General features: G+C 35.9%; 5 long non-coding RNA genes across 6 annotated transcripts in view; 2 read left to right on the top strand and 3 right to left on the bottom strand.

Moving 5' to 3' along the window:
* Positions 1 to 45731: 45731 nt before the first annotated feature.
* Positions 45732 to 93288, bottom strand: LOC105483547 (uncharacterized). The gene is made up of 3 exons (XR_988386.2): positions 93127 to 93288; positions 74963 to 75100; positions 45732 to 46027 (listed from the first exon to the last, which is right to left on the bottom strand). It is a non-coding gene; the product is annotated as an uncharacterized lncRNA (long non-coding RNA).
* Positions 93289 to 93540: 252 nt separating this feature from the next.
* On the bottom strand, positions 93541 to 258423 carry LOC105483545 (uncharacterized). Of its 2 annotated transcripts, XR_011606939.1 has the most exons (7): positions 258303 to 258423; positions 256225 to 256414; positions 248510 to 248648; positions 245588 to 245727; positions 159701 to 159837; positions 102756 to 102871; positions 93541 to 93730 (listed from the first exon to the last, which is right to left on the bottom strand). It is a non-coding gene; the product is annotated as an uncharacterized lncRNA (long non-coding RNA). The 2 variants fall into 2 exon arrangements; XR_011606940.1 differs by lacking the exons at positions 93541 to 93730; positions 102756 to 102871 and adding an exon at positions 101823 to 101950.
* LOC139355819 (uncharacterized) lies at positions 154882 to 233313 on the top strand. The gene is made up of 4 exons (XR_011606941.1): positions 154882 to 155128; positions 187536 to 187610; positions 230653 to 230864; positions 232199 to 233313. It is a non-coding gene; the product is annotated as an uncharacterized lncRNA (long non-coding RNA).
* On the bottom strand, positions 202896 to 227595 carry LOC139355820 (uncharacterized). The gene is made up of 3 exons (XR_011606942.1): positions 227473 to 227595; positions 210466 to 210605; positions 202896 to 203138 (listed from the first exon to the last, which is right to left on the bottom strand). It is a non-coding gene; the product is annotated as an uncharacterized lncRNA (long non-coding RNA).
* A 16295-nt stretch (positions 258424 to 274718) lies between the features above and the next one.
* LOC105483544 (uncharacterized) overlaps positions 274719 to 281620 on the top strand; it is a 23830-nt gene continuing 16928 nt past the window's right edge. The window contains exon 1 of the long non-coding RNA XR_988378.3: positions 274719 to 274916. This is a non-coding gene — a long non-coding RNA (uncharacterized lncRNA). The remainder of the gene's footprint in view (positions 274917 to 281620) is intronic.

The raw sequence follows: 281620 nt of genomic DNA, 5'->3' as shown, positions 1-281620 counted from the left end.
TATATCTCCTGTCCCAACCCTAGAATCAGTCATTCCTCTAATGATCTCTGGATCCTTATATTGAAGAATGAGAAACTAAAATCTGGGTGCTAATGTGTGTTCACTGTTATTGGAATTTTTTCCTAGGGTTTCAAGATGACAGAGTAAAGAAAAATATATTTATACTAACCCATATATATATACACACATCTACAAATATTTCTACATTTAACTGCTATCATTTGAACATTCATGCTTCCTAAAAATTCATATGTTTTAATCTAATCATCAATGTGCTGATACTAGAAAGCGGAGACCTTTGTGAGGTGATTAGATCACAATGGAAGAGGCCTTATGCATGGGATTAGTGTCATTATTAAAAAGGTCCCAGAGGCCTGCCTTGTCCCTTCTGCCGGGTGAGAATGCAGCAAGAAGACATCTTCTATGAACCAGGAAGTGGGCCTCAGCAGACACAAAATCCACTGTGGCCTTGATCTTGGACTTCCTATCCTCCAGAACTCTGAGAAATAAATTTCTGTTGTTTATAAGCTACTTGGTTTGTGACAATTTGTTATACCAGCCTGAACTCACTGACTGTAACTACCTGTGTCTGTATTAATCTAAATGAGTTTTCCCACTGATATCTCCAACTCTAATCCATTACCACCTGGATCATTCTAGCCTGTTCTCTCTGAGAGTGTGTGTGTATGTGTGTGTGTGTGTGTGTGTGTGTGTGTATTCATGTATATATAAAACATGAATTCATGTATATATAAAACATGAATATGTATATATTCATATTTTAGGATATATGTATGTATATAGTGTTTTCAGATTTTTAAATCTCTACCCTCATGGAAAATAACTTTATCAGCTAAAACACAGTGCTTATGTACATTTCCTTTTGACTTTAGTCACAGTCTCCACTCATTTTCAGTTACTTAGTGACTCAAGACACTTTCCTTCACTCCATTCAGTGAGGATATGTCATAAATGGGTAATACAGTTTTATTCTTTTGTCACATTTATCATTCTACCTTGGAAAACCCCAATATCCTAATGATATTTTTTCATACATTAAGTTTTATCCTTTGTGCTGTAATCTTCTGTGTGCTTTGATAAATGTAGAGTTCCATGAATCCACCACTACAGTATCAAAATAAAACACAAAATAGTTTCACAACTCTAAACAATGTTGTAAGTTCTTCTATTCAACACTTCCTCCCCAAACTCCTAAGAAAAATTGCCTCTATAACTTTTCCTTTCTAGGATGTCATAAAAATGGAATCATATATTGTATAGCCCTTTCAGACTGGCCTTTTAATGTCTTATTTATTTAAGATGTATCTAGGATTTTACATGACTTGATAGTTAATTCCCTTTTTTTCCCTGAATTGTATTCCATTATATGAATACATCCAGTCTATTTATCCACTTACCTATTAAAGGATTACTTCCAGTTTTTGGTAACTATGAATAAAGCTGCTATAAACACTTATATTCAGTATTCTTTGTGGACATAAATCTTCAAATCAGTTGGGTAAATGCCTATAAGTGTGATTTCAGAGTCATATAATAAGACTATTTTGCTTTGGAAAAAAAAAAAAAACTGCCAAACTGTCTTACAAAGTGACTGCAGAATGTTACTTTCCCACAAGCAATGACAGTCTTTTCCTTTTTCCTATATCATTGCCAGCAATTGTTATGTCAGTTATTTAGGATTTTAGCTATTCTAATAAATATACATTAATAGGGTTTCAATTTGCAATTATCTAACAGCATGATGTTGAGCATCTTTTCATATGCTTTTTTTGATACCTGTATAAATTTTTTGATGAGGTGCCTAATTCAAATTTTTTTTACCACTTTTCAATCAGTTTATTTGTTCTCTTATGTAATTGTAAGAGTTTTCCCCTCTATTTTAGATACTCACACTTTATAAAATATGTACTTTGCAAGTATTTTCTGAGTCCTCACTGTATTTTTTGTTTTCTTAACAATGCCATTCCCAGTGCAAATATTTTTTAATGTAATGAAGTTCAACCTACCAATTATTTTCATGGATTGTGATATTGGTGGTATAACTAAAAACTCATCATCCAACCCAAGATTGTGTATTTTCTTCCAAAAGATACATAGTTTTTGCATTTTTCTTTGGGTTAATAATTCATTTTGAGTTAATTTTAGTGTAATGTGTATTGTCTGCATTTAGGTCGTTTGTTTCCCCTTTGGCATATGGATCTCCAATTGCTGCAGGACCATTTATTGAAAATATTACCTACTCTTACCTGAGTTTTCATTGTCAAAATCCAGTTTATTGTATTTGGGTGGGTCTATCTCTAGGTTACCTATTCTCTTACACTGATGTTTGTGTCTATTCTCTCACCAATTACTGTCACTTTAAAATAAGTCTTGAAATCAGTTAGTCTGAGTTTTCCTCTGGCTTTTTTTCTCCTATCTTGTGTATGGCATTCTAGGTCTCTTGACTTTTCATATATATTTTACAATCTGTTTGATGATATCTAAAAATTACTGTGCTGGGACTTTGTAATTAAATTAAGTGTATTCTTCAAGTTGGAAAAAAAATGACATCTTAACAATATAGAATCTTCTAATCCATGAACATAGAAAATCTCTCCGTTATTTAGTCTACTCATTTCATCAATGTCTTGTAGTTTTCTATATACAGGAACTATACATATATGTTTGATTTGTATGTAAGTATTTCTTGGTGGTATTGTACATTTTTTAAAATTTCAAATTCCAATTGTTCATTGTTAATATGTAAGAAAACAATTAACTTTTGCATATTGGTTTTGTATCCTCTAACTTTATTATGCTTGACTATTAGCTCCAAGAGTGTGTGTATGTGTGTGTGTACGTATAAATCCATCTGTGAATATAGACAGTTTTATTACTTCCTTTCCAGTACATGTACATTTTATTTACTGTTTATGTTTTATTGCATTAGCTAGAACTTGGCAGCACAATGTCAGATAGAACTGGTGAGAGACTATGTCCTTGCCCTGTTCCTGATCTTGGGAGAAAATGTATTTTCTCTCACCATTAAGAATGATATTAGCTGCAATTTTTAATAAAAGTAATTTATCAAGTTGAGGAATTTCCCCTTCTATTCCGACTTTGCTGACAGATTTTATCATGAATGGGTGTTGGAGTTTGTTTCTTTTTCAGTTGATATAATGTTGTGATTTAATTATTTAAGGCTTCTGATTTGGTGGATGACATTGATTAGTTTTCAGATGTCTTTTTTTACTTGGAATAAATGCCACTTTGTGATGATATATATATTTTAATATATTAATATGTAGTTTTGATTTAAAATATTTTGTCACGTATTTTTGCACTATATTCATGAAAGATATTGGTCTGTAGTTTTCTTTTCTTGTAATGTCTCTATCTGTTTTGGGTATCAGATAAAAAATTTGAGCTAGAAAGTGTCTTTCTTTACTTTGGGATTCTCTAAGTCTTCCACAAAGAGCTCTTGCAGCTCTTTCAGGTATAATTGTATTGAGCCTTGCTGTAAAATGTGGTAAAATGTGGAGGATAGTAGTAGTTTCATAGTTTTAGGTCTTAGATTTAAGTCTTTAATCCATTTTCATTTGATTTTTATATATGGTGAGAGTTAGGGGTCTAGTTTCATTCTTCTGCATATGGATTTCCGATTTTCCCAGGACCATTTATTAAAAAGACTGTTCTTTCTGCAATGGATGTTTTTGGCCCTTTTGTCAAAGATGAGTTCACTGTACATGTATGGACTAGTTTCTGGGTTTTCTGTTCTGTTCCATTGGTCTATGTGTCTGTTTTTATGCTAGTATCATGCTGTATTGATTACCATAGCTCTGCAGTATAATTAGAAGTCAGGTAATCTGGTTCCTCCAATTTTGTCCTTTTTGCTCAGTATAGTTTTTTCTATTTTGTGTGGCTTAATTTCTATCTCACAAACTGTGGTTTCTCCAACATTTTAATGGGCTTTGAAGCATAATTGTTCTCAATCTGGGAGGAATCCGTCACGTCATTGTCATGAGGGCTTTACAGCTCTTGTTTTTAATGATATAATTGTGCACTAAGAACTTTTCTTTCCCAAAACAGTTACAAGAGAACAGAAAGTGGAATCAATCCATCCCTAGATCATCACCTTGTTCTGGCGATGATCCAGGGGGCACCACATTTATTTTCATTTAGAGATAACCAAACACAATGAGGACATACACACTGTTGTCCTTTTTTTTTGGGACCTGACTCAGATGCTTCCTTTTTTTCCTGTTTGTAAGCCGTGGTATTCAGGAGAACTTGATATTGACCCAACACTCACAGTTATGGTTCATTGCCAAGACTGGGCTGACTAGAGGACATATTTTCCACATGTTTTCGACTGAATCTGACAATCCTGGTGCATGTGATTCTTCCTGCTCTGAAAACAAAATTCCTTCATTGTGACTCTCTTTTCTTTCTCCCCGTGTGTCGATTGCCTTTCCACTATTTTCACTGGTCTTATTATCTTTCCCCTGTTGTTAAGTCATGTTTTGACTTTAAAGGTTTCTCCATTTGGGAGAGAGACATTGCTGTGTGACAGAAGCAAACACGCCAAGGCCACCTTAGATCATTTTTTTTTTTTTTTTTAGAGAAGAAGTCTTCAAAAGCATAAATGTTGCTGTTGACTTTGTTCCTTAAGATTGCTAAATTAGAGAAGATCTACTTTGCCATTTGTAAACCTGTATTCTTCATATCATTTCAAATGAATTGTAAAGCTCCCACTTGTATTGGCCGCGTGTGTCTATTATAAGCTTCAGCTTGTATTGGCTCTGTGTGTGTGTATTATTTTAATGTAGAGGTCATGTGTCTTGCAGAAAAATACCATGGCCATGTCTGAAATGAGTTTAACTGTGTGTAATTGTAATGTTTTCAGCCTGTTGTATGTGGAAACAGAGAAAGATGCAACTACATGATTTAGTCTCAGTTCAGTACCCTTAGCTCTCCCATGCGACTTCATGTCTTTGAAGTCCTGCTCCATTTGATAGTTGGGAGCGTGAAATTCTGCTCAGTAGAACTTTAACATAAAGCTTTGACCTCTGTTACAAGGTATTTATGTTGTGTGTGAATGTGGGATCTCAAAGTAAGTTTTAAAGAGTAGGAGAAAGAAGAACTAAGAAGGCAGGTGGGCCTGAGGTGGGTAGTGGTGGCATTACTAGGAGGAAAGGATGAGATGATAAAAGGAAATCTGGGGACTATAAATGCATTAATGTTTATTTTGTAGCATTGAATGGATCTTCACCTCTCCTGAAATCATCTTTGTTATCTGGCAAAATTTCTCTCTTCACACTTCCAGTTTAAAAAATAAAAGAAAATGACCCAGCCATCCCACTATTGGGTATATACCCAAAGGATTATAAATCATGCTGCTATAAAGATACATGTATATGTATGCTTATTGTGGCACTATTCCCAATAGCAAAGACTTGGAACCAACCCAAATGTCTATCAATGACAGACTGGATTAAGAAAATGTGGCACATATATACCATGGAATACTATGCAGCCATAAAAAAGATGAGTTCGTGTCCTTTGTAGGGACATGGATGCAGCTGGAAACCATCATTCTCAGCAAACTATTGCAAGAACAGAAAACCGAACACCACATGTTCTCACTCATAGGTGGGAACTGAACAATGAGATCACTTGGACACAGGAAGGGGAACATCACACACTGGGGCCTGTAGTGGGTTGGGGGTATGGGGGAGGGATAGCATTAGGAGGTATACCTAATGTGAATGACGAGTTAATGGGTGCAGCACAGAAACATGGCACAAGTATACATATGTAACAAACCTGCACGTTGTGCACATGTACCTTAGAACACAAAGTATAATAAAAATAAATAAATAAATAAAAATCTTTAAAAAATAAATAAAAGAAAAGTAAAAAATAAAGTTGCTATAAGCCATCTCTAAAATTCATTTCTATAAGTGCAGGTTATTTATTTTAAAGAAAGAAGAAGAGAGTTACATGTATAAGTGGATAGGAAATCTTAAATGTATTCAGAACTGTACTGATAATTAAACTTGAGTGTAGCCTTCAGTGTGTGACTTGTAACCATCATTACTTTTGGTACATCTGGAGCTACTTCAGTGATTTGGTATAACTATTCACTATTTTCTTTCTGCTCCCCTTTGGGTAAAAAGAGAATTCTTCCCCGCTCAGACCTTAGCTTCCTTTACAAACAAGACTACACATGAAAGAGGATTTTACTGAAAGAAAGAGCTGTTGTCACTGCTACAATTGCATAAATAGGAAAAACATATTAGTTTATGCAGATAATTCACAACAAAGTGCACTTTAAGCTCAGGAATTATTAGAATCAATGCTATTGCTCTTTTAATTTTCCAAATAAATCCTGATACCTATTATACTACATTAATTATCTTTATTCAAGTTTAATATTTCCTGTCAAAATATTTTAGTTCAGAATTTATAAAACAACTTATACCAAACTTTATAATAAACTAAATTTGGTGATTTGAAAACATTGAAATGTTGCTGTGATGGACAGATTGCTTTATAGGAAGAGAAAATTTGGCCAATTCAAGAGAGAGGTTCTGTGAGCATTTGTGTGGAAGTCAAGCATCTGTTTAGTTGGTTTATTTTTCTTCTTTTTAGATCTACCAAAAAGTGACCCTTCTTTATAAATGAAAGTTCCAAGGTAACTCTTAAAAGATCCACGTTTCTGCCCATTTGTCCTACAAACAGAATTATTTTAAAAAGCAGAATATCTTATAACATAATTACTAAAAATCTGTATACTGATATTTTAAAAATTTTATTGGTTTTAAGACAGGATTCAAAATGGACTTCCAAAAGCAATTTTCAGTTCCAATTATTCTGAAAAGTAGGGATGCCAATATTACCCCCTTTGCTGCCACCTGTTGTTTCATCAAAGAAATGACTCACTTGTAATATTTTTTTCCTTTAGCATAAATTACTCATCGAAATTATTTCCAGTATTAAAATCAGATTATCTTCAGGCTATATATATACATATATAGTACAGAGAATCTTTTTGTTTCTAACAGTTGGAGAGACAGGTTTTCAAGTAGTCACACATGATATCCAGAGATTTAGATTCTCCCTTTGGCACATGCAATAGACATTTGAAAAGGTTGAAAAGACAAAAATAAAAAAAGCCAATGATTCCTAAACAAGCACATGATACCCGAAAGGGCTTTGTAAACTAAGCTTTCTAATGTAAAAGCACTTAGCTTAATAGCAACACTCTTAGCCCTGGAAGAAAAATTTAAAATAAAAACTCCCATATCCACTCTCCTATACCCTAAAATTGTTGTATATCAGGTATTAAAACTGGTAAAATCTGGAAGTATAGAGATGAATATAATATGGTCCTTTTAACATTATTTATTTGTTTGTTTTTTGAAACAGGGTCTTGCTGTGTTGTCCAGGGTGGTCTCAAACTCCTGGACTCAAGTGATCCTCCTGTCATGGCCTCCCAAAGTGTTGGGATTACAGACTTGAGCCACCACAACTTGGCCAGGTCCCTGTTTTTGAGCAATTCAGAAGTTAAAAGAAAAGACAAATTATGTTGAGAGAAGAAAGTCCCTTGTTCCTGTTGAAACTGGATGCATTGGTGATGAATTAGGAAATCAAGATAGGAGACTGATAGTAATTCTGCTATGATAAAAACATCAGCAAAAAGGACAATATTGGCGAAAGACATGGAGAAGAGTCTATAAATGACACAATTAAAAGGCTGGGATTTGGTGACTAAAAGAGTTGAGAGAAAAGAGATTATTCCAAGTTCAGAGTGAGGGAGATTGGAAAGGGTTGTTGGTTAGCAGGAAAAAAATTGTTCTTTAGCTGTATTTAATTTATCAGAAGACCTGTACAACTACTGCAGCTATGTAAAATATAACCCATTCCCTCATCCCCCAAAATAGATAAACCACAATAATAAACAAATAGGAATTTTATGGCAAACAGTTGAGTAGTTCCAAAACAAACATATCTTAAAAATTAAGCTCTTATATTCTATCCATGTTAGATTATTTATGTCTCTTGCCAAGACATTATTTATTCTTATTTTAGAAACAATTTTAACTTTAATCCATAGCAGATTAGGATGGACAAGAAGGTCAGGAAACAATTTCTGGAGGCAAACAGGCAGGTAGCTGTAAGACTAATGGCTGACAATCTAACTTTCTAAGTATTTTAAGTTTCATTTCTTTGTTTGTTTTTTGTTTTGATTTTTAAAATTTCACCTGACCCTATTTCATTCACCTTGGCCTTAGACTAATGTTTCAAGCCAAGAAAGCTCAGTGTCTGAATGTCCTGACAAGAGGTGGCCCATGATCTCCTGGGAAGGGTGCTGGGTCCACTCTGCTTCTGGTGCCGGATACTGGTACACTGAATGACTGCTAACTACGCATTAACTACAGCAGCAATGAAAATAATGTAAATGCTTGTGTGGCACTAAGCAGGTGACAAACACCGTTCTAAGTGCATTATATACTTATTTAACCTTCCCCATCACCCTGTGAGGTGAATGCTCTCAGTACACTGGATTTACAGTAAGGGATGGGATATGGAGACCACACAGATAAGAGGTGGATCTAAGATGCAAATCCAGCAGGTCTGGGGCCAGAGTCTGTGCTCTAGCCCACATACACTACAGTTTCTCAGTGATGACACCAGGGAATAGTCTTTCCAAAGTAAATTGGGTTAGTAATTTCTAAGCAATTCAGTTTGCAAGCTATAGACAAATATTTAAAGCTGAAGTCATTAGGTCAAGGCTGGTATTTTGTTTCAAACCAGTTTCATTTTGTGGTGGAAATGGTCTATACCACGCATTACTTTCTCACAGCTGATATTACAGGTAAATATAGTAATTCAGTGAATTAACCCATTTTGTAGTAAATGGATTATATATTCATAAAGTATTACTATGTGTTATTCTCATCAAGTTATTCTCTCATTATTATCAGAGTTAATAAGGAACTTTATCAAGTACCCTCTGCCCCACAATTTCTAATTAACCTATGTTACATGGCTCAAGATGGATTTGTCAAATACATTTTTATTATTATTTTTTAAACTTTTATTTTAGGTTCAGAGGTACAAGTGCAGGTTTGATACATAGACAAACTTTTGTCATGGGAGTTTGTTGTACAGATTATTTCATCACCCATGTATTAAGCCTAGTACTCATACCTTTTAAATATTAAGTTACTCTTAATGAAAGATGATTTGGAAAATGTTATCTAGCCTTCTTTTGTAATTTTATTTCTGGAGATTGTAAACATTTTCTCTTTCTCTTTGCAAGTCTGGAATGTTAACATGCAATGTCAAGGGGTGTGTGTGTGTGTGTGTGTGCGCGCGTTTGTGTCCATTAATACCGCCCCGGGCACATTTACTCTTTTGATCTGAACACTCAACAAATTATGGTAGCTTCCTCCTCTTTTTTTATTTTAACTTTTGTCTAATGATTCATTTCCTATCTGTACTCTGGCAGCCCTTTTGAGGACACCTATTATATTATCTGTTCACCTGCCTAATGTTCTTTTACCCATAAATTCCAGCTCTGTAGAACTTCACTTTTTGTTGTGACTTTTTTCTCTTAATCTTTGAAAATCCTAAATTGTTTATTAACATAAATCGTTCTCTCTTTCCTTTCATTTTAAAAATTTAACTTCTTAAATAGTAGAAACCATATTTGTTAACTCTAGAAAGTCTTTTTGGAACTGTAATTGTCTCTTAGAAGGCCCTCATCTTTTGCTTAAAGATTTTGTCCATCTCTTCCATTAGTTTTATTTATTACTATTATTATTATTGAGACGCTGTTATTGAGACATTTTTATTGACTCTGTCACCCAGGCTGGTATGATCTCAGCTCACTGCAACCTCTGCCTTTCAGGCTCAGGTGATCCTTCCACCTCAGCCTCCTGAGTAGCTGGGAATACAGGTGCTGGCCACCACGCCCAGCCAATTTTTGTATTTTCAATAGAGATGGGGTTTCACCATTTTGCCCAGGATAATCTGTAACTCCTGGGCTCAAGCGATCCTCCCGCCTCAGGCTCCCAAAATGCTGGGTATTCGTTCTGTTCCAATGGAAGCTATCTGTTTTTGCTTTTACAACTTGATTCTCTTTCCTTATATGAATTAATACCTTAAATAAGTTATATTTTGCTGTTGTTGTTGTTGATGATGATGATTTATAGACATTATTCCTTTTAGTGTTGTGAGTAAGGCTTCTGACTTTTTTCCATGTAGGGAAAATGTGGTTGTTTCTTCCAGGAACAGAAATGATTGCTCTCTGCTGACACTAGGATTGGACTGCCTGAGCCTCGTGGGGTGTGCTTGCTGCAGTCTTTTCCCTCCCAACTGTTGGTGCGGGAACTCTTCCACTCATCAGCATATAATCTGCCCCCACCACCCCAGTTTAGTGCTGTCTGTGGATTTTGGGTTACTCAAAGACAGTAGGCAGCAAGTGGTCAAGAACGTCCTGTTTTGGGACCCCGAAGAACTCTGACATCATGTCACAGTGGAATTCTAGAGAAAGAAAAGATGCCAATTGCAGAAAATGTTTTGATATGCAGATTCTGTCTTGAATAAAGATAACTTGCAAAGTTCAGGAAGAATTCTTAACTATAACATTTGTTGATAACTCCAAGTTATATAGAGTTCACAAATGTATAAAATACATAAAATTATCATTTAACTGTGCTTCAAACAATTCAACTCTTCAACTTGAAGTAAAATTTTTGTTTCCCAGTGTGCAGAATAAACCTGGAAAGTTATTTAAAAAGAGGATTTGGCATTGAGCTTTAAAGTAATTTTGAAGGAATATTTATAATTTCAGCTATTGCTAGGCATGGTTCAGGAGATCTAGACTAAATGCAACACATCTATCCACCACTGATAGTCCCAGAACAAGTCATTTAACCTCAATATAACTTAATATTTCTCATCTAAAATATATAAACAGGGTATTGGATTGTTAACTAAGTTCACTCAGGAGCTACATAACTTACTCTTGCAATGCAAAACAGTCTTAAAAAGGTTTTTGGCTTCCACTAAATCAAAAATCACAAGATTTCATGGACCTTTGGCCTTTTGTTTTTTGAATAGTGAAAGTCTGGGATGCTAAAGTGGTGAATATCGAGAGTCGACGCTATAATGCTGGTCTATTTTAAATGTTCAGTCTCTGTGTGTGCATGTATGTGTACCTACATGCATATAAAAGCACATGTGAGATATGTGATACTAATTTTTAGTCTGTGTGTGTGCATGTATGTGCACATACATGCATATAAAGGCACATGAGAGATATGTGATACTAAGCACGGAACCTTAATAAAAATTACTATCAGGTCAATATTGAGCCAAGAAAACATCACAGAAATCCCATAGAAGAGAAACTCAAATTTAGGAAAATTCAATTCAAGCTTGCTCTTTTAGAATACTTTATGGAAGATACTAGAGAGGAACAGAAGCCAGAGTAAGGTTTAAATAAATTATAGATTGATAGATCTAATGCTAGCATTTTTTATCAGAAATTTCTTTTTCTTTAAAGTTCTTTATTAGCAGTTTCTATCTGCTTTTGAGTGATTTATTGGAACTACTTTAATTTCCCCCAGCTGTCACAGCTGAGTGAACTTACAGGCCTTTGAGAGGCTAACCACATCCCATTACAATTATTGCTTTTGTATCCAATTAGAGCACCTAGGTCTAGCATGGATATTGGCATAGATTAAAGTAGGTGACAATCATGCACTTAAAAACAAGATGGATGTGTGTATGTTTGTGTGTGTGTGTGTTTGGAAATGGGTGGGGTAAAAACTTGCACCTTTATTGAAAATCTTCATAGAGATTTATAAAACAATATACTTTTTCTGTTACCTTTATAAGTAAATATATTGATTTTTCATAATTTAATCTGTGGTGAATAAATATTGCTATAAAGCCTCCTTATCTTAATAGTTCTAGACACAATAGGTATTTTCTTCTCAGTAGGGTCATTGGGAAATATGCCTTTGTCAGGTATTTTCTTCCAATTACATGCTATGGCACATACAGAGAAGATAAGACTTGGCCTCTGACCTCTGCAGTTTAACTACGGGTTGGTTTTCTCTTTTCTGCATTGCTGACTTTTGAAATGGAATGATTTCCTTTGTGACAATCAGTATTTTTAAAAAATCAATTTCATTAATGCCTTTTCATTATTATATTCACCAGCAAAAGACAGTTTATTGCAACTAATCATTTAGAATCGAAGAGATTTTTGTATTCTCTCTACCCTGCTTACACACACCTTCACACATACAATTTTATTCCCAAGACATTACATCTTTGTTTTCTAAGAACTTTATTTTATTCTGAAATAAACTCAGTAATTGGATCAGGATATTTCTTAGCAGGGCTATTGTTTTTGTTTCTAAATATTTGTTTCTAAATATTGCCAGTTCACTTCCAAATTTTCTATAGGTTGTTGCCACATCTATGCCAGAAACAAAGAGAGATTTGGTATTTAATAGAATATTTCTTTGTGTGTGTGTGTATGTTTTCCCATATCACCAACTCATTTTTTTTACCTTGGGATTCTTTCACTCCATGGATACCACCAATTAATCAGCAATCGTGCACTAAGAGTCTTCTTTCAGCCCTCCTAATAACATACAAAATGTGGTAAATATTTATTGGTAAATGCATAAGTGTTGTGTTGCATGTTGATTCTAGACAATATTCATTTATACTGAAGTCAGTCTTTTGCTTTATTTATTTATCTTTTCCTTTGACTCAGTCAGCACAGCCTCATGACAATCAGTTGAACAGTGAAATTTATCTTTATCTGTTAATTAGTTTGTTTACACAGTACTAAAGTACTATTTTGAGTACATGTTTTGTTACGGTTAAATGATGTAAGTTTTAGCAGGAATTTAATTTGGGGCAGTAGCATTGAATAAAGAATTCACCATCGTGATAAAGACAAAATATTTTAAAAAGAAATAATCAGATCTATACGGTCTGCTATAATAATTAAGACACAAGACAATAGCATTTTTTTGAAACTCACAAAAAATGTAATTATCATCTTGCAGTAGAGGCAGTATATAGCATTTCAATGGAAGACCTGGCATTGCAGTTCAAGCCTGTATCCCACTCCCTGCTCTGTCATAAGGTTGTGTGACTTTACTATTTTTTTAAAAAAGAACTGTTTTACTTTTCATTTGTAAGATAAATTTAAAGAAAATCTACTTTATCAAGTCCCTCTAATTATTTTACATATTGACTCAAGTACATCCTTTATGACTAATAATTTGAAATAAAAATGATTTTTTTTTAAATCTGGGGAGGAGTTAAAGGAACTAATTATGCAATATATATTAAAGTGAATGTGATCCAGTGAGCCACTGAATTTGGGGTGATGTTTCTATTCCACTCTGAGCTACCTAGACAACAGGCTATCAGGGGCCAGTAAGGAGTAGAGAGAGGGCACTCCTTCTCTTGTCTGGAGAGGCTGTACCTGAACTGATCTCTTTATAGAATCAGAGAAAAATCTGATCTCATGGACTCCAAGGTCTTCCATTGCTGGACACACAGATTTCCAAGCCAACTCTTGCAGCATTGAATTCCAGACTAATTGGAGTTCAATTCTCTTTTCATTCACAAGGATGAACAACACATATAGTAGAAAGAATAACAAAGAGAGGATAGGATTATTCCACTCGGGGACTCATTATGTGTCCACCAGTGTGTGGGTCCAATGCGTTCTCTGTGGGCTGATAGAAGAAATGAGAGGCCTTGATGTTTTGTTGGAAGAGATGGAATCATAAACTATGATTAGAGAATAAAATGAGTAATTAATACCAAAATAGTCCGTTCACCTTATTTCTTAATGTTTACTATGTGATAGACATAATGGTGATAAGGAAAATATGAAAGAGTCCTTGTTTTCGCTAAGGGAAATTGAGGAAGGTGATACAGAGAAGTGAAAAAGCAACTAGAATGCTAAGAGCCCCAGGGTAACTACCAACTGCTATAGTCGTTTTAAAGTCTCTCACAAACTTGCCCTAATCCAGGTTAAAAACAATCATATCCCCCAGTGTTGAAAGCCAGCTACTCTAAATCTTCTTCCTTTCTTAACATTTACTGAGTCATTTGTATGTGCTCAAAAGTGTGATCAAGAACTAAATTTTGCCCCTTTATAAGCGAAGTGCTATTACAAGTATACAGAAGAGAAAATCAAGGCTTGGGGTGGTTGCAATCACACAATTGGAGGCCTCTGAGCCAGGATTTGAAACCAAGTAGTCTGGCTCCTAAGCTCTTAGTCACTGAATGAAATTGCATGGGGTGTGTGTGGTTGGGAAATAACACTCCTTCTTACATGTTTGTGAGGGCACCTGACTTCGAATCTTCACTCGAACACCTTGTGCTGTACATTTCATGGGAGCTCACAATTATGCATTTATTTTAGAGCTATCTTTAGCTGCGGGGCATTTCAAGGTGCCAGTTACTTAAATTCCTTTTTTCTACCATAGTAAAACAGAGCATTTAATCAGACAGTGTTCTAAAGGGAACTCCTGGCAACTAAGGGCTCCTCTCCCATGAATCACTCAGGGTCAGAATTAGACTGGATTAAATACCAGCGGATATCTTACGAATCGGAGGGGTAGGGTGCCATCTCCAATTGCCAGATTTGGCTTACATTCCAAACTGAGATGGCAAATTTTACGGATCCCGTTGCATGCTTTACCGTATCAAACATGGCGGCTCTTCTCCCTGATCTTCCCTGTTTACTATTCCCCGGAGTTATTACAAAGAGCAGGTTGAAATACCCTTATACTTCCCTGGGCTAATAAAGAAGCACCAGCACTAAAGTATTTCGATTGGCCGCATGATCTCCCTGGAGAAACATAGCACTTCTAGTCTTGCTCCAATGCCACTTTATGTTCCCATTCTACATTTCCTTTCTTGAATGGAAGAGAAGAATGAACGTTAAACAAGAAGGGGTCAGAGAGAGGAAGAGTTACATACGAATACAAGCACAGGCATGAAAGGAAGGGGAGGAGATAAAGAAGGAAGGAACAGGGAATATACCTCCTGAAGAGACACTGAGCCATGCTGCTATGGCATAAACCTCCAGTTAGGTAAACATATTAAAGTGCACTTATATCCATAATTTCTTTCTTAAAAGAGGTAAGCAAGAGATGCTTGGAGAAGAAGAATAGTCAAGAAGATGGAAATAATGACTAATGCTGTTCTTCTCACCTGTTTGCCAGTCTAACTCAAATGAGGATGACTATTTAGAGTAATATTGAATTACAGAAAGCTTTATGCGATTATAAGCCTTAGAAAGAAGCACCCAAACGTGCATGTAAAAGGTGGACTAATAAGAGGCAAAGGTAAGGAAAGATGAAGGAGAGAAGGAAAATAAGGAAATGCCAATTATTAGTTTAGAACACCCGAATACCAGTCTTCTTCTACTAAAATATTTAATTGTGAAAATAACTTTATTCTTCTCTTAGAAATTTGAAAACAATACATTTTGCATTATGTTATAAATCAGGAATGAGAACACTGTATTGTTGTTTATCAATTTTGTAGAGGAGAAAAAATTGGAGTCATAGCAAGAAAAAATGCTCGCTTTGTTTTATTTGCTTTTGAAGAAAATAATACACACATTTAATTTATACACTTAAAAATTAATCATTAGGACATTAACCACTATGAAATGAAAATACCAGAATTAATTTATTCTATCTTTAAATTAATTACAGACAACCACAGTTGCTAACAGTATGAGTTCTACAGTTATACAGAACTAAGTCCGTTAGCTATGTGACCCATGGCCAAATATTTTCCTTCTCTGTGCCTGCATTTCTTCATCTGTAAACTGGAATAATGATAGCAACTACTTCATAGGACCACGTATTAAATGAGGTAATCCTTGTGATGAGAGTCTCAGAATGCCTTGCATATATATATATATATATATATATATATATATATATATATATATATTTTTTTTTTTTTTTTTTGAGACGGAGTCTCGCTCTGTCGCCCAGGCTGGAATGCAGTGGCGCGATCTCGGCTCACTGCAAGCTCCGCCTCCCGGGTTCACGCCCTTCTCCTGCCTCAGCCTCCCGAGTAGCTGGGACTACAGGCGCCCGCCACCGCGCCCGGCTAATTTTTTGTATTTTTAGTAGAGACGGGGTTTCACCGTGGTCTCGATCTCCTGACCTTGTGATCCGCCCGCCTCGGCCTCCCAAAGTGCTGGGATTACAGGCGTGAGCCACCGCGCCCGGCCGCATATTATAAATTCTTAACAGGTGTTGGCTTCATCATTATTTTGTTATTTTACTATATATATTTTAACAGCTTTATTGAGATATAATTGATATACAAAGAACTGCACATATTCAACGTGTATAATTTGATGAATTTGTACATAGGCAAACACCCATACAACCATCCCCACTCAGGGTAATAGACGTATGCAACTTCTCCAAGTTTTTTGTGTGTCCCTTTGTTTTTGTTTTGTTTTGTTTTCTTGGGAAGAACACTTAACATGGAAATCTACCTTCTTAACATATGATCCAGCAATACCACCTCTGGGTATATATTCAAAGGGATTGAAATCAGGATCTCAAAAAGACATCTTCACTCCCGAGTTCATTGTAAAATTAGTCACAATAGCCACGATATGGAAACAACCTGTTTCCATTGACATATAAATGCATAAAGAAAGTGTAGTATACAATGGAATTATTCATCCTTAAAAAGAAGGAAATCCTGCCATTTGAGACAACATGGATAAACCTGAAGGACATTATGCTAAGAGAAAGAAGCCATTCACAGAAGGATAAATGGTTTATGATTACACTTACATGAGGTATCTATAACGGTCAAACTCATAGAAGCAGAGAATATAGCAGTGGTTGTCAGAGGCAAATTAAGAGAGAGGTGAGGAGTTGTTCAATGGTTATAAAGTTTCAATTATGCTACATGAATGAATTCTAGAGATCAACTCTACAGCTAAGTGCCTGTAGTTAAAAATACTGTATTGTGTTTATCATTATTATTTTGAAGAAAATATTAAAAAGTATATTATGGTCACTTTAAGGTCAACAACAGATAAACCACCAGAATAAAGTATCATTTTTTAAAAACCTCAGTAAGACTTTAAAAATTCATTTCTAACTATGGAAATCTCATGAAGTTCAGAGGACTTTAATGAAATCCTAATACAGCTGGTTGTTCTCCATAATTGACCAAATAAAATCAAATCCTTCCTGAAATTTGCTAGCTAGAATATTATTCTAAGCTTAACTCTATGCTGGGCAGGCCAAGTTATATTAGAAATGGTTTTGTAGGATACAAATTTAATAACCCATATATTCAGTAATTTGTAAGGCAATGGGCCAAATCTTTGGCAGGGATTTTCTTATTTTCCCACAGCTGAAGTTTCTGGAGAATTGCTCTCATATTAGAAAAAAAAAAAAAAAAAAAAAAACCACACTAAGTGGAACTGCTTATGAAGAATATACTGTTTTTGTCTTTAACCACTTTGTTCAGGTATGATTGACACATTTAAAAACTGTACTTATTTTATATACAATCTCTCAGTGACTTTCGAGATAAGTATAAACCCATGAAATCATCACCACTACCAAGGCCATAGAACATCTGTCACCTCCCAAAGTTTCCTCCCAACTCCTTTATTATCATTATTGGAGGTTTTGTTGTTGTTGTCGTCACTGTTTCTTGATACGAACAATTAACATAAGGTAGATCTTTCCCTCTCAACAAATTTTAAGTATAAAATGGAGTTTTGCTAGCTATAGGCACTATACCATATAGCAGATTTCCAGAAATTACTTATTTTACATAGCTGGAACTTTGTACCCTTTAACTATCACCTCCCCAATTCTCCCGTTTTCCTATACCCTGGCAATTCCCATTCTACTCTATCCTTCTATGAGTTTGTTTTAGATTCCACACATAAGTGAAATTGTAGAGTATCTGTTTATTTTGTGTCTAGATGACTTCATTTAACAGAATACCCTCCAAGTCCATCCATGTTGTTTCAAATGACAGGATTTTCTTTTTTTAAAGGCAGGGTAATATTTCATTGTATGTATATACCACAGTTTCTTTATCCATTAATCTATCTATGAACATTTAAGTTATTGCTGTATCTTGGCTATTGTGAATAATGTTGCAATGGGCAGGGGCTTGCAGATGTCTTTTCAAGGTCCTAATTTCCATTTATTTGGATACATGCCCAGAAGAGGGGCTGCTGGATTGTATAGTAGTTCTATTTTTAATTTGCTGAGGAAACTCCATACTGTTTTCCATAATTGCTGCTCCAATTTCCATTCCCATCAACAATATACAAGCATTCCCTTGTCTTCACATTCTCTCCAACACTGGTTATTTTTTGTTGTTGTTTCTTTTTTACTAGTAATAGCTATTCTAACAGGTGTGAGGTGATATTTCATTGTGGTTTGGGTTTGCATTTCCAGAAAAACAATAGAAAAGATCAATAAGACTGAAGGGTTGGTTTTTTGAGAAGACAAACAAAGTTGACAAATCCTTAGCTGGGCTAAGAAAAAAAGAAGACTCAAGAAAAATTATAAATAAAAGAGAATGCAAATGATACTATAGAAATACAAATGATCATAACAGACTATTATGAGCAATCAAATACAAATGAATTGGACAACCTAGAGTAAATGCATACATTTCTAGAAATATGCAAGCTACTAAGACTGAACCATGAATAAATAGAGAATCTGAACAGATCAATAATGAATAAGGATATTTTTTCTGTAATCAAACATCTCCCAACAAAAAAAGCTCAAGACCAGATGGCTTCAATGGTGAATTCTACCAAACATTTAAAGAGGAATATGTTGTTAGTAAATCTTTTCTCCTTTTTTGAGTTTTTCTCATCACCATTTCAAGTTCAGTAGTCTCAGACAGGTGATATCTGTCTACACTAGTCTATAATAGGGTTTGGCTGTGTCCCCATCCAAATCTCATCTTAAATTTAACTCCCACAATTTCCACGTGTCGTGGGAGGAACTCAGTGGGACGTGATTGAATTATGGGGGCAGGTCTTTCTTGCACTGTGCTCATGATAGTGAATGAGTCTCATGAGATCCGATGGTTTTAAAATGAGAGTTTCCCTGCACATGTTATCTCTCTTGCTGTTGCCATGTAAGAAGAGCCTTTCACCTTCCACCATGGTTGTGACGCATCCCTAGCCACATGGAACTCTAAGTCTATTAAACCTCTTTCTTTTGTAAATTTCCCAGTCTCAGGTATATCTTTATCAGCAGTGTGAAAATGGACTAATACAGTCTAGTTCACCAGAAAAGCAGAACCATTAGGAGATATATACTGAGAAATTTGTGACAAGAAATTAGCTTACGGGGGATGCCTAGAAAGTTCCAAAATCCATAGGGTGAGTCATCAGTAAGGGAAGAATGGGACTACTGGGCAGAAGTGGAAGTGGTTGTCCACAAGCATAAGTTTATTCTCAGGAATACCTCAGCTCTGCTTTTAAAGTCTTTCAACTAATTAAATCAGTACCCACCAGATTATCTAGAAAAATCCCCTTTGCTAAAAGTCGACTGATTTCAGGATTTAATAACATCTACAAAATAGCTTCATAGCAACATCTAGATTAGTATTTGAATAACTAGAGGATGAGCCCTGGCCGGGTTGACACAGTAAATCACCATCATAGCCCACCTGTCAATCTGGCACCTATACACATTCCTAAAGTCAAACTCTAAATAGTGAGTAACAAAGTCATGGATCCACCTAAATTAGTGCAACTGTTCTGTTTTGGTTTTGTTTGTTTTTATTTTATTTTATTTTATTTTTTGAAATGAAGTGTCACTCTTGTCACCCAGGCTACAGTGCAATGGCATAATCTTGGCTCACTGTAACCTCCTCTTCCCAGGTTCAAGTGATTCTCCTGCCTTAGCCTCCTGAGTAGCTGATATTACAGGTGCCTGCCACTACACCCAGGTAATTTTTTTATTTTTAGTAGAGACGGGGTTTTACCATGTTGGCCAGGCTGGTCTCAAACTCCTGACATCAGGTGATCCGCCCGCGTGGGCCTCCCAAAGTGCTGGAATTACAGGTGTGAGCCGCTGTGCCCAGTCTGCTTTTTTTTTTTTTTTTTTTACAAATCCTTGGATGTTGTTCACTCTTCTCCTTTGATATCCTGTAACTTACTGCAAAATAAAGTTAACTACCATTTAAGGGAATAAGACAGGGAAGAAACTTTAAAAAAATGGTTAATATAAATATGCAAACATATTCAAAATAAAATAAGGAAGGAATACCTGTAACTCTTACAATCCTTGTTTCTGTAACTGGTCATGCTCTTGTAACTGGTATTTATAACTACTTTCTTCATCTACTCTTTTGATATTCCGTTTGCCCTCAGCAAGCAGCGCAACTAGTCATGGTTCTTTGCCTGGTGAATTGAACCAAACTTTCATGCCTGAAGCATTGGGCCACTAGCAGTTCTGCCTGGATTGGGTTGTGGGTATCCATTGATTTGATATGGTTTGGCTGTGTTCCTACCCAAATCTCATCTTGTGCTGTAGTTTCCATAATCCTCACATTTCATTGAAGGTACCTGGTGGGAGGTAATTGAATCATGGAGGTGGTTACCTCTATGTTATTCTTGTGATAGTGAGTGAGTTCTCACAAAATCTGATGGTTGTTTGTTTGTTTGTTTGTTTTTGAGGCAGAGTCTCACTCTGTTGCCCAGGCTAGAGTGCAGTGGCACAATCTCGGCTCCCTGCAAGCTCCGCCTCCCAGGTTCACGCCATTCTCCTGTCTCAGCCTCCTGAGAAGCTGAGACTACAGGCGCCTGCCACCACACCTGGCTAATTTTTTGTATTTTTAGTAGAGACGGGGTTTCACCATATTAGCCAGGATGGTCTCGATCTCCTCACCTCATGATCCGCCCTCCTCGGCCTACCAAAGTGCTGGGATTACAGGCATGAGCCACCACACCCAGCCCCAATCTGATGGTTTTATAAGGGAATTTTCCTCCACTTTGCTCTGCACTTCTCCTTGCTGCTGCCATGTGAAAAAAGATGTGTTTGCTTTCCCTTCTGCCATGATTGTAAGTTTCCGGAGCCCTGTGTCCCAGCTGCTCCAGTGGTGACAAAAAGAGGCCAAGTTACAGCTCAGGTCATTGCTTCAGAGGGTGCAAGACCCAACTCTTGGGTTGGGTCTTGGTGTTGGTATTGGCCCTGCAGAGGCACATAAGACAAGAATTGAGGTTTGGGAACTTTCGCTTAGATTTCCGAGGATGTATGGAAATGTCTGGATGTCCAGGGAGAAGTTTGGTGCAGGGGTGGAGTCCTCGTGGAGAACCTCTGCCAGGTCAGTGCAGAAGGGAAATGTGAAGTGAGAGCCCCCACACAGAGTCCCCACTTGGGCACTGCCTAGTGTGGCTGTGAGAAGAGGGTCACCATTGTCCAGAACCCAGAATGGTAGATCCACCGACAGCTTACACTGTGCACCTGGAAAAGCCACAGACACTCAACGCCAGCCATGATAAAACCCAAGAGTGGAGCTGTACCCTGCAAAGCCACAGGGGCAGAGCTGCCCAAGGTTGTGGGAGCCCATCTCTCGCATCAGTCTAACCTGGATGTGAGTCAGGGAGTCAAAGGAGATCATTTTGGAACTTTGCTGTTTAATGACTGCCCCGTTGAATTTCAGACTTGCATAGGTCCTGAACCCCCTTTGTTTTGGTTAGTTTCTCCCATTTGGAATGGGTGTATTTACCCAGTGTCTGTCCCCATTATATAGCTAACTTGCTTTTGATTTTACAGGCCCCTAGTAAGACAAGGGACTTGTCTTGTCTCAGATGTCACTTTGGACTTGGACTTTTGAGTTAATGCTAGAGTGAGTTAATATCTTGGGGGACTGTTGGAAGGAAATGATTATGTTTTGAATTTTGAGGACCTGAGTTTTGGGAGGGGCCAGGGTGGAATGATATGGTTTGGCTACGTTGCCAGCCAAATCTCATCTTGAATAGTAGTTCCCCTAATCCTCATGTGTCACAGGAGGGACCTGGTGGGAGGTAAGTAGATCATGGGGGCAGTTACCTCCGCGCTGTTCTCATAATAGTGAGTGAGTTCTCACGAGATCTGATGGTTTTATAAGGGGCTTTTCTCTAACTTTGCTCTGCAGTTCTTCTTGCTGCCACAATGTAAAGAAGGATGTGTTTGCTTCTGCTTCTGCCATAATGGCAAGTTTCCTGAGGCCTCCCCAGTCATGCTGAACTGTGAGTCAATTAAACTTCTTTCCTTTATAAATTACTCAGACTTGGATATGTGTTTATTAGCAACATGAGAATGGACTAATACAGGTTTTAGTTATAGGATGTGGGAGACATCACAAATAATCTCTTACATTTAAAAAATCTTTCCAGTCGTGTGTAGTAGCGACCCAGTGTCCCCTTAATAATCAGGATCTATTATCCCAGACAATAGATTAACTTCCTCTTTGCATATTGATTAAGAAGGACAAGGAACCCAAAGTGGGCAGGTAGTAGCCTCAACATCCATTTTGCTGTAATCATTGTTCTGTCTCCTGGTGGAAGTATTTCTCCTTTTGGAACAAAGACCTCTACACCATCATAGGCTACAGCTGAGGAGACATAATGCAAAAATATATCTGATAGATCATTAAGGGTAATAGTGCATAGAGTTACTCCCATTTCCACTCCTTAATTCCTGGTCAAATAAACCCTGCCCATAGAGAAAGCAGCACCATGTAATGGATGGTGATGTAGAGCATTAACACATCCTAGAGGAAATTGCCCCCTCCTGACTCCTTCTAGACATTTCCATTTGGCTGAAAGTGCAACTGAGTCTTCAAAAGACCATCCAACATTCTAGAAAGTCAGCTGCTTCAAGACAATTTGGAAGATAGGCTAGTGGATTCCATGAGCATGAGATCATTGCCACATTTAATCACTACAAAGTAAGTTCCTTGACCAGAGCTGTGTATAATACTGTGATGGTGGATAAGATATTCTTTAAGTGGACAGGTGCTCATTTTGGCAGAAATATTGTGTGCGAGGAAAGAGAGTCCATGTTCAGAAGAAGTGTCTGTTCTAGTAAGAACAATGTATCTTCTATGATGGGAGCAGTTCTCTGTAATCAAGCAACCATCAGGTAGTTGGCTGTTATCTTGGGGCGTGGTTCTATTATGAGGACTCAGTGTTGGTCTTTGCTGCTGGCAGAGTATAGACTTAGGTCAGGAAAGCCCCAGTGAGTATAATTTCGTGTTTCTGAGCCCATGAATCATCTCCGTTCCTGACATCATAGCCAATTCGTTCAGAGCTCATCAGTTAGTGGCTGGAGTGTCTGAAGAAAGAGATGACTGGTATCCACACATTTTTTCGTATCTGCTTGATTATTAAAATCATTATCTGTTGATGTAATCCTTTGTTGAAGATTCATAAGAGATGCCAACATGTTCACCCGCTTTATTCATTCTGCGAGATCTATATACACACCTCTTTCCAAGACTTCTTTGTCACCAATCTTTCCAACTATGTTTCTTCCAAGTTCCTAACCATCAGCCTCACCCCACTGAATAATACAGAGTCATATATCTGACCATTTCTCCTTCAAAGGAAAGTGAACAATGAGGTGAACTGCTCTAAGTTGTGCCCACTGAAAGAACTTTTCCTCACCACTGTCCTTCAAAAATGTCCCAGAAAAGAGCTAGAGTGATGGAGTTTTCTGCTTTTGGCTGGTGCTGCATGTTGTGCAGAACTATCTGTAAACCAGGTCTGAGTTTTCACTTTCTCAGTTAACTGATAAAAACTCCCAGTGAGGTCATTGGTGTGGGCTGATAATGTAGCAGGAGTAGGGCCGTGGGCATTTGAGTCACTTCCTTATGTAACTTACTATTGCCCTGAAAGCCTCCTCAAGCCTCACATATACCACTTCCATTGACTGGCACAGTGCTGCTGTGCATGCCTAACTTCCAGGCTTAGTAGATTAGACAGCACCCAGTTCCTGATGGACAGCTCAGATCACATTATAACTTGGTAGTCCATTATAATATTTTCAGTCCCTATTAAGACCTGGGACAAAGCCAAAAACTGTTTCTTAAAAATAGAATACACCTCTCCTCAAATAATGTCATTTTGTTATAATGTTGATAAGAAAAAAAAAATCGATTCCCTTTCAGGCCACCGACTGTGTGGAGTTTGCACATTCTCCCCGTGTCTATGTGGGTTTTCTTCAGGGACTTCTGTCTTCTCCCACATCCCAAAGTTGTGCATGTTAGGTGCACTGGAGTGTTTAAAGCATCCCCATTGGAGTGAGTGTGGGTGTGCATGAGTGCACCCTGTGATGGATGGGGTCCTGCCCGGGTTGCACCCTGAGCTGCTGAGATAGGCTCCAGCCACTTGTGACCCTGAACTGGAATAATTGGGTAAACAGTTATCTCACTTGTTTTCATTAATCTTTCTTAAATATGTGTGTAGCCCACATTTATTTAAATTTTTAATATTAGAGGTGTTTTCATCTTTATTTAAAAGTTGGGTGATGTTTCTGTTACCAGAAATATGCATATTGCTTGAAGTTGCAGTTTTTGAGAACCTGTAGATTAGGTCAAGTGAGGACTTACTTTATATATCTGCAGAAAATAGTAGAATTTTACTGTAAAATCCTGAGTCTGTGTTATGATTCACTTATAAGAGGCTGCCAAAGACTCCAAAAAGCATCTCTCTCTGACATTGATATTTTAAATGTCATCAGATCTTCCGGATCATGGCTTGTTGGTGACACATGGCCCAAATGTCAGAGCAGCTTGCACAGCAGGCTAAACCTGATGCAGAGCTCTTTCTTGATCTTGCTTCTACTCAAAACTAGCAGCTTTTCAGGTCCTTCAGTAAATGGGCTGGAGCAGTACACACAAAAAGAACAATGTGCTGCCTTGAAAATCTAAAGAGGCCCTCTATTCATTGTGCTTCTTTTTTGGCTATAGGAGGACCAACGAGATACAAAATCTTATTTTTCACCTGGGAAGGAATACTTTGACCTTCCTGTCACCATTAGACCCTGGGAACTTAGTTGATATGGAAGGCCTCTCAAATTTTGTGAACTATATTTCCCACCCTCTGAAACACAAGTGTCCAGAACAGTTGCTACTTTCTGGTTACCAGGTCCAATCAGCATAATGTCATCAATGCAATGGAACGGACTGATTTTCTGCAGAAAGGAAAATCAATCAAGGTCCCAGTGGACTAAATGATGATATAAGTCTGAATAATGGACACATCCTGTAAGTAGAACAGTAAAGGTGTATTGCTGGCTTTTCCAACTGAGATAAAACTGCTTCTAATGATGTTTACTAACATATATAGCAAAAAGATCATTTTTTCAGGTGAAGAGCTGTATACCAAATACCTGAGGATGTGTTAATTTGTCCAAGCAATGAAACCACCTCTGGGACAGCAGCTCTAATTGGAATCACCACCTGATTAAGCTGACAATAATCCACTGTCGTTCTCCAAGATCCATCTGTTTTGTGCACAGGCCAAATAGATAAATTGAATGTGGTTGTGGTGGGATGTCACTATGCTCACATGTTTTATGTCCTCCAGGATTGCAGCATTACTTTTAGCTTACTATTTTCCTAGGTAGAGGCAGTTATAATGACTTTCAATTAATTTTCTTAAATGATTATTATATATTAATTTCTATAATAGCCCTTATTTCACAAGTCAGGAAACCAATGTAGAGATTCTGTTGCATTCTGAATGTGTCTATTCCAATAATGCTTCTGGAACTGGATAAATAATCACAGGACTTGTTCAGGCACATGCTGAACCCACTGTGAGACAGCTACGAACTAAAATTCCATTGATCAATTAATCACCTGACCTTCATAAGCCTCTCTTATGCCTCCACAGTGACATTTTGGGTGTCCAGAAATTAGTGTCATTTTAGTCAGTGTTCAGTAATCTTCCAAAGGTCTAATTATTTCTGTTTTCCAAAGCACAAGCTCACTGGTAAAATAACTAGATCTCTTTAGGAAAGACCAGAAGAAAGATTAATAGTATAAACACATTTTTTGGCAGTGCACTGGACCTCAAAAGGACTTAGCCTTCCTTTCATTTAAGGGGTGCTGGGATGGTAAATTGTCTAAGCCTGGAAATTGACTGAGGTGCTATGTCTTTCTGTTTTGGTGATTTGAATTAGACTTCTGCTTACTAGACCTGGAACTTTTCCACCTATACACATCATTCATTAGACTGTCCATCTAATTCTTTTCTAGTGACATAATTATCAACTAGCTAATGCCATACGTCTTTGTGAGTTACAATATTCTGGTTACTGCTTTGACTCTGCAGTTTATTGCGGTGACTACCTGGTTTTTGATGATCCCAGTTAAATAGCGGCAGTTTCCACTGTAATTTCTGACTTACAGACAAGAATAAAGACAGAGGTCTCAAGGATGCTAGGACTCCCCTTATAAATTTATGTCTCACAATTGTGGTAAAAGGTATGTCTTCTGGACTCTCCAATTGGATAAGCAGTTCTTACATGATAAATCTATTCAAACATTTCGACCTCCCTAAGACTTTAGATGCATTCCTCCATAGTATACCAAGGCAATTCTGACATTTCAACTTCATTTATTGTAGGCCACCTTTAGTTTCATGTTTCAACCTATGGACAAAACACACTGTTAGAGCCCTTCCTAGACCACTAATCTTGGTGAGCCATAGTAATACATCAGATTAATCCAACTTTATATTCCTTCCACCATAATGCCACACTCTTAAGACCCATTCCCTCACCTATTTCCCCAGATTTCTGTGTGTATCAATTGGAAAAATCATTCTGTTGTTCTTGCAGTTCTTTTACTGTACCTTACAGTTTGGGCTCAGCTGAGACTTAAGTCTATTTGCAGGTCTAGATGCAGAGAAGGGTGGTAGAGATAGGTCCTAAGAAAAATCAGCAGTACCTTGCAGGGCAATTACGGATTCTTTAGGAAGAACAGATAACCTCCTTAGACAGGAGTGGATGGCTGCTTCTCCTAGCAAGAAAATTGCCCAAATTCAAGGGTTCAATGTCCCCAGCTTCACTGGGGTGTGTCAATATGCCCTCATTCCAATTTTCATGATCCCACTCCTTCCCAATCATTTTAACAGAAAACACATTGTGAGGTTAGAAATTCAATTTGTTTTGTAATTCAGTCAATCACAGGGAGATTCGGGGTTTAATTTTCAGAAATCTCAGACCTGTAGGTAGAAAAGATAAGGGTGACTTTTAGGGCATAAAAAAGAGACTATTACATTATTTAGGTGGAACTTGAGCTGGAATTTGAAGTCTCGCACTTCTTCTTTTATTTCTGGAACAGCTAGGAGCAAATGACCAGCTCCACTATACTCTTAAAGTTTGATAAAAATATTCTAGGGTAGCAAATAAATGGTGACCTATAACTTCAACTTCTACAGGTATTTGATCACAAGTATTCAATAGTTATATTTTCCATATCTCTTTTGTCATATTATGCCATGGATTTCTGGTGTTCTCTTTATCACTGGAAATAGTCATTAGTGCTTTTAAATATAATCACATGAGGGCCAGGTGCCATGGCTCACGCCTGTAATCCCAGCACTTTGGGAGGCTGAGGCAGGCGGATCACGAGGTCAGGAGATCAAGACCATCCTGGCTAACACGGTGAAACCCTGTCTCTACTAAAAATACAAAAATTAGCTGGGCGTGGTGGCGGCGCCTGTAGTCCCAGCTACTGGGAAGGCTGAGTCAGGAGAATGGCGTGAACCTGGGAGGTGGAGCTTTCAGTGAGCCGAGATCGCACCACTGCACCCCAGCCTGGGTGACAGAGCAAGACTCTGTCTCAAAAAAACCAAAAAGTATATATATGTGTATGTATGTGTGTATGTGTATGTGTGTGTGTGTGTGTGTGTGTATAAAATCACATGAGGGAACCAAATTCTCAAACCCCAGAAACAATTCAGAAAATCCATCCATATGATTATGTTGCTCTAGAACAAAAAAACCAAAAAGTATATATATGTACATGTATGTGTGTATGTGTATGTGTATGTGTGTGTGTGTGTGTGTGTGTGTGTATATATGTAAAATCACATGAGGGAACCAAATTCTCAAACCCCAGAAACAATTCAGAAAACTCATCCATATGATTATGTTGCTCTAGAACAATGTCAGGAAAGCAATGTCTGTATCCATCACCATTTATCCAGAGAAACAGACCAGTAGGAGATATATTGTAAGGTTATTTTTTTCAAGAAATTGGTTTATATGATTGTGAGGACTGATCAGACTAGTCTAAAATCCATAAGGCCAGGTGGGACTCTTGGTTATGGGCTGCAGCTTCTGGCCACAAGTTAAATTTCTTCTGCCTCAGAGAAGCTTCAGTATTGCTTTTAAGGCTTTCCAACTGGTGAAATGAGGCTCTGCTAAATTATCTAGGATAATGTCTCATAAAGTCAACTGAGTATTGACTATTTAAGTCTATAAATTACCATCACAGTAACACCTAAATTAGTATTTGATAGAATAACTTGTGACTGTAGCTTACCTATGTCAATAAGTCCATCCCAATGTTACATAAAAACTCCTACTTTATCAGAAAATGGGCTATAAGTGTACCATGAGTGTGTAGCTTCTCCTCTATTATATAAATTTTCCTTTTTTAGTACTTAAAAAAATCCTCCAAATCTCCATATATCAGTGTGTTTATTTTAAGAGACCACAACATGATCAAGTTAAATATCAACAGTAAAATTACTATACCAACAATTCAATGATATCAGTTAGATGTGAAATTGTTAAGTATAATTTGAAAGGATTTTATATATTATTCAGCCATTTAAATTTATTATTATATTTTACAAAGTCATTGAAAAATATTATAATTGAATATTAAGTGAAGTAAAGCAGGATGCAAAATAGATAGAATATGATCACATTTGTGTGTAAGATAGATGCCTGAAGAAGGAACATTTAGAACATTGTACCAATATCTTCTGTGTGTGAAGAGAGAGTTGCAAATCACCTTAGGACTAATTTTTGTAACTTTTATTTAATCACTTAAGTGATTTTCTTTGTTCAAAATATTATAAGCCATTATGAAAGTCATTACTCCACAGCAGGTTGAAAAAGCATCTTCTGTGGCCTGAAAAGATGGCAATACCACTTGATATAAGGAGTTGTCCCTGTGGCAAGAAGTGAGCAATTTACACAGGGACTAGGATTTCTCTTGGGAGGAGCAGAACACCAACCTTGATCTTTCCCCTTATACAAATATTTCTGTTGAATTGAAGTGGGCTGGATCAGGTCCCTTGGTAAGAAATAATATCAATGACTCCAAAAAGGTGCTCACCTTCAGAGAAGGGGGTCACTGGTGTGGGTGACTGGAGCTGAACACAAGAACCGAAGTGACCCTGGCAGTGGCTGGTTCTGCAACAGCCTGTAACCGGGAACATAATAAGCAACCACAAACTTCATGGATAATAAGGGGTTGAAAAACAATAGTGATTATTAATATTGTATACACATTACCTTTTACTAAATGTCCTACAGAGCTTACACAAGAAAAAGAGGAAGCAAAGACTGTGAAATTCCAACTCAGAATATAAATCGAAAATGAGAAAGCCTTGGTGGTAACTTTGAACAAATCCCTTACCTCCTAAAGTGACAGAGCGGATAAACTGAGGACCAATATCAGGAATGGACTCTCAAAATTGCAGTTGCAATGCCAACTAGATACTTAATTCAGTTATGTCTCAAAGTAATAAGAAACCATTGCTGGGGAAATAATATAATCCCAGGAAATAGGATGGAAATACTGTGGCATATGCAATAAGGTTGAACACTTTGAATCTCCAAATTTTTCTAAATTTCCCTTGTCTTCCATTTCACAACTCTAATCTATACTTAGCACAGGAAAAATATCTAATCTGTTCTTGTCAAGTTGAATTATTGGTTAGGGATTTCTGTGTTAATCTCAGATGCCACATGTTTAATTACAAGGTCCTTCCTGTATCTAAGAGTTATTACATGACAGAACACAGTAGACCAACCTCTCTACCTCCAACAGCCTCTTTGTCACTGAGGTTTTCTGTGTGCCCATGGCAAGCAGAATTCCAAGACAATCCTTGAGATTTTTAACCCATTGTGTATAATGCATTGCTTTTGAGTATGGGTGAAGCCTGTAAATATGATGCATTATCAACCTCATCATTTTGTTTTATTACATGCAATAGTGATTTTAGCAGATATAATTAAAGTACCACATTCAGTTAAGTTAATCAGATTGGAAATTATCTAATGAGAATCTGTCCTACTCAGGTGAGGATAAAATGGGGATCTAGAGTTTTAAAATGTAAAGAATCAGAGAGACTTTCTCCCTATGCCTCAAAACAAGAAAGCATATAGCTATTTTTTGAATTTCTGTGAAGGTGAATCATCGTTAGGATATGAGTGTCTCAATCCTAAAACTACAAGGAACTAAATTATGCCAACAACTTAAATGAGTTTGCAAAAAGAACTCTCATTGCAAATGAGACTCCAGTCTGGCTGACACCTTGATTTCAGCCTTGTGAGACTTTGACCAGAGAACCCAGTTGAAATGTGGCTGGACTTCTGACCTACTGAACTCTGAGCTAATAAAAGGAATTAATGGCAAGTGTTTGTCATAGAGAGCGTGCTGCCCAGATCCCTTATAGAAATAAAGGGCTTGTTTTCCCAACTTCCATAAGCACTTCCCTAAGGCAGGCCACCGCTATCAGCCCGCTACAGAAAATGTCTTTGTTGGAGACATGCCTCTTGCCCAATGTTTTGCCCCCTTCCTTAGGCAGCCCATACCCAATGACTCATCATGGAAATATAATGAAGTCTGCCTTTCTCCTACAACTTGAGACAATTCTAAAGGGTCATGTCAATTTTAGAACTTCCCATAAGACCACCTGTATCTTGCATCAAGACTACAACTCTCTCGTTGTCCGTTTTTGCTTCCTCTTTTTCCATGTGTTTATACCCATAATACTCCCTGATCAACATCCTGTATTCTAATCTCTGTTTCAGAGTCAGCTTCCTAGGGAAGCCAACCTGTGACAGGGAAGAGGTAACCACCTCTCTGTAAAACCAATAATGTGAGAATTAAATGAAATAATACTTTTAAATCATTTACTTTCAAAAAATATAATGTACAAAAGTAGGTGTTGTTATCTTAATTTATGTATAATATTATATCCTTATAAATTATAATTCAAAGAAATAAATATGGAGTTAACATTTGTATAAGGCATAAATTATGGGGTGGAGTCATTATTTGTACTAGTGGCTTTCAGATAAAGCGCCATCATCTTATTATGGCAAAGTTATCTTAGGAGAGAAGACCTAAATATAAAATCAGAGATGAAAATAGAGACATTACAGCTGTTACCACAATTATTCAAAGGATCATTAGAGACTGTTATGAGCAATTATACGTCAATAAATTGGAAAACCTAGAATAAATTAATAATTTACAAGTCCCGTACACCCTACCAAGAATGAAATTCAAAACCCGAATAGACTAATAACAAGTAAGACAGAAGTAGGAATAAAAAGTCTTCCATCAAAGAAAAACCCAGGACCTGATGGCTTCACTGCTGAATTCTACCAAACATTTAAATATCTAATACCATTTCCATTCCAGCCATTCCAAAAAATCAATGGAAAAAGAATTCTTCCAAACTAATTCTCTGAGACCAGTATTATCCTGATACTGAAACCAGGCAGATACACAAGAAAAAGGAAAACTATAGGTCAATATCTCGGATGAACATAATTGTAAAAATCCTCAACAAAATATTAGCAAGCTGAAGTCAGCAACACATTAAAAAGATCATTCATCATGATAAAGTGGCATTTATCAAAATGACACAAAGATGGTTCAACATATAGAAATCAAAAACGTGACACAGCACATCAACAGAATGAAAGACCAAAACCATATGATCATTTCAATCAATGTCAATTAAGCATTTGATAATAAAATTCAACATCACTTTATAATAAAAACTCTTAAAAATGGGTATAAAAGGAACATACCTCAACACGATAAAAAACATATTCAGTAAACCCACAGCTAGTATCATACTAAACAGGAAAAAACTGAAAACCTTTTCTCTAATATCTTGAACCCTACAATAATGTCCACTTTCCTCACTGTTATTCAGCATACAGCTGGAAGTTTTAGCTGAAGCAGTTGAACAAGAGAAAGAAGTAAAGAGTATTGGAAAGGAAAAGGACAAATTATCCTTATTTTCAGATGATATGATCTTATCTTTAGAAAAACTGAAAGAATCCAACAAAAGGTGACTAGAACTGATAAATTCACTAAAGTTGCAGAATATAAAATCAACATTAAAAAAACTAGCATTTCTATATGCCAGCAGTGAAACTAAGAAATTATTCCTGTTTACAATAGTTACAAATAAAATAAAATGCCTAAAAATAAACTTGACTAAAGAAAGTGAAAGATCACTACAAAGAAAGATATAAAACATTAATTAAAGAAATTGCCTAGGTTCTCTTTCTAGGGTTTTTATGGTTTTAGGTCTTACGTTTAAGTCTTTTTTTTTTTTTTTTTTTTTTGAGACGGAGTCTCGTTCTGTCGCCCAGGCTGGAGTGCAGTGGCGCGATCTCGGCTCACTGCAAGCTCCGCCTCCCGGGTTCACGCCATTCTCCTGCCTCAGCCTCCGAGTAGCTGGGACTACAGGCGCCCACAACCGCGCCCGGCTAATTTTTTTTGTGTTTTTAGTAGAGACGGGGTTTCACCGTGGTCTCGATCTCCTGACCTTGTGATCCGCCCGCCTCGGCCTCCCAAAGTGCTGGGATTACAGGCGTGAGCCACCGCGCCCGGCCACGTTTAAGTCTTTAATCCATCTTGAGTTAATTTTTGTATAAGATGTAAGGAAAGGATACAGTATCAGTTTTCTGCATATGGCTAGCCATTTTTCCTAAAACCATTTATTAAATAGGGAATCCTTTCCCCATTGCTTGTTTTTGTTAGGTTTGTCAAAGATCAGATAGTTGTAGATATGTGGCATTTTTCTGAGGCCTCTGTTCGGTTCTATTGGTCTATATATCTGTTTTGGTACCAGTACCATGCCGTTTTGGTTACTGTAGCCTTAGTTTGAAGTCAGGTAGCATGATACCTCCAGCTTTGTTATTTTTGCTTAGGATTGTCTTAGCTATACGGACTTTTTTTTGGTTCCATATGAAATTTAAAGTAATTTTTTTCTAATTCTGTGAAGAAAGTCATTGGTAGCTTGATGGGAACAGCATTGAATCTATAAATTACTTTGTGCAGTATGGCCATTTTCATGATATTGATTTTTCCTATCTATAAGCATGAATGTTTTTTCATTTGTTTGTGTCCTCTCTTATGTCCTTGAGCAGTGATTTGTAGTTCTCCTTGAAGAAGTCCTTCACATCCCTTGTAAGTTGTATTCCTAGGTATTTTATTCTCTTTGTAGCAATTGTGAATGGGAGTTCACTCATGATTTGGCTCCCTGTTTGCCTATTGTTGGTGTATAGGAATGCTTGCAATTTTTGCATATTGATTTTTGTATCCTGAGACTTTGCTGAAGTTGGTTATCAGCTTAAGCAGATTTGGAGCTGAGACGATGGGGTTTTCTAAATATACAATCATGTCATCTGCAAACAGACAATTTGACTTCCTCTCTTCCTATTTAATACCCTTTATTTCTTTCTCTTGCCTGATTGCCCTGGCCGGAGCTTAGGCAATACCATTCAGGACATAGGCATGGGCAAAGACTGACTAAAACACCAAAAGCAATGGCAATAAAAGCCAAAATTGACAAATGGTATCTAATTAAGCTAAAGAGTTTCTGCACAGCAAAAGGAACTATCATCAGAGTGAACAGGCAACCTACAGAATGGTAGAACATTTTTGCAAGCTATACATATGACAAAGGGCTAATTGCCAGAATGTACAAGGAACTTAAACAAATTTACAAGAAAAAAACAAACAACCTCATCAAAAAGTGGGTGAAAGATATGAACAGACACTTCTCAAAAGAAGACATTTATGCAGCCAACAATCAAAAAAGCTCATAATTGCTGGTCATTAGAGAAATGCAAATCAAACCCACAATGAGATACATCTCATGCCAGTTAGAATGGCGATCACAAAAAGTCAGGAAACAACAGATGCTGGAGAGGATGTGGAGAAATAGGACACTTTTACACCATTGGTGGGATTGTAAATTAGTTCAACCATTGTGGAAGACAGTGTGGCAATTCCTCAAGGATCTAGAACCAGAAATAGCATTTGACCCATCAATCCCATTACTGGGTATATACCCAAAGGATTATAAATCTATAAAGACACTATACTATATATATACTATATATACTACTATAAAGACACATGCACAAGTATGTTTATTGCAGCACTCTTCACAATAGCAAAAACTTAGAACCAACCCAAATGCCAATAAATGTTAAACTGGATAAAGAAAATATGGCACATATGCACCATATAATACAATGGAGCCATAAAAAGGGTGAGTTCATGTCCTTTGCAAGGACATGGATGATCTTGAAACCATCATTTTCAGCAAACTAACACAGGAACAGAAAAACAAACACTCCATATTCTCACTCATAAGTGGGAGTTGAACAATGAGAACAGATGGACCCAGGGAGAGAAACATCACTCACTGTGGCCTCTCAAGAAGGTAGAGGGCTAGGGGAGGGATAGCATAAGGGAAATGTGTAATGTAGATGATGGGTTGATGGGTACAGTCAACCACCATGGCATGTGTATACCTATGTGACAAACCTGAACGTTCTGCACATGTATCCCAAAACTTAAAGTATAATAATAATTTAAAAAGCAATTGAAGAGGACCTAAAAACTAGAAAGATATTCCATATTCATGAATTGAAAGAACCAGCATTATTAAAATATCCATAACACTCCAAACAATCTACAGGTTCAATGAAATTCCTATCAAAATACCAATTATATTTTTCACAGATATAAAAAGAAATTCTAAAATTTGTTTAGAACCACAAAATACTCAGAATAGCCAAATCTATCCCAAGCAAAATGAACAAAGCTGGAGGTACCACATTGCCTGACTTCAAATTATATTACAAAGCTATAGTAACCAAAACAGCTTGGCACTGGCATAAAAAACAGATACATAGACCAATGGAACAGAATACAGAACCCAGAAATATATTCACACACTTACAAGCAACTAAATTTCAACAGATGTACTAATAACATATATTGGGAAATGTCAGTCTCTTCAATCTGGGAAAATTGGATATTCATACACGGAAGACTAAAACTAGACTCCATCTCTCACCATATGTAAAAATCAAATCAAAATGGTTTAAATCTAAGACCTGAAACTATAAAACTACTAGAAGAAAACATTGAGGAAACACTCCAGGACACTAGTCTGGGCAAAGATTTCTTCAGTTAAGACCTTAAAAGTACAGACAACCCAAGGAAAAATGAACAAATGGGGTCACAACAAGTTAAAAAGCATCTCCATAGCAAATAAAGCAATCAACAAAGTGAAGAGACAATCCACAGAATGGGAGAAAAAATATTTTCAAACTATCCATCTGACAAGGGATTAATAACCAGAATATACAAGTAGTTCAAACAACTCAATTGGAAAAATAAATAAATAATCCAATTTAAAAATGAGAAAAAATTTGTATGATCATTTCTAAAAGAAGACATGCAGATGGACAACAGGTATATGAAAAAATACTCAACATCATTAATCATCAGAGAAATGAAAATCAAAACTACAGTAAGATATCATCTCATCCCAGTTAAAATGGCTTTGTATTAAAAAGACAGACAATAATGGATAGTGGCAAGGATGTGGGAAAAAGGGGAGCCCTCATATACTGTTGGTGAAAACGTAAATTAGTATAGCCACTATGAAGAACAATGGCAGTTCCTCAAAACAAAACAAAACAAAACAAAACAAAAAAACCACAAAGGTAGCACTATTATATGATCCAGCAATACCACTGCTTGGTATACATCTAATAGAAAGAACATTACCATGTGAAAAGACATCTGCTCTCCCATGTTTATTGCAGCAATATTCACAATAGCTAAGACGTAGAATCAACTTAGTTATCCATGAATGGATGAACGGATAAAGAAAATGTGATATATACACAAGGGAATATTATTCAACCATAAAAGAATGAAATTCTGTTATTTGCAGCAACGTGGATGAAACTGGAAGACATTATGTTAAGTGAAATAAGCCAGACTCAGAAAGACAAAAATCACATGTTCTCACTCATCTGTGGGAGGCAAGAAAGAGAAAAATTGATCTCATGGAGGTAGAGAGTAGAATGGTGGTTACCAGAGGTTGAGAAGTGTAGTGCGGTGGGGGGGGGTAAAGAGGGAGGGTTAGTGGATACAAAACTATACTTAGATAGAATAAATAATATCTAGTGTTCAGTAGCAAAATAAGGAGACTATAATTAACAATACTTTATTGTGTATTTCAAAATAACTTAAAAAGTGGAATTGGAATGTTCCTAATACACAGAAATGGTAAGAGGTAATAGAAAACCCAATGACCCTGATTTGGTCATTACACTCATTGTATGCTTTTATCAAAACATCACATGTTCACTATAAATATGTACAGCTATTATGTATCCATAATACTTACAAATTTAAAAACATTTAAAAATTCACAGAACTAAAATAAACATACTTATTGGGAAAACATCTTCAATAACTCATTCAAAAATTCATATTGAGAGTCTATTATATGCCAGGCATTATGCTAATCTACTGTTCTCATAAAACATATAATTTTCCAGTATGAGAAACAGATAGGGTAACCATAATCCTGCTGTATGCCTGACTTACATGCGTGGTCTCAGTATCCCATATGGTATAGGATTTTTTCTTGAGTTTTCATATTTTAAAGAAATATTTTTACTAATGTTTTCTTTCAACTGGAATGGTTTTGATAGAATTGCATTTTTTACTTTCATCACCATCTTAATTAGTAATGTGTGAGATGCATGCAATGAACAGTTTTCAGATTAACATGTGGTTGAATCTCAGAAATAATCAGCAGTAAATTGTTTCCCTTTCTCCCACCCTTTTCTGATGCATTGAAAAGAACAGTGTTCATCATACTCTCTAATAAACCAACTTAATATGGCATACCGATGCAGTGAAATATTATTTAACAATATAAACAAATAAAGTACTGTTACATGCTATGAAATGTATGAACCTTGAAAATATTATGCAAAATAAAATAAGCCAGTCACAAAGGTCACATATTATGTAATTAGATTTATATGCAATGTCCATAATAGGAAACTATAAGTAGAAATAGATCAGAGATTTCCTAGAGCTGGGCTGGGGGAAGGGATGGAGAGTAACTTGTAATGAATATGGGTTTTTTGGAATGATAACAACATTATAAAATTACAATAATGATGTGATGGTTGCATAACTCTGAGTATGCTACAAACCATTGAATTATACACTTTAAATGGGTTACTTTTATGATATGGAAATTCTATCTCAATAATGCCATTATAATAACTAATTGTTTGATGTTTGTGACTTGGAGATGACCAACTTCTTGTGGATCCTGGTGGTGGTGGTGGGAGAAATATTGGAAGCTATTGCGTCTTGGTCATTTGGTGAACTAGATAATTGTATCATGGTTGTGTATGAGATATGTGAGAAATAGAGGCTGAATAGTCTTACCATGGAATATATACAAAGTAGTTTATTATTTACTATATTTAATTCAGCAACTATCCTTTCCAAAACGATGTTTCTTTCTTTGAAAAATGCACATTTAATGAAAATTTAAAGATAATACTTCAATTTCTCAAGAAAGTTGATGATAAATGTGTAAATTACACAAACTATTTGTTGACATTTTACTATAACAATTGAGTCTGTAGTGATATCATTGACCCCGTGGAAACTACGTGATGTATATCATCCCCCAAATCACTAGCACCTACAGTTATTTAGTTATGCACAAGTTGATAATTTAACAGTGCAACTTCAGATGGTGTATTTACATTTTTTTTTTTTTTTTGAGATGAAGTCTTGCTCTGTAACCCAGGCTGGAGTGCAGTGGGGTGACCTTGGCTCACTGCAACCTCCACCTCCTAGGTTCAAGTGATTCTCCCACCTCAGCCTCCCAAGCAGCTGGAATTACGGGCACCCGACACCATGCCTGGCTAATTTTTGTATTTTTAGTAGAGACTAGGTTTCGCCATGTTGGCCAGGCTGGTCTTCAACTCCTGATCTCAAGCGATCCTCCCACCTCGGCCTCCCAAAGTGCTGGGATTACAGGCATGAGCCACAGTGCCTGGCCTACATCTTTCTTCTTAAGGCCTGACTTTTCCTTTAGATTAAATGATTGCTCTTCTAAAGTAATTTACTCTTTGTTGGTTTTAAGAAATCTTTTGCATGTATAAGGTATAAAACAACAACTCTTTGTATGTTACTTCCATTAACAGATGAACTAGCAGTTAAATGATGCTTCAAATAGAAAATAAGTCAATTACACTAATAGATTGAGTTTTCCTCAAAGTCGTAAACGTGAAATAACACCTTTCAAAGTTCATTTTGTTAAGTACCTTGCATTATTGTGAATTATATTGTAAAGTAGTTTAAAGTTCAACACTGAAAATTATTATTTTTGCTGTTATAGTATGAATAACAAAGTTTGATGAAACCAAGCATGCAGAATGGAAACAATAATCTTACTAAGTTAAAAAAGTTTTTTGAACTTTTCTGAGTAGAAATGTTCTTGGAATTCGTTGTGCACATAATTGTTCATAATTACTAATTGCTAATATTACTAATTATTCTATTATATACATTACATATAATATTACTAATTATTCATAATTACTAATTAAAATAGAGATGCTAGTTGTCAGGGTAACTAAACTAGAGTATTTTTGTGATGAAGCTCATTTTCAGTACAAACATATTCTAAATTGTGCTAGTGGCTATGTAGTTTTTCTCTGTGCTGGCCATCAACAATTAGATTTAGATGTGTATGAGCACTCGAAGTAGTACTATGAAACTCAGCTTAAATAAAAGTATTTAACAATTGTGATGTCAAAAAGCTTTAGCTTGTGAAGCTTTATCAATTTCCAGTTCTTAAAAACAAAGGTTGTAAAGAGGAGGACATTGAAACTGATCCTTGTAGAAACGGAACCAATTAAATAATAAAGGCAAAACTACGTAAAATATTTAATTTTTAAATTATAGTATTGGACTCCAGAATATTTAAACTCGTGAGATGTGGTCTGATAAATTTCCTATTTTTAATTGGATAAACTTGCAATATATACCAAAAAAGATAGAATTTACAAAAAAGTTTGCATGATCTCAATAGTCATAAATTGAGACATCTGTGATGACTTTTGTTTGATAAAAAAAATCTACCAAAGAAAAGTACTCTGAATGGAAGCAAAAACAAGGGCCCTCTTAAGATATTTGAGCTAAATTGGACCCTTATCTTGCACTATAGATAAAAATCAACTAAAAATAGATAAAATACCTAAATGTAAGACCTAAAGCCATAGAACTCATAGAACACCAGGGAAAAACTCCTCAACATTGGTCTTGGTAATGATTTTTTTGGGATGTCATACCAAAAGCTCAGGCTACAAAAGAAAAAATAAATCAATGGGACTACATCACACTAAAAAGCTTCTACACAGCAAAGAAAACAATAAAAAAAAAAGAAGAAGAAAGAAAGAAAATGCAGGCTACAGACTGGAAGAAAATTTTTGCAAATCATACATCTGATAATGGCTAATATCCAAAATTTATTTTAAAAACTCACATAATTCAATAGCAGAAAAAAAAATTAAAACATGGACAAAGGGTATAAGTAGACCGTCAGAGAAAACATAAAAATGGACAATAGGTATATGAAAAGGAGCTCAACATCATTAATCATAATGGAAATGCAAATTAAAACCACTATGAGATATCACCTTATACCAGTAAGCAAGGCTATTATCAAATGGATAAGATCTAAATGTTGGCCAGGGTGTGAAGAAAAGGTAACTGCAGTGTACTATATTGGTGGGAACATAGACTGATCTAGCCATTATGGGAAGAAATATGAAGGTTCTTAGAGATATTAAAAATATAACTGCCATATGACTCAGAAATCCTTCTTCCGAGTATATACCAAAAGGAAATATCACCACCTTGTAAAAATTGGCATTCCCGTGTTCATTGCATTATTCACAGTAGTCAAGATATGGAAAGAACCTAAATGCCCATTGATGGAGGTATTGATAAAGAAAATGTGGTATATATACACAATGAAATATTACATAGCCTTAAAAAGGAGATCCTGCCATTTGTCAAAACATGGATTAACCAGGAGGACACTATGCTAAGTGAAATAAGAAACACACAGAAAAAACATTGCATGATCTCAATTATATGTGAAATATAAAATAATAAAAGAGCTTAAATACACAGAGATAAAGAGGGAAACAGTGGTTACCATTGGTGGGAGAGGGAGAGAGGAAATAAGGAGATGTAAGTCAAAAGATGCAAAATAGCAGATAGGTGGGACAGACAAATCTAAAGATTTAATGTACAACAAACATGAAGACTAAATAAAACTGAATTGTGTTAAGTATTTTTGTTAATTAAGTAGATTTTTTTCTGTTCTTGTCACAGCAAAAAAAAGCTATGTGAGATGACAAATATATTAATCTGCTCCTCTCTAGAACCATTATATATCCTACAATGTATCTATATATACTCCACAACATTATGTTGTAAACCTCAAATACATACAATAAAATATATTAAAAACTAGGACTAAAATATGTATACATGTTAATATTAAAAGTAAAAGCTGTGATACATACTAACTATACATAGGTATGGGGTATATTGCGTTGTTTCAATACATAGAGAGATTGTATAATGATCAAATCAGAGTCATTAGAATTTCATCCTCTCAAATATTTACCAGTTTTTTTGTGATGAGGATATTCAAATTCTTTTCCTCTAGCTTTTTTTGAAATATGCAGTATACTTCCATTAACTGAGAATATGCTGTATTTAGCAAAAAATATTTTGTGATTACTAGGTACTTCAGTGCATGTAGAGAGGGTATTTTCTCAGTTAAAAGTAATGCATTCTACAGAGACCAGTCAATTAAAGGTTTCAACAATTTCAAGTTTATTAGTATAAAGTACAACTTCGAAAACAATTGCAGGCAATTTTATGAAAAAATGGAAAACAATAGAACTGTATTTCAAAAATACATTGTCCACAAGTAAAATGACCAATATTACTTGTACAACTAAGATGGTGTTTAAATTATATGAATATATAATATAAATAATCATACTACTTATTTTTAATGTGTTGATAATCAAAACAAATATTATTTTGCTTTTATGAACAGAAATAGATATTGCTTTTTTTTTTTTTACATTAAGGTAAAGTTTTAATGTTCCATAAACACTACCAATCATTCAATTTATGGAATTTACATTTTGTTTATTTACAGAAAATTAAATATTTGCCCCATTTTAAATACTTTTTTAAAAATTTATTTATTATTATTATACTTTAAGTTGTAGGGTACATGTGCATAACGTGCAGGTTCGTTACATATGTATACTTGTGCCATGTTGGTGTGCTGCACCCATCAACTCGTCATTTACATCAGGTATAACTCCCAATGCAATCCCTCCCCCCGCCCCCCTCCCCATGATAGGCCCCGGTGTGTGATGAAATAGATATTGCTTTTTTAAAGAAACATTTTACTTCAAAAATATTTTATAACACTTCCATAGGCCCAAACCCCACTTGTTAGTAAATACTTATTTTAAACATGTATAAGATTATAGTTATTGTAATGCTGTTTTTAATCTCAAAATTATCTTGTTTGGCCAATAACGTATATGAACCCTTTTATTACAGAAAAATAAGCAGACAATCATACTACAGCATGATTTTAGAGTGGGGAAAATACAGGATTCTTTTGCAAAAAAATAAAAAGTTGTCTAATCTACTCCCTGGTCGAGAGGGGTTCACGGAATGTTTATTAGAGGAAGTTGATGACATTCATACCTGAAAGATAAGATAAGTTATCCAACTGAGGAAACAGAGAAGACTATTTCAGGGAGGGTGAACAGCAAAAAAAACTGGCTCAGAGGCAAAGTCAGGCCCTGCCCATGAAATAAGCAGGGTCTCTAGAGTTGCATGAAATAATTTGGAACTAAACCAAAGATAAGGAGGAAATCAATTCAGTGCTTAAAAAGAGTAGTGTCCTGAGGAGGATTTTCTGAAGGGCATTTAGAAGATTGCTTCTAAAACACACATATTTCTTAAGTCTTTTATTCTGACCTGATGGATTTTCTAGTCCAGCCAGTTGTACCCCTGACCTTGTGCTCTCTTTTTCTGGTATGGCTTTCCTGGGCTCAGAAATCCCAAAGTGCTACCTTCTAAAATTATGGATAAGAGGCTCTATTAATATTTATGTCTCCTTGTGGCAGGCCACAGATAGGAATTAATTACTGCATCTGCACAGATGTGGCCTGATTATGCAAGGCTGAACTAAGCTAAACAACCAGTATAATAAGCCCAAGATTGGCAAGGTAGCAGGAGAATTTTGAGATGTATTCAAGCTGAATGCTTTTATAGGTTCTAAGTTGTTAGTTCTTGGAGGACAGTATTGCTCCCTAACAAAGCCTAAAAAGTGTGCAGTACACAGCAAGTACTCACTAAATATTTGTTAGATGAAAAAACCAAGAATCTTGAATATGTTTTAGGCCTATCACTGTAAAAAAATTTTAAAATACTTCTTTTGTTATTGTTCTTATTGTTAATTGTTCTACTTTGTTTTGACGGGTGATGAAAATAAGGCTTCCCTTAGTTGAGATTCTTAGGAAAACGGCTCCATAAATATGTATGTAGGATGCTATTACTCAGTATTGACAGTTGCATCAAGTGTGATATAAAACACAATTTTCAGTGACAATGGAATAATTACAATCTTGTAGTCTTGGAATAGGTCCTGATCACTACTGTTGCTGATTCTCAGTCATTATATTTTGTGTCACCTGGTTCCCAGTGGACTGTCAACACTCTTTACATCCTGGAATCTGAAATCAATTTTGTTGAGTTAACAAAGCCACATCATTACATGTGTAAACTGGGGGATCTTAGATACATTTATGTGGGTCTGATTACTCTTAAATAAACCATATAAACAGTAGATTGTTATAACTGACAAGGGATGATGTTGTGTCTAGTCAGATAAGTTAGAGAGGTATGCTGTACAAAGTAGAAAATGTTTCAAAGAATAGAATTGTTAAATTTCTGTTGTCTTGAGCCACCCAGTGCGTAGTACTCTGTTATAGTAGCCCAAGGAAACCAATGCACTGTGTAATGGAACATTATTTAGCCATAAAAAATGAATTAAGTGCTGATACATGCTACCACATAGACAGACCTTAAGAAAACATAATGTTAAGTTCAAGAAACCAGACACACAAGACTATTTATTATGTGGTTCCACTTATATGAGACGTCTAAAACAGAAAAATCTATAGAGATAAGCAGATTAGCACATGTCAAGGGCTGGGGTGAAATGTAGAGTGACTACTAATGAGTACACAATTTTTTTGAGGTGATGAAAATGTTCTAAAGTTGTGATAGTTGCATAATTCTGTGATTACGCCAAAAATCATTGAATTGTATAATTTTAAAAGTATGTGTATTATATCTCAATAAAATATTTTTAAAACAATTATTTAACATAGTTGTGGTTATATTAGTGAACAACAAGCTATTATTGAAAGTCAGCTTCATGAAATTTGCTAAGTAGATTTTGAGATACTAGGTTATTCACCCACACATTTTCTTAAATCAAAGGAAATCCCTGCACCTGGAATAAGACCACCCAACTACCAGCATGAAAAGAGTGTTCAAAGACTCACTTGGAGTAATAATTATCTTGTAGGAGTCAGGTGGGACTCCCAGAAATTTGTATGTGCTCCTTGGAGATCATCCAACTCTCTCTGTTGCAATATTCACAACCCTATCCCCATCATCTGATTTGGGACCATCTGTTCTTAAACACTTCTGTGACTCTTTCTTTCATCGTATAACATTAACTGAAGTGAAGTTTTTCCTTGAGGACACTCTTTCCCATGTAGACCTTTCAAGCAGTGGATTTTTTTCACTTCCACATACCACAACACAGAAACAAATGTTTACTTTTCATTTATTTATTTTCTTTTAAGACCTACTCTAAGTTGTAGAAATTTTTACCAGTGAGATTTATTTGCCTTGCTTATGGAGACTCTGACTAATATTAGATACTTAATTTTTTATGTGGATTAGCACAGAATTATGCCATTCTCTCAAAGCAGTATATTAAAACCAAAATATGTTTTATGTGACCCTAAGTTCTCTTTTCCCCAAGGTGACATAATAACAACAATATTTCTTAGAAAATTTTTCATGCAAAGGGACACAGCTGATCTTTTATCATGTCTCAAGGACATATCATCATAAATGGATAGCATTCTAGTAAATGGTAATTAAATGGTGGGACAGATTGTTCTGGTACTGAGAAGGAAGGTCTGGGCTACTTAATTGGACTTAACAGTCATTTAGACAAAAGATTAAAAGACGATGGAACTTCATTGAAGTGAGGTTACCTGCTTTCCTTCAGCCTACACTCTCAGTTCTGCTAACTACCTGTTTGTTTCTCAAGCCTAGTCTACCCTGGCCATATTGACCCCAAAGAGAAGCTAGATAACTTATGTCAACTTGAGGCAAAAACTGGGAGATTAGAGAGATAATCAGCAATTGGTATTTTCTTTTCTTTTTCCTTCTTTCTTTATCTTCCTCCTCTCAAATAGTCCAGAAGTTAATATGGCTCATTTTTTTTTTCCTTTGCTCTGTGTGAATGGATTAGTAACGATTTCTTTGAAATAACCTAAAACAATGACCTACAGATACATTAGCCGCTATTTCCTGTGCAGAATTCTTCATTAGCTCTGCTCAAACCTTATACCTCGATGACCTCTGCCCCCTTCTACATTTTCTCTCATAATTATTGCACCAAAATTCCATTTTGTTATCAAATCTAGGACCTTAAGGGGGGTCATGAAGCCTGCTGTCTCCCTTGCCCATCCTCTCTTACATAGCCCGTTAGCTCCACCCATTAGAACAATTACCTTTTTACTTCCTACATTTGTCCCCAACCACTTCTCTTATCTATTGCCACTGTCTCAGCTTCATGCAGGATCTAATTATTTTTTTTCCAGAACTATTGTAATATTCTTCTAATTGGTCTCTCTGCTTAGTTTTGCTTTTAACTAATCCATTGAATGACTGTTAAAGTGATCTTAAGTAACCTTTATCAATCATTATGTTACTCCCTTTGTAAACTCCTTCAGTGAATTTCATATTTTTCTTTAAAAAAAATCTAAGTCTCCTGAAATAACACACAAATCTGAACTTATATGAATAATTATTTTTTCATAGTTTGCCAAAAGAAAATGAAAAAGTCAAGTAAACCAGTTTAATTAAAAATAATCACCTTTCTCACTTTTTAAAAAGTTCAGACCTTATCTTATCATTTGGTCCCATAGATTTTGTTTTTCCCTTTTTAAAAATTTCTCTCTCTCCGTCTCAGTCTACAGTAGGATCTTGATGCATAAGAGCTTTTATATTTCCACATATTTAAATATTATTATTTCTACTCCATGGAATGCTCTTTCCTTTCATGACCCTGAGGTGAAATTCAAATCATTCTTCAAGTCCCAGATGCATTGTCAGCTCTATCATAAAGTCTTCCCCAATCATTTTAATCAGAGTTTGTCACTGTCTTCTTGATCTACAAGAATAATGGAATATATTTTATTACAGTACTTTAAAGTTTTATAATTACATATTTCATGGCTATTGCTACTGTAGAAAAGCAAGGTTGGTCTCTTTATTGTTATGTCCTCAAAACCTCACATAGAGCCTGGCCTATATGTGATCTGTAAATGTTTGTCAAATGAATGAATGATTGAATGGATCCATAAATTAATGAGTGAGGTCAGGTAGAATGACAATAAAGATTATGTGGCTCAAGCAGCTAATACTAGGGATTCAGGCTTAGTATTTGAAGACCAAGGACTATATCTTTGTTTCTGCAAAAAAATAAGAGCAAAGTGAAGTGGGATAACAAATCCAGAGTACTGAGATACTAGGCAGAGAGTCAAGTTGACTCAGGGACAATGGGATAGTGGGATATATGGTACAGAAAATAAAGTAAAAATTTAATTACTTGAAACAGAGAGCTAGTTAAGGACAAACTATGGCCAAGATGGACTACAACAAAGGAACTGAGTGGATCTTTACAGTTACACCAAGACCAGCCTGAATAGCACTATTTAGAAAAGTGACTTCAGCTTTATTAATTACTAGTGTGTGACTAGAGAATAGGTCGATGAAATCAATATGCAATTTTTATAAACAAAAAAATTGTTCTCTACTTGTTAGCAGCCAATGGGAAGTGTGTTTGTGAAAATAAATAATTTCTATTGAGAAAGCAAGAAACTTTGCATGTTATTTATCTTTTAGCTGATTATAGTGCATGCATTTTGGTTGATGTGGGTGCATAGAATACACACCTATTTGGATGTATGATTATCCATTTATGTATGTACACACATACACCATTTTATCCAATAAAGGATGTGATTTCAAGTGTTTTAGTCATGTTGCATTGATTTGAGTTGCCTTAAAGATCTGAATTTTAACATTTGAAAATTGAACTGTAAGCTCTACATCCTATGTAATTTTGTCACTGAGATCACAATGTTTAAGTTAAATAAAGAAAAAACAAATAAATTTCTTTTTTGATTGAATCCATTACTTTATACAAGAGGAAAAAAGACCATTTTTCTTCAGTTTTATTCAAACAATTCAGTAAAGTACTGAATTAATACAATTAAGTACTGAATTATAATCTGATAACTTTAATTTTCAAATTTTTTTATAAAATAACTCAGAAAGTTTTAGTATACAGAATAACTTCCTTTAATACCCCATTTTCTTGATTTAATGCTGTGATTACTTTCCCATTTTTACTTTATTTTTTATATGTGGCATCTGATATAGGTGAGATATACATACATATGTTATGTGAGCATAATTATAAAATTAATACCTGTAAACCCACCACACAGCATTAGAACAATACTATCAAAGATATTTTTTTCTAAATATAGTTTTTAAACTTAAGGAGCACAAAACTCTTCAAATATGTATATGCATAATATTATTGTATTTCTCCATACACTCCAAAGAAGATGTGCCCATAAAATATGAACAGTGAAATATGAACAGAAGTGTAGTAAGAACCAGTTAGTGATACCTCAAGTTTCCTTCTTCCTGCCATGATGATTATGGAAACATTTGTTGGTTGAGATGAATCCTCTGTGAGTCTTGGACCACAAGTGACTACTGTGAGCAGATACCCTTTGTTGACCCACTTTATACAGGTATTGAGAATGATAAATAAAATTTTGTTTAAGTCATTAAATTTGAGATTTGTTTCTTACTATAACTTAACCCAGCCTGTCTTGATGAACCCATAACAAGTGGATATAATTGAGATTTTTCATCTGCATTATATTGAAAACACTCCAATCCATGTTGCTAAGTGTTCTCCAAATGTATGGTTTTGATAGTTGTTCTGTTGATGTGGCATTATTTTAAAAATCCAATAATTGCAAAATACTTAGATGTTTTTACTTTTTAATATTTTATATTACTTTGCAACATACCTTCTTGAACTGAAATGTATACATCTCTATTTCTTTATGAAAAAGAAACAGAAATTGAGTACTTCAAAGGTAGGAACCCTGTTAAGACTTTCGATGCAGTTTGCTAATTATTTTTAAAAATGGACGAATTCATAATTTTGCTGGCTGTATTTGAACACGCCCATTTCAACTCATACTGACACTGATAATTGTAAAAATAAACTGTAACAATTTGAGAAATGTAAATATCTTCTTTTTATAAGGTGTAAGTGTGAATTACTAGTGATGGCAAATAAGTTTTCCATATACTTGCTGGTTTATATTTGTATTTTAATACATTTGATAATTCACACACAACACATTTCTTGTGACTTTATAAGGCTTTTATATATTAAATATCTTAAACACTTTCTGCTCTTAACTTGAAAAATATGCTTTCACTCCAATACTTTCTTTTAATTTGAATTATGGTATTATTTTCAATGAACAGAAATTTAAATTTTGTATGTTGTGACTTCTTTTGTTTTGATGCTTACAAATCTTTCCTCATCTTGATATTCAAAATTTTCTTCCATATTTTTTCATTGTCTTGAGGTTTTATTTCCATATTCAACCCTTTGATACATCAAAAATATATTTAGTTTTAAAGAATAAAACAAATGTGTTTTCTCCCAAATAGTTTTTAACTTTACAAAAGCTAAGATACATGCATATCTGTGTGTATTAGATGTTATAATGTTATATACTATGTATTTATAATGCATATGTTATATATTCCCTGGTTATATATGAATATTTGTGTGTGCATACAGTTACCCCTTGAACAACATGGATTTGAACTGCCTAGGTTTATTTACACACAGATTTTTTTTCAATAAATGTATTAACATTTTTAAAATATTTGCAATAATTTGAAACAACTCATAGATGAATCACATAGCCCAGAAATAAAAATAAAAAAATAAAAAAGTAAGGAATGTCATGAATGTATAAGAGATATTAAATATTAGTTTATTTTACAATTTTCTGCTGTAAAATACATACAAATCTATTGTAAAAAGTTAAATGTTATTAAACACAAACACAGACATTACATGTTGCCATCTGCAGTCAAGTGGATGCAAAGATGCAGTGTTAAATCATAACTGTATAAAATTGACTGTAGTACATGCTATACCACCATAATAATTTCATAGCCACCTCTATTGCTATTGCAGTGAGCTCATGTTGTGAGTGTCCACTTTAAATGCAGTGTGCCTCTAATCATCTCCACGTGAGCAGCTCATCTCTCCAGTAAATTGTGTATCACAGTAAAAAGTAATCTCTTGTAGTTCTTGTGTATTTTTCATCATGTTTGTTACAATACCTCGAACCTTGAATAACACCGTGAGACCCATAGGATGTGCCACTAGTGATGCTGGAAGTGCTCCCAAGAACCAGAGAAAAATCATGACATTACGAGAAAAAGCTGAATTGTCTGATATGTGACGTAGATTGAGGTCTGCAGCTGTGGTTGCCTACCATTTCAGATGGAAGATGCATCTTGTAAATAGACAAGGTAAACTTAACGGTATCAATAAATATAGTACAGTACTGTAAATCCATTTGCTCTTTTTTATAATTTTCCTAATGATGTTTTCTTTTCTCTAACCTAGTTTATTGTAAGGATATGGTTTATAATACATATATCATACAGATACATGATGATTGACTGTTTATGTTATTGGGTAAGGCTTCCAGTTAACAGTTGGCTATTAGTAGTTAGGTTTTGGGAAAATCAAAAGTTATATGCAAATTTGACTGCATGAGGGCTTGGCACTCTGACCACTGTGTTGTTCAAGAGTCAACTATACATATATGCATACATATACACATACATATATCTTATTTAGTGTATAATATTGTTTCAAAATGATTTAGTATGTAAAATTGTTTAAATTTTTCTGATTAATTCCTGTTTATCCTTTAATCATGCTTCAAACTATCTCTTATGTTTTATTGCAATGCATAGTACTTACAGAACATATTAAATAGTAGTACTGTCAGACATCATCTTTCAGTTCCTGATTTTAAGAGAAATTTATTCACTTTTTAAACTAGTATTTTTGAAGGCCAGGCAACGTTTTGAGGCCCCATGTCTTAGAATTTGGTAGATGTACCAGGCAATGTTTTTAGACCTGGGAGTACATTGGTGAAAAAGAGACAAGCTTTCTCTTTTGTGGAGCTTAGTTTCTAGTTGTGGGGAGTCAGTCACATAGTAGACAAAGAAAAAGACAAGATAATTGTAGATAGTGATATGTGATGTGAAGAAATAAAGTTAGAACAGTGAAGTGTAGGGTGATTGAGGAGTGATACTGTGGTTTCATGGTAAGGAAGGGCCTCCTTAAAGAGGTAACTCTTTAGGTGTAGGGATGAGACATAAAACAGACAAAGATGTTGGCCACTAAACATAAGGAGGAATAGGAAGGAATGAATAGTAAATTCAGAAGTGCTGAGGTTCATAGTGTGAGAAGAGAAAGAGAATGATTACTGTGCCTGTAATTGAGCGAATAAGGAAAGGAGGCAAGGGAGAAAAGTGGGGAGAGGGTGAAAAGTTTGGCTGGAGTAGGCTTATGTAAGCTTGGCAAAGCAAGAAAAAGATTTTGGATTTTGTTTAGAGTGCTAGTCAAGTTATTTGACGTGGTTTACATTTTTAGAAAGAATCATTCTGGCTATTGTGTAAGGAATGGATTTAGGAGGGTAAAAGGGAAGCAGAAGGCCACCTAGGAGTCTGTTGGAATGTGTAGGTGAGAGATGGTGATACTTCAGACAAGCAAGGTAGCACCAAGTAAGGAAAAAGTGGATCCATTTTGCATATATTTTGAAGGCAAAGTTGTCATGACTTGCTGATTGTTTTGCAATAGTGACAAAGAAAAAAAAGAATGTAGGATTATTGCCATGGGTTGATTCCTGGGTAGATAAAGGAATAATGTAGTAAAATGAGGGAGACTTAGAGAAGAATACATCTGGTGCAGCAGTAAAGAGTTTCAGCTCTTGTGAAGCTAGAACATTAATATTCCAATGTAGTGTACAGTAGACACTTGTGTATAGAAATCTGGACTTCAGGGGAGAATTTAGGACTGGAAATAGAAATACTTTTACTGTCTCTTATGGAGCACCATTAAGAATGAGGCTAGCTAATGGCTAAGTTAGTTATCTTTTATGGAGAGATACTAATAAATAAAATATAAACATTGACAATCATTGGGTTATTGGTCATGTACTTTTGTATTTGTTTTTGTTTTACTACACTGGCAAACAGAACTATTTCTAGATTTCAGGATAGAGTTTTCTTGAGCAAATAATTACATTGGTCTAATGACACGTACAAAATGTATGGCATGTATAAGCACAAAGTCATGTGTCAAATAACAAATATCAGAGAATTAGCAAAGTCAATAAAAACAGGTAAAAGGTCTAAATTTCTAGTTCTTAAATAAAATATAGCATTGTTTGAATTAGTAAAATATGTTTTGATCTTCACTGACAGTAATATTTTGACACAAAATTTGGGGACAAGATTCTTTAGTATTTAAAAATAGTGTTTCTAACTGGTTATTGCTCTTCAACATTTTGTGAAAAAAAATGACGCATTATTGTCCTCTCCCATATTAAATAATTTTGGTAAAAAAATATTTGTAATGATTCCAAATTTGTCCCATAACTATTAAAAAATCCAGTAATTAAGCTGTTAAAATGTTATTCTGCTTTTATTTTTAAATGTGGAATATTTCAAACATATAAACTTACAGACAGCACATGATAGATCCTAAGGTACCTACTACTTGAGTTGAAAATTTTTAAAAATCTGGTCTTATATGTCTCAGATCTTTTTCACTCTTTGAAATAATAATTTATACCTATAATTTGTTTATATTTATGTATGATGTATAATGGGTGCAGTTTATATGAACATGGATGTCTAATTCTCCCAATGTAATGTGTGTGTGCCACGTGCCAAGTTCTGCATATGTATAAATCTGCTTCTACTCTTTGCTTCTTCCAATTCATCAATTTGTCTATTCCTATAACAGTATCATAATCTTTATTGTTATAGCTTTATATTAATTCTAATACAAGTGTTCATCAGTCCTTTAACTTCTTCAAAATAATAGTGTCTATTCATGGCCTTAATACTTGTATATGAATTTTATCATCAACTTATTAAGCTCCACGACGAACTGTGTTATATTTTTATTTAAATTGAGTTTTTAAAATAATAACTTTGGGAAAACTACTGTTTTGTGTAAAACATTTCACATTCATTAATATATCCATCCATTTATTCTTTTGTTGTTGTTGTTGTTTTTTGTTTGTTTTTGTTTTGTTTTGTTTTCGAAATGGAGTCTCATTCTTTTGCCCAGACTGGAGTGTAATGGTGTGATCTTGGCTCACTGCAACCTCTGCCTTCTGGGTTCAAGCAATTCTCCTGCCTCAGCCTTCCAAGTAGCTGGGATTACAGGTGCCTGCCACCACACCTGGCTAATTTTTGTATTTTTAGTAGAGACAGGGTTTGACTATGCTGGCCAGGCTGCTCTTGAACTCCTGACCTCTGGTGATCCACCCACCTCACCCTCCGAAAGTTCTGAGATTACAGGCATGAGCCACCATGCCCGGCCTTTGTTGTTGTTTTTAAGGATATTTTACATTTTCTGTTGGATTTTCTTAGGCATATTCTGTTGTTATTGTGATAGTCACCTTATTATTTTATTATATTTATCACATTTTAACTGTTTTAGGCAGGCGTGTAAAATTCTGTTGACGTGTATACTGACATTGAATCTAGCAATATTTTTTTTTTTTTTTTTTTTAGGCAGAGTCTCGCTCTGTTGCCCAGGCTGGAGTGCAGTGGCCAGATCTCAGCTCACTGCAAGCTCCGCCTCCTGGGTTTACGCCATTCTCCTGCCTCAGCCTCCCGAGTAGCTGGGACTACAGGCGCCCGCCACCTCGCCCGGCTAGTTTTTTGTATTTTTAGTAGAGACGGGGTTTCACCGTGTTAGCCAGGATGGTCTCGATCTCCTGACCTCGTGATCCACCCGTCTCGGCCTCCCAAAGTGCTGGGATTACAGGCTTGAGCCACTGCGCCCGGCCAAATCCAGCAATATTACTGAAGTCTCTTAGTTTAATAGTTCATCTCTAAAGTCACTTGTATTTTCTATGCTGCAAGCATATGACCTCCGAATAATAAAAAATTTTTCTTCCAGGCCTTATTTGACACATTTTATATTCTTACTTTAGTTAATTGGCCACAACTCATATGGGGCAATTTCAAAAATTGCAACAGTTGGAATGAGATTATTAAAATGGCAGGGGGTAAGGTAGTAAGAGAGGATAAAAGAGTTGAGGACAAAGTTTTGCAGGATATTTTATATTTAGGGAGTTCAAAAGTGAGCCAGAGATGAAGGCCAAAAATGATCAGAGCAAAAAATAAATCTGGATATTACAATATCACAGAACTGGAAGGACGCCTTTCAAGGAGAAAGCTGCTACAAGCATTATCACAAGTTGCAAAGAGGCAATCATTTCTGAGCAAAGTCTGCAGGATTTTTCTTGCTGAATTCCTCGATGATCATTGAGAATCCAATTTAGAAGAACAGTGATAGCAAAAGTCAGCTTCTAATACACAAATTGCTAAAAAAAAAAAAAAGTGATGAGTTCAAGTTGAGAATAAAACTATTCTTTCAAATTATTTTGGGGTAAATAAGGAAATGCAATGGGATAGTCACTTAAGGGGTTAAATATTTGAAAATAAATTTTCTATATTTAAAAACTAGCGATCAGAATTTACTATGTGCAGAAAGGAAGTAGCTATTGTGGATGGAATGACTGAAGAGCAAGATCAATTTCCGTAAGAAGATGGTGATATAAAAACATAAGATAAGGTAGGTGTTAAGCCTGACAATGAGAAGAAACTTCTCTCCAGAGTACCAATGTGAAGGAAGAAATAGAGAATGATGGTAAAGAGATTTAAGAGGAATGCAGAAAACACCTTTGAAAGGTTCAAGGAAGATTGCTGAGGTTAATGTGAGTAACTGAAAGTGTTGTATCAAGATCGTCCCTCGAATCTGCTTCTCATATTCTCATGTTCGAGAGAGGCTACGATACAGGACAAGGCACTAAAGCTCAGTTCCACTAGTATCTCTCTAGGACCTTGTGGGCACAAGATGGCACTGCTCAGTTCAGCAGCAAAGACCCAGCAGGTTTAGAACAAGATAGACAAAACCAAATGGCAAAATATATTAAAGTGGTAAAGAACACATACTGGAAAGTGTATTTTCCATTTAAAAAATTCAAGTTCACAATCTTAAAATATCTAACTAAAGAAAAAAGCACAACAACAACAACAACAAAATGGCACTACTACCCACAAAATCTTTGGCCTGGATGTAATCTGTGGGCCACCAATTTTCACCCACACTTCAGGAAGGAATGATGACTGTGGGGTCAGCCTTGGAGAAAGCAGCAGCATTCACAGCTTTGGCTTCATGTACTGTAGCTTTGTGTAGAATTCCCTCCTCCTATCATCTTTGCTTTTCAACAGCCAAAGGATTGGACAAACAGGAGCCAGCATGACAGACTGAATCAAGAGTTGTTTTAGTATTCTCAGGTCCAGGATGTGTTTAGGGGAGGGTGAGGCTTGACTGAAGGTTGCAATGCGTTAAAACAAGGGTTCTTCCAGGGAGATATCCAAAGGCCAAAGAGAAACCAGTATCAGGTCATCTACATAAAGGAGTTAGGCAGAACATAATAATGCATAGGCAGCAATGGTTGGAAATCAAGGAACGGAGATTAGAGAAACGAGAGTACAGAACTCAGGAAGGAAGGTATTTTTGAGAAATTTGGCCATTGCTGGAACCTAGTAAGGCATGTTAGAGGACATCTATCCACTTTTTGTATCTTTAAAGTGGAGTTTTTAGAGGAAGATAACACTTTCTCCAACATGTCAGATCAAGACCAATCCCATCTTTCTTTCAACATGCCCTCGGGGCTTGACAGCAGGTACCTCTGCTTAAAGTTGAAGCAGAAAAGGACAATGCTGGACACCAGGTGGCACTATGGTGTACCTCCTGTAGGATTTCCAGGTATAGTAAAGAAATTTGAAAAGGCTGTAGATCACATGAAGCCATTAGGAACGAATGGAGAGCAAAGGTATTATGTTTCCTGCTTAGCTCTAGGAAGCTGCGCCCTAGGGAAGCATAGTTACATTTCAACAGGGATTAGAAAATTCAAGTTAAGTAGGAGGCCTTGAAAGATGGGTTTATGACAGGAAAGGAAATTGTAAAATACGCAAAATTTAATTGCGGAAAGTTGTTGAACTAATCTTGCCTAAGGGGCAAATGGAGTATTAGAAACAGGCCTTGCTTTGAAAATCTAGCTTGTTGGCTAATTCACAACTTGAACGGCGAGGCATTTTGTGTTTTTTTTGGTTTTTAGACTATATTAAGGCTAGGAAGATAATTACACCCATTTTATGAATCACTGCTAAAATAATGTTAAATGAAACAATGTACATAAAGTGTTTGAAACATTGTAGGTATTCAATAATTAATGCACATTGATAATATTATTGCTGAAATGCCATTATTGCCATTTAAAAAATATGATGCTGATGGTTAAATTAAAAAAAAAATGCCTAGGACTATACCATTAGTGCTGCACTGGTTAATTTGTCATACAGTTACTGTTTGTTTTGGTTTGTTCTTATTTTGAAACTAATTCATACTGAAATTTGGACTGAATTCTTGGCATCATAAATTACACAATGTGTCCCAGGCTCTAAAGAGGCCTTAACAGGGTACAGAGCTCATCATATCTAGTTCTTACAATATAGCAAAATAAGTAGTATGATAAGACATCGGGCCAGAGATAGTAATGTTCACCAAACACTGCGTCTGCTACCCTTCATTTCTCAGCAAACTTAATGAGTCAAGAATATATCAACAATTCTGGCAAATGTTTTATGGTCATAATTGATTTCTGGGTCAAAGCATTGAAGTGCAGTTTGCAAAACTCCAATCAACCATTGCATTTAACACCATGAGAGTTACTGGTAAACTCAACAAAAATAGTTTTAGGAATAGAAAAGAATTGGAAAACTCAGACATACAGACAATTCTTTGAAGGAGTTTTTTTTTTATTTTCAGTGAGAGCAGAGAAATGAACAGTAGCAATTTTGGAAAGAGAGATCAAAAGATTATTATTTTTTAACTCCAAGAGAAGTATCATGTTACACTCTGATGTAAATTATTCAGTAGAGAAGGTCAAATAAAGAAAACTAGAAGATAAAAGGAAATAATTTCCAGATCTATGTTCTTGAGCAGGCAAAAGAGATGGGTTCTGGTGTCCAGCAGAGGGATTAGCCTACAGAGCACTGACAGTCCAACTATAGGAGGAAGGAAAGAAGAGTATATGGGTACAGATTCTAGTTAGAGGGGATGCTCTTCATTTCATGGGCATTCACACCAATGTACTTTTTAGTAATGAACTTTAGTAGTATATTAAAAATATACTTTGATTTACACAAAACAACAAAAGATGAATTTTAGATATAAAATGAGCTACCTATTAAGAGTAAGGAATTTTAAATGCAATAAAATTTTAGAGCTAAATACTATTGTCTTCCCTTGAAAAAGGAAAAATTCATTGGGATTATTAATAATAAGTTATTTCATAAGTAGCCATACTCTCTGGAAAAATATTTCCAGCTCACTCCTTGCTGTACAGATCAGGGTTTGGCAAACTACAACCTGGATCAAATTGGACTGCCATGTTTATGGAAATAAGGATATATTGGAACACAGCCATGTTCTTTCATTTGCTACTGTCACTAGCTATTTTCATGCTACAAAGGCAAAGCTGGGTGTGACAGAGACCTATTTTCTGCAAAGCCCTAAATATTAAGTTTCTAGCTGTTTACAAAAAAGTTTGCAGACCCCTGATTAAAAACTATTGGCTCAGTTGAGGCTGACCTCTGAAATTTAGATTAAAACAATACACTTCCATAAATATCAAAATAACTGCCAAGAGGTAAAGAAAGTATGTGTCAATCACAAGAAGAGAGTTTTGTTATCAGTGATATCTTGAGAAAGTGTCACTGCAGTAAACACTACTCATTCAAAGCCCTGTGTCTCAGTCTGTTTCTGCTGCTGTAACAAAATACCTTTAACTGGGTAATTTATAATAACAGGCATTTATTTCTTACAATTCTAGAGGCTGCAAAGTCCAAGAACAAGAAACCAGCAGATGTGAAGTCTGGTGAAAGCTTTCTTATTCAAACATGGCACCTCTTGCTGTGTCCTGACAAGGCAGGAGGGAAAAACACTGTGTCTGCATGTGATAAAAGAGCTGAAGGAACAAACTTGCTCCTTCAAGTGCTTTTATTAAGACACCTTCTATCCATGAGGATGGAGCCCTCATGGCCTAATCACCTAATCAAGAGGCCCCACCTCTTAATACTGTTGTACTGGGAATTAAATTTCAACATGTGTATTAGTCTGTTCTCACACTGTTAATAAAGACATACCCAAGATTGGGTGATGTATAAAGGAAAAAGGTTTAATGGACTCACAGTTCCACATGGCTGATGAGGCCTCACAATCATGGCAGAACAAAATAAGAGCAAAGGGAGGTCTTACATGGTGGCAGGCAAGAGAGCTTGTACAGGGGAAGTCACATTTATAAAACCATCAGATCTCAAGAGACTTATTCACTAACATGAAAACAGTATGGAGGAAAATAGTCCCACGATTCTGTTATCTCCACCTGGCCCAACCCTTAACATGTGGGGATTGTTACAGCTCAAGGTGAGGTTTGGGTGGAGACACAGCCAAACCGTATCAACATGAATTTCTAGAAACACATTCAAACCATTGCACCCCATTCAGAAAGGAAAGGCTTTCTAGCTGACTTGACCAGATCAGCCCCAGTGAGCTAAATACATCACTCTGAGATAGATTCAAACACTGTTGAATTTTGATATGTCTAATGTCCCTTCTTGTTCCTTCTTGATCTTTTAACTTTCTCTGAGCTTCATAAGTCCCTCTGCTTAAGGTAAGAATCAATGTGCTGAAGTTTGATTATTTGGCACATTATCCTTTCCTTAATTTTATTTTTGAAAATTTCAACAGAATTAATATTTTTAGAGAAGTTTTAAATTCACAGCAGAAAGCACAGAGAGTTCCCACAGACCTTCTGCACCCACAGATGCACAACCTCCTCCATTATCAACATCCTACACCAGAGTGGTCAGTTTGTTACAATAGATAAAACTACCATGACACATCATCGTCACCCAAAGCCTAAAGCTTACATTATGGTTTACTTTTGATTGTACATTCTATGGGTTTTCCCAAATATATATGGACATGTATCTATCTTTCTAGTATCATTCAGAATAGTTCGCTGCCCTAAAAATCCTCTGTGCTCTACCTATTCATCCCTCTCTCACCCATCTCCTGGCAACCACTAATTATTTTTACTGCCATCATAGTTTTATCCTTCCCAGAATGTCATATCTTTGGTATAAAACAGTATGTAGACTTTTCAATTTGGCTTCCTTTGCTTGGCAATATCCATTTAAAATTCTTCAATGTATTTTCATTGCTTGATAGCTTATTTTATTTTACAGCTGAATAATATTCCATTATCTGGATGTACCACACTTTATTTTTCCATTAATCTACTAAAGGATACCTTGGTTGTTTCCAAGCTTGGGCAATTATGAAAAAAGCTGCTGTAAATGTTCATGTGCAGATTTTGAGTTGGATACAAGCTTTCAATTCCTTTGGATAAATAAAGTGGAGTGGAATTTCTGTGTCATGTAAGGGTATGTTTAGTTATTTAAGAAGTGGTCAAACTCTCTTCCAAAATGACTATACCATTTTTCATTTCCACCAAGAATGAATGAAAGTTCCTATTGCTCCCCAGTCTTGTCAACAATTGGTGGTAACTGTTTTGGACTTCTGCCACACTAATATGTGTGTAGTGATATCCCATTGTTTCAATCTGTAATTCCCTAATGACATACAATGTTGAAATCTTTTTTACGTGCTTATTTACAGTTGTCATATGTCATTTGTCAAGGTGTCTGTTCTGTTTTTTTGTTTTAAATCATGCTGTTTATTTTCTTTTTTCTTTTCTAAATTTAATTTAATTTGGGCTGGGCACAGTGGCTAACACCTGTAATCCCAGCACTTTGGGAGGCCAAAGTGGGTGGATCACGAGGTCAGGAGATCAAGACCATCCTGGCCAACATGATGAAACCCCATCTCTACTAAAATTACAAAAAATTAGCAGGGCGTGGTGGCGGGCGCCTGTAGTCCCAGCTACTCAGGAGGCTGAGGCAGGAGAATGGCGTGAACCCAGGAGACGGAGCATGCAGTGAGCCGAGATCACACCACTGCACTGCAGCCTGGGTGACAGAGTGAGACTCTGACTCAAAAAAAGAAAAAAAAATTAATTTAATTTAATTTTTGTAGCAATTGAGTCTCACTATACTGCCCAGGCTGATCTCGAACTCCTGGCATTGAGAAATCCTTCTGTCTCAGCCTCCCAAAGTACTGGGATTACAGAATTAAGCCACCATACCTTGCCTCATTTTTTAATGTGCTAATTAATAGTTTATTAATGGCTAATTGTAGAATCATTTGAAAATGCAGAAAATATTATAAATAATAAAATTAGTATTGCCCATGATTCTGTCACAGAGATAACCATTGTAATACTTTTGTGTTTTCCTTCCAGCTTTTGTCTTTCAAAGCTGGCTTCATATCTATTGCTGTGTTTTAAGAGTTCCTTGTATATTTTAGAAAATATTCTTTTTTGTTTTGTTTTGTTTTTTTGAGATGGAGTCTTCCTCTGCCACTCAGGCTGAAGTGCAGTGGTGCAATCTTGGCTTACTGTAACATCTGCCTCCCGGGTTCAAGCGCTTCTCCTGTCTTAGCCTCCTGAGGAGCTGGGATTACAGGTGTCCACCACTGCACCCAGCTAATTTTTGTATTCTTAGTAGAGACAGGGTTTCACCATGTTGGCCATGGTTGGCCAGGCTTGTCTCAAACTCCTAATCTCAAGTGATCTGCCCACCTCAGCCTCCTGAAGTGCTGGGATTACAGGCGTGAGCCACTGCAACCGGCCAAAAATATTATTTTATCGGATGTATCTTTTGCAAATATTTTCCCAGTCCTCTGGCTTGTCTTCTCATTCTCTTGATGTTGTCTTTCACAGATAAGTTTTTAATTTTATTGAAATCCAGCTTATTAGTTATTTATTTCATGGATTCTGACTCTGGTGTTGTGTATAAAAGGTCAGTCTCATATTCAAGTTTGTCTAGATTTTCCCTATGTTGTCAAAGCAGTTTTATAGCTTTGCTTTTTACATTAGGGTCTATGATCCATTTTGAGTTAATTTTTGTAAAGAGTGCAAGGTCTATGTCAAGGATTTCTTTTTGCATGTGAACATACAGTTGTCCCAGCATGATTTATTGTAAAGACTATCTTTTCTCCATTGTATTGCCTTTTCATCTTTGTCAAGGATGATTTTACTGTATTTGTGTGAGCCTATTTCTGAGCTCTCTATTCTACTCTATTGACTTTTTTTTTTTTTTTTTTTTTGGTCCGTACCACAATGGAGTATGATACTTTCATTGTAAGTCTTAAAATTGATAGTGTCAGTCTTCCAACATTGTTTTTCTCCTTCCATATTAAGTTGGTTATTCTTGATCTTTTGCCTCCCAATATAAACTTTAAAATTAGTTTGTCAATATCCACAAAATAACTTGCCCAGATTTTGATTGGCATTGCACTAAATCTATAGATCAGTTTGAGAAGAACCTACATTTTGACAATATTGAGTCTTCCTATCCATGAACATAGAATATTCTCCTCATTTATTTAGTTTTTCTCTTCTTTTTTAATTAAGATTTTGCAGTTTTCCATATACAGATCTTATACATATTTTGTTAAGATGTACACCTAAGTATTTCATTTTGGGGGATGGTAATATACATGGTAATGTGTTTTTAATTTAAAGTTTCGCTTGTTGATTTCTGGTAAATAGGGAAGAGATTGACTTTTTTATATTAACCTTATATCTTGCAAACCTGTCACAATTGCTTATCAGTTCCAGTTTTTGTTTGTTTGTTTTTTGCCTTTCAGATTTTCTACACAGATAATCCTGTTATCAGCAAACAAAAACAATTTTAGTTCTCCCTTCTTAACCTATATAGTTTTCATATTTGTTTCTTGTCTTATTGCATTAGATAGGACTTCCAATATGATGTTAAAAGGAGTGGTGGGAGGGGACATCCTTGCTTTGTTCCTTACCTGAGTGGGAAAGCTTCTAATTTCTCATCATTAAGTGTGATGTTAGCTGTAGGTTTTTAGTTTTTAGTAGATGTTCTCTATCAAGCAGAGGACGATTTCATTTATTCCTAGTTTCTGCAAGATTTTATTGTGAATAGGTGTTGGATTTTGTCAAATACTCTTTCCATGTCTACTTATATGATAATATGATATTCCTTCTTTAGCATGTTGATGTAATCAATTATATCAATTAATTTTCAAATATTGAATCAGTCTTGCATATCTGGGATAAATCCAACTTGATCGTGGTGTATAATTCTTTTTATACATTGTTAGATTCGATTTGCTAATTTTTGGTTAAGAATTTTTATATCTATATTCATTACAGATACTGATGTGTTACTTTTACTTCTTGTAATGTTTTTGTTTTTGTATTAGGGTAATGCTGGTCTCACATGGTGAGTTACGAAGTATTCTCTCTGCTTCCATCTTCTGAAATACATTGTAGAGAACTGGTATAATTTACTCATTAAATGTTTGGTAGGATTCATCAATGTACCTATCTGGGCCTGGTGTTTTCTGTTTTGGAAGGTTATTAACTATCAATTCAATTACTTTAATATACATAAGCCTGTTCAGATTGTCTGTTTCTTCTTATATGAGTTTGACACATTGTGTTTTTTTATTATTATTATTATACTTTAAGTTCTAGGGTACATGTGCACAATGTGCAGGTTTGTTACCTATGTATACATGAGCCATGTTGGTGTGCTGCACCCATTAACTCGTCATTTACATTAGGTATATATTGGCCCATTTCATTTAGGCTATCAAATTTGTGGGTACAGAGTTGTTCATGGTATTTCTTTATTATTCTTTTAATGTCCATGGCCTCTGTAGTAATGTTCCTTTGTTCATTTATTATATTAGTAATTTGTGTTTTCTCTCATTTTTGTTGCCTGGTTACAGACTTACCCATCTCATTTATCTTTTCAAAGAGTAAACTTTTGATTTTCTTGATTTTCTTTATTGACTTCCTGTCTCAATCTCAATTGACTTCCTGTCTAATCTATGTCATTAATTTCTGCTCTAATTTTTATCAGTTATTTTCTTCTTACTTCTTACTTTTTTATTTTCTTCTACTTTCGATGTAGTTTGCTCTTCTTTTTCTAGTTTCCTAAAGTGGAAACATGGTTTTTAGATCTCTCTTCTTTTCTAATATATGCAATAAACACCATAAATTTCCCTGCAAGCACTTCTTTTGCTGCATCCACACATTTAGATGTCGTATTTTTATTTTCACTGAATGCAAAATACTTAAAATTTCTATTGAACTTTCATTTTAACTCATGTGTTATTTAGAAATGCATTCTTTATTCTCCAAGTGTTGGGGGATTTTTTCAGCTATCTTTCTGTCATTGATTTTTACTTTAAATCCATTGTAGTCTGAGATAAGACATATAATTTTATTATCTTAAATTTATTAAGATGTGTCTTATAGCTCAGTATGTGGTCTATCTCGGTGAATGTTCCGTGGGAACTTGAGATGAGTGTATATTCTGTTGTTGGATGAAGTAGTCATATATGTTAATTATGTCTATTTGATTGATGGTGCTGTTGAGTTCAACTTTTTGTTTTTACTGTTCTTCTGCCTGTACATTTCTAACAGAAGTTTTTCAAATTAGAAAAGTATAACTAGCTAATGTTTATATCATTCAGCTAATGTATATTAAGCACTAATGTGCTAGTGACTAGGGATAAATTTATGAACAAAGATAGAGCAAGTGTCTCTTTCTCTTGGTAAGCTGGTAAGTTTTGTAAGAGATATGTGTGGTCAAATGTGCACACAGTGTTACATGTACAGGTAGAATTCCTATCTCCTTACATGCAGGCCAAGGTTCCTTGGATTATAAGTTCTTGTGAGCATTTACCAGTTTCCTAAAAACCATGTACATAATACTAGTTTTGAGACATATGAGATATGGCCAGACAACATTTTTTTTCAATGAATCATTTTGAGAAAATAAATCTCTCTAGAAAGAAATATATATTTTCTTAGGCATCATTTTTTCCTCCTCAAACCTACTCTGATTATGTTATTTTAGCATAGGAGTTTCTGAAATGTCAATTCTGTAGATTTTTAATGCAGCACAAGACATATTGTAATATGTAAGCTCTCCCTTTCTCCTAAAGTTATCAAGAGTAATGTGACTTGCTAAAGTGAGACAAAAATAATCTGCTCTTTCTCCATCTTATATTTGCCCAATTAATAGGATGAAAAAGTTATTCTACTCCCCACTTGACTATGAGGCTGCTAAATTGGAAAAAAAATCAGCCTGTACTATACACATATTTTAAGAGGGGCAAACTAGAGCCTGCCTGGAAAAGTCAGTATCCATTTTCAAATACATGTGAGCACCTCTTTTTTCAACTTCTTCTTTGGCATCTCAAGGTCAGGCTACAGAGAAATGTCTTCTGCCTGATTGTCACTGTTAGCCTCCAAATACTTGGAAAAGATGTATTTTTGACCCTAAAATCATTCTTGGTTATGCTTTGGTTGAGACCCAATCATCTGATCTTACAGGGCAAGGGGCACCCAAGGAACTGGAGATGAGTAGATATTGTTTATTATAAGAGATCAGCTTAGTGTATCCCCCCTCCTGCCGTGAAAAGAAGTTCACACTGAAGTAAAAAGAATTTGTGTGTCTAAGGGAAAGAGCTGGAAGAAGGTAACCTCCAGTGAATCATCAGCTATGGAAAGTAATTTCTCAGTCCCAGAAACATCATATTTATTTTAGAAAATCTAAACAGAAGTGAGGGATTAGGCAATAAAAAGTTGACAAAGAATTAGTTTTAAAGATGTTTTCCATTTGCCAACCATGCCAACAGTGTGAATTTTAGTGTCACATTTTTGATTCTTTTATTTAGTGTCATTTTAAAATTTATTTTGGCAAACTAAAATTATTTTAAATTTTGCCGTTTATTCCTGTCAATTACATAATTAACTATTCAGTAAACCAAAGATCTAAACGTAAATTAGGCATACAGAAGAATATTCTGTTCCCTATACAGAACTGTGGAAAGATAAGCTGGAGAAAGTCACAATCAGCTTTTCTGCAGAGCTCAATTTCTCTCAGAAGCCATCGTAATTTTTTTTTCAAATCTGTTTTAAATTAACTTATATTTTCTGACAATGCTGTCTTTTGAAGATAGCAAGATCCCTGATTTTTAGTACACATTGTATGAAGTGAGTATTTGCTTTTATTGGTCCAAAACTTTGTCACTCAGATTTCAAAGCTTAATCTCATTTAATTATGTAAAGATTTGGTAAAGGGGTCTGTGTTAACATTACCCAGATCATACAGGGTGTTATATATTTAGGCAGTTTTCCCCTTTTAGTCTCTGACTTTCAAGGCTTTCGGGGATATAGATAAATAAGAGGACTCTTAGTAATATTGAATAAAATGTAATTTAGTTCATGTTCTTTGAAGGGGGTCAGATTAGCATTATCTATCAAAATTTAATGTGTGGACATCATCCATTTACTCAGTAATTGCAATTCTAAGAATTTATCTTACATAAATGGTCATACATATTTGCCAAGAGTTATTCAATCCTATATACACACATGTTTTTATATATATATATATATAAATAACATGTGGGTATATATAATATATATGAGCTGATGTGCAAAGATCTTAAAAAAGAGTTTTAGGTAAACAAGATAGTTATATAGGAAACTATACATATATAAGAATGTCTAAAACAAATGAAATGTATGTTTATACTTATAGTTTATGATATATTTAGGTATTGAGACTGGAAGTTAGATAGTTCGTATTATAAAGATTTTCTTATTTAATTTTTTTATTTATATGATTTGCTTTGTTTCCATGTGTCTTGCACTCTGGATGGAATGAAGGGTTTCTCTCCAAGTTTGTGTTGACTATGCCTGCTGTAGAGCTTCTCTATCTGGGAGTCTTAATCATGTGTTTCTGATGTTTTGACATCTGGGGACTTGCTGATCCTGGAGAGCCTGTCCCTTTCAGGGCTACCCAGCTCCTGGAGATGGTAAACAGCTCACTTGCTGGAGCCCACCACTCTTCTCACCTCTTTTATCAGGTTCTTATATTGTGGGCCACTATTTCCCTGCCCCAACCACTCCAGGAACTGGAGACAGCTTCTACACCCCAGAACCTGCTGCAGTTATTCAAACTGGCCAATCCTAGACCTGCTAAAACTGCCTCAACTGTTTCTCCTCACAGAAACCACTGGATTCTCCTGCTGGAAATTCGTGTGGAAGGCTGCCACCTCTACACTTGGTAGTTGACCTGGGTTTCCCATTTATCTCAGCAGTCAAGAAGGAGAGATAGATGTGGAGGGTGAAGTGTGAGGACAAGCTGAAACCCATAGACCCCATCCTCCATAAATCTTTCGCTGCATCTAATCACTAAGACCTTCAGAAAGAGACGGCAACAATTTATTTCTGACTTTTAAACCTTATGTGAATTTCTTGCCAAATCTAACTCAGAATCACAAAATAAAGAAAAGTCTTCAAAACATATTCCTAGCTTAGTTAACACAGTCAACCCAAACCATCACAGATACCTTCCAGTTTTACAAGACATGGCCTGGAATTAACACATTACAGCCCATTGGACAGAACCAGCCATGTAACCTCCCATAACTGCAAGGGGCTAGGAAATGTGAGAAAGCTCATGGACATTAATTCAGCAGCCATTAAATGTCCCTGCCATGCCTACTATGTCAGCAGGAAACATTTATAGATCTCAGTGTACAACAGTTTGTATAAGTTGTCAACTTGATCTCTAACAAAAATATTTTGTTTTAGTGCACCTATTTGTCTTATTAAAAATTTGTAATTAGTATTAGAACTATTGCCACTATAGCCAAGATTTAAATTGCAACTCTGAAACTTCTGGGTTTTGCTCAGGTTTTTTATTTTTATTACTTTTTTTTTTTTTCAGGGAAAGCGACTCTGTAGAGAAATGTTCATCTCTTTATTCCCTCATGCTTTTCTTAAGCATTATTACATCTAAGTATTTTGAAAGGAGCTTCAAGCATTGAGCTTTCCTAATTGCAGCATTCAGCAGCCCTTGAAGTATGGACTCCACTATATTTCATTTTGTGTGTAGAGAGCAGGAACGAGAGAGAGGAAAGTGGAAGATTAAAGAAAACCCTGCAAATTAGAAAACTAATAGAGCGCCTCTATATGTATTCTTGGAACAAATTTGATGTTACCTGGAGTGGAAATATGAGCATTTAGGGAAAAGTATATTTTTACAGCATCTTATAAATGAAAGAGTTGGTCATTTTATACTGATGAGTCATTCTGGACGTTATAAGACTTTTCTTTTAAGGTTATTATGCAATGACAATAACAGGAAGCCAACACAAAGCAATTGCAATTACTCCCAGATGAAAGGAAGAAAGAATTAATTAAAGCTCTTTTCTTCTTAAACAAAGAAAAGAAATAGAGATTTACTTATTCAGACAAATAAAATTTTCACGAATTTCTGTTGAGCTAGCCCAAATTTGTGTAACAAGAACAAATTAGTGCATGGTTTGATTCCATTTGAGATTAAAATTAAACAGTACTACAGCATAAAATTTATGGCTCTTCTGATAATTACTCTTTCAGTATATATAAAAATAAAAAATACAGCAACATCAATATAAAGTTATTGCTGAAACTTTCTCCACTCTGATACAGCACAGCATTAAGCAGTTGACCATCAAGGTATTTTATTTTCCAGAAAATCTGAACCGGAAGTCACTAACTCTAGAACCTGGTCTTGACTCTGACTAGGTGTGTGATCTTGGACAAGCCCTTAACATCTTTGAACTTTGCTTTTCTCACCTGCAAAATTATCTATTTTGATGTGATATTGATATAGCAGCATGTCCAATGAATATATAAGGCAAGCCACATATGTAGTTTAAAATTTTATAGTAATCACCCTTTAAAAAGTCAAAAGAAGCAGGTAACATTAATTTAAAATATGTTATATTGAATGACTATATCCAAAATGGTATCATTTGTACATGTAATCAAAATTTCATGTACAAAATTTGTACAAAATACAAAATTTCACATCATTTTACTTTGCAATCTTGTACATATTACACTTATAGCACATTTAATTTTGAAGGTTAAACTTTATTGGAAATACTTGATCTGTATTTAGATTGAATAAAATTTACAGTCAAAAAAGAAGATTTATATACCTAAGGCATTCCTAATATACTTAAAATTTTTCTAATAAGATATCAGTTTTAAAATTTAAATTAAATAAAATTAAAAATCTACTCCCTGAACAATTCTATGTCAAAAATTACATAACATTAAGAAATGAAGAAATTGCTACATGTGGAACCTAGCAAGACTGAGTCATAAAGAAACAGAAAATCTGAACAGCCCAACAAAAAATACGGAGGTTGAATCAGTAATTATGTCTTCTATCAAAGAAAAGTCCAGGACCTGATGGACTAATTGCCGATTTCTACTGAACATTTAGAGTAGAACTAATACCAATTTTTCTAAAGTCCTTCAAAAAATTAAGAGCAGGGAGTACTTCCAAAATCCATTTACAAGGCCAGCATTACCCTGATAACAAGGTCAGACAAGGACACTACAAGAAAAGAAAATCACAGGCAAATATCCGTAATGAACATAGATACAAAAATCCTCAAGAAAGTACTTAGCATGCTGAATTCAGCAACATTTTAAAAGGATTATTCACCATAATTAAGTAGGATTTGTCCCATAGATGCAAGGATAATTCAACATATGCAAATCTATAAATGTGGTACACTACATTAACAAAATGAAGACCAAAAACCATGTGATCAATTCAACAGATGCAGACAAAGTATTTGACAAACTCTCAATGAATTAAGAGTGGAAGGAATATAAAATAATGGTCATACATGACAAGCCAAAAGCTAACATTATACTCAACAGTGAAAAGATGAAAGCTTTTGCTGTGAGATGAGGACAAGACAAAGATGTCCACTCTCATTTCTTCTGCTTGACATAGTGCTGGAAGCCCTAGCTAGAGCAATTAGGCAAGAGAAAGAAATAAAAGGCATTTATATTGGCAAGAAATAAGTTAAATTATCCCTGTTTGCAGACAACATGACCTTATATATGGAAAACCTTAACAACTCCTCCAAAAAACTGTTAGGACACATAAACAAATTCAGTAAGTTGCAGGATATGAAATCAACATACCAATTCAGTAGCATTTCTATAACCTAACGATGAACTATTTGTAAAAAGAAATCCAGAAAACAATCCCAAACCTTATACACAAATGCTGCCAAAATAATAAATAAATAAAAACTTAAGAATAAGTTTAACCAAGGAGCTGAAAGACCTGTATGCCAAAAAATATAAGGCATTGACTAAATAAATTAGAGGACACAAATAAATGGAAAGATACACCACATCCATGGATTGAAATAATTAATATTCTTAAAATGTCCATCCAACCTAAAGCAATGCCTATCAAAATTCCAGTGACATTATTTCACACAAATGGAAAAAATCAGTCTTAAACTTTCCATGAAAACAAAAAGGAACTCAAATGACCAAAATAATCTTGAATGAAAAGAACAAAGCTGGAAGGCTTTCACTACCTGACTTCAAAATACACTATTATACAAAGCTATTGTTGCCAAAATATCAAGGTACTGTCATAAAAACAGACGCATAGATCAATGAAATAAATTGGAGATCACAGAAATAAATCCTTACATTTACAGTTAATTTTTTTTAAGTTTCTAGGAATACATAATGGGGAAAAAGAGCCTCTTCCATTAGTGATGTTGGGACAGTTGGATAGCTACATGAGCAGGAATGAAATTTGACTGTAATCCCACACCATATACAAAATTAACTCAAAATGAATTCAAGGCATAAATATAAGACTTAAAACATAAAACTACTAAAAGAAAACGTATGGGAAAAACTCCATGACATTGTTCTGGGTGATGATATTTTGGATATAAAGCTGAGAGCACAGACAACAAAAGCAAAACTAGAAAAATGGAATTATATCAAATTAAAAAGATTGTGCACAGCCCAACAAAACAATCAACAGTGCAAAGAGACAATGTACAGAATGGGAGAAAATATCTGCAAAACATATAATACGTCTGATAAGGGGTTAATGATCAACATATGTAAGGAACTTGACTAACTCAATAGTGGGCAAACAAATGGGCAAAGGATCTGAAGAGACAGTTCTCCAAAGAAGACATACAAGTGGCCAACAGTTAAATAGAAAAATGCTCAAGCTCACTAATCATAACAGAAATATGAAGTAAAACCACAGAGATATATCATCTCGCCACCATTAGAATGGCTGTTATCAAAAAGACAAAATATGCCAAATGTTGGAGGTAATGTATAGAAAAGGGAACTCTCACACATTGTTGATGGGAATTTAAATGGGAATTAAATTAAATTATGAAAAACAGTATGGAGGTTTCTCAGAAACTCAAAAATAGAACTACCATATAATCCAGCAATTCTACAATTGATTATACATCCAAGGGAAATAAAATCAATAAATGTGGTACATTTATTGTCAAAGAAATATATGCACTCTTATGTTCACTGCAGTATTATTCACATAGTCAAAATATAAAATCAACCTAAATGTTCGTAAGTGAATAAATGGATAAAGAAAATGTGGTACAGATTCAAGAAAATACTATTCACCCTTAAAAAAGGGAGAAATCATGCCATTTGCAACAACATGGATGAACCGGGAAGACATTATGTGAAGTGAAATAAACCAAGCACAAAAAGACAAGTACCACACAGTCTCATTTATAAACAGAACATTAGCAAGTTGAACTCATGGAAGATAGTGGAAGTGTGGTTACTAGGACTGACGAGGGGAGCTGTCACCCCTTTGATGAACATCTCCAATGAGAAATAAATAATGGCCAGGTGTGGTGGCTCATGCCTATAATCCCAGCACTTTGGGAGGCTGAGGCGGGTGGATCACCTGAAGTTAGGAGTTCGAGACCAGCCTGGCCAACATGGTGAAACCACGTCTCTATTAAAAGGACAAACAAATTAGCCAGACATGGTGGTGGGCACCTATAATCTCAGCTACTCGGAAGGCTGAGGCAGGAGAAAGAAGAATCACTTGAGCCTGGGAGGTGGAGGTTGCAGTGAGCCAAGATTGCGCCACTGCATTCCAGCCTGGGTGACAAAGCAAAACTCCATCTCTAAATAAATAAATAAATAAAGGAATAGAAAATTTGAATAGCCCAACAAACAATAAGGAGATCGAATCATTAATTATGCCTTCCATGAAAGAAAAACCCAGGACCTGATGGCCTGACTGCTGATTTCTACTGAACATTTAAAGAAGAACTAATACCAATCCTTCTAAAAATCTTAAAAAATTAAGAGCAGAGAGTACTTCCAAACTCCTTTTACAAGGCCAGCATTACCCTGATACAAAGCCAGAGATGTCCATCAAAGGATTTAAAATTTCCATTAGACAGACAGAGTAAGTTCAAGAGGTCTATTGGAGAATATGGTGACTTGTATATTAATATCTGAGTAGATTTTAAGTCTTCTCTTCCCCAAAAATGATAAATATGTGAGATAGTGCATATGTTAATAAGTTCTATTTAGCCTTTTCTGTAACGTATACACCTTTTTAAACCACATATTGTACAAGGTAAATATGTACAATTTTCATTTCTCAATTAAAAAAATTCTACGTTCTACGATACATTAGCCACATTTTAAGGGCTGAATATCTTCATGGAGCTGCTACTCTTTTGCAGAATGTAGTTCTAAAATTTCTGCTACATCTACTTCTCCATCTATGAAGTTCCTACAGAGTAGATGCTTCTCTACAATGAAAAAGATTGACAGGATTACCTCCATATTTCAGGGGGTACTAATTACCAAGGGAGATATAGTTCCTTGTGCTACCTTCCTTCTCCACCCTAGGTACTGTATTTTGTGGATAAAGTTCATAAATTTTTCTGCTTTTCCAATTTCCGGATGAAAACATTTTCAGTTTGGTGGGTTTAGTAAAAATTATTAGACAAGAAAAAAAAAACCCTCAACTCTGTCTTTGACAGATTTTTAAAGAAATAATGACTGTCCAATATGAGATTTACTAAATAAGATGTGTACAAAGATATTCATGGCAACATTGCATGAAATAGCAAAAGAAACACAAACGAATCAGATAAAAGATACATAACATGAAGTATCTACATATATTGGGGTATAATACATCTGTCAAAAGCAAAGAATTCAATGTACATTAATAAATATAGATCAAATGGTGTGTTCAAAAATAATAAAATTGTGTGAAGTAAGTGGCAGAATAAGAATCAGGATTTAAAATGCATATGTCAAACAATACTGTAGGCTGTTTAAGGACACATGCACACACATAATCATACAGGTGATACATTGGAAAGCTACACTTTTGAAGTAGGAGAATGAATGCTCACAGGAACAGGGCTGTATTGCACTGGAGGTTGGGGAAACAGATAAAGATGTAATGTGTACAAAACAAGAAAGAGGATTACGTTAATATCTCTCAAATCCTGTGTGCTTGATGTCATCATATACAATTTAAAATGCACAATAAAAGTTCTGAAATAGGAATGTTATATATTCAGTTTCTGATCTCAAAGCATTTATAGTCTAGATAGGAAGAGAGACAAATTCGTTAGTTCGTTTCCACACTGCTATAACGAACTGCTTGAGACTCGGTAATTTAAAAAGGGAAGAGTTTTAATTGATTCACAGTTCCATGTGGCTGGGGAGGCCTCAGGAAACTTACGATCATGGTGGAAGGCAAAGGGGAGGCAGACACCTTCTTCACAAGGAGGCAGAAAGGAGGATGACCAAAGGAGGAACTTGCCAAAAACTTATAAAACCATCAGATCTCATGAGAACTCACTCACTATCACAAGAACAGCATGGGGAAAACTGCCCCATGATTCAATTACCTCCACTTGGTCTCTCCCTTGACAGGTGGGGAGTACAGGAATTATGGGGATTACAATTCAAGATGAAATTTGGGTGGAGACACAGCCAAACCATATCAACACATATACAGGAAATCACAATTCTGTGTAATAAATCAAAACTGTGGCATAATTTACAAATGTTCTTTATGGTTAAAACAAGGGTGTATCTGGGCCGGGTGTTGTGGCTCACGCCTGTAATCCCAGCACTTTGGGAGGCTGAGGCGGGCGGATCACGAGGTCAGGATATGGAGACCATCCTGGCTAACCCCGTCTCTACTGAAAATACAAAAAATTAGCCAGGTATGGTGGTGGGCGCCTGTAGTCTCACCTACTCAGGAGGCTGAGGCAGGAGAATGGCTTGAACCCTGGAGGCGGGGCTTGCAGAGAGCTGAGATCTCGCGGCTGCACTCCAGCCTGGGCCACAGAGCAAGACTCCGTCAAACAAACAAACAAACAAAAAACAAACAAACAACAACAACAAAAGGGTTGTATCTAATGAAGAGAGCTTATTTTAGTTTATTTTTCTTTAAGCGAAGCTCTCAAAGAAACAGAAAATAAATACATTATCACATACCTATTTCTGGTATTAAGAAACATCTGTTTAGCTAGCCTGATGCCCATTTTTCTGTTCTACATGTTTCTATTAAAAACAAGAAAAAGTGATGGGGAGAAGGCTAACGTTCTGTGAAGACCTAGTCGGTGCAAGTGAGACTACAGGTAAATCAGTTTATAGTTGATTATATTTTATCTTTTTAGTGACTTTCTGAGATAAATATTATTATCCCTATTTTATACACAACAAAGAAGCTAGGGGAAGTTGAGAAACTTGTTGCTAGAGTGACCTATTTAAGATTATATACCACCATGTTATTATTCTGTTTAAATTCTCTAGTATTCCTTCAGAAAAAAAAAAAAATCAAATTCTTTAGATAAAAAAGAAAGGCTCTCCAAACATGCAATCCAACTTCCACCTCCATTCTCTTTTTTTCTAGAATGGTTATTTCTCTTCCTGACTGATAATTGAGTTTTTGTTCTTCAAGGCGTATTTGATTAATACATCTTGGATGCCTTCTCTGTCCCGGTTTAGGAGGGTGGGTTTTGTATAATTTTCTTCTGTGCTTCCTGATGCTCTGCACATCTCATGCTGCGTTATAATTATTTTTATTTACTGGTCTGTCTCTTCCATTTTCTATGTTTCTATGTTTTTCATTGTTATCCTCAGGAATAAGCACAGTGCCTGTGTAAGAACTAAGTAAATATTTCTTGAATGGTGAAATTCATTTAATGGAATGTAATCTAAATATAAACTGAGTTTTTCCTGTCTATATTTTGTCCAGATTCTTTCTCTTGGATCCATCCCTCTCATCATCTCTACTCCAACCCACATTTGGCTTCAGGGAGAGGAGAGAATAACCTCTTACCTTATAATTCTTACTCTCTTTTTCTCTTCTTGCTCAGTCTATATACTATCTATATTCCTTTGATCCATTAATATACTATCACACTATAATCTCATATATACCTGCAGCCATTCTCTGTTTTCAAGTAAGAGCTTTCCCATTTTGCACCCAATGCCACCTCCAGAGATGATGGTCTCTAAATCTATTATCCAAGACTAGCATCTACACAGAATATCTTTGCCTCTATATCTGAGTAAGATCTCATCTTGATATGCTACAAATTAGGATAGTGGTGGTGATTGGCAGGGCAGGAGTATAAAGGAGGCATTAAGATGATGGTTGTGGATTGAAGTGTTAGTTCTGTTGTCTGTCGAGAATTCATAACGGAAGAGCAGCATTCAGTTATTTTTATAATATGAAATAGTGTATCATTCTCTTCAGGTTTAGGTTCAGTCATCAATTCTTGTACAGTAGGAAAAATCCCACTATTATGCTATAATATTATGCATACCTGCAGCCATTCTCTGTTCTTAAGTAAGAGTTTTCCCACGTTGCGCCCAATGCCACTCCCAGGGATTATGGTCCCTAAATCTGTTCTCCAAGACCAATGTCTACACAGGAATATCCTTGCCTCCTTTATCTGGGCAAGATCTCATCTTGATATACTACAAACTATAAACCACATGAAAATGTAACACTGCCTGCCAGTGCACCCTAATAAAATAGTAGAAGATGAATGAAGAACAGAAACGAAACTAGTTATACATTAGAACAAGCTAGTAAACACAAGTGGAGGCTGTGGTTTCCATTTCTCTCAGTAATTATTTCTAACCCTAAGTAAGCTAGCTTATTTATAACTTTCTTCAGTGTAGTACACGACTCATTTTTCCTTTGCCTTAGCACCTTCCTCGCACCTTGGTTGACTGAGGTTCTTTGTCTTATGAAGTAGCCTAATTTTTCATTCCTGAGGAATCTGTGCCCTTACTGGTCTTTCATGGATATAGCAATGATATCTGGTCAAACTCTTCTACTAATTATGGCAGTGGAAGAGGTATGCCGGGCATACCTCTTGATATGCTACAAATTAGGATAGTGGTGGTGATTGGCAGGGCAGGAGTAGAAAGGAGGGATTAAAATAATGGTTGTGGATTGAAGTGTTAATTCTGTTGTCTGTTGAGAATTTATAATGGAAGAGCAGCATATTATTTTTATAATATGAAATACTTACTGTATCATTCTCTTCAGGTTTTCCTCTTATATTTTCCTGCTCAATCCTTGGAAATCAGGTTTGGTTATCCCAGCCATTATAATTTATGCCAGTTCTCCTAATGATACACTGTACATGGCCAGCTGGTATCTCAGGTTTCTATTTAGTGAAATTAAAAAAAAAAAATCAAGTATCCTTTTGGAATTATTTCTCCCCTGAATTCTTAAATCTCTATAACAAAGAAAACATAATAAAGACCATATATGAAAAATCTGCAATAACTAATATATTCTATGGTGAGAGACTGAAAACTTTCCCTTTAAAATCAGAAAAAAGGCAAGGATGCCCATCATGCCACTTCTATTCAACGTACTACTGGAAGTTATATTCAGAGAATTGGGCAAGGAAAATAAGTAAATAAATCCAAATTGGGGAGGAAAAACTAAATTTATTGCAGATGACATAGTGTTAAATGTAGAAATTTCTAAAGATCTCTCCCTGTCTCTCTCTCTCTCACACAAACACATATACACTGTTAGAACTAATCAACAAATTTAGCAAAGTTGTAGGATGCAAAATCAACCCACGAAATCACTGACATTTCTATATGTTAACAGTGAACAATTCAAAAAGAGATTAAGAAAACAATTTCATGTATCATAGCATCAAAAAGAAGAAAATAATTAAAAACACAATTAACCAAGAAGGCAAAAGATTTGTACACTGAAAACTACGAGATTACCGAAAAAAAAAATTAAAGAAAACCTCTTGTAGAAACTTATCATGAAGACTGAAAGAATTAATATTGTTAACATGGCAACAACACCCAAAGTGACTTACAGATTCAATGCAATTACAACAAAATACTAATGCTGTAGGAATTTTTTGTTTTTGCAGAAATAGAAAAATCCATTTTAATATTTATATGGAATCTGAAGGCACTCTAAATAGCCAAAACCAAAACCATCTAGATAAAGAGGAACAAAGTTGAAAGTCTCACACCCTATGGTTTCATAGCTTATGACAAATCTGTAGTAATCAAAACGGTGGGGTTTTGGCATAAAGACAGACCCATAGAACAGTGTAATCGAATAGAGTGCCTGGAAATAAACCCTCACATATATGATCAAATAATTTTCAGCAAGAATACTAAGGCCATTCAAGGGGGAAAAGGCAGTTTTTTCAAACAACATTGTTAGGAAAGCTGCATATCCACATGCAAAACAACAAGGTTAAACCCTTACTTTATGCCATATTGAAAATTAACTCAAAATAGATCAAAGACTTAACGTAAGAGCTAAAATTCTTAAAACTCTTAGAAGAAAATGTAGGAGAAAATGTTAATGACATCGAACTGGGCAATGATTTCTTAGCTATGACACCACAAGCACAGGCAACAAAAGAAAAGCGAGATAGATTTGACTATATCAAAATTTAAAACTTTTGTGCACTATCAAAAGAGTGAAAAGGAAACTCACAGAATGAGAGACATTATTTGCAATTCATATACGTGATAAAGAATTAACATTCAGAATATATAAAGAACTTCCATATCTCAACAACAACAACAACAACAACAAAACTATGTGGTTCAAAAATGGTCAAAGGACTTGAGTACACATTTCTTCAAAGAAGACATACAAATGGCCAATGTGTATATAAAAAGATGCTCAATATCACAAATTATTAGGGAAATGTAAATCAAAACCACAATGTGTTCCACCTTACACCTAGTAGAATAGCATTATCAAAAAACAAACAAAGCAAACAACAAAGAAAACAGCTGTAGGCTACGATATGGAGAAATGGAAACCCTTGTGCACTGTGGGTGGGAATGTAAAACGATGCAGCCGTTATAGAAAACAGCATAGTAGTTCTCACAAAATTAAAAATAGAATTACCACATGATTTAGCAATTCCATGTGTAGGTAAAAAATCAAAAGAATTAAAAGCAGGCACTCAAAGAAATATCTGAACACCCAAGTTCATAACAGCAATATTCACAATAGCCCAATGGTGGCAGCAACCCAAGTGTCCATGGATTGATGAATGAATAACAAAATATGGCATATAAATACAGTGAGGTACTATTCAGCTTTCTAAAAAGAAAGGATTTTTTTTTTTTTTGAAACAGTATCTTGCTCTGTCACCCAGACTGGAGTGCAGTGGCACAGTCTTGGCTCACTGCAACCTCCACCTCCTGGGTTCAAGCAATTCGCCTGCTTCATCCTCTCAAATAGCTGGGATTATAGGTGTGCACCACCACTCCCAGCTAATTTTTTGTATTTTTGGTAGAGACCAGGTTTCGCCATGTTGATAAGGCTGATCTCGAGCTCCTGGCCTCAAATGATCCACCCGCCTCACCTTCCCAAAGAGCTGGGATTACAGGCATGAACCACTGTGCCAGGCCAAAAGGAAGGAAATTCCGACACATGCTACAACATGGATGAATCTTAAAGACATTGTGATGAGTAAAATACGCCAGTCACAAAAAGACAAAGACTATATAATTCTACTTATATGGGATATCTAGAGTAGTAAAATTCATAGAAACAGGCCGGGCACAGTGGCTCATGCCTGTAATCCCAGCACTTTGGGAGGCCGAGGCAGGCAGATCACTTGAGGTCAGGAGTTCAAGACCAGCCTGGCCAACATGGTGAAACCCCATCTCTACTAAAAACACAAAAATTAGCAGGGTGTGGTGGCATGTGCCTGTAATCTCAGCTACTCAGGAGGCTGAGACAGGAAAAATTAGCAGGGTGTGGTGGCATGTGCCTGTAATCTCAGCTACTCAGGAGGCTGAGACAGGAAAATCGCTTGAGTCTGGGAGGTGGAGGTTGCAGTGAGCCTAGATTGAGCTACTGCATTCCAACCTGGGCGACAGAGCAAGATGTCATCTCAAAAACAAAACAAAACAAAAAAATCATAAAAACAGAAAGTAAAATGGTGGCTTCTGGTGAATCAGGGTATGGGGAAATGAAGAGTTAGTAGTTAATGGGCTTGGGCTTGGAGTTTCAGTTTGGGAAGATAAAAAAGTTCTGGAGATGGATAGTGGTGATGGTTCAACAATATGAATGTACTTAATACCAGTGAACTGTACACTTAAAAATGATTAAATGCTGAATTTTATATGATGTATATTTTACCAGCATAAGAAACATCAACAAGAATTTTGCCCCGACTAATGTCCTTGACGTCATTGGGGAAAACATTTCCCCAATGTTTTCTTTCAGTAATTTTAGTTTCAGGTCTCATATTTAAATTTTTACCATTTTGAGCTATTTTTTGCACATAGTGAAAGATGGGGATCTAGTTTCATTTTTCTGAATATAGATATCCAGTGTTTATACTACCATTTATTAAAGAGACTATCCTGTCCTCAATGTATGTTCCTGGTACCTTTGTTGAAATGGGTTGTCTGTAATTGTATGGATTTGTTTCTGGATTCTCTATTCTGTCCCATTGGCCTATGTGTTTGTATTTATGGCAACATCATGCTGTTTTGGTTATTATAGCTTAGTAGAATTTTTGAGTAAGATTTCAAAAGCACAGACAACAAAGGCAAAAAAAAAATAGGCAAATTGGATTACATCAAGCTAAAGAGCTTCTGTACCATAAAGAAAACAATCAAGAAAGTGAAGAGATAACTTACAGAATGTGAGGAAAATATTGGCAAACTATCCATCTGACAAAAGATTAATCACCAGAATACGTAAGTAACTGAAACAACTCAATAGCAAACAAATCAAATAATCCAGTTAAACAAATGGGCAAAAGACCTGAGTAGACTCTCTTAGAAGAAGACACACAAATGTCAAACAGGTTTATGAAGAAATGCTCAACATAATTAATCATCAGGGTAATGCAAATCAAAGCTATAATGAGATATTATCTCACCCAAGTTACAATGGCTATTGCCAAAATGACAAAAAAAAAAAAAAAAAAAAAAGGCTGGTGAAGATACCAAGAAAGGGGAATGTCCATGCACTGTTGTTGGGAATGTAAATTAGTACAGCCATTACGGAAAACATTGTGGATGTTTCTCAAAAAACTAAGATTAGAATTACCATATAACCCAGCAATTCCACTGCCGATTTATATATCCAAAAGAAAGGAAACCAGAATATCAAAGAGTGTTAATCTCTTACAGCACTGTTCATAATAACTAAAATACAGAATCAACCTATGTGTCCATCAACAGGGGACTGGATAAGGAAAATGTTGTGTATATTCAAAATAAAATATCATTTAGCCATAAAAAAGAATAAAATTCTGTCATTTGGGACAACATGGATGGAATTGGAGGTCTTTATGTTAAGTAAAATAAGCTAGGCACAGAAAGACAAATATTGCATGTTCTTGCTTATGTGTGAGAACTAAAAAGGTGTATCTCATTGAAGTAAAGAGTGGTGTGGTAATGACCAAAGACTGAAAAGGAAAGGAGAGAGAGGGGATGAAGAGATACTGTTTGAGGGGTATAAAAATACAGTTAAGTGGAAAGAATAAGTTGTGTACTACTGAATAATAGCACAGTAGATGTATTGGTCCATTCTCACTCTGCTGTAAAGAAATATCTGAGACTGGGTAATTTATATATATTAAAAAAGAGTTTTAATTGGCTCATGGTTCTGTAGGCTCCACAGGAAGTATAGTGGCTTCTGCTTCTGTGGAGGCCTCAGGAAACTTTCAGTCATGATGCGAGGCAAAGGTGGAGTGAGCACTTCACATGGCCAGAGGAGAAGGAAGCAAGAGAGGGGGTAGGTGCTACACACTTTCAAACAACCAAATCTCAGGAGAACTCACTCATTGTTGCAAGGACAGTACCAAAGGGGAAATCCACTCCCATGATCAAATCAACTCCCACCAGATCCCCCCTCCAACTCTGGGGATTGCAATTTGACATGAGATATGACCAGAGACATGGATCTAAACCATATCAGTAGGGAAATTCTAGTTGATAACAGTTTATTGTATATTTCAAACTAACTAGAAGATCTCATCACAAAGATGAGATCAATATTTGGGGTGATGAATATCCTAAGTACCTTAATTTGATTATTACATGTTGTATACAGGTATCAAAATACATCACATATTCCAAAAATATGTATGATTAATATATACAATTAAAATTAATAATTAACTTAAAAATATAAAAAGGAAGAAACAAAATCTCTATAACAGTAGAACTCAGACTCATAGAAATGGGATAGGAAACCATTAAGTGTCATTAAGTGTACTTACGAATATAAATTTTTTTAACATTTTGGTATGGGACACTGAATGTGACATTGAGCTACTTAACAAATTTTTAAGTAAAAAATATGATGTTGTACAGAGATCTCTAGAATGTATTTATCTTGCATAACTTAAACTTTATCACCACTGAACATCAACTTTCCATTTCCCTGTCACTCCAGCCCCTGGCAGCTGCTATTTTACATTTTGTTTCTCTGAGTTTGACTATTTTAAATACTTCATATATGTGGAATCATGCATCACCCATCCTTCCGTAACTGATTTATTTCACTTATGATAATGCCCTACAGGTTCATTTATGTTGTCACATATGCAAGATAGCCTTATTTTTTAAAGATGAATAATATTCCACTTTGTGTTGTACACACACACACACACACACGCACACACATTTTCTTATTCATTAATCCAGTGAAAATTTAGGTTGCTTGCACGTTTTGGCTATTATGAATAATGCTGCAATGAACATTAATGTACAGATATCCCTTTGAGACCCTGCTTTCAATTCTTTTGGATATATTCCCAGAAGTAAGGTTGCTGGATCATAAGATAGTCATATTTTAAAATTTTTGCAGACCTTCTGTGCTGTTTTCCATAGTGGCTTACCATTATACATACACCAATAATGTATTAGAGTTCTAATGTCTCCACATACTGTCCAATCCCCCTTTTTAAAATAACAACCATCCTAACAGATGTGAAGTGATGTCTCGTTGTGGTTTTTATTTGCATTTTAAAGCCCACTGCTAGCATCATAGTCAATGGTGAAAAACTGAAAGCTTTTCCTCTGAGATCCAGAAACAAGGCAAGGATGCTTACTTTCTTTGCTTCTATTCTACATAATAGTCAAAGTCCTAGCCAGAGCAGTTATGGGGAAGAAAAAAAAAAAAAAACCACGAATAAAGGGCATCCAAATAAGAAAGGAAGAAGTAAAATTGTCTCTGTTTGCAGATGACATAATCTATACACAGAAAACCCCACAAAAATCCTATTAGAGCTAAATAACTAACTCAATAAAATTTCAGGATATAAAATCAACATGAAAAAAATCAGTTGCATTTCTATACACTGAAAATGAACTTAGTGTATAGATGAAAAAATTAAAGAAGTCACCATTAAATGAAAAGGCAGACTGTGTTCATGAAGTAGAAGAACAAATATTGTTAATATTAAGATGGCAATAGTACTCAAAGTGATCTACAGATTCAATACAGTTTCTATCAAAATACAAACAATGATTTTCACAGAAATAGAATTGAAACACAATAGAAAGCCCATATCTGGCTTCTGATATCTGATACCCTTATCTGCTATCTGATAAGGGTTTAATGTCCAAGACATATAAGAAACTCCTATAACTAAGTAGCCAAAACAAAGCAAAACCAAACAACCCAATTTAAAAATGAACAAAATACTTTAACAGACATTTCCCCAAAGAGGACATAAAAATGGTGAACAGGTATATGAAAAGATGTTATATTCTGACTAAGAGAATATGCTATATCCTACAAAAAGCACCCCAGTTCTGAAGAATGTTGACTTTCAATATGCTGCAGCTGGGTCTTTAATAGCTTATTTCTCTGTTATCTGAACCTAGTGTTTTAGGAAAATGAAGTGTAAAATAAGATCAGGAAATACTACTGACATTGCTTTACTTGTTTTAATATGAAACTTGTGGATGACAAGATGCATAATTTTAAATTTAGACGGTGGTCATGGTCATGTTGTACGAATCATGAAAAGACAGTGCAAATCAAAATCAGATTTGTTGAAGATTTATGCTGGATAAAACAAATTGTTGCCCACTTCTCTTGAGAGATGCATAATTTAATCTGTTTTACACCAGCAACTGACACACCCTCTGCAAGCATGTGACAGCTTGGAAACCTGGAATTGTTAGCTGTTGTTACCATATTTGATGTTCAGCAGAAGCAGCATCTGGAAAAATTTATGAAAAGTTTCATTTTCACTTCTGCATAGTTTATCTCTAAATTTGGTAAAATATACATTGAAAATCCCTGAAAAAATAGAAAAAGTAGGAGTCATCAGTCTTTTTTTTTTATTATACTTTAAGTTCTGGGATGCATATGCAGAATATGCAGTTTCATTACATAGGTATACTTGTGCTATGGTGGTTTGCAGCACCCATCAACCTGTCATCTATATTAGGTATTTCTCCTAATGCTATCCCTCCCCTTACCCCTTACTCCCTGACAGGCCCCAGTTTGTGATGTTCCTTTCCATGTGCCCATATGTTCTCATTGTTCAGCTCCCACTTATGAGTGAGAACATGCAACGTTTGGTTTTCTGTTCCTGTGTTAGTTTGCTGAGAATGACGGTTTCCACCTTCATCCATGCCCCTGCAAAGGACGTGAAGTCATTACTTTTTATGACTGCATAGTATTCCATGGAGTATATGTGCCACATTTTCATTATCCACTGTAACAATGATGGGCATTTGGGTTGATTCCAAGCCTTTGCTATTGTGAACAGTGCTGCAATAAACATACATGTGCATGTATCTTCATAGTAGAACGATTTATAATCCTTTGGGTATATACCCAGTAATGGGATTGCTGGGTCAAATGGTATTTCTGGTTCTAGATCCTTGAGGAATCGCCACACTGTCTTCCAAAATGGCTGAACTAATTTACACTCCCATTAACAATGTAAAAGCGTTCCTATTTCTCCATATCCACTCCAGCATCTGTTGTTTCCTGACTTTTTAATGATCGCCATTCTAACTGACGTGAGATGGTATGTCATTGTGGTTTGAGTCATCAGTCTTTTAAGCACAGTTTTGTTACTAAATGCTATTGTGAAATTATTCATTCTTTCTAAGTTTCTTCATCTGTAAATTGAGATTTTTTGATGCTCATCCTATTTACTTTGAAAAGCCCATGATATACTACTGACTCACCCACATATACTAAGAACCCAAAAGGTATTCATTGAATAATGGTAATGAGCCAGTCAGACTGATCTACATTTTGTTATGAGAATAGGAATAAACCTATTATAAGTGTTTTGTTAACTCTTTAGAAGAAAGCCACACTTGGTGTAAAACATTTAATTTAACTAATAAATGTTGGTGATGACTCTGTTTTGATTTAGGGGCTTGAATACATGTAAAAAAGCAAGTTGTGTTTATGTTATGCTATGTAGTTGATTTTTTAGTCACATGTAAAAAAATGCCTTCTTTTAATGTGTGTGTAATGATTGAACAGACTTCATTGGAAAGAATGAAAATTCACTTTTCCCTTTTGTCCAAATGGGCTCTGCGATAGTAACACATGTCTTATCATCGAAGGCTCTCTTTGACTGATCCTTTCCTTTAAAATACTTCCCACTGCTCCCTCTTCTTAGGGGTTTTCTGATCTTTCCAGCTCCACATTTTATTTCAGATTCTGTATTTAGCGCTGTCTTTCTCAACTACTCATATTTGTGGGCAAATCTTAGACACTCTCACATCCATATAGCGCTTTCAGGAAAGGCAGACTGGCTTAGAGTCTTATTTTTCCTCCATGTGCAGCATAAGGAAGGTAGAAAAGCTCCCTATGCACTTCGTTTAGAGGAACTTTCTTCTAGGGATTGCTATAGAACAAAAACATTCCTCCTGTCCATGTTCTATTCTATAATATCAACAGCAGAGAACGTGGCACAATGAAGAACTTTTTCTCTCCTTGTCTATAAAACTCCAAGTAATAGTGAGTGATAGACTTGGCATCACATCTAGCAAAATTTACAGTCATAACACCGAATTTTAAGTTTATTGACTTTGCTAATTATTAGTTCCAACATCATGGGAAACTATCTTAACCTCTTTTAGCCTCCATTTTGTCACCTTTTCATGGGGAATCAACTTTTTACAATAATTAGAAAAAATGTATTTAAAGTTGCTAGCAAAGTGCTTTGACTTGCATAGGCATCTAACAGATGTTTTCTCATTATTATTCCACAGAATACTATTCCATGGAAAGCACCCTAGTTTGGGTATGTATTTTACTATTTTTTTTCAAAGAATAATAATAAATGGGCCACTTTGAGGCCTGGTGTTTATTGTAACTGCTGCATAGTTAGGCAAATAAATCATTTTTTGCACCTTTCTAGGTTCCCACTTCGCATTATAGTCACTGCTATTTTCTACAGTTACTAGGAAAATTTCCAAAGAATGACAATAATTAGTTATTGGCTCTTCCCTACAGATACTATGAACTCCATGTCTGGAAGCTGAATTTCATTAAATCATTTTTCACGCATGCATCACTCCAAAAAAAATGCATGCGCCTGGGCCACACCCTGGGCAATTCTGATTCAGTGGTTCCAGGGTAGAGTTTGGGAGTATACAATTTGAAAACACTCCAGAAGTGATTGTGATTTGTGCCTCTGATTAATAAAAGCTTAATTAAATCAGTGCAGGAGGAGAACATGGGCTGTTACCAAGCTCAATAGCTTTTTCACTGTCATTCTTTATTCTTGGACACTTGTGCACAGTTTCATAGAGATGAGAATAGAATTTTAATTGAGGTCATATTTCCATGGGAACAAGAAATCCCATGCTCCTTCATATTTGCAGTTATCTGTAAAAAGGTATGCTATTGTTCCCTACAAATTGCTGCAATGCAGTGAACACCATTGAAGTTAATTTGCTGCTTCCCATTGCCTATAATAGAATGCAGCTTGCACATTTGTAATTGTAGAGAATGGTGTATTTGTGCAAGATTTTCCATCTCCATGGATTATCTTCATAAACAAAGATTTTAAAGCTGATGTCCACCACTCTGGATTTTAAAAATAAAGAATTAAAACCGACAGTGAGTAATGACTTTGCCTAAGGTCACACAGCTGGCTGCTTTTTGTTTTGTTTTGTTTTTGGTACACTCTATGTAATTAGCTACTATTTGTCTTGCGGGGTAGAGAAATGAATACATTTTACAGAAAGTAACAAACAGAGATATTAATTGCCAAAGAACAATAGAACTGTCAGTAAACTTCAAAGAGTTTATGATACTTTTCTGATTTCTTTGTTTTTCTACAAATCCTATAATTAAAGCAAAATGTACTGGCAACTTGTAAAGGCTAAGGCACAATATAATCCTGTTCTAATTTCCTCTAGCTTCAAGAAGAACAATATCTTATCAATAACTATTCAATCACAACAAAAGAACAAGAGAAACTTGAATGTATTATTATTTTCTTTCCAACCAATACACAAAACCTATAAAACACACATAAAGTAATAAATAGAATATTTGGTTTTAGAATCCAATTTATTTTAATATAATAACTATATTTTAATATAGTTTTTCATAGACATTCACAGAAAATGCTGGTTGGAGAGTGAATTGTGAACAAAACAGACACAGATGTGAATGTCTTCTTTTCCTTTCTTTTTATGTTCTTACTTAATGTCCAGTACATTCAATAATGTTTATAGACCATATGTAGGTAGAAAGGAAAACCCTGTAACAGACAGCTGTGGAACCACCACCATCTTAAGAAATAGAATATTACCCTTATCTTTGACCACTCTTTCTTTACCCTACACTTATTCTATTTGCTCTTCTCCTTCTGAAACAAAAAATATACCAAATTTGGGGGATTATCATTTCCTTGATTTTCTTCATAATTTTATCACGTCTGCATCTTTTAAACTTTGTATAATAGGGATCTCACTACTCTATATGTTCTTCTATTGCACACTTTTTTCGCTCAAAGTATCTTTTAAAGTCCTACTTCATTCATTTTCACTGCTAACACACTGCTCTCCAGGAATTCACCATTTTTTTTTCTATTAGACATTTGCATTTGCCTTCCCAGTTTCTTGCTGTTACAAGTGATATTTCTCTATTCATTCTTGTTCATGTCTCCTAGTGTCTAGGACATGAGCAAAATATCTTGAGGGTACATTTACCTAAGAGTGAAATTACCAGATTTTAAGACATGTGAACTTCCCCTCTGCTACATATTATGCATTGGCTTTTCAAAGAGATTATAGCAATTGGCATACCCACCAAAACTGTATGAGAGTTTCTACTGCACCACAATAGATAGGAGTGACAACTGATCACATTGCAGTTTGAATTTACATTTCTGTGATTCCTAATGATATTAAACATATTATCAAATGTTCATTGGTCTTTCCTGATTCTACCTTTGACAAGTGCCTATTCAATTCTTTCGCTCCTTTTTCCACTGAGATATTTGTCTTTTTAAAAACTAATTTATTAAAGTTCTTAGTATGTACTGTGTTATAATCTCTTGTCAGTTGCAAACATTCTTATTGCTTAATTTTTAATTTTAGGAATGTCTCAAATAAAAATTTTAAATTTTAGTATAACTGTATTTATCAATCTTAGTGCCTCTTGGGTCTTACCATGAAGTTATTATCTTATATTTTATTCCAGCATTGTTTAGCTGTCTTTCACAAAGGCATGGAATCCATATTAAACTGATTTTTCTATAGGTTCCATTTCATTTTTTTCTACATGGATAACCAATTTTCCTAGCAATATTTATTAAAATGCTAATTATCCCTTCATTGAATTTTCATATCAGTTTTGTCATAAATTAAATATATATGTATTAATCTTCTCTGGGCTCTATAATTTGTTTAACTGCACTATTTGTCTAATCCACAGCTTATAGCACACTGCCTTTAAAATAAATATTGATACTTGGGCATATTCTCCTACATTTTCTTCTTTCTTCAAAATAATTGTCCACTCTTGGACTTTTGCTGTTCCATAAAAAGCTTAGAGTTAATTTGTCCAATTATATAAACAATGCATTGTGTTAGATAAATTTGGAAGTACTGATATATTTATAATTTTGTGTCTTCCTATATATAGTGTGTCTTGATATTTCTTTAAGTTTTATTTAATTTAATATTTTCCTATTAATTTTTATAATTTTCACCATACAGAGATTGTACATCTTTTGTAAGATTTTTTTCTTCCTATTTTGTGTGTGGCTTGTTGCTACTGTCTTTTTACAAATTACTCATTTTATTTGTTGCTGGGATGGAGAAAGTAATAGCTTTTGTAGGTTAACTTATTGTCAGTAACCATATTAATACTAACAATTTATTTATACATTCTCTTGTAATTTCTTTGAATATAGACACATCAAGTAAAAATAATAAGTTTTGTTTCTTTGCTTCTAATCCCTTGGCCTTTCCTTTTTCTTCCCTTGCATGGTATCACCAGTAGGCTGATGAAAAGGGTGATGACTGGTGAAGATTCGTGTAATGTTCCTGAAATCAACAGGAATCCTTTACTTTTTCCATAAACTTACGTGCTGTAGGATTTTGGAGCTGTTTTTAACACACCAAGAAAGCATTTTTTTTCCTAGTTTGGTAAACTTTTAATTTTTTTTATCATGAATGAATATTGAATGTTAACGTTTTCCTTTATCTATTGAGATGATCACATATTTTTCTTACTTATTAATATGTTGAATTCACATTTTAATTAAACAGAAACCAAATTTGAAATATTTGGGTTAACAGAAATGTGTAAAAATGTATTATTTTTGTGCAGCTTTACTGAGACATAAGTTACATTCCATACAATTTATCACATAAAGTGTGCAAGTCAATGGTGTTTAGTATAGTCATAGTATATTCATAGAGTTTTGCAACTGTCACCACAATCAGTTTTAGGATTTTAGAATTGATTAGTTTCATCACTCCAAAATGAAAGCCTGTACTCTTTTGGTGTCCAATATTTTTTGTTAGTATTTTCAATTATTTTGGATTTCTGTTTTATCTTGTTTTCTCTTTAACCAAAACAATGATTATTACTATTTTACACAGTACCTGTGTGATTTGATTAATCCAAATATTTTTTACATTATTCAATCATCACTCCTTCTTACATTTCAGACATCTCAGTTATCCATGTAGGAACACTTTCCTTCTGCTTTAATTTTAATTAATGGTAAATGATTGGTAGCAAACTCAATTTTTGTTTTTGTTTGTCTAAAACATTTGTCTTTTCTTCTCATTTTAATGGTATTTTGATATATAATTTTACCAATGTCTTCTGTCTTTTATTGTTGCTATTAGAAGTCTGTTTTCAGCCTAATTTTTGTTCATTTTGATTTTACGATCTGTTTGTCTTTGATGTTGTGCTGTTTTTGCTACTTATTTGTCTGTGTGTGACATTATGTTGTATTAGTCATACTTGAGATTCATAGGCCTTCCTGAATCTCAAGATCATTATTTTTTGTGAATTCACTTAAAGGCAAGGCTTTATTTCTTCAAATACTTCCTCCTATCATTATTTTCTTTCTTTCTCTTCAATCTTTGCTTAAGCCTATGCTAGTCATTCTTAATCTATTTTCAAGTGTCTTAATATTTCTTTTATTTTTTCTCCTCTGTGATATATCCCAAAGATTTCTTTAGCTCTAATTTCAGTTTTTAAATGATGTTTAAAGGTGTGAGTCTAAAGGCTGTTGTTGAGTTTTATATTTTAATTGTTCTAGTTTCAACAGACTTTTTTCTTTAGTTCTTCTCTGTATCTTCTTGGTCACTTTTTGTAGCCTCTTTCTCTTTACTCATATTTGAATTAAAAATCTTTAAGCTTATAAAATATTCTCAATTTATATTTTGTGTCTGATAAACCGAATATATGAAGCTTTTGACTTCTGATTTTGTTGTCAATGTTTCCTCAACATGATGAGTTTTTATTCATTATATTTTTGGTTCCTGGTGTATTTTGTATGTGGGTGTCTTTCCATTTGTTTTTTGTGTTTGTCTCTACCTACCCATCCTTCACCACTTTGGAACATTATCTCTGAGTATTCATAGAGGATCACATTACATGTTTGCTGCTCATGGTTATTCAAGTTGTGCTGTGCATAAATCCAAGAGATGCTTTCTACATTTTGCATCTAGCATTCTTGTATAGTTACAATAAAATAGATTTTTCACCAAGAAAATGTGGCACATATACACCATGGAATACTATGCAGCCATAAAAAAGGATGAGTTTGTGTCCTTTGTAGGGACATGGATGCAGCTGGAAACCATCATTCTTAGCAAACTATCACAAGAACAGAAAACCAAACACTGCATGTTCTCACTCATAGGTGGGAACTGAACAATGAGATCACTTGGACTCAGGAAGGGGAACATCACACACAGGGGCCTATCATGGGGAGGGGGGAGGGGGGAGGGATTGCATTGGGAGTTATACCTGATGTAAATGACGAGTTGATGGGTGCTGATGAGTTGATGGGTGCAGCACAGCAACATGGCACAAGTATACATATGTAACAAACCTGCACCTTATGCACATGTACCCTAGAACTTAAAGTATAATAATAATAAATACATTTAAAAAAAATAGATTTTTCACTCAACCATATCCTCACATGGAGGAAGGAGAAACTTTTGCTAATGTGTACTCAATCACATTAGGATTAGCTGTGGAATCAGGAGGTTTGTGTTTGTTTCTGCAATATGCCTGAGAGCAACAGCAAGCAAACCAAATTACTTTAAACCCAATTCCCTGCTCTGTGTGTGTGTGTGTGTGTGTGTGTGTGTGTGTGTGTGTGTGTGTGTGTAAACTCAGGTAGCATAAACCTAGACTGCAAATCTCTGAAAGTTCATTCTGTGGTTTCAACATCTCAAAAAAAATTTTTTCCGTCTTCACTCATCACCAGGTATGCAAGTTCCTTTCACTGAGGATTAAGGTTAGTGGGGGATCTCCTTTAGTGAGATCTCCAGTTAGACTTCCCATCTTGGGCTGGCCCTGGGTTTTGTTTTCTGTCTGATTGTCTCAATCATCTGTGTCTTAGTTCATTCAGACTGCGATAATAAAATCCCATAAACTGGGTAGTTTATAAACAATAGAAATTTATTTCTCACAGTTCTGTAGGCTGGGAAGTCCAAAATCAAGGTGCCAGCAGATTTGGTGTCTGGTCAGGACTTGCTTTCTGGTTCATAAACGGCACCTTCTAGCTCTGTCCTCACATGGCAGAAGGGTAGGGCAGTTCTTTGGAGCCTCTTCTTAAGGGCACTAATCCAATTTATGAATGCTCTGCCCTTATAACCTACTTACCTCTCAAAAGCCCTATCACAAACATTCAGAGGATAGTACTGTGTGAAAAAGTTAATAACAATTCACAGGGGTTCACCATATGTCATTAGGGCTAAAAACTACTTTCATGTTCACCATGTCTCCATAATTTCTTACTTTCTAGTCAACCTATGTGTGCATTTAAAGCTTTAAAAAATTGTATCCATCATTTCTAGTTATTTTCAATGGAAAAGAAAGTCTCTGGAAAATTGAAAGCAATAATTTGTTTATAGAAAGGCAAATACCTGATATTTTCAGGAAAATAAATGGAAAAAGCAACTCTAACAAAAATATTTTGTTACTAGGACTTACACTTTAACTGATGATTTAACTATTACAATGTTAATTATTTTTAAAAAGACAATTCATTGACATAAAATTGATTAAAAGCAATTATAAGAAGTTATGCTGACCCTGAGCAGGCGCTAAATACCCATTGACTGGCTTTACTAATGAAGATTGCTTTACATCCCAAGGGGCTATTATATATTGAAGCAAAATGTAATGTAATAAAATGAGTATACAACAAAAGATTAAACATGTCCCTTGAATACAGTAGGCATTTTAAAAATATGTCTAAATTGCCTGATTGACTTTAAATGGGAGAAATAGAATTTTCAGATTTAGATAGGTCTTAGAGAAAGTCTAACCCTACCCTTTCATTGCACAAGAGAGTAAACTGAGGACCAGACAAGTTACATAAATTGCCCAAAGACATACACCAGCTTAAAGACAGAGCAGAAGTTTAAACCCAGATCTTCCAATGCTCAACTTGTTAATTGGAAACATTACTCTAAGTCTGGTCATTATGAGCTACAAAATTCTGGGTGGCTTAAATATTTACTAAGAAACTTTGCTGACAGTACCATCTCTGGATCTTGGGGATCTGCTTGAATTCCAGTTACCGTGTAGAGGAGAAAGCATCAATGTTTAATTTTAAAAGTTTGTCTTAAGATCTCAAACCCAATAGCATGTAGTAGCCATATTCTTAACTGAATATAACTTTAATTCTATTTTTAAATATGACTGTATTTTCCCAAAATTCACAGGGGAAGCTATGAATCAGAACAAACAATCAATGGGATGAGTCTTCTAGGGAGTAAACATGCAAAGATTTTGGAACTAGATTATTTATTCATCACAAGTCTATTAACTCAAAGGCAGAACCAGGCACACTATGATGATTAATTTCATAGCAATTTATGAGAAGGAGCTCCAAACTCTCATGCCACCACAGATCTGATGCCAGGAAGGCACTCTGGAGACTGAAGAGTCATCAAGGCAGTTCAAAGCTTCCAGAAGAAGTCAGAATATCTGAATGCAGCCACCAACGTGGAACAGATTGTGAAACTACTTCCATTTTGTCTTTATTTTTTCAGTAATAATGACTTTCATACTTTCTAAGGGGTATTGACACAGGCCAAGAGGCATCTGGTATAGGCAATATATGCAAGTCAAGCAAGGCCCTAAACTTCCTTTTCTGATGTTGGGAATGTGTTGGTTTATTTTACGTTTTTCTGGCTCCAGGAGAATGGCTGTCAAGTATAGGGCTGCTTTCACTGCAATAGTATTATTGAAAGTTCATAAAAGTGTTTATAGTTTAAGAACCTAACCATGCTGTGTCACATATGGAATCTAGAATATTTTAATGATTATGTGCAATTAGCCAACCACTCTACTGTGTGCTTTTATATATTTTATCACATTTAATTCTGAAACCTTATAAGCACCATCTCAATTTAAAAATAAAGGAAACATAGAAATGCTAAATAATTTGCCTGAGATCACAGAGCCAATAAATGGCAGAAATAAACATTTGACTTTGGGTCTCTTTCCTCCAAATTGTGTCTCTCACCCTATGTCAATTCACCTGTAAAAACCAGAATCCAGTAAGACCAAATATTGGTTTCTGTGATATTTTTATCTTATCTTTCAGAAATTTTGGAAACAAATTCTGATCACAGTTACAGATGACAAATCAGTTATCTGACAATGCTGATGCCAAATACCAACTATTCTGACTAAATAGAGAGAAGGAAATCAATTATTTGTGGAATGAGCAAACATTTATACCATTCTTTCATACGCCTCATAATTCTATCTCCCTCCTCTTTTCTAACAGAAGGACTATACAACTCAAATTTCATACCAATGTGGAATTTTCTCCAACAGTCTTTTATCTTCTAAAACTGGACAATTCTGTGAGTTAAAGAGAATACCTAAATCATGACATAGGCATAAGCAGTGATTATGCTGGGAAACCAGGTTGTGTGACCTAAGCAATAAGAAATTTTGCCTTTCTCTGATCTACATTAGACTTTCTAACCTATAACACACTAATATCTTGGTCTACTTTTATGCTTCCATTCCTTTCCACTGCAAATAGAAGCACCATAAGGGTCAATATTGGATTTTATAATTCTTAGTATTTATTTCACAATTCTTTATATGCATAGCTCCTGACACTTGTAAGAGATTAAATAGATATCTACAAATGAGAGTTTGCTATATACTGTGTACAAATTTAATTCTTGAAGTAGAATTTTTGGAAAATAATCAAGTTTAAAGTGTGTCAGTTTATAAGGGAATAATCCATGATGCCACAATGAATAACCTAGTGAAAAACACACATTCCTTCCAACTAAATCTACTTTGAATTAATGTCATCTTACAATCACGTGGGACCAAAAAGAAATTTCCAAAACTTAGAGAGATTATATCAATGATACAAGATGAAGGTCAGAGCTGAGTTGTATGTACCCAAATGTATAAGCCATATTAAAATAGTCCAAAAACTGTATTCAGAATATAAAATTGAGACATAGAAAAATATCTGCTTACCTAAAGCATGATGATTGCAAAATCAAAGAAAGTCAGGTCTCCTGACAGTTGATACAGAACTAATCTTGAGATTTCATGCCTCTTCTCATGAGTTTTTGACAAAGAGAAAGTGAGGTGGAAAAGGAGAAAAAGGGAAATGTGGAAAGTCTCAGTTCCTTCTTTCCTTCCTTCCTTCACTATCCACTCCCTCCCTCCCTCTCTCCCTTCCCCCTTCCCTTTTCCCTCCCTCCTTGCCTTCCCCCTTCCTTCTTCCCTCCCTCCTTCCCTTTCCCCTTCCCTTCCCCCTTCCCTTCCCTTCCCTTCCCCTCCCTTCCCTTCCCTTCCTTTCCCTTGCCTTGCCTTGCCTTCCCTTCCCTTCCCTCCCCTCCCCTCCCCTCCCCTCCCCTCCCCTTCCTTTCCCTTTCCTTCTTTCCTTCTTTCTCCAGTAGGAGTCTAGGAGCTCAGGACAAAATCATGGATTCTTTCACGTTTCCTTTTCTCTTCTTTTTCTTTCTTTTCTTTTCTTTTCTTTTCTTTTTTATTTTTTAGCACAGTAGATGATCATTTCATAGGTATGCATGATTTTGTTTTTCAATCTGTGCCATAACTGCAGTGTTTTCCTCAGCTGTGTCCTCGGGAAATGAAAACATTTAAATTAAGTACGAGTTTTGAATTGCATGTTTAATTTAATTCATTTACTCCTTTGATTCTACTTAATGGGTGTGACTGTACAAAAAGAGAGCAAAATATTGGAACGTTGAAGGATATTCACTTGAGCATAGACAGTAGCTGATGTATTTTATCTCTCAGATAATGGAGCTATTTCCACATAACATCAAAACAATCTTTGAAAAAGGGAGAAAAATGATCTAACATGTTTTCCCCTATAAAGGCAGTAAACCAAACATTCAATGTATTTTTTGCTTCCTAAGAGGTTTATTTTTAGTTCAGTTACATGATAGGTTAGGGATAGAGTGACAAATGTTTCAAACTCATACTGCTATATCATGTTTCTTTAAAAATACAAACGTTTTTTCTCATTAAAGCTTTTTCTTGGCTAATTTCCATTATCTACAAAAATAATCTAAATATAATGCTTATTAAGATGGCACGTTCACTTGAGAGTTATACGGTTTTACAAATTGGGTATTTTGTTTTATTTTTTATTTGGGAAGGTTTATTTAATATAATTTCCATTTTTTATATTAGATTCAGGGGATACATGTGCAGACTCACATATGCAGATTACTTTGGCATGCTGCATGATGCTGAGGTTTAGGTTAAAACTGATCCCATCACTCAGGTACTGAGCATAAAACCTTATAACTAGTTTTTCAATTCTTGCTCCCGTCTATACCTCATCCACTAGTAGTCTCCAATTTCTATTGTTGCCATCTTTATTTACATGAGTACCCCATGTTTAGTCCCCACTTACAAATGAGAACATGCTGTATTTGGTTGTCTCTTCCTGAATTAATTTGCTTAGGATAAGGCCCTCCAACTGCATCTGTGTTGCAATGCAAGAAAACAATTTTGTTCTTTTTTTGTGGCTGTATAGTATTGTTAAATGTATTTACATTTTAACAATATTGATTCTTTCGATCCATGCATGTATAATAAATTTCCATTTCTTGTGTCCTCTTTAATCTATTCCACAAATGTTCAGTAGTTTTCATTTTAAAGATCTTTCACTTATTTGACTAATTCCTAGGTATTCCTAGGTATCTTATATACCATGGTGTATAGGTACCATATTTACTGTAATGGCAGCAACTCCATGGGTCCATCTATTATTTATATCTTTAAGGCATAGCAGAGTTTGTGGCATATAGAAAATGCTTATAATTTCCTTGTTAATAGTGGAGACTTTAAAAAACTACTCAATTACACATTATATATACTAGACCTTAAGGAAATAACCTCTGGAATATTACAAGCAGTTTATTGGCTGAAGACATAGGTAGAATACTGCTGAGGAAAGCTACTCTTCCAAAGGTTCTAATTAAAGTAATGGCTGTGAATAAATTAAACCAATATCCATCTCACACTGAGAAAACTAAAAAAATTAATATATGAATAGTGTTAAATAAAAAGTGATTTCTTCTTTTTTGTTTGTATTAATTTTTTATTTTTGCAGGCATGTAGTAGGTGTGTATGCATGGGGTATATAAGATAATTTGTTACAGTCATGCAGTGTCTAATAATCACATCAGGATAAATGGGGTATCTGTCAACTCAAGCAGTTATCCCTCTTGTTCCAAAAAATCCAATTATACCTTTTAGTTATTATAAATTGTATTATTAAATTATTATTGACTGTGGTCACCATTTTGTGCTAGCAAATACTAGGTCTTATTTATTAGTGTTATTTTTTCTAAAAAGATTTTTATGTACCCATTAGCCATGCCCCCTGCCACCATCTCACACTAACCTTAGCAGTCTCTAGTAACCATCCTCCTATTATCTATCTCCATGAGTTCAATTGCTTTGATGTTTAGCTTTCATAAACAGTGAGAACGTGATGTTTGTCTTTCTGTGCCTGGCTTATTTCACTTAAAATAATGACCTCCAGTTCCACTCATGTTGTTGCAAATGATAGGATCACGTTCTTTTTTATGGATGAATAGTGCTTCACTGTGTATATGTACCACAATCTCTTTATTCATTCATCTGTTGATGGACATTTAGGTTGCTTCTAAATCTGGGCTGTTATGAATAGTGCTGCAATAAATATAGAAGGGCAAATATCTCTTCAATATACTGATTGCCTTTCTTTTCAGTATATCCTTAGCAGTGGGATTGCTGGACCATATAACTCTATTTTTGTTTTTATGAGGAATGTCCAAGCTGTTCTCCATAGTGGTTGTACTAATGTACACTCCCACCAAGTATGAGGGTTCTGTTTTCTTCACATTCTTACCAGCATTTGTTATTGCCCGACTTTTTGATATAAACAGTTTAAACTGGAGTGAAATGATATCTCATTGTAGTTTTTGCATTTCTTTATGATCAATGATGTTGAGAAGCTTTTTATATGGTTGTTTGCTATTTGTTTGTCTTAATGTTTATTCAAATCTTTTGCTTATTTTTAAATCAGATTTTTGGATTTCGTTTTTCCTGTAGAGTTGTTTGAGTTCCTTATATATTCTGGTTGTTAATCCCATATCAGATGGGCAGTTTGCAAATAATTTCTGCTATTCTGTGGACTGTCTTTTCACATTGTAGATTGTATCCTTTGCTGCACAGAAGTTTTTTAATTTGACATGATCCCATTTGTCCATTTTTGTTTTGGTTGCCTGTGCTTGCGGGGTATTACTCAAGAAATCTTTGCCCTCTTCAATGTCCTGGAGAGTTTCTCCAAGGTTTTCTTGTAGTAGCTTCATAGTTTGAGGTCTTAGATTTAAGTATTTACCCTATTTTGACTTTATTCTTGTGTATGGCAAGAGATAGGTGTAGAGTTTCATTCTTCTACATATGGATATCCAGTTTTCCCAGCATAATTAATTAAAGAGACTGTCCTTTCTCCAACGTATGTTCTTGGCATCTTTGTCAAAGATAAGTTTGCTGTAGATGCATAGATTTATTCCTGGTTTCTCTATTCTGTTCCACTGTCTATGTGTCTGTTTTTATGCCAGTACGATGCCATTTTGCTTACTATAGTTCTATAGTTTAATTTGAAGTCAGGAAATGTGATTCCTCCAGTTTTGTTCTTTTTGCTCAGGATAGCTTTGGGTATTCTGCATCTTTTCTGGTACTACATAAATTTTAGAATTTGCGTTTGTTTCTGTGAAGAATGTCGTTGGTATTTTGATAAAGATTGACTTGAATCTGTAGATTGCTTTGGATATTTTAACAATATTGATTTTTCCAATCCATGCACATATAATAAAGTTCCATTTCTTGTGTCCTCTTCAATCTCTTCCATAAATGTTCAATAGTTTTATTTTAAAGATCTTTTACTTATTTGGTTAATTCCCAGGTATTTAATTTATTTGGAGCTATTGTAAATGGGATTATGTTCTTGATTTCTTTCAGACTGTTTGTTGTTGGCATATAAAAATGCTATGAATTTTTGTACGTTAATTTTACATCCTGCAACTTTACTGAATTTATCCATTATAGTAGTGTTTTTTGATGGAGTGTTTAGATTTTTTTCCAAATATAAGATCATATCATCTGCAAACAGGGATAATTTGACTTTTGATTTCTTCTTTTCCAATTTAGATGCCCTTTATTTCTTTCTTTCTTTATTTTTTTTTTTCTGATTGCTCTAGCTAGGACTTCCATTATTATGTTGAATAACAGTGGTGAAAGTGGGCATCCTTGTCTTCCAGATCTTAGAGAAAAAGCTTTCAGATGTTCCCCATTCAGTAGGATGCTAGCTGTGGGTCCGTCATATTTGGCCTTTATTATATTGGGGCATGTTTCTTGTATGCCCACTTTTTAAGGATTTTTAACATGAAGGGATGTTGAATTTTATCAAATGCTTTTTCAGTATCAATTAAAATGATCTTTTGGTTCTTGTCATTCATTCTCTTGATATAATGTATCACATTGATTGATTTGCATGTGTTGAACCAATCTTGCATCCTTAGGATAAATCCCAGTTGGTCATAATAAATAATCTTTTTAAAGTATTGTTAATTCTGTTTGCTGATATTCTGTTGAGGATTTTTGCATCAATATTCATCAGGGATATTGACCTGCAGTTTTTGTTGTTGTTGTTGTTGTTGTTGTTTTTGATTTGTCTTTGGTTTCAGTGTCAAGATAATACTTGTCTCAGAATTAGTTTGGAAATATTCCCTCCTCCTATATTTTTCTTCATAGTTTATGTAGAATTGGTATTAGTTATTCTTTAAATCTTTGGTAGGATTCAGCAGTGATGCTAGTTGATCCTGGGCTTTTCTTTGCTAGGAGAATTTTTATTACATCTTCGATCTTGTTACTTGTTATTTGTCTGTTTAAGTTTGGGATTTCTTCATGATTCAATCTTTGTAACTTATGTGTTATCTAGGAACCTATATATTTCTACTAGGTTTTCCAATTTATTGGCATATAGTTGGTCATAGCAGCAACTGATGATGATTTGAATTTCTGTGGTATTGATTGTTGTCTCCTTCTTCATCTCTGATTTTATTTATTTAGGTCTTCTCTTTTTTTTTTTTTTTTTTTTTTTTTTTTACTTTTCAAAAACCCAACTTTTTGTTTTGTTGATCTTTTGTATTTGTCTTCATTTCAACTTCATTTATTTCTTCTCTGATCTGTATTTTTCTTGTGCTAATTTTGGGTTTGGTTTGCTCTTGATTTTTGGTTCTTTAAGGATGCATCAAGTTATTTATTTGAAGTTGTCCTTAATTTTTGAAGAAGGCATTTATAGCTATAAACTTTCCTCTTGCTACTGCTTTTGCTGTATCCCATAGGTTTTGGTGTATTGTGTTTCCATTATCATTTGTTTCAATAAATTTTTCAACTTCCATCTTAATTTCTTCATTGACCCACTGGTCTTTCAGGAGAATACTGATTTTCCATGTGTCCGTATACTTTCCAAAATTCCTTTTGTTATTGATTTTTAGTTTTATTCGACTGTGGTCAGGGAATATGCTTGATGTTATTTCATTTTTTTGAATGTTTAAGGGCCTGTTTTGTGATTTAATATATGTTCTATTTTTGAGAATGATCTATGTGCTAAAGAGAAGAATGTGTATTCAGCAGCCATTAGATAAAATGTTCTGTAAATATCTATTTGACTCACTTGATATACAGTGCAATTCGAGTCTGATGATTCTTTGTTCTCTGTTCGGAAGTGTGTCTAAAGCTGAAAGTTGGGTGTTGAAGTCTCCAGCTATTATTGTATTGGGATTTATCTCTCTCCTTAGCTCTAATAATCTTTGCTTTATATATCTGAGTACTCCAGTTTGGGAAGCATATATATTGAATTTGTTATATCCTCTTGGTGAATTGACCCATTTACCATTATATAATAACCTTCTTCATCTTCTCTTATAGTATTTGTCTTGAAATATATTAATATTTTGTCTGATATAAGTATAGCTACTCCTGCTCTTTTTCAGTTTCTATTGGTTTGGAATATCTTTTTCCATTTATTTATTTTCAGTCTATGTGTCTTTTTATAGGCGAAGTGTGTTTTCCGTGGGTGACAGATAATTGGGACTTGATTTTTTATCCATTCAGTCAGTCTTTGTCTTTTGATTGAACAATTTAGTCCATTTACATTCAATGTTACTATTGATAGGTAAGGACTTACCCCTGACATTTTGTGATTTTTTTTCTGGTTGTTTTGTGGTCTTTTCTTCCTTCCTGTATTCCTTTTAGTGAAGATGATTTTCTCTGGGGGTATGATTAAATTTATTACCTGTCATTTTCTGTGTATTCATTATATGTTTTTTGATTTGAGATTACCATGAAGCTTGCAAATACTATTGTAAAACTCATTATTCTAAACTGATGACAACACTGAGTGCATAAAGAGACAAAGAAAAAAATCTAATAAAAGCCCTACACATTTATTTCATACTACTGCTCTTTAACATTTTGATCTATCTATCATCTATCTATCTATCTATCTATCTATCTATCTATCTATCTATCTATAAATATCTAGGTATAAATACCAATCTATTTATAAATATAGATATATCTTATTCTACTGTCTATGTCTTCAATAGTCATAGTTATTATTTTTTCATCCGTTCATTCTTTAGTTTTTCTACTTAAGATTAGAATAGTTTGCACACTCCAATTACAGTGTTATAATATTCTGTGTTTTTCTATGTGCTTACTATCAGCAGTGAGTTTTGTATCTTCATATGATTTCTTATTGCTCATGATTATTCTTTTCTTTCTGACTGAGGTGTTCAGCATTTCTGATTGAACACTTTAGTGTTTCTCATAGGACAGTTCTGGTATTGATTAAGTCCTTCAACTTTCGTTTATCTGGGAAAGTCTTTATTTTTCCCTCATGTTTGAAGGACATTTTCCATGGATATACTATTCTAAGGTAAAAGTTGTTTTCCTTCAGTACTTTAAATATGTCATAGCACTCTGTCTTAACCTGTAACGTTTCCACTGAAAAGTTTGCTGCCAGACATGTTAGCAGCAAACTTTGTTTTTTTTTTCTCTTCTTGGACTGCCTTTAGAATCCTTTATTTATCCTTGAGCATTGGGAGTTTGATTAATAAATGCCTTAAACTAGTCCTTTTCGGGTTAAATCTCTTTGATTCCTTATAGTACTTGAATATTCATATTTTCCTCTAGGTTTGGTACATCCTCTGTTATTATCCCTTTGAATAAACTCTCTATCCCTATCTCTTTCTCTACCTCATTTTTAAGGCCAATAATGCTTATATTTGTCCTTGTAGGGCTATTTTCTAGATCCTGCAGACTTGCTTGTTTCTTATTCTTTTTTCTTTTGTGTTCTCTGATTGTATATTTTCAAGTGCCTTGTATTCAATCTCACTAATTCTTTCTTCTGTTTGATCAGTTCTGCTATTAATAGTCTCTGATGCATTCCTCAGTATGTCACTTGCATTTTTCAACTCCAGATTTTCTGCTTGATGCTTTTTAATTAATTCAATCCTTCTGTTAAATGTATTTGACAAAATTCTGAATTCTTTCTCTGTATTATCTTGAATTGCTTTGAATTTCCTCAACACAACTATTTTGAATTATCCATAGGAAAGGTCACATATCTGTTTCTCCAGGATTGGCCTCTGCTGCCTTATTTGGTTCATTTAGTGAGATCATGTTTTTTTCTGGATTGTCTTGATACTAATAGACATTCATCAATGTCTGAGAATTAAATAGTTAGTTAATTCTTGTAGTCTTTGCAGTGTGGGCTTGTTTGTACCTGCACTCCTTGGGACAGCTTTCCAGATATTTGAAGCAACTTGAGTGTTCTGATCTAAGCTGTATTTGCATTTGAGGACACCAGAAGCCCAGTAACACTGTGGTTCTTGCAGACTTACAGAGGTACCACCTTAGTGGTCTTGGATAAGATTTGCAAGAATTCCCTGGATTACTAGGCAGAAACTCTTGTTCTCTTCCCTTACTTCCTTTAATAAAATGGAGTCTCTCTCTCTCTCTCTGTCTCTCTCTCTCTCTCTCTCTCTCTCTCTCTCTCTCTCTCTGTGCTGAGCTCCCTGGAACTAAGGGTGGGGTAACAGAAGTATCCCTGTGGCCATCAGCACTGGGACCACACTAGGTCAGATGTGAAGCCACTATAGCACTGGGTCTCACCCAAGGCCCACTGTAACCACTATCTGGTTACCACCTGTGTTTGCTTAAGGCCATAAGGATTTACAATCAGTAAGTGGCCAAGCCAGCCAGGTCTTTGTCCTTCCCTTCAGGGTGTTGAGTTCCCCCAGGCTCCACATGGGTCCAGAGTTTCCATCAGGGAGCCAGGGACTAAAGTCAAAAACCTGAGAACTCTACCTGTTTCTGTATTCTAACATGGCAGTAAAACAATGAAACAAAGTCCTTCCCACTCTTCCCTCCTCTTTCTACAGGCAGATCAGTCTCTCTCCATGGCCACCACCAGCACAAGCCCATAAGGAGTACTGCCGGGCTACTGCTGATGTTCTTTTAAGACCAAAGGGCTCTTCAGTTAGCTTGTGGTGAATTTTGCCTGGCCTGGGACTCACCCTTTGGACAGTGAACTCCCTCTGGCCGGCAGGAGATCCAGAAACGCCGTCCAAGAACCAAGGCCTGGAATCAGGGATCCTAGGACTCTGTTTGGTGCTCTACCCCACTCTGGCCAAGCTGGTACCTGATTTTTCATTTTTATGGAAGTGTTTCTTGGTGTACATAGTTTTTAAATTTGGTGTTCCTGTTGAGGGAAATAATTAGTAGAGGCTTCTATTCAGACATCTTCTTTGACCCCTCTCCCAGTATTTCTTCATGATTTAGGTAAAAAGTCTTTGCCAGGGTGGAGTGCAAGAATGAAATGGAGATGAAAATATGCTTTGTCTCCTTGAGAAAGATAATCTATACTACACTCAACTTCTTCTGGTGTTTTTAAAGTTGTAGATAAGACATTCTGAGGGAAGTATGGTTAGATAGATACATAGATAGAAATATGCAGATATTAGGATTTGCTTTTATTAGCTTAAAGAAACAAATCAGTTTGTCAGCACTGAGAACTGACTCCAAAGTAAAAATTTCCAGAGTTTTTGTGTTCCAACTGAAACTTAGGACTTTGTCTAATAAAACTATTTAAAGTTATTTATAAAGCTACAAATTGCTCACATGTGCTTATTCTTCAGATGAGTTTTTTTCCCCTAAAAAAACAATTATCTGTGTTACTTGTTTAAATCCTTTTGTTCTTTTAGACAAAAATTGGGTAATACATGCTCAACTGAGCCAGAATAGTGTGACAATAGCTTTAATTTAGTTGTATTATTTTCTATACTTCTCTTAATTGTTGAATTTGTAAGCCTGATTAAACTGTATCTTCAATGATTAAGAAATGAATAACCCTTTTTTAAAGAATAAATTTAGTAATCCCAGCACTTTGGGAGGCCAAGGTGTATAAATCACATGTAGCCAGGAGTTCAAGACCAGTCTGGCCGACAGGGTGAAACCCCTTCTCTACTAAAAAAAATAAAAAATTAGTCAGGTATGGTGGTACACACCTGTAATCCCTTAATTCAGAAGGCGGAGGCACAAGAATAGCTTGAATCCAGGAGGTGGAGGTTGCATTGAGCTCAGATAGTGCCACAGTATTCCAGACTAGGACACAGAGTGAGATCTTGTCTCAAAAAATAAATAAATAAATAAATAAATAAATAAATTTACAAAACCAAAGACCTTAAATGCAGCAAATATGACATTTAACATTCTTATCATTCTGTAGATTTTCTTTGAGTGTCCTTTTGGACCAATTATTCTCAGTCTTGATTGCCAGTTATAGTCACACTTGGGGTGTTATAAACAAATAAACAAAGAAACAAAACAGCGATGCCTGGATTCTATCCTTACAAATCATGATGTATTTGTCTGGTGAGTGCATAGTCATCAGGATTTTTAAAAGGTCCTCAGATGGTTCTAATATTCAGACAAAATGAGAATATTTTTTAGAGAAGTTTCCAGAGATACATGTCTTTGCCTACAAGATGACACATTTGGAAGCCAATTGAGTTGCTTAATGCTTGCTTTCATGTATTTAGTCATGTCCAAGGTGAGGTAACTATGAGTATGAGAAGTATTTAATGCTTTTTATATTTCTTTATTTAAGATAATATCTGAAGAAAACAGATATTTTATTAAATAGGGAGAATATGAGCATATAAAATTACTGGTGGATGAAGACAGAAATGAAGACTTTTTTACATTTTAGAAAGGGTCATTAGTAACTCCTTTAGAGAATGGAGAACCAATAATCAATAAGCAGATCTCATTGTGACGCATCAGTGTTATAAATTTCCAATTATGTTAAATGTGCACACTGAAAACCTCTGAGGCAAAAAGAGAATGATAAAATTCTCCTTATTTAGTTATAAAATTTACAAAGAAGTGTGAAAGGCCAAAAATGGACCAAATTTGGAAGACTTACACTCACTTAAAGTCTTACTATTAAGTTATTATGATAATCAAGAATAGTATTGGCATAAAGTAGAAAAATAGATGAATTGAATAGAATTGAGCGTTTAGAAATAGACATACATATGGTTAGTTGATTTTTGACAAAATTACCAGAGGAATTCAATAGAGAAAGGATTATCTTTTCAACAAATAGTGCTGGAAAATTGGCTATCTGTATGCCAAAAATAATAATTTGATTGATACCTCTCAATCTGTATAAAAATTACTTCATATAACAAATAATAGACCTAAATATAAACTTTAAAAACATAAAACTTCTAAAAGAAAACCTTTATGACATCAGGTTAGGCAGAACTTTTTTTAGAAATGACACCAAAATATGATCCATAAAAGATAATATTATAAATACATGTCATCAAAATTAAGAACTTCTGCTTTTCAAAAGACACTGTTAAGAGAATGAAAAGACAAGACATAGATAAGAAGAATATATGTGCAAATCACATATGTAAGAACTCATATGCAAAATGTTTATTAAAACTCTCAAAACTCAATAATGCAAGGAAAACTTAATAAAAATAGACAAGAGATTAAAAGACTGCTCCAGAGAAGATATGCAAATATCAAATAAATATATGAAAACATGCTTAACATCATAAGTCATTAGAAAAAAGAACAGAACCACAATAGATACCACTGTATACCTATTAAAATATCTAAAATTTAACAGACTGAATATAACAACTACTGTCTAGGAGGTACAGCAACCAGAACTCTCATAAATTGCTAATGGGAATGTGAAATGACCAGCTATTTTGGAAAGTACTTTAATAGAGCAATAATGTTAAATATACACTTACTGTAAGAGCCACCAATCACACTACTGTATGATTTCCCAAGTGAAATGAAAACCTATGCTCATACAAAAACTTCTGCACAAATATTTACAGTGACTTTATTCATAGTTGCTTCAAACTGAAAACCACCCAAATGTCCTTCATCTGGGAAATGAATAAACAAATCTAGTACATCCATATGAAGGAATATGACTCAGCAATGTGTGAACAACTGACACACACAACAACAAGGATGGTTCTTAAATGCATTATACCAAGCAGCAAAGTCCAGAATCAAAGGCTACCTGCTGTGATTATATTATATTTACAAGATATTCTTAAAAAGGCAAAAGTTTAAGGAGGTAAACAGATCAGTGGTTGCAAGGCCCTGGGGCTTAGTTAAAGGGGACTTGACTACAAAGAGTCATGAGAAATTTTGAGGGAGGAAAACACTGTTCTATATTGTGATTGTGGTGGGGGTTACATGACAATGTGATATCAAAACTTGCAGAATTATATACTACTAAAAAGAATACATTTTACTCTATGTAAATTACACCTTAATTTTTTTAAGTGGAAAAAGTTCATATAAGAAGTCCACATATGATGGCTAGTTGCTTCCCTAATTAATGTGACTCTAAATATATCTAAAAATTGCCCTCTGTTGACTCAGCCCCAGCTGGATTCCAACTCAGCACTCAACAATGCCCTGGATAAGAGTTCTGCCCAGTGCTGACTCATTTGTACTTCAGCAACAAATCTCCCATTCTGGACTTTACTGGAGACACTAAGGATAAACTGGGGGTGTGTAATATTTAGCCTGGGTAAGTCCAAGAGCCAAATCGAGGGCAAACAGTGCTCCCTCACTGTATAACACAGTGATTATACATAGAGAATAACCCCCACCACAGGTCAGTGCTATGAGACACCAGAATCATTGTAGAGGAAACTGCAATGCAGTTTCATTGCAGAGGAAAGCACATTTCCAGAACCCTAATGAAAGAATACGGGTACCTGACTCTCATGAGTCCTTTCATTCATCACATACTTACTGAACATATTCTCAGCACAAGGTACAGACTGGACCTTAGGCACATTGATTCAAAAGTTGGGTGAAGTTCTGTTCTTTATGAAAGGAGAGAAACTAGGGTATTCACTTGTGAAGATAAATCCACATGCAGATAGCTCAAATTATTACTTTGAAATTATTACTTTGAAAGCTCCAGGTCCACACAGTCATCATTTGCAGAGATTCATTCCTTCCCAGTAGAACAAAATATTGTAAGTACTTTTAAGTAAATATACACTTAGGAAGTAAGTATGTAACATGATCTGAAATATCAGTGACTTGGATCTGTGGGGATGAGAAGTGATCTAAGAAGCAAGTAGAGTAACTGATTAGATAGGAAAATACATATTCATTTCTTTGTATAAGACTATTTAACTGCCTTGCAAATTAGAAAATATATATTAATTAATACAATTTAGCCAACAGTTAACATTACACTGCCTACTTTCCTATAAATTATGTATGGAAAAATTCACACACTCACAAACATAAGATTGTGCGATTAAAATATCCTGTGATATGTTGTTTCATGCCAAGTTAATTTAATGCATTAGCTTGGATTCTTTTTAATGTCCTTTTGAAATTACACTTTATATAAACATAAATCATTTGGTTAAGTCAATTAGCATAGAATATAAAGCAAACAAGAGTACTAAACTACTGTTTATGGGCACACTTTTCTGTGTTTATGACTGTAATTCTCAAAGCACAAGCTTGTAGAGCCATCACTTGAGGAATTTGGAAACGTCTGGCGTCTGCTATAAAGAACGCAGCATCTATGTTTACAGCAAAGGTGTGACCTGAATTCTAACACATGCAAAGCAACCCAGACAATCTAGTCTCATTCAACACACACCCCATGGCTGCCGGTGGGAACACTGTTGCTATTCTCATCCCATATTCCTCCTGCAAATGTGCAGGCTAATGTTGATGCCTTGGAGGCGTAATGTGATGTATTAAGAGATATAAATTTCCTAAATATGTGGCTAACAAGTGGGTTTAGAATTCTGGGTTCATGGAAGATTAAGTAGACAAGGTGGGGAAAGGAGGAAGGGAATTATCATGTGTCAGGTATCTTCTAAGAAGGTGCTTTGATGTGTCATTTACATTAATTATCAAAATAAACCACAGAAATAGCTAATAAACCACAGAAATAGCTAATAATATCCTCACACCATATGTGAGCAATCTGATGTAGCTGCAGTCGCTATGGTGTTATTTAAAGGATGTCTGCGAGGACCAGGAAGCCTTCATCCTCAATGTCCCTCTAAACCTAGTCTTTCCATCTAAAAGCCTAAAACTCCAGATTGACTGCAGTTATACTGTTCATTGGGTTAAGGCAGTGTTTTGCAGTGTTTTCCACTCAAGACATTTGCATTAACATGACCTGGGGTGCTTGCAAAAGATGCATATTCCTGTACCCCACTTGTGTTTTTATATTGCTAGGATTTGGGATTTAAGAATGAGAAATCATAATATAAATTATAATCTTGTATAATCATAAATTATTTTCTTATTTTTATAACATTATTTATCTTTAAAAATAATAATGTGACCATAATAATAAACAATAAATCATTTTTATGATACAGTTATACTAGAAATTTCAGTGGTTTTCTGTAAAAAAGAATAGCAAAAGCATGGCTTATTATTATTAACCAACATATTGTGGCAAGATCATATATTTCAATTGCATGCAAAATTGATCTGTACTTAATATAGACCTTGAGAACAGAAAACATTAAAATATAGAAACATTAATGAGAAGTAAATATCATATAAAATAATTAAAAGTTCCACAAATTTTAAATATTTAAAAATTATTATTCTCAAAATGAAATTTTTAAACATACAAAGCATTAATTTCCTCATCTAATAGTCTTGATATTTTCTTCTTGACAGATATTCTAGATACAGAAGATTTTCTTTCATTTTGATCCAGTTGACTAGAGAGCCTCCAAAAGCATCTTCAAGTTGGCCTTTAGGGTACTTCATAACTTTTCCCCTTTACCAAGGAAATTATTTGGTCTGCTTGTTTTAATTTTGCTTGTTTTTGCTGCTTTTGGTAGAAGTTCATGTTTTTATAATCAATTCATATTCACCCATAGTGAATATTCAGATACTAAACAATGACAGGGAACATTACTGAGTAGTATTGGAATAACAAAATATCTGGTATCTTAGTAATATTAACAAGTATAAAGTGAATTACATGTAGGTAATTATTAGTTTTACTTTCAAAATTCTTTTTTTCAGACACCTAGAATTTGTATAAAAGATATCATGCATAAACACTTATAAATATTTATTTTAATTTCAAGAATGACTCATTCTGAGCAGCAGACAGGGCCATAAAAGCACGCTTAAAATATGGAAACAGCTAAAAGCAAGACTGACTAATGGCATCCTGAATGCTGAGCTTGTTCTTTTCTCCTGTCTTTGATCTCAGAATAGCAGACCTTCAATTTCAGCTCTGTGTGTAAGAATTTCCTACTCTTGCTTGACTGGAGTCCAGTTTCTTTGAACTAAGATAGATTCTATGTCCTTTGGTAAGCTTTCATTCTTGCAAGAGAATTACAATACCCTTTCCTGTGTTCCTGTTTTGTTAATGATTTTTTAAGTATTGCAAAAAATATATGCATTTTCTGAGAACTGTCAGGAAAAAATCCCTACTCAAGACACTGTGCCCTACCATCAGAGATTTTAGTAGACTGGGTATGAGGCAATGCCCGAGAGTCTGTATTTTGAACAAACATCCAAGGTGATTCACATGGTCACCAAAGTTTAATATCTACTTGGTTGCCTTTTGAGTGTTCTACTTTAAAATATAAGTATCTCTAGATAGGGTATTATAATAAATTATTATCAACCACTATCTCCTTATAGAAAGCATATTACATGTTAGTTCTAGTTTAGGGCAGAATGCTGAAGGGTTTTGAAGGAACTGGATCCCTGAAGGTGGTCCTGAAGGAGAAAGGGTTAATTAGGAGACCAGGTCTAGATGAGCCTTTCTGTGTGGCATTCCGTTAAACTATGGAGAGAACTGAGTACAATCAAGAAGAAGAAAGACCAGAGAGAGTGTTAATGTGAGAGAGGAGAAAACGTTGATGGTTAGATCAATTTAAGCTACCTCACTATGTTGCATAGGTGTTTTCTGCTAGTGTGAGAGGTATGAAGAGGAAGGAAGTTGAGGGTCTGAGATTGTGATTGCTTTCTGGCATGTTGGGGCAGGGGGAAGCTGCCCATCGGAGCAGAGCTTTAGCAGTGTGGAAAACCAGATGTCTACACTGTGCATGAGAACACCATGATGTGATCATCAGCTTGGACCTTAGGATTTGGAGTTTAGGATTTCTATTGAAGAGGTGGCTACTTAAAGCTAAACAAGGTAGGTTTTTGTTTTTGTTTTAAAAAGATACTAGAGAATTAGAAAAAAGTTGTGGGTGGATTTGCCAAAGTACAGTTGCCAGAGCAACATAGTGGCCTGGATGCAAAATCTCCTTTTAGATTATCGCCTTTTAATGCTGTAAACATGTTTCCAACAATACTCTTTCTAGCAGTACCATGAAATGACATTCCGAACAGAGGCTGAAAATAACAAAATTGAGTCTTTGGTCTGAAGGAGATGGCAATTTAGCCTCAATATTTAAAGTGTAGCTCAAGCACCAGCAGCAGCAGCATCACCTTGCAGCTTGTTACACCGGCAGAATCTTGGGGCCCAGCTCAGACCTACAGAATCAGAATCTTTATCTTAACAAGCAGGTGATCATAATGTGCACTAGTTTGAGAAGCACTGAACTAGGGCTGGGGTTCTCAAATTTTAGCATGCATCAAAATCACCTGGAATGACTATTAAAGCACAGTTTGCTGGGTCGCATTCTCAGAGATTCTGATCCAGTAAATCTGGGGTGGGACCCAGGAATCTGCATTTGTAACAGGCTCTCCATTAGGTTATACTAACATTGCTGACCCAGGGGCCATATTTGACGAACCGGTAGACTAAGTGATGCAAACTCTGTTATAGCCCTTTAGTTCCACATTTCTTCTTTTTTAATTTTAATAAGAAAACTTCTCTGTTTCCGTCGTCTGGCTGTCATATTTTATTACACTCTCTACTATATAACATGTCAGCTATAACTGCCTCTTGACAATGTTTCTTTCTGTCAGTTCATAACTGATATTTAATTATAATATAAGGTTAAACCCCAGGATGGGTGCCCTATACAGAATGGATGTCCTACCATCAGACTACTTATAAGTAGATTTTCATCTGTCCTACATAATACTTTAATCACAGAGGTCTGTGCCTATTTTATATGACTCTTTCAGCTACAGCTGATTAGACCAGGGCAGGTCATGAGGCTCAAGGAAACTAAGCCATGTATCAAGCTGGACAGAAGCTAATAGAAACATGTTCTTAAAAACAAACAAACAAACAAACAAACAACAAAAAAAAAAAACACCTGTCTAAATAATGAAAATGCAATGGCTAGTTGGACTTACTAAATTATTTCACTTGGAAATTTAAACTGGCTATATAAGAAGTGAGTTTTTAGGTATCCAAAGCACATGTTAAAAGACATACATTGAGAATGTAGTTAGTTGAGCAAAATCTGCTATGGTAGGAACATATTCATAAAGTGATAGAATCATTCTGAATAGAACTGGTGCTTTGGTGAACAAAACATCCTGGTGGTTATTAATACTTTCAGTCAAATATCTACTCTAGAAGTAGGTATATTGTACTGCTTGGTTCCCTCTTGGTTGGATGGTGTGTGCATCTGTGTGTGTGTGTGTGTGTGTGTGTGTGTGTGTGTGTGTGTATCAGTCCAAATCCTGGGAGAAAAAGGTGAGGGGCGCACACAAACAGAATAACAGAAGAATACTTTAGTGAAGAGATTATTGCTAGGTTGTGGCAGGATTTAAAGAACCCAATAAACGACAATGCAGAATCCTAGAGCCAGCAACAGGAAAGAGCTGCTATCCACAGGCTTGAAGAGACAAGGGAAGGGAGTGGTTGTATGGTTTATAGAACCTAGAGAGGGTAGCTGTACAGAGAAGGCTGACCAATTGGAAGAGGAGCACAGCCAATCCACTGTGACCCAGAATGGAGGAAACTGGGACAATAAAAATTCAATCTGCTTTCCCTGTGCCTTCCAATCTCCTGCTGATGCCTCTATTGGTTGAACCCAACTGGTAGTCTTAAGATAAGGAAGCAGCTTCCCAGGGCACAGAATAGCATGGGGAAGTGTGCAGTGTGTGTCTGAAGAGGTAAATGAAGATATTTATATAAGTGTGGCAGAGAGGCTAGTTCTCCCCAGTGACTAGGCAAAAGCAACCTGTGTCATTTACTGGCAGAGAATTTGTTTATTGATCAGAGACCCCTTAATGTTCAGAAATGTTTTGAATTTTAGCTCTTTTTTTCAGCCCGAGTTTTAGAATAAGGATGACCAAACAGAGTTTTCAGTTGACTCTTGGTGAGCATATACTATAAATGAGAGAAAAAAAAGAAAAAAAAACTCATAAGATCTTAAGACCCTACATTAAAAAATTATCACAAAAAAACCTAACCCATACTGTTGATATAGATGGTGTTACCTATAATTGGCATATTATCATAAGCAAACAGTAAAATATCTGTCATTAGTTTAGGGAACAGATAGCAAAATGTCAGAGAACTGGTATTTGAAGCTAGAAGGGTGACAATTCATATTATTTGGTGATGAAATGCATAATAAAACTGTGATCTACGTGTTTTCATTCACTTGAAACGCAGAGAGCATACCAAATGAACTTGTAAGTCTAGGGAAAGAGATTGCTACAGAACGGTTATCCAGATGGCCTTGAACAGACCCAGTTTGCTTTCTCTTTCTTGCTTATAGTACTCAGGAATAATTACAGAATGTGCTGGGAATGCAACATTCTCAGATAGGGAGGTACTGGCCAGAACAGCTAGGTTCCGTTCCAGTCACCAGCTTAGAAACAAGATGTTTTTCAATGCTTTAGCCCAGCAGCTCCTCTTATGCCAGAGTACAAAACCCAAGGCAGGCTGCTTTCTGAAGTCTCAGCTGTGGTACAAGTGTGCAACTTTTAGACAAGACTCCACCCTCCCTGGGAAGCTCTTCTAAGCTGTAGGAAGACTGGTTTGCAATAAATCATAGGCTTCTGTTGTCCATTGCTACCTATCTGTAAATAATAAATCAGCTCCATGTGACTTGTGGCCATGAGTATATTCTCACTCACTGGATTCACACAAGTTAGTAGTCAGTGCATAGTGAGCTTGCTTCAAAGTTGGAAAACAAAAAATTATAAAAATGTGTGAGCTACTATTGCTAGTTGACAAGGAGAGAGAAAGAGAGATAGAGGGGCTCAGAAAAAATTAGCTAACTTGCAAGCTGGAATTAAAGAGAATAGTTTGTGATTTCAGCTATAGAGTCTTGTAAGAGGCAGATGATTACCATCTTCAACTGGTGAAAGGTAGAAACCAAGAAAACTTTTGACAAATAAATGTTAATTAGAATGAATCCTCCTGACAAGCTTCAAGCACATTGCTGCCACATTCATTGTGAAATCTCAGAGTGGATTAAACTATCTTCTGGTACGGACTCAAATAAGGCTACAATATCCAGGAAATCTATTGATTTGAACAACATGGCTAAAGAGACTAAACATATGACTTGCCAGCCAAAATCTGAAAGGGTCAAGTATTTGCAATTAAGGCAGGAAGAAAAAAAGTAGGATGGAATATAAGATAATAAAGAAAATAATAAGTCTAAACAAATATAACTAGAAAATAACTGTGGGTGTGGTTATTTGCATATGAAGCTGACTTAAATAGGTGAGAAGTTTACAAAGTTTTAAGGAGAGTTGCACTGCCAAAATAACCATAAGCTTTAAACTTGGGTTAAAAATCTTGTGATTTGGGGGAGTGCGATTGTACTTACTCTGTCCTTGTTCCAGGGCTGAATATTGGATAGAGGGTTTAAGGAGAACTTTTTAGTTCATTGGTCTTCAAATCAAAAGGCATTAGGTATACACTTGATGTAAAGACAACTGTGCATAACATTCTAGAAAAAATAAACTAATCAACAATATCTGAGATACTGGGTTTACGCTTGATGCCAAGACCAGATGGCATCTTATATCTGACTCCCTAGAAGAGAGGGTGAGCACATCATTTCTGCAGGAGAAAGAAGGTACTTGATGAACAGCATGTTGAACAGTAGTATTCATTAGTAATATTTAGCAAAATATTTCTAGTTCTCTTGCTTCTGGGCACTCGGTAACTCCTCAGGATTGGAATGCCTGACTGTATTTAAATGGGAGCCATATGACTACTTCTGACCAATGAGTGGAGAGGAAAAAAAAAAGAAGATGCATGAAAGTTCCTCGCTGGAATATTTAATTGCTGATACAAGATCCTCCAAAGCTCTTCAGTTCTGGCGCTGGGTCCAGCAATATTCAAGAGGGTGGTTCTTCAGCCTAGCTCCAGTGTATGAACAACCCAGAACAAAGAACTACCTTGATTCACAGTAGACACATCATATGAGGCAGAAAGTATCCCATGGTATTTTAATTCTGTGAAATTTGGGAGATTGTCTTTTATTTTAGTATGATTTAGCTCTTCCTGACTGATATAAACATAGATACTGTTTCTTGTTGAGAAGTCAGCTTGGAGTGGAATATTCTTTGTGAAAAAAAAAATTGCTTTTCATCACCGTATATTTAAGGGTGAGCAAGAAATTTACAGACCATGACTTGTTACAAGTTATGTAAACCTCTTTTCAGAGTATGACTCCATAGAGTTGTAAACTGAAATTTGCTGTTTCCATTCCCTAGGTGAATGTGGCACGGAGGGAGGCATATAATGTTGTTTTTAAAATTGACCCACATAGATGCTTATAGCTGACAGTGGATCTTATGTTTCACTTTGATATTTTGGATAAATACGTCACTGGATAAAATGCAGTTGATTTGGCTCTGGAGCTCTTCTTGTAAAAATGCTTACCATGTAAAGGTACAGTACAATGAATGTAGACATTTTTATATGGGCATCAACAGCAAATGAATATGACTTGGAATGTTTGCCTATTTCTTTTGTAGTAGTAGCTCTCTCCAAGAGATTTTTCTTTACATAGAGCCAAAATAATAGGATGTCTCAAGGTTAAAGCATTCATCTTCCTCCGCTAGAGTACAAATGAAGTATATTTCTATATCCTATACAAGCACTCTCAAAGCTTTGCTATTGCTTCATCTCTATTCATGAGAATTTTAAGAGACAAATTCTGGAAAGAAGGTATCTCTCTTTATATTGTCTTCTTGAAGGCTTTAAGTCTCCTTAGAATGCAGGACACAATAAATAGCATTTCAAACACTGCATCTGTGTGTAGTTGGGGGGAAGTAAAAGGGTTTCATTTCACTGTAAATTATCGTAGAAGGAAATGAAGCCTGCTAAAATAATATTTGCAATGAAACTATGACAAAAAAGAAAAATAATAATATTTTTCTAGGCTTTATCATTGTAATTTTTTTGTGACTGCTATTATACTGAGATCCCTGCAGAAATGGCATAATTGGCCAATATATTTTAGGTGTAGGTGGAATAATTTTGTAGAAATTATTTGGGTACTGCTGCAAAATAATTTAGTTGTTAACTTTCCTTTATTTTCTCATTTTAGCGTGTCTCAGCTCCTGACAAACTCTTTAAACCCTATACAACCAGAAAAAAATGAATATAATATGACAGGGAGTTTAATAATAAAATTTGTAAGAAGCAGGCATTGATTTATCCAAGTATTTATCCTATTAATTTTGGGGGGGTAACAATAAAGGGTAATACAAATTTTAATATCCTTTGATCAACATTCACATGTTTGGAATTATAAATATTGTTAGATGTTGCAAGTAATTACTTAGAAATATTAAATATTTTAAATTATTAGTATACTAGGTTTCTAATAAAAAACATAAAACAAAAGTATTGTTGGTCTAACAACCATGTCTTTCAGCAGTAGGCACTTAAAATTTTATAGTTTTAGTAGGTAAAATAATACTAACTTAAAGTGAAATAGATCTAAAAAATAAAATATATCTATATTGACTAAACTGAAGGAATATCATAATATACTATTTTTCCCCTTTACCTTTAGTTGACACATAGTGATTTAACATATTTATGGGATACATAGTAATATTTCAATACATATATGCAATACATAATGATCAAATCATGGTAATTTGCATGTTCAGCACCTCAAACATTTATTATTTGTGTTGAGAACATTCAAAATCTTCTCTTCCAGTTTTTAAGAATATATAATAAATTATAGTTAATTATGTTCACCCTACAGTGCTACAGAACAACAGAATTCATTCCTCTTATCTATCTGTAACTTTGTGTTTGTTAACGAACCTCTCTCCATTCTCTCTTACCCTCTACACTTCCCAGTTTCTAATATCCATAATTGTATTCCTACTACTATGCTCAGTTTTATTTTCGCTTTCATATGAGTGAGAACATGCGGTGTTTTTCTTTCTGTGCCTGATTTCTTTTGCTTAACATAATGTCCTCCAGGCTCATCCACGTTGCTGCAAATTACAGGATTTTATTATCTTTTATGAATGCAGAGTATTTTGCTGTGCGTATATACCACATTTTATTTTTTCATTTGTCTGTTGATTGACATTTATGTTGATTCCATATCTATCCCAGCTATTGTGAAGAGAGCTGCAATAAACATGGAGGTCAGCTATCCTTTTGATATACTGGTTGTATAATATACATAAACCTTTAAAAGCAAAATTCAGGTTATTAGATTTGGTATGACCCAATATTTGCAAAAGTAACAAATATATAGGCATACATATAACTACTAGAGGTATATATGATATATGAGATTTTTTATGTACAGGAATAAAGGGACTGCATCAAGGTAGTGGATATCCAGGTATATGTATATAGATTAACTATATACATTAACTTTTAAAATAATTATCTTTATAGTTTTACTTGTTGCCACAAGCATGTTTATCCTTTGCAATTAAGAATAAACAAGTAATAAAGAAAATACACGTAACTACAAAACAGAGAACATAAGTGGAAAGATCAAGTATGCCCTACTGTGTTTGTGTTTGAAGCGTGCCTGCTTTCTTTCCATTTTTTCTCAATAGGCATAATTAAAGTTAGTATCTATAATATTAATCGAAATACAATCTTATAAATTGCAGGTTTTATCTCATTCTTACTAATCAAAATGAACTTACTAAATACATTCCCATACATAATAAGTTTTTTCACATTATAAATCATTATATATCTAAAATGAGTTTTAAAATGCTCTTATACAGAAAATATATTATCTTTGTCTTCTTAAGCTTTGATAACTTTTTAAATTCGATGTGGCCTCTCTAGACCATGAATGATTTTCATTTTTGACCTTTAAAAGAGAAGTCTGTATTATAAATATTTTGAAAAGTGGTTCAGCTGTCTAAATAATAATAATTTTCCCCAGCAATTTTGCTTTTTTGAATTTAATCATGCTCTAAGACACGCTTAATTTGTGGATTATAGCTTTGAACAATGCAATCACCAGCACATTTATAGACTGCTGTGGAAATTATTTAAAAGTCAAGGAAAGAGAAGGTCAGCAGAAATGCTGCACTCAATATCAGTGAAGAATATATGATCAATAGTCAAGACTGTTTAAAAACCTGTTCATGTATTTTTGAATCATTTATTTAAGAAATGTTTGTTGCATGCCTACTATGTTTCACATACTGACTGTGCTAGAACTTAGTCTTACACGGATGAGCCAATGCAGATTTGTCCTGGCCTCATGGAGCTTTTAAGAATAAATGGCTGGGCCAAGATGGCTGATTAGAAGCAGCTGCAGTCTGCAGCACTCACAGAATGGAACAAAAGTGGTGAGTAAATACAGCACCTTTAACTGAAATATTCAGGTACTCACATTGGAACTGATTAGTGAAACAAGTTGATCCTCCGAGAATGAAGAAAAGCAGGGTAGGGTGATGGCCCACCCAGGAACGACATGAAGCTAAGAGAACCCCCCACTTCCAGTCATGGGAAGCAGTAAGTGATTGTACAACCCCGGGAAACCACACTTCTCACATGGATCTTTGCAACCCATGGATCAGGAGATCCCCTTGTGAGCCCATGTCACCACAGCCTTGCATCCGACACACAGAGCTGTCTGGAGTCTTGGCAGAACAGCTGCTCAGGAACACACAGAGACCAATGATCTTTACATACTCTGGCCCCTGGTACCCCCAACAAATGTATCTACAACTCAGGGAAGGCTGGCAGTCTTCACATACCCCTGGGAAAGGGGCTGAGTCCAGGGAGTCAAGCAGCATTGTTCTGTGGGCCCCACTTCCATAGCATTTCACAAGATAAAACCCAGTGGTTTGGAATTACAGCCAGCCACAAGCAACAGGGTGGAGCCTGCCTGAGACAGAACAGAAGTCCCGGCGGGAGGGGCAGGCACCATCTCTGCTGTTTGGTTGAATTGGTTGAATTGGTCAAATTCTTGCCTGTGGGTTTTGGAGAGCCCAAAGAGTCCAGATAAGGAAGAGTCCCCCAAGTACAGCACTGCAGCTTTGCAAGATCATGGCTAGCATGCTTCTTCAAGCAGGACCCAGATCTACTTCTCATCACCAGGGTGGGTCCTCCCAGCCTGCACCACCAGCCAGTCCCACTTGTATTCTACAGCCAGCAGTGCTCTAATTCCTCCCTGGGATGGAGTGCCTGTAGAGTGGAGCAGGCTGCTGCCATGTTGACCATTCAGGCTTCTAAGCTGGTCCAACCTGTGGTCCTTGGAGAGCCCAAAGCAATCAGGGGCTGAAGGGATCACCAACAGAGCACAGCTACTCTACCCAAAAGCAACCAGACTACTTCTATATCTGGTTTTGGATTCCATTCCTCTTGACTAGGTGAGACCTACCAACTGGGGTCTCCAGCCACCTCCTACAGGCACGTTCAGGCTGGCAATAGGTCAGCACCCCTGGGACAGAGCTTCCAGAGGAAGGGGTAGACTACCATCTTTGCTGTTTCACAGCCTTCACTGGTGATACTTCCAAGTATGGGAAAAAACCAAAGCAACTAGGATCTGGAGTAGACCCCCAAAAAACGACAACAGTCCTACAGAAGAGTGGCTAGAGTGGTAAAAGAAGAAAAAGAAACAAACAGAAAATAAGAACAACAACAACAACAAACCACAAAACTCCTATTCAAAGGTCAGCAACCCCAAAGATCGAAAGTAGATAAGTCCACAAAGATGAGAAAGACTCAATGCAAAAATGCTTTAAACTCAAAAGGCCAGAGTGCCTCTTTCCCTCCAAATTACCACAACACCTCCCTAGCAAAAACTCAAAATTGAACTGAGGCTGAGATGGTTGCAATGACAGAGGTAGGCTTCAGGATGTGGATAACAATTAACTTTGCTGAAGTAAAAAAATCATGTTATAACCTGATGAAAAGAAGCTAAGAATCATAATAAAACAATACAGGGGCTTACAGCCAAAATAGCCAGCTTAGAGAGGAATATAACCAACCTGTTAGAGCTGAAAAACATACTACAGAAGCTTCACGATGGAATCACAGGTATTAATAACAGAGTAGAATAAGTGGAGGAAAGAATCTTGGAGTTTGAAGACTAGCTTGCTGAAATAAGACAGGCAGACAAGAATAGAGAAAAAAGAATGGAAAAGAATGAAAAAAAACTCTGAGAAATATGAGATCATGTAAAGAGACTGAATCTATGACTCATTGGGGTATCTGAAAGAGATGGGGAGAATGGAACCAAGTTGAAACATATACTTCAGGATATCATCCAGGAGAACTTCCCCAACTTGGCAACACAGGCCAACATTCAAATTCAGGAAATGCAGAAAACCTCAGTAAGATACTCTATGAGAAGATCCACCTCAAGACACATAATCATCAAATTCTCCAATGTCAAAATCAAAGAAAAAAGTATGACAGCCAGAGAGGCCACCTACAAAGGGAAGCCCATCAGACTAACAGCAGACCATTCAGCAGAAACCCTGCAAGCCAGAAGATACTGGAAGCTAATACTCAACATTCTTAAAGAAAAGAATTTCATACCCAGAATTTTTTATCCAGCCAAACTAAGCTTCATAAGCAAAGGAGGAAAAAAGAACCTTTTCAGACACATAAATGCTGAGGAAATTTGTTACCACCCAAACTGTGTCTCAAGAGCTCCTAAAGGAACTGTCAAATATGAAAAGGAAAACTATTACCAGTCACTACAAAAACACATTCAAGGACACAGACAAGTGACACTATGAAGCAACCACATAGACAAGTCTGCAAAATAACCAGCTAGCATCATGATTACAGAATCAAATCCACGCATAACAATAATCTTAAATATAAATTGGCTAAATGCCCCAATTAAAAGACACAGAATACCAAGCTGAATAAAGAACCAAGACCCATCTGTATGCTGTCTGAAAGAGACTCATCTCATACGCAAAGACACACGTAAGCTCAAAATAAAGGGATGGAGGAAAATTTACCAAGCAATGGAAACAAAAAAAGCATGGGTTGCAATCCTAGTTTTTGATAAAACAGACTTTAACCAACAAAGATAAAAATAGAAAGAAGGGCATGTCATATTGATAAATAGTTTAATTCAACAAGAAGAGCTAACTACCAAAAATAGATATGCACCCAATACAGAAAAACCCAGATTCATAAAGTAAGTTCTTAGAGACTTTCAAAGAGACTTCAACTCCCACACAATAATGGTGAGAGACTTTAACACTTCACTGATGATGTTAGATCATTGAGACAGAAAATTTACAAAGACATTCACACCTGAACGCAGCTCTGGGGTAAGGGGACCTCATAGATATCTAGAAAACTCTCCACCCCAAAACAACAAAATATATGAAATTCTTCTCATTACCACATGGGACTTACTCTAAAATTGATCACATAATCAGAAGTAAAATATTCCTCAGCAAATGCAAAAGAATTGAAATCATAGCAAACAGTTTCTTGGACCACAGAGCAATCAAAGTAGAACTCAAGATATAAAAATTCACTCAAAACCACACAACTAAATGGAAATTGAACAACCTTCTCCTGAATGACTCTTCAGTAAATAATTAGATTCAGGCAGAAATCAAGAAGGCCTTTGAAACTAATGAGAACAAACAGACAATGTACTAGAATCTCTGGGATGCAATTAAAGCAGTGTTAAGAGGGAGGTTTATAGTGCTAAACACCCACATCAAAAAGCTAGAAAGATTTCAAGTTAACAGCTTAACATCACCACTAAAAGAACTAGAGAACCAAGAGCAAACAAACCCCAAAGCTAGCAGAAGAGAAGAAATAACTAAGATCAGAGCTAAACTGAAGGAGATAGAGATATGAAAAACTCATAGAAAAATCAACGATTCAAGGAGCTGGTTTTTTGAAAAAAATTAATAAAATAGATATACTGCTAGCTACCCTAATAAAGAAGAATAAAAGAGAGAAGATTCAAATAAATACAATCAAGAATGGTAAGAGGAATATTACCACTGACCCCACAGAAATACAAACAATCGTCAGAGAATATTATAAACAACTATATGCACATAAACTAGAAAATCTAGAAAAAAAATGGATAAATTCCTGGACACATACACTATCCCAAGAATGAACCAGGAAGAAACTGAATTCCTGAATAGACCAATAATGAGTTCTGAAATTCAAGCAGTAATAAATAGTCTACCAACCAAACAAAAAAATAAAAGCCCGGGACCAGATGGATTCAAGTTGAATTCTACCAGAGGTACAAAGAAGAGCTGCTACCATTCCTACTAAAACTATTTGAAAACATTGAAAAGGAGGGACTCCTCCCTTACTCATTCTATGCAGACAGCATCATACTGATACCAAAACCTTGCCGACACACAGTAAAAAAGAGAAAATTTCAAGCTAATATACTTGATGAACATTGATACAAAAATCCTCAACAAAATACCAGCAAACTGAATCTGGCAGCACATGATAAAGTTTATTCACCATGAGCAAGTAGGCTTCCCCCTTGCAATGCAAGGTTTGTTCACCATAAGCAAATCAATATATGTGGTTCATCACATATAAAGAACTAGAGACAAAAATGTCATAATTATCTCAAAAGATGAAAAAAGGGCCTTCAGTAAAATTGAACATCCTTTCATGTTAAAAACTCTCAATAAACTCAGTATTGAAGGAACATATCTCAAAATAATAAAAGCCGTCTACGACAACCCCACAGCCATCATCATACTGAATGGGTAAATGTTGGAAATGTTCCCTTTGAAAACTGGCACAAGACAAGAATGCCCTCTCTCAACACTCCTCTTCGACAGAATATTGGAAGTTCTGGCCAGGACAATCAGGCAAGAGAAACAAGTAAAAGGTATTCAAACAGGAAGAGAGGAAGCCAAACTGTCTTTGTTTGTAGATAATAAGATCCTGTATCTAGAAAATCCCATCGTCTCAGCCCAAATCTTCTTAAGCTGATAAGCAACTTCAGCAAAATCTCAGAATACAAAATCAATGTGCAAAAATCATTTACATTCCTATACACCAACAACAGGCAAGCAGAGAACCAAATTATAAATTAATTTCCATTCACAATTTCCACAAAAAGAGTAAAATACCTAGGAATACAGCTAACAAGGGAGGTGAAGGACCTCTTTAAGGAGAACTACAAACTGCTGCTCAAAGAAATCAGAGAGGACACAAAGAAATGGGAAAACATTCTATGCTCATGAATAGGCAGAATCAATATAGTGAAAATGGCTATATTGCCCAAAGTAATTTATATGTTCAATGATATTCCCATTAAATTATCATCATTGATATTCTTCACAGAATTAGAAAAAACTATTTTAAAATACATATGGAACCAAAAAGGAGCTCGAATAGCCAAGACAACCGTAGGCAAAAAGAACATAGATGGAGGCATCACTCTACCCAACTTCAAACTATACGAGGCTGCAGTAACCAAAACAGCATGGTACTGGTACAAGAAGAGACACATAGACCAATGGAAAAGGATAGGGAATCCAGAAATAAAACCACACACTTATGTCTATCTGATCTTCAACAAACCTGACAAAAACAAGGAATGGAGAAATGATTATTTAATAAATAGTACTGGGAGAACTGGCTAGCCATATGCATAAAATTGAAACCGGACCCATTCCTTACACCATATCCAAAATCAACTCAAGATGGATTTACAAATTAAATGTAAAACCCAAAACTATAAAAACGCTATAAAAAAACTTGGCAATACCACTCAGGATATAGGCAATAGGCACAGGCAAAGATTTCATGATGAAGACGCCAAAAGTAATTGCAATAAAATCAAAAATTGACAAATGGTATCCAACTAAACTAAAGAGCTTTTATACAGCTAAAGAAACTATCATCAGAGTGGACAGGCAATCTACAGAATGGGAGAAAATTTTTGTAATCTATCCCTCTGACAGAGGTCTAATATCCAATATCTATAAGGAACTTAAACAAATCTACTAGAAAAGTACAAACAACCCAATTAAAACCTGGGCAAAGAACATGAACAGATACTTCTCAAAAGAAGACATACATGTGGCCAACAAATATATGAAAACAAGCTCAACATCACCGATCATTAGAGAAATGCAAACCTAAACCACAATGAGATACCATCTCACACCAGTCAGAATGGCCATTATCAAAGTGTCAAAAAATAACAAATGCTGGTGAGGTTTCAGAGAAAAAGAAACACTTATATACTGTTGCTGGGAGTGCAAATTAGTTCAACCATTGTAGAAAACAGTGTGGTAATTCTTCAAAGACCTCAAAACAGAACTAGCATTCAACCTAGCAATCCCATTACTAAGTGTATATATATCCAACAGAATATAAATCATTCTATTATAAGGACACGTGCATATGTATGTTCATTGTAGCACTATTCACAATAGCAAATAAATGGAATCAACCTAAATGCCCATCAACAATAGACTACATGAAGAAAATGTGGTACATATCCACCATGGAATACTATGCGACCATAAAACGGAATGAGATCATGTCATTTGCAGGACGTGGTTAGACCTAGAAGCCATTATCTTCAGCAGACTAACACAGAAACAGAAAACCAAATACTGCATGTTCTCACTTATAAGTGGGAGCTGAATGATGAGAATACATGGATACATGGGGTGGAATGACACACTGGGGCCTGTCAGAGGGTAGGGGGTAGAAGGAGAGAGAGCATCAGGAAGAGCAGGTGGTGGATGCTGGGCTAAATACCTAGGTGATGGGATGATCTGTGCATCTAACAACGATGACTTATGTTTACCTTTGTAAAAAATCTGCATATCCTGCACATGTACCCCTGAATTTAAAATTAAAATTGGAAAAAAAATTAATGAAATATCACAGAAGTTTTTTCATTTGGCCAATATTTTACTGATATCACTGAATGTCTGATACTCTCCATTACTCTATAAAACTTACTGCGGTGCCAACCATGGCTAAGCAGTGGGTAGGAGTAGGCTACTCGCTAGTATGATCACTTCCTTTTATTGCCTCCCATTGAATTATGTATTTATCGGTTGAGTTTGCTTTTAAATCCATTTATTCCAGTTGTACTTGCTATTATAATTATGTAATTTAATTAACTATGGTTTGAACAAACACAATGTGATTGCAAATAGAAAAGTATTCCTTTGAATCTAATTATGATGCTTTAGAAAGAATTGATAAAAGTGAATTACTGGGAATAGCCACAAAGACCTAGTATTAAAGATCAGAAAACAAATCTATCTTTGAGCATAAATGATCTTTGAGTCAATATGTAGGGGGCATGTGGGGCAATTAGAGGAAGGAAATATTTGGGGCAGAAGTGGATGGAGAATCTTTCCCAAAAAGAAATAATAACATGTGAAACACCTCTATGCAGAAAAAGTTCTATGACATTTTTGTGAGAAGGCTAGAGAAATAAAAGAAAGTGAGGGGAAAAGGAGTAAAAAATAATGTATTAGAGTAGGAAGGATCCAGATCATGCATTAACTTGAAGGCCACATTAAGGACTTTGGTTTTTGACCTAAGGACAGCGGGAAGCCTTTGAAAGGCACAAGATGACATGATTGGACCTGCGCATTAAAAAGACTGACTATGGAATGCTAGAATGCAGAACAACTGTGGGAAGAAAAAGTGGGGGTGGAGCAACTATTAGAAGTTTCAAGAACCCAGGTAAAAGCTGAAAGACTAGATTGCTTGTGATTAGGTGCAAAAGAGGTGAACATATTCAAGAGACTTGGGAGAATGAGTATTTAGTTACCTTATACCATATACAGACACATTCACCTCCCCATCCCTCCATGTATTAATAGAGTTATAAAAATTTTAAGATCAATATTTAGTGTTTTCATTATTATATGTAAATGTTGACCTTCACAACTGAGCAATGTAGCATACTATGTTTATTTTATTATGCAACTTTTGTTCTCTTTGGTGTCAATAAATTTTTATATGCTTAATTGTTTCAATAACTACAACTAATTTATTGTTGTGATCTCATCCAAAGCTGTATAAGCTTCCCCAGTCAGCTCAAAATATATCAGGTAACTTAGTGTCAATATCTTCTTTTGAAGATCTCTTACCGATCTCCTCCAATATATAGTAATTGCTTAGTAGTCCTGTAACACAGCTGTTGTCATATTCTCCCTTTACTCTCATTTTAGAAACTCATTTTACTTTCCTCCTATGTTGTTACATCTGTGTTTTCTTTTTTGTTGTTGCTAATGTTTGTATTTTGAAGAACTCTAATGTCCAGTAGCCCCTGAGAAATTATGTATAGAGAAGAATACGTTAGCAAATTTGCATATCTGAAGATGTCTTTATTCTAACCTCACAATTCATTGATATTTTGGCTGGATATAAAATTATAAGTTGGAAATAGTTTATGTATTAGGCATAAAATTATAGGTTTAAAATTTTGAAGGCATTTATTCTTGTTTTTTCAGCTTCTAATATTGCAAGCAAAAAATCTAATTTCTGGTACTTTGATGTACCTTCATGTATTTTTTTCCTGCAAACTTTTTTATGATGATTCATTTTATGTACCAACTCAACCAGGTTAAGGAAAGCCCAGGTAGCTGTTTAAACATTATTTTTGCATGTGTCTGTGAGCGTGTTTCCAGAAGAAATTAGTATTTGTTTCAGTACACTGAGTAAAGAAGGTCCACCCTCATAATGCAGGTGGGCATCAATCAATCCATGGAAGGCCTCAATAGCACAGAAAGGTGGACAAAGGAAGAAATATTTCTATCTTCTTCAGCTGGGAAATCCATTTTCTCTTGCCCTAGACAGGCGACTCCTGAGTCTTAGGCTTGTGGACTCTGTGAACACCAGTGGCTTTCCTGGTTCCCTACCTTGTAGACAGTAGACTGTGGGACTTCTCAGCCTCCATAATCAAGTGAGCCATTCCCTGATAAATCCCCTCTTCTATGTGTACATGTATCCTATTGTTTCTGTTTTTCTGAAAAACCCTAATACGCTTTTATTTCTTTTTGTCTTAAAATTTCAAAATAATATGCATGGTATAGATATTTTTATTTCTTTTCTAGGTATTTCACAGACCCTCTCAATCTGGAAATGTTTGTTTGTAAGTTTTAGAAAACTTATTTTCTGTCCTTCGCACTTTCTTCCTTTGGATTTCTCTAGTCTCACCTTTTGGGACTCCTATTGTTCAGAAAAGTTAGTCTCCCTAATTTGATTCACTTATTTTCTCATAGTTTTCATTTCATATTTCTTTTCTCTTTTTGCTCTGTTTTCTGGGAGATATACACTATATTTTCTTCCATATGGTTTGTTAATGTTTTAAATATCCCTGTTTTATTTTTAATATGCAGAAACCCTACCTTGTCACCTAAATAACTTTCTTAAATGTCAAGTCAACACATTTTTTATGTTCTAGGAAGTCATGTTATTGTCTTTTGTCTCTCTATGAATATTGACTTTAGATTTATTTATTTATTGTCTTTTTCTGCCCCCAGCATAGCATTATCTCTGCTCCCACCATTTTTTCTGCTTTTCCTCCCAAATTAGAGATGTTTAAAATGTATGATGATTTTTTTTGTCCTGTACATAATTCAGATGAAAGCATTTATGAGCTGGAAGCTATTTGTTTTATGAGATTAGGACTGTGGACCAACGGGCTTTACTCTAGGGCTATAGCAAGACAAACTGGCCTTTTCTTTGGGTAGTTATGAATCTTTTCTTTGGCAACTGTCAGTTCTCTCAAATAGAATTCTCCATGGTTCTTCCCTGGGTCAGGGATTGAGGGGTGTGGTTTAAATCTGTGTATGACCATTCTTGCTGCAAGTCAAGAAAGGCGTAGGAGACAGACTTTTTAATAAGCAGACTTTTCATTTACTCTTCCCTCTGTGAGCAGGATAAGCCTGCTTTTCTATGAATGAAGTGCCTGAATGTAGAACTCTTTGTTTTAACTTCTCCTAAAATCAAATAATCCCTGCTGTCTTCTTATGGTGGAAGAGTGGTAGTTGTCCACAGGGTCACGTTATGACTGTTGTGGACACTAAACACTTTTGCCTTCAAGGACTGCTTCCTCCATAACATAAAATAAAATATAAAGTAAAACTGATATTTTATGACTGTGTTTGTATAAAGACAAATATAACCCAGGTTGTATGACGCTCACTTTTTACTTCTGACTGTAAAGTAAATTAAAACATCTTTTGTACGCCCCTAAAATTATCATGGACCCTAGGCACTGTGCCTAATGTATAAATTGGCCCAGGTCATCTACCTTCCTGCAGTGGGAAAGAAAATCGGGGCATCTAGTTGTTATATTTTTACTAACACTTTCAACTAAATCTATTTTCAGCCCCACTGCCTATACCTCTCCAAGTCTCTGGTGCCTCCATTTCTTCTAAATTTCCGGGAATGCTGTGGTTTGTTTCTTATTTGCTTCATCCCTGAAGACTACTTATGTTTCTCTGTTCTGGCAAGTCTGTTATCAGCTCTTGTTTCTCAGCATTCCAGTGTCTAAAATTTGATAACATCTGCCCTCTGCTGTCACATCCTCGTTTGCTCTGTTTGTCCTTATTTTATTCATTTACGTTTATTCTAGTGGGTTTTATGTGGGAGTGGAGATAAATACCTTTGCAAAATGTTCCTGTTTTCCCTGAAAGTCAGTTGCAGGGAGAAAACAATGTGATCTGATTGGTGGCCCTAAAGGTGGCATCTTGAAGGTGGGTAAATTGTTCACTCTACAGAAAAGTCAACTGCTTGATACACAGACTGTTAACTCATCTTTTTACTTTTTAACTCCACATCTTAGTCTCACTTTTCACCAGGTCCAGAGTCTCTCTAGGATTCTTCTGTGTAAATCATCTCAATCTACAGCTGTGAACACTGCAGCTTCCTCTGCACACCTTACCAGTTATCACTCCCCCATCTACTTTCTCACCTCTAGAAATCTGTTAAAATCTCTTTTTTGTTGATAGCTTTCTCCTCTTTATTTTCTTTGTTATTGTAAATGTGTGCCTTATGAAAAATTTGTGCTATGATTTCAATGGTTTCTTGGAAGGAAAAAGAGATAAAATCTTACATTCAGCTAATAATTTTGTAATAGAAGCCCCTGAATAAAAAAAAATTAAAGTAAGATGATTATAGGTAAAGGAAAATGAGTACAATAAATCAATTCTCAATTATTTCCAGAAAGGCAGAATACTGAATTGTTGTCTACTTAAGATTGGTACATAGGGATAAGTTAACTTGCCCCAGGATGTAAAAATAAGCTTAATCTCCAAGGGCTAGTTAAATTAGAAAGAGAATGAAGACTATATGGAATTAAACTAGAAATAATAATGAAAAGATAGTTCAGAAAATCCCAAACATTTGAAAATTAAGCAAATACTCATAAATAACCCTTGGGTAAAAGAAAAGTTCTCAGGAGAAATTTTCAAAAATTTAACTTAATGAAAATCCAACTCATAAAATTCATGGTATGTCACCAAAACAGTGCCTCAAGGGAAGTATATAGCATTAGATATATATTTTAGAAAATAATAAAGATCCAAAAACTATAATCCAAGCATTCACTTAATACTAAAGAACGGAGAGAAAATTAAGTCTAAAGCAGGAAAAAAGAAAGAAAATGATAAAACATAGAATATAAATCAATGCAATTGAAAACAGAAAAACGACAGAGGATATCAATAGAACAAAAAACCATTCTTTGAGATCCATAAATTGGTTAACTTCTACACAGACTAAAGAAGTGGAGAGAAATTATCAGTGTCAGAAATGAAAATTACCAGTGTCAGAAATGAAAGTGTTACCACCACTGATTTTGTGGACATTACAAGTTTGACGAAAGAACACTACAAATAAATCTATGCCCACAAATTAGATTACTTGGACAAAATGGATCAATCTATTGAAAGGCAGAAACTACCAAAAAATCACAAAAAGGGAAATAGATAAACTAATTAGTCTCATATCTACAAAAGAAATCGAATCAATAATTAGTGATACTCTAAAAGAGAAAGTATCAGGTCTAGAGGGTTTCATTGGTGTATCCTAGCAAACATTTAAGGAATAAGTAATACTATTTATCAATTTATTTCAGAAATAGAAGCAGAGGAAGCACTTCCCAACTATACGAGATCAGTACTATTCTATTAACAAAACAAGATAAAGACATTACAAGAAAATTACAAACCAGTATCTCTCATGAAAGTGAAAGCAAATATCCTCAGCAAAATCAAATACAGCAATGTATACAAATAATTATACAATACAACCAAGGGAGATTCATTCAAGGGATGCAAAATTGGTTCAGCATTTGAAAATCAGTTAATGTAACCCACCATATCATGAGGCCCCAAAAGTAAAACCATATGACCTTATCAATTGACATAGAAAAAGTAATTTAAAAACCCAACATCCATTTGTAATAAAAACATTCAGGAAACTCTGAATGGAGGGGAATGTCCCCACTTTGATATAAAATATGTATATAGGAAGCCTATAGATAACATGATACTTCATAGTAAGAGATAAGACAAGTCTCCCTTGAAGTCGTGAACAAGGCCAAAATATTATTTGGGCCAGGCATGGTGGCTCACACCTATAACCGTAACACTTTGGGAGCCTGAAGCAGGATAATTGGATGAACCCAGGAGTTTAAGACCAGCCTGGGTAAAATGGTAAAATCCCATCTCTACAAAAAAAAGTTAGCCAGACATAGTGGCAGATGTCTATAGTCTCAGCTATTCAGGAGGCTGAGGTGGGAAGATCACTTGAGACAAGGAGGTCAAGGTTGCAGTAGTGAGCCATGATTGTGCCACTGCACCCCAGCCTGGGCAACAGAGCAAGACCCTGTCTCAAAAAATATACATATATACTTTGTCACCACCTTTATTCATACAACTACAACTACATACTGGTAGTTGTAGCTAATGCAATAAGACAAGACAGAGAAATGAAAGATATGCTAATTGAAATGGAAGAAATAAAACTCTTTCTAGATAAATGTACATCTAGAAAGCCTCAAGGAATCTACCAAATGTAAAATCAAAACAAAGAGAAACAAAACCCTCCTAGATCTCACAAGTGAGAATGGCAAGTTAATAGGATATAAGGTTCATATGTAAAAGTCAGTTGTTTTTCTCTATACCAACAATGAAAAAATTTGAAAATTAAAAAAAAACAATTAAGCAGTAATATCACCAAAATGAAGCTTTAAATATTTTGACTGTTAATTTCCAACAAGATAAACATAAATAGCTGAAGGTATATATTAAGATATATCAGGAAAGTTATTTCAAGGAACTGACTTATACAATTGTTGGGCTGAGTAGGCACGTCAAAAAAATTCATAGGACAAACCATCAGGAAGGGCAAACTTAAACTCTCAGACATAACCTGAGGCTCCTATCCTTAGGCAGAATTACTACGTCTTTATAGAAGCCTAAATTCTATTCTTAAGTCTTTTCAACTTCTTGACTCAGGTCCACCCAGATTATCTAATAAAAGCCCCCTTTACTTAAGGTCAACTGATTATTAACTTTAATGCCTATAAATTACCTTCATGACATCCAGATTAATCTTTAATTGAATACTAGGGACTGAATCCTGGCCAAGTTGATATATCAAAAACATCATCATAGTCCACCTGTCAATTTGGCACCTATACACATCTTCTTAACTCATACTGAATTTCTAAATAAAGACAGTAACAAATGTTTACTTCTGGCTAACATGATTCATGTATCCAAAACACATTAATCCTGTCCCCAGAAGAGAATGTAAAGTCACCCTCTTCATTTATCCTGTAAATTAGTTTGCTATAAAGTTAACTATTATAAATGCATATTATGTTACAATTTAAAGGTAAAGGTAAAAGAAGGAAGAAAATGAAAATAGTTGTTAACCCATATACAGATATTTTCATAATTAAAAAGAAAGAAATGCTAATACCTATTGCAGTTCTTTTTTTTCTGCACCTGGTCACATGACTTTATATGGTATTTATAGCTAGTGTCTTTCACTACCCATCTCATTTTCTTTTTACTCTCAGCAAACAATTCAATTAGTTACTGGTCTTTGCCTCATGAGGTGATTTAAACCTTCATTCTTGGAGAATATGAGCCATGAGTAGTCCTGTATGAATTGCATTATTATAGTTTTCTATTGACTTTAATCATGGACATGGTACTACTATGCGATGCTTTAAGATACCTCCTGTACAACAGATAAGTTCTTGGTTATATCTATTGTATATAATAGCAACAAAATTTGCCCTTGGATATCAAGATCACCTACCCAGACAGTAGAGCAATCCCCGTCTTTGCCTGTTGATTCAGAGGCATGAGGAGCACAATGTTGGCAGGTGGCCATCTCAACTTTCAGTGCAGTGGAATTGTGTCTCCTCATGGAAGCATACCTCCATTGAGAGCTAAGACTTCTAAGCAAGCACATCTTAAGGTTGCAGGAATGTGAAGCAAATATTTTGCTAGTGGATCATCATTGGTAATCGTTCACAGCGTCACTCCCACTAACACTCCTTGATTCCTGGACTTGTGAATCCCAGCTATGGAAGAAACAGTCCCATGCATTGGACGCTGATTTAGAACATAAGCAGCATCCTGGAGGACACTGCTTCAGCCCCTCAAGGTATTGACACCTGGTTAGCATTTAACCTATGTCTTCAAAAGGCCATCCAAATGCTGGCAAGGTATAGAGCACCAGGAGCTCTCATTTAGCTTCAGAGGAAAGACAAAAATGGTGCAATCTTTTTGGTAGACAGTTTGACAGTTTTTTATACAACTAAGCATCATTTAAACACATAATCCAGCAATTGTGCACGTAAAAGTCAACTGAAGAAGTTCCCAGTGTCTAAAGCTGGAACTATTTGAGCAACAAAATAAAGTGGCATTGGATTATAACTCACAACACAAGATAAATATCCACAAGTACATCGATGTAAATAAGTGAGGGAGAAGAGACAAGTCTTCCTTACAGAAGAATTTCAAATAATTTATGTAGGTATTCTACTCTTAAGTGTGGGCTATGCATAGTGACTTCCTTTCAAAGAATATAGCATAGAAAGCAGTATAAAAAAAAAAGAATAACATTTCAGGAGAGAAATCTGACAAAGATTATCTTAGCTAGATGATCAAGTTTAATACCAATAATAATAATAATGTTGATAGTATGTACCATTGACATAATATTATGAAAATGGCATTTTACTTCTGTGGTCTTCCTCTTCCAAATCCATAATACTACTCAAATCCTGAGAAAATCATCAGAGAATCCAAATTGAAGGACATTTTACAAAACACCTGATCAGTAATTCTTAAAACTCTCAAGGTTTTAAAAAATAAGAGAAGTCAGAGAAATGATCATAGATAATAATAGCCTAAGGAAATATAACAACCACAACTAATTTCATATCCTGGGTAAAATCCTGGGACAGAAAAATGGCATTAGACAAAAACTAAAAAAAAATGAATAAAGCATGGACCTTTGTAAATGATAATGTATCAATATTGGTTCAGTATTGTGACAAATGTACTTTACAAATTAAAGATGAGTTAATACAGAGGAAACTGGGTGTGGGGAATATTTGAATTCTCTGTATTATATTCACAATCTTTTTAAATTTAAACCTATTCTAAAATAAAAAGATTATTTAAAAAGTAAAAGAAAAGTTAACATGGTTGATGATTGTTTGGGTATTCATAACATTATTCTCCACTACTGTGTAAAGATGAACAATTCATAGTTAAATTATGGGTATAAAAGAATATGAAAAAATATAGAAAACTATCGCTCAAAGAAGTTCAAACAGGAGAGCAGAGAAAGAACTATTAAACATCTTATCTTGCAAATTTTAGACAGTATTGACAAAATATTAGAAGAAGAATGATAGAGTTGTATGTTTAGTTACATTATATACATATATAGTTGTATATGATTTTGTATCTTTTATGTCTATTTTAAATGCTACCTAAAATAGGACAAACTAGACAAACACTACATGTTGCTACCACATTTGGTTTTTTGCCACTTTCAAAATGGTTTAAGTTAGTTCATTCATTGATTCAGGTGGCTTTTTTTTTTTTGACGGAGTCTCACTCTGTCACCCAGGCTGGAGTGCAGCGGCGCAATCTCGGCTCACTGCAAGCTCCTCCTCCCGGGTTCACGCCATTCTCCTGCCTCAGCCTCCCGTGTAGCTGGGACTACAGGTGCCCGCCACCATGCCAGGCTAATTTTTTGTATTTTTAGTAGAGACGGGGTTTCGCTGTATTAGCCAGGATGGCTTCAATCTCCTGACCTCCTGATCCGCCCGCCTCTCCTCGGCCTGCCAAAGTGCTGGGATTACAGGCGTGAGCCACCGCGGCCAGCTCAGGGGGCTTTTTATTAACAGTCTCTTGGCTGTATGAATGTCTTCTTTTGAGAAATGTCTGTTCATATCCTTTGTCCACTTTTTGATGGGGTTGTTTGTTTTTTCTTGTAAATTTGTTTGAGTTCTTTGTAGGTTCTGGATATTAGCCCTTTGTCAGATGAGTAGATTGCAAAAATTTTCTCCCATTCTGTAGGTTGCCTGTTCACTCTGATGGTAGTTTTTTTTGCTGTGCAGAAGCACTTTAGTTTAATTAGATCCCATTTGTCAATTGAAAAAATGCTCATCATCACTGGCCATCAGAGAAATGCAAATCAAAACCACAATGAGATACCATCTCACACCAGTTAGAATGGCGATCATTAAAAAGTCAGGAAACAACAGGTGCTGGAGAGGATGTGGAGAAATAGGAACACTTTTACACTGTTGGTGGGATTGTAAACTAGTTCAACCATTATGGAAAACAGTATGGCGATTCCTCAAGGATCTAGAACTAGATGTACCATATGACCAAGCCATCCCATGACTGGGTATATACCCAAAGGATTATAAATTATGCTGCTATAAAGACACATGCACACGTATGTTTATTGCAGCACTATTCACAATAGCAAAGACTTGGAATCAACCCAAATGTCCATCAGTGACAGATTGGATTAAGAAAATGTTGCACATATACACCATGGAATACTATGCAGCCATCAAAAAGGATGAGTTTGTGTCCTTTGTAGGGACATGGATGCAGCTGGAAACCATCATTCTTAGCAAACTATCACAAGAACAGAAAACCAAACACCGCATGTTCTCACTCATAGGTGGGAACTGAACAATGAGATCGCTTGGACTCAGGAAGGGGAACATCACACACTGGGGCCTATGATGGGGAGGGGGGAGAGGGGAGGGATTGCATTGGGAGTTATACCTGATGTAAATGACGAGTTGATGGGTGCAGCACACCAACATGGCACAAGTATACATATGTAACAAACCTGCACGTTATGCACATGTACCCTACAACTTAAAGTATAATAATAATAAATTAATTTAAAAAAAACCAGTCTCTTATATACTACTTTCAAAATGCTTCAAGTTAGTGTATTCTTTGATTCAGGGGGCTTTTTATTAACAGTCTCTCATATGCCAGAAATAAGGGATTGTTTGTTACTTGATAAGTGAATGATCAAATTCAAGGGCTGAGACTAGCCCTGAAAGTAATAGTTCACCCTCTTTCAGGTGTGAGTGTGTGTGTGTGTGTGTGTGTGTGTGTGCGCGCGCGCACGCACGCATGTGTATTGACAGCAGGATGAAAATCCAGCAAAGTGTAAATCTAGAATGTGTCTTTCTATTCTGCTACTACGTTGTCCGAACCTCTCCCAATGTATTCCCATAAATCTGAGTTCAGAGACCGTGTTTGTTTTAGGAATTGTGTTTAGGGATTCTAAGATACATTGTCTCCGCCTTTGGTAGCATTTTTTGGCAACAGTTGTGTCTCTTCCTCCAAAAGAAATGGGTTGTAACTTTCAGCAGCCTAGATAATTTCTGTTTTGTTTCATTTTTTGTTTGTTGTTTCCTTTTAGTTATTCTGGTGGGTTTGTACTGGTATCACAATGTGGTTTACATTTGCACTATTTTGTTGACTAACAGAGGAAAACATACCACTTTTTATGATTTATATTGGTCATTTGAATATTCTTTTTGTGAAGGTGATATTCAAACCTTTTTCCCAATTTTTTCCTTGAGCTATCTTTCATTATTGATTTATATATTTTATAAATATACATTTATATATTTGTATGCTTTATTTGTTTTCAAAATTAGTTATTTGCTAGATTGTTATATAATCCTATTTTGCAGTTTACTTTGTCACCCTCAATGTTATCTTTTTATTAATATACATTTTTATTTTAACATAGTTTAATTTACTCATATTTTAAATAGTGGGTTTTTTGTGTTCCATCTTTTTCTACCTTAAGGCCATAAAGATATTCTGTTTACTTTTACTCTAAATGCTCTAGGTATTTGCTCTATACCTTTATATGTGGAACCATCTGAAACTGATTTTTGTGTATGGTGTAATATTTTGCCCTGTATGATCTAAGACTCAGCTCAGCAAGTTCCATATGAAAATCTGGCTGTATATTTGAGAGCTGTCAAGTCTGCAACTTGTCACTTCAGCTCTACATGCTGTTCAAGTTTTTCTAACTTTTCCCATTGCCTAGGCCAAGGCCAAGCTTCAATTTCTACCCAGACATAGCAAGAATCCTCAGCTCACTTAGGACTATTCCTTGCCCTTTTTGAAATTTTAGTTCATTTGGACTTTAATCCTTCTATATCTTTCTACATCTCTCTCCCTGTATATACACACACACATATATGTATATATACATATATATATATTTACATTTGTTTATATTGTATTTGTAACTTCTCTGGTATTTTATGACCTAGTACATACACTTGGAAGTGAAATTTTATACTTAGTTTTTGTTTTAAAATTGTTCCAATCAGATTAACAGAATCATAGTTCCATAGATTATATCCCAAAAATATCACTTCATGAATGCCTCACATGCACCGCTAGCTTTAAAAACCCTGGATAAACTTACTGATTTATAATTTCTGGTTCAAATATATAAGAATGTCAAGAATATTTGAAAATGAGATAAGATTAATTTCTAAAAAGGATCTCTCTTTCCTGATAGGCTTGGATTAGAAGACATTCTGTGGCCTAGTCAGTAAAGTCTCAGGGGTCAGTTGTCCTTGAAATGTGAGCTATGAACACTGAGACAGAGAGGGTTTTTGTCTTGGTTTGGTTTTGCCCAAAAGTTGACCTAAGAAAAGGTCTTGTATGTATATAGTTTAGGTGAGAGGTGATTCTAGAAATCCCAAATAAGGGTGGGGAGATTTTAGGTCGCAAAGTGTGAAAAGGCAATAAAGGATGCATTAATATATAGGTTACTGCTCTGGCCATCAAAGTTCAATCCTACTGGAGACTAATTTTAAAATGATGTAGAGCATGACTGGTTCTTCATGTGTCCTGATATTTTAATTCCTCTGTATTTTCAGATTGTGCTTTAGTGTAGTTGAACAAGATTTCATAGTGCTGGAAGGAGCCTTTGGAAAAAGAAGAGAAACCTTGGTGCTTAAGATAGGACCCTGTCAGCATACCACACATTGTTCTTGTTGGTGCTGCAGATCAGCTTTAAGGTGGGTCAAAATGTGAGCTGGGGCATCAATAGCATCTGCACCCAGCCCCTGTACCACTCAGAGTCACTCATGCTCTACAGTGAGTCCATTCTGATGTTAATTAATCAAAATGGTTCCCAGCCATCCAAAAAAAAAAAAAAAAAAAAAACCTTAAAATGAAAAGATTAATGGAGTTTACTGTGGTCTAAACAGTCTAAAGTTCGTCCCAAGGGTATAATTAATCATAATTATCATCTGCCTTTTCAGCTATTCATTCTAAATCTTCCAGACTCTGCCAGCACTTCATTTGTATAAGTTGCTTTCATCATTTAGTGTGCCCAGACTCCAGTTACCTTGCTCTTTTCAGGTCACAGACGACATAATGGTGCCTTTCCTATTATCAAGGGACAAGGGAATGCCAAGAGATATTCAGTATTTTGAGAGTTCCAGATATAGTTCTCTTTACACTCTCATTATTTTTCAGCAATGCTAACTCTTCATGAAAATCAGAACTAATTACTCCCACCAGTAAAGAAAAGCTATTTTCTTTTACCGTTTGTCTACTAGCATGAGGGAACTCAAAATGACTTGGTGGTAATCATAGCTTTAGATTTAGCAGAACACTTACTGTGTCCATGATGGTAGCACTCATCACCACTGCCACCTCATACCCACCTCCAGTGTTTCAGCACCTCTATTTTTATACATAGGTTAAAGTCTCAGGGACAGAAATCACAAATTTCCCAAGGGAGTCTCTGAGAGTAATGGTAAGGAAAGGAACCTGTGCATTTTACCTATTAGTTAGACAGCACTCTATAAAGACCACTTGTTTAACAAACATACTTGGGGGACAGTGCTCTAAACCTACAGGATGTTGTCCTCAAACTGAAGCCACAGCTGAATCTCTAATAGTCTATTCCAATTCTCTGTCATGCTGGTTCTATAAAGGTTATGAGTTACATGGAAGAATCAGTGGATCCACTGGTCATGGCCCATTGTTGTACCTCCTGAGCTACAAAATGGCATCCTTGATATAATGCACTTGTATTATTTGATCATCTCATGTTGGCCAATCAAGAGCATAAGCCTCCTTTAAACTCTGAAACAGTTGTACTAGCAAAGGAAATACCATTATCTAAGACACGTCACTCTTTGTAAGCATAGATATTCCTCCATAACGAGGTAGTAGTAGCTACATTAGCCTTTGTGAGAGGGAGTCCATGATGTTGATCCCATGCATAGTTCTCATTCCAGGATATGGCGTGTCTGACAACAGAAGCTAGCTGACATCCACTGAGTGAGACATACTCTCCACCCAGATGTTCATTGTCTCTTTATCAATGGATGATGACTGGTAGGCAATGAGATGAGACAAAGATCTGCACAATTTTTGCCAAGTTTCATGTCTGCATTCACACACATTTCCCAGATACTCATGTCTCTGATCTTCTGATCTTTTTCTTTTCACCCCTTATTAATGACCAGCATTGGGGTGAGCAAACATTTTATGTAAACGACCAAATAGCAAATGTATTAAACTTTGCAAGCCACCTGGTCGGGTTTGCAACTACTCGTCTCTGCCACAATAGCCCTCAAATAGCCATAGATAACACATAAATAAATGAGTGTGGCTGTGTTCCAATAAAACTTGATTCACAAAAATAGGCAACAGGCTAGATTTGACCAGTAGGCTAAATGGTAACCCCCAAATCACATCATTTTGCTAACCCTAGAAACACACCATTTACCTCTGCTCATGTGTCTGTGTATATTCTTACCTCAGTGTCCCTTCTCCCTCCACATAAAGGAGATAACCAAGTATACTACACCCAAGATTGTACTGCCCCATCAGCTGGCTGTAGAAAAGAGGCCGTAGTTGAAAAGCTGAGGGAGAATTATTGAATGCAAGAGTAGGTGACTAAGGGGGTTAGGCTACATGTTTGTGTGATTTATTTGAGCCATTGGACTGTCTTGTTCCTTATCAATGTGCTAGTATCAAGATACGATGAGTTGCTATTTTGCTTGTTTGACATTATGCCTTGGTAGATTTGACAATATCTAGCTATTAATAGGAAGCTCTGGTTACACAATCACTGGATGTCCCGTGGTCTGTTAGCTGCATTTTTGATCTAGTTATGCTATTGGACATGATTTTCAAATGGTAATTATTATTTTTTCTTTTTTAACAGAAGGCATGTTCTTGATCCAGAAACCTAGGAAACTCACTGTGACTCTTGTGTTGAGATTTCTCACACATGCCAGCAATTGTTCTTATCTAGCATGAATACCTTCGGTAATATTGTATTCGATGGTCACATGACCAAAGAAGCAGAGCAATTTGTACTGTATGTTCAGTATGCCACAGAGTCCTGTCTTGCTCTGAACCCCATTTGAACTAGGTATTATTTCAAGTAACCTGATAAACAGGTCTAAGAAACATTCCTAAGGTAGTTTGTACTACCTTTTAAATCTAAGAAGGCCTACTAGATACTATTTCTCCTTGTTAATGGTAAATGATACAACATGCAAAGCAAAATATATTTTTTGTTAGAAAGCTACCTTGGTGTGCCCCTGACTAATGAACTCCTAAAAACTTTATTGCTATGGTGAACTTCTTAATCTTTGTAGTGTTTGTATTCATTCCCAGTATGTATGTGTTTCACCACTGTACCCAGAGTATTACTACTTCTTGATCACCAGATATGATTAACATAATGTCATGAATAAAGGAGCCAACAGGATGTTCCATGGAATATCAAGAAAATTAAGTTCCCTTCAGTTTCTATTATAATGCAAATTTCATGGTAATATAGACTTGAAGCAGCATATTGACTGTGTACTATTGTCCTTTCCAGGTATGTGTGTGAACTGTTTTGTATTTCCTTAGTAATGGGAATTGAAAAAATACAAATATCAGATTAATAGTCACAAACCCAGTTCAAGAGACTGTGCTGAATTTTGGTAATAACGATTACGTATATAAAACACAATGACTTCAAGAATGGCTTCCACTCAGTGCATCGTCATCTATCATGATTTCTTTCAGCATTATTTGTTTACCATTTGTTTCCCTTATGTAAGGATGTTATGAATGTTTTCTGGAATTTTAATATAGTTACTTTACTGAAAAATTTTATAAACTAATAGGATTTTCAGTTAATTCCTTTTAATTTTTAAGTATTCAATCTTATCTTTTGCAGATAATAATATCTTGTCTCTTTCTTTCATATATACATGTATGCTGTTTTATGTCTCAATGTATTTGCAGAATGACTAAAACAACATTAATGACTAATGACAACAGTAGGTGCCCTTATGTATTTTTCCTCTATAAAGGAAATAGTCTCACCAGTAAGCATAACACTGCACTTCAGCCTGGACAACAGAGTGAGACCCTGTCTCAAAAAATAAATAAATAAAAATAAATAAATTATCAATATATTGATTAATTTGCTAGGCCAAAACAGTTTGTAGCAATTGAAAATACACAAATAAGTGAGATGAAAATCTTAAGTATGAATTTCCAAATAAAAGATAAACTCTTGCCTAAAGATTCATAGTTAGAGACCTTAGGAAAAAGTAATCCCTTTTTTTTTTTTTTTTTTTTTTGAGACGGAGTCTCGCTCTGTTGCTCAGGCTGGAGTGCAGTGGCGCTATCTGGGTTCACTGCAAGCTCAGTCTCCCGGGTTCACGCCATTCTCCTGCCTCAGCCTCCCGAGTAGCTGGGACTACAGGCGCCCGCCACCTCACCCAGCTAGTTTTTTGTATTTTTTTAGTAGAGACGGGGTTTCACCATGTTAGCCAGGATGGTCTTGATCTTCTGACTTCGTGATCCGCCCACCTCAGCCTCCCAAAGTGCTGGGATTACAGGCTTGAGCCACCGCGCCTGGCCAGGAAAAAGTAATTCTTTTGAGAAATCCAATTTTCCCTGTTTTGAACTACTAATACAAAAAAAAAAAATACTCCAGTAAGGAAACTTCAGATAAGCAATTTTTTAAACATAAAGAATAACTTTAATTCAAAAGACTTGATTTATTATTATAATATTTATGGTCCTGATATCAAATATATACCTACATGGTGGATTGGAAGTGTCTGCTCTTATAAAATCAATGTATGATATCAGAAAGATTTTTTAGAATGAAATGTTTTGATTGTGTATCTATTTTTAGTGTATATTATCTATTTTAGTGTATGTTATCAAAGAGAAATACAGAAATGTTTGTAGGGGATAGTATGATCATGCATTTCGACTTGAAATACGAAAAATATAAAAGTGAATGCTGAAATATTTAATGACAACACAAATGAAATTTAATATATTTGACATGATTTTAAACGAGTTCAATATAATACATTAAGGGTATTATTAATGCAATTATGAAAATTACATGTTTATGTGTTAGGCAAAGGATGCATGAACTTGCATGAATTACTTCCAGCTTTCACTCTTCCCTGACTGCTTTGGCAATATCATAGAGGCCGTGGAGTCTGTTTGTTTCTCAGAGATATTCTGGTAACAAGAGAACAGAAAAAAAATGGAAAGTGATGTTGGCTTTCCAGTAGGAGGTCTTCTCCATTTTGTTTTTGCTTTTGTTTTTATTTTCTCCAGAGGAGAACTGAGAAAAAACAGAAGAAAAATTTTAAATCTCTCCACTTGTTGATGGGCAAAATATCTTCTTTTGTCTGAGAGTTCATGTGTTTTGGGCCCCTTTCATTTGGAAATGTCGCAGGATATTTCAATTCCAGTTGATTTGTTGAGTGGTTAGGATATCAACCATCTGTTGGTGGCTTGGATAGCAACTACTAACATACTCTGGATGCTGCGCATACTCCCCCAGAGGGAAACTTGTGGTCTGGGGCATGCTCACCAGCTGCAGCCAAAATGCATCAGTCTGATGAATGACTGAAGCAGGTCTTCAGAACCTCCCCAAACCTCTACCTGAAACAAAAAGGGTGGGCTACACTGATATAAATATGGACTTATTAGTCCTTATACATCTTATGTGCTAATCCAGCAAATGGAAATGAGTAGGAATATACAGATTTTGTCCTGCCTGGTGCCAGGGAAGACTGGGCTACAGGGAAGAACCCACAGTGCTCAATAGACTCTCGTTCTTCTGCTATGATATTCACAATCACTTTTGTGGAAAATAGCCATGGAAATATAAAAGTCACAAGAAACAATCCAATCTGAATTCTCTTCTCCCTTCCACTTAAGCTTTTGTCCACTGAGGAGAAAAACGTTTCTTAGTTTTGCAGAAATTCCCTCTGCAAGAAGACAAATGCAAGGAGGCATGAGATGGAACTCTTTGTTCATAGCATCCAACAGAGCCAGGGGTTACCAGAGTATAAATAACTCAACTCTCAATTTCTGGACACTGGATTCTGATACCTCTTAGTGATTTATGAATCACTTTTTATGCAGTGATGAGATAACAGTAATTAAAAGCCGTATCTGGGAGATAGAACTGGGTTTCATTATAATCCTACCACTTACAAGTTGTGTCTTCTCTAATCTCAGTTTTCTGAGTAAAAATTAAGATTATAACTGCTACTGTGAAGATAAAATGAGATTGTGTATAAACTGGTAAAGTATGTATTCAGTGTGTTTTTATTAATGTCTATTAAATGTTATGCTTGGGGCTCAGTGCCTGGGATATACCAGTGAACAACACAGTCTCAAACCATGCTTATATTGTGCTTAAAGTCTAACACAATCATTGGCATAAATTAGGTCCATAGTAGTCAAGACTTCTTCAGTTGCAAGTAACAGACATCCACTCTTAGCTAATTTATGCCAAAATTGGGAAAATTATTAGATCATTGTGAAGAGACAAGCAAGGTTATCCAGTTTATGGCCTTGGAAGCTCACATTACCTGATCATAAACAGAGAAGCTGCACTCAAACTTAATTTTCCAGGAGTCTTGGGTAGATGGGATTTATTTTCTACAACTCAAATCCAACTTCATACAAAGTTGCCAGATGGCCTCTCAGACCCCACAAAGCTGGCATCTAGGTTCTGAGTGCTAGGTGCCTGAGCCTTTAATGTTTATTCTCCATACAGGACCATTCTCATGCTTGCAGGGGATTAGTGACTCTCTCCTGGAGCAGAGATCTTCTGTGCCCAACATACCCATAGCCTCTGTACACATTTCCATGGGATGACAAGAGAGCAAGGAGTCCCACACCTCCTCTTTCAAAGCACTGGCTTTGATGGTTTCTCAGTTAAACATCTCCCATTTCACATGCAGTTGTGGCATTATGTGTCCCCCAATATATTACACTCACATAACCCACCCATAGAAAGGGCAGCAGTAGAGTCAGCCTCATAGATATCTGGATGTAGGGACACTTTATTTTTTTCTCATTTTATATTGTTTTCTCATCATTACTCCCTTCTGCCTCTTAGCTTTATCTTCTAAGGCCCTGGCTGTCCACTTGAGCGTGAATTATGGTTATAAGTGCCACCAAGCTTATATCCCTAGAACTTTATACCAAAAAATGAGTAGAGAGAGTTCTATCCCATTAGGTCTGATTATAATGAAAAATTGTGAGTGGGTACTTTTACAAAACTTGGGTTATGTGCCAATACCTGGATCAGTTACTGTGTTCAGGGAGCAATCATTGGAGGCACCCAATTTTGGATGCCCTGACTTATATTTCTTTAGTTATTCATTCAACAAATACTAAGTGCCTACCATGAACAAAGCACTGTGAGAGGACCTGGGGATACAAATGCAAAGAATTAGTGGCTGCTATGCTCAAGTAACCCACAGTCTAGTTGGGAAAGAAATAGTGCTATGTATTGAAAATTAGTAATGTGCCAGGCCATCTTATTATGCATGTCACTAACCTTCAAAAGATTCTGTGGAATAGCTTCATTATCACCTTTCAATAGAAAAACAAATGGAAGCTTTGAGTGAGACCATCATTAGCGGCTACCATATTGAGAAGCTGTTATGTGCTAGGCAGGTTCCTAGCTCTAGGGATCGGATGTACACATATTAAATAACTTGCTTCAATTGTTGTATTTAGTTCTTTTTTTATATGTGTACCTTCCTGACACAATGGTTTTGTACCTTTTGGAATTGACATAGTTAATCATTCTATATGACATAAAATGCTGTTGCTATGGAGACATTAGCAAAAATGGCAGAGCCATGCTTTGAACCCTGATTTGTTCAGTTCCACTACACTGTGGGTCACTCTGTTACAATCTTCCCTCTGAAAAGACTCTAATAAAAGGTATTTATACTTTGCACGTGATTGCTAACTTTCTGTTCAATATATCTTTTTTAAGTATACTTTTAGGTCAATGGAAAAAATTATGAAAATAACCCTATTTTACCTGGGACAAGCTATTTTTAGTTAAGAAGATCAGCTCAAACCAGCCATTCTTATTTCAATGCATTATCTCTTTCATTTTAACTAATTCAAGGTCAGTTTAAAGATCAGATAGAAATTCAGTTTTCTCAGATTTCATCTCCAAATCATGACAACTGCCGTCCCCCAAAGCTCCACATACAGGGTCTTGTGGCCTTGCTCCTGAATGCTTAGTCTTGCAGCCACAGTGAGAGGTATAGGGAAATCAGCGGGGAGGTTTCAATCCTCTTTTATCAGGTAAAAAGGAGCACCAGAATGAAAGACTTAATTAAAAGATTACAAAGAGATTTTTAAAAACAGGGCTGTACCATAGGACACAGCACTGGGATAAGGATGAAGAAGTAGTACAGCTATTGCCCTGACAAAGAAAAAAAAAAAAAACATATAGCCTCAGGTTCAACTACAAAAACCTTCTCAGAGAATGTAATTGTAAGTGATGAAAACATGTTGTATATATTTGTCCAATTGCCTGGTAACAGCTTTAAGGGCTCAGGCTGTCTAAATCACTTTTTGGAACAAAGGGTGGACAGAAATAAATGAATCAAATATGGTATAAGGATTAAACAAGAGTTCCTAGACAGGTTTAGTGACAACATTTAGGTGCCATTTTCTTCTTTCCTCCTCTTCAATTTAAAAAAGCACAGCATTGCACATGTTAATATGTCATGCTGTGTGCTCATAAATTGGCATTGAGTCTTTCCATACCTTCTGAAAACAAAAATCTTAGAACTCTGCTGTTTCTATGGCAACCGCATTTTAAGAAGGTGAAGTTTCCAGTTTGATAGAGCCAAAAGGCTCTATTAACATCAGGTTTCAATGATTCTGAAACTGTGGTGTCAGGAGGAGTCAATACAACACATGAGATTCAGATTGACCCCATTTGGCATTTATTTTTCTGCTCGAATAAAGTCTAAAAGCCAATAAAATAAATTATTTAAATGGTAATTATTTTACTATAATCCAATATCATGTGACATTAATACTGACAATATGTAGATTGAAATTCTAATGGCAAACATGAAGAAATGATAGAAGATCATTCTCAGCAAACTAACACAGGAACAGAAAACCAAACACAGCATGTTCTCACTCATAAGTAGGAGTTGAACAATGAGAACACATGGACACAGGGCGAGGAACATCACACATGGGGGCTTGTTATGGGGTCAGGGGCAAGGAGAGGGAGAGCATCAGGACAAATACCTAATGCATGTAGAGCTTAAAACCTAGACACCGGGTTGATGGGTGCAGCAAACCACCACGGCACATGTATACCTATGTAACAAACCTGCAGGTTCTGCACGTGTATTCCAGAACTTAAAGTATAATTTAAAAAATAAAAAATTAGGGGCCGGGAGCGGTGGCTCACACCTGTAATCCCAACATTTTGGGAGGCCCAGGTGGGCAGATCACCTGAAGTCAGGAGTTCAAGGCCAGCCTGGCCAATATGGTGAAATCCCATCTCTACAAAAATACAAAAATTAGCCGAAAATGATGGTGGGTGCCTGTAATCCCAGCAACTCACAAGGCTGAGACAGGAAAATCGCTTGAACCCAGGAAGCAGATGTTGCAGTGAGCCAAGGTAGCGCCACTGCACTCCATCCTGGGCAACAGAGAGAGACTCTGTCTCAAAAGTAAATAAATAAATACAAACAAAATAAATAATAAAATAAAATAAAATACATTTTAAAAGAACTGGAACTAAAAATCTTTACCTAATACATTTCATTGCACGAGATCTAATAGTGGTTATTCAGCTTCATACAAAGAATAATACAGTATTATTAATATCACCTGCTCCTCTGTACTCCAAGATCCACAAAGAGTCTGAAATAAGATTTGAATTTGGAAAGAAAAAAAAACAGAAATATTCTGTAAAAGAGATATTCTCAGGAATATTCTGTAAAATATTCTGAATATTCTATAAAATATTCAGAAATATTCTGTAAAAGAGAATGTCTCAGGAATAAAGAGACATTCCAATTGAGCATGGTTTATTAATTTGCTAGGGCTGTTGTAACAAGTACTACAAACTTGGTGGCTTAACAACAGAAGTGTATTAAAATTACCTGACAGTTCTGGAGGCTAAAAGTCAAGATGTTGGCAGGGCTGGTTCCTTCTTGAGAAATGTGAAAGGTAATTGCATCCACACTTCTCTAGTAACTTCTGCCGATTTTCTGACAATCTTTGGTGTTCTATGGTTTGTAGACATATCACTCCAGTGTCTGCCTTATATTCACACGTGTGTGTGTGTGCGCGCGCGCGCCCACTCGCGCCCACTCACGCCCACTCACGCCCAAATTTCACCATTGTATAAGAACAGCCGTCCTATTGGAGCAGGGCTCACTCTGCTCCAGTGTGACCTCATCTTAACTAATTACAACTCTATGTCCAAATGAGGTCACATTCTGAGGGACTCCAGGGTAGGACTTCAGCATATAAATTCAATACATAGTGCACAGATTCTATTTCATCCCTGAGCTAAGTGTACTACATTCATTATCTCCTTTAATCCTCACAGTAATACTGCAACTAGAAGATTAAGTGACATAAATATTCTCAAATTGTACTGTGCTTAGGTATCAGTGGGTTATCTTGTTAAAATGCAGATCCAATTCAACAGGTTGGGGTTGGAGTCTGGCATTCTGTATTTCTAACAGGTCCCCAGTTAAGATCATGACTCTGGTTGCAGAACTCTATGAGCAGCAAGGACTGACACAGTTGTGAATGAAGGCCCTAATTCTGAAGCCCAAGACATTTCTACTACAGCATTCTACCACTCAAAAGAAGGAGACAGGAGAAAAAAATAAACAGAAAGAATAAAAGAGGAGAATAAGAGAGATGAAAAAGGTTAGGAATATGACATAGAAATTTTTTATTTAGCATGATTTAAAAAACACAATGGAATCAATCATCAAAAAAAGAATGAGAAACGGTGATATCTTTTTCCAAATGTAAAGTAACTACATGGAACCCAAGAATGTGGCTAGATATTTTACCATGACACTAAGACTTTATTTCTTATATAATCTATAGCAGAGATCAGCAAACGTTTTACTTAAAGGGGCATATAGTAAATATTGTAGATTTTGTTGGCCAAAAACCACAATCAAGGCAATTATGTGGGTACTGATATAACTATTTAAAATGTGATCATCTAAACCATTCTTAGCTCACAGACTGTCCAAAAAATAAAACAAAAAAGAACAGAGCAAAACAAAACAGAAAAAAAAAAACAGTTGGCTTACTAACCACTAATTTATAATGTAACAATTTATATCTGCAAACTTAATGAGCTACTTTGATCTGTGATGATGGTTAACATTGTGCTAAGACAATACACAATGGGTCCAAGATTGAACTGTAGATTGGAGTTGGAATCCAGACCTCCAAGTAGAAAATAGAGGGCATCACTTGGAGGTATGACGCAAGATGTGTTTCATTGGAGGTGAGACCCAGGACAACCTGCTGTTGGAAGACTAAGAGGCACCAGACCATGTAACCAGCTCAGTCAAAATAGCAAGTGGTGTGAAGCTGAACACTTGTAAATCACTTAGCACAGTGATTTGCACACAGTAAATAGTAAATAAATGTCAGTTAATACATTTTTATTACTGTTATTTTGTATAAGAAAAACATAGCCTAGACACTGGGTGGAAATAGGTATAACTTGAAGAAATTATAGTTTTTTCATAGATCCTGGAAAAGGAAAACAAAACAAAACAAAACAGAAATAGTCAGAATGAAGGGCTTTCTTAGTGACCCAACTGCTCAACCAAACTGGGTCCAATAGAGAGAGTTATCTATCCAGCGGTTAGAGTGCTTAACTGCTAATTGAACTGTGAATAGTTGAAGGTCGTATTTCAAAGGCACTTCAAAGCCTCAGAAAGTAGCATCCATGTCTCCAGTTGATAACTCTGTGAAAGGGAACATGAAACCCTGGAGTAATCACGATTTCAGTAATAATTTCTCTTTGGAATTTTTTGCTGCACAAGGTTATACACAGTGAATCAGCCTTGTAAACGTAAGTATGTGGCTGCATCCAGTAGCAGGCATCTGTTCTCCCATGCTTCCTGGTGCCAGCATTTGCACAATGCACTGCTCACGCCCTCCACTGCAACTACTCTTTCTGGTGACTTTGTGTAGAACCCCTCTGGGAGAAGGAGGGAGAGAGGCAGCATCGGTTCCAAGATTCTGTACACAAAGGACTAGCAATACATCTTTTGTGATGATAATGTTCACCCATGACATCCGTAGCTCATGGAATGGCAATGTTTCCCAAAGTGGGTCTATAGAATACGCTGTTTATTTTTCTGTTATGTATTTCAGAAGCTTATTTAGCCACAATTTTTTTCCATCAAGAGTTACTACAATCCTGCAAAACATACATAAGAAAATATTGCAAACCAAAAACACAAAACAAAACAAAACAAAAAACAAAACACAGTTCACTAATTTCTCCAGTTGCCAGAGTTTCTATATATTTGTTTAGACAATAAGGGAACATGGCTTCACAAAATTGATTGGTTCCAGGATTTCAGAAAGACAGTTTAAAGTCTAAAGGAGAGAAAACCGGTATTTTTCCTCTAAGAATGGGAGTGAGAAAAGGATGTCCTCTCTCAACATTCCTATTCAACATCACTTTGGAAGTTTTGGCTGATGCAATAAAAAATGGAAAGGAAGTAAAAGGTATATAGATTGGGAAGCAAGACATAAAATGTCTCTGCTTGTAGATAGCATGCTTTTCTACATAGAAAACCCAGTAAAACCACCCCCAACAATAACAGCAACAAACTCTTCTAATTAGTAAGTGGTTATAGTAAAGTTGCAGGAAGGGGATAATATTTAAAAAGTTCACTGCTTACTTATATACCAGCAGTGAACAATGGTAATTTGGAATTAAAAACACAAGTCTATATACATTAGCAGCAAAATAAATGAAATAGTGCAGAGCAGTGGTACGTGCCTATAGTCCCAGCTACTTAGGAGACTGAGGTGAGAGGATCACTTGAGCCCAAAAGTTTGGTCCAGTCTGGTGAACACACTGAGCCTGTAACTAACAAGAAAAAGAAGAAGAAAAAAATTTATGTATAAATACAGCCAACCACACAAATCTAACCATATATGTACAAGATCTACTTGAAAAAAACTACAAAACTCTGATTTACCAAATGAAAAATCTCCACAAATGGGGGGATATTCCAAGTGCATAAATCAAGTCAATATTATCAAAATGTCAGTTCTTGCAAACTCGATGAATAGATTCAATGCAATTTCAGTCAAAACCCATCAAGTTGCTTTGTGGACTATCAACAAAATGACCCTAGAGCTTATATGAAGAGAGGGGGAAAAAAAAAAAAAACAGACTAGACAAAGTAATAATGAAGGAGAAGAATGAAATCAGAGGACTGATACTGTCTGACTTCCTTACTGTAAGGCTGTAGTAATAAAGTTAGTGTGGTTTCGTATAAATATAGGCATGGTTCCATAGATATAGATTTACTGAATAATTACTGAAGTCTACTCCAGGTTTTATGTTTCCTTTCATAAACAGAGCTATCAAGTGTGGACATGGATACTATTTTCTGAGTATTGAGAGTGCCTTTGAAATATTACCTTTGACTTTTTCTCAGTTCACTAAGTAGTTTCCCACAGGAAAACATTTTCCAACCTATATAGTAAAGAGAGTCCAGAAATAGACACATTTATAGTCAAATTATCCTTAAAGAAGTAAAGGCAATTACATGAAGAGAAGGAATAATCTGTTCAACAAATGGTAGTGGGACAATTGGACGTCGACATGCAAAACGAATCTAGATAACAGACCTCACACCTTTCAGAAAATGTGACTCAAAATGGATTATACACCCAAATATAAAATACAAAACCATAAGACTCCTAGAAGATAATATAGGAGAAAATCTAGGCGAACTTGAGTTTAGGGATTACTTTTAGATTCAAAATTATACATTAAAGATTCATGAAAGAAAACCCATAAGTTGAATTTCATTAAAATTAAAAGCTTCTGCCTTGCAAAAGACTTTATTAAGAGAATGGAAAGATAAGACTGGGAGAAAATATTTGTAAACCACATCTGAATAAAGGACTGGTATTTCAAATATATAAAGAACTCTTAAAACCCAACAATAAGAAAATAACTCATAAAAAAACTGACAAAATATATGAGGAGACACTTCACCAAAGAATATATACAGATGGCCAAAAAAAGCATGTAAAAAGATGCTCAGCATCAAATATCACTAGGGAACTGCAAATAAAAACAACAAGATACTACTGTACATGATTAGAATGATAAAAATCCAAAACACTGTCAGCACCAAATGATGGCAAGGATGTGGAGCAGCAGAACTCTTATTTGTTGCTGGGGAGAATGCAAAATGGCACAACCACTTTGGAAGACAGTTTACAAATTGTCTTACAAAACTAAACCCACTTTTACCACACGATCCAGCAATTGAGTTTCTTCATATTTAACCAAAGGAATTGAAAACTTATGTCCACACAAAATCCAAAATGTGAGACCAACCAGAATATCTTTGAGTAGTTGAATGGGTAAACAGACTGGTACATCTATACATTAAAAATATTTTGGCCAGACACGTTGGCTTACACCTGTAATCCCAGCACTTTGGGAGGTCGAGGTGGGTGGATCACCTGAGGTCAGGAGTTCGAGACCAGCCTGGCCAATATGGTGAAACCCCGGCTCTACTAAAAATACAAAAATTAGCCAGGCATGGGGGCGGGTGCCTGTAGTCCCAGCTACTCAGGAGGCTGAGGCAGGGGAATCACTTGAACCCGGGTGGGGGAGGTTGCAGTGAGCTGAGATTGTGCCACTGCACTCCAGCCTGGGCGACCGAGTGAGAATCCATCTTGAAAAAAAAAGAAAAAAGAAAAAAATAAAATAAAGAAATCAATTTAAGGAGAAATGAGCTGTTAAGCCATTAAAAAATGGAAGAAACTTAAATACGCATTACAAATGGAAAAAAGCAATCTCAAAGGCTACATACTGTGATTCCGTCTATATGACATTCTGAAAAAGGCAAAACTATGGGGACATTAAAAAGATTAGCGGTTGTCAGGGATTCAGGGGAGGGAGAGAAGGAAAAACAGGTAGAATGCAGAGGTGTTTTAGGGTTGTAAAACTATTTTGTATGACACTGGAATGGTGACACATGTCATTACACATTTGTCAAAACCCATGTAACGTATAACACCAAGGGTGAACCCTAATGTCTACCATGAACTTTAGTTAATAATAATGTATCAATATTGGCTCACTGATCCTAACAAATTATACCACATCTATGCAAGATGTTTATAGTAGGAAAAACTAGGGGATATGGAACAAGTAAGTGGTTATATGGAAATTCTGTACTTTTTGCTCAATTTTTCAGTAAATCTAAACTGCTTAAAAAGTTAAGTCTACTATTTAGTTTTTTAAAAATCTAACAGCAAAACCGTAGTAACCGGTAGAGCATACTGGGTCCCTCTAAATTCTTTTTGCATATAAAGAAACTTTTCTCTATCCTATAGTATTGAATAATTATCTCTAATATTTTAAAAAGAAAACTTGGAAACAAACACAAATTTTAAACACAATTGTCTCATTCTTCAAAAAAAGAGCTTAGGATTCATAATATCAATATATGCTTAACACTAAAGTGGATACACTCTAGTGAAATCAACCAAAAGATAATAATACTCATGATAAAATAATTTCCAGAAGACAAATGATATGAATGAAATAGGAATTCTAAATAAAAAATGAGTACTTCTTCATTTTTGCTTTGTGGGGAAAACGTCAATGCTGTAGCAATCACACTTTTGAAATACCATTCTAAACCTAGCTTTGGTACGCAATTGCCTGCTGTTTTTTAACTTTGCACAAACATCAATATCAAATACATCAAATACATTCTTTTTTTTAAATTTATTTATTATTATTATACTTTAAGTTGTGGGGTACATGTGCATAACGTGCAGGTTGGAAGGGGAACATCACACACCGGGGCCTATCATGGGGAGGGGGGAGGGGGGAGGGATTGCACTGGGAGTTATACCTGATGTAAATGACGAGTTGATGGGTGCAGCACAGCAACATGGCACAAGTATACAAATACATTCTTATAGATAGTTGGTTTAATATGAGTAAAAAATTTCCATCTTTAAAACATTGCATTTTCTATCAAATGGTTATAATGATGCCAAATATTCTTAAGGGAGATATTACACTGATTTACAAATCCATATTACACTGTCTGGTGGAAAAATATAGCAAAAGATAAGTGAAAGGCAAAGCTGAAGAGATTCTCCACCCGGTGGCTCCATCAGGTCTCACTCTTTTCAGTATGTTTGGAATGTTTCCCGGTGTTAGCCACCTTGTTTTAGGAAGCTTGAGAAGAATGTAATAATTTGAGGAGCTGGAAATGGTATTAATAGCAGTTCCATGAACTTCCTCTTATCTCATATTTACCTGGGTAAGAGGTTTGTATCTTTCTTATTGATATCAATATTAACATAGGTACAGAGAGAGACAGCATCAAATTTCATCAACTACTGATGTAAATTTTAGGAACATCTAGGTCATCGTCAACACAGATAACTGTAGGGAACTTAAGAAACAATTCAATAGATGGAGAAGAGACTCAATGGGAGCAGAACGAAAGGAAGAATAAAGCACTGATTTACACTTGCTAAGTACCTGCTCTATTCTGAATACGTGTGAGCTGCAAAAATATTAGTATACTTCTCCAAATATTTTCTCTTAACTTTATGCCATTTTAGGTGGAGCTCAGAGTGATGATTCTGTAAATGTCATTCAAATTCTCAGCAGTTCCTTACAGGTAGGTGGAGTCTGTCCAGGTGCTGTCTCTTCCTGCGCCCAGGGATAGAGATGAGAAAGAAGACAACCTCGGCGGTAGGGCAGCTGGGCTCGGGGTTGTAGTGCCACTCAAGTCCATCGCATTTCCACGCTGTACTCTATCTCTTATTTGATTTCTTTCATTAATTGGTTGAGAATTGAGCAATCAAACCATATATTTACCTTTTCCCTTCATCAGTCCTCACAGTGCCTAGCACAGTGTTTTATAAACACTGACTAGTTAAGTGGCACCAAATGGGAGAAAAACTCCTTTAGATTTCAGAAGAAACGTCCATTGTAAAACGTGCATTTCAAATGAAATTGTTGGCTGTATTTCACATTTCTCACTTCCTTTGTGTATGGCACACATTTTAGGTAGAGAAAGGTTTGCACACATACCAATTAAATAATTACCATAATTGTCCGAGGATTCTGCGAACAAGATGCATAATTGACTTTTCATGATATTATGAATATTTTCACATCAACTACTTTGACAAAGTATAACAGTAAGTTATTTTAGAGATTCTCAATCAGGCACTTCTAGCATAGCAGGGTAGCTTCTACCAGAGCCTCACAACTGACAGCCTCGGGCCCCAGCAGCCTTACCTGTGGAGTATGGAGGCTGCCTGTCTGTGACAGGGTCTGATAATGTTTCCCAAGAAGCTAACACCAATTAGGAACTGCTGCAGGGCCCCTAACCCTTGCTGTTGCATTGTAATGGGCTGTGCCCAGCTAGGTTAGGAGGGGCTTCACAGTGTGGCCGGCTGCCTCCGTAGGCAGATGAAGGGAATGCCACTGCCAGAGGGGACAGATGGCCTGTGGATCTGTATGAAGAGCAGCCAGGTGTGGCCATTCAGCGGAGGAGGGCAGGATGGAAAGGCTGGGACAGGAGAGGACCCTGAAAGGCACTGAACTCCCCATCTCTCTGTTAGTCACTTATGTGCCCTTTTAGAGGTGTTCTTATCTTTACAGTGACAGCTCTAAACTCACATGTACTTTGTATAACTTAGGGCTTCCTCTTTGTTTTGAAATAATATGAAAAGTTCAACTTGATTGAAAATTTCTTCATATGTTTGAAGGAAATATAATTACATTTATCATTTTTTTAAAAAGAAAAATTATTTTACATAGAATTTTACCACAGTAAAGTTTTAAAGTTTTAAAATTTCTTAAAACTTTGTATTATCTACTTGGGCAACCAATGTTGGCATTGCTGATGACAAGCCAGCGTTTAAAAAATCCTCATTAAAAGTTGTTCACCAAGTACTGTTGTTTGTAAACGAAAGTTTAAGTTTCATATTAAAATGCATAAAATTAATTTTTGAAATCATACTCATTAAGTAATGTCTTCTTTTAATCTGTGATTTTATTTATCTCATAATTATAAAACACAAAGAAATCTTAATAAATGTTTTACCGTATTTTATAATTTTCCATGTTACTTCAGTGTTCTTTACAAATGCTCTTAATTTTATCTGTGCCAGGCTGTGAAAAGGGTTGGAGGCACTTCTTTAAAAGCTCAAAGTGTAAACATTTTACACTGAGCCACAGGACCTGAGCTAGAAAGAGTTACCTTCAAAAAGGAAATATTGGGCTGGGCACAGTGGCTCACACCTGTAATCCCAGTGCTTTGGGAGGCTGTGGTGGGAGGATTACTTAAGGCCAGGAGTTTGAGGCTTCATTGAGCCTTGATTGTGCCACTATACCTCAGCCTAAGCAACAGAGCAAGGCTTTATTAAAAAAAAAAAGAAAGTCAGCTCTTTACACTTTGCCGTAGCTGAGACTAGACAAAGCTTCTAGAGGAATCATATCTAAATTCTGAGCAATTATGATTGTATGATTCTTACCTCATGCCTTCTTTCCCCTGTATACTTCACAGTTCAGAGTAGTGGGGCCTCTGGACTTCCAAAGCCTCGGTTTCGATACTGCAACTTTATTTTCTCTACCTCGATCCTCTAAACACTTGACATTATAATATTTTATATCTGTATTTCTATCTCTTCAACCAAGTAATAACAAAACAAACATAGCATTTAATCTTTCTTTTCTAAATCACTGGCTGATAGATAAAACAGTAGATTAAATATCCATGCACCAGCTTGCATGTACCAAAATATGACTTAATTTAAATCTCCAGCACTGAATGAAACTTAGATTGGCAGCTTTTACTTCACTAATAATATGAATTTTGAAGTTAATAATTTGAAGCATCTCATTCACTTCTGGTTTAATGTGATCGATTGAGGATTTAAATGTGGGCTACATGAGATAGCCTCCCCTCCCTCCCCCTCTCCCCGCTCCTATCACCTCTTCTTTCTTTCTTCTCCAGGTGATCAAAGGGTGTGGGCACTGGGTCTGCATGCTATCACCTGGTGTTTTCATCAATCTCTTCTGCTCTTGGATGTTGTGCTGTGGTCTCCACTGACCTGTGGCTTGTCTCAACTGGACTTTGAACATCATGCTCTAGCATCTGCTGCTGGCAGCCATGACTTCTGTGGCAGGCATTGTGGTTGGTCAACAATATTTGGCTCTCCTTGACATCTGAGTTCCTGCACAACCCTGTTTCCTTACTGTCAGAGCACTGTTTACTGTGAAGTTAATGAAGCTTAAGCTTCAGGGCCTGTATTAGTTTATTGCTGCATAACAAATAACCACAAACATAATGGCTTAAAACAGAGATTTATTATCTACCAGTTTCTGTGAGTCAGGAATCCAGCATGTTTTAGCCGGGTTCTCTCACAGGCCAAAAACCCAAGTGACAACTGTCGTCTTCTCATGTGGAGTTTGCACTAGGGAAAGATCTGCCTCCAAGTTCCCTCAAGTTGTTGACAGAATTTACTTCTTTCCTTGTAGTTCTATGACTGAGTGGCTTTTTAACTGACTGACGAGGACCACTATTAAGCACTGGAGGCTACTCTCAGATCCTTGCCAAAGAGTCCTCTCTCTAGACAGCCCTCTCACGCTTTGAATCTGCCTTCTAGAAAGACCTAATCCCTTTAAAGACATTAGAGCTGGTGCGTTTCTACTTCTGCTGCATGCTCTTAGCCAAAGCAGGTCACAAGGCCAGCAAAAATCAGGGGATGAGGGAGGAGATTCTACTTCTTACCGGGAGAAACTGCAAAATCAATGCAAAGAGCATGAACATAGGTAAGAATGAAGAACTGGGACCATTTTTAAATTACTCTAATCACAACATCTTTTAGGTTCTAGCCTTTTGGAATATTTCAGCTGCTTTTCAGGTTTTAGTTTTTTGTTTGTTATTTTTCTTTTGCAGCAAAGCCTGGCTCTTGAAAATGAAAGATTTGCTTTCGTGTTTCTACGATCAGCTTTTAAAAGTGCATTCAGAGTGTTAACTCACTGTTCTGCATGGGGCTGCATTTGTTCTCCTCTGAGCTTGGTCTATATAAAAATTTATTGATGTAGTAGGAATGGTAGAGGAGGGTCCTTGGTAACGATTTTGCAGAAAGCCTCTTTTTAATGTTTCAAAATATGATTCTGTTAAATAGGTGGACAATATAGAAACATTAGAAAACATAAATAAAGGAGAAGAAGGAGGTTCAAAATCACTATGCAGATCACTCTTAAGAAAGTTATTACTATTAACATAAATAAGTCCTTTTGTGTGTGTGTATATGTGAATATAGAGACAGTCTTCATTAGAGGATGAATGATATAACAATAAATAACTTGATTTTTATATCATGAATATCTTTGCATATTACGTATTCTTTTACTGCACTATTTTGTGAACTGTAAATTAGTCACATAGTAATGTATTTAACCTATCTCCAGTTTTAGGATGTTTAAAACATTTCTCATACTTTAAGGACATCCTTGTAGTTAAAACTGTGCAAATGCCCCACTAAACTTTTAAGATAAATAACTAAATGTGAAAAATGTTTATAAAACATATATAAAAACTGAAAAACTGTTTATAAAAATGAAAAATTTCTCTTCAAAGGTTTACACAAATTTGAATACCTAACAGAAGTTTGAGTTCGGCTTGTCTCAATACACCCTGGTGGGTTATTGTGATTAAATGATTTTTAAAAAGGAAAAGCCTTATAGATCAAATAGTTCAAAAATATATATATTTCCTTTGATTTCTGCATATTTTTATATCTATAGATTAAATATTGTCTCACATCTACTTTTGTGGATAATTTTATGTCTTCTGTGAATTGTCTTCATATATTTTGCCCATTTTTATCGAAGTGTTTATTATTTTACTTGTTAATTTTAAGGCAATTAATGGATTAGAAATAATACTTATTTACATTTTATATGTATGTATATATATAACATTTTTCCAAAATTTTTATTTGGTTTTAATTTTTTTCTTGGATTTAAATTAGAGTTTAAGTAAATTAAAATATTTATGGTTGTCTTTAAATTAGACACGCAACCACTAAAAAATGCAGGGATTTATGTGATCAGATCATTTAGTTTTGCCTCTATGAGACTATTTTGTCTCTTCAGCAGAATGAAGAGATAATGTGTAATTTATTAAAAGACTATGATCATTGATAGAGACCTCATGTATCAATAGTTAGCTTGCTCTTAGTGTACCCTCAGTATTTGTCTTCATTGAATGCACTTGTGACAAATAGAAGGAAGGGAGTGAGAGCAGGGTAGCTAGGCTTAATTGTGCTTTTTGAAAGGACCCATTTATTCTCATTTTAAATAGCTGCGGACATCTATGCATTTACATTTGCATTGGTCATAATTTTGAAATAGACGTTAGGTACCCTGAGGTGAGTAAAGAGGAAAACAGAAACAGATAATATTTGTTTTTGATGATTAAAAGGCTTAAATAAAGAAGACAGCTAAAAATAAGTAATAATTAATTCTAAATTAATTTTATTAAGTGTTCAATTATTAAATTTGCATATATGTCAAGACAAAGATCTAGGCTGATTCTAACACAAAGAAAGTAGCAAATGTATGTTCATGTTTCTTTTTTATATTCCTATAAATATTTTTATCATAGGCATTATGATTAAAAAGTCATATATTCCTCATTTGTATTGGCAGAAGACCTTTATTAAACATGAATTAATAATTAGGCTATGAAAATGGAAGTACAAACAAAATGAAGAATAAGGAATAGAGTTGCTCCTTTTGTTGCATGCAGTAATACAAAATTTAATTTGTATCCGTGTAAAAGCAACTAGTAGTTTTAATGAAATGATTATAATTAGATAACATCGTGTGACTAGGTTGGCTGCAATAATCTATGAAGGTTCATTGGCTCTAGATGCTCCATCATAACATATGTTAAAGTAGCAATACATATTTGCATTTTGAAGTCTGAAAAACTTATGTAATATTACAAAGCTAATAGAGAGTAAAATAATGCCTGCTAATCAGATAGTAAAAATCTGAAACTGACTATAGTTAAACGTGCCATGCCTGGTTATCTGATCAAGGTAATGAATATTTTGATTTATAATATTATTCTTTCTGCTAAACATTTCTTGTGATCATTTGTGCTCCAGGGTAAAGACCCATCTGTCGAAAGGTGGAATTTAATTTGGGAGAAAGAAACTCTCCTAAGAAACTAAATGGAAAAAATCTAAATGCTGGAAAATGACTGATTAACATTAGATAAAACCTGCTTCACCTCCTAAATACTTCTTGTTACAATGATTTATGGTTGAACTTGGATGTTAATACAGTATCTTCCCTTTGTCTTGTTGGATAATTACAGCAACCAATTTTCTTAACTTTAGAAAGGTTTCAGAGTCAAATAGCCAGATCCTAAAACTTAGAGCCTTTCCTAGAAACTATATAAGAAAGCCCTATAATGTGAGAGAATGGACCCACTAGTTTAGGACAAACCATAATGTGCAGAAAGCTTATATTGTACTTCAATGAAATGAGAATTAAATGCTTTTTGAAAGCTAATTTAGTAAAAATCATTACTTAAAACAGGGCACTACTATGCTGACAGACAGATCATTTTACTGTACCTGTAAGTGGCTTGGAAATCAATGTTACAGTAATGAAGAAATTTAAAAATTGCAATTTAATCTGATCTTCATGTAATGAGAAACTTTTAAGTATAGTAAATGGAAAAAAGGTGATGATACAGGTTAAACCATGATGTCTTCATGGAGATTATTTATGTAAGGATAAGAAGGGAGAAAAATGTTTATTTTTTAAGGCAGGCTACAGATTGCTCAGAAAAGACCACGTGAACACGATTATATCCAGATCTCTATTCACTTTGTCAAATATCCTGAAAATTATTGGACAGAATGGGGTTCCTCAGAGCAGTATGAAAAACAGCCCATCTCAGTCAGTTTCTTTTGACTGCAGAGTTTAGAACAGGGGGTCGCACAGCACACAGTGTCAATGGAAGTGAGGTCTTGCCAGATCTGAAAAATCCCAAGTTTTTTTTAATTTCTTTTTTTGTGGCCACACCACAGTCCTTTTATAACTCACTGTTTAGGAAGAATGTAAATAATGTATGCCTTGGTTGAAAATATTGCAGAAATCCAATATAGTGTGTATTCTTGAGCCAAATGCCATTGCCTAGAGTACGTCTTAATTCTGTGGAAATAAGGAAGATCCAGCGCCCAGAGACCCCCATTAATGTCTAAAAGTCCTGGAAGCTGACTTTTCTTCAGTAAACCACAATAATCTGACTTAATACCTCTTTCTTTGGGTGGTCCTTCGGCTAAATCTGTTGAGGACCATGATCATAAACGAAGACTTCCTGCCTCCCTGCGGTCCGCTCGCTGACCCCGGGTGGGTGGTCACACATGCAGGCACCAAGCATCACACACAGCTATCTGTTTGGTAATCCAGTAAGCAACTGGCTCATGTTAGTGTGCATAACTTCTCTCTCACACGTTTTCTGTAATTGGTTCCTCTCAAGCGTCATGAAGTATTTACGTTAGCCTTTTATAGTTCCAGCTTTTTTCACTTGATTATAACCATTTTTATTTTTCTTATTATTTTTCAGAATGTATACAACATAACTCTTCTAATTGTCTCCTTTATCACCATACCCAGAATGAGTTGCTTTCTCTCAAGAAAATGTCCTGTGCTGACTTTGCTGTTTTATTTCACAAATTTAGAATGAGCTTTTCTCCAAGGAACAGATCTAGACAACAAAATCTGGATTACCTGGAGTGAATATTTGTGGTTTCACATAATCACTGGGGTAAAGCAAGATAACACAGAAGATCCTAGCTATTTTATTGAAAGAAGAGAAAAATATTTATCATAGGTCATGAATTCATGTTTTGGTTTTCAACGTACCTCTATTTTTAAAAAAAATTTTAAATTTTGAAACAGTCTTGCTCTGTCACCCTGGCAGGAATGCAATGGCACAATCTCGGCTCACTGGAACCTCCACCTCCCAGGTTCAAGTGATTTTCCTGCCTCAGCCTCCCAAGTAGCTAGAATTACAGGCACCTGCCACCATGCCCAACTGATCATTGTGTTTTTAGTAGAGACACTGTTTCACCATGTTGGCCAGGCTGGTCTCGAACTCCTGACCTCAGGTGATCCACCCTCCTTGGCCTCCCAAAGTGCTGGGATTATAGGCATTAGCCAGAGCACCCAGTCACTTACCTCTATTTTTAGTAAAGTTTTAAACATGGCTTTAATCTGAATGTATATGAATTCATTTCCCCGTCTCCTACAACGTGGGAGATAATAGGTTATATATTCTTATATCAAATAATGTCATAAATTTAAATATTTTACCTCAATTTATAAGTCTCTTCTTCTTGTAACTCTTGCATCAAGCACCTTGGATTAGTATAAAGGTTCAGATGACTCCCCTTGATGGCATGACTGAAGCACGGAGCAGTCATTTACTTTATTGTTCAAGTTGAGACAGTCTGAAAGTGAAAGATGACTGTTAATCATCTCTCTGGGATAACAAATATAAACTAAGGTTATCCCTGGCAAACATGGACATGGGGCCACCCTTCTCAAGCGCTATGTCTGTAAAAAAAAAAAAAAAAAAGTAAATTTCCTCCAGGTGAAATGTGATATATACAGGAATGGAACACCTTGTCTTTCAGATAGGAACCCATGCAATTACAGGCAAGGGTACAGACAAAAAAAAGGCTCAAGAGCATTTGCTAAAATTCTTCAACTTTTTATTTTCATGAGGACTAGAATAATTGATTTTTAACATAAGGAGCTTTAATATTAAACTTTAATTTCTTAAAGGCTTTAGATAAATACAGATAAATGTTGTTGTCCCAATAGTTTGTAGTCCAAATTTCCAAAGATCAATTTCAAATGTCAAAATGTATAACTAAATTAATACCAGTAATTAAAGTATGCTTAAAATTACATTTTAAAAACCAGCACTAACAATTTACGTAAAGTATCTTCCATAAATCCATACAAATGTTCAAAATGATGACTCACAAGAAAAACTCATGAATAGCAAATACACAATTAAATTATAGCATAGCTCATTTGTAATGTTATATTTATATTGCATTAGCTTTTTCCCCAATACCAATGGTATACTATAGTAGTCTGCTTACAAAGACAAGTACAGGAATTTCTTATAGTTTTGCCATCAAAACTTTAGGGCAAACTTTAAATCTTTATGTGAATTATAAATATACCATATTCCATAATCTGAAATTTATATTCTATAAATCCACCATAATCAACAAAGATTAGAGAATTAGTCTGTATTCTTGACTTGGCGACTTGGTGGCTTTGCTTTAGTCAACAATGTGGGATATAGTTTTCCTAAAATTCCAGTAGAGATTGGACTTCTGGCATAGATGGAGTCCTTGGGACTTTTGTCATACCCTATATCACCATTCCAAGTATCAGGATAGGAATACTCATTTTAGACACTTGGGGCATCTTAAACCAATCCTCATTTTGGTTTTCAACTCCCTTAATTGGCATGGTTAAGGGAATACAAGGAACTATGCTTTGATCTAGCTCATCTTGAACTCAGTGCTCCATTCTTTGGACCTGGCTGGCTAAAGATGGGGATCAATGAGCACATTCTGCAAATGAAACTTCACCACAAAACTTCCCTCAACCTAATGAGTCATCCCATAGACTATCTGTTCTCCAGTATAGTATCCTAAGATCTATATCCTCCTTAATCTTCTTAAACATCCTTTCAATAGTTAACCATGATGGTGGTGGTTGGGAGAATCTCCTTGCCAATTTCACTTCTACTACCAACTACAGTGTTGTAGGTCAGTTACTTCTTAGTAGCAAAGACTCACATGCCCATGTGCATGCATGCATACAAACACACACACACACATACACAAAGCTATGGAAAAAAGTTTGTTTATATTTAATAATGCTAATCTCCAATACATCTCATTAGAAGTGAGTGATCCATATATCATAGGAGCAAATACTGTATATATCAATTTACCTACACTTCTCACCTACAGTTCAAGAGCAGGTAGAAGGTGCTACTGAGATATTGCTATCTGCACAGGGAAGAGATCTACTAGATCTGAGATGCTTTAGTTTCATTACGGTCTCAGCTGTTTTACCTTCAAACCTTTGTATTCATTCAGGAAGAATCTACAAAATGAATGCGTGCCCTTAGAAGAAACATTCACCTTGTTCTGGAGCCTAGCAGTCTTGACAAAATTCTATCCCTTTGCAGGAGAGAAAGCATAATCCTTTGCTTTCCAGGTGTCACTCAGTAGGACTCTGCCTCCAGCCTTTAGTGTCCTATAAAGCCAATTTCTCAATAAAATCAATTTGGTTAAAGGATTTCAGATGAAGGAGTGATATGATCCTTCCCAGAAATTATTTTAAAAATGTTTTCAGGGTAAGACCTAGCAGTGCTGTGTGACTTCAACCATATGAACTTCTCTTAGAAACCTAGTCTTAGTGAAAGTAGAGTGCCTAATAAATTATTATTCTTTCTTCCTGATATACCTTTATTCACTGAAGAACAGAGGACACTAAAAGAGACTTAGTTATTTGGATTTAGTTCTAAATTTTAAGAAAAAAAACCTGAAGGATGATGTGGATGTGATAGAAAACTTGGGGAAAAAGTAACAAGGTATGTTAGTTTCTAAATAGCCAAGAATGAAAATAATAGGCACATTCAGACACGTCTTATACTTTAGTTCTTGGCATACAATTTAAAGTTTAATAGAAAAAAGAGCTACAAGCTTCGTCAAATGAGTCAAAAGACATCTTATTCCAAAGGAATAGTAAACTTGAAAATAAAATTACAAAGAAAATATGAGAGGAGATAACTATACAAGCCAATATGCCTACACAGGGAGTTGGTTTATGACCTTTTATTTTAAAGGACTGTGAAGTAGTGGTGATACAACCAAGGATAAAACGAAATAAAAGTATATTACAAAATACAATATGCTCTAAAGAACAGGCCAAGAAGGCTAAAGCTCATGCTTAATGAAACCAATAAAGAAAATAAAAAATGCTATTTTAGCTGTGTTGCAGCAAGAAAACCTGCAAGTAATAGACAAAACACTGGACATGTTACAAACAGGAGAAAAAAATAATATTTTTAAATTACCTTATACATTCAATATTCAGCTAGGAAACCGTATGTAATCTTGACAGAAAAAACAAACAAACAAAAGTAAAAGTACGTTGTTATTAGTTTCATCTTACACAGAGGGAACTGAGGTTCACAGAAGTTAGTAAATATGCCAAAGTTATATGAATAGAAAACAAGTTGTTGGAATCAGATATTACTGACTCCAGAAATAACAGCGAAAACTGAACATTCAACACCTATTGAATTTTGACTACCAGTGAGAATGATCTTCAAACTGATATGAATAACAAGTTTTAACTAAAATTAAATTAAAAATTTAAATATATGAGAAGATAATGAAATAATCTTTTAAACAATTGATGGCTCAAATAGAGTGATACCCTAGGCTACTGAAAGAACTTACTGTTCTGTAAATATAACTATTATAAAATATATCATATTTGATTCCATTTTGGAGAAGATTATCTTCTACAATGGATCATGAGTTCATTGTGCAGTCAGTGACAAACCCAATGCTGGTACATTCATATGGTTCTCAAGTTGTGTATCTTTCTTAATGGAGTCATTGCTTTGATGTCAAGAACTGAAGATTTGCTAGATGTTCTAAAATGTGGATGTGTACTGAGTTTCAAAAATAGGCAAGAAGAAAACTAGTATGATAACTACTATTTTTGGAGCCAGTTTTAGTGCAATGCTTGGCACTTGATCTATATTGCTTCACTTAAGCCTTGCAATTACCTGGGTGGAAGATTTTAAAGTTAAAAACGATTTTAAAGTTGTCAGACCCTAAATAGGGAGGACCCACTGGAGCATCTGGGTTTCAAACCCATGGCTGTAGTTGAAAGCATGGGCTGGAGTATTTATTTACCATATGACATTGAAACAAGTTTCTTAATTGCTCTAAGTTTCACTTTTATCTTTTGTAAAATAGGGATAGTGACAAAACCCAAGTCATAGAAATGTGGCAAATATCTATGTTATTCAATATGAACATCACTTAGCAAGTGCTCAATAATATAAACAGTATCAACAATTTATAATAATGAGAAAATTTGCCTTTTTAGATAGAGTTCTATCATGTACTAGCAAGCCATTAATCATGTGGTATTCTTCCATTAGGCTGCTTGTTTTTCCTTATATACAGAGTTCTTCACAGGGAGTGCCAGAGAGAAGTGGAATCCCTCCACCTAAGCCTTCATCATATTGGGGCCTAGCAATGGGCCAAGTAGCTATTAAAGTACCATGTGCTAATGCTCTTACTATTTAGCAGATATATATGCACCTGATGGTTTTAGAAAATGTAGATGATTGCAGCTGACATGAGAAAGAGAAACAATTTATGTGGGGTTATGATGTACTTCAGCAGAACCTAAAGCAGGAATCTGATATTAAGTGGAGAGAAATTTCTCCCCTGGAGTCAAAGAGGCTTTCTTGTGAGTCTTACTCTCCAGACATACTGTCACTTCAGATGGGCAACTTTCCACACTGAGGACAAAGTTTTGCCAAGTAAAGATCCTAAGTACAGGCTATTCCTCAAGTACAGTGGCATGTCAAAAGGTAAAGTACAGTGTCTCAGATCTCAAGTGTGTGAGATTTGGAGAATTCTAAATGATAGAAGGAAAATCTAATAAATGTCTGTGTTTTACCTCCCTTTATCCTGTTATTGCAGGAGCTAAGGAACTCCCAGGTAGAGTAAGTTTGTCTTCTTACAAAGAGAGAACAGATTTTTTGCTACTGTTGGGGTAGTGTAAAATAACCAGATGCAGGCAATTTAAAATGCCCCTAAATAGTGTGTCTCTGGGGGTCTTGGAGTGCATAGGCTTGGAGAACGTCACCAGCAAAATAAATCAACAAAAGTCTCAAGTTACTGTCAGAGTTTTAGAGGTGCACTTGACACCCAAACTAGACTACTTAAAAATTATAAAGTATAGATCATGTACAGCAAAAGGCAAAAATCTTAAGCTCAATGATTTCCTATGCATATACACACTTGTGTCAATACCACCCAGATTAAGATACGGAATGTTAGTTACTATAGCCCCAGAAAGTTTCTTTCTGTTGTTTCTCACTCAATACCAAGGTCTCCAAAGAGGCAATCACTATTCTGATTTCTATCACTATAAATTAGTTTCATATGTTCTTGTTCTTCATGTACATGAGATCATACAGTATGTAGTATTTTGTCTGTTTTTTTCAGGCTCAGCACAATATTTTTGACTTTCATTTCTGTTTATGTATGCATTGGTAGCTAATTATTATCTTTTTCCTCTGTATTATTTCATTGCATGGATATACCATGATTTTTTAAATTGATTCTCCAGTTTACAGACATCAGAGTTGTTTTCAGTTTGGGACTATTATGAATGAAGCTGCTATTGATAGTATTGCATAAGTCTTTCTATTGTCATATGAACTCATTTCTTACGGTTGTGTACTCAGCAGTGGAATTGTTAGGGCACAAGTTGAATCTATATGTAATATTATTGGAAACTGAGCAGAGGAGTGACATATTCTGACATTTTAAAACTTTGAGCAGAGGAGTGATACAATCTGACATTTTAAAATCTCTCTGCCTGTTGAATTGGAAATAGAATATAAGGAGTGAGAGTGGAAATAGAGAAGCTAATTAGAAGGCAACTGCAATATTCCAGGAGATGATGATGATATAATTCTTGGGAATGATCAAATTCTGGACGTATTTTCAAAGTAGAGAAAATAAGACTTTCAAATTAATTCAATGTGAGTTATGACAGAGAAGAGAATTTATTAATGACCCCAAGGATATGGTTTAATCAATTGGAAGGATGTAGTTGCTATCAACTGAGGTCAAAAGATGATAGAAACAGCAAAGTTCTTCTTTGGGAGGGTAAGGGGGAATGGATGAATTGGATGGTGTAGGGATTTGGCCAACTTCAATTTTAGATATGTATTAGACATTAAATTGTGATTTCGAATAGGCAATTAGAGATATAAATTCAGATTTCAGGAAAGGGGCTAGAGCTAGAACTATAGATTTGTAATTTATTAGCAAAAAGATGGTAAATGATGTCAAAAGATGAAATGAAATATTTAAGGGAGTGGTATAGAGAAGAAACCATAACCAAGGTCTGAGCACTCCCAAAATTAAGAAGCTGAGCAGAAAAGAAGGAAGCATCACAGGAATCTATAAAGGAATGACCAGTGAGATAAAAAGAAAACCAAGACAAATGAAAATGTTTTAGGAAGATGAAGTGATAAACTGTGTCAAGAGCTCTGAGTAGTTAAAATAAGGTGAGCATGGGGATTTACCACTGAGTTAAGTCACATTGGTGGGTCCCTTGTGATTTGTACTAAGACAATAGTAACATGAGAGTAGTAGGAATGTAGGATACTGATTTTCTTTGGGAAAAACTACAGCTATAGAGAATGTTTAAAAGTTTTGTAATCTTTTGAACTTTGATTTTCAGTCACATTAACTTTCAAGTGCTGAAGGAGCTATCTCCCTTCCAGTGAGGCTGCTGCTGTTCAGAGTCCTACCTGGACATTCAGGAGAAATTCTCCTGCTGTGACTGAGCAATAAAAACATGGCAGTAAATGAACTACCAATTCATGTTTATTTGGGTTTTATTTTGTAAGAGGAAGAGGAATCTCATTTCTGGAGTGTAATTTCATTCTGGAAACTTCATTATGAGAAGAAAGAATTTCAGTGAACATCCATCAATAAGTAGGGAGATTTTAAAAATCAATTGCTAGTTGATTCACACCTGATAGTATCAGATACCATAACATTTTCATTTTACAAATGTTGAAATTGAGGCATAGAGTTACTAATTTATTTGCCTTAAGTTACATCAACTAGAAAATTTTGGCCAAAGGTGGATCTCAGTCAGCTGGCTCCAGGGTTCGTGCTCTAAAGCACTGTACTCTGGTTTTCAGAAGGTCAAATTTGATTATTTGACTAGGGCACAAAAATACAAAAAAATAAGAAATTCCAGAGTGAGATTCCTGATAAACTAAGATGCAGATTTTCAAAGGAAATATTAGATAATTGATTTTACTCTTCCCAAATAAGCTTATATAAAGAGGATATAAAAGGATCAACGGGTTGTGTTAGAGAGGTTGTATAAAGTAGGCTTCTTTTGAGAGAATCTGGTGTCTAATTCTAACCCCTGAAGATATGTGTTACCTTAGATAACACATAGTTATCTAAGATAGTGCTACCTCTAAACCCCAAACTTAGGGAGTGGGGCTTTGGTAGAACCCACTTTAAAGGTTGATATATATCTCTATTTCCAAGGGACCTAGTGCCTGATGCACACAGACAACAAATCTAACTGCAGTGGTAAGCTTAAGAGGGCCGTGTTGGAAGTGATCTTTCAATCCTCTCCCAGCCAGTCAAAGGTGAGGAACCCCCACAGCGCTGTAAACTCAGGTTGTCTTAAAAGTGATACATCTGAAGACACTGTCCAGCCCAAGCAGGAAAAAACCAGAGCTTAGATGTTCTGGAGAGTACCCAGGTATAAAGCTGAGATAGGTTCTAATGCTGTCCAGAAAGCAACTCATAAGTGTGAGGGATTTAGTGCCCCACAGGGCAAACATTGCTCAGCAAAAGAGGAGAGTGAGGAATGAGCCAGTAAATAAATTCCCTTCCTTTCTTGCTCTCAGCTCCTTGTTCCAAGTATCTGTGGTTTAAGGACATCTGTTAGAAAGGTAGTGTCCATCATACAAAATCTTTGTTAGATTATCATGCAAAGCTTGGACCAGGTTAGCAAGACACCCACCATCGTTACTTACATTCCTTCATTCCTTGAATCATTTCCCTTGTTTTCCTCACTCTTGCTGTCCTTAGATTGACTCTACCAATACAGCCTTAGCTAGAACTCTTGCCTCAACCTACTTTCTATGGAAGGCAGGCTATACCAGCATTGCTTTGAGCCTTTCCAAGGATGGCATTGTTTGTGAGCAGTAGGTACAACAGGCATGGAATATTCAGAAGCTCATTTACCTGCAGCTTTAAAGCTACATCTTCCAGGTTGATCTATCAGTAGTAAAGCTGATGTTTTGATCTCCTTTTGCCCATCTTCTGTGTTTCTCCATTAACTGGTCTCAGACTCAGTAGGAAAAGTCATATAATTGACATCTCAAGCCCCAACAGCATAGGCTGTTTCTCTCACTGCTCTTAACTTTTAAATACTACCTAAAACTCTTAATCTATGTAAAATCTAGTTTATATTATACCCAACATTTCATGGAATGTTTTATACTATACATGTATAATGTCTTTTATACATATACATCTATAATATAGACTTACACGAATTCATTATGTCTGAAACAGTATATTGAATATAATAGGTGTGTGACTACTGCACTAACTCAATGTTTTCTCATTCCTGCAAAACAAAATTATTTTAATAAAATGACCTTTAATATGTTGGCAGCCATTTAAGAATTGAAATTTTAAAAAGAAAGATGAAGACAACAGGCAATAAACCATTAAAAAAAAAAAAAACCTCTGGAGCTGAAATCTTTAACTAGAAAATTGTAAGCAAATATTTGAAACTAAATTCTCTGAGGCATGATGTTTAATTAAAAAGGTAGAGCTTGTTAAAATAACTACAATTCAACATGGTTCCAGTCACTAAATTTTATCTTTGCAATTACAGTTTGTTTTCATTAGATGATAGAGGAGGGTCCAAATTTAACGGATACAGAAAAGCAACAGAGCTTACAAACTGTGGTCCTATCATTGCTCTTTGTAATTAGATGTTCCTAGAAAAGGGAGTTTTGAGGAATGCACTGTGTGCTATTAAAGGTAGCACAATTTTGTAGGATAGATCAAAGTAATCACATTTTCCATGTGTGTGTTGTTGTTGTTGTTTTGTCATATATAGACGAATAACATTTCTCTACTTCCTCCTCCTCCAGAGTGATTTTACAAACACCAGACAGTACAATAGATTAATAGAGGTGTCAAATTTATAGCAGGGTATTTCTTGTTTTTAGGATTCAGTCTAATAATTATCTTAATAAGAACAACTGCTGCTCTTGTTTTTGTTTTTGATTTTTGAGACAGAGTTTCACTCTTATTGCCCAGGCTAGAATGCAATGGCACAATCTTGGCTCACTGCAACCTCCGCCTCCTGGGTTCAAGCGATTCTCCTGCCTCAGCCTCCTGAGTAGCTGGGATTACAGGCGCCGGCCACCATTCCTGGATGATTTTTTTTTTTTCTTTTTTTTTTTTTTTTTTAGTAGAGACAGGGTTTCACCATGTTGACTAGGCTGGTCTTGAACTGCTGATCTCAGGTCATCCACCCGCCTCAGTCTCCCAAACTGCTAGGAGTACAGGCGTGAGCCACCAAGTCCAGTGACAACTGCTGCTTTTAGAGCTATAACTATGCCAACCATTGACCTAAGCATGTGTGCATACACAAACACACATGCACACAAACACACATAATCCTCAAAACAAATATATGAGGCAGGTACTATTGTTATCTCCATTTTACAGACCAGGAAACTGAAGCACAAGTGAGCTAAGAGACTTGTCCAAGATTATGCAGTTGGCAAATGTAGGAGCTCAGATTCATATGGGTTGCTCTGCCTGTAGTATCCTCGCTACTCATTTTCAGCTTAGAATCATTCTTCAATAATTTTTAAAATATCCTTAGAAACATGTCTCTGAATATTCTCAAGGCAAAAATGCCATTACATTCACCATTAAATTTAAAATATTCTAAACTTTAAAAAACTTAAAAACATTTAAGCCTTTCATATGGCATCTTCAGATTCCATCCTTATGACATAACCCACTCCTAAAACCACCAACATGTATGTATCCTTTAACACAGCAAATGTACTTGTAGGAATAGATCCTGAGGGGAAAAAGAAAATGATCTGTATCTTTCCATGATGCTAGTCAAAGCATTGTTTATAACAGAATAACCATTCCTCCCAGCAATCCCATTACTGAGTATATACCCAAAGGAATATAAATCATTCTATGGTACTTTGTAATGGCAGCCTGAACTAAGACAATAAAATTATAGTATTTTTTCTCTTCTGTTGTATACGAAAGTGTCATGATGTGTGTGCATGTACAACACACCAATACAGAACAGAAAATCCTAAAAGTAAATCCACTAAAATGTTTCGAATTGTTTATCCTCTGATGGATGCCTATAGGTTATTTTAATTTTCTTCCCGGAATTATTCAATATTTCCTAAACTTTTCATAACATAAATATATTATCCTTGAAATCAGAAAAACAGGGACTAAAAAGTGAAACTATTTATATTCATACTTCTATACACATATATATGCAGTTTCTAATGAAATATTAACTTGGCAATAGTATAAGCAAGTCTTTATGTCCCCAAAGTAATTCATCACAGTAAATGATTCTGAAAGTACGTGTCAGAAAACCTATTAGTATTTCCTGCTCTGCTATTTGTTCATGTCTTCTCATTTAACCATAACTGAGGGAACTCTCAAACATAGCCAGCTCATATTCCTATTACACAGAAATGTATTACCTATGGTACAATAAATTCTCGCAAAACTATATCTGACAACAAACAATACAAAATGTCAAAAGGAGCTCATTTTTATGCTATTACTGTCATTTCTGTGGCAGAAAGTTGATTTACTTGTACTCTTCACCTAATAGTGGATGATTATCTGTTTTTAACTTTTTTTCCAAACCCAACTATTATCTCTCTCCCATTCTATTAGTCACCCGCTTCAAATGTTTCAACCGTATCCCTAAATATATTGACCCTTTGAAAATATGTGGTATATTTTGCATGGTTGTGGGGTTTGTTAAATTTATAAAAAAGTATGCTGTATATCATGTTTTGTTTCTTTTCATTAATATTTCTGAGACATATCCATATTTTGTGATTGACTCATCGTATCCCATTGTGCCTGATTCTGCCACATTTTGCTTATCCACTTCCTTATTGATGGATTCCTAGGTTGCTTTCTAATTTCTATCCCCTAGGGAAACACCTGGAAGAGGAGAAGCTAGTTAAAGCCCTGAGCCAGAGTTTCTCTGGGATGTTAACTCAGGAGTGGGATTGCAGTCTCATACACACTTGGTTATATCACCAAATACTGCCAGACTTCATTCTAGAATGACTGTGCCAGTTTACATTGTAAACAAGAGTTACTAATTTAATTTTTAAAGTTGCAACTATTTTCTCATTTATGCGAGGCAGAAAAATTTGTTTTTTCAAAACAAATTTGTTTGAAAATCGCTTTAATGTGTCTTCTGGGCTTAGCTAATAGCTAATAGACACACATAACTAGTCTGCAAAGGAAAGCTGGAGACAGAGAAGAGCTAAATTGGTCTGCCTGCTAATGGTAAAGGCCTTTCAGTTTAGCAAGGGAAACCTTTGTGGATGTTGATGTTTTTAGAAAAAAATCCATATTTTTAATATGGACAAAGACTATGCTATTTCAGAGAACTATTATTTGCTCTTGGCATGTGTTTGAATTGCTAACCTAGGAGAAAAGAAATAGACGCAAGAGAGCTAGACGCAGAATGAGGAAGCCTATGTTTTTCTTCTTTTATAACAGATCTAAAGCTGGCTAGACTTGAAATGCCAAAGCCCAGTAGAGAAATTCTACTGAACCTCTAACTTGACTGGTGTGATTCCACATCGAATTGCACTGACTATGGAAATAAGCCTCTATGATTCTTGTATAACTATTGTGCCCAAGTGGTGGTGTTCTGTTGGAGGTAGAAGCAGATCACTGGAAGCTTCTGTTTGGAACACAACAGTGAAGGGAGGTGTGGCCTTTTTGTAGAGACCATTTTGAAACAACAAGGTTGCAGGTAACAGAAATCCCGTTGCGCTTAAATCACAGGTGTATATTGGTACACGTATCAGAAAAGTCAAGGGATGGGCTATGCACAGCCGAATTAAGAACTTGGACACTGTTTCTATTTATCCATATTTTCACTTCTCAATATTGGGCTACATGTGAGAAATGTAGCAAACAGCAGTGACAGCTTTAGTTTTTACATTATCTTACATTCCAGGTCCAATAGGAAAGAATGAGTTTTTCTCTTTGAAAAATTTTAGCAAGAGTCCTCATTGCATCTCATTGGATCTAGTTAGACCACATGTTCATTCTTGAACCAACGATGTAACTAGGATCCAAACAGAGTCTCTGCCAGTTTCTGAAGGAGAGAGTCAAATTCGTCAGTAATATCTGGGCTGAGAATAGGGAAGGAGTAATAATCTGAAATCTAAATCCAATCTGAGTATTGTGTGCACAAATGCCAAGGAAGCAACACAATAAGGGCTTTACACAACTTTATTTTCTCAGTAAAAGCTTGCCAGTTCTTGGGCCGGGTGCGGTGGCTGATGCCTGTAATCCCAGAACTTTAGGAGGCCAAAGCAGGTGGATCACCTGAGGTCAGGAGCTCGAGACCAGGCTGGCCAACATGGAGAAACCCCATCTCTACTAAAAATACAAAATTAGTCGATTGTGGCCAGAGGGGGCTGGGGCACCTGTAATCCCAGCTACTCGGGAGGCTGAGGTGGGAGAATCCCTTGAACCCAGGAGGTGGAAGTTGCAGTGAGCCGAGATCAGGCCACTGCACTCCAGCCTGGGGGACAGAGGGAGGCTTCGTCTCAAAAAAATAAGCTTGCCAGTTATCATGCTCCTTCATCATACGTGAAGACACAAAACAGATATTCCAGGGAGCACCATACAGGTACTTAAAGACAAAGGTATTTATCTTATAAATTGGACACACAGAAATATTATTTTCTTGTACTGAACTTTTCATAAGGTAGTACATATAACCTTGTGGAGGAGGGGCGGAGCAAGATGGCCGAATAGGAACAGCTCCAGTCTCCAACTCCCAGCGCGAGCCACACAGAAGACCGGTGATTTCTGCATTTTCAACTGAGGTACTGGGTTCATCTCACTGGGGAGTGCCGGACGATCGGTGCTGGTCAGCTGCTGCAGCCCGACCAGCGAGAGCTGAAACAGGGTGAGGCATCGCCTCACCTGGGAAGCGCAAGGGGGAAGGGAATCCCTTTTCCTAGCCAGGGGAACTGAGACACACAACACCTGGAAAAGCGGGTAACTCCCACCCCAATACAGCGCTTTAAGCAAACAGGCACACCAGGAGATCATATCCCACACCTGGCCGGGAGGGTCCCACGCCCACGGAGCCTCCCTCATTGCTAGCACAGCAGTCTGTGATCTACCGGCAAGGCAGCAGCCAGGCTGGGGGAGGGATGCCCGCCATTGCTGAGGCTTAAGTAGGTAAACAAAGCTGCTGGGAAGCTCGAACTGGGTGGAGCTCACAGCAGCTCAAGGAAACCTGCCTGTCTCTGTAGACTCCACCTCTGGGGACAGGGCACAGTAAACAATAACAAACATAGCAGAAGCCTCTGGAGACGCAAACGACTCTGTCTGACAGCTTTGAAGAGAGCAGTGGATCTCCCAACACGGAGGTTGAGATCTGAGAAGGGACAGACTCCCTGCTCAAGTGGGTCCCTGACCCCTGAGTAGCCTAACTGGGAGACATCCCCCACTAGGGGCAGTCTGACACCCCACACCTCACAGGGTGGAGTACACCCCTGAGAGGAAGCTTCCAAAGCAAGAATCAGACAGGTACACTTGCTGTTCAGAAATATTCTATCTTCTGCAGCCTCTGCTGCTGATACCCAGGCAAACAGGGTCTGGAGTGGACCTCAAGCAATCTCCAGCAGACCTACAGCTGAGGGTCCTGACTGTTAGAAGGAAAACTATCAAACAGGAAGGACACCTATACCAAAACCCCATCAGTACATCACCATCATCAAAGACCAGAGGCAGATAAAACCACAAAGATGGGGAAAAAGCAGGGCAGAAAAGCTGGAAATTCAAAAAATAAGAGTGCATCTCCCCCGGCAAAGGAGCGCAGCTCATCGCCAGCAACGGATCAAAGCTGGAAGGAGAATGACTTTGACGAGATGAGAGAAGAAGGCTTCAGTCCATCAAATTTCTCAGAGCTAAAGGAGGAATTACGTACCCAGCGTAAAGAAACTAAAAATCTTGAAAAAAAAGTGGAAGAATTGATGGCTAGAGTAATTAATGCAGAGAAGGTCCTAAACGAAATGAAAGAGATGAAAACCATGACACGAGAAATACGTGACAAATGCACAAGCTTCAGTAACCGACTCGATCAACTGGAAGAAAGAGTATCAGCGATTGAGGATCAAATGAATGAAATGAAGCGAGAAGAGAAACCAAAAGAAAAAAGAAGAAAAAGAAATGAACAAAGCCTGCAAAAAGTATGGGATTATGTAAAAAGACCAAATCTACGTCTGATTGGGGTGCCTGAAAGTGAGGGGGAAAATGGAACCAAGTTGGAAAACACTCTTCAGGATATCATCCAGGAGAACTTCCCCAACCTAGTAGGGCAGGCCAACATTCAAATCCAGGAAATGCAGAGAACGCCACAAAGATACTCCTCGAGAAGAGCAACTCCAAGACACATAATTGCCAGATTCACCAAAGTTGAAATGAAGGAAAAAATCTTAAGGGCAGCCAGAGAGAAAGGTCGGGTTACCCACAAAGGGAAGCCCATCAGACTAACAGCAGATCTCTCGGCAGAAACTCTCCAAGCCAGAAGAGAGTGGGGGCCAATATTCAACATTCTTAAAGAAAAGAATTTTAAACCCAGAATTTCATATCCAGCCAAACTAAGTTTCATAAGTGAAGGAGAAATACAATCCTTTACAGATAAGCAAACGCTTAGAGATTTTGTCACCACTAGGCCTGCCTTACAAGAGACCCTGAAGGAAGCACTAAACATGGAAAGGAACAACCGGTACCAGCCATTGCAAAAACATGCCAAAATGTAAAGACCATCCAGGCTAGGAAGAAACTGCATCAACTAATGAGCAAAATAACCAGTTAATATAATGGCAGGATCAAGTTCACACATAACAATCTTAACCTTAAATGTAAATGGACTAAATGCTCCAATTAAAAGACACAGACTGGCAAACTGGATAAAGAGTCAAGACCCATCAGTCTGCTGTATTCAGGAGACCCATCTCACACGCAGAGACATACATAGGCTCAAAATAAAGGGATGGAGGAAGATTTACCAAGCAAATGGAGAACAAAAAAAAGCGGGGGTTGCAATACTAGTCTCTGATAAAACAGACTTTAAACCATCAAAGATCAAAAGAGACAAAGAAGGCCATTACATAATGGTAAAGGGATCAATTCAACAGGAAGAGCTAACTATCCTAAATATATATGCACCCAATACAGGAGCACCCAGATTCATCAAGCAAGTCCTTAGAGACTTACCAAGAGACTTAGACTCCCATACAATAATAATGGGAGACTTCAACACTCCACTGTCAACATTAGACAGATCAACGAGACAGAAAGTTAACAAGGATATCCAGGAATTGAACTCATCTCTGCAGCAAGCAGACCTAATAGACATCTATAGAACTTTCCACCCCAAATCAACAGAATATACATTCTTCTCAGCACCACATCGTACTTACTCCAAAATTGACCAAGTAATTGGAAGTAAAGCACTCCTCAGCAAATGTACAAGAACAGAAATTATAACAAACTGTCTCTCAGACCACAGTGCAATCAAACTAGAACTCAGGACTAAGAAACTCAATCAAAACCGCTCAACTACATGGAAACTGAATAACCTGCTCCTGAATGACTACTGGGTACATAACGAAATGAAGGCAGAAATAAAGATGTTCTTTGAAACCAATGAGAACAAAGATACAACATACCAGAATCTCTGGGACACATTTAAAGCAGTGTGTAGAGGGAAATTTATAGCACTAAACGCCCACAAGAGAAAGCAGGAAAGATCTAAAATTGACACTCTAACATCGCAATTAAAAGAACTAGAGAAGCAAGAGCAAACACATTCGAAAGCTAGCAGAAGGCAAGAAATAACCAAGATCAGAGCAGAACTGAAGGAGATAGAGAAACAAAAAACCCTCCAAAAAATCAATGAATCCAGGAGTTGGTTTTTTGAAAAGATCAACAAAATTGACAGACCACTAGCAAGACTAATAAAGAAGAAAAGAGAGAAGAATCAAATCGACGCAATTAAAAATGATAAAGGGGATATCACCACCGACCCCACAGAAATACAAACTACCATCAGAGAATACTATAAACACCTCTATGCAAATAAACTGGAAAATCTAGAAGAAATGGATAATTTCCTGGACACTTACACTCTTCCAAGACTAAACCAGGAAGAAGTTGAATCCCTGAATAGACCAATAGCAGGCTCTGAAATTGAGGCAATAATTAACAGCCTACCAACCAAAAAAAGTCCAGGACCAGATGGATTCACAGCTGAATTCTACCAGAGGTACAAGGAGGAGTTGGTACCATTCCTTCTGAAACTATTCCAATCAATAGAAAAAGAGGGAATCCTCCCTAACTCATTTTAGGAGGCCAACATCATCCTGATACCAAAGCCTGGCAGAGACACAACAAAAAAAGAGAATTTTAGACCAATATCCCTGATGAACATCGATGCAAAAATCCTCAATAAAATACTGGCAAACCGGATTCAGCAACACATCAAAAAGCTTATCCACCATGATCAAGTGGGCTTCATCCCTGGGATGCAAGGCTGGTTCAACATTCGCAAATCAATAAACATAATCCAGCATATAAACAGAACCAAAGAAAAGAACCACATGATTATCTCAATAGATGCAGAAAAGGCTTTTGACAAAATTCAACAGCCCTTCATTCTAAAAACGCTCAATAAATTCGGTATTGATGGAATGTACCTCAAAATAATAAGAGCTCTTTATGACAAACCCACAGCCAATATCATACTGAATGGGCAAAAACTGGAAACATTCCCTTTGAAAACTGGCACAAGACAGGGATGCCCTCTCTCACCACTCCTATTCAACATAGTGTTGGAAGTTCTGGCTAGGGCAATTAGGCAAGAGAAAGAAATCAAGGGTATTCAGTTAGGAAAAGAAGAAGTCAAATTGTCCCTGTTTGCAGATGACATGATTGTATATTTAGAAAACCTCATTGTCTCAGCCCAAAATCTCCTTAAGCTGATAAGCAACTTCAGCAAAGTCTCAGGATACAAAATTAATGTGCAAAAATCACAAGCATTCTTATACACCAGTAACAGACAAACAGAGAGCCAAATCAGGAATGAACTTCCATTCACAATTGCTTCACAGAGAATAAAATACCTAGGAATCCAACTTACAAGGGATGTAAAGGACCTCTTCAAGGACAACTACAAACCACTGCTCAGTGAAATAAAAGAGGACACAAACAAATGGAAGAACATACCATGCTCATGGATAGGAAGAATCAATATCGTGAAAATGGCCATACTGCCCAAGGTAATTTATAGATTCAATGCCATCCCCATCAAGCTACCAATGAGTTTCTTCACAGAATTGGAAAAAACTGCTTTAAAATTCATATGGAACCAAAAGAGAGCCCGCATCTCCAAGACAATCCTAAGTCAAAAGAACAAAGCTGGAGGCATCACGCTACCTGACTTCAAACTATACTACAAGGCTACAGTAACCAAAACAGCATGGTACTGGTACCAAAACAGAGCTATAAAGCAATGGAACAGAACAGAGTCCTCAGAAATAATACCACACATCTACAGCCATCTGATCTTTGACAAACCTGAGAGAAACAAGAAATGGGGAAAGGATTCCCTATTTAATAAATGGTGCTGGGAAAATTGGCTAGCCATAAGTAGAAAGCTGAAACTGGATCCTTTCCTTACTCCTTATATGAAAATTAATTCAAGATGGATTAGAGACTTAAATGTTAGACCTAATACCATAAAAATCCTAGAGGAAAACCTAGGTAGTACCATTCAGGACATAGGCATGGGCAAAGACTTCATGTCTAAAACACCAAAAGCAACAGCAGCAAAAGCCAAAATTGACAAATGGGATCTCATTAAACTAAAGAGCTTCTGCACAGCAAAAGAAACTACCATCAGAGTGAACAGGCAACCTACAGAATGGGAGAAAATTTTTGCAATCTACTCATCTGACAAAGGGCTAATATCCAGAACCTACAAAGAACTCAAACAAATTTACAAGAAAAAAACAAACAACCCCATCAAAAAGTGGGCAAAGGATATGAACAGACATTTCTCAAAAGAAGACATTCATACAGCCAACAGACACATGAAAAAATGCTCATCATCACTGGCCATCAGAGAAATGCAAATCAAAACCACAATGAGATACCATCTCACACCAGTTAGAATGGCCATCATTAAAAAGTCAGGAAACAACAGGTGCTGGAGAGGATGTGGAGAAATAGGAACGCTTTTACACTGTTGGTGGGATTGTAAACTAGTTCAAACTTTATGGAAAACAGTATGGCGATTCCTCAAGGATCTAGAACTAGATGTACCATATGACCCAGTCATCCTATTACTGGGTATATACCCAAAGGATTATAAATTATGCTGCTATAAAGACACATGCACACGTATGTTTATTGCAGCACTATTCACAATAGCAAAGACTTGGAATCAACCCAAATGTCCATCAGTGACAGATTGGATTAAGAAAATGTGGCACATATACACCATGGAATACTATGCAGCCATCAAAAAGGATGAGTTTGTGTCCTTTGTAGGGACATGGATGCAGCTGGAAACCATCATTCTTAGCAAACTATCACAAGAACAGAAAACCAAACACCGCATGTTCTCACTCATAGGTGGGAACTGAACAATGAGATTGCTTGGACTCAGGAAGGGGAACATCACACACCGGGGCCTATCATGGGGAGGGGGGAGGGGGGAGGGATTGCATTGGGAGTTATACCTGATGTAAATGACGAGTTGATGGGTGCAGCACACCAACATGGCACAAGTATACATATGTAACAAACCTGCACGTTATGCACATGTACCCTACAACTTAAAGTATAATAATAATAAATAAATTAAAAAAAAAAAAAAAACCTTGTGGAACATGAATATTCAGTAGCTTCTGTGGTACAAATTTTCATGAGGTAATTTACGAAAAAAATATTTCTCGTACAAATTTTCATAAGGTAATTTATGAAAAGCTACAAGAAGGTAGCTTCTTGTACAAATAATATTAGAAATATTATTTTCAGACTGTGTGTCCATGAAAGATTTTTCTGCCTAAGAATGTTCATGCCTTAATACTCGGGCCTTTCTTCCTTTTCGTCTTCAACATTATTTTACAGCTAGAGGATCCTCTATACACAAAAATTAACTGAGTTACTAAATAAAATTATGATTCTTTTCCATATGTTTTCCTAATGAAAGTACCATATTGTATATCTAGGTCATGAAAAGGTTAATAAATGTCCTAATTATCCTAATATTTCCCATGTAAATTAGAAGTAACTGAAAGGAAATACCACTCATTCGTCACACAAATCTGTAGCTAGGAAGTAATAGCTAGTCATTAGGAGCATCTCACATGTGTGATAAAATTATACTTTCTGCTTAGAGTAATGGAAAGATTTGCCTAAGGCCAAAAGAGAAACACACAGTCTCCTTCTGTTCCTCCAAACAGTTTGCACATAAAAATATATTGCTTATTTGCTGCTATTATAATCTAAACTGGGAAGGAAATCAAATGTGATGTATTTTTCATTCCAAGTAGGAAGGATTTTTAGACAATATAGCCCAGAACATGTAAATTAAGGACTCTGGTTAACAAGCAGTTGTTTGGGTGACTATTTTTCTAATAAGTTTCTTAGGGGATCATCTAAATGAAATCAGAGTTTGCACAATGCTTTTTGAAAAAAGTGTTACTGCTACAGGATAGTAGATATCAAACTCTGTACTGCGTCTTCTTGAAGACCGATACAATTAATCTCTATTCAAAAATGTCTCTGCGTAACATGGTTCCTTACTACACTAAAGAGTTAGCATATAAGATCATTCTTGATGTTGAGTCTGGGAGCAAGGTTTTAAGGAAGAAAATAAAATGAATCACTGACTGAATCCTTATTCGGTGTCCGGCATGCTGGCAGGGACCTTGCAGGTAGTGTATCACAGTAGGTATAATGAATCCCTGTTTTGCATGTGAGAAAACTAAACTTCAGACAGTAACACCAAAGTAGAGTAAACTCATTTCATTGTGCATAAATTGATTAAATATGTGGCTTAATCAGTCAATGTCACTCTGTGGTGGGTGATAGGGGAAAGAGGCTGAAAATTAAATTGCATTTAGCACATAATAATGTGTCAGACATGATACAAGATGATTTACATGTAAGATCTCTTTAAATATCCAACTGTGCAGGGTAGGTTTTAACTAAGATAATGGAGGTAATATATTAGCAAAATAACTGGCACATAAGAAGTTTTCAATATGTGTTTATTATTTTGTTATTTTTATTTACATCTTCCAGGTGGGGAAACAGGTTTACACAAGTTTCATAAATTGTCTGGGGTTACAGAAAGCCATTAAGTGGAAGAATTTGTGTATATGACTCCACAGACCACATTATTCCAACTGCACTGACTGATATCGAAATTTTAAGTATAAAACATTTGGTACAGTAGACTAAAAAATGGCTATTATTCTAGCATGTGCTTATAGCTAGGATATATTGAAAATTTACTTTATACCAGGAACTAGCATGTACTTCACAAACACTGTCATATTTAAGCCTCACTAATACTGAGTTTGCAAATGAAGAAAGCAAGGCAGAGAAAAGGGGAGGGACTTGTCCAAGGTCACAAAATAAAGAGGTATGATTGGGAAGACTCTTTCATTATAGAGACCATGCCTTTAATCCTATACTACATTGTGCTAAAAACATCATCCTCCAGCTCAGGATTTATGTCTGAAGTGTAATAATAGACTCTTATCTTTACACTTTCCACTATGCCTCAACATTTAGTGGTCCATAAAATAAAATATGAGCTTAATATATCGATCATCTGACTAAAATCATCAGACAACGAAGAGATGCTTTGGATACCTTAGTCATAAACCCAGTAACAATTCATTATCATTCACTTATAACATTGAAGAACACCTTATCAATTAAAACATGATCCTTTTAATTTGATTATTTTAGTCAATATCATGCTGTCTGGAATGATATGGCTACATAGTCCTTTAACATTTTTATTTATGATTCACTTCAAAAGACTTAAAATGGGCACAGATCTTGTGGTATCTACTTCAGGAGAGCATTTTACATAATTGTAAAGATAAAAACAGAAGGAAAGTGCCATCATTAAGTTACAGATAAACAGAGAGAAAACAATAGAGGACATCATTCCATATCTCTTACACATTGGCTCATGTAACCTTGTGGAACACGAATATTCAGTAGCTTCTGTGGTTTTTAATGAACATAGAAGCTAGTATGGTGTTCTACAGATAGTACTGTATTTACAAGTAGAAAGTCTGAGTCTAGTCCTAGCTTTTGTTCTTATAGATGAAGTTGTGTGATCTTTACCTCTTGGAATATTAACTTTTTCATTTGAAAATTAGAGGCCATGATATCTGTCTTCCTCATAGGTTTAGTTTGAAAATCAATTGGATTAAGTATGTTAAAGTATATGGATATAAGGAACTATTTTCAGAATCAGAGGAAAAGAATAAAGTGAAAGTTCAGAATAGATGAAGCAAGACATGGAAAACTGGAAAAAAAATAGGTTTAGACATAACTTGAAGCTCTATTTATCTATGGAGAATAAATATGTGCATGACCCCAAGAAATAGTCTCTTGCATATCTCTGAGACCCACCACAGGGATAAAATTCTTTGACCCAAGCAAATAGTTGTCTAAGGTTGTAGAAACTAAAACTTGTGAAAGAGTATTTAACTATCAATAACCCAAACCCAAGTACCCTAGAAGACCTTTAAAAAATTCCAGTTATGGAGGTAAAACCCTCTGATACTCAATAGACAATTTTAATCATCTCCCTCCACTAAAGAAGGCAAAAAAATGTGACTGTTCTCTATAATTAGTGGTCAAATGCTTAAGAAGAAACATGAAACATGTATAACCCCAAAGTATACCCTGAAAATATTTACTATTACGCTAGTGATTTAACATATATCCACAAATCTCTTGATGTTTCTTCCTCCAGTAGGTAAAGCTTAACTTCCCTATTCTTGAGTAAGATCTGGACTTTGTGACTCACTTCTGATGAACCAAACATGGGGAGAGAAAGATAAAAACTTTATAGCAGAGAAGCCTGACAAAAAGCCACCTTAGCCAAATGATAAGGATTGGTCATATGTATTGATATCCTCTAGCCCTTGACACAATGGAATGAGAAGGGCATATTGCTTATCTGGAATTCTTTCCCCAAGTTCAGAGTCTCAGTTTAATCATGAAAAAGCATCATACAAACCCAAGTTAATGGGCATTTTTAAAAACACCTGACCAATTATCTTTAAAAGTATCAAGACATAAATTAGAATGAAAGATTGAAGAACTGCCACAGAGTGGTAGAAATAAGGGCATATAACAATGTGAAATCCTAGATTAGAAAAGAAAAAATAATAATAATGGAAAAGTTGAAGAATTCTGAATGAAGTTTGCAGTTTAGTTAACAGCATTATACCAGTGTTAATTATTAGTTTTGATCATCATACCATGTTTATGTAAGATATTAACGTTAGGGGAAGCTGGATGAGTGGTAGATGAAGGCTGTCTGTGCTATATGTGCAACTTTTCTGTAAGTAAAAAATTACTTTAAAACACAAAGTAAAAAATATGAAATAGCAAAATTAGATATTAGTGGATGTTGATATTGCAGCACACTGCTTATAATCTGCAAAAATGTGGGTTTTCCAATTCTCGGCTTCTAAATAGAATAAACTAAGTGTCAGCCAGCTGCTTCCTATAAAATTCTGATTTACAAGACAAAGAGTAGTAAAATAAGATTTGTTAAGCCTACTCAATTTTTCACTTCAAACTCAACAATTATTTTAAATCTTCTAAGGTAAAAACTGAGGTTGCAAAAAAGAGGCAAGGAACAATGTGCTCATAAAGTTCTTATCACAAAGGAGGAGTATTAGTAACAGGAAAGAATTCCTCTAACCACAGCCATAATCTTCAACTCTATTGCAAAAAAAAGAATTTCTATTAAAGACACTAAAACGATGAAACTGGGGTAATAAGTGAATAGTGTTGCTAATAAACTACACATAAGGAATTGAGTACCATATGAAGAATAAATAACGTTGGAACTCTAAACCATACCAAACCAAAAATTCTACTTCAAAGGGAATCAAAAGTTCAGGATACGATTTGAAGGATATTGCAAGCATTTGAAAAGGCAACGATATCTGAGTTGATATTAAAATGCCTTTTGACCAAGTTGCTTATATTTTAAAATGTCATTTCTTTTAGAAAAATTGATGGTTTACAAAGAAAAGGAAAGAAAATTCCAGTTGCACTGTGGCAATGTGAGACTATTATGATATATCCCTCCCAGTGATTGAAACTAAAATTACTGGGGAAAAAAATACAAAAAAACACAACTATTGGAGAATTCTATAAAATACACAAAAGCAGGCAGAATATGAGAGCAGTCAGAAGTTAAAGGAGTAAGTGCATGGTGAAGTATCTCCTAGACCTTTCTTTTTCTCTCATGGATTTGCCTCAAGGGTAGGCTTCAGTAGTTGAGTGGCTAAAAGGCCAATAGAACACACATGATTCTATACAAAGGCTCAGGAAAAGATGACACAGAATATGTTGGGGTATCCCTGGAAAGGAGAAAGCTGGAGAGAGGATCACCTAATTTTCTGTATGAATCTGCAAAAATCTCAGCCTAATTGCATGATATATATGCATGGGATAGACCCAATGAGCATAGAAAAATCTAAAGGAATGCAAAATGAGATTTTGATAACTACCTACAGAAGCTTATATAGAGCTTATGCTCTGTTCATATATTTTCCATTTGATTTCCTGCTAAATCAAAAACATCTCCATTACATTATAATAGGACCCAGGGTCTACACAACATACGAATTCCAAAATTGGTTGGCATACGAAGAATCAGGAAACTGAAACCAATAACCCAAAGAAAATACAATCAACAAATCAGCGTCACACATCAGAGGTAACCCAGATGTTGAAACTGTCAAAAGGAGACTATAAAGCAGTTACTAAAACTTTTTTCATAAGGCAAAAGGAAATATATAGCAAATAAATGAAAATATAATTATTCTTAGCACAGAGAGAGAAACAATGAAAATAACCAACTGGAAATTTTAAGCTTTAAAAAATGCAATATTTTAAATAAGAAGGTCACTGAATAAGCTCAATTACAGAAGACAGATGACAGAGAGTGAAGATAAAAAAAGATCAACAATAATTATTCAATTAAAAATACAGAGAAGAAACAATAAAATATAATGAGCAGAATCTCAGATATCTGTGAGAAAATATAAGATAAAAATCAAACACACATGTCTTTGGAGTTTCAGAAAGAGAAAAATATTTGAAAATATGATAAAGATTTTTCAAATTTGGTGAAACACATCCACTTATAGTTTTGAGAAATCAAGTGAGCCACAAAAAAAGGTAAACACAAAGACAACCACACCTAGACATACATAAATCAAATAGCTGATAAAATAAACCTTTTGAAAGCTGCTACAGAAAAATGGCATATAACGTATTGAGGAACAATAATTTTAGTGAGTACTGATTTTTCATCAAAATCCATGGAGACTAGACAGATAGATATTCTCTGATGAAGGGAAACTGAAGGAAATCATCATTAACAAATGTGCTCTAAAATAAATGCTAAGGGAAGCTTCATGAGCTCAAAATAACTACTTCTAGAGGGAAACTTGAAGTTTCAGGAATAAAGGAAGTTCAACAGAAATATTGAATAGCTAAGTAAAAATAAAAGACAATTTTTTCCTCTTAAGTTGCTTAATACAGTTTTAAAATGTAGATTTTATTATTATGTAAGATGTGATGAGACGAAAATATCAGATGACTGCTATTGAAAAATAGTTTGGGGCCGGGTGCGGTGGCTCAAGCCTGTAATCCCAGCACTTTGGGAGGCCGAGACGGGCGGATCACGAGTTCAGGAGATCGAGACCATCCTGGCTAACACGGTGAAACCCCGTCTCTACTAAAATACAAAAAAAATTAGCCGGGCGAGGTGGCGGGCGCCTGTAGTCCCAGCTACTCGGGAGGCTGAGGCAGGAGAATGGCGTGAACCCAGGAGGCGGGGCTTGCAGTGAGCTGAGATCCGGCCACTGCACTCCAGCCTGGGCAAGAGAGCTAGACTCCGTCTCAAAAAAAAAAAAAAAAAAGAAAAGAAAAAAAAAAGAAAAAATAGTTTGGTCACAGTTCTCAAGAGAAGAGGGCACCTCAGCTACAAAGAGACATACGGGGAAGTACCAGTGTTAGTCAGGATGCAGGAGAGACTGGAAAACATGGGCAGAAGCCTGTGTTGTGGTTTTCATGGGAAGGAAGGAGCAAGGCACAGTAAGCAGGCCAAGCAGGTTTAGGATTGGCTGATTTGAATAACTTCAGTGAGCTCTGGAGTATAGGGATGTCCCTAGTTGTCTAGTACCTGGTCCTGGGATGATTCAGGTAGGGAAAGAGTGGCCAGAGTATGAAAACCCTGTGAAAGGCCAATAAAGGAAGTGATGGGGGCATGGGTTTCTCTTGGGTTGGTTTGCATATGAAAAGTGCACTCACAGGCAAGTTGTTTACTATCTCAAGGAACTGGATGGCCATGAATTGGAGGTTTCCCAGGGTCAGTAAGACCCCAGACACCAAAATAACAGAATAAATGACATGCTTAATACTACAAAATGTAGTATTTTGAAAGCAAAAGTTCTAACATTGTCTGATAGAGCTCCAGTGTTTATAGATATAATTTGTCCGACAACCGTAACATAAAGGTCTGTCGGAAAGGGATATTAAAAGGTCTATAGCTGCAAGGTTTCTATATTTTATGGAAAGTATTTCAACGTTAAGTAGATTTTGAAAATTTGAACATGTATTATATAATCTAAAGAGCAATTATTAAAAATATAATACGATATAGCCAAAAATCCAATAATAATATGAGAATTTGAAAAAGTGTCAATTCATCATAAAGAAAACAGAAAAAATGAAGCAGATAAATTTTTTAAAAAAGTAGACAAGTAGAAAATAAAAATAAAATGGCTGATATAAATTAAACCATATTCATAATTATACTACATGTTAATAGCCTAAACCATGGGTCAGCAAAACTACTACTCATGGACCAAATTCAGCCGACTGCTCATTTTTTTTGTAAACAAAGTTTAATTGGAACACAGCTATACCCATTTATTTATGTATTGTCTAAACTGAATATTGTTTACATCATTACATCTACACTGAAACTACAGACATTGTTGATCGAAACTAAAGAAGGCTCAAATACATGGAGAGAGATACCATGTTCATAGGCTGAAAAACTGAATGTCATTAAGATTATAATTCTCCTCAAACTGATCTACCTATTAAATGCAATTCCAATATTGTACCAATTTGATAAGCTGATTCTACAACATGTGAAAATGCAAAGGAACTAGAATAATAAAAGCAATTTAAGAAAAAAAGAGTTTGGATTTATTATGAAGACATCGCAATCAATAGAGTTTAGTATTAGTGAAAAGATAGGCATATAAATCAATGAAGTGAAATAGTCTAGAATTGTACCCACACATGTAATTTCAGCTGATTTTTAACAGTGCTCAGGCAATTCAGTGAAAAAAGGAACATCTTTTCCACATATGTTGTTATGCTGATAGAATATCTGTATGGGGAAAAAAATAAGCCTAAGTCCTTACTTCACACCATGTATAGACATAAAGTGAAAGCAAACCACAGATCTAAAAAATGAAACTATAAAACTAGAGGAAAACAGAAATAAGTCTTTGCAATTTGGTAACAGGCAAATGTTTCTTAACTAGAAAACAAACAAAAAATACACAATATGAAAAGAAACCCTGATTAATTGAATGTCACCAAATTAAGATAATTTTACTCAGGAAAACACCACAAATAGGAAGAAAATATATTCAAAGCACATATCAGACAAAAGGCTTGTCTCCAAAAATATAAGAGACTCTTTCAACTCAGTAATAAGATAACCCAATAAAAAATGGAGAAAATATTTGAAGAGATATTTTACAAAAGTATATATGCAAATACATAAGCATATGAAAAGATGCTCGAAATCATAAATCACAAAGGATACATAAATCTAAAATCACAATGAGTTGCCACTGCATAAGAAGACCTTAAAAAATAGTAATAATAAAATATGACAGTACCAAGCATTGGTGAGAATGCAAAACAACTATCACTCTCATAGATTACAGAAAGAATGCCAAATGGTACAGCCACTCTAGATAATAGTTTTGGGATTATTATAAAGTTAAACATATATTTGTCATATGACCCAGTCATCCACTCTTGAGTATTAGAAATGCAAGTTTATGTATCACCATAGACTTGCACATGTATGTTCATTGTGGCTTCATTGGTAATTGTACAAAACTGAAAACAAACCAAATATCCACTAGCAGGTGAATAGAGAAACAAATTGTGGCATATTCATACAATGGAATACTACTCAGCAAGAAAAGGGAGAAAACTGTAGATACACACAACAACATGGATAAATCTGAAAATCATTATAATGAATGTAAAGAAGCCTGTCAAAAAATGATGTATACTATATGATGCCATTTCTATAAAATTCTCAAAACTAATCTACAGTTACCAATCTACTAGTGATTGCCTGAGGATGGGGATGGAGAAGAGGATGGTTGATAGAGGGAGACCAGGAAACTTTGTGGATTGATAAAAATGTTTACTATCCTGATTATGGTGATTGTTTCAAAGCCTTATGCATATGTCAAAACCAATCAAATTGGATATTTTAAATATGAATACAGTATAATATTTCCAGTATATCTCAATAAAGTTATAAAACCACAAAAAGGATGAAAGGGAAAATTATTTATTTCTGTTTGAAAGTGTCACACAGTAATATTTATTCTGTTGCCTTCCAGAAATCTGACATCTCAGTATGGCATAACAACTTGTAACTTTAAACAACTACAGGAGGATAAGAACACTTTCCTTTGGTAAGCAGAGGTAGTCAAAAGGATAGAAAACACTTGTGTGCCTTGCTTTGCCTATCAGTATTCCATACAATTCCACGCCTAGAAATGTACTATTTCCTTCCTTGATACTTACAAACATGGACATGTTAAGCTATATTAACACACTGCCCTGTATGACTAACACTGTCATAGGAACAACTGCCACAAAATTAGTTAGACTTGTGCTTCACAATTACCAATTTTTTTTTCACATAACAATTCTTGAAATTACCAATATAAATCCATTTTCTTTAACAACAGTAAATGATTCAGGACTGTCATCTCTGTGTCAACAGATTTTCTCCAGTTCGATTTTCCTGTTTTTCTATGACTCTTTTAACACAATACTGCTTCTTTTTTCCTCCCTGCACTGAAGTTATATTAATTGGTGCTGAAAGCCAGTAAGTTATTACATGAACTGTCTAGTGTCAACTCAGCTCCTTGTTTTGAAGCTCTACTTAATTTTGGGATGGTGGAAACATTTAAGTCACTAATAAAAACTGTACAGAAACTGAACGGATCATTTGTCTATAAGAGTATCATTTTTGAGGAGACAAGTTTAGTTAATTAGTTAATTACTTGGTATGAAAGATAAAAGTCACTTCTGCTTTTATGGTATTTACTCTGGTAATAAACAGAAAGTTTCTGTACTTAATGTTTATTCACTTTCTGGCAGCTTTCCTAAGTACCAAAACATAGTTGCATTTAAAGTGCCAAAGACTTACTGGCAGTAAAAGTCAAATACTTCCAGTAACGATCTTATAAAACTTGGTATTTGAAGTAATTACACATCACTGGAGATGACTCTCATGGCTTTAGAGCTGGAGTAGCTACAGATATTACTCCATCCAGCCGCCTGATTTCTCGGGTGCGTTAACTGCAGCCCAGGTAGCTAGCAACTTATCTCAATCGACAAACTGAGTCATTTATTCTTCTCTTCATTTAATTGTATAACTTCTTACTCCATCACTTGATCTAATAATTTATTAAAGAAATAAATTCTATAATACTACAAAAGAGCAAAGTAACTTATTTTAAGATATGATATTTGTACTTTGACTACCCCAAGAAATAGAGGTATGTAATGACAGATTGAAAAATAATCATACTCTCTCTATAACTATCCTCCAATCCAATATCATAAGTAAATTACTGTTTCCACTTTCTCTAATCTTACCCAAATATACTCAGGATTTTAGTATCTTCAAGCTCCTGAATAAATAAAGGTCAACTTCCTCATACATTATACATTCCCCATTTTCTTGTTCAAGAAAACACTAAGTACAAGACACGAACATTTCCTGCTTGAACGTGGTAGATTCTAATTTAAGTTTTATTAGGTTGGTACAAAAGTAATCACTGTTTTTGCAACATTTTTAGTGTTTTTTGCCATGATTACTTTTGCACCAACTTAATACAAAGCTTGTAGTCACTTCCGTGTGAAGAGTAAATTGTAGATGTGGCATGAGTAGAAATAAAGATGTAAGATAGGTGTCTACTGCCTTCATGTGTCGTGAAGTGGAATAGGCTGATAGCAAAGAGGTAAACATATCTGGATGGTATTCTGAATGTCAAGTTGACAGTCAGCTCATGCATGGTAAGGAAATGAGAGAAATTATGATGGCTTCTAGGTTTGCATCTTAGATGGCTGAATGGATGATGGCATAATTGAATTAAATGTATAATATGGGGAAAGGTATAAATAGGTGGATATGGAGGATACCATTATAATTAATTTAATTTTGGAAATAAATTCAAGGTACAAACTGAATGAAAAGAAGTCAAGTAGGTAGAAAAGTTCAGTGTTGAAAGTAAAAGTGTGGGAGTAATCAGCATGTAAATGGTATTTACACACACATAGAACAAGATCACCTAGGGAGAGAATATAGGTAGAACTGTTAACATTCCAAAATTTAGAGTTTGGGTGTAAGAGGAATCAGCAGTGAGACTGAGGAGGGGCAGCTGGCAAAGTTGAAGGAAACTTTTGGATTTTGGGGGGATTTTTTTTTTTGAGACTCTATCTATCAGAGCAGTTTTAGGTTCACAGCAAAATTGAGTGGAAAGTAGAGCGTTCTCATATACTCTCTGACTCCACATGTGCACAGCTTCTCCTATTATCAACATCGCCCATCAGAGTGGGCATTTGTTATAATAGATGAACTTACAATGACACGCCATTATCACTCAACGTCCATAGTTTATATTAGGGTTCACTGTAGTTGTTGTTCATTCTGTGGGTTTCAATAAAAGTATGATGACATATATGCACCATTATAGAATCATACAGAATAGTTTCATTGCCCTAATAGTGTGGACTAATCTTTTGTTTATAACATTTTCCCTCTTATCAGCACCAGTATTACTCTTCCTTATGTTTGTAATAATTATGGCATGGTTTTCGGTTACTTGTGGGTGTAACCAAGAACCTGTGCCCTGAATCTAGTTTGCAATTACTGTGACTTTTGCCCAATAATATGCAACAGAGGTGTGGTGGCTTGTGAAACGGGAAGGAAATAACAGTACAATCACATCTCATTCTTTTAAGCTGCCTATAGAAAATTTTTCTGTCATGAAACAATAGATTAGCAATCAGGAAAATAAATGCCAAAACCACAATGATATACCACTGTATATCCACTAGGATAGTTATAATTAAACAGAGAAATAAACACAGGAATGATGATGTGAAAAAATTGGAACCTTCATAAGTTACTTGTGAAAATGTACAATAATGAAGCCACTTTTGAAAAAAGTCTGCCAATTTCTCAAAAGGTTAAATATTGAGTTACCATTTGACTCAAAAATTCCGTTGTTAGGTATATACCCAAGAGAAATGAAAGCATATGTCCACACAAAAATTTGTACATAAGTGTTCATAGCAATATTAATCACAATGGCTCCAGACCGGGAACAATGCAAATGTCCACCAACTGATGAATGAATTAATAAATGTGGCACATCCATACAATGAAATATTATTCAGCAATAAAAAGGAATGAAGTACCTATATATGCTATAACAAGGGTGAACCTTAAAAACATGCTAATGAAAGAGGCTGGTCACAAAGGACTATATAGTGCATGATTTCATTTATATGAAATGTCTAGAATAGGCAAACCAAAAAAAATCAGGAAGTATATCAGTAAGCAGTTGCCTAATTGGTGGGGTGCAGGGGGTGTGCAGAGAATGGGGAGTGAATGGGTATGGGTTTCTTTTGGGGATTATGAAACTATTTTAAATCTTACTGTGGTGATGTTTGTGAAACTTGGTGAAAATACTAAAATACTAAAAACTATTGAATTGTGTACTATAAATAGATGAATTATAATTATATAAATTATATATTAATCAATTAGATTTTTTTAAAAGCAAAGAGTTTTATGATGGCAGAGTGTTTATGCTGAATATTATCAAGAATGATGAATTCCCAATTGTTTTCAGCAAGAAGGATGTCAGTCATGATTTGACAAAAGAGTCGGGAATGAGAATCCACCTAGAATAAACAGAAAATGTGAATCAAGTGAAAACAGTAACTTCAGGCAACACTTTAGAGTGATTTACTATGAAAAGATTCAGAGAAATCGTGTTATAGCTGGAAGTCAGGGTATAGTTTTTTTGTTTGATTTAATATGAGTGAGATTAAATCATGTTTTTATGAACATGTGTAGAATCCAGACAGAAAATGTGAATTTATAATCCGAGAAAAAGTAGTAATTGCAGAAATTCCTGCGTGGTTAAGATGACATTGACTATTGAATCTTGTGGAAAGAAAAGGAGGTGGCCTTTGATAGAAGCAAGCACTTCTTCCATTTTAATAGGAGGTAAGGCAAAAAATATGGATTCAGGTTCAGGTTTGTTGGTAGATTTGCTGATGAGAAAATGAGAAAATTTCTGACATAACAATGTTTCACTATATTATTTCTAATGTAGTTAAATAGTAGGCTAGAAGATTAACTTAAGTATAGAGGAGGGGAAGGTGCTTCAGAGTGATGAGATGTAAAATATTCATTTGGAGAATTATAAAAATCTGTAAATAAGTTTTGCTCATTGAACTTTGGGACCAGAAATTTAAATTGCAATTGACGTGAATTTTTTTCAATAATGTTAAATCACTGCAGTGTAGGCAAATAGTAAGTAAATACTTGGTTTTAAACATATTTTGGGTCCTTTTCACATGCTTTCACAATGGAGAAAGCAAAGAGCAAGTAGACATATTTTGTGATGATAATTTCAGACCATGGCAGGTAAGAAAGGAAAGAGAGAAATTAGATGCATTTTCAACTAAAAAAGAGATATAAAATCAGTCAAGAGAAATCTCAATTAGAAAAAAAACGTATTTGTAGCATTGAAGTATTTTTTTTTTTAAATGAGGCAAAAATATACTTGGTGGCTTGCTCTGAGAATGACTTGTTTTCAAAGAAGATTTTTGAGTCCCTGAGTTATTAGAGGTAGAAATTCTAGGGTACCACTGTGAAGGTATGTAGCTAAAGTGGAGTAGATAAAGCTGACCGGAGTGGAAGTCAAGAATGTGAAAGGCAAGGTGTTGGATGAATCATTCACAAATAATTAAAGTCACAAAAATTGGTACAAGAATAGTGGGGGAAGAGAGTGAACGAGTCAGCTTTAAAATCTCAAGGGAATGTAGGACGAGTAACCCGAAGGTTGATAGATGGTTGCGATAAGGAAAGAGAACAAGTAACATAATGTGATGACATGCGCTGCAAAGAATCTGCATCTTCTGGGAGTGGCGGGAGGAGAAATGATCTAGAGTGGCCATAAAAAGCAAAAGGTGTCTTCATCATGAAATCTTTACCCATTCCAATGTCCAGAATGATATTGACTAGGTTATATTCCAGAGTTTTTAGAGTTTTGGGTTTTACATTAAGTGTTTAACCCATCTTGAGTTGATTTCTGTATACCGTGTAAGAAAGGGTTCCAGTTTCAATCTTCTGCATATGGCTAGCCAGTTACATCAGCACCATTTATTGAATAGGGAGTCCTGTCTGCATTGCTTTTTATTGTCAGTTTTGTCAAAGATTGGATAGTTGTGGGTGTGTGGTCTCATTTCTGGGTTCTCTATTCTGTTCCATTGGTCTATGTGTCTGTCTTTGTACCACTACTGTGCTGTTTCAGTAACTGTTGTCCTGTAGTATAGTTTGAAGTCAGGTAGCATGATGCCTCCAGCTTTATTCTTTTTACTTAGATGGCCTTGTTTATTAGGGCTCTTTTCGGGTTTCATATTAATTTTAAAATAGTTTTTTTGTTCTATTTCTGTGAAGAATGTCATTTGTAGTTTGATAGGACTAATATTGAATCTATAAATTGCTTTGGGCACTATGAGCATCTTAAAATCGATTCTTCTTATCCATGAGCATGGAATGTTTTTCCATTTGTTTGTGTCATTTCTGATTCCTTTGAGTAGTTTTTAATAGTTAACCTTGTAGGGATCTTTCACCTTCTTGGATAGCTGTATTCCTAGGTATTTTCTTCTTTTTGTGGCAATTGTGAATGGGATTGTGTTCCTGATTTGGCTTCAGCTTAACAGTTGTTAGGGTATAGGAATGCCATCAATTTTTACACATTGATTTTGTATCCTGAGACTTTGCTCAAGTTGTTTATCTAACCAAGGAGCTTTTTGGATGAGACAATGGGGTTTTCTAGATATATGATAATGTCACCTGCAAACAAAGATAGTTTGACTTCTTCTCTTCTTATTTGGATGACTTTTATTTGTTCTCTTACCTGATCGTTCTGACCAGGGCTTCCAATACTGTGGTGAATAGGCATGGTGAGAGAGGGCATCCTTGTCTTGTGTTGGTTTCCTAGGGGAATGCTACTAGCTTTTGCCCATTCAATATGATGTTGGCTGTCGGTTTGTCATAGATGGCTCTTATTATTTTGAGGTATGTTCCTTCAATACCTAGTTTATTGAGAGTTTTAACATTAAGGGGTCTTGAGTTTTATCAAAAACCTTGACTGCATCTGTTGAGAGATTCATGTGGTTTTTGTCTTTAGTTCTATTTATGTGATGAGTCACATTTATTGATTTGTGTATGTTAAACCAACCTTGTATACCAGGGATAAAGCCTAGTTGATTGTGATGGACAGGCTTTTGGTTGTGCTGCTGGATTTGATTTGTAAGTGCTTTGTTGAGAATTTTTGCATTGATATTCAACAAGTGTATTGGCCTGCAGTTTTCTTTTTCGTTGTTTCTCTGCTACGTTTTGCTATTGGGATGATGCTAACCTCCAAGTTAGGGAGGAGTCACTCCTTCTCAGTGTTTTGGAATGGTTTCAGTAGGAATGGTACCAGCTCTTCATTGCACATTGGGTAGAATTTGACTGTGAAATCACCTGGCCCTGCACTTCTTTTTGGTTGGTGGGCTATTTAATATTGATTCAAATTCAGAGGTCATTATTAGTCTGTTCAGAGATTTAATTTCTTCCTGACTCAGTCTTGGGAAGGTGTATGAATCCAGGATTGTATCTATTTCTTTTAGATTTTCCAGCTTGTGGAGGTGTTCATAATATCCTTTGATAGTTATTTTTATTTCTGTGGGGTCAGTGGCAATACCCTCTTTGTCGTTTTTAATTGTATTTATTTGAGTTTTCTCTCTTTTCTTCTTTACTAGTCTAGCTAGTGGTCTATTTTATTAACACTTTCAGAAAACAAACTACTGGGTTTTTTTTATCTTTTGAATGGTTTTTCATGTCTCAATCTTCAGTTGCAACAAAAGCAAAAATTGACAAATGGGATTTGATTAAACTAAAGAGCTTCTGCACAGCAAAAGAAACTATCAACAGAATGAACAGATAACCTACAGAATGGAAGAAATTTTTACAAACTCTGCATCTGACAAAGGTCTAATATCCAGCATCTAAAAGGAACTTAAACAAATTTACAAGAAAAATCCAAAGAACTCCATTAAAAAGTGGGCAAAGTACATAAAAAGACAGTTTTCAAAACAAGACATACATGTGGCCAACAAGCACATGAAAAAAAGCTCGACATCACTGATCATTAGAGAAATCCAATTCAAAACCACAATAAGATACAATCTCACACCAGTCAGAATGGCTATTTTCAAAGTGTCAAAAAATAACAGATGCTGGTGAGGTTGTGGAGAAAAAGGAACACTTATACACTGTTGTCAGGGGTGCAAATTAGTTCAAACATTGTAGAAAACAGTGTGGCGATTCCTCAAAGTCCTAAAAACAGAACTACCATTCAACCCAGAATCCCATTACTAGGTACATATTCACAGGAATGTACATTGTTCTATCATAAATTGTTCTATCATGAAGACCCATGGCTGTATATGTTTACTGCAGCACTAATCACAATAGCAAAGATGTGAAATCAAGGTAGATGCCCACTAATGATAGACTTGATGAAGAAAATGTGGTACATATATACCATGGAATATGATACAGCCATAAAAAAGAGTGCGATCATGGCCTTTGCAGAAACACGTATGGGGCTGGAGGCCTATCCTTAGCAAACTAACTCAGAAACAGAAAAGCAAATACCACATGTTCTCACTTACAAGTGGGAGTTACCTCATGAGAACACATGGACACACAGAGGTGAACAACAGATAAGCGGCCTATCGAATGGTGGATGGTGGGAGGAGAGAGGGGATCAGGAAAAATAACTTATGAGTTCTATGCTTAATACCTGGGTGATGAAATACTTTGTACACCAAACCCCTGTGACATGCAATTCACCTATATAGCAAACCTGCACATGTGCCTCTGACCTTAAAGTTAAAAAGAAAAGCGAGCAAAAGGAACTCTTGCTTTATCTCAGGTTTGCCCAGAAATTTGCTAATGGTAAATATTCATTTCCAGAAAAATAGAGGAAAGATTTGGGAGGTACAGAATGAGTCATTAAGTGGTTTGGGATTATGATTTTCAGTGATGATCAATCAGTGTGGAGCCATGACTTTGAACTCAGTGGATGAGGTAAGCACGATGTTATTGTTCTTAGCTCACAATGGTTTAACAGTTCTCTTTTGTAGTCCTTAGGCTTTTGCTGGAAGTCATAGACCAGCTTTGTTATTCTTCACTCCTGCAGTTTAGAGTGAAAAGCCAACCAAAATTAAAAATTTGCCACTATATATCAGCAAAGTGAGAGAAAAGATTAAATAAAATCCTCCAAGTTTATTTTCCTGTCAATAAGCCTCTTGGTCAGATTCAGCAGTCTAATTAGTTTCCTCTCCTTGAATTATTTTCTCATTCCTCTCCTTCTCCTTCTTCTATTTTTGGCCTCTTCTACCCCTGCCTCCTCTTCTTCTTTTAACATTAGCCTAATTAATAAGCAATTTGAAAATCTGAGATTAGTTTTTTTCTTTAAAAATCTGATAAAATTTCCATGTTTGAAACTTTCTCCAAAATCATATACCTAAGGTTGGGTATATTATACTTGAATATTTATATTGAAGAATCAAAGTAAAATTGTATTATATTAATAATTAAACTTAGTGTTAAACAACGTTTTTCAGTGGAAAAGTTGTTTAGTGCTTTTTGATGGCTTTTGGCTACTTCTAGCCAACTTGATTTTTAAAAAATGTGAGTTATATGCAGAGAACAATCATAAAAGTTATAAAAATGCATATAAATGAGTTATAAAAATAAGTTATCTTTATAGACTAATGACCTAAAACATTCTTAGCATTAGGGGCAAAAAGCAAAAGACTTAAAATGAAAATACAGCTTTAAACCAAAGTATTCTGATAGACAATTACAGAAGTTCTTAAATGTCATTATTTATATTCAGTTTCTTGACCTTAATTACAGCCGCCTCATGGGGTGGCAGCAGAGTATTGAGACCACACTTTTTACAACAGAAAAACAATATTGGGATTGACTTTTGGATGGGGACAAAAATACTTTATTGCTCATCTAAAAGACAACTAATTGATTTTTTTTTAAGATTTCCAAATTGTTGGCCAAAGAACTATTCACATTATTCTCCATGGTGTAAAGAAATGTTCTGTTCCCAATGCCAAAGAAATTTGAATAAAACTGCTTTTTTTTCTTTTCCTTTTGTCCTATGAATAATCATACCCATTTGCTCTTGCCTATTCTATTTTCCCCTACTTTATAAGACTGAGTACTTTATATGTTTGATGTAGAAATTGTGACAGAATTTTAAGGACATAAAGGTTAATACTGGATTTTATATTTCTCTTTGACCTTCCTAATTTATCAGTGTAAATATGGTCCACTGCTAAAACAATTGGAGTCTTGTTGTGACAAATCTTATCAAAGATAATTGCATTTAAAATAAATTCAATTCAATATATCTTTTTACCAGAATATTCTCTACAGGTACGTCAGGAATTGAGATACATGAGATCCTAAGTGTCAAAGCACTTGCATTCTAGTTAGGGATAAAGATAGTTAAAGATTAAACAAACACAAAATGTTATTTCTGATTGTGACACGTACCAGGAAAGAAACAAATAAGGTTACGGGAGTAACCAATACATGTTACCAGATGGGGAAATCAAGAAAGGCACTCTGGGGAGTAATAGCTTAGTGTTATTAAAGCAAAGTGGAACGAATTATGAAAATGTCTTGGAGAAGCATGGTCTAGGCAAGGGAAGAACAAAAGCCAAGTTAAGAGCCAGTAATGAGCTTGGCATGTTTGATAAACAACAAGGTGACTAAATTGTCAAACCACTGTGACCAAGAAAGATAATGGTAAAAAATGAGATCAGAGAGTTAGGTAAGGACCTGATTACATAGAGCATTGAGGACAATATTAGGGAATTTGGAGTTTGTTCAATTTGTGATATGAAACCATTGCACCAGTGCTTGTGTTTTGATGAGGGGAAGAGCATGATTTGCTTTATGTTTTAAATAGATCATTCTAACTTCTGTGTGGAAAATAGAGTATGGGCAGAGTGGGAAATAAGGAAACCAAACAGTAAATTCATTGCAGTATCCTAGACAAAATATCACGGGTTGGATTAGGAGGGTAACAGGCAGGGATGGTGAGAAGCAGCTCCAAGATAAAATGTGGAAATTAGTGCTGGTATGATTTTCTTATTAATTGCAAGTGGGATATGCAATAGAATGAGAAGAATCAAGTGTGATTCTGGGTGTTTGGCCTGGTAAAATAAATGAAAAGAAGATTGTGTTAAAATAAATAAGAAAATATTTATCTCAAAGGTAAAACCTTGTCATTGAAGTAAGTTTGGTCAACATTAGCTAATAGTGAAGTTGTTTGGGATATGTATGTAGTCAGTGCATATTTTTGAGCACCTAAAGTGACAGCTCAAGTACTATGTGAGGCACTTGACAGACAGAGATAAAGAATAACTTATTTCCATTCATACATAATTCATAAGTTATTTTAAGAGTATCATATATTTCAGAAGATTGAGATCCCTAGCTCTGGTTTACATTTTTAAAAAAAGCAGAAACAAAATCAATGTAACTTCAATCTTCTAACTAACTTAAAATGTTTTAGCTGACCACATATTTTCTGGACTTCTCTCCCAAGAGCAATAGCACAGAAAGTTATTTGGCTTTGAATAGAAATCCAACCTAAACATATTTATGAACTTTTCTTTTTTATGGTTTATTGACATAAATTATGGATTTGTGTACTCCAATGCCTAATTTCTAACCTGGTATGAAGAAATGGGAAATAATGAAAACAGAAAGTTGTCTATACTGTGTTCTATCTCTATCACTCAGCATTAGATGGGCGGGAGATGACCCTATACATAATACTCTATGTAGAATAGAGAAGCAGCTTATACCAGAGAACAATAGTAATCGGACAAGATGTATGTCCGTCCAATAGCAAAACAAAACTGTGTCACTGAAAAAAATATTCCACCAAGTGGATTTCGATCTGTCTTCACTAAAAGAAAAGGGCCAGATTTCTAGAAATGCAAATTCAATCCTGATGATGCAAACAAGTGACCCTTTGGTTAAATACAGCCTAAAGACATGTTCTCTTTACCTACCAAATGTTTTTTTCTTTTTAATGACTTTTTTAATTGGTTGCCAACACTTGAGAATTTAAAAATTTTACATTCTTCTTTTGAAAATCAAAAAAATCTGGCAACATGGGAAATTAGATCTATATTCTTGTAAAGCAGCTGGCTGGAGCTGAATACATGCCATGACTATAAACTTAGCAGTTTGCCACATTCCCGGATACTCACTGTTTAAATGTCCCAAATGCCTTCATGTTGTCCTTAGAATAAAATCCAGACTAACTTAAGGTTCTGTCTGATTTTTAGAGCTGGGAATATTCTATCAATAAATATAATTTACGTGACTTTAGTATTCATTTTTAGTAAATGGTACTCTGTGAACCTAACCTAGAATGGTTACTGTGTAATTTACTGTTGATATAAAAAATTAGAGACCTTTATATAATGCCTATGTATTGCAACTTTTTGTTTGGTATATTTTAAACAAATTTAGAGATCTGCTTTTATTGGCACTGTAAGGGAAATTTTCATTTTATTTTAAATTATATAATCTAGGGTATATCAATACTGTTATTAGAAATAATTTTTGAGTTATCTAACAAGCTGTTTATTTTTAATAAAAAGAAATTCTTCATATGGGAGACTGTAAATTCTTGGAATCGAAATTATCTAACTCCTCAAAGAAAGTTATAATCTATTCTTTAATACTGCTGTTGATTTTAACATAGTTTCAAATTAGAGCATAGCATTTCAAGTATTGACTGAAATTTCAACCATGTGACTTCCACTAAAGACAATTAATGGAATAGATACTTCCCAAAATAATTCCTTGGAAATTTTCTAGGCTTGTATGGGTGCCAGAAAGTGCAAGAAGTTGAGGATCTGGTAATATCTTGTTTTTCTTCATCTTTTTGTCAAAGTAGGAGCTCTAGTAAAGGAGGCATTTTTTTCCCAAGGGTGAGAGGTCATCATTCAGAGGAAGTAATGAAAGTGTATAAGAATTACAGCCTCGTGATTAGTTGCCTTTCCATCTGCCTGCCTCTTCCACATATCTATACAAAGCTAAAGAAACAAAGTTTCTCCTGAGTAGTTAGTTACAAGTGCAGAAAAAAAAAATTAAGATCCCAAGTGGCAGAGCCCCAGTCATTTATTACATTTCAGTTAATGCCCTCTATGTATAATGACTTAGGATTATGCATTTAGAGTTTATACATTTCTCTTAGTTTGTTTACAAGGAATTATTTTGGGAACTATCTATTCATTTATTGTCTTTTCTGGAAGTCACATGGTTGAAATTTCAGCCGATACCTGAAATGCTATGCTGTAATTTGAAACTATTTTAAAATCAACAATAGTATTAAAGACTAGATTATAATTATACTTGGGGAATTAGATAACTTCCATTTCAGTAATTTACTGTCTCCCATTAAAAAAATTATTTTTATTAAAAATAAATATTTAATAGCTTCTTAGAGAAATGTTCACATTTTGTTTGCTACCCCACCACAGTAGCAATAAGAGTCATTATAGATTTTTATACTGCTCTTCTGATATATAATCACTGAATGATAACTTTTATTCATCTTTAAAGTGAGAACAAATAACTCCCAGTTATCATATAGGATTATTGTGATGGTCAAATGAAAAGATGCAGGCAAAGCATTTTTTAAACTACCCAGTTAGGAAAACATTATTACTCTGTCTTTATCAAGCATTGATTTTCAAAAATGCTTTAGAATAATAAGCAACCAATATAAACATTGTTTTCCCAATGATTATTTAATTTATTTTATTTTCAAAAAAAATCTAGTCGAATTATTCTTTAAAAAGCAATCATCTGGAAGGCAGGAGAAAAATGTACTTTGAACACTATGTTCCAAAGCACAGCACTTCTAATGATAATGCTTTTCCCATAATAAATGTCTTTGGCTGCTGTGTATTTACAACCAATGGCAGAACGCCTGAAATTTTTCTCCATATGATATACAGTTGATGCAAATATCTTTCTCTTACTTATTTCTCATTTTTATGCATTCCAATGAGATACAGTTATATAATTTTCCATATCAAGGGTGAATTAAAGACAGACTCTTACACAACTTTTCTTTGTAATCTGGAATGTGTGTGTGCATATATATACACACATATATTTTTGATATATATTTGAGACATATATTCTGTAATAATATATACAGACACATAATTTTTCTAGACCTTTGTAGTATTTATCTAGACTCTGTGTGGTATTTCATATCTATGTCATAAATTATATAGATAGATATATAAGGGTGTATGTATAGATATAATATGGTATACATAAAAATTATTTTGCGACTTCTGATGATATATGCAAAAGATCTAGAGAAGTTATCAAGCAGGGTTCATGTGAGGCCAAGTCTTTTACAGGTGATATATCAATTGCACCAGAAATTCCAGTTGAAGTTGCATTTTTCATCAAAACTCCCAACATAAATGGAACCTCATGCAGTGGTAATGCAAAGATGTGGATTCAAAACATGTAGAATCCTTTAACAGCTCTGTCATTAACATGCTCTGTGGATGACAGTAAATCACTTTAAACCTTTGGTCCTTTCCATATTTCCCATGATAAGTGTATTAGTCTGTTTTCATACTGCTATAAAGAGCTTCCTGAGACTGGGTAATTTATACAAGAAAGAGGTTTAATTGACTTACAGTTCAGCATGACTGGGGAGGCCTCAGGAAACTTACCATCATGGTGGAAGATGAAGGGGAAGCAAGGCATCTTCTTCACAACTTCTTCACAAAGCAATAGGAAGAAGTGCTCAGTGAAGGTGGAAGGGCCCCTGATAAAACTATCAGACCTCATGGGAACGCACTCTCTATCATGAAAACAGCATGGTGGATACCACCCCCATGATTCAATTACCTCCACCTGGTCTCTCCCTTGACACATGGGCATTATGGGGATTATGACGATTACAATTCAAGATGAGATTTTTGTTGGAGATACAGCCAAACCATATGAATGAGAATGGAAGGTTTGGACCTGAAGATGATCTCTAAACTTTTACATTTTATAATATTAATCAGATGATCTTCAAGTCCCTCTACTTCTCAGTTGAAGTATTTATAAGTATTTATAATCTTTTTAAGTCTCAAGATACCCAGCAACAGTTTACCTGTTGTAAAATTTGTCTTTCAATTAGTATGTAGCTTTAGGACATCTTGAAGTCTACAGACTTTTTCTGTAATCCGTGGGTGGACTATAAGGTGTCTGTAAATTCCCTGACATTAGATTTCAAATATTGTACAGATGTGCTTTATTTTCTTCTTGTGGGGAGGTTTTAGAGATTTTGTCAGATTTTCACTAGTGTGTGTGTAGGCAAAGAGAGTTAAGTTATATGTCTCTAAACTGCCCCAGTGTAAGAATTTAATGGCAGTAGTACTGTCTATAAATGACATCATGAGCATGTACATATTCTGGTTGGTGCAAAAGTAATTGCAGTTTTGGGCCACGAGTTTTAAATCGTTATTAACTAGGCTCAAACACATCTTTATTAATAAAAATAGGAATCATTACAATCCACACATATTTGCTGACAAGATATAAGTTTGTTTACTCCTGTAGCATAAAAATATATGCGTTGTGATTTGATGAACTCTTGGAAAGCATTTTCTGCATCCTGCTGGTTACGGAAGCATTTTCGCTTCAAAAAGTTGTCAAAGTGTTTGAAAAAGTGGTAGTCAATTGATGAGAGGTCAGGTGAAATATGATTGATGAGGCAAAACTTCGTAGCCCAATTCACTCAACTTTGGGAGTGTTGGTTGTGCGACGTGTGGTTGGGCATTGTTGTGGAGAATAATTGGGCCCTTTCTGTTGACCAATGCTGGCTGTAGGCATTGCACTTTTTGGTGCATCTCATTGATTTGCTAAGCATACTTCTCAGATGTAATGGTTTCACCAGGATTCAGAAAGCTGTAGTGGATCAGGCCAGCAGCAGACCACCAAACAGTGACCATGACCTTTCTTTTGGTGCAAGTTTGACTTTGGGAAGTGCTTTGGAGCTTCTTCTCAGTACAGCCACTGAGTTGGCCAACACCAGTTGTCATATAAAATCCACTTGTTGTTGCACGTCACAATCCAATCGAGAAATGGTTAGTAGTTGTTGCATAAAATAAGAGAAGATGACACTTCAGAACCACAATTTTTTTTTCTCAGCTCATAAGGCACCAGCTTATCGAGCTTTCATACCTTTCCAACTAGCTTCAAATGCCGAACAACTCTAGAATGGTCAAAGTTGAGTTCTTCAGCAACTTCTTGTGTAGTTGTAAGGGGATCAGATTCGATGACTGCTCTCAATTGGTCATTGTCAACTTCCAAATACGCTGATCTTCAAGGCTCTCGTCTTCTTTGCAAAACTTCTTAAACCACCACTGCACTGTATGTTAGCAGTTCCTGGGTCAAATATTTTGCTGATGTTACAAGTTGTCTCTGCTGCTTTACAACCCATTTTGAACTTGAATAAGAAAATCACTCAAATTTGCTTTTTGTCTAACATAATTTCCATAGTCTAAAATAAATATAAAATAAACAGCAAGTAATAAGTCATTAGCCAAAAAAATCAAGTGGGAAATTCTCATTAAAATGATGTATAACATAAGCACATTTATTTAAGAATGTATTCCAATATCAAACGGCAAAGTCCAACAATGCAAAAGCCACAATTACTTTTGTACCAACCTAATATATACATGTTTTTAAATAAAGCCTATTTGGCTCTGTCTTTGGTCTCAGACCATAAGACTTTATTAAAATGAGCTCATATCAGATTAAGGCTCTTTTTTACCATAATTGTGCAAAGCAACACATTTATTATGTCAACCAGTAGTTATTGAGCATCTTACATGTGCTAAACATTCTTCTAGACTATAAGGAGTCAGTTTGAAGAACAGAAAGATAAGTTAGACAGCTGGAAAATAGTGAATGAGGGCAGTACTGGTATGCCATGAGGTCAGAGACCAAGACAATAATGTAAATATGTGGGAGATGGTGAGAAAGTTGAATTTTATTCAATTGGCAGCCAAAAGCCACTGGAGGATTTTTGAAAAGGAGATTATTAGATCTGATTTATATTTTTAGATCATTGTGTCTACTATGAAGAATATATTTTGTATGAATAAGTGTGTCAATAGATAAAAATTTTAGGAGCAAACATAATAGTTCAGAAGTCATATTGCAGCTTGGTTTAGGTGACTAGAAGAGGAGATAGAAGAATAATATATGTATGTATCAGAGCTATTTTTGAAGTAGAATAAACAGAAATTGTTGTTTGCTTAGAGACTTGAGCTTAACTGTAATAACAACACTTTCATTAGCGACAATTTTGCTTGATTTGTGTAAAAATCTATGAAGATCATAGATTTTATCTTTAAAATTAGAATTTTTTTCAGCAAATTCTGCACAAGGTAGCATAAACTAAAATTAGGTTTATGTTTCCCCAATAATTACATAAAAGAATTTGTTTTATGATTTTATTAATCTTGGGAGTCTCTAAAATTATTTCATCCAAAAAATGCCCTATTTTATCATAATACTAGGATGTTACTTGCCTTCTTCACTATATTGACATTTCCATTAAGGGTACAAAACAATGCTGGGTAAAAGTGCTGATGCCTTCCCTCCAGTCAAGGTAGTGATGTTCAAATCATCGTATTCTTCATCTTTAAACACTCATCAGAAAAGTATATATATATAAACACTATATATATAAATAAGCACATATGCATATACACACATACACACACACACATATATATAAGGCTCTTTTTTACCACAATTGTGAAAAGCAACACATTTATTATGTCAACCAGTAGTTACTGAGCATCTTATATGTGCTAAACATTCTTCTAGACTATAAGGAGTCAGTTTGAAAAACAGAAAGATCAGTAAGACAGCTGGAAAATAGTGACTTGAAGGCAGTACTGGTATACCATGAGGTCAGAGACCAAAGCAATAATGTAAATATGTGGGAGATGGCGAGAAAGTTGAATTTTATTCAACTGGCAGCCGAAAGCCACTGCAGGATTTTTGGAAAGGAGATTATTAGGTCCGATTTATTTTTTTTAGATCACTCTGTCTACTACATGTCTATGTGTGTGTGTATGTGTGTATATGCATATGTGCGTTTCACTTAAGAATACCTTTGATGACAAAGCAAATTAATAATTTTATTAAATTTCTACTCTTCTGTGCATGTATTTTTTTCACATTCTCTATGACAAAGTAGAGAGTATAATAAAAAACTTGTGTTGCATATTCAAATTTTCTGGTTATCTTGATAAAAAATAATAATGCAACTGTTTGAAATAACAACTGGCTACATTAACTGTGAAACACCACTTTTACTTAAAGAGTGAATAACAGACAAACTATGGGTATACAGACTTGGGTTTGGGGCAGCAATAAGTAAAGTAAGATTTTTACTTCAAGGAAAACAATAGACATTCTTTGCTGTCAATAATAAAATTAAAGTTTTCAAGCTAAAATAGAAATTTGGAAAATTTATGTCTACCACCATTAGCTTCACAGTTTCCTGAAGACTTTTTGTTGAGATCATTGGTGAAATTAACAAATGTGATTTAAAACAAATATGTGTGACAAAATGTATCAACATTTGGAAGATCAACATTACTAAGTGGATAAAAGTTTTCAAAATTATTAATAGATGATATTGCAAAAGAATTCATGGATAAAAGATCTTTTCAAAATTCAATATCTAGCAATAGGTTTTAATGTAACAGAGTACAAAAGTTTACTGATATGAACTCAAATTCTACATAGTAACAAACTATTAAGAAACTACTAATTGAGTTTTGATACAGTAAGCAAGAAGAACCACACTTTTCTCTACAGTCCATAAAAATATTATTCAACTCAAACAACATATCAAAAAAGATTGAATGCACAGGCAGATATGAAAAGCTAGATTATTCTACCTATTTTATATCTGCCAAACTATATATTGAAGAAATTTGAAAAATGAAAACAATGACTCTGTTCTCATTAAGTTGTTTTGCTTTGGCAAATATGGTGATTTTTCATAATATTGGGTGACAATTTAAGGTAACATGTAGTGAGTCTACCATTTTTATTTTAAATTACTATTCAATTTATTTTTTAAAAATTCAATTTTGATTTCTAGTATGGTACAAATATCTAACTATAACCCATATAAATAAAGATTTCAAGAGTAGTAAATAATTTTTAAGAGTGCAATGAGGTGGTGAGACCTAAAAGTTTGAGGCCGGCTACATTAATAAGTATGTACTAAATACCTTCTATTCACTGGGCTTCATATGAAGGAATATGAAGATAGATACAATATGACATATAGCTCCAAAGACCTTCTAGTCCAGTAGGGTGAAGAGATGTAACCATAGCAATTCAGTAAAATGTGCTTAAATGAACTTCCCAATCCGGTTTAACCCAACAAATCATGTATTGAACATATACTATGTATCGGATATCTTTATATAAAGTACTAAAGCAACCACTGCTATTTTATGTTTTCCATTTGCTTGGGAGATCTTCCTCTATTCCTTTATTTTGAGCAGGAGTTGCAATCCTAGTCTCTGATAAAACAGACTTTAAAACAACAAAGATCAAAAGAGACAAAGGAGGCCATTACATAGTGGTAAAGGGATTAATTCGACAAGAAGAGCTAACTATCCTAAATATATATGCAACCAATACAGGAGCACCCAGATTCATAAAGCAAGCCCTAAGATACCCAAAAAGAGTCTTAGACTCCCACACAATACTAATGGGAGACTTTAACACCCCACTGCCAACATTAGACAAATCAATGAGTCAGAAGGTTAACAGGGATATCCAGGACTTGAACTCAGCACTACATCAAGCAGACCTAATAGACATCTACAGAACTCTCCACCCCAAATCAACAGAATATACATTCTTCTCAGCACCACGTCACACTTATTCCGAAATTGACCACATAGTTGGAAGTAAACCACTGCTCAGCAAATGTAAAAGAAAAGAAATCATAACAAACTATCTCTCAGACCACAGTGCAATCAAATTACAACTCAGGATTAAGAAACTCACTCAAAACCACTCAATACATGGAAACTGAACAACCTGCTCCTGAATGAATACTGAGTAAATAACGAAATGAAGGCAGAAATAAAGATGTTATTTGAAACCAAAGAGAACAAAGACATAATATACCAGAATATGTGGGAAACATTTAAAGCAGTGTGTAGAGGGAAATTTATAACACTAAATGCCCACAAGAGAAAGTAGGAAAGATCTAAAATCGACACCGCAGTATCACAATTAAAAGAACTAGAGAAGCAAGAGCAAACAAATTCAAAAGCTAGCAGAAGGCAAGAAATAACTAAGATCAGAGCAGAACCGAAGGAGATAGAGACACACAAAACCCTTCAAAAAATCAACGAATCCAGGAGTTGGCTTTTTGAAAAGATTGACAAAATTGATAGACCGCTAGCAAGATTAATAAAGAAGAAAAGAGAGAAGAATCAAATAGACACAATAAATAATGATAAAGGGGACATCACCACCGATCCCACAGAAATACAAACTACCATCAGAGAATACTATAAACACCTCTACGCTAATAAACTAGAAAATCTACAAGAAATGGATAAATTCCTAGACACATACACTCTCCCAAGACTAAACCAGGAAGAAGGTGAATCACTGAATAGACCAATAACAGGTTCTGAAATTGAGGCAATAATTAATAGTCTACCAACCAAAAAAAATTCCAGGACCAGATGGATTCACAGCTGAATTCTACCAGAGGTAAAAAGAGGAGCTGGTAATATTCCTTCTGAAATGATTCCAATTAATAGAAAAAGAGGGAATCCTCCCTAACTCATTTTATGAGGCCAGCATTATCGTGATACCAAAGCCTGGCAGACACACAACAAAAAAGAGAATCTTACACCAATATCCCTGATGAACATCTATGTGAAAATCCTCAATAAAATACTAGCAAACCGAATCCAGCAGCACATCAAAAAGCTTATCCACCATGATCAAGTGGGCTTCATCCCTGGGATGCAAGACTGGTTCAACATGTGCAAATCAATAAACGTAATCCATCACATAAACAGAACCAAACACAAAAACTACCTGATTATCTCAATACATGCAGAGAAGGCCTTGGACAAAATTCAACAGCCCTTCATGCTAAAATCTCTCAAAAAATTTGGTATTGATGGAACGTATCTCAAAATCATAAGAGCTATTTAAGACAAACCCACAGTCAGTATCATACTGAATGCGCAAAAACTGGAAGCATTCCCTTTGAAAACTGGCACAAGACAGGGATGCCCTCTCTCAACACTCCTATTCAACATAGTGTTGGAAGTTCTGGCCAGAGCAATCAGGCAGGAGAAAGAAATAAAGGGTATTCAATTAGGAAAAGAGAAAGTCAAATTGTCCCTGTTTGCAGATAACATGATTGTATATTTAGAAAACCCCTTCATCTCAGCCCAAAATCTCCTTAAGCTGATAAGCAACTTCAGCAAAGTGTCAGGATACAAAATCAACGTGCAAAAATCACAAGCATTCCTATATGCCATTAACAGGCAGGAAGTCAAATCACAAGTGAACTCCCATTCACAATTGCTACAAAGGGTATAAAATACCTAGGAATCCAACTTACAAAGGATGTAAAGGACCTCTTCAAGGAGAACTACAAACCACTGCTCAGTGAAATAAAAGAGGACACAAACAAATGGAAGAACATTCCATGCTCATGGATAGGAAGAATCAGTATCATGAAAATGGCCATATTGCCCAAGGTAATTTGTAGATTCAATGCCATCCCCATCAAGCTACCAATGAGTTTCTTCACAGAATTGGAAAAAACTGCTTTAAAGTTCATATGGAACCAAAAAAGAGTCCACATTGCCAAGACAATCCTAAGTCAGAAGAACAAAGCTGGAGGCATCATGGTACCTGACTTCAAACTATACTACAAGGCTACAGTAACCAAAACAGCATGGTACTGGTACCAAAACAGAGCTATAGACCAATGGAACAGAACAGAGTCCTCAGAAATAATACCACACATCTACAGCCATCTGATCTTTGACAAACCTGACAAATACAAGAAATGGGGAAAGGATTCCCTATTTAATAAATGGTACTGGGAAAACTGGCTAGCCATAAGTAGAAAGCTGAAACTGGATCTCTTCCTTATACCTTATACAAAAATTAATTCAAGATGGATTAAAGACTTAAATGTTAGAACTAAAACCATAGAAACCCTAGAAGAAACCTTAGGCAATACCATTCAGAACATAGGCATGGGCAAGGACTTCATGACTCAAACATCAAAATCAATGGCAACAAAAGCCAAAATTGACAAATGAAATCTAATTTAACTAAAGAGCTTCTGCACAGCAAAAGAAACTACCATCAGAGTGAACAGGCAACCTACAGAATGGGAGAAAATTTTTGCAATCTATCCATCTGACAAAGGGCTAATAACCAGATCTACAAAGAACTTAAACAAATTTACAAAAAAAAAAAAAAAAGAAAGAAACAACCCCATCAAAAAGTGGGCAAAGGCTATGAATAGACACTTTTCAAAAGAAGACTTTTATGCAACCAACAGACACATGAAAAAATGCTCATCATCTCTGGCCATCAGAGAAATGCAAATCTAAATCACAATGGGATACCATCTCACACCAGTTAGAACGGCATTCATTAAAAAGTCAGGAAACAGCAGGAGCTGGAGAGGATGTGGAGAAATAGGAACATTTTTACACTGTTGGTAGGAGTATAAACTAGTTCAACCATTGCGAAAGACAGTGTGACAATCCCTCAAGAATCTAGAAGTAGAAATACCATTTGACCCAGCCATCTCATTACTGGGTATATACCCAAAGGATTATAAATTATGCTACTATAAGAACACAGGCACACATATGTTTATTGCGGCACTCTTCACAATAGCAAAGACTTGGAACCAACCCAAATGTCCATCAATGATAGAGTGGATTAAGAAAATGTGGCACATATACACCATGGAATACCATGCAGCCATGAAAAAGGATGAGTTCATGTCCTTTGTAGCAACATGGATGCAGCTGGAAACCATCATTCTGAGCAAATTATTGCAAGGACAGAAAGCCAAACACTGCACATTCTCACTCATAGGTGGGAATTGAACAATGAGAAAACTTGGACACAGGGTGGGAACATCACATACTGGGGCCTGTCGTGGGGTGAGGGAATAGAGGAGGGATAGCATTAGGAGAAATACCTAATGTAAATGATGCTTTAATGGGTGAAGCAAACCAACACAACACAGGTATACATATGTAACAAATCTGCACATTGTACACATGTACCCTAGAACTTAAATTATAATAAATAAAAAATAAAATAAAATAAAAGTACTAAAACAATGCTAATTCTAGTAAACTTTTTAGCATTTTTCACCTGTGATGCCTACATTTTTGCCACAAATGATTTTACAGCTATAATAACTAAAAATTCAAAAAGTTAAATAAGATATAATAATTTGATTTTACAGCAATGTAGCTTCTGATGCATATTTCATGTTTTAACCTATTTATGGTATTTTTAAACAATATTTAAACATCCTCAGTAAAGTCTCATTCATAGGGAAAATTAAAGTTTGAACGAGGGTGAAGAAATAAATGATTTTTGTTCAGTATTTCTCAAAAGATAACATTTTTACTGTTATTTTAACACTAGAGTATAAAATAAAACCAGAAATATGAATCTGGTTTTTTTTGTTAGTTTACCATTACAAAAATTATGAACTTCATTGGAACTTCCAAACTAAAGTACTTTCAAATACAATTAGTTACCGTTAGTCTCTTCAGTTGTGTAATGAATATTGGCACAGGGAAACCATTCATTTTCCACAGTGATTTTGTGTTTATATAAATTGGGCCAACTTTGTATCATGGGCAAGTTTCTCAGCCTCTCAAATCTTTGGCAATCCCATCTGTAAAATAGTAGATAATAATTATATCCCCCAGTAGGATTATTAAGAGACTACTATGAGATAATATGGGTAATACATTTAGCACAGTGCCTAGTACGTAAAAGGCATCCAACACATGTTAGCAATTCTGTGTGTGTATCAGTGTATATAACATGAAAACATGCTTTATATATATATATATAAAACAGTATATAATAATAAATGTCTCTTAATGTCTCAATATATATAAAAATGTCTCTTTATATATATAAATTTTATATATATATAAAACAGTATATAATAATAAATGTCTCTTAATGATATAAATATCTGCAAAGACAATAATTTGGTAACTAGAAATATTTTTTAATATTTTTCTCCTAAAATCCCATTAATCAGGTCTGAAACATCTGTTCCTTCCAATTGTTCACTTTAAATCAATTGCCTATTTTGATTCTACCTTCTTTAAAAGGTACAAAAACAAAACAAATCCACAATCCCAGTAGTAGAAGAATTTACAGTCTAAAATATGACTGAAACTTTTAGTCATTGTAATGCTATGGCAGAAATAATAACATGGAACTTTAACTGGGATGCTGTGCAAGCACATGAACACAGATATCTAATAGCATGGAGCAAGGGGACAAAGACGAAATGTATACTCCAGGAAATAATGTGTAATCCTGTCCTTGAAAGATGAGGAGTTGCCCTGTGAAGAAAGGGAGTAATGAGAGAAATAGCATTTCAGGCCTAGGGAAAAGAATGTCAAAAACTCAGAAGTGTAAGTGAGCCAGGTAGGCAGCCAGGACCTTCCATCAGCACACTGTTACTAGAATAGTAGTGTGACATTAACTGAAATTTTAAAGAAATGTGTCTGGGCTCAATCTCATACGTGATGCTTTGGTGGGGGCTGTGTGCATGTGTGTATATTTGTGTTTAAATTCCACAGCGCATATTGCTGCACAACCCTTGTGGAGGATTTGGTTGGGGTAAGTTTGGGACAGTTGCAGTGATTCTGGGGAGACAAAAAATGACAGATCATAGTTTATCTCCTCAGTCATGTAACAAACTAAAACTCTATCCTGTAGGTAACAAGATATCAATGACAGCTTTAAGCAGGAGGTTAATACTGTCAGATTTTCATTTCAAATATATCACTTTCACATCAGAAAGGAAAATGAATTTGAGCTAGATTTGAGGTAGAGGACACAGATGTTAGATATAGTAAGTTTGTCTTCAAAGCTTTAATTTCTGACTTCCTTGTTCTTTGTTCTTAAGATCATATTCCTTGTCCCTTCTCCTAAGCTACCTGCTCTGTAAACAACTTCTCCCGCCAGTCCCAATCTGTAACTCACATCTCTTCCTTATTTGGAAAGAGTCCTCTTTACTCCTGGTTACCTATTCTGCAAACTGTGCCTCCCACTGAAACTACCCTTCCTGCCTTTGCCATGCCCTGATAGGCCCAAACATGCCTTGTACCATAACAGCCTCTCTCTTCCTACCTAATTAGCCAGATTCAATTTTAAACAGTAGCCAATCGGGTCAGTTTAGATTTTGCCCTCGGACTCCAGCCCATGGGGACAGGACAGAGAAGCAGTGACTAACCACGTTAAGGATAAAAATCCCTTCCCTCCTTAGTTCGGTGTGCTCTTGCAGCTGTGACTGATGCAGGCAGCACCCTTCTGCAGAAGTAAATTTGCCTTGCTAAGAAGTATTTTGTTTGAGTGCTCATTTTCTTTGTGACTCCAAACTCCTGTTCCTAACACAGAGAACAAATGATTTTAGCAGATTAGCCAAAAATGATTAGGATCTAACCTAGAGCAATGAAGGTGGAGATGGAGAAAGGCAAAACTGACAGAAACTGATGACTGAGTCCATATGATGAAGTGTTTAAAAGCAAAAGAAATTGTAAACTTTAATTTGGATATTTAATTGTTCTGGGAAGTGAATTAATACAGCACTTTATTGTGTTGGGTTCCTGGGTTGTGTTCAGGAAGTCTTAGGTAAGGAAATGGACAATGTCTGAAACTGCTTTGCAAGAGATAATATGTATTGATCAAATCAATTTTGAAATATTAGCCTGCTATCAAAATTATGGCACCACCAAGAGAGCTTTGACAATGTGGTCTATGTACCTCACTTTATGAAGAACTCGTTTAGAGGAATGGATATATGACATATTCATTAGGCTCAAAAAATTGATATTTTCAGAGACATTTTGGCAATTGCTTCATTGCAATCAAGTCCTGGCTGGAGAGGAGATAGCCTCATTTCTTTGTTAAAGAAGAATTGATGTGCTTTGCAAGAGCTAAAACTGACCTTCTGTTGTGTAAATTAAGGAGCCCAATTTGTAAGGGTTATATTACTGACACCTACTGTGGACTGGAAAGGTGTTGGAAATAGGGGCACATATATATGTGTGTGTGTGTGTGTGTGTGTGTGTGTGTGTGTGTGTGTGTGTTTTTATATATTTGAATTCTAAGATGTACTTCATTCCTCTTTCTGCCTGGCCAAATTTTGCTCATCTTCAAGACTGAGATAAGGTGCCATCTTTCACAGGAAGTCTTCCTTAATTAGACATTGCCTCCAGCTTAGATTAGGCACTTCTGTTTCACGCTCCTGTAGTACAACATGGATGTCACAGCAAATTACAATGGTCTGTTTACTTATATATCTTCATCTCTAGACTGTTGATGGCAAGGAATGTCTAAGTCAATAGCATATAGCAAATGCCTAGCACATGGATGAAATTCCATCTATATCCTGCCCTTGGCAATCCTAATTTCCTTTACTCTGTTATTTGCCCAATAGCACTTATCATATTTAATGTAAGACATAGTTTTCTTACATTTTAGTGCTTAATTTTTATTATCTATTTACTATAGCAAAATGTAAGCTTCTCAGAGATAAGAATTCTTGTCTTTTATGTTTCACAGAACTCAGTACTTGGTACATAATAATTTCTCAGTAAAAAATTCATCATTTGAATGAATGAACTCATTACAAGTTTGTTTATATACAAGGAAATATCACGGTAAAAGGAACTGTCATACCAATTCATTAAATATTTACTAAATAAGTATGAAACTTCAAATTCCTGTATTATAGATATTAGAATAACAATTTTTTTATTATACTTTAAGTTCTAGGGTACATGTGCACAATGTGCAGGTTTGTTACATATGTATACTTGTGCCATGTTGGTGTGCTGCATCCATCAACTCATCAGCACCCATCAACTCATCATTTACATCAGGCATAACTCCCAGTGCAATCCCTTCCCCCTCCCCCCTCCCCCCTCCCCATGATAGGCCCCAGTATGTGATGTTCCCCTTCCCGAGTCCAAGCGATCTCATTGTTCAGTTCCCAACTATGAGCGAGAAAATGCGGTGTTTGGTTTTCTGTTCTTGCGATAGTTTGCTAAGAATGATGGTTTCCAGCTGCATCCATGTCCCTACAAAGGACACAAACTCATCCTTTTTTATGGCTGCATAGTATTCCATGGTGTATATGTGCCACATTTTCTTAATCCAGTCTGTCACTGATGGACATTTGGGTTGATTCCAAGTCTTTGCTATTGTGAATAGTGCTGCAATGAACATACGTGTGCACGTGTCTTTATAGCAGCATGATTTATAATCCTTTGGGTATATACCCAGTAATGGGATGACTGGATCATATGGTACTTCTAGTTCTAGATCCTTGGGGAATCGCCATACTGTTTTCCATAATGGTTGAACTGGTTTACAATCCCATCAACAGTGTAAAAGTGTTCCTATTTCTCCACATCCTCTCCAGCACCTGTTGTTTCCTGACTTTTTAATGATTGCCATTCTAACTGGTGTGAGATGGTATCTCATTGTGGTTTTGATTTACATTTCTCTGATGGCCAGTGGTGACAAGCATTTCTTCATGTGTCTGTTGGCTGTATACATGTCTTCTTTTGAGAAATGTCTGTTCATATCCTTTGCCCACTTTTTGATGGGGTTGTTTGTTTTTTTCTTGTAAATTTGTTTGAGTTCTTTGTAAGTTCTGGATATTAGCCCTTTGTCAGATGAGTATATTGTAAAAATTTTCTCCCATTCTGTAGGTTGCCTGTTCACTCTGATGGTAGTTTCTTTTGCTGTGCAGAAACTCTTTAGTTTAATTAGATCCCATTTGTCAATTTTGGCTTTCGTTGCCATTGCTTTTGGTGTTTTAGACATGAAGTCCGTGCCCATGCCTATGCCCTGAATGGTATTACCTAGGTTTTCTTCTAGGGTTTTTATGGTATTAGGTCTAACATTTAAGTCTCTAATCCATCTTGAATTAATTTCATATAACGAGTAAGGAAAGGATCCAGTTTCAGCATTCTATTTATGGCCAGCTAATTTTCCCAGCACCATTTATTAAATAGGGAATCCTTTCCCCATTTCTTGTTTTTCTCAGGTTTGTCAAAGATCAGATGGCTGTAGATGTGTGGTATTATTTCTGAGGACTCCGTTCTGTTCCATTGGTCTATAGCTCTGTTTTGGTACCAGTACCATGCTGTTTTGGTTACTGTAACCTTGTAGTATAGTTTGAAGTCAGATAGCGTGATGCCTCCAGCTTTGTTCTTTTGAATTAGGATTGTCTTGGCAATGCGGACTTTTTTTTGGTTCCATATGAACTTTAAAGCAGTTTTTTCCAATTCTGTGAAGAAACTCATTGGTAGCTTGATGGGGATGGCATTGAATCTATAAATTACCTTGGGCAGTATGGCCATTTTCACGATATTGATTCTTCCTATCCATGAGCATGGAATGTTCTTCCATTTGTTTGTGTCCTCTTTTATTTCACTGAGCAGTGGTTTGTAGTTGTCCTTGAAGAGGTCCTTTACATCCCTTGTAAGTTGGATTCCTAGGTATTTTATTCTCTTTGAAGCAATTGTGAATGGAATTTCATTCATGATTTGGCTCTTTGTCTGTTACTGGTGCATAAGAATGCTTGTGGTTTTTGCACATTAATTTTGTATCCTGAGACTTTGTAGTAGTTGCTTATCAGCTTAAGAAGATTTTGGGCTGAGATAATGGGGTTTTCTAAATATACAATCATGTTATCTGCAAACAGGGACAATTTGACTTCTTCTTTTCCTAACTGAATACCCTTGATTTCTTTCTCTTGCCTGATTGCCCTAGCCAGAACTTCCAACACTATGTTGAATAGGAGTGGTGAGAGAGGGCATCCCTGTCTTGTGCCAGTTTTCAAAGGGAATGCTTCCAGTTTTTGCCCATTCAGTATGATATTGGCTGTGGGTTTGTCATAAATAGCTCTTATTATTTTGAGATATGTTCCATCAATACCTAGTTTATTGAGAGTTTTTAGCATGAAGGGCTGTTGAATTTTGTCAAATGCTTTTTCTGCAACTATTGAGATAATCATGTGGTTTTCGTCTTTGGTTCTGTTTATATGCTGGATTACATTTATTGATTTGCATATGTTGAACCAGCCTTGCATCCCAGGGATGAAGCCCACTTGATCATGGTGGATAAGCTTTTTGATGTGCTGCTGGATTCGGTTTGCCAGTATTTTATTGAGGATTTTCGCATAGATGTTCATCAGGGATATTGGTCTAAAATTCTCTTTTTTTATTGTGTCTCTGCCAGGCTTTGGTATCAGGATGATGTTGGGCTCATAAAATGAGTTAGGGAGGATTCCCTCTTTTTCTATTGATTGGAATAGTTTCAGAAGGAATGGTACCAGCTCCTTCTTGTAACTTTGGTAGAATTCAGCTGTGAACCCATCTGGTCATGGACTTTTTTGGTTGGTAGGCTACTAATTATTGCCTCAATTTCAGAGCCTGCTATTGGTCTGTTCAGGGATTCAAATTCTTCCTGGTTTAGTCTTGGGAGAGTGTAAGTGTCCAGGAAATTATCCATTTCTTCTAGATTTTCTAGTTTATTTGCGTAGAGGCGTTTATAGTATTCTCTGATGGTAGTTTGTATTTCTTTGGGGTCAGTGGTGATATCCCCTTTATCATTTTTTATTATGTCTATTTCATTCTTCTCTCTTTTCTTCTTTATTAGTCTTGCTAGTGGTCTATCAATTTTGTTTATCTTTTCAAAAAACCAACTCCTGGATTCATTGATTTGTTGGAGAGTTTTTTGTTTCTCTATCTCCTTCGGTTCTGCTCTGATCTTAGTTATTTCTTGCCTTCTGCTAGCTTTTGAATTTGTTTGCTCTTGCTTCTCTAGTTCTTTTAATTGTTATGTTAGGGTGTCAATTTTAGATCTTTCCTGCTTTCTCTTGTGGGCATTTAGTGCTATAAATTTCCCTCTACACACTGCTTTACATGTGTCCCAGAGATTCTGGTATGTTGTATCTTTGTTCTCATTGGTTTCAAAGAACATCTTTATTTCTGCCTTCATTTTTTTATGTACCCAGTAGTCATTCAGGAGCAGGTTGTTCAGTTTCCATGTAGTTGAGCGGTTTTGATTGAGTTTCTTAGTCCTGAGTTCTAGTTGGATTGCACTGTCGTCTGAGAGACAGTTTGTTAAAATTTCTGTTCTTGTACATTTGCTGAGGAGTGCTTTACTTCCAATTATGTGGTCAATTTTGGAATAAGTGTGATGTGGTGCTGAGAAGAATGTATATTCTGTTGATTTGGGGTGCCGAGTTCTGTAGATGTCTATAAATTCCGCTTGGTGCAGAGTTGAGTTCAGTTCCTGGATATCCTTGTCAACTTTCTGTCTCGTTGATCTGTCTAATGTTGACAGTGAAGTGTTGAAGTCTCCCATTATTATTGTATGGGAGTCTAAGTCTCTTTGTTAAGGACTTGCTTTATGAATCTGGGTGCTCCTGTATTGGATGCATATATATTTAGGAGAGTTAGCTCTTCCTGTTGAATTGATCCCTTTACCATTATGTAATGGCCTTCTTTGTCTCTTTTGATCTTTGATGGTTTAAAGTCTGTTTTATCAGAGACTAGGATTGCAACCCCTGCTGTTTTTTTGTTCTCCATTTGCTTGGTAGATCTTCTTCCATCCCTTTATTTTGAGCCTATGTGTGTCTCTGTATGTGAGATGGGTCTCCTGAATACAGCAAACTGATGGGTCTTAACTCTTTATCCAATTTGCCAGTCTGTCTTTAATTGGACCATTTAGTCCATTTACATTTAAGGTTAATATTGTTATGTGTGAACTTGATCCTGTCATTATGATATTAGCTGGTTATTTTACTCATTATATGATGCAGTTTCTTCCTAGCGTCGATGGTCTTTACATTTTGGCATGTTTTTGCGATGGCTGGTACTGGTTGTTCCTTTCCATGTTTAGTCCTTCCTTCAGGGTCTCTTGTAAGGCAGGCACAGTGGTGACAAAATCTCTAAGCATTTGCTTATCTGTAAAGGATTTTATTTCCCCTTCATTTATGAAACTTAGTTTGGCTGGATATGAAAATCTGGGTTGAAAATTCTTTCCCTTAAGAATGTTGAATATTGGCCCCCACTCTCTTCTGGCTTGTAGAGTTTTTGCTGAGAGATCTGCTGCTAGTCTGATGGCCTTCCCTTTGTGGGTAACCTGACCTTCCTCTCTGGCTGCCCTTAACAGTTTTTCCTTCATTTCAACTTTGGTGAATCTGGCAATTATGTGTCTTGGAGTTGCTCTTCTCGAGGAGTATCTTTGTGGCGTTCTCTGTATTTCCTGAATTTGAATGTTGGCCTGCCTTACTAGGTTGGGGAAGTTCTCCTGGATGATATCCTGAAGAGTGTTTTCCAACTTGGTTCCATTTTCCCCCTCACTTTCAGGCACCCCAATCAGATGTAGACTTGGTCTTTTCACATAATCCCATTCTTCTTGAAGGCTTTGTTCATTTCTTTTTCCTCTTTTTTCTTTAGACTTCTCTTCTCGCTTCATTTCATTCATTTGATCCTCAATCGCTGATACTGTTTCTTCCAGTTGATCGAGTCAGTTACTGAAGCTTGTATATTTGTCATGTAATTCTCGTGTCACGGTTTTTATCTCTGTCAGTTCGTTTATGGCCTTCTGTGCATTGATTTTTCTAGTTATCCATTCTTCCATTCTTTTTTCAAGATTTTTAGTTTCTTTGTGCTGGGAACATAATTCCTCCTTTAGCTCTGAGAAGTTTGATGGACTGAAGCCTTTTTCTCTCAACTCGTCAAAGTTATTCTCCATCCAGCTTTGATCCATTGCTGGCGATGAGCTGCGTTCCTTTGGAGGGGGAGATGTGCTCTTATTTTTTTAATTTCCAGCTTTTCTGCCCTGCTTTTTCTCCATCTTTGTGGTTTTATCTGCCTTTGGTCTTTGATGATGGTGATGTACTGATGGGGTTTTGGTGTGAGTGTCCTTCCTGTTTGTTAGTTTTCCTTCTAATAGTCAGGGCCCTCAGCTGTAGGTCTGTTGGAGATTGCTTGGGGTTCACTCGAGACCCTGTTTGCCTGGGTATCAGCAGCAGAGGCTGCAGAAGATAGAACATTGCTGAACAGCGAGTGTACCTATCTGATTCTTGCTTTGGAAGCTTCCTCTCAGGGGTGTACCCCACCGTGTGAGGTGTGGGGTGTCAGTCTGCCCCTAGTGGGGGATGTCTCCCAGGTAGGCTACTCAGGGGTCAGGGACCCACTTGTGCAGGCAGTCTGTCCATTCTCAGATGTCAACCTCCATGTTGGGAGATCCACTGCTCTCTTCAAAGCTGTCAGATAGGGTCATTTGCATCTGCAGAGGTTTCTGCTGCTTTTTGTTTAGCCATGCCCTGTCACCTGAGGTGGAGTCTACAGAGACAGGCAGGCCTCCTTGAGCTGCTGTGGGCTCCACCCAGTTCCTGCTTCCCAGTGGCTTTCTTTACCTACTTAAGCCTCAGCAATGGCGGGCATCCCTCCCCCAGCCTGGCTGCTGCTTTGCAATTAGATCACAGACTTCTGTGCTAGCAATGAGGGAGGCTCCGCGGGCATGGGACCCTCCCAGCCAGGTGTGGGATATAATCTCCTGGTGTGCCATTTGCTAAGACCCTTGGTAAAGCGCAGTATTGGGGTGGGAGTTACCCGATTTTCCAAGTGTTGTGTGTCTCAGTTCCCCTGGCTAGGAAAAGGGATTCCCTTCCCCCTTGCATTACCCAGGTGAGGCGATACCTCGCCCTGCTTCAGCTCTCACTGGTCAGGCTGCAGCAGCTGACCAGCACCGATTGTCAGGCACTCCCTAGTGAGATGAACCCGGTACCTCTGTTGAAAATGCAGAAATCACCCATCTTCTGTGTCGCTGGCACTGGGAGCTGGAGACTGGAGCTGTTCCTATTCGGCCATCTTGCTCCACCCAGCGACTTTTTTAGAATAACAATTTTGACCCAAAATGTTTCATAAAGATGTCTGAGCTAAATTAAAAAAAAATTCTACAAGAATATTGACATTAATTAAAGTCACAACCTTACCATATACAAACCTCCTTTCTCCTCTTTATGGAAGAAAATATTAATACATCCTTACTCAAATGAGAGCAACTAGATAAGTGTAAAAAAAGGCTTTTCAAATATTTGAATGGATGCCCTAGTTGGTTATTTGCTAATGTCTCCTTAAATATTTCTATTAAACCTCAAATTTAGGACTTTATAACTTCCAATCTATAATTTTCCATCTATAGTGCCTCAGAACTCTGATTTTTGCTCTTAAGTTCCCTCTATTTTCATGACATGGACTTCTGTGAGACATTTTTGCCACCTCAAAAAACAACCATTACTTAGTCAGATGAAAATACATCCTTTAATGAGGAGTCAGACTTTACTGGAAGTATAGACACTCTCTTATTCTCAAACACTCTTTTACTTGTGACTTTCTGAATTCCAACTTGGCTAATCGCTCCTCTTTGGAGATGTCCAGTGTTCTTCACTTACCTTTGCAAAACTCTATTTCTCCGAATATCCCATAAATATCAGTGTGTCTTGAATTTTGTTCTAGCCCCTCTTCTTTCACTCTATGTACTTTTGGAGAGTAGTCTCGGCAATTTCCAAGACCTCAACTATTCCTTATATTGATGACTCTCACAAATTTATGTCAATGGTCTGTCTAAATTCCTATTGTACATGTTCTCTTATATTGAGCACAAGAACCATAAACTTAAGGTGCAAAATATCAATCGCATTGATCAACTCCCACTTTTGAGTGAGAACATGCAGTGTTTGGTTTTCTGTTGCCATGTTACTTTGCCTGTCTGAGGGGTAGGGGACAAGAGGAGGGATAGCATTAGGAGAAATACCTAATGTAGATGATGGGTTGATAGGTGCAGCAAACTATCATGGCACATGTATACCTGTGTAAAAAACCCTCACATTCTGCATGTGTATCCCAGAATGTAAAGTATAATAACATAAAATAAAAATCAAGTTCATCTTTCCCTGATGTGCTTTTGTTCATAAGTTTTGTATGTCAATGAAAAGCATCAAATGTCCAGACAGCTAAGCCACATTTGACATATTCCTCTTCATTCCTACATTCAACCAACTGCTAAAGCTTATTAGTTTCATCTCCCAAGTAAAAAAGAACCTATTTGTTAACATTTCTTCATTTTCACCATCCCAGATACTATTAACTCATCCTTGGAGCATTGTTTATAATTGCTTTATCTTATTATTCTCACTCTTGTATTGCTTTTCTCAAATTTATATTTTTTCATTGAAGCCCTGTTGATAATTCTAAAAGGCAAATCTTTCTTCCTTTCAGCACTCAGTTTTCCTCCTGCTGCTTTGCAATGAAGTCTGAAATCCTTAAAAAGGTTTTTAGGATTTCTAATTTTGCACTGGCTGACTTCTTCAATTTCAATTCTACTACTCTCTACCTCACCTTTTATAATCCAGTCATACTGAACTTTAAAAAAGTATCTAAAACATCTTACTCAATCTTCAGGCCTTCATACCATTGGGTAAATTGGTATATCTCATGTGGGATGATAAGAAGATGCGTAATTCTAACAACATGTAGGAAAAGATATATCAGATGTCTAGTCCAGCCTATTTGATAAGACAATCTCAACACGAAGTTAAACACTCATTCTGTTGAAATAAATCATAATTTCCATCTTGTCTCATGTAACTACTCACTATTTATATCTCAAATTAGATGTTACTTTATTTTGCAATCTACTTCTGGTAGATTAGCTACTCCCATGGCATATTTCTGTAGCAGTTTGTACTTCTGTGTCATCATTATATACCTTTAAAATTGCAGACTTTCCTGAAAGACTGAAGCTCAATGAGGATAAGAATCGTGGCTGTCTTTATTGTCATATCCCCAGTACTTATTGTGCCAGCACATAGCAGAAGCTCAAGGCATTGTTGTTGCTGTTGAAAGATTAAGTGATAAATTAAGGGGAAATTTTTGTCTGTCTTCTTTGGACATAAATCAAGAATGGCCACTAATTGTATTTCTCAAATCACCCCCACGCTTTATATTATAATAAAGGAAATTCCTCCAAATGTGGCAATAGCTTGTCTCAGAATTAATTTTTTGTAACGTCTTCTTCTCTGATTCATGTCTAGTTTTGAGAAATCTAGAAAGGATTCTCATGGAGACAGATTGCCAGATGTTATTTTAGTCTGGAAGTTGTCTATCCATTGATGAGTAAGCTTATGTTTGAGCAATGAACACATTCTCACATTTTAAGTTGAAATGTGCTATCACTTTGGGGCAAAGATGTAGGAATATCTCTACCTAATTGTTTATGAAGAAGTTCTGGAAAAGAAGTCTACCAAATGCACAGGGAAATTTATCTGTTTATTATTGTGAGGATAGGCTTAGTATCCTTGAAAGGTAGGGTCACTGAATCAGAAAATAATTATGACAAGAATTGGAACCAAATAAAATGGTGTGAATGAAGGATGGTAGCCAGTAATATTTTATTCTCAATAGCCCAATTGTACTAATATTGTTATTATCCATCAGTAGATAAAGCTATTCTTGGATAAGATTTCAAAAATACTCAATTCTATCTATTTAATGTTCATTAAGAGAATAACTGAATGGATACTTCGGTAGATCATTGGGAAAGATTTACTTTATAAAAAGAAATACAGTTTGAGCCTAATAAATATTAAAAATCCATGTGTTCTATAATTGTTTATCTTCACATAAAAATTTTTCTGATATGTTTAAGCATGTAAGCAAAATTCTCTTCATCTTGGTCTAGGACTCAAGAATTTTTCTCATTAAAAAAATTAAGATAGCAGATGATCAAATTTTATAGCAAAGTTCTTGTTCTTAATAAGCCCAGAAATATAAATCATGTCTGGGTTTCCAGGGTTTTTGCATGTAGAAAGCAGGTATGAAGACAAATATAATACCTTCTGTCTTAATGATTTTTCAAGTCAAAGCTTTCTTGCATTTTTTAATGATAAAATAACAACTTTGGAAAGATCTAAAAAAGGGATGATTTTGATACCTTAGTAAGAGATGTCCTAGAAATAGGAAGAAGATATCAATGAGTAATTTCAAATATATTTCTTTCTACAAAGCCCTCTAGAATGCTTCAGAATTACCTAATTTTTTTTTAAGTTAAAAGAATCACATTGATGTAAGCTAGAATATGGGACAAGAGTATTTTATTGAGTTTGTATCTTGTACCAAGCACTGTACAAGCCTTGGAAATGCAAAAGTGAATTGAACTGATATAGTCCCTCCCTCTTCTCGTGGAGCTAATGATATGGTAGAGAAGAAAGACATAAATAAAATAATCATAAAAATAAATATTATGTATGTTAAAACACTGAATATTATGAATGCCTATACTGGAGTTCTGACAGTCCATTTAGGATCTGAAGAGGGATAAGGCATTTCCCAGAAGGACTCCAGACACAGGAAAGTCCTGGAACAATGATAAGGGCCATTCTTTTTTTATTATTATTATTATTATACTTTAAGTTCTAGGGTACATGTGCATAACGAGCAGGTTTGTTACATATGTATATTTGTGCCATGTTGCTGTGCTGCACCCATCAACTCATCAGCACCCATCAACTCATCATTTATATCAGGTATAAAACTCCCAGTGCAATCCCTCCCCCCTCCCCCCTCCCCATGATAGGCCCCAGTGTGTGATGTTCCCCTTCCTGAGTCCAAGTGATCTCATTGTTCAGTTCCCACCTATGAGTGAGAACATGCGGTGTTTGGTTTTCTGTTCTTGTGATAGTTTGCTAAGAATGATGGTTTCCAGCTGCATCCATGCCCCTACAAAGGACACAAACTCATCCTTTTTTATGGCTGCATAGTATTCCATGGTGTATATGTGTCACATTTTCTTAATCCAGTCTGTCACTGATGGACATTTGGGTTGATTCCAAGTCTTTGCTATTGTGAATAGTGCTGCAATAAACATACGTGTGCATGTGTCTTTATAGCAGCATGATTTATAATCCTTTGGGTATATACCCAGTAATGGGATGGCTGGGTCATATGGTACATCTAGTTCTAGATCCTTGAGGAATCGCCATACTGTTTTCCATAATGGTTGAACTAGTTTACAATCCCACCAACAGTGTAAAAGTGTTCCTATTTCTCCACATCCTCTCCAGCACCTGTTGTTCCCTGACTTTTTAATGATCGCCATTCTAACTGGTATGAGATGGTATCTCATTGTGGTTTTGATTTGCATTTCTCTGATGGCCAGTGATGATGAGCATTTTTTCATGTGTCTGTTGGCTGTATGAATGTCTTCTTTTGAGAAATGTCTGTTCATATCCTTTGCCCACTTTTTGATGGGGTTGTTTGTTTTTTTCTTGTAAATTTGTTTGAGTTCTTTGTAGGTTCTGGATATTAGCCCTTTGTCAGATGAGTGGATTGCAAAAATTTTCTCCCATTCTGTAGGTTGCCTGTTCACTCTGATGGTAGTTTCTTTTGCTGTGCAGAAGCTCTTTAGTTTAATTAGATCCCATTTGTCAATTTTGGCTTTTGCTGCCGTTGCTTTTGGTGTTTTAGACATGAAGTCTTTGCCCATGCCTATGTCCTGAATGGTACTACCTAGGTTTTCCTCTAGGGTTTTTATGGTATTAGGTCTAACATTTAAGTCTCTAATCCATCTTGAATTAATTTTCATATAAGGAGTAAGGAAAGGATCCAGTTTCAGCTTTCTACTTATGGCTAGCCAATTGTCCCAGCACTATTTATTAAATAGGGAATCCTTTCCCCATTTCTTGTATTTGTCAGGTTTGTCAAAGATCAGATGGCTGTAGATGTGTGGTATTATTTCTGAGGACTCTGTTCTGTTCCATTGGTCTATAGCTCTGTTTTGGTACCAGTACCATGCTGTTTTGGTTACTGTAGCCTTGTAGTATAGTTTGAAGTCAGGTAGCGTGATGCCTCCAGCTTTGTTCTTTTGACTTAGGATTGTCTTGGAGATGCGGGCTCTTTTTTGGTTCCATATGAACTTTAAAGCAGTTTTTTCCAATTCTGTGAAGAAACTCATTGGTAGCTTGATGGGGATGGCATTGAATCTATAAATAACCTTGGGCAGTATGGCCATTTTCACGATATTGATTCTTCCTATCCCTGAGCATGGTATGTTCTTCCATTTGTTTGTGTCCTCTTTTATTTCACTGAGCAGTGGTTTGTAGTTCTCCTTGAAGAGGTCCTTTACATCATAAGGGCCATTCTTTATCCAAGAAAGTGAAAGAAGGCTAATGTGGCTGGAGTACATTTCCCAGCAGGACTCCAGACACAGGAAAGTCCTGGAACAATGATAAGGACCATTCTTTATCCAAGAAAGTGAAAGAAGGCTAATGTGGCTGGAGTACAGAGAGACATGGGGCAAAGGATTCAAGATCATGGGGTAGAGGTTGGCAGAAGCCAGATCATGCAGAGCTTTATTGCTATGCATGACTATCAGGTCTTCATCCTAATAATAAGAAAAGCCTTGAAGAGCTTAACTTTATTTTCACTTTTACTTTTTACTGGGGACCTCCTGATGTGCAGAAAGAGCTTAATATTAAATAAGCACAAGTAAGTATATTATCAGCAGACAGGGTGGAGGGTATAAAATTATTTCTAAAAGTGCTAAGGAGTAAATCTGTTTTCAGATTTCTCTATTCTTTGATTATATTGCTTATTTCTCCAGTATTTTAATCCAACTAGCACCCCCCCCCAAAATATAGGCAAAGTAGGTGGAAAAATATTCTTCATGGAAACATTCATTGAACAAATCTATTAACAAATATAGATTTAGCATTTTCCAATGCCTGCATCCATAAAAAAGCCCAGGCACTCAGAATAAAAGAGTGAGCAAAACAGAAAGAACTCCTGTTTTCCTGGGGCTTACAATCTCCAAGGAAAAAGAGAGGGAGTCAAATTCTTATGATCTTATGAACTCTTAATAACAAGCATATCTGGCCGAAGCTAACTAAGAAGCTGGACAACCTTACCCAGGGAGAGTAATCAGTATGGATAAAGCATCTAGATCTACTTAATAGCATTCATTTTCAAAAACAGATTAATCTGACCACATTGCCCTCTGATTCAGGCATTTTCAACCATTTAGTTGGAGGTTATCATTCATTGGGTCATTTTGTATTACACATTAATAAATGCTACATCAGTTTCATCTTAAACTTGACATAGATACTGTTATATCCTACTCCAACCTAAGTATCACTGTCCATCCTTGGTGGGAGTAGCAGAGCTAAGCAGTTGCTCCAACTGACAGTGACCCAACCCCCAGATATGTGAATGAGCCCAGATAAGAATAGTAAAGCTCTCTACTTGACCACCAACAGACCAAATATATGTAGTCAATGCTCAATGTCGTGTGTCACTGAGGCTTTGTGGTTGTCCTTTAATATGGCATTATTGTGAAAGCTAATAACTAAAACAATTTAAAGTCAATTTGTATATATGGAGGGCTATATCCTAGAAATCATCAACAACATCTTTTCTGGCTTCTGCTATTCATACAGATGGCATAGTTACAGGTGGATTTCCTAGAATCACAGCTTATATTCCCTGACACAAACTCTCCAAGTTCCAGACTTAGATATCAAACCACACTAGCAAAATCTACATTAGGATGTATAATTGGACAGTTCTAACTTAACATGTTCAAATGAGAACCCTCATATCCCCCCTCAGAACGTCTCTTTCCTCAGACTACTACATTTCAGTAAGTAGCATCACATCAACCTACTTACTCAGGACAATACAATACTCTAGTCATCACTTTTGACTCCTTTCATTCACAATTTGTGTTCAAAACATTAGTAAGACCTGCTGGCTCTATCTTTCAAGAGCGTTGGATTCTAAATCCAATAGTGGCCTAACAAGTCTCCCAGGAGCTACTGTTGCCTTGACAGAGTTAATTGTCTTCACCGCAAATAGATCAATCTTACTTATAGTGGAAATTACATACATTATATTCCTACTCAAAGTCCTTCATACCCAAAACCAAATTCCATGTTCTTGCTGTGGCCTGTATGACACGACATGATTCTTTCCCCCAGTCCCCATTCATCTTCCTATCTCAACTTCCATATCACTTGCTTAACTCCCCTCCTTGGTTATTAGGTGCTAGGATGCTGGAACTCTTGCATGTCAAACTTGCTACCACTTCGGGATATTTACATTTGTGCTTGCAGTTTTACTTCTCCCTGAAAAGAACGTCATTCAGATATTTTCATGACTCACTCCAATTAAGTTTCGGCTCAAATATCTCTACTACAATAACATGTCCACAGGTGACCTTAAGTAAAATCACATTACCGCATACATATCCCATTGCTTTGTATATTTGTGTGTGCAGTGTGTAATCCCAGCATTTTGGAAGGCCAAGGTGGGAGGGTTACTTGAGCCTAAGAGTTTGAGACCAGTCTGGGCAACATAGTGAGACACTGTCTCTAAAAAAAAAACAACAACAACAACAAAAAAAAAAAACCTGGGCATAATGGTGCCTACCTGTTTTCCCATATTCGCAGCTGCTACCGGGGAGGCTGAGGCAGGAGAATTGCTTGAGTCCCAGGAGTTGGAGGCTTCAGTGAGCTATGATCATGCCACTGCACTCCAACCTGGACACCTGAGACCCTGTTTCAAAAAAAAAAAAAGAAAGAAAGAACGAAAAGCGAGCAAGCAAGCAAGCAAGCAAGCAAGCATTATGAAGTAGTAGGAGATTTTGTCTGGTTTACCATTGTAGCAACTTCCAGGCCTGGAATAGTGCCCCTTTCATTATAGTTATTCAATAAATAATAGCTGAATGAATTAGTAAGTGAATTAATGTATAAGAAATCTAGAAATTGTCAGACACAGTGACTCACGTGTGTAATCCCAGCACTTTGGGAGGCCTATGTGGTCAGATCATTTGAGGTCAGAGTTCGAAACCAGCCTAGCCAGCAGGGTCAAACCTTATCTCTACTAAAAATACAAAAATTAGCTGGCCATGGTTGTGGGCGCCTGTAATCCCAGCTACTTAGAAGGCTGAGGCAGGAAAATCGCTTGAGCCAGGGAGGCAGAGGTTGCTGTGAGCCAAGATCGCGCCATTGCACCACTCCAGTCTGGGCGACAGAGCAAGAAGCCATCTCAAAAACAAAACAAAACAAAACAAAAAGAAATCCAGAAATTGTCCCAGTCCCTGCTACTCTCCTATCCATAACAAATGCTTATGTTCATGAAAAATCTGCCTTTGGTTAATTGTGATTTTCCACCATACCAATTTGAATCAATCCAAAGTATTTTAAAAATGAAAATAAAATAAGCAGTTAGCTCTAATGGCATACAGGTTAACTGCATCTTCATGTAAGAGACATTGGAGATTAAAAGGTGCCGTTGCAGGTTATGAACCTATACACAATAATAGTTACAGATTCAAAGCTGTGATTCCTCAGTGTTTGAAGGTTTCTATAGGAACAACACGATTATGTGTTCTGTTTATAAGCTTAAAATATGTGGTGGCAAGAAAGTGCTGCTGTAACAACCATGTGAGGATAATTCAAAAGATGAAAACCTATAAAAATTAATGATCAGAGAAGAATGTGGCCTAGTAAATCAACAACCACATTATTAAAAACAGAGGAAATGTAATTGGCCACATATGGTCACAATATAACAAGGTGAGAGTCATTGCATTCTTTAAGCCAGTTACCCATTTACACCTTCACTGTGACAGCTCATGGAGAGAGCAACAGACACGCCAACAACTTCGTGGAAATGAAGTCATTCTCTTATTAATACCATCAATGACATCCAATTAGCTATTAAGAAAATGGCTTAGAAGTGCAAACAGCTACCTAAAATAAAATCATCCTAATGAATTACAACCATCACATTGGCTTATAAGTAGAGCAGGTTTTGGAAATAATAGACTCCAGGTTGTAGGGGTTAAGAGGTCATGTAACAATTCAAATAAAATGAAATCACTGTGCATTTGAACTTCACATAATTGTCTCAGCTTCTCAGGATTTAAAAATAGAAAGAAAACAAAACTTACTCTTTACAGGTCACTGTATTGTTTGAAAAAGAAAACAAAAATACATAACTACAAAACATCCTTAAAAATATGTATGTTCTCTGTAAGTTGCACAATTTTGAAGACTTCTGGTAAGGCTCAAAAACGATTTAAAGAACCATAAAAATGCTGTTATACATCTTCTGTTTTGCTAAAATGTTTGCTGGATCACAAAAGATGTACAGTCTTTTCTGAGACATACCACTATTTCAGAAACAAGGAATAGTTAATAATAAAAAAACGAAAAGTTCTTTTACAAAGTTTTCTTAGGAATTGATTTTCCACAAGTTGATTTTTCTGTCTCCTTTGAGGGAGTAGGATAATGTTAATTGCCTGTCTAGGTCAAATAAAAAACAGCTGATATTTATAGAATACTTGCTATGCATAAGCTTCACTCTTCTTTTTGAATGTTTTTGTTGTTGTTATTCTAGGTAACATAGTGGACAATGGCAATTACAAACTCCTGAGTTTCACAGGTTGTAGTTACTCGGGGAGATTAAATTGAGCCTGTCTTATGTCCAGCTCCAAATTCTCAAAGTTCATCTCAAAGATGAACCGTGCAGGTTGAGTGCCAAATTCTGAAATTTCCCTTTTGTCTACAGAATAGAGAAAGAAGGCCAGGCATGGTGGCTCACACCTGTAATCACAGCACTTTGGGAGGCTGAGGCAGGCAGATCACTTGAGGTCGGAAGTTAGAGACCAGCATGGCCCACATGGTAAAACACTGTCTCTACTAAAAATATAAAAAATAGCCAGGTGTGATGGCACATGCCTATAGTTCCAGCTACTCAGGAGGCTGAGGCATGAGAGTCACTTGAAGCCAGGAGACAGAGGTTGCAGTGAGCCGAGATTTTGCCATTGCACTCCAGCCTGGGTGACAGAGTGAGACTACATCTCAGAAAAAAAAAGAGAGAGAGAGAGAAAATTTAAGAAATTTTATACAGATTCTGACCAGTTTTTATCATCTCTACTGCCTTCTCTAATAGCCTCATACTTCCAAGTACGCTTCTATGCCTGTACTCAGCCAGTGATACCATTAAATACATTTTAAATCATAGCAGCCCTCTTCTCTAAACCCTCCATAGGCATCTGATCTTGTTCTCAACAAAAGTCAAATTTCTACAATTTCCTGCAATATCCTATGGAATCTCCCCTCTTCAGTAACTCATTCCTGGTACCTTTCTAATCTACTGATTTCAACTTTTCTACTACTCTCTTTTTCTCACTTGGTCTGCTCCAGCCACACTTGCCTCCTTGCTATTTCTCAATTTTCCAAACACACTCTCACTTTAGATTGTTTGCACTTTATCTGGGACGCTGTTCTCAAAAGCAGCCTTGTATCTGCCTTCCACAGTTCCTTCAATATTAGACCTAATATCGTCACCTTCTCAAGAAGATTTCACTAGTCACTCTATTAAAAAACCAATGCCTCTGTGACAGGCCGACCTTTCAAGTGGTTTCCATGATTCCCACCTTCTGGTGTTCACGACCTCATATAACTCCCTCCCCTGAGTGTGGTAGAGATCTGTGACTTGTTTCTAACCCGTAGTAGATGGAAAAGATGATTGGATATCACCCTCATATTTACATCTTGCTAGCAGACTCAATTTTAGAATCTCTCTCTCCATTATTGACAGTGAAGAAGCAAGCTGTCATAAATGCTACAACACACAACAAAGTTAATTCTGCCAACAACCTGCATGAGCTTGGGAGAAGCTTCTTCCCCACTTGAGCCTCAAGATGAGAATGCAGCCTTTGTGGACACCTGGATTGCAGCTTTGTGAGACCCTGAAGCAAAAAACTCAAGCCATGCCTGGACTCCTCACCCACCGAAACTGTGAGATAGTGAGTGAGTTTTGTTTTAAGCCATAAAATTTGTGGTAGAATGTTACACAGCATAGAAAATGAATACTGCCTCTCTGGTATTCTAGAATTTCTGTATTCCCATGTAGTAGATTTCTCTATCTACTTAACATCTTCTTATATACTTACATTTATTTGTTTATTTGCTAAGTCTCCCTCACATGCATATACAAACACTAGAATGCAAGTTCCATGAGAGTGAAATATTTATGTACATGGTTAGAAAAGTACCTGCTACATAATAAGTACTCAAAAAACACTTTAAAGTGATGACATTGATTATACTTTACAAGCTTAATGAATGATAGTTTGGAATTCATAATCCATTTGGACACCTGCAAACACATACTCCACACATAATATCTAGTTGAACTCTGCCAAATTACATTTATTTTTCTTTTGTACTAAATGCATGGTTTGAATGAGCTCCTCCCTTTTGATAAATAGTTTTGACATCATGTACAGCAAGTTCTCACCTAACATGATGGATCAGTACTTAAAATCTGCAACTTTAAACAAAATGACATATAGCAGGTTATCAAATAATGTCATTTTGTTCAACATCTTTTCATTATCATGTTGATTATAAAAAAAAGATTTAATTAGACATATTTTGCTTAAAGTCACAATTTCCAAGAGCCTATTGCCAACATTTAGGATTTACTTTAGAAGCAGTTTTAATCTCTGCTTAAAATAAAACCTATATAAACCACAGCAGGAATACCAGGAAGGCACTAATGATAAGAATTGTTACATACAGACTAGTTTATGGCACAATCTGTGGAATATTTTTCTTTAGAAAGTGTTAAAATTAGGGCTAAGTAGATGTTCATCTCTCTAGGACAATATAATTATAGCTCTGCTGGAAGCTGTGGCTATTAAGATGTTGCAAGTTCATTCCATCTGTATGATTTTGTAATTGGTGATTGAGTAAAAGAAACATGGTGATATTCTCTACTGAAATGACAAAAAAGAGAACACTTCTGCTTTTGCCCTGAATAATTAATAAATTGTTATTCTTTTCATTATTTAAGAACTGTTACTAGCCTAGATAGGTCACCATGTTTTCACTATTGCCCATTGAGGGAAAACATAAATGTTACAGTAAAGTGATTTATAAATATTAATGGTTATATATCAGTAAGTGTACCTACTTTCTCCCCAAATTTGCCACATATATCCTTATATACTGTGCTGCACTATCAGATGAAGTTTTATTATTATTGTTCTTGTTTTCAACAAATAAAAGGCCATTCAAAAAGCAGTTGAAGGGACTTCATAACAACAATAAAATATAATGTTTTCTTGTATTTCCCCCAGATTGTTGATAAACATTTATCTTCTTTGTTGATTCAATAAATCATTTGTTGAATATAATCCATGGAGCTGTCAATGTGCTAGTAGCTGGCCACAGACAAATTGCCTCAATCACTGTCCCAGAAATCCTTATGGTAAGTTGAGAAGCAGAATAACAGCAGGGTACCTTGGGCTATGCTGGATAAAATTGTTCTGCTTTCCACTGTGAGGACTGCAATAGACCCAAATGAACTTAAATGAGACAGACCATAGCTTCAGTTCTTCAAAGGAGATTCTGAGAGGCCCTGTATTTCTACAATAGTTTGATGAAGGTGGATGTCAGTAAGATGTGAGGGATAAACTGTCTTCTTACTCCAGATCCACAATGTAGTTGAAGACAGCTTTCCAATAATAGTGTTGAATTTGTCAGAATACATTGTGATGCTACAAAGGTGATGGGTAATTTTACGTGTCTACTTTACCAGATAATGGAGTACCCAGATATTTGGCTAAACATTATTTCTGGGTGTGTCTGAAATGGTGTTTCTGGAAGGGATTAGCATTTGAATTGGTAGACACAGTAAAACAAATTGCTCTCCCCAAAGTGAGTGGACATTATTCAGTATATCCAGGGCCTAAATAGAACAAAGAGAAGGAAGGGAGAATTTGCTTTGTCTGACTACCAGAGCTGAAATCTTGGTCTTCTGCCCTTGGACTCCCTGTTTTCAGGCCTTTGAACTCAGACTAGAACTCTCCACCAGCTTTATTCTTTCTCTGCAGTAGACTTGTCTGAAATACCCAGGAGTCTATAATAAAATTGGGCTATCTCTTTAAAGCAAATAGTGTATCATCAAGAAAGATATTCTTGAATTACTCCAAGGTCTCCAAAGAAGTTAATCATAAACCATTGAATTACAGTGATGAATTTCATAGGACAAAAAGCAATATCTTAGAAGCAATTTCAGATATAGAAATATCTTCCACTAGTTTCCTCTCCAAATTTCAACAAGATTCTATGTACTCTAAGTATTAAGAAGTGTTTACACCACAGTAGCTGCAAAACTCAATTTACTTCCAAATGCTCAGTGAAGTTCCTACCTGAAATCCGTTTAACGGCATTTATTTTTAAAATATTGAATACCTACAAGATATCAAAAACTATGCAAAACTTTCTGGAGACAAGGATGAGCAAAACAGACTTCTCTCTGAAATAAAGAAACTCAGAAGTGATACAAATATTTGTATAGAAAGCAGTAAATATTATCATAGAGATAAGTTCAGGGTATTACAGGTGCATAAAGAAGAATCCTTCAGATTAAACATATATTCTAGCTGCCTGGTACAATATCAGCATATACCTTTCTTTCCCAAAATAATTATTAATAACTCCTCTTTCACTCTCAATAGGTCCCAGTTTATAGAATAAATTACTTGATCACACTATCTAAAATAGCTCCAGGTTGGTGGGGTGGTGAGGAAGGTTGAAACAAAGAAGGCTATCCTGTAGTTCCACATTTGAGAGCTACAAATATTTTAGCACGGTGGAGTTTTGGGATGTGATGTGAGTCACAGACTCCTCTGAAACAAGAAGCAAAGGGTCGTGCAGAAGCTAGATCATGAAGGCCCTTGCTAAGAAGTTTGGACTTAAAATAAAATTGTGAATGTTGGATGGACGTGGTGGCTCACACCTGCAATCCCAGCAGTTTGGGAGACTGAGACAAGCAGATCACTTGAGGCCAGGAGTTCAAAACCAGTCTGGACAACATGGCAAAACTCCGTGTTTACTAAAAATACAAAAATTAGCTGGGTATGGTGGCGCATGCCTGTAATCCCAGCTACTCTGGAGGCTGAGGCAGGAGAATCCCTTGAACGCAGGACATGGAGGTTGCAGTAAGCCAAAATTGCACCACTGCACTCCAGCCTGGGTGACAGAGTAAGACTCTGCTTCAGAAAAAAAAAAAAAAAAAAGAAAGAAAGAAAGAAAAAATAATTTGAATGTAATATTAATAAAAGCATTTGAAAGCAAAATCTTCAAAGAACAGATATACATTATAGAAAAAGCACTATGGCAACCACGTGAAGCATAAATCATGGATTAAAGACAAGGACACCTATTCAATGATAGTTGCAATAGTTCAATCAAGAAATAAGTCTTTAATCTGTGGAAGCAGTGATGAAAATAGATAGTGAGGTATGGGAGTAAAAAAATTAGAAAATACAGTCTTCAGGACTTGGGAGTGGATTCAATATAATGAAGTAATTAGGAAAGGTGAAGACTGTCTCCCAGGTTCCTCAGAGAGCCATTGAGTAAACATTTACTGTGATAGAAACATTTACTGTGATAGAAAACACAAGGAGAAGAGCAGTTGTATTTATTGCTTTTTGGAAGAAGGACAGTGATGAGAGAATATAATGATGGGGTGAGTGTGAGATATGCTTTTAAGTGGCTTTATAGAACAGGCTTATGGGAGGGCTGTGAGCTACATTATACTTTCCCTGAAGGAAATACAATATGTATCCGTCTTGTGCAGCAATGTGTCCTTAATGTCTAACAGAGGGCTTGACAAATAGTGTTTAATAAATTGTTATCAACTGAGTTAATGACTAACTTGAGTTTGTTTTTGTTTGTTTTTGTTTTTGTTTTGAGATGGAGTCTCACTCTGTTGCTCAGGCTGGAGTGCAGTGGCATGATCTTGGCTCACTGCAACTTCCGCCTCCCGGTTTCAAGCGATTTTCCTGCCTCAGCCTCCTGAGTAGCTGGGATTATAGGCGCACACCACCATGTGCAGCTAATTTTTTGTATTTTAGTAGAGATAGGGTTTCACCATGTTGGCCAGGTTGGTCTCGAAATCCTGATCTCAAGTGATCTGCCCACCTCGGCCTCCCAGTAGACTTGGTTTTAAATCCCAACACAGTCACTTGCTAGATGAAAAAATCAAAGCAAATTATTCCTATAGGCCTTATTTTTTTCACTGAAAATCAGGATACAATAAAATCCAAGTTGCTAAATTATTTGTGTATGTGTGAAAAGCAAGCTATGTATTATATAGAGATGTGCCTTATCAGCTATGAAGTAATTTAGAAGTATCAGAAACCACTATTATTTCCATATTAATCACAATCCTCCACAGAGACAGAACCAACAGGGTAGGAAGATAGAGAGATAGACAGATATAGATGTCTGAGAAAGGATGTGTTAGGGGAACAGGCTCACATGATTATGGAGGCTGAGTAGTCTCATGATAGGCTGTCTGCACATTGGACAAGCAAAGAATTTGTAGCATGGCTCAGTCTAAGACCAAAAGCCTCAGAACTAGGGTGAAACTCAGTCCTGGTCAAAGGCCTGAGAACACAGCAGTTGCTGGTGCAAGTCCAGAAGTCCAAAGCCCAGAGAAACTGGAGTTCTGATGTCTAAAAGTGGGGAAAAGGTGCACCCCAGCTCTAGGAGAGAGAGATCTAGAGACAGCAAATCTGCTTTGCCTTTACCTTCTTGTTCTCTGGGACCTTGACCAATTGGGTGGCACTGGACCACACTGAATGAGGGTGGATCTTTTTTACTCAGTTGCTGATTCAAATGCCCATCTCTTACAAAAACATTCTAACAGGCATCTACAGAAATAGTGCTTTACCAGCTATTGAAGTATCCCTTAATCCAGTCAAGTTGATACCTAAAATTTACCATTAGAATCATATTGTGGGCATTAAAAGATCAAGGCATATAAATCATCCATTGCTAAACCCAATTATGACATGTCTACCCCACATCACATAAACTCCCAGGACACTTCTCAGCCTCAGTCTTTACCTCCCAGTACTGCCAGACTGGTAGAGGAAATCCATTCCCAACAAGATACACATGTTCTGAAATTCACAAAAGCTCAGTGCAAACTACAAGATGACAAACTGCAGTCTTTTCAGATATACATGTACATACTGGAGTATAAGGGTGTGCACCCTATACTTCCATGTTGTTTGACCCAACATGAAATCATACTATTCCATTTTGAGCGCTCTACCTAACTCGAGAGTTAAAATTGAGTGTCTTACAAATTACAGCTCCTTATCTTACACCTCAAGACTTATTATGTGTTTCTCTTGTCTCCTCCGCCCTTTAAGTCTGTATCTTGCACTATATCCAGGAGTGGATACAGAAGAGTACTCAGTATGGGCCATCTTGGGTTCTTTGCTTTAAGTTATGTCAGCACTTGGTGTGTTAGGGAAGTTATGGCCTTGAAAATTAAACATAGGTACTCACTGCCTATATTCACACTGTTTAAACCATGTAAGAATCTTCCAGTCTCAGGCTAGGCTGGCTTTCCACTAAACACTCTGCCTTGCCCAGATGAACAAAAAGAGAAATATGTTTGAAAGGTGGGGATGATGTTGGAGCCTTACGAAAGAGATGTTAGAGAGGGGCATAATATTGGCTATCATCTGCTCTCAGGGCACAGTCTGTATAAACCCATGATGTACCTCCCTAAGCAAGTCTACAGCAAACTTTGAGTCTCATTTTAAAAGTAACATCAAAAGCCAGATTGAAGGTAAATTCATGGGTCCAGCTCAACAATTTAATTTTTAAAAAGTGACTGTAGTGGGTTGAAAACTCTTTTTTTGTTTGTTTTGTTTTGTGAGACAGAATCTTGCTCTATCACCCACGCTGGAGTGCAGTGGCATGACCTCGGCTCACTCCAACCTCCGCTTCCTGGGTTCAAGCTATTCTCCTGTCTTCAAGCCATTCTCCTGTCTCGGTCTCCCGAGTAGCTGGGACCACAGGTGCACGCCACCAAGCCCAGCTAATTTTTTTATTTTTAGTAGAGACAGGGTTTTGCCATGTTGGTCAGGCTGGTCTTGAACTCCTGACCTCAGGTGATCCACTCATCTCACCTGGGAGCAAAGTGCTGGGGTTATAGGCATGAGCCACCGCACCCAGTCGGAAACTCTTTGAATTAATAAAAAACATAATTTCTTCATAGTACTCACTACAGGAAAAGCCAGAAAACTTCTACCATTTGAGGTGGTTATTATAAAATATCCTATGGCTCACACCTGTAATCCCAGAACTTTGGGAGACTGAGGCAGGCAGATCACCTGACATCAAGAGTTCGAGACCAGCATGACCAACATGGAGAAACCCCATCTCCTACTAAAAATACAAAAAAGCTAGCCAGGCATGGTGGCACATGCTGTAATCCTAGCTACTTGGGAGGCTGAGGCACGAGAATCACTTGAACCCAGGAGGCAGAGGTTGTGGTGATCCCAGAGCTCACCATTGCACCCGAGCCTGGGCAACAAGAGTGAAACCTTCGTCTCAAAAAAAAAAAAAAGTGGTAAATGAAGGAAAAGAAAGCATTTACCTTTGTTGATGGATGTAGTAACCAAACAGCCCCAGTGAATCAGGAAAGCTCTTCTTTACAAAAAGAAAAGCCAGTATAATAATGCAGAAGCAATGGCAGAGCTAAAAGATCATAACTCTGCACCTTTATAAAAATTAGACACACACAAGAATTATATATTGGTGTTAAAAAAAATTTGAAAGATATAGTTGAGAATGAACCAGACATGTGTTTACCTCCACTCCAGCCACCCCATGGATTTCTAGACTCAAGGGGAAAATTGTGACTGGGTATTGAATGAGTCATTTTGTCATCATGCTATCCTGGCGTCAATCTTAGTATCACTAATGGTGGGCCTAGCAAATAGTAAAGTGTCTCCTGATATAACACAATATGCAGTACACAATGTCCTCAGGAAGTATTCCATCCAATTTGCCTAGTATTAGGCCTATCTACATTTTCCAGTTAACAGGAAATACAGGAAAAGAAGGATAAGCCCAGCCTGAGAGGGAAGAAGCAAGGAAACCTGTGCTGTTCAGTACAATAGCCACAGGCCACAGATGGCAGCTATTTTAATTCAAATTTAACTTAAATTTGAATCTAAATTGATTAAAATTAACTTGCTCAATCACACCAGGCAAGTTTCAAGTACTCAATAGCCACATGTGAAAAGTGGCTACCTTTGATGGTTAACTTTAGTGTCAGCTGGATTAGGGTATACCTAGAAGCCTGGTGAAGAATTATTTTTGGATGTGTCTGTGAGGGTGTTTCCACAGAAGGTTGCTGTGTGAATCTGGCCGGACTAAATGGGGAAGATCCATCCTCAATGTAGAGAGGCACCTTCCAATTGGCCAGGGGCCCAGAGAGAACAAAAGTAGGAAAAGCAAATTTGTCTATCTATCTCCTAGACTTGGAATACACTTGTCCTCTTCTGTTCTTGGGGATCAAAACTCCAGGCTCCCTGGCCTTTGAACTCCAGGACTTAACACTAGTGCTCCCCAAGGTTTTCAGGACTTTGGTCTCAAACTCAGAGTTACAGTAACAACTTCCCTGGTTTTGAGTCCTTTGGACGTGGACTGGCATCCCAGGGTACCCAGCTTGAAGATAGCTTGTCATGGGACATCTCAGCCTCCTTAATCCCATAAGCAAATTCCGCCAATAAATCCACTCTCACATATCTATATATGTATCCTGCAAGTTCTGTCTTTCTGGAGAACTCTGAATAATATGTTGCCCTATTGTTTAGCATAAATATGAAATGTTTCTATCATCACCAAAAATTCTGTTGAATGACCTTGAAAAAGACAAATTTAGAAGTTAGGGCCTTCTGCAGGATATCTAAGTAGATCTAGTCAACAAAACAGTGTCTTAGGAAAACACTATCCTAAATTATAAAACCTCAAATGGCATAACAAACAGATTATATCAAGTTTGCTTTTTTTTTTTTTTAATTATACTTTAAGTTCTAGGGTACATGTGCATAACGTGCAGGTTTGTTACATATGTATACTTGTGCCATGTTGGTGTGCTGCACCCATCAACTCGTCAGCACCCATCAACTCGTCATTTATATCAGGTATAACTCCCAATGCAATCCCTCCCCCCTCCCCCCTCCCCATGATAGGCCCCGGTGTGTGATGTTCCCCTTCCTGAGTCCAAGTGATCTCATTGTTCAGTTCCCACCTATGAATGAGAACATGCGGTGTTTGGTTTTCTGTTCTTGCGATAGTTTGCTGAGAATGATGGTTTTCAGCTGCATCCATGTTCCTACAAAAGACACAAACTCATCCTTTTATATGGCTGCATAGTATTCCATGGTGTATATGTGCCACATTTTCTTAATCCAGTCTGTCACTGATGGACATTTGGGTTGATTCCAAGTCTTTGCTATTGTGAATAGTGCCGCAATAAACATATGTGTACATGTGTCTTTATAGCAGCATGATTTATAATCCTTTGGGTATATACCCGGTAATGGGATGGCTGGGTCATATGGTACTTCTAGTTCTAGATCCTTGAGGAATCGCCATACTGTTTTCCATAATGGTTGAACTAGTTTACAATCCCACCAACAGTGTAAAAGTGTTCCTATTTCTCCACATCCTCTCCAGCACCTGTTGTTTCCTGACTTTTTAATGATTGCCATTCTAACTGGTGTGAGATGGTATCTCATTGTGGTTTTGATTTGCATTTCTCTGATGGTCAGTGATGATGAGCATTTTTTCATGTGTCTGTTGGTGCATCTCCAAGACAATTCTAAGTCAAAAGAACAAAGCTGGAGGCATCATGCTACCTGACTTCAAACTATACTACAAGGCTACAGTAACCAAAACAGCATGGTACTGGTACCAAAACAGAGCTATAGACCAATGGAGCAGAACAGAGTCCTCAGAAATAATACCACACATCTACAGCCATCTGATCTTTGACAAACCTGACAAATACAAGAAATGGGGAAAGGATTCCCTATTTAATAAATGGTGCTGGGACAATTGGCTAGCCATAAGTAGAAAGCTGAAACTGGATCCTTTCCTTACTCCTTATATGAAAATTAATTCAAGATGGATTAGAGACTTAAATGTTAGACCTAATACCATAAAAACCCTAGAAGAAAACCTAGGTAGTACCATTCAGGACATAGGCATGGGCAAAGACTTCATGTCTAAAACACCAAAAGCAATGGCAGCAAAAGCCAAAATTGACAAATGGGATCTAACTAAACTAAAGAGCTTCTGCACAGCAAAAGAAACTACCATCAGAGTGAACAGGCAACCTACAGAATGGGAGAAAATTTTTGCAATCTACTCATCAGACAAAGGGCTAATAGCCGGAACCTATAAAGAAGTCAAACAAATTTACAAGAAAAAAACAACCCCATCAAAAAGTGGGCAAAGGATATGAATAGACATTTCTCAAAAGAGGACATTCATATAGCCAACAGACACAAGTTTGCTTTTAAAAAAGTATTTTGGGGACATCTGGAGAAATTTATTTAAGGACTGGATATAGATAAGATAAAAATTTATTCATATGGAAAGGCAAATAAAATGTTAACAGTAATCTCAGGTCAGTGAGAATATGCTGTTTTTCTTTTCTTTTTGTTGTTTTTATATATTTTCCAAATTCGTACAGTGTACATTTGATTCATTCTATTGTACAAACTTTAAAAAAAAAATCATTCTAGATGACGGGTTGATAGGTGCAGCAAACCACCATGGCACATGTATACCTATGTAACAGACCTGCATGCTACACATGTATCCCAGAACTAAAAGCAAAATTTTTAAAAATAGAATATTTCATTTGAAAAAAAAATAGAATAATGCACACACATTGCTTTAGACATAATGCTATTGCACACTCGATAGACTACAGTATAATGTAAGCATAACTTTTATATGTACTGGGAAACCAAAAACTAATGTGATTCACTCTATTGTAATATTTGCTTTATTGCAGTGGTGGAGCCAGACTTGCAATATCATCAACATATGCCTATGTATGATAAAGATTGTATATAAAAGTAGTGTGTAAAACAGGCACTATTCAATGAATTGGATTGGTACAACTGAGTAGCCATGTGATATGAATAAAGGTAGAAACATACAAAAATAAATCATTCTGGTTGCAATTTTTTGAGCAGTTTTAAGTTCGCACAAAAATTAAGTGGAAGGTATAAAGATTTTCCATGTTATCTATTGACTCTACACATGCATAGCCACCCCCACTATCAACATCTGAGCCAGGAGTACATCTACTACAAATGATGAACCTACATGGACACATTATTAGCACTAGAGGTCCACAGTTTACATTAGCTTTCACCCTTGGTATTGTACATTCTATAGGTTTGGACAAATGTGTAATGACATGTATCCACCATTGTAATATCATACAATATCTGCCCTAAAAATCCTTTGTGCTCCACCTAATCATCCCTCTCTTCCCTAAAACCCTAGAAACCACTGATCTTTTTACTGTCCCCATAGTTTTGCCTTTTCCAAAACTATGGAATCATACAGTATGGAATCTTTCAGGTTGGCTTCTTTCACGTAGCAATATGCATTTACTATTCCACTACGTCTTTTCATGCCCTGATAGCTCATTTCTTTTTATCACTGAACGATATTCCAATGTCTGGTGGTATCACAGTGTATTTATTCAATAACCTACTGAATGTCATTTTGGTTGCTTTCAGGTTTTGGCAATTATGAATAAAACTGCTATACACATCTGTATGCAGCTTTTTGTGCAGACATAGGTTTCCAGGTCCTTTGAGTAAACACCAAGGAGTGCAATTGTAAGATCATACAGTAAGGGTATGTTTACTTTTGTAAAAAACTTTCAAATTTCCTTTCAAAGTGATTGTATCATTATGCAGCATTCCCACCAGCAGTGAATGAGAGTTCCTTTTGCTCAACGTCCTTGCCAGCATTTGGTGTTGTCAGTGCTTTGGATTTTTGCCATCATAATAGATGTATGGTGGTTTCTCACTGTTGTTTTAATTTGCATTTCCCTCTTGACATATGAGGTGAAGCACTTTTCTTTTCATATGCTTACTTGCTATCTGTGTATCTTCTTTGGTGAAGGGTTTTTAATTTTTTTTTAAGTTGCTTTGCTCACCTGCCAAGAAGAAATTTCAGTGGCTGCTTTTGTCCTGGGTGAACCCTGGCTACATTACTTGTAGTAAAGAAGAGGAACCCTTTGGGGAGCTCTGGGTTGTCAGGGTCAAAATCCATGGCAGGGCAGGGATGCAAAAGTTTAGAACATAGTGATAAAGTGAAAAAGAGGTAGGCTTAAAGCATATGTTAGAAAACAAAACCGAAGGGGCAGTGATAAAGCAATCAAACGGGGTGACTATAGTCAATAATAATTTAATTGTACATTTAAAAAATTCTAAAAGATATAATTAGATTATTGGTAACACAAGTGATAAATGCTTGAGGTGATGAGCATTTACCCATTTACCCTGATATGATTATTACACAGTGTATCCCTGTATCAAAATATCTCATACACCCCATAAATACATATACCTACTATATACCCACAAAACTTAAACATTGAAAAGACTGGTAGCACATAGTCAAAGCCAAACAAGCATAAGTGACAGTTATTAGGGGTAGCCAATGGTTAGTTCTATAGAAATATTCAGAATAGATATGTTTCCCTTCTGTTATTCCTCTTGCTAGAATATCAATTACCATACAGATACATGTCCAATTCAGTGTTTCAACCTTGGACAGCATCCTTGTCTCTCTGTTTTGACCTTGAACTCTGAATTTTTCTAAATTGCTTTTCAATTAAATTACTTTTTTACTCACACTACGTGGGCGGGTTCGATTGGCAGGTGATAGTCCAATGACCGCAACCAGGGAGGATATAAGAAGAGGATTTTATTACTTGCAGCAAACAAGGAGGACAGCGAGGACACTTTCCCAAAGGAGAGCGTCCCCTAACAAGGGTGAAAACATGACTTTTATTGGACTGGTGTGCTGCAACCATTGCATGTAGAGGTGGAGAAAAGGTGGCACAGGTATGGTCGCCAGCCATGCTTCTACATACCTCGCATGTATAGTAAGTAGCAAATAAGCTCCTCCCTGGGTGGGGATTTTTAGTATGAGGAGAGTTTGCTAAAGTTCATCTCCAACTAAGGCATCTCTGGATCCATTTTTTTTTTTTTTTTTTCCTGAGGCTAAACTGCTTCCTGGAGCTTTTCGCAACAATAAGAACTCAAGGTAGAACAGTTGCAAGTGAGTACTTTTTCACAGTGCTTACCTAAAAACCCAGGAACCCTGGAGTACACTTTCTCTAGTGAGAAATTTGTTCTTGAGTGAGTGTTTGCTCCCATCCTCATTCTGCCTTTTTAAGGACACCAGAGGATTTGTCTAAACATTTACCTATTTTTGTTGCTGCTAGAGATCCTGTTTTCTCAGTTGTTCTACCTGCCACAGATGTACATAGTAGTTATCAGTTATTGTCAAGGTCATTTTAGGAAACTAAGACTCATCAGCCCTTCCCTAAGATATTACCCAATGAGTTCTATCACCAGCATCTAACAGCAGAGTGGCACACACTCTTAGCTGCCTACTCAAAATCCCTTATTCCCTCCTTCCTATAAAAACTTTGATTTTTGGAGTCACAATATACTCATTTAAAAGAGGGTTATGTTCATTTAAAAGACTCCACCTTCCCAGACTCCCTTGCCTTCTGCAATGTCTACGTGATCCAGTTTGGTATGAAGCAAGGTAAGCAACAGTGACTGGGCTGGACTTCCAGAAAGTTTTTAAAAGGCCTGTCCTTTCAGTCTTTCTCCCTTTACCTTTCTGTGGGCCTGGATAGCTTGCCATCTTTGTAAGCAGGAAGATGAAAGCCAGAGACTAAGGATGGTGGACTGGAAAGACAGTGGGTGCCTGGGGCAGGGAGGGGGTTCTGCTGCTTCTGCAACTGGGGCTGCCTCCTTTTGGACTCCTTATTATGTTGTTCTTAATTGCCACTTTTCTTGACATGCAAACCAAGGCAATTTTGAATGATACACAGAGAAAGCAAAAAAGCATCTCATAAGCTGTTTTCAAATCTGATTATTACTATTCAGTAAACATGGGCTTTGGCTGGAACTATGGTAGTTGAGAGCTCATTTGTGTTCAGTGTGATTGTAAAGATTGTCTGATATAGGAAGCAGAAATTCATATTTCTAACATTTATGCTGTTTAGCTGAATCTCACAGAAATATAAAACCTGGTGAGCCAGTATTCAAATAGGAAGATAAAATGTGTTCCCCTCCTAAGTCAAAATCAAGATTGTAGCACAATTGTAAGAAAGAAGAAGACTAATGTGACATTTTGTTTTTTCCTATTACCAAATCAGAGTAAAATCACAAATCTGATAAAATGAAATTCAATTCTTAATCTGAAAAATCCATCTGAGTCTCTAAAGTCTAAAACTGCGTTAATATTATCTTAATTAAGCTTTCTAATGCTCACTTAGCTACTGATAATGAAACAAAGAGTAACATCCATCCCCCTGTATAAATAAAATTTGAAATGCACATTAAAGAAGACTGTCTTCTAGTTTTACTGAACTATTTTAGAATCCTAGATACTGGAAAGGCTTTCAACCCCCCCTGAAAATATTGCCTCTGTGCTCTATACCATATATACATACAAATCAATATAAAGTAGATGGTATAGGCACTGTTTATGTCTTTAAAGAAAATGACTTCAAAAGCTTATAGGTGTATTTCTGTGTATTCCTATTTATACAAAAATGGAAATGTGTTTACCTTTTTAATTGCATTTACAACTGAATTGAATTTTTAATTGTTGCTAAGTGGCAGCTGACTTGTAAATCACTGTACCATATTAAAGAGTCTTATCAATGTCTCTGCATCACCAATGCATTACGCATGCTGACCTTTTGTACCAAATCTTTTATAGATGTGACCTGACTACTTTATAGTTTCCCCTTTCTACATTTGCTGTATGGCCGTTGAATTTGAACGATTATGTACACTCCCTTTTACCATTCAGCTCTGCATAAAGTTTGACACTTTTACATTACAATGATGAGCTTCTAAGCAATAAAGACATGGAGGTGGCAGAAGGATACCAAAATAGTCTCTTTCCTCTAGAAAAATTTTAGTGTAAGCAGGCATACAATAAAATTAGAAATAAAATTTCCTACAGCTACGTTTCCCGCACCCCACACAAATCTCCAAATTATTAATGATTCCAGGGCAGACTTCATGTTTCTGCTTTAAAGTTTCAGATGCAATGGCATGAAGCACTTTCAAACCTTAGTGAAGGAATCCTGCCAAGGTCCCACATCTACCTGAGTTGGCCAGAAAATAACATTTTTAAAACTAACTTACAGTAATAAAAACTGAGATACATCTAGGGAGTTGAAGAGCTGTTTTCGAGTGGGTAGGCTATGGGCGATATGGAAGACATGCTGTTGCAACCTTGGACAGGGAGGGGACAGCAAGTGTAGCTAGGAGAGAATAAATAAGACAAAAGCTGATCTAACTCTGCTCTTGCCTCTCCCCTATGGCTGCCATGGGACATCATTGTCTGCCTCTTACCGAGAAAATCTGCAGCCAAGGTCCCATGGTGCACACTCCAATCAACTTTCTGCATTCACTCCTTCCCCTTCTGAATCCTATGCTCTGGTGAATTTCTGTTCTGGAGTGCAGCTTTCAAATGGAGGAGGCGAAACTTCTGCCTATTAAGCAAAAATAAAAAATTGACCTGGGCAGATATTTTTTGCAGTGACATCAAACAGGCATTTTTCTTATATTATTTATTTTTACAATATAGAAAAAGGTACAACCCTTCCCCAAGTAAAAATGTTTTGAGGTATTAACGTATATATATTTTCAACAATAACAATTATGATAAAGTTTAGATATATGTCCCCTCCAAGTCTCATATTGAAATTTAATCCCCAATATTGGAGATGGGGTCTAATGGGAGTTTTGGGGGTCAGGTAGCAGATTTTACATGAACAGATTGGTGCTATCCTTGCAGTAATAAGTGAGTTCTTCCTCTATTAGTTCCCACAACAACTGATTGTTAAAAAGAGCCTAGAATATCCCTCCCCTCTCTCTCTTGCTCCCTCTCTTGCCATGTCACACGCCATCTCCCCTTAGCTTTTTGCCATTAGTGGAAGGTTCCTGACGTCCTCACCCAAAGTTGATGCTGCCACCATGCTTCTTGTATAATCTGCAGACGGTTATCCAAATAAATATCTTTTCTTTATAAATTACTCAGCCTCAGGTATTGCTTTACAGCAACCCTAACAGACTAGGACAAAAAATTGGCATGGAGGAGTGGAACATTGCTATAAAGATAGCTGAATGGGAAAACGGCTTTGGAACTTGGTAATGGGCAGAAGTTGGAAGAGTTTGGAGGGCTCAGAAGAAGACAAGAAGATGAGGGAAAGTTTAGAATGTATTAGAGACTGGTTAAGTGATTGTGACCAAAATGCTGATGTAAATATTTTATCAGTCCATTTTCACACTGCTGATAAAGACATAGCCGAGACTGAGCAATTTACAAAAGAAAGAAGTTTATTGGATTTACAGTTCCACCTAGCTGTGGAGGCCTCACAATCATGGCAGAAGGCAAGGAGGAGCAACTCATATCTTACATGGATGGCAGCAGGCAAAGAGAGAGGGAACTTGTATGGGAAACTCCCATTTTTAAAACCATCAGCTCTTGTGAGACTTATTCACTATCATGAGAACAGCATGGAAAACACTTGCCCTCATGATTCAATTACCTCCCACCAGCTCCCTCCCACAACATGGGAATTCAAGGTGAGATTTGGGTGAGGACATAGCCAAATCATATCAAATATATAGATCAAAGGCCAGACTGTTGAGGTTTTACATGGAAATGAGGAACCTATTGGGTACTGGAGCAAAGGTCACTTTTGTCGTGCCATAGCAAAGAACTTGGCTGCATTGTGCCCATGCCCTAGGACTTTTAGAAGGCTGAATTTAAGAGTGATGATATACGGTACCTGGCAGAAGAAATTTCTAGGCAACAAACTATTCAAGGAGTGATGTGGCTGCTTCTAACAGCTTAAGACTAAATATGGGAGAAAAGGAACGACCAAAAGTTTGAACTTATGTTTAAAAGGGAAGCAGAGTATAAAAATTTGGAAAATTTACAGGCTGTCCATGTAGTAGGGAAGGAACGGTCATTTCAAAGGTGCAGCTTAGAAATTCTTTGCTACAGAGATTAGCATGGATAAAAGGGTGTCAGACACTAACAGTCAAGACAATAGGGAAAAGGCCCTGAAGTCATTTCAGAAATCTTCAAGGCCACCCCTCCCATCACAGGCCAAGAGGCTTAGGAGAACAGAATGGTTTGGGGGACCATCCCTGCTGCCCTACACTGCCTTGGGATGCTGCTCCCTACATCCCAACCACTCCAGCTCCAGCTGTGGCTCAAAGAGTCCCCAGTGTTGCTTGGACAGCTTCTCTAAAGGGTGCAAGCTATAAGCCTTGGAAACTCCCACATGGTTTTAAGTCTGCAGGTATGCAGAATGCAAGAGTAATGGAGCATTGGCAACTTCTGCCTACTTTTCAGAGGATATGTTGGAAAGCCAAGGTGCTCAGGCAGAAGCACCTTTGTAGTGGTCAGGGCCACTACAAAGAGACTCTACTAGGGCAACATCAAAAGGAAATGTGGGGTTGGAGCCCCTGTGGAGAGGCCCTACTGGGGCACTGTCTAGTGGAGCTGTGGGAATAGGGCCATCATCCTTTAGATGCCAGAATGGCAGGGGCATCAGCAGCTTGCAACCTCAACCTGGAAAAACTACAGGCATTGGTCTCCAACCTGTGACAGCAGCCACATGGGCGGTGCCCAGCAAAGTCATGGGGGTGAGACCACCTGAGGCCTTGGGGACCCACCATCAGCACCAGTGTTCTCAGGATAAAGAACATGGAGTCAAGGGGAATTGTTTAGGAGCTTTAAGATCTAATGTCTCCCCTGCTAAGTTTTGGACTTAAGAAAGGCCCGTTCCTCCTTTCTTTTGGCTGATTTTACCTTTTCGGAAAGAGAATATTTATTCAATGCCTGTACCACCGTTGTATCTTAGAAGGAAATAACTCATTTTGATTTTTTTTTTTAATTTTACAGGCTCTCTGTTGTAAGGAACTTGCCTTGAGTCTCAAATGAGGGTTTGGCCTTTGGACTTTTGAATTGTTACTGGGACAAGTTAGGACTTTTGGGGACTATTGGGAAGGGATGATTAAATTTTGCAGTGTGAGAAGGGCATGCGTTTTGTGGGACCAGGGGTGGAATGATATAGTTTGTTCCCTTCAAACCTCATGTTGAAATTTGATTGCCAATATTGGAGGCAGAGTTTAATGAAAATTGTTTGGGTTATGGGAGCAGATCCTTCATGAATGGATTAGTGCTTTCCTAGATGTAATAAGTGACTTATTGCTCTATTACTCCTCACTAGAGCTGATTTTTTAAAAAGAGGCTAGCACCTGTTTGTTGTCTCTCTTGCTGCATCTCTTGCCATGTGACACACCAGCTCTTCCTCAACCTTTCACTGTGAATGGAAGCTTCCTGAAGTCCTTGCCAGAAGCCAATGCTGGTACCATGCTTCTTGTATAGTCTGCAGAACTGTGAGTCAAATAAACCTCTTTTCATTATAAATTATCCAGGCAAATATAATCTGTCTTAGTCCATTTGAACTGCTATAAAGGAATTATATTATCTATAAAAATATACAAATTTATTATCTATAAATTATGCAAACAAAATTATTAAACATAATGTAAATAATTCAATTCAGTTCAAGTCCATTTGAGCTGCTATAAAGGAATTATATTATCTATAAATACATACAAATTATATTATTTGTAAATTATGCAGACCAAATTATTAAACATAATATAAATAATTCAAAATTTTGATTAGAATGATTAGGGAGTCAAAGTCACTAGAATATAATTTGTTGTGAAATAGGTACACATCTTGTCTGATGGAAATAGTTTAAATATTTACATTCTCCGATATTTTGCTTTTGATAGAAATGGTCATTGAATTTAACAGACTTTCTTTTGGCATTGTGGAAGTGGTTTTTAATGAATTATCATTTGAGGAAACTATATGCTCCACTCTCATAATATGGTTTTTTAAATGCAGTTTTGACCCACTTTTGAGTCTATGGCTAAAGCCAATTAATTTTATTTCTTTAGCAGCCAGATAAGTCCCCACCTGCCAACCACCTCTATAATTGTGCTCACATCCTCCTAAGCACCCACATTATTTATCCCAGGGCCAGGTATCAGACTACCTAGGACAGCCCCTATGGGCCAGATCTCACTGAAATTATCCAAATAAGCCAATTCTAAGTCAGCTTGCCTTTCCTTTTCGTGGAAACCACACTAAATTCCACAGTTCCCTTTTCTCCCTCTGCCTCATGACTGACAGGTGCTTCTCTGAATGGCCCTGCATGGTGTGCCATATTCCTCCCTGTGCACTGTGAGTATAACAAAACTGTAAAACTCTTTCCAGTTTCTCTCTCTTGATCTGCTGCTAGCTTCACCAGACCTCACCCAAGGTAGAAGTTAAAACAATTGTTAACTTACATAAAAATAAGTTAGCAAAAATAAATAAAAGTAAAGTTAGCAAAAATAAATATCCCCTTAGAGCTACAGGGGTATTTGAAAATGTGTGCAGCAGTTCTTTTCCTGAAAGTAAAATATCATATTTCAAAGGAATCAGGCTTGACATTAGAAAAAAATTTAAGGTTTCACTTAGTCATGTATCGTTGCCTTATCAATCCACCACTCCTTACTGAGTTATCATCGGTATGAATTAGAATTGCAGTTGTACATAGCAACTATAATTGAAAGAATTGTAATAAACATCTAGGATGCTAAAAGGCCAAAACATTTATTTAGCATTTTAAATTCTGAACGTGAGATTTCTGTATCAAATGTAGAAAAATAATATATTCTAAAATTTAGTTTTGGATCATAGGTGGACTGATCATGACATTTCAGTCAAAAATGATTATTTTCCTCCCTCTTAAAATTTTCTGAAAGGAAAAAGTTGAAAGCAATGACAAGACACTGCAATTCCATTAGCATCAAAATGTGTTTTTCTTTCTCATTGCTTCATTTTATTCTTCACATACTTTTCTAATCCCTTTGATACTTTTGAAAATATTATATAAACTTTTGTTTGTACAATATTTCACTTGAAACATTAATATTATTAAAAGCATCATGCTAAATCAATACTTCCAACTATATGTTTTTGATTTAGCTGCTATAATGCCTATCTTCATTAAAATAATCAGTAATTTCTAAATGATTCTATAGTGCTTCAGAATTTTTTGACATTAGGATTGACTACAGTTTTTCATTATGAATTTGACAAGGTTTTGAAACTAAAAAAATAGTTTTATAGCTATTGAATATTATATAAAAACTAAGGAATGGATTTTTTGCTACATCATTTTCCACAATTTAAACAATGAGCAGAAATAGTAATATAAAAAACCTAAGAAGTTTTTGAACTTTTTCTTTGGAAATTAATATTACCATGAATATTTGCATTGTCCTCTCCTTGACCCCTTAAATAATATATATTTAAATTCAGATTTTAAGCAATTTAAAATATCTGTATTTCTTCTCCAGTGATATCTATGTGAGATATCACATAGATTGAAATATAGATTAGATATTGAGCATATAATGAAAATTTATTAATATTTAATTATTTTATTATTAACATTTAATTAATCATTACATTTTAATTATTAAATAATTAAAGTTATTAACTTAGTTATTAATTTTCATTACAATTCTGAATTATCTAATGACTTATAGAAACATGCATTTCTTATTGTCCATTAAATGGAGATTTTCTAATTATATTTTTGTCATTTGTTAGGATAACATTCTTTTGACATTTGTTGACTTCTGCTTAATGGCTAAGGATAAAATTAATGATCAATTTTAGTAAAATATGTGTGCTATACAAAAAGATGTTCATCATAAATTTGTATATAATTTACTAAATGTTATTTATATTATTCAAATCTTCCATATCTTTACTAATGCTATCATCTATGTATCCTATCAGTTACTGAAAGAACTACGTTAAATTTTTTACTATGATTATGAATTAAACTATTTCTCCTTTTATTTCTGTGATATTTTTCATCGTGATCTTTGAGTTGGTATAATTGGTGTATAGAAATTAAGAACTTTTATTTCTTTCTGATGGTTGTTCCTCATAGTAATAAATATTCTTCTTTATCTGTAGCAATCCTTCTTTACTTCAACTCTACTTTGACAAGTATTAGAATAGTTACATCAACTATCTTTTGGTTAGTACTTAGAAGGTATATATTTTTTCATACTTTAAATTTCAAACTTTTTGCTATCTTCATCGTCAAAATAAACAGCATATGATTATTTTTCCAGTTTAATAATTTTGAATCTTTGTATCTTAATTATACAGGGTCTCCTTAGTCTAGAAGTACATATGTATTTACATAATATTATCAATGACACCTTAAATCTATTTTTAAAAACTATGTTTCTAGATGTTGTAGTCAGTCTATGGTATTTAATTTATATTTAATGAAATTATTGTAACATATGGATTTAAATGTACTGTACTGTTTTTCTATTGTCTCACTTTTATTGTGTTCACTTTTCTCTCTATTCTTGTCTTTTTTTGAATTAAGTATTCTTATTCTTACCTTATTTCAATGTATTATTTTGAATCTACTTTTTATTAGTTTGATAGTTATACATTTTCTAATGCAGTCTTCTTTTAATGATTAACATAGAGATTACAACGTGCACTTTTAAATTATTAAAGTCTAATTGAAATTCACACTTTGAAAATTCCCTGGATAATTCAAAAGTCTTATAACCATTTACTCCCTTAATATACCTTGGATGTCCTCTCCAAATCTCACCTTGAGATGTAATCCCTAGCATCGGAGGTGGAGCCTGGTGGGAGATGTCTGGGTTATGATAGCAGATTCCCTTATGGCTTGGTGCTGTCCTCATGATACTGAGTTCTCATGAGACCTGGTTTTTAAAAGCCTGTGGTACCTCTCCCCACCCTCTCTCTTGCTCCTGCTCTCGCCATGTGGTATACCTACTCCCCCTTTTCCTCTGCCATGAGTAAAAGCTCCCTGAGGGCTCCCAGAAGCCATGCAGATGGCACCACCATTCTCGTACAGTCTGGAGAACTGTGAGCCAAGTAAACCTCTTTTCTTTGTAAACTACCCAGTCTCAGATATTTCTTTTTAGCAATGCAAGAACAGCTTAACAGCCTGATGTATGAGATATTATTATCATGTATTCACCTATATTTTCTACCATTCCGTTATGAAAATTTTCAAAATACAGGAAAATTGAAAAATTACACAGAGAACACTCATATAGCCACCATTTTGATTCTATCAATATTGTTTTGCTTTATTACAAATATACTCATATATTCATCCATCTATCAATTCTTTCATCCACCTATTTTTTGTGTATTTAAAAGTAATTCAGATATCAGTATACTTCATTCCTAAGTACTTCAGCATAAATATAAATGACTAGAGTTAAATTTTTGCATATAGTTTCTTTTTTTACATGCACGAAAATGCATAAATCTTAAGTGTATCATTCAATGAGTTTTGATCATTGCATTTATTGCATAACTCAAACCTTTTTAAAGACATAAACCATTACCATCACCAGAAATTTTCCCCATGATTCTTCCCAACAGTAAACTTCCAATCTCACTCCCTACAGTCATACACTCTTCCAATTAATTTAAAATATTCAGAGGATAATCTTTCCAGGCTGCTTCATTTTTTTCTTAGCGTCATGCTTCCATCTGCTAATTGCAGATGTTTTCTTTAAAACATCCTTTATTATTTAATTTAGGTTAATTCTGCCAGTTCGTGCCTTTCCTAGTTTTTTGGTTTTTTGGTTTTTTTTTTTTTTTTTTTTTTTTTTTGGTCTGGAAATGGTCTTATTTTCTCTTTGTTTGGTGAATATTTTTGTTGAATGCAGCAGTCTAGTTTGACTATTATTTTCTTTTAAAACTTTGAAAATAGCATTGGATTGTTTTTGACTTCATAATTTCTATTGAATAGTCATCTGTTGGTTCATTATTGCTTTTTAGAGGGGATTGTGTCACTCTCTTTGGTTGCTTTTAAAATATATACTTGGTTACCTTTGGTTTAAATATTGAGTTGCCAAATAAAATACAGGAGAATACAAAATTAAATTACAATTTCAGATAGACAATGATTTTTTGGTGTAAGTATATACCAGATATTGCATGGGAGATATTTATACCCCAAAATTACTTGTTACTTATTTGAAATTTGAATTTAATTGAGCATTCAGTATTTTTTACTTGCTTAGTCTAGCACACCTATGTCCAGAAGCATACACTAATGATTTTAGGTGTGCTTTCCTCTATCTTTATCTTTCTAGATTTTCTTAAACCTTAGTTTGATGTCTTTCAGCAGTTTTGAAAAAAGTCTCAGACATTGTTTCTCTAAATATCGTTTTATTATGATTCCCTCTCTCCCTTACTTTGGACTTCCGATTGTATATATGCTATATCATTTTACATATTTTACAGGTCTTAAGATCTTTTCTGTTTACAAAAATTAGCCACGTGCACTACAGATGCACACCTGTAGTCCCAGCTACTCAGGAGGGCTGAGGTGGGAGGGTCACTTGAACCCAGGAGGTCAAGGCTGCAATGGACTGTAACCATACTACTGCACTCCAGCCAGAACAACAGAGCAAGACCTTGTCTCAAAAATAAATAAGTGAATAAAAAAATTTCCATTAGTTATGAATTCCCTCTTTCTCTGTGCCTACCTCCTATTAAATTCACCCACTGAGTAGCTAATTTCAGTGACTTTGTTATTTTTAATTATAGAATTGATGTTTGTTTATTTTGTTTACATAATCTGTTTTTTGCTAAAATTCTCCATCTTGTCATTAATTCCTTGAACACATTAATCATTATTATTGCTTTTAGACTCTACAATAGATTACTTCATTTACTGTATCTCTTGTGGTTTGATCTATCTGTTTTGGACATCAGATTTGGGTCATGTTGAATCTTCTCATATTGCTGTTTTTAAACTAAAGCCTAAATATTTTATATACAATTGAAGGCCTAGAACTTAATTAAACACATATGAATGAATAATACATTTGATAATATTTTACTTGAGCTAAGCCATTATGTTAAGCTCCACTTTTATAGGAAATCATGAACAGCCGAAAATACACATTGTATTCACAGTTAATAGAAGGAATCAATAATTGAATATAATCTACAAATTCATATGTACTAGATCATGCTAATAACACCACCTTAGTGTTTGCAAAATACTTTTACATCTATATTTTATTTAATCTTCAAAGAATTCTGAAGATATTCATAGATAGATAGATAGATAGATAGATAGATAGATAGATAGATAGATAGATAATGTAAATTTCCATTTTAAAGATACAAAAACTGAGTCCCAGAGAGATTAAATAAATCCCTCAACATCATATACTTACCTAATCAGTAGCATAACCAGTACTACAATTAAGTTTTCAAATTTAAACTCCTGTTCTTTTTTTTCTATTATACTGTATTTGCCTTTGCCTTCCTTATTTTAGAATACAGTAGAATGAAGAAAGACGCTAAAGTCATCCTCCTTTCTTGTTTGTAGTCTCTGTGTTGCTTTTGGTTTGAAATTCTCCTTCAAGATGAGAAGCATGCAAATATCACACTGGCCAAATTGAAAGAAGTATTCAGCTCTTCCTTCCTCATATTTTTCTGGTCACTCCAGATTGTTATAATTATAAAATGAATGTATCTGAACTTCTAATCTTCACTGTAGCAAAGGTGTTGATGGTTCATTATACATAAGGAACATTCCAACCATATGGGTTTAGAATCCAAGGCCACATTATGTACTTAGGCTCTATTCCATCCCCTGGACATACCTCCTTGGTGCATTGCTGGGTTATTTCTATGTATACACTTTCACCATTGCCTTTCAGCAAATCTTCTCAACCTGTAACATTCTCTCTTCTATAAATATTGTAAGAATGGCAGCTGCTTTCTTATTCTATTTTTTCTATTTTCTTTTTCCCCCAATGAGTATCCATTTTAGCTTCCAACAGCAATAGCATTTGGTTTTCCTTTAGATAATCATTTTTTATCAACCACAGTGCATGTGGTTACATTGGGATTAATCCCTCTTTCTGATTCCAGGAGTAACATAAGAACCAGATAACAGCAATTAGAGCTCAGAGCTTTACACACACACACACACACACACCACACACACACACACACACACACCCCATAGTGATGATACAGGACTAAGCATGTTCCACAATTAAGGCAATAAACATAGAGCCTGGGACTTCTGTGGAATTATAAGCCAGAAAAATCCTCCCTTCTACTAGGTGTATTAAAATGGTAAGGTGTACACCTAAAGTAGTCTCTAGATAAGGAAAGTCTATCTGAGAATAAAGGCAGTAGAAAGAAAAGCATAACCCAAGTTTGAATGAAATTGTTCAGAATTCTAAGATTCAGCCTTGTCTGAAGTTGCTGCTCCATCCCTGGGATTTCTATGAGCCTTTTCCCTCCATTAATCTTTAAGCCGATTTGACATGGTTTCCTTAAATGCCATTCTACCTTGTATTCCCTCTCTCATCTTCCTTATGGAACACCATATTTAAATTGCACACTTTAATATCTCTTTCTCCAAATAGACTATGAACTCCTGTTAGGCAGAGACAATATCCATCTATAATCTATAAGTGCTTAATAAAGCTTCTGCTTCATAAAACACGCTCAAGAAGTGTGGGGAAAAGAATCGGGGCAGGAGATGAGGGAAGGGACAGAAGGATCTCCATCGAGTTCAATTTTTAGAGAAAAAGTCATTTCTCCCCTGTTAGTCTCCTCTCCCAGCAGAGATCGATGAAGGAAATCAAGAATTGCACTTTGTATTTTCCAACTGCCCACACTGCCCTCACACAAAAGCTGATAATGTGCCATAAATTTTATTGACAGGAGTGATATTATATATTCCATCTAATTGTCAGAACATATGCTGGATGATGCATCCTCAATATTTTTGATTCAGAAATCGTGGACATTGTACTTACTCATTGGCAAAAAAAATTACACTCACCAAGTAATAAATCTTGTCTGTCAGTAGAGCCCACAGGCCAATGCATTTCAGGATGTGATGAAATCCCTGTTGTATTGACGCCTAAGTGCAGGATTCCTGAGAGTAGTGACAGGCAAGCTGAAATCACTTGAGCTCGTAGAAGTCAGAGGAATGATTAAAAGCTTGGTACCGAAGCTGAAGTAAAATGTAGCTAATGGAGAAAAAAATGCTTGCTTTCAAATACAGTTATTGAGAGAGGCTAAATTAAAATGTCAGATGCAATAGCAGAGATAACCTTCTCCTTGGTTAAAATAAAATAACGCATAGATACCACCCTAGTTATCCGCTAAGATATTCTGTTTTTTATTGATCTTTGTATTGATTTGCTAGAACAGACCTTGAAGGCAGGCCAATCCTACTTTAAATGTATCTTCAATTCTATGAGAAGGAAGAGCTGTTCTTATATTATCAGGTTTATTATTGTGTAAGTAAACATTTGTAAACATGCTCATGGTGAATATTAAAGCTCACAATCGGAAAAAACATGAGTTACACAGGTTGGAGAAAGTGAATTTGGGCAATTAGCATATCGGTTTTTCATTTGCTTCCTGATACATTATTAATTAGAAATATTATAAGAAACTAAAACTATCATATAGTTAGTGGTTAGATGATTGGACCTTAGAGCTAAACTGTGTGTTTGAAGCCCAATTCCATTACTATGGTATCCTGGGCAGGTCATGAAACTACTCTGAGCCTCAGTTTTCCCAGTTTTAAGATAAGAGAGAAGATCACAGCACTTACTTCATGGGGTTATGTATGGTAAGGGCGAAATACGCTAATACATGTCAAGTTCTTGGACTATTGCCTGGCACAGAACAGGTACTGAATAAATGTGAGTTCTTCCTGTGTTCTCTGATTATATCTATATCTGTTCATCAGTATACATAGTTATTTCCCTCTCATTATAAATGTTTATCATGTATCTTACATGCATATGATAAACATATACACATACGCAAACCCTATATTATAAAAATCCTATATTATTTTGGAGACAGGTTAAAACTCTTGTATTACTCTCCTCAGAGGAACAGGAACCAGAGACAAAATACAAACCTTGTAGGGATGGAAAAGTCTAACTTGTTCAGTCTATTGAAGCATTCCCCCATTATCCACCTTTTAAAGAAGCCTGAACATTCATGAATGTACTGACCTTCCTGTGGTTTTATTATGCATTTCTGACAGTCACTGGTTGATTAAAGAGTACAGTCTCTGGAACCAGTGACCAGGTCCAAAAATCACCTTGGTGATTAGGCTTCAACAAATAAATTTTGAGAGACACAAACATTCAGATGACAGCACCTACCTGCGCTTCAGTTTTCACATCTATAAAATTAAATTAATGACTTAAATAATTAACTAAGTTAATTATTGATTTAGATTTTAATACCTGCCTCTTCAAATCCACATTTAAAGCAGTCACACATCCTAAGCTCCTATATGATTCCTGATGGTTAATTTTTTCTGACCCGAATAGCGGAGCTGACTCAATTCTTTTTCTCATAAAAGTGAGGTTATCCACAGCTTTAGCAAAGAGTCATTTAAGAATTCCTACCTTATAGCATTGTTGTGAGAATTCAGCGAGTTAACTTATAAACATAGACATTGCTCGGTGCATAACAAAAACCAATTAAGTCATAATTTTAAATACATGCTTATTAACATCACAATATGCAGTTCTCTCTTTCTCTCTAATTTGAACATTGGATGACTGATAATACCACATGTCAGTAAATCTGTGATACTAACAATCTCTCATCATATACAGCCTCCCATATCTTTAAAAATAGGGTGACATTTAAGCAATTTCCAAATTTCATTGTATACTAAGAAAAAAATCATAAGTTTCCAACCAGTCCAAAGTAGCCCTTAATTCCATTTACACAGCTAATGGCTTTTAAATAAGCCATTACATGCCATTTGCTGGTATTGTCCTCTGTCAGCAGTGAAGCCATACCTATGTGCTTCAGTGACAAATTGAAATCCTCTTATCAGAATCATACAATTTACAGATAGCAGAGGTAAACAAGAATTACCAGTGGTGAAAATAGAATCTGTGCTAACATTAATGGAGCCCAAATAGTCAATTCTGTAGACTTTTTTCACTTTCTCCCTTCCAGCCCTCTCCCCAATATGCTAATGTGAGGTTTTTCCTAGTCAAAGAGAAGTACAAATGATTAACATTTTGCTCTAGCTTTCAGTTGCCATGGATATTTTTTTTCTTTGTGATACAACAAAGCATGGGAAATATATTGATTTGTCTCACTCATGAAATAGGAAGAATTTTGCTGAGACTGTGGATAACCTCACTTTTATGAGAAAAAGAATTGAGTCAGCTCCACTATTCGGGTCAGAAAAAATTAACCATCAGGAATCATATAGGAGCTTAGGATGTGTGACTGCTTTAAATGTGGATTTGAAGAGGCTGGTATTAAAATCTAAATCAATAATTAACTTAGTTCTTTAGGCTCTGTTTTATGATTAGTTTATCTTAAAAGGCATCATTAGAATCAGGAATATGTGGATGGTTGAAAATGGGAATTAAGCCAAGTAGTTATTAAATTCATAAAAAAAACTAGCAGGATACAATGAAAGAACTTTCAAATATGCTATTTTATACATTTGGAACACTGACAGAAAGTTTTATTGTTAGCTTGTCAGAAAAGCATGTTCATTCCTAAAAAGAAATATGATTTCCTGGTATTCAAGCACTCACATGCATTTAAAATGACAGATTTTCCTAAATAAATGGAAGAAGTCTCTGTTAAGGAGCAATTCATAAAGACAATGAAATTATTTCCAACCACCTTGTAACTATTTTGTTCAGTTCTGCTTCCAATACCCTATTCTCCATCTTCTTTTGTTATAACATTATGAAGAAACAGGTGAAAATGGTGCTGGGATAAGCTACGTTCGAATGACCAGGAATACACTTAAAGTAATTTTCCACACCAGTAGAAAATTACTACTGGTAATTTTGCCAGAGCACATTTCATTAAAATTCAAATTTTATTTTAGGCATGGCAAATATTTTAACTAGAACGGAAATTTCTAGAAGCCAGAGTGCCTGCACGACTCAGGGAAATGAGGGAAAGCCAGCATTACTGGGGATGGCTTCCTTCTCTTGCTCTCATTTGATTTGGTTGCAATCTGAGGCAGGCCCTGAGAGTAGGACAATACGGCTCCTTAACAAAAAAGCCGATTGAGGAGAAGCGATGATAGTAGAGAATTGAGCCGTGGCCAACAGCTTGCAGAGCTGCTAGTTATAGTTTCAGTAGGTTCAAATCCACACTTGGTGATCTGAACCTAGTTGTTGCTGTGTTTGGAAGGCCTGCTATTTCATGGACTCAATGCTCAGTTGTCTAAAACTTACAATCAGATGTTCCCTTCTTCAGAGCCAACAAATACCAAAAGTACCACTGATTTGTCCATAGAGCGGAATAAAGAACCATGACAAACCTCAAATACAATCTTTTTGTATAATACCTTCCTTTTTTAAATTACTTGCCTGCAATTCCTCTTCATTTTTAGCATATTTTGATGACAGGAAAAAAAACATTGTAATGACCATGAAAGTACTGTGCTTTACTATTCTGCCCAAATACACCTGCTCTCCGCTACATAGAAAATCGTAAGAGTAAGGAAGAAAGACTTTCCACCCCACTCTCCACAAACACCACTATTGATGTCCCTGTAACTGACAGCTATTGTTACAGATAGAAGCAAATAAGGCAGCCCAGGATTAATAAGCAGGAAAAGATTTTTAATCCCCATATTTTCATGTCTTTCTTCTGCTCTCCTATTCTTCAATCTCCAAAGCAACTCATGTTCCATAATGCACAACAGGAAGGAAAGTTTTTGGTCTTTGCTTTCCATATGCATCAGTTCCCTCTAACACCCAAAGCCTGTTTATCTCATATGCAATTAAGCCATGCTCTCTAACCATGCCAGTCTCCTAGGGTCGCTAGTAGTATGCTTTGGAAATTCCAAATTATTTAATAATATTTGATTAAGAACTTGAAATAATGTTTCTTTCTTCCTTTACTTTTTGTCTCTACATCAAGGTTATCAAAAATATAACTCCTAAACTTTCAACAGACCTTACATAATTTCCCTTTTCTCCTCATTCCTAACTGGACCATTCTTAGCACCCCAAGCCTCTGATACTCTTGTCTTGATCTTGTCTTGGTACTCTTGATCTTCCTGTCTCAATGTTTTCCTGCATCCACTCTACCTGTTTGTGTACTAATGCCAGGAGAAAGCTTCTAGACTACCACATTCAGTATTTCACTTTTCTATTAAAATAAAAATTTATTTTCTTCTCCATCAATTGTAATCCTCTAACTTGGTTCGATAGTCCACCAAAATCTGTCCCTATCTCTGACACCAGACTCTCTCTCTCTCTCTTTCACACACACACACACACACATTTCTTACCCAGTATTCCATTGTTCCCTTACTCTGTATATTTCTTAGATTTTTTTCTTCACCTTGAACACATAGTAGTTAGTTCTATATTTATATAGCCACATCTTTTTTTCATTTTGTTTCCTCTATCCCTTTCTCTAAGCTTTCTGCTTAACCACTCTTCTGGTTCTTCTAGCTAGTCTTCAAGACTCAATTCCTCTGTGAATATTATTTAACTTCCTCAGTTCATCTTGTTCTCTCTCTTCTCTGCAGCGCATGTCAGTAGCATATAAGGTAGCATATAATTGTTTTCCAATTGTTTTGTGTGGATCTAATGTGGGTTTTTATTTTAATTGAGAAAGTCTAGATTCATTCATTTATTCATTCAGCATTTGATGCCAAGCACTTGTCAGGCATTGTGCAAGGAATGAAAACAGTAGTTCCTAAAAGAGCATAGTTGAGGTAACATATGCAAGGCATGCCATCCTCCACTGTTGCATCTGTAACAGGTACTGCTAATTGATCTTAGCACCCTTTCCCACTAAGCCTGAAGATGGCTTCAGAATCTTTCAACCAATTACTATCAATCAATTTGACAAAGAAGCAAGTTGAAATCTATTTGATATGCCTGATCAATAATTTAAATAGAAATGCATATGTGATTGTGTGTGTGTATGTATAAAATCAATCTCAATTCAATTCTTCAAAAAGTGGGATCAGATGTTACTTTTTAGTTTTATATCCAGTAAAATATTTGGAGAGTTTCAATAAAGATGTGAGAATAGTTTATCAAAATGGAAAACAAATTTTATATTAATACTCAGGTCTCACAATCAGTGTCTACAGCAAAATATGATTTATTCACACTGAGAGTATAATAAGGACCAATAGTCCCACATTGATTTATTTCTGCAACCACACTCAGAGATACAGAGCAACATAATTAGCAGCAGTATCTTCAGACACAAAGAAAATCAATTCCTATGCATGCACACATGTTGACTAGGAATCTTTTAGAAATTTTTTTTACAATGTCCTATTCAATAGACTGTATCTACTATAGAGAAACATAAGTGCACCCTTTCATAGTATATATTGACTAATACTGAAAATGCTACAGAACTTGAAACAGAACCACAACAAACATAAAATTGTATTACAGTACAATTAATGAGTAGAAAAGGTGGCTAGTTCAATTCTCAAACAGCAACCTTTTGAATGCGGTTTGTGTGCATATGTGAGTTTGTATCACAGATAAAACTAAGAAAAAGCATGAAGGAAGAAGGAGAGCAAGTTGGCAACAGGTACTGGTTGTATATTTGGAGAAAAGAATAATTGGCAACAATATTTCAGAGGCATTGTAATACACAAATTTAAGAAGGTTATGGTTTAGCATAGTTAAAACAATCAGCCGGGCACGGTGGCTCACGCCTGTAATCCCAACACTTTGGGAGGCCGAGGCGGGTGGATCACGAGGTCAGGAGATCGAGACCATCCTGACTAACATGGTGAAACCTCGTCTCTACTAAAAGTACAAAAAATTAGCCGGGCGAGGTGGCGGGCACCTGTAGTCCCAGCTACTTGGGAGGTTGAGGCAGGAGAATGGCTTGAACCCAGGAGGCGGAGCTTGCAGTGAGCCGAGATCGTGCCACTGCACTCCAGCTTGGGCAACAGAGTGAGACTCTGTCTCAAAAAAAAAAATAAAAATAAAATAAATAAATAAATAAATATAATAAAAATAAAACAATTGGTAGTTTTAAGAACTGCTACATAATAGATATATCTTTCCACATAAATATCTTGAATTTCTTAAATGACAGATGTTTCCTCTATAAAAAGATTGATAAAGACAAAGCATATGCTTGGCTAGATTTAGTTCTACAAACTGTTCTTTAGGCTTTAACAGAAAAATAATTTTCATTACTCATAACCTTTACGATTGTTCTCAATCTTCTCATAGGCCTTGGGAGACTGTGAACCTTCTACTATTAGTCAGAGTGTCATCAACCATCCAGAGTGGAGGCCACAAGTGCCAAAGTAAAACAGCCTTCTTTATACTTTATTTCAACTTGATGGGAGTATCATGGCTTCGAGACTTTTTACATAATTCTCAATTTTTATGGCTTGCACAGACATAGATGCATAATTCCGAGTAGCCGCTCTCAGTCACTGTTGTTATCTGAATATGTGATTAACTCTAATGGATGCAGAGCTTTATCCCAACTTCTAATGGATACATGTACATCCACACAGATCCAAGGGAATGCATTGTATCCAGTAGGTACTTAACATAAATCTGTGGAAAGTGAAGGTATATAGCTACTTACTTTTTATTGCTTTGCTTTAAAATCAAGACATAAAAATATAGCACCAAACTTCACCTTTAAAATAAATATTATAATGCTACTTATCTGTAGTAATTTGGTCTTGTTCTAGAACTATATAGACAGCAAATATAGCTATGTCTTTTTTGCTTACAATAACTATTAATCGCAAGTATATAAATGAGTAAATTAAATATTTTACTCATTTTTCTCTTTATTTTGGTATTTTAGCATTGCAAAGAAGTGAGGTGGAAATGGAGAAGAGCCTTAAAAGTTACAGCCACAGACAATTTTAATATCTCATTTTTTTTTCCCTTGGTACAGTAAAAACTGACCCACTTTGAAGCTTCTGGAACATCAAAATGCTATTGCAGTGTTCTCACCAAGAGGCTTCATAAAACTAAGTGATTGCAGCACTTCATAATTGAAGTACTTCATGTGAATCTATTGCTGTTGCAGTTTCAGCTCTCAGGTTCGTAGACATTTTTTTCCAAGTACCCTCTAGGATAAAAGAAAGAAGAGTCTATAAGCAAAGGGGGATGGGGGCTTACAAATTGTCAGAAAAAGTGAAAGGAAACAATAGGGTTTTTTTTCAGTCCTCTTTAACTTTTCAATATTTGGAGACTAAATAAGTGAGCAGAAATTTTTACTTCAAATGACAAAATACTTAGGAACTTAGATTAAGATAGTAAGACTGATGGAAACTTTCTGAGCTCACTTGTTAAATCCCAGATAATGAAAGCTTAAATGAAAAAATAGCCTAACTCTGAATTTTATATGAAGGAGAATACTTTTGAAATAAAATGTCCTTCAATTATCAACTATTATTATAGAAAAGTATAAAACTTAAAAGTCCAGATTACTATTTGGTTCTGTTATTATTAACTTTATAACTTGGGGCCAATCACTCCATTCGCTGACACCTTTTCTTACCCTAAAGTAAGGAAGATCATACCTTCTGAATTGAATTCATAAGATCAAGTAAAGACAAAAGGAGATAATGTGTGTGAAAACACTTTGAAAACATGAAAAGTTATTGAAGTATAAGGCTCAGTTAATATTATTATATTGGTCATCACAAGCTGAACCAAGTGGCAAATATTTGACAATGACATTAACCACAATGTCATAATCTGTCATTTTAAAGATGACACAAAAATAGAGACAAGAAAGGAAAAGAAAGCATGCATACAAATTGCAACAATATCCAATCAGTAATATTTTGAAGTCAGCCTTTTGACATATTCAAAGTAACACCAATACCTATCTCACAGTAGTCCAAAGAAGGTGAATAGTTCATATTTTCCAACAGTATATAAGAATATCATGAGTGAGATTCTCTTCTATTTGAAAAAATAATTCAGCATGGAAAATGTCAATAGAGCTTTCATTTGCAAACAATTTTACATTTTCATACAAATCACTTTTACACACATACACCCTACTGGCTTGACCTCACACACATTTCAAAAGAAGCAAGTAAAGTCAAGAAAGTCAACCATGAGATAAACAACATCTATATCAAATAGTGTGGTCCCAGTACACTGGCCTCTGAACACAGAACAGAAAGAGAGATGAAAACAATGATTAGGGTGCAAAGTGGAGAGAAGAGAACAACACTCTTACTTATCTCAAAGAATATTTCTTCATATCTTTCTGGTTGGTTGCACCAGTGGGAAGTTTTTAAAAGATTGTAGAGCCCTGCTCTCGTAACCAGGTTTATTGCATCTTTGGATTGGCTAAAATTTATCAGAAATCTTGTTGAACTGGAGCCTATAAACGCAACCTTGGACCACATAGAATCATTAGCTTCTTGCTTTGTAGACTTTTGCATCTTTACATATGCTAGTTCCCTTCCGTCCCAAGGAAGTCCACTATCATCATGACAATGGGGTTTCTTCCTCAAATCTAAGGTGTTTTATTGATATGATAATAGCTTATGTCATCTTTTGAAGGTTAATTTATATTTTCAAAATATAGCCTGAAGAAGTCAGTGAAAAAAATCTCTAAAGGTGAATCTTCAGATAATATAATCTCCTAATGGGAACATATATTTGGGTAGGGATCTTATTTTTACAAACTATAAAACTAATCAAATACAGATAAAAGTAATGTAAATGATTACATATAGATGATCTAGTTGCAACAATATGGTAAAATTAATGTCAAATATTGATGTCCAGAGACTGTTAAATACTGTTGAAGTATCTCTGGATCACAAGTATCTATATGAATATGATGAGTAGTCAAACCTAAAATATGCAGAGCTGAAGAAAAATGAAGTTATACAATGATAATTAACTTGCAGCACAAACTCAAGTATGCATGCATCCACATTTCTTTATTTTTAATAAAAAAATTAAATCTACCTTCAAGCCAGAAGAGTCAGTATCAGGCATTAATACTCTACAGTCTTTCTCACCCATATCGCCTTATTCAGAATAGAAGAATGCATCTTTTCTCACTACTCTGATGATAACTATTGAAATCTTGCTGTCCCTGCCTACAGAACTCTTGAAGTTCGGTGGCTCTCAGTGCCTGTGCAATATTTGAGACTTTGTTCTGAGGCTATGGTTCCTCTTCATGGCTGAGCGCATAGGTGCTCTAGAAAACCATCCTTTTTGGAGTCTTGATACCACTCTTTCATGTTTCCACAAAACAGGATGTGGATGAATACTCCTTGTAGAATCTTCCAAACTCCATCCTCCTACTAGTCTGTCAAAGTCTCTCTCTTCCCTTTTGCTGTTCTCAGAGGTACTCCCTCCCTCTTTCTTTTTTCTCCTCCCATCTCAGGAACCAAACATGAACTACTCGTTAGTGTCTATGAGCTTTGCTCTTGGCAAAAGTTCCTAAAACACAAAAGTATAAAAGATCTGGCAATGTGCTTGGTCATGACCATGAAGAAATATTACAGGAAGTACAACCACAAATTAAAACTTCAATACCTTAGTCTTCACCAACATATTAAGTGCTGCTTCCCCCTCCCACCCCACCCCACAGAACTGAAGTTTCATCAACTCTGGATGGTTTACTTTTTTCTCTTTATAACTAAAAACTGCACCTCTAGCCTTTGTTAGTGATTTGAAATAAATGCTATTTTTCTTAACTAGAATAGCACCTTTAGGGCCATGCAAGAGAGGGCCCTGCTAAATATCACCTGTTTTAGAGGACCCTAAATATTACAAACATACAAAATTAAATTCTTACTGAATACCTACTTATTTTACTAGGACCTGGTGCTCAGGACTGGTACAACTATGACCCAGGGCCCTAAAAGTGCTGCTGCCTTGACTAACACTGTTCAGGCCCAGAGAAATGCTTCTCTGTATCCTCCCTTATGTTCTAGAACAAAATTTGCCTCTATCTGAATGCTGTGAGGATTGTGGATTATCTTGCTACTCACGTTGGGAATAAACAGAGCAAAATTTTAAATTAAAAACAGCAAAAATTTGAATTAGAAGGCTTTCAACTAGAGAAAAAACCTTGCCAAATTCTTCCTCTTACAGGGCATGAATGTAATAGGATATTTCATAATGAAAAATCATTTCCCAGTATGCTGGCCATCCATTTTTTTTCCTTTTCTTTGTATTCCAAGTCACAATTCCACAGATACCTATGAATTAATTGAATCTTTACAGTAGTTATGCAAGGTAGCCTAGAAACATTTTCAATATTAATGCATACTACTCTTAAGTGTATGTGTGTGTGTGTGTGTATGTACATAGATATATATATGTATGTGCATATATAGATATGTATGTCAGTATACACAACATGCAGGAAGCTTGACACCAATTTTTCACATTGGCAACGATAGTACATACTGAAAACTAGATTGTGAGAAGTCTCATCATAATACAAAATTCAATAAGAATAAAATTTTCAAAAAATATTAATGTATTTAAATAACATTAAAATTGATATTTATTAATTATAAGTTGTATTTTACTTTTGAATTTCCTCAAAAAATTTGAATATTTGAGACCAAATAAATTTTTAACAGGCATGAAAATTATTATACTATATATTTTTGTATATTAAAGTTTATACACTGAACAAAATTAGATCTTATTTTTTATCCTTCACATCACTGTTAAAAAAATAAAAGTATGTAAGAGTATGTATTATAAAACCATAATCAGGCAAGAAAAAATAGTATTATAAAATAAATACATAGTAATTTATAAATTATAAGTGTCTGTTTACTACTCATTTAAACATTGAACTTCTGTTAACAGAATACCTAGTTATGCACAATAAAAATTGAATTCAATCAGAATTTATATTTTGCTCCTTTTTATCCTATGAAACCACAGCTTTACATATTTTTTCATTTTTTTATTATGAAGGTATATTGTTCAATGAGTAGATAGAAGATGTTTTATTTAACAGTGGAATAGTTTTACACATAGCTTTTAAATACATATTTAGACATCGTATGTGAGCCTCTCTTTGGACTCTGGCCCTGACCCCTCATTATTGAAAGCAGGCCTGTAAACTGAAATAGTAAGATGATGCAAACAGATCCATTTTCCCTGATCCTGACCTTTAGAAATAGCCAACAGGCCTAGACATGATTGATTTCCTGGTCCCTAAAGGTGAACTGTTGACATTACAGGTAAATTTCCAGGACTCCTTCTGTTCCTCTCCTGCTTCTTTTAAATTCCTCTTCTATTCTGTTGTTAACTCTTGGTTCTCACCTCCGGCTTGGCTTGTGAATTAGCTGTTAGTGTATCCTCCATTGTGTTTTGTATTTAGATTTTGATCTCGGATTAAGGTTGAGTCACCATACAATTGCCAGTTTCCCTGATGGCTTGAGTAGTGAGGCTCAGTCTGGGCCCACTTAGAAGCCTGTCCTTGTCTTTGGAGACTCAGCTGGAACCTGGCAGAATTAGCCCAGATTGCATTGTAGGTGGGAAGTCAGACAATTAACACCGATTCATTATTACCATGGAAACAAGATAAAGAAATCATTTTAATATAGGAAGGAAGAAGTTTTTCTTTGTATATCAAAAACCCACATATGCAAAATACTACCAAAAATTCTCCATATGTCATCTACACTTACAAATGTGTCAAGTCGTCTCTGTGGAATTTCATTTCTTTACTTAAATTAAAGGATGTTTCTATCTCTGAAATAGACATGCTAAATATTATCTGTCACATGTATTTCTGTACCTTGTCTTATTAAATTTTAATGTTTGATTGCTCAGTGAAATAACATTGAATAAATCAATGCTAATAAGTATCAGCATCTAAAATTCCATGTCTTGCATATATACCTGTCACCTCAGCATTACTTTTCTGTACTTTAGAGCAATAACACGTAATTCAATTACCAAAATACACATGAGAAAAACAAGATAGGAAGTAAATACCACACTTTCTGTGGACACTTGTTATTTTAGCTATTAAGAATTCAATCCCCTCACTATTAGCCGCCCAAATACCTTTTGTGTGCAGTCTTGGTCAGAGATTGCATCTTTTCTGTTCTGACAGAAGCTGCAGGCTACAAACTCACTAAGCCTTTTCCCATTATTTAACCACAAGTGACCCAAGCTCATCTAATGCACTGCTATTGGATAGAACTTTGGTCTTGAGCTAGAGATGCAGAAGCATGAGGAATAATTGGAGGCGAAACCTAATATCCAGCAGTTGTGCACCAGCACGGCCCTACTAGTTTTTAGTTACAGACCATTCAGAGTATTCGGTGCTTGTATTATACAAAGAGACACATATTTTGAAAATTACCTACTCCTAGTTAGAGGGAATTCACTAGAGGAACAGTGAGAAGTGATGGCAAACTACTCCAGGTGCTTAGTGTATTTTTCCTGCTTCCGTGGATTTGTCTATTCTCTAAACCTTGTCATCTGGGTTTCCACTTATCCTGTGGACACTCAATGCTATTTTGTCTAAAAGGAACAGGACTGGTCTCTTTTGCTTGCGAGAATATCTCTGTTCTATCCTACAATACAAAGTTCTGAAAAATAGTATTTTTAGAGAAGCTTATAATGAAGAATTTAAGTTGATTAATATTCACAAATAATAAGAATAACCACAAAGTTTAACAATTGTAACAACCGTCCCAAGAAATTATCCTAATAAGTAACAATGAAATGCCTTCATTTGGTGATTTTCAGAGTGCTTTCCCATCTATTACCTTACTTGACAATAGCAACAAGCAAGAGAGACCAGAAGGACAGAATATGTTATCCCAATTTTATACACTGATATGGTTTGGCTCTGTATCTCCAGCTAAATCTCACCTTGAATTGCAATAACCCCCACGTGTCCAGGGCTGGACAAGTTGGAGATAATTGAAAACTGGGGGCGGTTTCCTTCATGCTGTTCTCATGATAGTGAGTTCCCACGATACCTGATGGTTTCATAAGGGTCCTCTTTGCTCAGCATTCATTTTCTCTACTGCCACCCCGTGAAGAGGTGTCTTCCGCCATGATTGCAATTTTCCTGAGCTCTCCCCAGCCATGCTGAACTGTGAGTCAATGAAATCTCTTTATAAATTACCCAGTCTCACGTATTTTTTCATAACAGCATGAGAATGGACTAATACATACACATACATGATTAGATTGAGAATCAGACATTAATAAGCTTACTTTGCCACAGCAATAGTCAGGTATAGGCCTGAGCCTAGAATCCAGCCTCCAGACTGTTGGCCCAGAAATCTCGTAAAGGAAATACAGTAAGTTCAATTTTTCACATGCAACCTATAAAGGCACAAGCCATATTATCAGTTTTACTGCAGTTACATGTGGAAGGAAGGTAAACAGGCATCCTAGATCCGAGAATAATTTTGTAATTGCTTCACCTGCTTAATATCTGGTTCACATGGATGGATAAGCTCTCCAGCAGCTACCCTGTAGTAGTGTTCTTATTACCCAGTCAGAGTCACTGGATCATTTGTTAGAGAATTTAAAACATTTATTATATCTCTTTAGAGTATATGCAGAAACTTGTATTCAAATGAAACTTTAGACAGATACCCAGCATGTAAACAGAGAAGCCCTGATGCTCTGGCTGAAACAAGGCGAGTAAGACAAGAGCCCTCTGATCCCCACACTCGTGGCCCCCTATCACTCAGGACCGGGACTCCTTCAGAAAGCGATTGATCTAGCCCTATTCTCATTTTACAAGTGGAAGTATGCAGGCCTGGGTAAATGATGTTGTTTTTGGAGTCAAGCCCCATATAAGAATTTCATAAAAGACCTGCAGCCCTGATTCACAGAAAAGTAACTTTTTTCCCAAATTCAGGGGAACATTGGATCTCCAAAGTTATTTTGTATTATTATTTCAATAGGTTTTAGGGGAACAGGTGGTGTTTGAGTACATGAATAAGTTATTTAGTGGTGATTTCTGAGATTTTGGTGCACCCATCACCTGATCAGTGCATATTGTACCCAATATGTAGTATTTTATCTCTCACCTTCCTCCCATCCTTTCTTCTGAGCCCCCAAAGTCCATTGTATCATTCTTATGCCTTTGCATCTTCATAACTTAGCTCCCACTTATGAGTGAGACTATATATTGTTTGTTTTTTCATTCCTGAGTTACTTTATTCCTGAGTTATTCTAATTGTCTCTAATTTTATCCAAGTTGCTGCAAATGCCATTATTTTGTTCCTTTTTATGGCTGAGTAATATTCCATTATATATCTATACACATATATATAAAATATTATCTATATCTATATAGATATATCACATTTTCTTTATCCACTGGTGATTGATGGGGGGATCTCCAAAGTTGTATGTCAAAAGAAGGCCCTGTTCAGTGTCTTGAAAGAGAAGCATGAGCAGCCACAGCAGTTACACTAGGTTGTATATTCTTCAACCAGTGTGTTTCTTGAGGGCAGAGCCTGTGCTCTCAAACGTGTTTCTCCTCATGGTTAGAAGGACTACATGACTTACCTTCCAAACAAGAACATTTTGAGAGTGAAAAGAAAGTTGTTTATAATTACACCTGAAAAGCAGTTCAGGCCAAACAGAATGTGTAACCATCCTGCCAATGGTACCTTCATGTTCTACATAAAAAAGCTAGATAGAGGCATTCAGTATTCAGTGGGCTTCATTTTACCCTTAATTATTCAGAATGCAAAAAATAAATTCTGTACCACTCAGAGATCTAACATGGCCCTATCATGGAAGAGATTCAGATTTTCCTTCAAGCACCTTCTTTGCAATATGTGTACCTCCTTGTCCCATCTGCTTAAGTAGGCACACACCTGCGCACACATGAAAAGAGGCTAAAAAGTGAGAAGATTTAATTTTGAAATACAAATAGTGAATTTTAAAAAATGAAATTAGTATCTGTTGAACTCAGTTTTATTAGAGAAATTTCAATGATGACATTCTGGCTACTCCCTCCCACAACAAAATTTCCACTCTGGCCACATTCACAGAACATTCTGGAGGAAGCCAAAGGCCAGCATTGGGCTCTTTTTATGGAATACAGTGACAGGATACTTTTATGGGTGTACTAGTCCATTTTCATACTGCTATGAAGACATACCTGAGACCAGGTAATTTATAAAGGAAAAGATGTTTAATGGACTCATATTTCAGAATGGCTGAGAAGGCATCACAATCATGACAGAAGGTGAAGGAGGAGAAAACGTATGTCTTACATGGCAGCAGGCAAGAGAGCATATGCATGAGAACTTCTCTTTATAAAACCATCAAATCTTGTGAGATTTATTCACTGTCATGAGAACAACATAGGAAAAACCTGCCCCCTGATTCAATTACCTCCAACCAGGAGCCTTCCATGACACATGGAGATTATGGAAGCTACAATTCAAGATGAGATTTGGGTGGGAGAAATTGGCCAAAACAAAGGGGCTACAGGTCCCATGAAAGTCCAAAATCCAATGGGGCAGTCAAGTGTTAAGGCTCCAGAATGATCTCCTGTGACTCCATATCTCACATCCAGGTCATGCTGATGCAAGAGGTGGGTCCCCATGACCTTGGGCAGTTCCACTCCTGTGGCTTTGCAGTGTACAGCTCCCCTCCTGGCTGCTATCATGGGCTGGCACTAAGTGTCTGTGGCTTTTGCAGGCACAAAGTGCAAGTTGTCAGTGGATCTATCATTCTGGAGTCTGGATAATGATGGCTGTCTTCTCACAGTTCCACTATGCAGTGCCCCAGTGGGGACACTGTGTGAGGGTTCTCACCCCACATTTCCCTTCAGCACTACCCTAGCAGAGGTTCTCCATGAGGGTTCCACCCCAGCAGCACGCCTCTGCCTAGACATCCAGGTGTTTCCATACATCCTCTGAAATCTAGGCAGAGGTTTCCAAAGGTCAATTCTTTACTTCTGTGCACCTGCAGGCCTAGATCATGTGAAAGCTACTAGGAGCTTGGGACTTGAACCATCTGAAGCAACAATCTGAGTGGTATATTAGACCCCTTTAAGCCACAGCTGAGACATAGAGCACCAAATCCTGAGACTGCACAAAGCAACAAGGCCCTGGACCTGGCCCATTAAACCACTTTTTCCTCCTAGGTCTCCATGCCTGTGATGGGAGTGGCTTCTGTGAAGACCTCTGACATGCCCTAGAGATATTTTCCCCATTTTCTTGGCAGTTAACATTTGGATCCTTGTTATTTATGCAAATTTCTGTACCCAGCTTAAATTTCTTTTCAGAGAATGGGTTTTTCTTTTCCATCACACTGTCAGGCTGGAAACTTACTGAACCTTTATGCTCTGCTTTCCTTTTAAACATAAGTTCCAATTCCTAACCATGTCCCTGTGAACGAATAAAATTGAATGCTTTAAAGAGCACTCAGGTCACTTCTTGAATGCTTTGATGCTTCAAAATTTCTTTCACTAGATACTCTAAATCAATCTCTCTCAAGTTCAAAATTCCACAGATCTCTAGGGCAGGGGCCAAACACCGCCAGTTGTTGGTTTTGTTTTGTTTGTTTGTTTTGTGGTTTTTTGTGTGAAGTATAGCAAGAATCACTTTTGCTACAGTTTCAAATTAGCCCCTCCTCTCCAACTGAGACTCAGCCTGGACTTTATTACTATCAGCATATTACTATCAGCATTTTGGTCAAGATCATTCAACAAGTCTCTAGGAAGTTCCAAACTTTCCCATATCATCTTGTCTTCTTCAGAGCTTTCCAAACTGTTCCAACCTCTACATGGTACCCAGTTCTGAGGTTGCTTTCACATTTTCAGGTATCTTAATAGCAGTACCCCCACTCTACCAGTACCAAAGTACTGTATTAGTCCATTTTCATACTGCTATGAAGAAATACCCAAGACTGGGTAATTAATAAATAAAATGAGGTTTAATGGACTCACAGTTACACATGGCTGGGGAGGCCTCACAATCCATGAGTGAAGGTGAAGGAGGAGGAAAGGCATGTTTTACATGTCAGTAGGCAAGAGAGTGTGTGCAGGGGAACTGCCCTTTATAAAACCATCAGATCTTGTGAGACTTATTTACTATCATGATAACAGCATGGAAAAAACTTGGCCCCTTGATTCAGTTACCTCCCACCAGGTTCCTCCCATGACAAGTAGGAATTATGGGAGCTAAAATTCGAGGTGAGATTTGGAAGCAGACACAACCAAATCATGTCAATGGGATACCACTGCCCTCATTATTACCTGTCTGTTTTCCTTAGATACAAAGTAAATGACTTTCTGACCTCCTTACTCTGGGTCTTGTTTTGAAATAATCACTTTCTTTCACCACTTAAGTGATTTGTGTTCCCACATTTACATTGAAAACCAATCACTGCAACCCTGCATAACGTTACAATTTTAATTTCAGGAAAAAAGTGTGATTGTTTTCCTAATCAATGTGTGCTTTCATGATTCCTATATTCCTTGTATTGACAATTTGTTGATGATACTACAGAGGTAGGATAGCATTGTATAGAAAATACAATTAACTTTTCACATCCTTTACTATTTCTTGATCATATTTTGGATTAGGTGGATTTTGGACCTTCATGGGGCCTGTGGCCCCTTTGTTTTGGCCAATTTCTCCCATTTGGAATGAATGTATGTATGCAATGCTTGCGTCTCCATTGTATCTGGGAAGTAATTAGCTTGCTTTTGATTTTTACAGGCTCATAGGCAGAAGGGACTTGCTTTGTCTTAGATGAGACTTTAGACTTGGGCTTTTGAGTTAATACTCATATGAGTTAAGACTTTGGGGGACTGTTGGGAAGGCATGATTGTGTTTTGAGGATATGTGAGAATATGAGATTTGGGAGGGGCCAGGGGCAGAATAATATGCCTTGGCTGTGTCCCCACCCAAATCTCATCTTGAATTGTAGCTCCCATAATCCCTATGTGTCATGGAATGGACGCAGTTGGAGGTAATGAAATCTTGGGGGTGGTTACCCTCATGCTTTTCTTGTTATAGTGAGTGAGTTCTCACAACATCTGATAGTTTCATAAGGGGCCTTTTCTTTCGCTCAGCACTTCTCCTTCCTGCCACCATGTGAAGAAGGACTTGTTTGTTATCCCTTCTGCCATGACTGTAATTTTCCTGAGGCCTTCCCAGTCATGCTGAACTGTGAAGCAGTTAAACCTCTTTTTTTAGTTAATTACCCAGTCTCTGCTATGTCTTTATTAGCAGTGTGAGAATGGACTAATACATAAGTATATATGTGTATGTGTATATAGATATAGAGATATATATGGATTAGAGCTACACACGGGAGTTATTATATAGGAAGCAGCCATTCTAATAATGTAAAATTGCTTTTTCATGTCTCTTCCGGAACTTCTAGATCTCTTTGGATAAATGGCTTCATAGAAATTGTGAACGAAAAAATGTGACCTCAATGATCTGGAAGTGAACAGTGCTCAGGAAATATCGCCATGCCATGACCCCATCAGTCTACACACTTTGACATTTATCAGTGGATACGTGAAAGGGTATTAAACACCCTCCCCATTCTACTTTTCCTCTACTCCCTCCCATACTTTACAAATCTTTATTTCTTTGCTCATGCTTACAATAAAAGTCACCCCACAGAGAAATGATTCCGACTGCAGGCCAAGTTTAGCATTTTGAATATGTCTAGCTTGGCACATGAGTGGAGCTCTCTGTCCACAGAATGGCAGCAAATACATATGCTGCAATTTCTGGGCAGTATTTGTTCTTCAATCTCACTTCTTTCCTAGCTGTGCCAACTTCTGGGTATGTCCAAACTGAAACCCTAAGATCATATCATAAAACTAATTAGATAAAAAACTTAAGGGGAATGAAAAACTGGAAAGAAAACAAAAAAAAATTAAATATGCACTCCCATTCTTCCCCCTTTCCCTCTATTCTCTTCCTCCACTTACCACTTTTCATTTGTGTTAGAATCTTTTTCTTTAAGACTGCAGAGAAAAAGGTATATTCATTTCATCCTCAAAAAAGAAGCTACAGGTCCAATTAGTCATAGGTTCTTCCTAAAATAGACTAAACTAGATTACTAAAAGCAAGCAAAGCATTAAAAACGCTTTACCGACACACTCATGCAGCTGGTCCTAAAGGTGCAACTGACATTGTCTATTGGCTTCTTCCACCAAATATTGTATTACAGATTGCCCTTTCCTTTGGCCAAATGTTCCTATTCTAAGATGTTTGCTTAATGGCTCAGGCTTTCATCTTAAAAAAAATAAAAAATTTTAAAAACTTTTAGATTTAGGGGTACATGTACAAGTTTTTTATACAGGTAAATTGCATGCCAGGGAGGTTTGGTGTCCAGATTATTTCATCAGCCAGGTAATAATCATAGTATTTGACAGATAGTTTTTGATCCTCACCCTACTCCCATCCTCTACCCTCAAGTAGGCCCATGTGTCTGTTGTTTCCTTCTTTGTGCCCATATGTACTCAATGATTAGTTTCCATTTATAAGTGAGAAAATATGGTATTTGGTTTTCTAGTCTCATTTTACTTGACTTAGGATAATGGCCTTGAACTCCATCCATGTTGCTGCAAAGGATGTGATCTTATTGTTTTTTTATGACTACATAGTATTCCATGGTGTACATGTAACACATTTTCTTCATGCTGCCTACTGTTGATGGGAATTTACATTGATCCCACATCCTTGCTATTATGAATAGTGCTGCCATGAATATATGCATACATGTGTCTTTATGGTAGAACAATTCATATTCCTTTGGATATATACCCAATAATGGGATTGCTTGGTCAAATGGTAATTCTGTTTTGCATTCTTTAAGAAATTACCAAACTGCTTTCCACAATGGCTAAAATGATTTACATTCCCACTGGTAGTATATAAATATTCTTTTTTTCTCCACAATCTCATCAGCATCTATTTTTTGACTCTTTAATAGGAGCCATTCGGACTGGTATGGGATGGTATCTCACCGTGGTTTTGATTTGCATTTATCTAATGATTAGTGATATTGAACATCTTTTCATATGCTTTTTAAGTGCATGTATGTCTTCTTTTGAAAAGTGTCTGTTCATGGTCTTTGCCTGCATTTTTTATGTGGTTGCTTGTGTCTTGCTTGTTAATTTATTTAAGTTTTTTATAGATTCTGGATATTAGATAACTTTGTCAGATACAGTTTGCAAACATTTTCTCTAATTCTATAGGCTGTCTGTTTAATCTATTGATAGTTTATTTTGCTGTATAGAAGGTCTTTGGTTTAATTAGGCCCCGTTTGTCAAATTTTGCTTTTGTTGCAATTGCTTTTAGCATCTTTATCATGAAATATTTGCCAGGTCTTATGTCCACAATGCTATTTCCTAGGTTATCTTCCAGGATTTTTTTAGTTTTAGGTTTTATATTTAAGTCTTTAATCCATCTTGAGTTGATGTTTGTATATGGTGTAAGGAAGAGGTCCAGTTTCAATTTCAATCTGCTTATGGCTAGGCTTGTATCTTCAATATGGGTAAACCTTTCCTTTTTCTGCCCATGTTGGGTTGCAATTGCTGCAAATGCCCATTAGCAGTTATTACCCAGCATCATAATACTAAAATCATCCCAGGGAATTTCCCCTGTCTCAAACATATACAATCTTACCCCTGTGGTAGAGTAACAACCCCAATTCATTTTGGTAATCATTATTGATTATTCCAGGCAGTGAATTATCTTCTTTTTGACTTTCTTATTCACTGTCTTCAGGGCCTGTAGTAATAGTCACAGAACCCAACTCAGTGGGAATTACTACATTCCCTGATGAAAATATTTCTTGTCTGGAACCACAGGCTTCATCCTAGTCATGCCTAATATCATGAGCATAGGAAGCAAAAATTGTCTGAATAAGTTCTAGATGTGATGGTGAAAGGGGCCACTCCTACTTACTCTTTTTGGTTCAAAGTTCTAGGGGAGCACAATGTTACAGTAACTGTTGTGCCACACAGTCAATGTTGTTTCAATGCATGTATGGTATACTAGAGGATATGCTCCTCAATTCCACAGAAGACTGTGCTAGTGCTGGTGCTGTATGTGAGCTTTCAATTGAGCCAACCTAAAATTCTATTAGACTGGCTACTTCTAAGCAATAAAGTACTAGGTAAGCCAGTGAATTTTATGATCATGATATTGTTGCCATACTTTTTTGATATAAAATTGGTCCCTTGTTCAGACAATATTTCCTAGAATAATGTGATGATAAGTAAGGTATTGTGAAATCTATTACTGGCAAAGACAGCAAACCTGAGTCCGAAATACATATTATTCTGTGAAAGCCAAATTGCAGCCTCTTCTATAGTAGTCAGATAGGTGGCTGGCTTGTCATTTCTAGAAGTGACATCATATCAGTCAATGGTTTGTGTTAGTCTCTGCTGCGGGCATGTTGGGCACTCAGGAGAGGCAGTATCCAGATTAACCTAATTGAAAAAGAACAATTATACCTACACTCATGTGCAGTCTGCATTTCTATTTTAATGGCCACTCTGGTCTAGTTATGGACTGCCTGGGGAAACACTGAAGTGGTTAGAGACACAGGATAGCTAATATCCACAGGATAGGTCATCTGGTCCAATTATGTTAGATATTCTCCTCCATAATAAATGCTCTCTCCTTCAGAATAATGGGAGAGGTCGTAGTTCATGTATTTTGTACTTCTCTCGTATATCACAACACACCTTTTACAAGACCCTACCATCACATGCCTTTCAGTTCAGTGACTCACCAGGGAAGCAATCAGTACTGCCCAGGACCCAGTATTTATTCATACTTCAGGCCCCATGTTTCTTCATACAAAGTGGTTGATTGACTGTATTGTCTACAGTTCTAACTACTGAAAAGATTTCACTTCCTGAATTAAGCTGTAATGAAACAACTACAGTTTCTTCCTCATCTAAACATGTAACACGAACCCATTTGTAAAAGAAGTCTGAGTCCTTTTCTCCTTCACATTTTGATAAAAGTAATCCCCCATGAGCTCAAAAGTATGAGCTGAGATGATAATATCATGCAAAAGAAAGAGGTAACCTAGGAGTCTAGATTATCTGTTCCTTCAATTTATCCATGCCTTCTGGACCTGCTTCAGTTTAATGCCAAATGTAATGTTTATGTTATACAACAAATTGCTGATATTCCTACCAAACTTATCTGATAATACCTACTTTATGATGAGAAGCTCAGTTTATATAATCATCTGGGGTTCTGTGGTCAGGCACTTAATCTCTACCAGGGTCTAAAATAAACTGGGAAATGTATTTTCCAATGGACGTTAGTTCCCTGATGAGAACATGGCTTTACTACATAATCTTAGGTATCTGCCATGGAGCTTGCCAGAAACTCCAAACATCATCATTACCTACCACAAATACCAGTAATATGCTAGATCATAGGGTCCAAGTAGCATGGGTAATTATACTGGTGCTCAAACATAATGCGGAGCTTTTCCTTACTCAAGGGCCTCAAAACTGTCAGCTTTTCTTGTTGCCAATAAATGGACCCTATCCATATATGAAAGTGCAATATATGTTACTTCCAAATCCTGGAAGCTTCTTGCTACATTCATAGTGATGCCGGTAATAATAGGAGTTGTAGGTACAAAAACTTGTCCTCAACCTCAGAAAAGACGTTCTGATGAGCTCCAAAACACTGGACTTCTAAAGATACCAGCAAAGTAGCAGGAACCTGAATATTCACTGGGTCTGTCTTAAATTCTCTGATATGTATTTGTCTTACTTGACCATGCAGGTGCTTGCCACTTTCTCCTCAATGGGTCTAAGGATCTTTATATGTTAAATATAATGTTGGAGCAATTGAAGTCATTGTGAAATGTATTAAGACAGCAGAAGAGTTAACATAGCTCTGGAGCAACAGTATGAGTGTATATGGTTGTTTCTGCCTTATAAATATAAATACCCTCTGACTGATGATGCTTATCCAGCAATATAATGATAAATGCTTAACCACTCTATCTCAGAAAGAAAAACAGAAGGAAGACAAAGACAGAGAGAGAACGAGAGAGACAGATAAGGAGAGAGGGAGAAAAAGGAAATGGAGGAAGGGAGGGAGAAAGAAAAGAAGTCTGGATTTTAGTGTTTCCCAAATTTACTGGTGTGTTCCAGCTTTCAACATGATATAGCTAAGCGAGATATTGATATTATATCATCAGTGTATTGACAACAGAAGGGCCAACACATCATTTGTCACATAGCCTCTATAAGACACCAATCTCTCTATAAGACTAAATGTGGTTTGGGTCTTAGCGAATCAGAATTAACTTAGTATTGTGTCTAACTATTTTCAGGAAGCCTAGATATTCATCTTTTCCTAGAGAAAGGTTATTCAGCAAATGGCAGTACCCTTTGAAGAAAGATCAGTGGAATATTACTGAACCTTTTGAGTTTTCCTTAACATAACCTGGCTTCTCTTTTAATCACAGGCTGCAGGTCTGTGAACTGACTTTGACTCAGAAACTATGTGAACAATCAGTTTTCCAGTAGTGATACCAATATCACCCACCACCACCGCCTTCTCTTCTCCTCCTCCTCATATTTCCTTTTCTTCTTCTTCAACAGCCTTATTGAGATACAATTCACATACCATGAACATTCCCCTTTAGGGTGTACAGTTCAATGGTTTTAAGTATATTCACAGACTTGTGCAACTATCACAATCACAAGAAACCCCATCCCCATTAGCAGTTATGTCCCCATTCCTGTCCCTCTCCAGGCAACCATTAAACTATTCTCTGCCTTTATCAATATGAGTATTCTGGACACTTCATATAAGTGGAGTTATACAGTATATGGTCTTTCATAACTGGTTTCTTTCATGGTGGCATAATATTTTCAAGGTTTATCCATGTTGAAGCAAGTTGATCAGTATTTGATTATTTTTAATACCAAATAACATTCCATTGTATGGATACACCAAATTTTGTTTATTCATTTGTCAGTAAATCAATATTTGAGTTCTTTTCAATTTCTGATTTTTATAAATAATATTACACCATCAATTACATCATACCAAATCAATGACAGTACCTGTTCTGATTAGTGACTACTTCTCTCTCCAAAGTGCTCCTCACCAACAGCCATCTTTCAAAACATAATTTTGGTTGTCTTGAACAGCTTTTTAAAAATCATATCCTCCAAATTTTGTATTGGCCATTTTCCCCAAATTTTGCAGAAATTAATTCAAGCCATTTTCACAGAATTAAAAAAATAGCAGTTAGAGTGTAAATCAGTTCAACCATTGTAAAAAGCAGTGTGGCAATTCCTCGAAAAGCTAAAAACATAACTACCATCTGACCCAACAATCGCATTACTGACTATATACTCAAAGGAATATAGATTATTCCACCATAAAGACACATGCACATGTCTGTTTATTGCAGCACTATTCACAACAGCAAAGACCCAAATCAACCTAATGCCCATCAATGGTAGACTGGATAAAGAATATATGATACATATACAGCCATAATACAACCATTAAACAAAGAATGAGAGCATGTTTTTTGCAGGAACATGGATGGAGCTGGAGGTCATCATCTGCAGCAAACTAATGCAGGAACAGAAAACAAGTACTGCGTGTTCTCACTTATAAGTGGGAGCTAAGTGATGAGAACACATGGACACAAGAGGGAAACAACAGACACTGGGGCCTGCTTGAGGGTAGAGGATGGGAGGAGGGAGAAGAACAAAAAAAGTAACTATTGGGTAGTAGGCTTAGTACCTGGGTGACAAAATAATCTGTACAACAAAACTCCATGACACGAGTTTACCCATGTAACAAATCCCTGATGTACCCCTGAGCCTGAAATAAATTCTTTTAAATAGCGGTTAGAAATCTAACTTTATCAAATAATACAGAAAATAGATCATAGCATAGCGTATGTATGTATTTAACACCATATTGTGAATATATTTATTCTTAAGTAACTATAGATCTACTTCATTCTTTATAAGAGCTCTGTAATATTATATATACAGTATATATATTAAAGATCTATTACATCTTTTTTCACCTGTGGCAAAGTTTCTGTAAGATAAATTCCTAGAGAAGAAATTACTAGCCAGAAATAGTGTAAATATATTAATAGATCACAACAATTACTATCTGAAACAATTGAAAACCTTGGCACTCCTACCAACACCATATGGAAATGACTGTTTCTCCACAGCTTTACCAGTATTGAATA

This window comes from Macaca nemestrina, chromosome 8, assembly GCF_043159975.1.
Source record: "Macaca nemestrina isolate mMacNem1 chromosome 8, mMacNem.hap1, whole genome shotgun sequence".
Classification (NCBI taxonomy): domain Eukaryota; kingdom Metazoa; phylum Chordata; class Mammalia; order Primates; family Cercopithecidae; genus Macaca; species Macaca nemestrina.
This window is presented reverse-complemented; position numbering and strand designations above follow the sequence as displayed.